Genomic DNA, 287,398 nt, shown 5'->3' on the forward strand with positions numbered 1-287,398 from the left:
TGCCTGGCTGCAGTGAACGGGTCTTCAAGTGCGCTGGGCCATGCCTACAGGCTCCAAGGGTATAAGTTGTAGGATTTGCAAGTACTTTGGGCATGTCACCTCCCGAAGGTCCTTGGACAAGAGCCGCAGAAACGGTGCCCAGAGGTTAGCATATTCCGAACCCTTACCGTTCTTACCCAAGGAAAGGCGCTCCATAGCAAGGGTGTGCCACAATCGCTGAATCCAGTCCCTGGTATCAGGTATCACTGGGGAGCCCCACTGCGCTAAAAGGACTTGCCGCACAGCTAGTAGCGCCAGCTCAATTTGTCTGCCACTGAGGGAGCCCAAGGGAAAAAATGTAGGATGGGGTAGCCCTAATAAAATGTGTTCAGGTAGCCGGGGTAGTGTGATCTTAAAAGCAGCATCTAGCTCATCAAGGACTGCTGTCCAATAGCGTTCCAATTTTGGGCAGCGCCACAGTAGATGAATCAGATTCCCAGACATCCCACAACCCCTCCAGCAAAGGCCTGACTTCACCTTGTCCCACATCTTGACTCGCGTTGGGGTATAATACCAATAGGTTGTTGTTTTGTATGCTGATTCAGTCCCTGCAGTGTTAGCGGTCGTTTGCGCCTGATAGAAAACCTGCTCCCATTCCTTTCTTCTAGGGGTGGTCATTGACTCTGACCTCTCCCTTAAAGGCCAAGTGGGGGCAGTGATTTCATCTAGTATGTTTCAATTGCGTTAAATTAGAAAGATCTCCCACCTATTATCGCACGCGGCACTTGTACAAGTCGTGATCTCCCTGGTGTTATCCCGCCTGGACTTCTCTAACTCCCTCTAACTAGGCTTACCCCAGTCTGTGCTCCACCGAATCCAAATTGTTCAAAATCAGGCAGCAAGGCTAATCTATAAAACTCCGAAATGGCAATCGGCGAGGCCCCTGCTGCGTAAACTGCACTAGTTGCCAATTGAACAAAGAGCTGCTTTTAAGACAGGCTGTTTAATTTTCAAAACTCTTCACTGTAATAGTCCGGACTCATTGTAATGCACTGTCCGGCCCGCAATCTCCGCTCGGCCCACCTACATCTACTAGTCAGACCTTCCTTCAAACGGAAAAAGCTTGGCGGTCGCAGGTATGCTTATCTAGCACCCAGGCTCTGGAACTCTCTCCCCCTGACGCTGAAGACCATTGTATTGTAAGGGGGAATTTATAAAGCGCGCTGACACCATGGGTTTCCTGGCGCTGGCAGACAACTGGGGGACTGGGAGGGTTTAGCCAGATTGAGGGAAGAGCCAAGTTTTTAGGGATTTACGGAAGAGGGTAAGGGAATTGGAGGTTTTAAGAGAGAGGGGGAAGGAATTCCAGAGTTTGGGGGCCAGAAATGCAAATCTCCGGCCTCCGGATCTGCAGAGTTTGACAGGGGGAGTGAGTAAGAGGTGCAGATGAGAGGATCTCAGGTTCCGAGAGGGGCTGTAGGTCCTGATGAGAGATTTAAAAAAAACAGGACAGGAACCAGATAAGGATTTAAAGGTGAGGCAGCCGATCTTAAAGGCTGCCCTCGAGATGACGGGGAGCCAGTGCAGTTTTAGAAGGAGGGGTTTGGCGGATTGCCATTTCGGAATCCCAAAGGCCAATCTCGCCGCTTGATTCTGAACGAATTGTAGTCTGCAGAGAGATGTTTTGGGCAGACCATGATAGATAGCATTCGAAAAATCTAAGCGGGAGAGGACAAGGGCCATGATTACTTGCAGGAGAGCTTCAGGAGTGAGGAGATAAGCCACCTTCCTGATCCTGCGCAGCTGGAACATGCAGGAGGAGACAACTGTCCCCACCTGGGGCCCGAGGGAGAGACCGGAGTCAATAGTGATCCCTAGGCTTTTTACCGAGGCCATAGGGGTGGGGGGAAGGCCAAGTTCTGCCGGCCAAAAATGCGGACCCCAGTGGGTAGAGCTCTTGCCAGGGAGAAGAAGCTCCGTCTTTCCGGGATTCAGCTTAAGCTGATTTTGGCACATCCACGATAGAATGTGGGACATAACTGCCTGAAAGTTGGGAATAGCAGAGGGGGAATTAAGAGGGAAGATGAGTTGCAGGTCGTCCGCGTAATTGAAAACGGTGACGTCCCACTGCCTCAAGGAAAAGAGAAGGGGTCGAAGATAAAGATTGAAAAGAAGGGGGGACAGAGAGGAGCCCTGAGGGACCCCGCAGGGCAAGTGCTCCCGAGGAGCTCTAAAAGTGCCCAGGCTAAGGGTCTGAGACCTCCCGGTCAGGAAGGATTTGACCCATGCCAACGCCAGGCCCTGGATGCCAGCTTGCTCGACACGGTGGAGAAGGATGTTGTGGTCCACCGTGTCGAAGGCAGCCGACAGATCTAATAAAACCAGGACCATTAACACCCTATTGAGTTTCAGAAAGGCCTTGAAGACCTGGTTATTCTCTCAGCCCTGTTAACCTGTTGGCCGCGCACTTCTTCATTCATACATATTTAGCGCCAGGAAACTTATGGTGTCAGTGCGCTTTACAAATTTATATTAACATATGAACACAAACATTAACATTCTTTGGTCAACAGGGGACGGCCCAACTCCGTCTCCCAATGGACCTGCGCCTTCGTACATTGTTTCCAGGGGCAGCGCAAAATCATCGCGTAGAGTTCCGAAATAAGGCTGCGGTCATCCTTTTTTCAAACTAGCCATCGTTCAAAGGCCATCAGCGGCCGCGACATGAGGGCAACGTTGGCCGGGAGGATCACCCAATACGCCACTAGCGCGTGGTAGAACGCATCCTCTTTGGCCAGCGGAAAGTAGTCCGACAGCAGAATGGGAAACGGGACCAGCCCGTCCAAATCAAAGAGCATGCCCACCCGCTTGCAGCCTTTCTCTCGCCAGCGGTGAAAGACCGGACACGCGCATCCTGGTGGAATGTCAGGATTATCCGCTATGGGTGTCATTGGGGAGGGGAAGGAAGCCCACCCCTTACGTAGTGCTAACTGGTCCCACGCTTTTAGCATCGGGGATGTCACCGGGGAAGAATACAGTCCCCACGCCCTGCATTTACGCGGCAGCCAAAGCTCTCGCCAGATATTGCGTCCGGCTACTGTCTGGTCCATAAAGAGCCAATGTTTACTGGACATGGGCCTGTTCCATTCCACTATGTATCTGAGGCAGGATGCCTGGAAGTATGCAGAAAGCAGAGGGAAACCCATGCCACCGGCCGCTTTCGGGGAGGTAGTCACTGTGAACGCAAAGCGCAGCCTTTTGTTGTTCCACAGGAACTTGTTAAGCAAACCCTGAAGTCTCCTCAACATGCCCGGCGGTGGAGTCAGGGGCAACATCTGAAAAAGGTAGAGTATGCGGGGAAGCACTGTCATCTTAATTGCGGCCAATCTGCCAAACCAAGCCAATTTAAGGCGGGACCAGTTGGACAGGGATTTAGTAATCTGCTCAGTTAACAGGGCATAATTTAAGGAAAGGGTCTTGGTTAGGGTCGGGGCTAGTCGTATACCTAAGTATGGGATGTCTGAGTGTACCCATTGAAAAGCAAAGTCCCTCTGCAGGTCCACTACCTCAGAGTCCGGGATCAAGATGTTGAGGATTTGTGATTTAGAGAAATTAACTTTAAACCCTGCTGCTTCGTGGAAGGCAAGGAGTTCCACGTACAGACACCGTAGGGAAGAGTAGGGGTCAGTCAAAGCCAAAATGACATCGTCCGCATAAAGACTGATTTTATGGACATCGGCCCCAAAGCGGATACCCGATATATTAGCGTGGGCTCGAACGCGCTGGGCGAAGGGCTCCATGTAAAGCGCGAAAAGGAGCGGGGAGAGGGGACATCCCTGTCGCGTTTCCCTAGTGATAGGAAAGGGGGCAGACCTACATCCATTCAACCTCACTACCGCTTTGGGAGTTGCGTAGAGGCACTGAACCCATCACAAAAAGTTATCACCTATACCAAAGGCCCGCAACACCTCAAACATATAGCCCCAGTCCACCCGGTCAAAGGCTTTCTCTGCGTCAATAGACAGCAGGAAAGCCTGCGCCTTAGAGCGGTGTACCAGGTCCAGCAGATGGAGCAGCCTCTTGGTGTTATCCCCCCCCTGCCTGGTTGGTATAAACCCTGCTTGATCACGATCAATCACTCCGTCCATTGAAGGGCTAAGCCTCACCGCCAACACTCCTGCAAATAATTTAGCATCAATATTGAGGAGTGAAGTAGGCCTATAGGAGCCGCAATCCGTAGGGTCCTTACCAAGTTTGAGAATGACCTTTATTGCCGTTTCAGTCATGGAGGAAGTGACCACCCCAGTATCAAGGAAGGAATTGAAAAGACGAGTCAAAAAAGGAGCCAGCTCCCTCCAGTACGTCTTTTAAAATATAGCTGAGAACCCATCTGGCCCAGGTGATTTAGCCAACTTTAGCCGTGAAATGGCCGATATGACCTCTTCTATTCAAATCTCTGAGTCTAGTGCTGCGGCCGTTTCCGGATACAGGGGTGTAATGCCAGACGAGGCTAGGTACTCCGTTATGTTCTCATGTGTCGCTCCCTCCCTCGTGTATAATGATTGATAGAAGCTGCGGAAGATATCGACAATGGCAGCGTCAGTGGTGTGGGTCTGTGCTTGCGAACCCTGATCTCCGGGATGGCATAGGCCTGCGCCCGCGCGCGTAATCTATGCGCAAGCATCCTACCCCCTTTATCTCAACACAAGTAGAATTTGTGCCGCAAGCGCAGTAAGGCATATGCCGCTCTATCAAGGTCCAGGTGTTTGAGCATGCGTCTTTTCATCTCTAGCTCTCTCCACACCCTTGGGGCCCCCGTTCTCTTGTGAATTGCCGCCAGGCCGCGCACATCCCCCTCCAGCTCTGTACATTTCTCCCTGCGCAACCTAGCATATGTGGCCGCAAGTACTATGACATCTCCCCTGACCACTAACTTCAGGGCTTCCCAGATTGAAGCTAATGAGGTGTCCCCTCCTATATTTTCAGCCAGATAGTTAGTGATAGTGTCGCGAATCTTCATTACAACGGAGTCAGAATGTAACATGGAGTCTCTAAGCCGCCAACCGGCCGAAGGCGGCCAAACGCCACTGAACGAAACCTTTACTAATATGAGTGCATGGTCGGAAAGAGAGCGTGGTGTAATGTCCGCCTCAGATAAGTGAGGTAGGAAGGCAGACGTGGCCAGGAAGTGATCAAGGCGAGCGTATGTCTTGTGCGCAGCAGAATAATAAGTGAAGTCACGCTCTTGGGGGTGCTGAACGCGCCACACAACATGCAACCCTCCCTCAGCAAGCCTGTGACCAGGCGCCAGTTTGGTGTGACCGATGTTCCGATCTATCCATCCCTCCCTCCATCACAAGATTGAGATCCCCCCCACCAAAATCAATGCATCTGGGGACGCCAGAACCTGTGTGAGGGCAGCACGAGGAAGGGCTCTTGGTGGGCATGTGGAGCGTATATTGACCCTATCGTGAATATTGACTCGCCCCATTGAACCCGCACCGCCAGGAACCTCCCTCTAATGTCTACCACCTGGGACAGCACTTTGCAATGCACACGGTTACTAAACAGCAGCGCAAACCCCTACTTCTTATTCGGGCCCGAGGACCAGAGCTGTAAGGGATAACGTTTATCCTGCATGCGTCGGACATCTTTAGCGAGAAGATGTGTTTCTTGCAAAAGGTACACATCGCTATCTGCGTTCTCCAAGAGGGACAGGATTGCAGCACGCTTCACTGGGCTATTTAGTCCACGAACATTAAGGCTCACCTCTCTCAGAACTCTAGCCATCTCACAGCAGACAGGAAAAGAGGGCTAATACGCATGCGGCATCTAGGCCAATAATGCACATCAAAGGCAATACAGGCCGTCGGTAACTATCTTCATTACCTCCAAACTGTGGGCTCACCGCTGCCAGATCCCTAACCATCTCATATGAGGAAGAGGAACATAGCTAACACCCAATGCTACACTGATGCCAACCGAACACCACCGAGGGGAGACAAGCTGTCGACGTCCTCCCCCATCAACTTTGGGATTCAAGGCGGAACCCCTTCTATCACTACCCAGTTCTCCCTTAGCTGATGGGGAGCCCCTCCCAACCATCCCCCCCAAACCCCCCACCCACCATCGCTCCCTTCCTCAAAACAAGGAAAACCCCAGAGTCCCACAACACAGCAACACGAGATAAAGGAACAAACTATAGTCCATTAAACAGGCCCCAAAGGCAAGGGGACATGGCGCCCACCAACCCTGTACCCAACTCCTGATACAGGACATTTCCCCCAACAAGGACACATTCATGTAACTCAGCTGTTCCTCGTTCGGTCTCCTCCGGCGCCAGCTACAGTCCCCGAAAGGGCCCTGGAAAAGGTTGAAGCCTCAGGCGTCTCCGGGAGCGTCCGTCACCAATGCTACAGAGGCCACCTCCTCTTCTCTCTCTCTCAAGCTCAACGACAGGTCTGGTTTCAGCGCTGGTGCCTGCCTGCCGACCCTCTGCCACTCTGTGGAACGCCGCCGTCGTCTGCTGGGTGAGCTGCTGGTTTCAGTCGGGGTAGCGGGCCTCTCCAAGCCCAGAATGTTAAGGGCCGCTTCCAGCGATCGGACCTGGACCAATTTGGACTTCCATTTGAAGATAAGCCTGAGTGGGTGTCCCCACGAGTAGGGGACCCCCTGCTCCCTCAGATAGGTAGTGACAGGCCTGAAGTCCCTCCGTTTGATCAAAGTGGAGGCCGCCAAATCCTGAAACAGCATAGGGCGATGATCCCGGAATTGGAGGGGGACGAGGTCGCGTGCCTTTCTCAGGATCTTTTCTTCAAGTTGAAAGTCATGCACGCATACTAGAATGTCGGGAGGGGGGCCTTGGGCCCTCGCAGCAGGCCCACTCGGTGCACGTGGTCCATTTTAATCTCCTGCAGGTCCTCCTCATTCAGGATGTGCCTAAAGAGAGCGTCCACATACTCCCGTCGGTCCGTACCTTCGCCTTTCCATGGGACCACCCTGATCCGAATGTTGTTGCTCCGAGATCTGCTCTCCAGATGCTCGGTGTGGGCCTGTAGGTCCAGGTTTTGCTCCGTGAGGCGGATTATATCCTGTTGCAGTCGATGAACATCCTCCGCCGTCCCCAGATTGTGTTCCTCCAAAGTTGCGACTCGCTCCCCCACACCATCTATATCCCGCCGCAGTTCTCTCATGTCCGACGCAAGCTGGGAGCGTAGTTCTGTAATATCCTCTTTAATGGCCGTAAACAACTCCAGCATAAAAGCCTTGGTCGCTGGGGCATCATTGTCATCTTGTCTCGGGGATTTACCTGCGACCGGCGAGGCTGACTGCAGGGGGGCCTTCTGGCCACTGTCCTTCGCCGGTTTATCTTTCTTGAGTCTGGCAGCCGCCATTTTGTCACTTTAGTTCGCCCCCAAGCAGGGCAGCGATGGACCTGTTTCCCCCTAGTAACTCGCCGCCGCTGAGGTAGTCTGGCGCTGCCACAGAGCTCGAACCCGGCAGGTTGCACTGTTCACCTTCCCACCACTGTTTTCGGCACAGGAGGTAATATATGTGTAAGGGCCGGGCTGTAGCTTACACACGTGGAATCCGGCTTCAACTGCGAGTCCCTCAGATCAATTAAGGCTCTCCAGCAATTACAGGACTAAAGCACCGCAACACAATCCCCACTAGCCGGGCTCAGCAGATAAAGACCAGTGCTTCTGCACTGCGACGCTGCCCGCTGAAATGCGGGCCGAGGGAGGGCCGTTCAACAACTCGTAGGGGGGGAGCAAGCCGCACCGAGGCCGGCCACATGCCTCCCGCCGAGCTGCGGGCCGATGGAAGGCCATAGTACACCTTTAATTAAAGGAGGGTGGGCGCAAAGGGACGCGCTCCCCAATCAGCTCCACTCGCTGCTCCAGTGTCCTCCTCCACCTAGCCCGGCTTCTGCGTTACGAAGCTACCCGCCGATATGCGGGCTGAAGGAGGGTCCTTCAACAACTCGTGGAGGAGGGGAGAAGCCAGTCTCACCAAAGCTGGCAACGCGCTTTCCGCCGAAACGCGGGTCGAATGTGGGCCTAAGCACAACTCGTCGAGGAGGGAGGGGGCAGCAAAGAAACGCACTCCCCCAATCAACCCCCGCTCACTGACCCAATGTCCGCCCCCACTTGACTCTGGAGGAAAGTTGCTCAGCCACTCAAGGCCTCAGGGGCTCCCACACCCGTCGCCGGGCCGCACAGTCCGCCGAATCGCAGACCGAAGCGCTGTATCCCCCCGAGGGTCGCCTCACTCCTCTCACCTCTATTGCCGCCGTCTGCTTCGCAGCACCGCGTGGGAGCACTCACCCGCAGTGCGGGCATCTCAACCTCCGCGGCCGCACCAGTCACCAGCTCACCGCTCTCACCGCTCCAGCCTTGCAGCCCCGTCCACCATCGCTACACCCGTACCAGGTTCACCTCAGGCTGCGATCTCCACCGGGCTGGCCCGCACTTGGCGCCGGGCGGCTACGAGTGTGTCTTTCGCCTCTACCCCCGGCTGTCAGGGAGAGGCCTGCTGTTCCCGGCCTGCCTCGTGGTCTGCTTGGGCCCGGGTTGGGAAGGCCGCACTGGGCTGCAGCGCCCTCGAGCCCCGGCATCCAGAAAGAAGCCCCTCCGCTGCTGCAATTCCGGCAGGGAGCACCTCCGCTCACCCCCACTTGTTCGGATGGGCGCTTTCAGGGGAGATATACAAAGCTGAGAGTATGCAGGCGCCGGAGGGACCGTAAAACACGTCCTACTCCGCCGCCATCTTGGCCACGCCCCCTATAAGCATTTTTATAACATAACATAACAAGAGGATTTTAAATTATAATTTCTCATATACAAAACATGACTTTCCCACCTGTTAAACTTCAAAGTACATGAGCAGCTTATAATTAAAATGCATCCTGCCATATGGGCTGTTTAGGGTCTATTTTATGGGTCACACATGTATTAAAAAATGAGTTTTATACTAAGAAAAAGAGTTATTTTGGCAAGTTGAATTGGCTGTAGCAGACCTCAGACATGTTTTACATGGCTACTTAAGTGGGTGGCATAATACGTGCTACAGGCCCACCAGCAGCGTTTACAGGCCCTAGGTATGTGGTGTACCAATTTACTGGGAACTTTTAAGTACATTAAATATGCCAATCAGGTGTAAGCCAATTTTACCATGTTTTAGGGACTGAGTACAAGCACTTTAGCACTGGTAAGCAGTGGTACAGTGTACAGAGTCCTAAAGCCAACAAAAAAGAATTCAGCAAAATAGGAGTGGTTAAGGTAGAAAGTTCATGGTTTTGTTACTTGGACTTTTTATGCATGGGCACTTTTCTGGTCACATTTTTCAGTACTATAATATATGCTAGCCACCTTGTAGGCGATTACCAATGCCAAAATTTGATTGAGATACTCGAAAGATTGTATAGAAGATCAAGGGGCAGTACGTCTTCAGCAAAATTACAGGTCTGTTCTTAAAAAAGCACTTTAATCGCGCTGTCACTTTGACTCTCAACTGTTTACAAACCATGCTCTTAGCTCAGTGGTATGTAATTTCTTTTTGGGGAGAAGGACATATTGTTTATTCATGCTAAGCAATTTACTCGCACTGTCACTTTATATTTATATGACTTATAAATCAAGCACCTTGTTGAGTCATTCCTCATTAAGGCACCAGATAAAGATATTTAAGTGCCAAGAGTTTGTGCGCCTTAAGGGAACCTCAAAGATGTTTACACTAATTATTCATTCTAACTGCATTGTTACTTTATTTGTAAATTGTTTCTTAATCATGTTTTTAACTCAGCCTTGTGCAAACAAAAAAGAATTCTAGGAAAATCACACTATTGTTCAACACTATTGAGCACTTTACTCATATTGTGACTTTATATTTATGAATGAATACGCACTTGTATTGCACATGGCTACCCGAGGGCATCCCAGCGCATCCTGGAACACCAATCATCCATCACTGATCAAGCAAAAAGAAGAGTCTTCAACTGCTTCGTGAATCTAAGATGGTCAGACTCAAGCCGAATGGAATCAGGAAGCTGATTCCAAAGTTTGGCCGCGTTATATCCGAACCATTGGGGATTATCTCTTCAAATGGGGCAAGGGAACATACTAGGTGTATTTTAGGCCGAATTCTTTTATTCACCAGTAATGGCACTTAACCATCAGGTAGTTAGAGACGGGGTTAGAATTCTCTCTTTTAATGCTAACGGTCTGAATAATAAAATTAAAGCGCGGGATGTAGAAGAATGGCTATAAGGCAACTCCCCATATATTGTCCTCCTGCAGGAGACCCACTGTTTAGCTGGTAGGAAACTTCCATTCAATGTTTCAGCAGTGGGCAGGCAGTAGCTATCTTTCTTCAACAGCCATAGTGCAAAGAGGGGTAGCAATATGTTTCAGAAAACTCTTCCATTACAGGTCACATACTCTCAGATAGATAAAGACGGTAGGTGGAGACTAGTTAATGGCATAATTATCAACACTAAAATGACTATAGCGACAATCTATGCCCCAATAGAGGATCTTTATCAAGCATTACTCCTAATACCTGGCCCGATTATTCTAGGTGGGGATTTTAATTACATGGATAGGAGCAGCATTATAGGAATTCATGACAAATTTAAATTTGATAGATTGCTGGCGGTCAAGATATCCAGAGAAAAAAAGAGTTTTCATGCTATTCAGCAAAATATAACTCGGCTGCTAGACTGGATTATTTCTTAATCTCTAGGGAACTATCACAGGCAATTGTGCATATATACAAAATAGTTTTTCAGACCATGCTTTGCTAAAACTAAAATTAGCTGGTATTGGCAGAAATATAAACACCACAAAATGGACATTCAATAGAATTCTGTTGGAGGACGAACACTGGTGCAAGAAAATCCATGGGAGATGGAGGGTGTAGGAAGGTAGATCCCTGACTATGGTTGCCCCCAACTTTTTGCCTGGTGTTTTGCTGGTTTTCTGACTTAGTTGACCTGGGACCCTGCTATTCAGGGCCCCAGGCCTACTGCTCTCTCTGTAAAATGGATTCCATGTACCTTAGGTACATATCTAATTGGATACTGAGTCACCTTATCAGTCCCTGTACAGTGTACCTTAGGTACCCAGGGCATAGGTGTACCCAGGGCCTACCAGGGGCTGCCGCATGTATTATGCCACCCCTGGCTGGCCATCCAAATCTGACACAACTGGCTGCACGACAGCTGGGGCAAGGTGGTGTAATCACCCTTTGCTTTAGATATAGTATTCCTATATCTAACCCTAAAATGGACACATATATTCCCATCAGTCACTCCTATGGCAGGCCTTGACAATCCTGAAGGCAGAGTGCTTGGAATCGTGTGAGATGGTGCTCTGGCATGAGCTGAGCCTGTCTCCGGCTTTCGGGATCTATCCCTTAGCCGTTTCCATGATATCGCATACCATATACTCTTAAGTGCATTATAATCCTCGCGGTTATATGCCAACTCTGGTATCGCTTTATCAAAACATGTCGAGTAAGGTGTCATACGAATTGGAATACTAACCCCTCGCCAATTATGGCGACGGGGTTAGCATTCCACCCTTCTAGAGGGACACGACATGTATGTAACCTGTAACCCCGGTTAAAGTCAGACAGCGCCTTAGCTCCACAAAATGGATGCTGCCACCGAGACACAAGTCTGCCCTCCTGCTGCTGGGAGTCCTCCCAGCCCAGGAGGCAAGGACAAAGGGTTTCCTGCCAGGGGCGGTGCCAGCACCGTCCCAGACAGGATTTTGTGTATCCTAGGTAGGCAGGGCTTTAGAGGAAGGTGACTGCAAGTGGCACCCCGGTGCTCACTGTGCATAGGCCGGCTGAAACCAGTTCCAGGGGCACTCCAGCCCCTGGCCTGGGGAAAGCCCGCCAAAGGAGAGGGGTGTAACCACCCCCTCCTGGTCCCACCCATAGGGCAGGACTTAGTCGCGTGCCAGCCCCTTTTTGCAGGATAAAGGTAGGAACTGGCCCCCTTCCAAATCAGATCATCTTTGAATCCTGAAACTACTTTCCACGAAAGGAACTCAAGACTTCTTCCCAAGATTCTCCCTTGTGACTAAGGAGTAGTCACCCTGCAGCAGCAGGCACCAACCAAGCATCGCGGTTTGTTGCCAGTCTCTCCTTCGGATCAAGACTGCTCCAGCATGACGAGAACCGGCTTCCCTGGCACCTCTGACCTCAACCTACATCATCAGCCCAGCTGTGACCCGTGGGTTTGACGAGACCTCGAGGGACCGGCCATCTTCAGAACTGCACGACGCTTGTCCAGCACGACTCCCGAGTGACCCTCGACTGAGTGCTTTGGGGTAAGAGAAGCCACGACCCTGAGCAGCTCCAGCACCGAAGTTCAGCCCCCCTGCATCCACGAGATCTGCGTGGGGCCCTTCTGCTCTTTGCTGCCAACCGCGTTGTCCAGGTCGCTTGCCCGTTGGCTAGTGGCCCTCTCACGATGCTCCACGACGACAAACACTGCTGGTCTGGTTGCTCCAGACTAGCCCTTGCTCCCCTCCAAAAGAGGAGCACCCTGGACCCTCCTGGTCCACTCAAGACGCCATTTTAGGTCCACCGCGTGGGCCTTGCATTTGCCAAGACTTGTTGCCCAATCCTGGGTCCAGCGACGTCGACAGCAAGAACCTTCATGGGACAGCTCGCACCTCCATCCTGGTCGCCGACAACGCCTCCTGGTCCGAGAGACTGCAGAGCCCAGCAGCGCCCACTCACCTGGCTGAGGTGACTTCGTCCGGTGCCATCCTGGTGCCCACTCAAATCACTGGCTAGTGATTCAGAACTTGGTCCCCTCTGCTTACAGGTTTCTTCTTCCCTGATCCAGGCTTGGATCACTCCGAACTTTCTTCACTGGCCGCCTGCCAGCAACTCTTTCTTCAGGCTCCTGGATCTTCAACGAGGGTTTCCGACGCAACTTCAACCCTATGCAGCCGCAGCCCCTGGGCTAGGTAACCTGAGTACTCTGGTGCTCCAGCATAGTCCAACACCCTAAGTGTTCGGATCCACTCTTGTTTTCGACCCACCTAGTCGGGTTCGCCCGAGAACAGTAACTTTGCAACTGCTAGCCTCCATAGACTTTTTCCCGCCTTACGCGTGAGAATTCCCACTCTGCACACGACGTCCACAGGCCTCCTGCATCTAATCCCAGTGTTTAGAATTGTAGGCCTAACGATTCCTGAGTCTAGGAAAGTATTACTTACCTGCTAGCAAGTTCGCATTCCACTTACTGTGTATATGGTTTTTCGTGCCCCTAGGGCATTTGCGTAAATTGTGCGACTTAAAGTATTTTCTTAAGAGTTTTGTTGTGTGCTTAGCTCCCTGACTCATAAAGAGTTCAGGGTAGTCTTGTTATAAATAAATATCTGTTTATTTTCATAACAACTTGTGTGGTGTCCTTTCACTTGGTGTTCAAGGGGTAATGTGATGGTAAAACAGCTGGCTTAACACGCCTTCTAGAGTCTTAGCCTTAGACTGCTCGTATCCATGCTACTAGGATAGCTGGTCTATAAGGTTGACTTACAACCAATCATCAATAAGGGTTGTTTGGACTGATACAAAGTGCTCACTAGAATAGTGAACATTATATATCAGGCCAACTTCTCACATTGGTGGCAGCGGTTGGGATTTGAGCTTGCTGTTGTTTTACCACACATATCCTAAGAATATCATTTGAAAGCTCACATAAGTACTAAGGTACATATAACTTAGCTTAGAATACTCTGAGTTCTACTGAACCAGCTGTTGTAGCTCCTAGGGCCTAGCACACCCTAAACTACAACTCTAGCAAGGGATCAGTAGGTAAACATATAGTGTAGGTAAGTGCACCACTTACACCTCACTAGAAAAGCATGTCTACCCAGGGAGAGTCTACTGAGACTCCCCTTGTGGCAGTTGACCCTCCACAGGTCACTTCAAGATATGCAGCTCTCAGTTTCCAGGAGATGAGACAAGTGTGTACCTCCAGGAAACTGAAACAGGGGTCCAACCCCACCATTCCCTTTCTGATAGGTCTCTTAGAGACATATGATGCGAGAAAGATTTCTCAGCTAGATGGGAATATGCCAGCCTTAGAGGGTACCACTGGGGATCCAGACCTCCACAACACTGTAAATGCAGTTGAGGAGGAGGATCCTGAGGAACTCTCTGGGGATGAGGCAGACAAAGGTCTTGAGGTAGTCAGAAGGCTAACTAGGTCCAACATAGACTTGCTTGGGCTAGGATCTGGGGGACCCCCAGTACTGACCCTAAGTAGGCCTAACCTTGGAGTTAGGAGAGATAGATCTCTTTCTAGGGACTCCAATAGATCTCTGCACTCTAATGCCTCTTCTCAGAGGAGAAGGAACTCTCCCCAGAGGAGATTGACTTCCCCTCAGAGAATAGAGCATGAAGCCAGAATGAGACAGGCTGCTCTGAGGATTGAAAGGGAAGAACTTGCCCTGGCCAAAGAAAAGCTTGCATTTGCCAGAGAGCAGCAGATGAGTGGGTTAGCTCCCACTGGTGGCAGCAATCTCCCAAGAGATAGAGAGAAGGGTTTTGATACTAAACACCTGACAAAGATAGTGCCCCCCTTTAAACAAGGGGATGACATCCAGAAATGGATGGCTGCTTTGGAGCGGGCCTGCACTGTGCAGTGCATTCCCCAGAGTCAGTGGGCAGCTATACTGTGGCTCTCCTTTGATGGCAAAGGTAGAGATAAGCTCCTCACTACTAGAGTTGAGGATGCTAATAATTACCAAGTCCTGAAAAATACACTGGTTGATGGGTTTGGCTTAACCACTGAGCAGTACAGGTTGCTGTTCAGGGATACCCAGAAAACTCAGTCTCAGGATTGGGCTGACTTTGTTGATTGTGCCACTAAGGCTTTGGAAGGCTGGCTACTGGGTAGCAAGGTTACTGACTTCACAGGATTGTATAATCTTATTATGAGAGAGCAAGTCTTAAATAATTGTCAGAACCAGTTATTACACCAGCACCTGGTAGACTCTGATCTGACCTCTCCACAAGAATTGGGTAAGAGGGCAGACAAATGGGTCAGAACCAGGATTAGGCCCAAGAACCAAGGTGGTGACCAGAAAAAGGAATCAACCAAGCCTCAAGAGAAGGGTGGGAATAAATCTCCAGATCAAACCACATCAGGGCCCCAAAAATCCTCTGAGGGGGGTGGGTCCCAGAATCCTTCTAATAACCAGAAGAAACCTTATTGTTATCCCTGTAAACAGGTGGGTCATTTGAAAACTGACAGCAGTTGCCCAAAGAACAACAATAAGGAGAACATACCCCCAAGTAACATTCCCAAACCTCCTGTTACTACTAGTAGTAATCCCCCAGGTGGTGGGAGTGCCCCCAAGAATTTGGGTGCATTTACTTTGGGAGTTCCTGGGGACTCTGGCCTAACCAGGTCCCCAAACTTAGATACTCTTGTCTGTGAGACTGGCATGGGGTTTGCCAACTTCACAACTTGTCCCAACACTTTGGGCAAGTACAGACAGGAGCCCCTCATCAATGGTATAAAAGTTGAGGCCTATAGAGATACAGGGGCTAGCATCACTATGGTGACTGAGAGTCTAGTCCCCTCAAGGCAACTTTTACCTGGTGCCACATACCAGGTGACCAATATTGATGGAGTACAGAGAGATCATCCCATGGCAGTGGTCAATCTCAGCTGGGGAGGTGTCACTGGCCACAACAGAGTGGCAGTGTCACCAAACTTGCCTGTAGATTGCCTACTGGGGAATGATTTAGAGCTCTCAGCCTGGGCTGAAGTAGAGCAAGAAACCCATTCTAAAATGGTAAACTTCCATGGTAAGGTTAGTGGGGCAGTGATAGCCACAGCCCCAGTCCAAGATGTCCTCCCTGAACAGGTCAGGAGGGCTGTGCCAGTCACAGCCCAATCTCAGACAACTTCCTTCCCAGAACAGGTTGTAAAGGCTGTGATGGTCACAGCCCACACCCAAACTGAGCCCCCTCCTGAAAAGGTTGGGAGAGTTGTGATGGCCACATCTCAAACTCAGACAGATGATAGTGTTGTGAAGCCTGAAACTATGGATCACTCCACTCAGACAGAGAGCATTGAGGAGGAAGAGAAATCTCCCTCCCACCAGACTTTAGGAAAGGGTCAGCCTCCTCAGGGAACTGATCTGACCCCTTGTGAAGAACCTGCCACAGAGGTAGTCAGGCCTAGCCTGGCAGAACCCCTGATGTCACTGGACCCTTCCAAGGTGGGACCCAGTCTGGAGCAGGTAACCTGCCCCTCTCTACCCTGCCTCAGTCAGCCCAGGGCTGTAGAGGTCAGGGAGGCCAGTGTTGGACCCCAAAGGGCCCCCTGTCCAAAAGAATCCCCCAATCAGCAGATTAAGGGCACTGAAGCTAGCAGTCCTAGCCAAGTGAAAATAAAACAAACTCCTGAGGGATCCCCCTTAAATTTAGTTAGGGACCTCCCACAGATGGACACTGTTGGGCACAGCCAGACCTGGGACCTAAGGGCCCCAAACCTGACCTGTCCCTCCAGTAAGCCAAACAGAGGGACCCAACCTCCAGCTGTAGGTAGCCAGAGGTTGACCCTGAGAGCCCAAAACAACTCAGTCTTGGAAAGAAAGGCCTCTATGGTGGAAAATGATTGGAGGAAGCTGAGCCCAAAATTAGTGGAGCCTCACTTCAGTACTCCATTTCAGCACCAGCCTTTTCCTTTGACAAAACACACCACAGGTAGAGATTCCCTATGGTGGAGACCCTCAGATACCCTTAGGGTGAGGGATTGCTTAGTGGACCATGAGATAGGGGGTAACCATGCCAGTGCTGGTACTTCCTTATATGGTCACTCAGGCAATATAGGCTTACCTGGCAAGGATAGCCTTATCTCCTTTCGTTTGGGGGGGGGGGGGGTTATGTAGGAAGGTAGATCCCTGACTATGGTTGCCCCCAACTTTTTGCCTGGTGTTTTGCTGGTTTTCTGACTTAGTTGACCTGGGACCCTGCTATTCAGGGCCCCAGGCCTACTGCTCTCTCTGTAAAATGGATTCCATGTACCTTAGGTACATATCTAATTAGATACTGAGTCACCTTATCAGTCCCTGTACAGTGTACCTTAGGTACCCAGGGCATAGGTGTACCCAGGGCCTACCAGGGGCTGCAGCATGTATTATGCCACCCCTGGCTGGCCATCCAAATCTGACACAACTGGCTGCACCACAGCTGGGGCAAGGTGGTGTAATCACCCTTTGCTTTAGATATAGTATTCCTATATCTAACCCTAAAATGGACACATATATTCCTATCAGTCACTCCTATGGCAGGCCTTGACAATCCTGAAGGCAGAGTGCTTGGAATCGTGTGAGATGGTGCTCTGGCATGAGCTGAGCCTGTCTGCGGCTTTCGGGATCTATCCCTTAGCCGTTTCCATGATATCGCATACCATATACTCTTAAGTGCATTATAATCCTCGCGGTTATATGCCAACTCTGGTATCGCTTTATCAAAACATGTCGAGTAAGGTGTCATACGAATTGGAATACTAACCCCTCGCCAATTCTGGCGACGGGGTTAGCATTCCACCCTTCTAGAGGGACACGACATGTATGTAACCTGTAACCCCGGTTAAAGTCAGACAGAGCCTTAGCTCCACAAAATGGATGCTGCCACCGAGACACAAGTCTGCCCTCCTGCTGCTGGGAGTCCTCCCAGCCCAGGAGGCAAGGACAAAGGGTTTCCTGCCAGGGGCGGTGCCAGCACCGTCCCAGACAGGATTTTGTGTATCCTAGGTAGGCAGGGCTTTAGAGGAAGGTGACTGCAAGTGGCACCCCGGTGCTCACTGTGCATAGGCCGGCTGAAACCAGTTCCAGGGGCACTCCAGCCCCTGGCCTGGGGAAAGCCCGCCAAAGGAGAGGGGTGTAACCACCCCCCTCCTGGTCCCACCCATAGGGCAGGACTTAGTCGCGTGCCAGCCCCTTTTTGCAGGATAAAGGTAGGAACTGGCCCCCTTCCAAATCAGATCATCTTTGAATCCTGAAACTACTTTCCACGAAAGGAACTCAAGACTTCTTCCCAAGATTCTCCCTTGTGACTAAGGAGTAGTCACCCTGCAGCAGCAGGCACCAACCAAGCATCGCGATTTGTTGCCAGTCTCTCCTTCGGATCAAGACTGCTCCAGCACGACGAGAACCGGCTTCCCTGGCACCTCTGACCTCAACCTACATCATCAGCCCAGCTGTGACCCGTGGGTGTGACGAGACCTCGAGGGACCGGCCATCTTCAGAACTGCACGACGCTTGTCCAGCACGACTCCCGAGTGACCCTCGACTGAGTGCTTTGGGGTAAGAGAAGCCCCGACCCTGAGCAGCTCCAGCACCGAAGTTCAGCCCCCCTGCATCCACGAGATCTGCGTGGGGCCCTTCTGCTCTTTGCTGCCAACCGCGTTGTCCAGGTCGCTTGCCCGTTGGCTAGTGGCCCTCTCACGACGCTCCACGACGACAAACACTGCTGGTCTGGTTGCTCCAGACTAGCCCTTGCTCCCCTCCAAAAGAGGAGCACCCTGGACCCTCCTGGTCCACTCAAGACGCCATTTTAGGTCCACCGCGTGGGCCTTGCATTTGCCAAGACTTGTTGCCCAATCCTGGGTCCAGCGACGTCGACAGCAAGAACCTTCGTGGGACAGCTCGCACCTCCATCCTGGTCGCCGACAACGCCTCCTGGTCCGAGAGACTGCAGAGCCCAGCAGCGCCCACTCACCTGGCTGAGGTGACTTCGTCCGGTGCCATCCTGGTGCCCACTCAAATCACTGGCTAGTGATTCAGAACTTGGTCCCCTCTGCTTACAGGTTTCTTCTTCCCTGATCCAGGCTTGGATCACTCCGAACTTTCTTCACTGGCCGCCTGCCAGCAACTCTTTCTTCAGGCTCCTGGATCTTCAACGAGGGTTTCCGACGCAACTTCAACCCTATGCAGCCGCAGCCCCTGGGCTAGGTAACCTGAATACTCTGGTGCTCCAGCATAGTCCAACACCCTAAGTGTTCGGATCCACTCTTGTTTTCGACCCACCTAGTCGGGTTCGCCCGAGAACAGTAACTTTGCAACTGCTAGCCTCCATAGACTTTTTCCCGCCTTACGCGTGAGAGTTCCCACTCTGCACACGACGTCCACAGGCCTCCTGCATCTAATCCCAGTGTTTAGAATTGTAGGCCTAGCGATTCCTGAGTCTAGGAAAGTATTACTTACCTGCTAGCAAGTTCGCATTCCACTTACTGTGTATATGGTTTTTCGTGCCCCTAGGGCATTTGCGTAAATTGTGCGACTTAAAGTATTTTCTTAAGAGTTTTGTTGTGTGCTTAGCTCCCTGACTCATAAAGAGTTCAGGGTAGTCTTGTTATAAATAAATATCTGTTTATTTTCATAACAACTTGTGTGGTGTCCTTTCACTTGGTGTTCAAGGGGTAATGTGATGGTAAAACAGCTGGCTTAACACGCCCTCTAGAGTCTTAGCCTTAGACTGCTCGTATCCATGCTACTAGGATAGCTGGTCTATAAGGTTGACTTACAACCAATCATCAATAAGGGTTGTTTGGACTGATACAAAGTGCTCACTAGAATAGTGAACATTATATATCAGGCCAACTTCTCACAGAGGGCTTCTTTCAGATCAATAGTAATACGGCCTCACTGGAAAATGTGTGGGAGGCTTTTAAAACCACAATCTGCGGGGTTATATCATCTAAGCAGATCGCCATGAGAAAGGCACAGACTATAGAGAGAAACCACCTCGAGGCCAAGGTTAAGTATACAAATGAGCTATACCTAAGGGATAAAAACAGCAGACATAAACTGGACAGGTGCGCCTGGAGATGCAAGATTATTATTATTAGACTAAAGTCTACCCTGCTAACTCCGCTTATCTCCAGAAAGTATATGAAGAGAGCGTGTTTACAGGCAAGTTCCGAGCCTGGCAAACAAAAGATAAACAAGCTCAGAATAAAGTACATGTACTAAGCGATAAGCTCACTAAGAGTCGTATTACAGATGAAAACATAATACAAAGCAAGTTTGTTAGGCGTCACAAGCCCATTTCTTCTGTTAGACAGATCTAGTTTTATTAGCTAATACACGGCCCAAGAGGCATTTAGGGATATACGTAACGTAAAATATTAATGATCTCAATGCCCTTAATTATATCCACTTCGTTAATAAAATAAAGAATAAATTGTTAATATGGAAAGAACTTCCAGTATCGATAATAGGCCAAGTAGCTATAATGTGCATGATGATTCTCCCACTATGCAATTTTCTTTTTTTAGCCATTCCTAATGCGGTCTAAATGAATTTTTTCATGGAAGTCCAAGGCTTCTTTTCCAAAATCATATGGGCAAATAAGGAGTCAAGGCTTTAAATGGAAACACTCTTTAGGCCAGTATAAGAAGGAGGACTAGCTCTCTCTGATTTGAAAGAGTATTACTATGCTAATTTCGCACACACCATATACAGAACAACGAAGGTTTTAAACATCAATAGGTACGATAATTTCTTTTTAGAATTGATTTACAAGGAATATTTAATCCGAGATTTTATGCGTTTAATAAACCCCCCCAAAAAAGTAAGACATAAAACGCTTCAATGGAGTAATAAACGGAAAAAACAGCTGTTTAGTCATTTCTCGATCCCCACTTTAAATGCAGAAACCTTTCTCTCCGACGTCTATGTAGGTCAAAATTTAGTACTAGATCCAGCAATTACGGTGAACTGGAGAAGTCAGAGCTTTAGTATAATAGGAGACATTTTGCTGGGAGAGTGGAAAACCTGGTCTGAAATATAACCATTGATAAAAATAATAAAGTTATTATGCAATGGTCATTCGTTAGGATTAAAGGCTTTTTGTCAGGACTTAACTCCACACTTATTAGTGATGTTAGCGATCTTGCAGGGTATTTAGTAAACCATACACATCGTATTTCAATAAGTGGATGCGTCTCCCTATTCTGGACTTAAGGGGAAGATAAACTTTGTCAGAAAGCACAGAGAAAGTGGGAAAATCAAGAAGGGTCACTTATCTCTAGTATGGGTTGGCATCAGATTAATAAGTTTAACAGTTCATTTTTTAAAGCGGCTAACTTTAAGCGGATGCAATTTTATTCTAAATGGCTGCTGTACCATACTCCGAACTGTTTGCAGAAAATTAATCCCCAGATCTCATCAAATTTCTTTTGATGTAATTTAGAGGGAGGGGAGAACTGGACCCATACTATCAATGGGTTCCCAAAGTTAGATGGATTGTGGGAGAGTATTAACAAATACTGCCAGGACAGACTGAAAATCCCACAGATACAGGATACTCAAAAAATGGCTTTAGGATATTCCACAGATTTAACAGCAACTATCCTACAAAAAAAACTGATATTGATCTTGGTCCTGGCAGCTCAGTCGCTGATCCTGCAGATGTGGAGATTGGTGGATATTCCAATTTTTACACAGTTATTTAGTAAATTAAGTAGGATTAAGGAGCATGAAAGAAAGTTTGCTCTAAGAGCAGGCTGCTATAAGAAGATTGAGGCTCTCTGGGAGAACTTGGGTTCAAAGTAGTTTGAGGTTGCTAGGATGTTGGAACAGATATACCGTAAGAACACTGTTAAATCAGACTGTATAATATTGATGTGAATTATTGCACTTTATAATCGGTGTGGTTTTTATTGTGTATGGTCTTAAACATTGATTCCCACTATGTGGGCAGGCTGCTTGTGGCACAAATGTATTCCTTCCTTTTAATGTCTTTTGTATTAACAATTTATGAACTATCTCCAAATAAAAAAATCTTTTTTTTAAAGGTAGAAATTCTGGGGAAAGACAACCCTATGGTTGACAGTGTGAACATTTAGGTTAAGGAGGGATAGCGAGCAATAGTACTGCACACCTAGGGGGTCCTACCCTAGCTTGGGTAGCATCAATGTCTGTGCTTCCCTTATGGATTCAATTATGGTTGCTAACACTTTTGCCTCGCTATATATTGATAGTAGTTTCTGTGCAATATGAGTTACATATGGCATATATAGGTATAATTTTAAAATAATTTATTTCAACATTATTTCATGTGGGGTTTTATTTTAAGTCCCAACCTCCAAAGAAGTGTAACTCAGGAAAGTGGGTGACAAGAAGGTACACCAAACCTGTGAGCTCCACGGAAGGCCACAAAAGCATCTTAGTGTGTGTTTGAGGAATCTGGATCTAGTTCTTACTCTTTCAACATGATTAGCATAGGGTCAGGTTATAGGCATACTCTATTTTTCCTACTAGATGGACCATACACCTTGGCAACCATACAATGAAATAACAATGAAGTTAGTTTGCCTTTCTACAGTGCTCTCATTGAGGTGTTTTTTCTGGTGGAAACCAGTAGTAACACTTTTGTTTTTGCTAGTAGTGCCACTTTATATAACTGGATCAAGACAAACTCTTTTTGTTTCTCCTGGCCGTACAAAGAATTTTTAAGAAAGGGATAGGTTGTAGGCACTATAGGCCCAGATGCATCAAGGTAAAATCTGCTCGCAAAGGGGCAGATTCTCAGAATCTGCCGCTTTGCGACCGGTATTTTTGCATTTGGGATGCATCATCCCAAATGCAAAAATCGCAAATTAAGAAATCGCAAAATTGCGATTACTTGCATTTAAGGAATCTCAAATTGAGATTCCTTAAATGCAATGCATTAAAGTTTAAAAAATAGCGATTTCGCTAATAGGGCTTGCAAATTACCATGAAGTTGAACTTCATGGTAATTTGCAAAAACTTTGAAAAGTGCATTTTTCAAAGTTTCATGTTGCGCACACACATGCCCTAAGGCCATGTGTGTGTGCAACATATGTGCACAGATCAATTTCAGGGGGTGCAACAGGGTGTCCTTTGGACACCCCTGCACCCTTGAAATCGCATTCTCAATTTGCGATTCGCTAGTTGTGATTCGCAAATTGAGAATGTCTTCCCATTCATTCCTATTGGCCTCTAGGCCCATAGGAATGAATGGGGAGGTATTCCTTAATTGCGACTCGCAATTTGCGAGTCGCAATTAAGGAATTTTTAGAAATCGCTATTTTTTTAGTGATTTCTTCATGCATTGCATTTTGCTATTCCATAATAGCGAATCGTTATTTTTTGCTATAAAGGAATAGCAAAATGGGTTCTTGATGCATCTGGAGGTTACTCTCTTTTTTCCTTTTAAGTGTACCAGGAACTTAGACAGCTGTCAACTACATGTGTTTGACCTAGGGACAGTTTGTAGGTTCATGGTTTACAGTTCACCTTGAGATTGTGCCTTCATTGAGGTGTGTTCGCTGGCATGAGACCAATAACACCACTTTGTATTGTTAGTTCAAGGCAATTTCAGTCTTGCTTTGTTTCTCCTGTTCAAAAATGTTGGGGTTAATTTGTAGACTCTCTCTATCTCTTTTCCTAGCATTTTGAATAATCCAGATACCACCCCTTTGTATACTCCCTATTTACATAAATATTTAATAGTGGAGTTTGAATATCTGTATAGGGTGGGCTGCTATCTCAGTTGCAGAGTCACTAAACTTATTAACTTTTCACCCCTTTCATAGTACAGAGAGCTTCCATGCAGCATGATCAGGGTGGCCAGTGAGTTACTAATGAGGGGATAGGTCTCATTGATTAGTGGCATTCCAAGGTAAATGTCTGATGAATCCTGATCATCACAGTGCGGCACCACCTCCCTCATACTATGCAGGTTCCACCAACAATCATGATATGTCTCTGGACAGAAGAGGCTCTTCCCGTTGATGAGGACTTTTCTCCAGAAAAACGACAAAGTTCAAAGGTAAACTTTCCACCAGGACAATCATGGTTCCAGTCGCTCCATCGCTGTCAGCCTTAGCTTTTGACTTTGAGCTAGTCTAGTGCAACCAGATACCTGCAGTTGGTGTTATGCACTTTTTGGCAGTAGAATCACTTTAAACTTAAAAAAATCATATCTCCAGTTCCCTACATCCAGATTTTGTGGTTTTGGTGTCTATTTGTTCATTACCTTCTACACTATTTTAATAACTTGAAGTGTGATTTTTATTGTGTTGTGTTTTCTACTTTTTAACTATTTTAGTTCTGATTAATACTTTACATAATTAATTTAAGTTAGGCTGGTGTGCTCTGTGCTACAGTTACCAAAGGGTGAAGCTCAGGTTTAATTTATTGAGACCTAACTGAATCTGGTACGAAATTGCGACATTATTACTTAGTGAGAACTAACATTCCCTCCAACTAATAATCCACATTCTCTCACACTGATTTTAGAACCATGTTACCAATGAAGGCTTCATTGACATGTGGTTTTAACCCAACTGACAAAGCAAAGAAGTTAGTCAATTATTTATAGTACACCAGGAAACAATTATACAAAATGGAAAAGGTTTAGAAGGAATTTAAAAACTCATCATTGGGGAGAGTGGTATCTTGATAATAGAAAAAAAAATTCTGCCTCACACATCTATGTTGCTGGAACCAATACACAATTATGCAAAATCAGGCCACTTTGTTGGCCCTGGCATTTCAGTTAAAATGATGTACGCTACCAAGGTAAATAATTGTACATTCAATTATGGAATTTAGGTTACTAACTGAGGGCACATGTTTTAGTGGTAAAAAAAGCAGGGACTGGACTGGGACAAATAAAAGTGGCCTTCATTGGTGAATTAGAAAGCTAAACAAAGTGCCCATGTTGGCAAATTAGGGCAGATTTTAAGTTGTGAAGATACACTATTTATGTGTTTTGCAAGGTATGAAAGACTGCATCGATTTGAGCTTGCTGGCTGCAATGTTTGTTTTATTATCAGGGAATTCACCATTAAAAAACAAGTCCGCAGACCATAGCCCAGGTCAATGTGGTCATTTCCTGCTCTTTCAATATATTAAGGATAATAAAAAAAATACTTCTTTACATCCCTCCTGACTCACAGAAAATGGTAGTCACATTCCTGGTACTCTCGAAAATAGACTACTGAAATGGCCTTTACATAAACATGCAACAGCAATTTGTGAGCAAATTTCTAAATCTGCTAAATTCGGCAGCACGATTGCTGCTAGGGATCAGAAAATTTCAGTCTGCCTCTAAGACCATTAGAAAACTTAATTGGCTACCAGGGGTCATATTAAACATGCGTTGCATTTTCCTTCATTATGCTGCCCCCAGAACAGCTGCGAACTCGATCCACCCCCAGGGCAGTGCATTCATGTGAATAACAGAGCAGCTACTTTAAGGCCGTTCTGTGTTTTCACAGTGCAGGTGTCACCCACCTACACTTTTAAAGAGATATCAGGCTGGTCCATGGGATCCTCTTTCCACACTACAGAGGGCTGCCAGCATAGGGCACACTGACAGTAAACCACCTACCCACTTTTTAGGTGGGGCACTGTCAGTGTGCCTCAAGAAAGCTTCTTTGCCTCTGTGCCAGTATCTGTGATATGACAAACTACAGGAGAAGACTCATAAACCCAGTTGAGACCTGGGTGGATTAATTACAACAATCAATAATGTCTCAAAAGGTCACATTTAAATAGACAGATTTATAAAAAGCATGTGAATTGCAGAAGGACTGAAAAAAGGGAGACAAACATGGATGTTCTTAGAATACTTATAGCGGTTTGTGTTTATAAGGGTAATACATATCAATAGTTATATCAGCACTATTTTCAATTTATCTGGGTGTAATCCAAATGAGTGCGTACACATAAATGCTCGTGCAGAAAGTACTCAGCACTAGTGACACGTGAAAAAACGTGAAGAGAACAGCAAAATAAACGGCGCATCAAATATTAACAGATGATGGTTACAAAACAGTATATTTACAGTGTGCAAACAAATTTGTTTCAATTTATATATATGCAACCATCGAAGTGCCAAGAATGCGCCTAAAGGTCTGCCGCGTTTCAACCTGTGAATATCAGGACTGGCTTACAATTCATTTAAGGAGTGGTGTGGTTGAGGAGTAATCCACAAGGTATGTAGAAGGATCCTACAATCAGGGTAATCTTATGATGGGGTCAAGGCATGCCACCACTTCCGTGAGAGGAATGGAAGAGCCGCAAAATAGAGTAAATTGCGTCGTGAGAAACGTGATTTGAATGCAATCAATAATTGATGAATAGTCCCAGCAGTGGAGCGAAGGACCGCCAACTTTTCGCGGTCCGTTTCAATGGGTAAACTGGAGGAAAAGACGAAGATCGTCTTAGGGGCTGGTGGTCAAAAGTACCGTGCCCAGGTCAGGGTCCAGAATTCTGCGTAGGAGCCAGCTGGAGTCTGTCGTCAGATAGAACTAATGTGTCCAGTAGCGGACACACAAGTTCTGTTCGGTTGGAGGTCCTTTGCTCCACTGCTGTGAGTACTCACTGAATATTGATCATATTCCAATCATGCGTCCCCCGAAGCGATTTACTCTATTTGTGGCTCTTCCATTTCTCTCACGGACATGCTGGCACACCTTGAGCCTCGTCAAAAGATTAACCTGATCGCAGGATCCTTCTAACTACCTTGTGGATAACTCCTCAACCACAGCACTCCTTAAATGTATTGTAACTTGGTCCTAATGATGATGGGATGTCCGCACTTCAGTTCAAACTGGAACTGACGAGCGAGGTGTCAACTTCTCCCGGGTCCACGAATAATGAAGATGTCGATTAACTCACCATTATTAAAAATTCGGTCATGCCACTTGGATTAATTACGCAGTGGCTTTGATTTGTATTTTGATGTTTGGATATCATATTCAGACTGCAACTGAAGTGCGGATATCCAATCTCCAGGGGCTGTGTTCAACTATGTTATGTTATTTTGGCTCTTTTATAGCGCACGGCTACTCCATAGAGTGTCCCGGTGCTTAGACAAAGACCCGAAGGAGAGACAATCCAGGGCAGATGCAGAGCAGCAGAAAAAAATTACTGGGTAAAAAGCCATGTCTTCAGTTCCTTCCTGAAAACCAGTAGATTGCTGATTTTCCTAAGGGAGACGGGCAAGGAGTTCCAGCAACGTGGTGCCAAGTATCGAAAAGAGCGGCCTCCAATTCTAGCCCGTCTGATGGGAGGAACAGAAGCCATGGCCAAAGAAGCCGATCTCAGAGTTCTGGAGGGCCGATAAAAGACAAGACGCCTTCAATATATCTAGCCCCTGCAAGATGAAGTGCCTTAAAGGCGAGAGTCAGCGCCTTAAAAGTAATCCGTCTCGCAACAGGGAGCCAGTGAATCCTTTTAAGCAGCTCCGATGCACTCGCTCTTCGATGAAGGCCCAAAATGGCGTTTGCAGCGGAGTTCTGCACTAGCTGAAGGCGCGCAAGAAGAAATTTTGGCAATCCCAGATAGAGCCTAATCTAGGCGGGAGCCTATCAAAGCCTGTACTGTGGTCTTTCTGTGCTCCAGGGACAAGATCGAAAGGAATTTCCTTAGCATTTTTAAAATGCCAAAGCATTTCCCTGTGAGCTCGCGAATCTGAGGCCCAAAGGAAAGGCCATCATCAATCTGGAAGCCAAGATTATTCGCCTTGGAAGCGGCATCTGCCGGAGGGTACATGTCAGGAGGCCACCAGGCCTTCCATCTCGGATCAGGAGAGCAGCCAAAGAAAAACAATTCCGATTTATCGGAATTACATTTCAGACTGTGCTGTTTAAACCAGTCAAAGACCGCTCCCAGACAGTCCCTGATCCGCATACCATCAAAGTCAGAGCCCTTAGTGCAGGTGAAAAGGAGCTGGGTGTCATCAGCGTAGGATACGATCTGGGCACCGAACGACTCCGCCACTGCCGCCAGAGGGGCCATGTAGATATTAAAAGGGGTGGGGCTCAAAATAGAGCCCTGAGGCACCCCCACCTCCAATGGTGGCATGTCGGCGGAGAAAGGTGGCGCCCAGACGGTTTGCCGGCGGCCGGCCAAGAATGACTCGAACCACTTCAACACCACTCCACGCAATCCGATATCCCAGAGTCTTAAAAGGAGACCGTCATGGGGAACGGTGTCGAAGGCCGCCGACAAATCCAGCTTAACTAATATGGCCTTTCCACCTAAATCCAGAACTTCCCGGATGGCATCAGTAACTTCAAGGAGAGCGGTCTCCGTACTCATGTTGGTGCGAAAACCCGACTGAGTATCGTGAAGGATGTCGTTACTCTCAATGTAGTCAGAGAGGGAGATGTGAACATGCTTCTCAACCACCTTTGCCAGAGCCGGGAGAAGGGAGATCGGCCTATAGTTAGCATGGATTAGATGGTCCAAATTGGGCTTCTTGACAAGCGGCAGGATCAAGGCATGCTTCCAGGCCTATGCAGGGCCCAGAAGAGGGTCATAAGAGTGATGTAGAGTGTAGAAGTGGACTATACATCTAATGGCACTTGTGAATAGGTTGTCTCCCTTTCCCCTGTCCTGAGGAAGACTCGTCAGCTGAGGACTAAGTTAGCCCCCGAGTGGGCCTGTAGAACATGTCATCTTTACCCCACTCTATTTACAGATGATATTTCTCTGCTGTTGACAATCATCAGAAATGTTTATATGGAGAATGATCAATGGCGGACAGGCTCTTTGTAACTGGTGTTGTCATTTTTGACCAGTTATATTGTCGGAAGTGATTGAACTTCTGTGTTTTGAATTATCTTTATTTCCACTTTCTTTTTTTCTCACTTTGTCTACTTATACACATGAACACTACTTTTTGCACACCCCTTCCTTTGGAGCAACCTCCCAACTCTTATCAAGTATGGTAGTGTTCCTACCAGTTTTTGAATTATGTGTATGAAAAATAAACAGAAATGTTCGTACAAAATCAATAGGTGCCTATGTCTTCTATGCCGGGTTCACAGACAGTAAAATATTTTTGTATTTGATCATTCTTTGCTGACTGGATGCATGCATAAATTTGTAAATATATTGTGAAAACGTTTAGAATCTATTACTTGCTAGAATAACGTCCAGGACCAACTGTTTTCTGTACCAATTGATACCCCAGGTCCACGGACAATTATTGGGCTACCCCATTATGTTATAATCATTAATCCTGTGAGGCCCACGGGATGTGACTATACATGGGTTAGAGCAATGACACCTATGCAGGGCCCAGAAGAGGGTCATAAGAGTGATGTAGAGTGTAGAAGTGGACTTTACAGTCCAGTGTGGGCCCTAAGTGATTTGCTTTGAGTCCAATGGTAGCCCAGACTTGTGGAATCATGAATCCTAAAAGCAAAAGGGCCTGCTGCTATGAGTCCCATAGGTCCCAACAGTGTAACAATTGACCATTAAGAACACATGGTACTGTTTAAGTTTTGTCGGACTGCAGGGGTTGAGCTTTTGGCTCCAGAGGGTAGGGCTTTAAGACTTAGCCCCCTGGGGGGGGGGCTATGAGTTCCATGTGGTCCTTATGAGATTAAGTTGTGAATCATACTTCTCCAATTGGTGCAGCTTTAAAGAATGTACGAATTCCTTGAATTGAGAGAGTGAGACCTGTGTAGATGAAGCCGTGCCCTTGGCCCTGAATCTCCTGTGTGCTCTAGGTGGCGGACTGTGAGGCTTATAGAAACATCCGGGGGTAGAGCTGTATGGCTTCAGGCGATGGGACTGAACATTTAATATGGTATCAGGAAATGGGACTGTGAGTTCTCGAGAGATTCCAGGGATGTAGCTAGGAGTGCTATTTGTGCATCAGGAGTATGTATTGGAGTTCTGTGGTGTTCCAGTGATATGGTGGTGTCCTACTGGGCTACAAGCGGGTGGAACTACATAAAGACTTCAGCTAAAGGGGCACAGGCCTAACAATGGGGGCATTGGTTGTGGGGCGGGGCATTGGTTGTGGGGCAGCAGCTGCTGAGGGGAATGAGTATGTTGGAGGAGGGGACCCAAGTGGTTTATAGGGTGCTTGAGACTACTGGGAAGCAAGGGAATACGAGTAGTAGTAGGCCCTTGTGTAGACCTTTCAGTTTCTTGTGGAGGATATTGCGATGAAAGTTAGAGACCTCTGGATTGGGGACTGTAAAAGATCTGAGGCTCCTGGGGTCAATAAAGGAATGCAATAAGATAATTGTATGGGTGTTTTGAAGATTGCATGGATGCTAGAAGATAGTGGCAACCAAAGGTACTAGGGAACATCTCTGTGTGATGCAGCAGACGGCCAATGTGATACCCTGGGGTACACACAATTATAAAGGCGCTGCATTGTGCCTATTGGAACATCAGAATGTAGGGTCTAAAGGAGGCCTGTGAAAGCACAAGGTGTGGGACATAGGAGTCCTAATCCATCCCTGGTTAATTAGCAGTAGAAATGATATAGCAATTTTAGTGGACTTGTCCAAGGGGGCTTGGGAATTTTGGAGGTCTGGTAAAGACTGCGGGTGGGAGTGGCGGGGGGGCACCAGGGGGGTGAGGTGGGTGGTAGTAATCATATTGCATTGTATGGATGTTTGGTGGTTCAGCAGGCAGTGCAAGAGGCTGTTGCATTGGCCACACCCAGTTAGGGTTTCACTAATGGGATTTGATGGCATCAGTCATTGGATGTAGATAATCTACCACCATAACGATGTGATTAGAGGAAGGTGGAACCCACAGAGTTTATCTGACCTGGGATTTGGTATCAAAAAAGTAGGAGAGAGAGGGGCGTGGCTAGCGGCCAACGATGGCGGCAGCAACCTAGGGAGGCTCCCGACGTAGGGCGGCATCCCACATTAATCCGCTAATAGAATCCGATAAATTATCCACTCTGACGAGGCGCACCGGGTCTGGCGACCGAGCGGCAACCGGAGGAGCAGTGTAGAGACAGCGGCGCTCCGGCAACCAGCGTGGAGGCGACGCGAGGGAAGGGGCCTAGAATCCTCCTTCGTACAGCGGACCACAGTAAATACGGAGCCCGGGCAGAAGTGAGGCATCGGCGGGCGCCGGAAGTGGAGGAACATCGGCGAGTATCACGGACAAGCCCGGGTGGCCTCGCGATCAGCCGGAGTGAACTGCGGGTGTCTGATCTGCTGCGAGCCGCTGCGGGGGACGGCGAGGAGACGAAGCGGCAGACGCCGCAGCGCAGGTGTTGGAGCCGCCATTCTACGAGGCTGGGACATCCCGGGTGAGGCAGCCCGGGAAGGTAGGCGCTACACCCCTGAGTTGCAGTTTGAACAATCACCGGGCATGGTGGCAATAATGCGATGTGGACTCCCCGCTGAGCACTGGATCATCGGCCAGATATAAACTGGGCACTGCGTACATTAAACTGGCTGCTCAAAGTAAATACAACCGCCCCTCCTCCCCCCTATTGGAGTCAGCGCCGCAGAGCTCGGCCGCATAATAGGGCGGGTCTGGGGAGGAACATACTGGACCTACGCAGTACTGGCCTGCAGTGCGTATACAGGCACCAGTAACTTGAGCATACTTCAGCACATACCTCAGCCTGTGGGGGTCATTTGATGGACTAGAGGATGGTGGGATATCGCCCATCCTCCTCATTTGTACAGTAAGCCTAAGACTCCTGGGCCGCACTGAGGGGCAGCGGGCAGGGTGTACCACGCCGGACGCGCTGTAGCGAGGGGTAAAGACACCCCGGAGACGGACACTTCTCGAAGGGCCCTGCAAGAACAGACATTGCACGCGGTGGTCTATCCGGAAACCGTACACATACGAGGGGAGGCTTGCGGCACCTAACACCTAGGGGTGAACACGCGAGGATCAAGAAGAGGCGCGAATTCCACCAGAAGACGCGAGTGGTCTCATACCGCCTGCTGAGCAGCACGCCCCTCGGGGACGAATAACATCCTTGGCCACAGCACATGGCGGGAAGAGGCCCCAAACACAACTCCACGCAAGCCAAGCTCGATAAATTTGCCTTTGACAGGCAAACACCCCCCCTGTCGGAACAACGCAAGTCCACGGGGAAAACGGCGGAGACCGAAGGGACAAAGAAAGCCACGCTGGAGGATGTCCTACACGCCCTGGCTCAGGTGCAAGCGACGGTGGGGGCGACGGCGACTGAAGTGACCCTTATACGCGCAGACCTCCAGAAGATGAATGAAAGGGTGAAACAAGTTGAAGTTGTGACCAAATCCTTAGTCGAAGATGTGTCTGAGCTACAAATAGAAATGGGAAAATTGCAAGCAGACAATAAAACACTCAGAGAGAAGCTGGACAATCAGGAAAGGCGCTCCTGGAGGAACAACGTCCGAATACTAGGAGTGCCGGAGTCGGAGACCACAGGCGCGATGGACCTCTACGTGGAAGATATGATCAAAAACCAGCTCCAACCCAAAGGTCTCTTACACTTCTTCTCTGTGGAAAGGGCCCACAGAGTGCCGGGAGGGAAGCCGAAGACGGGAGGCCCGCCGAGGCCTATACTAGCGAGACTCTTTAACTTTCGTGACCGTGACGCCATCTTGCAGGCGGCTAGAGTGGCGCCGGCCATCCAGGTGCAGAACTCTAAGATATCCTTTTTCCCGGACTACACGGCGGAAGTATCGCGGAGTCGGAGGACTTTTCTCGAGGTTAAAAAGACATTGAGAGAAAAAGAACTGCCCTACTCAATGCTGTTTCCAGCCCGACTTCGGGTAGTAGCTGACAAGAAGGTCTGGTTCTTCGACACTCCAAATGCGGCCAGGGACTGGCTTGAGGGATGGCGCACCGCGGGACCTCCACGCAGAACTCATAGGACGAACCACGGACACCGCGATGACAGCCGGACCGGATCACAGACGTCCGGCAGAGGGGGCGCGGGCAGGTCACCGACACAGGAACTCACTGAAGCCGACGGAGGAGAATGACTTGGACCGACTGGGGCGAAAATGGCCGCTGCTGGATTCTTTGTCAATCAATAGTCCAGCATTTCGGTGTTAAAAAAATAAAAAGTTCACGCAATAATCTGAAGTCCAGATATTTATTTTTCAGCACATTACCCCCATATACACTTTTTAACCGATTGATTTTTTAACACCGAAATGCTGGACTATTGATTGACAAAGATTCCCCCACATTTAGATACATTAGATACGATTGTACCGCTTTGGCCGCCATAAGTGTGGCAGGGTATGCTCAGACGTGAGTCCCTTGCTCACTTTGCCACTGGATTCAAGCAAGCCGGGCTGAAGACGGCTGTAATGCCAGAAACCGGTCCTCGGAAGCTTGTTTCCGGTCCATGGAAGGCATGGCTTGGCTGTTCGGGCTGGACTGTTCCCATGAGGCACAGGGTCAGACTGATTTGCATATAACCATGTCTGAACTGGGGTGGCAGAGTGGGCTAAAGAACGGTGATGGATCAAACCCATATCTTTTGACTGGGTTTGAGTGTTTGATTGGTTCAGATGCTCCGTCCATCACCACCCCCTTTTGTACCACTTTGGCCGCCATAAGTGTGGCAGGGTATGCTCAGACATGAGTCCCTTGCTCACTTTGCCACTGGATTCAAGCAAGCCGGGCTGAAGACGGCTGTAATGCCAGAAAACGGTCCTCGGAAGCTTGTTTCCGGTCCAGGGAAGGCATGGCTTGGCAGTTCGGGCTGGACTGTTCCCATGAGGCACAGGGTCAGACTGATTTTCATATAGCCATGTCTGAACTGGGGTGGCAGAGTGGGCTAAAGAACGGTGATGGATCAAACCCATATCTTTTGACTGGGTTTGAGTGTTTGATTGGTTCAGATGCTCCGTCCATCACCAGCCCCTTTTGTACCGCTTTGGCCGCCATAAGTGTGGCAGGGTATGCTCAGACGTGAGTCCCTTGCTCACTTTGCCACTGGATTCAAGCAAGCCGGGCTGAAGACGGCTGTAATGCCAGAAAACGGTCCTCGGAAGCTTGTTTCCGGTCCAGGGAAGGCATGGCTTTGCAGTTCGGGCTGGACTGTTCCCATGAGGCACAGGGTCAGACTGATTTGCATATAGCCATGTCTGAACTGGGGTGGCAGAGTGGGCTAAAGAACGGTGATGGATCAAACCCATATCTTTTGACTGGGTTTGAGTGTTTGATTGGTTCAGATGATCCGTCCATCACCACCCCCTTTTATACCCCAATTGAACCAGGCACAAGGAGAGGGAGCAAGCACAACTTAGGCCCGGGAGGGATCAGAGTATTCCAGAATCTAGTACCCGCACCCGCACCCAGGCAAGCTGCAGATGACGACTTATTAAGACACGCAATAGAAGATCTGAACAACCACTACTGACCAGCGGTGTGCACATCCATTGACAAATACAATTTTCAGCAGAGGAAACAGGAAGCGGGCGACTCAATAGATGACTACGTTGCTGCGCTGAAGAAGCTGGCTACGACGTGCAAATTCGGCGCCTTGCATGACGAATTCATAAAGGACCAGATAGTCATGCACACCACGAATAAGACTGTCCAAGATAAATTATGGGTGAATGCAGAATCCAGGCTAAAAGAAGTAATAGCCATGGCAAAAAAGGCCGAACTGACAAAAAGATGTGCAGACGCAGCAAAGAGGCAACCTGTCCCGAGGCCCATGGTGAACAAAGTTGATGATGCAGAGCCGGCAGGAAGGAACAAAGCCATGATGACAGTAAATAAAGTAACCAACAGGTGGACAGAAAAAACCCACACCACAAAGAAAGCAGAACAGAGAAGGTACGAGCGCGTGCTACCGGTGTGGTAGCCAGTCCCACGATAAAAGATGCCCGGCGTTTCGAGAGAAGTGCATGTTCTGTGGCATAGTGGGACACTATGAGAAGGTATGTCGCCAAAAAACAAGGAGTACCATGGTGAAGTATGTGGAACAAGATCAGGAGGAGGAAGAAGATAGAGATCAAGACGATGAAGACAATGTACTGTGTGTGGATGGCCAAGTACTGAGCATAGATGGCAAACGCTCCCGCAAGCCACTATGCGACATGGTGATAGGAGGAGTGCAGATCAAAATTGTAGCAGACTCGGGGTCCCCTTACACTATTGTCCAAAGAGCAGTGTGGAACGAGAAGTTCAGACCCAGTCTAGGCCAATGGTTAGAACCACCGGATAAAAGACCAGTCACATACACGGTAGAACCCATCCCCATGGTCGGCTACAGAGTCCTGACCTTCGAGTTCAAAGGGTGGAGTGCCGAGTGCAAGTTGTATGTAGCAGAAAAGGGACCGTCGGTCCTCGGGTGGATAGACCATGGAGATCTAGGCATACAGCTGGATCCAGGAGGAAACACGCAAGTGTTGATGACGGCACCCGAGCGTGGGCCGGACTTTGAGAAAATGAGGAGAGACTTCCCCAAAGTGTTTGGGGAGAAGGTTGGCAAATTAGAAAAGTTCACTCATCGGATAGAACTCAAAGAGAACTCCAGGCCGATTTCCCACAAGTGAAGGAACGTGCCCATAGCAGTTCGAGAAGCAGTACAGCAAGAGTTACTTAGGCTAGAGGCAAATGGAATAATTGAACCAATAAATTGCTCAGAGTGGCTGGCGCCTTTGGTGGTAGCAATGAAACCAAATGGAAAGGTCCGCCTCTGCGTGGATTTGAGAGAACTAAATAAATGCATAGTCGTGGAAAAATTTCCGCTACCACGCATAGAAGAGATGCTAGCGAAGACTAAAGGAGTAAAGTGGTTCTCCACTATCGACCTCACATCAGCCTATCACCAAATAGCATTGCACCCGACGAGCCGGAAACTAACGTCGTTTATAACACCCTTTGGATGTTACCAATTCCGCAGAATGCCATTCGGACTTGCGTCGGCAGCGGCCGTGTTTCAGAAATTAATGCACCGCCTCTACAAAGACATCGAAGGAGTACAGTACTTCCAGGACGATATATTGGTGATGGGTAAAGACCTAAGGGATCATGACAAGAAGCTGGGCCAGGTGCTCCGAATTCTGGAAGACAACGGCTTGACAGCGGAGTGGTAGAAATGCCGTTTAGGGATGACCTCGGTCACTTACCTGGGACATGAGATAGGAGAACACGGCATCACACCAAAAAGGGCCAATGTGAAGGCGATTTGTTACGCACCAACACCATCCAGTAAGGAAGAGGTGAGATCCTTCTTAGGGATGGCTGAATACTACAGCAAATTCGTACTACACTTTGCCACGAAGACGCACCACCTGAGGCAACTCATAAGAGACAAAACTGTGTTTATCTGGACAGAGGAGACACGAAGAGAATTCAACGACCTGAAGAGCGATATCAGCCTAGCCATACCCTTACAGGAATACGATCCCCAAGGGCGGTCGATGTTGACAATGGACGCCAGTGAAAAAGGACTGAGATCAGTCCTCATGCAGGAAAGGAAGGATGGTACCATTGACACCCTCAGCTTCGTGTCAAGGGCCCTATCTCCCACGGCACAAAAATTTTGCGTCATAGAGAAAGAGATGCTGGCAGTCATATGGGCCATGGGAAGTTCCGCCAGTTCCTATGGGGAACTAGGGTCCTGCTCAAGACTGACCACAAGGCTCTAGTCAATGTCCTCACGTTGAGCGGACACGCGAGCGCCACGCCTCGAATTGCCAAGATGACGCTGAAACTACTCGAATACAGATACGACGTAGAGTACATCCCAGGGAATAGGAACACGGTAGCGGACTACCTTAGTAGAGCTGCTGCAATGGAAGAAGCCTCTGATGGCGCAGAAGAGAGCGAGGAGATGGTAGCTTTAACGGAAGACATAGAGAAGGTGATCAGTAACCAAGAGCGAACTGAAGCATATGGAGAAGACCAGGACGTCCAAGAAGTCAAAGAATGCATCATTCACGGATGGCCAGAAGAGAGACATTTAAGGACCTTCTTAGGAAGTTCTATGAAGTGAGAGAGGAACTATCTATTGACGACAAAGGCACATTCTTGTACAGAGGTGACAACGTAGTCCCGCCGGCAATGCTAATACCCCACCTGTTAGCGGTACTATTAGGAATCGTAAAGACTAAAATGAGAACAAACAAAACAAATGTACTGGTGGCCTGGAATGGACATTCAAATAGAGAGACACGTGAGGGACTGCGACCTTAATGCCCCTGAGACCTGCTTTGGGGAAGTTTGCACACCCAATAAACCCTTGGGAGGAATTGTTTATAGACATTCTGGGGCCCATATTAGACACCCAAGGCACTCCTAAATACCTTTGCGTCATTGTAGACAGGTACTCGAAGTGGCCTGAAGTGCACGTTCAAGAAGAAATGGACACTGAAACAGTACTTCGATTCCTCACTTCCATCTTCCTCAGAGAAGGCATACCGAGATCCATTTTGAGCGACAAGGGTCCACAGTTCACCTCGGAGAAATGGTATAAGTACATGGAGAGGAACGCATCAAAACCAAGCACACCTCCATATACCACCCCGCCGGAAATGGTCAGGTGGAGCGATTTAATAGGGACTTAATGGGATCCATCCAAGCGGCCATCACGATGGGCAAGGATTGGGAGAAGGAGGTCCAGAGTATGATGTGGGCCTACCGTATCACCCCCACGAGCATGGGGTATAGCCCTTTCCAGATCTTGAGAGGAAGAGATCCCTTCACCAAAGATTACCTGGCGTGGAAGGAAGACAGTGACAAGCAAATGGTCTCTTGCAGTGGTGCAGCATGTTGGAAAGGCGACCCCGGGGGAGACAGAAGGTGTCTGACTGTCCGCCCCGAGACCCACCTCTCTGTATGGACTAGGCCGAGCGCCGTAGGGAGGCCTCCTTGGCGAGGCTCCTCTTCTACAATCGTAACAGCAGAGTAATCACACTACTTACAGATAGACACTACACAGGAAGGAGGTTCACAAGAATCTTTATATAAGTACTCGAAGCAAGTTCTTGGCAGGATAGCGGCAAGGATCGAGGGATCCGTAATGTCTTGATCTCGGGGGAAAGGGGGTAGCGGGACAGTCTTGGCACCCACTGGTGCGTGGATAGTTCAAGGGTTCAGGCCGCGACAGCGTCAGCAGGGCCTCGGAGATAGTTCAGCGGGGTCAGGCCGCGACAGCGTCAGCAGGGCCTCGAGGATAGTTCAGCTTGGTCAGGCCGCGACAGCGTCAGCAGGGCCTCGAAGGTGGTTTAGCTTGGACAGGCCGCGACAGCGTCAGCAGGGCCTCGAAGGTAGTTCAGCTTGGTCAGGCCGCGACAGCGTCAGCAGGGCCTCGAAGGTGGTTTAGCTTGGACAGGCCGCGACAGCGTCAGCAGGGCCTCGAAGGTAGTTCAGCTCGGTCAGGCCGCGACAGCGTCAGCAGGGCCTCGAAGGTGGTTTAGCTTGGACAGGCCGCGACAGCGTCAGCAGGGCCTCGAAGGTAGTTCCAGGTGCAAGAGTTCGGATCAGGATCAGCCGCGACGAGGTCAGCAGGGCTTCCACTCCAGATACAACTGCCGTCTTGATCCGGGGCTGGCCCAGATATAGGACTGGAGGGCTTTGATGTCCGGACCCTCGCGCCTGGGGGTCAGAGGGGCCGGGATGAAGGTGTCCAGACACCCAGCAGGGGGGCGGAGCCAGCGCCCAGGGAGCCGGGAGAGCGATCGATACCAGGCGTCTGGGGGTGGGGGAAGGGCCCTCGAGACTCTCCTCCTCCGGGGTCTGGTCGAGTGGCCACTTTACCACCTGGGAGGATCCTGGTGCCTCAATGTCTGGGCTTCGCTGGGGCCTGGCCCGGGATGGCTCCGGCCACGTGTTCGGGGCGTGAGGGTCCCAAGATGGAGTCGGGCCGGAAAGGGTGGCCGGGTCAGGGTGCCAGGCTGGCAGCGTTGGCGAGCAGGTTCCGCCGGGGTCCCCGGGAGGGGGAGAGCTGTAGGTGGCCGGGGAGGCTGCTCGTGCCGATGGTTCGTGAATGTGCGGGTCAGGGGGGTCGATAGTAGGTAAATGGAGGGCCGATGTCGTCCCGGGCCCGCCATGCGGACGGGGTCGGACCACGCCACGAGGCCGTGTCCAACACACGTCCCCTCCAGCTGAAGGCGGGGAGAGTCACCCATCGTCCTGGGGGCTCTCTTCGTCGAGGCGGAAAAACCGGGACAGGCCGTCAGCGTTGGCGTGGTCACTGCCAGGGCGATGCTCCACCGTGAAATCCATGCCTTGGAGGGAGATGGACCATCGCAGCAGTTTGGGATTTTCGCCACGCATGTGCATCAGCCACCTTAGGGGCCGGTGGTCAGTCTGCACCCGGAAGTGGGTGCCGAAGAGGTAGGGCCTGAGTTTCTTGAGGGCCCACACGACAGCGAAGGCTTCTCTCTCGATGGTGCTCCATCGCTGCTCTCGGGCCAGCAGCCGCCGGCTGATGAAGGCCACAGGATGGTCAGTTCCCGCGGAGTCCATTTGCGATAGGACCGCCCCGATGCCGTGTTCCGAGACATCGGTCTGGACCACAAACTCTCGGCTGTAGTCGGGGGCCTGGAGCACAGGGGCGGTACACATGGCTGCTTTCAAGGTCTCGAAGGCCACCTGACACGCGGGTGTCCACTGCACTTTTTGGGGCCGGTTCTTCGAGGTCAGTTCCGTGAGGGGGCCCACAATGCTCCCATAGTTCTTGACAAAACGCCGATAGTACCCCGTGAGCCCCAGGAAGGCTCGGACGGCGGTTTGGTTGACCGGGGGTTCCCAGGCTAGGATGGCGTCAATCTTGGGTTGGAGGGGAGCCACTTGGCCGCTCCCCACTTGGTGTCCCAGATAGGTCACGGACCCTTGACCTATCTGGCACTTGCTGGCCTTCACAGTTAGCCCGGCCCGGCGGAGGGCGGTCAGGACCTCCCAAAGGTGTTTCAGGTGCTCAGCCCAGTGGAGGCTGTAGACCGCAATGTCGTCTAGGTAGGCGGCACTGAACTCTTCTAGCCCCGCCAGTACTTTGTTTACTAGTCTCTGGAAGGTGGCCGGGGCGTTTTTCATGCCGAAGGGCATCACCTTGAACTGGAAGTGGCCGTCGGGTGTGGAGAAGGCTGAGCGCTCCTGGGCGCTAGGGGTGAGGCCGATCTGCCAATACCCGGCGGTGAGGTCGAAGGTACTGAGGTACTTGGCGGCCCCCAGGCGGTCGATCAGTTCATCGGCCCGGGGGATGGGATGTGCATCGGTTCTCGTAACAGCATTCAGCCCCCGGTAGTCGACGCAAAACCGGAGTTCTGGCGGGGCGCCAGGTGCGGCGGCCTTGGGGACCAGGACCACTGGGCTGGCCCAGGGACTGTCGGAGGGTTCGACTACCCCCAGGGCCAGCATCTTGGTGACTTCCGTCTGGATGCAGGCCCGAACTCGGTCGGGGACCCGGTAGGCCCGGTGTCGTACTGGCTGACTGTCCCCGGTGTCGACATCGTGGACACACCATTGGGTAACCCCGGGGGTGAGGGAGAACAGATCTGTGAATTGTCCCAACAGTTCCTGACAGTCTCGGCGCTGTGCGGGGGTCAGGTCGGGGGAGAGAGAGATCCCTTCGACGGAGCCGTCCTTCTCAGTGCACTTTAGGAGGTCAGGCAAGGGCTCGGAGTCGTCTTCGGTCCCATCGTCGGTAGCGAGTAGCAGGCTCAGTTCTGTGCGGGCAAAATGAGGTTTGAGCCGGTTGGCGTGCAGAACCCGGAGGGGGTTCCGGGGAGACTCCATATCCACGAGGTAAGTGACGGGGCTCTTGCGCTCGATCACCTTGAAGGGCCCCGACCATTTGTCCTGGAGGGCACAGGGTGCGACCGGGGACATGACCCAGACCCGCTGGCCCGGCTCGAACTCGATGGAGGAGGAGTGCTGGTCGTACCAGCGTTTCATGTCCTCCTGACTGGCCTCCAGGTTGGCCTCTGCAAGGGCCCGGAACTTCCGAGTCTGGTTTCGGAGGGTCAGGAGGTATCGGTAGACATCTGGGGGTGCGTCTTTGACGGTAGTTTCCCAGCCCTCTTTGACCAGGCTGAGCGGACCTCGGACAGGGTGTCCGTACAAGAGTTCAAAGGGGCTGAACCCCAGGGATTTCTGTGGTACCTCCCGATAGGCAAACAGGAGGCAGGGCAGCAGGACGTCCCATCTGCGTCGTAGTGGCTCCTCTAGGCCCTGTATCATTCCCTTGAGTGTCCGGTTGAACCGCTCCACAAGTCCATTCCCTTGGGGATGATACGGGGTGGTGAACTTGTATGTGACCCCGCACTGTTGCCACAGGGACCGCATATATTTAGATATAAAGTTCGTGCCCCGATCGCTCACGACCTCCCGGGGGAATCCTACTCGGGAGAAGATCCCCATCAAGGCTCGCCCCACCACGGGAGCGGTGATGGTTCTGAGGGGGATGGCCTCAGGATAGCGGGTGGCGTGGTCCACCAGGACAAGTATGAAGCGATGCCCTTGCGAGGTTTGAGGGTCCAGGGGCCCCACAATGTCTATTCCCACTCACTCGAAGGGGGTGGTCACTACTGGAAAAGGTTGGAGCGGGGCCTTCACCTTCCCCCCGCTCTTTCCGCTGGCTTGGCATGTCGGGCAGGTGCGGCAGTGGTTATGTACATCAGTGCGCATTTTGGGCCAGTAGAAATGGGTCACCAGGTGGCTGTAAGTTTTGTCCTGCCCCAGGTGCCCTGCGAGGGGCACATCGTGCGCCAGGTTCAAAAGGAAGTCTCTGAATCGCAGGGGAACCACTAGCACTCGGCTGGCCCCCAGCTCGGCAATTTTCTGTTCACTATATAGGAGGTCGTGGTCCCAGTAGACCCAGTGGGACCCTGAGGTGTCCCCGGTAGCTTGGGCAGCGGCTTGTTGGCGGGTCCCCTCGAGGGAAGGGCAGGTCTTCTGTTCCTGCCGAAATTGTTCTCGGGTGGGACCACCCTCTTGGCGCCATTGGGCGAGTTTGGGGATGTCGCTGAGCTCGGGGTGGTTTCCGGGCTCCGAGGGCCTGGTCTCGGAGTCGCATTCTTCATGGATGGCCGAGGGTGGTGGCTCGGGCCACTCTGGCTCTTCGGTCGGGGCGGCCTCGGTCGCTGCCGGGGCTCGGGCCGCCATAGATCGTGTCGTCGCACAGACCCACTCTGGTAGTCCCATCATTCCTAGGTGCTCTCTCCGCTCGACTTGGGCCCAGGGAGAGCTCTCGAGGTCGTTCCCAAGGAGGCAGTCCACGGGTGCGTCGTCCCGGACGGTCACCTTGAGGGTGCCCGACACTCCCCCCCATTCGAAGGGAATTCGGGCCACCTGGCATAGAGTCTCGGAGTTGTCGGCGGCCCTCACGGGGCAGCGTACGTTTGGGATGATCTGTTCGGGGGTCACCAAGTGGCAGCGGACGGCGGTCACACTGGCTCCCGTGTCTCGGAGGGCTTCGGTCCGCCGTCCATTGATGTGGACCCACTGACGGTATTTTCGAGTGTTGCTCGGTAGCGGGGCCTGGGGGACCATGTCTCTATTGCCCAGGCAGGCTAGGGCCATGGCGGCCGGTTCATACTCGATTTGTTTTTCCTCGTAGACCTCTACGTCTTCTTCTCCCTCTCCTCCCAGAGCTGCAGCAGCGAACTGGCGGGTCGGAGGCCCAGTGGTGCTGGGACGCTGGTTCAAGGGGCAGAGGGGGTCACTGGCATAGTGGCCGGTCCGCTGGCATCTGTGGCAAGTAACGTTCAGGTGGGGCCCCGGCCGTGCTGGGGGGTCCCTCTTCAGGGACGGCGAAGTGTTACTCGGGGGGAACCCGGGAGGGGGGCCCCGGCCTGCGGCTGGCGGGAAGCTTCGGCTCTGGTTCTGTCCTCCTCCGCCCCCCCGCTGGCGGGGGTGCCCCCGGCCGCCCTGACCGGGTTCTCCTATCGGTGTTCGGGGGACCCGGGTGCTCACCCATCGATCTGCCTCGACGGCGAGTTTCCGGGGCTCTGTTAGCTTGCTGTCGAGTAGATGCTGTCGGAGCTCGACAAAGCAGTTGTTGGAGAGGTGTTCCCAAACGATGAGGTTGAACAGCTGCTCGTAGGTGGACACTTTGCTGCCCTCTATCCATCCTTCCAGGGCCCTGCTATAAAAGTTCACGTACTCGACCCACGTGGTACCGGGGATTTTCTTGCAGTCTCTGAATCTCTGCCGGTACATCTCGGGGGTGAGGCCATACCGGACCAGCAGGGCGTCCTTCATGTGGTCATAGGAGGACATTACGTCGTCGGCCAGTTCTAGCAGGGTGTCTCTTCCTTCGCTGACGAATCTCCCCCATAAGCCGGCACCCCATTCTGATCGCGGAATGCGGTGCGCGGTCATGGCAACTTCGTACGCCTTGAACCATTGCTGGATATCGTCATTCTTGTAGTACTCCTTTACGATATCCTTCGGGATGTGGACCTTTGGGTCGGCAGGCGGTGAGGGGTTCCGGGCTACCGTGGCGCCAGTTCCTTCGAGGTTGGCTTTGAGTTCGAGTTCTTTGAGGCCACGCTCGTGCTCGTATGCAAGTTTTTTTTCTTCCAATTCTCTTTGCCGCCGCCTCTCTTCCAGATCTCCCTCTAATCGCCGTTGTTCAAGGGCCATTTTTTTTTCTGCTAATTGGAGTTCTCCGTCCAGCCGAAGTCGGGCGAGCTCTAGTTCATGGAGCCGACTCCTCTCTCGCTCCCGGGCATCTTCGTGGGAGAGGCCCGGGTCCCTGTTGGCGGTTCTTTCTTCTATGGGGGCTATGGCGGTACTCACGGGTACTTCCCGGACAATGTCATCGTTCGTTTGGGGTGGGGTCTCTCTGGTCTCCACCCAGGTTTGCAGCGCTTCTTTGAAATCGTCTTTTGTACTTAGTCCAGTGGTAGCGATACCCAAGTCTTTGCAAAATTGTTTAAGTTCTTTAGGGGTATACTCCTCTAACAGGTCTTTCTGGAATTCTGCGGTCGTTCCGGCCTCCTTAGTAGTCATCGTGGCTGTGGATCTCTGTCAGTAGTGACGTGTTACTCGCTGTACGATTTGCGTGGACTCGGATCCCACCGCTGCCACCAATGTTGGAAAGGCGACCCCGGGGGAGACAGAAGGTGTCTGACTGTCCGCCCCGAGACCCACCTCTCTGTATGGACTAGGCCGAGCGCCGTAGGGAGGCCTCCTTGGCGAGGCTCCTCTCCTACAATCGTAACAGCAGAGTAATCACACTACTTACAGATAGACACTACACAGGAAGGAGGTTCACAAGAATCTTTATATAAGTACTCGAAGCAAGTTCTTGGCAGGATAGCGGCAAGGATCGAGGGATCCGTAATGTCTTGATCTCGGGGGAAAGGGGGTAGCGGGACAGTCTTGGCACCCACTGGTGCGTGGATAGTTCAAGGGTTCAGGCCGCGACAGCGTCAGCAGGGCCTCGGAGATAGTTCAGCGGGGTCAGGCCGCGACAGCGTCAGCAGGGCCTCGAGGATAGTTCAGCTTGGTCAGGCCGCGACAGCGTCAGCAGGGCCTCGAAGGTGGTTTAGCTTGGACAGGCCGCGACAGCATCAGCAGGGCCTCGAAGGTAGTTCAGCTTGGTCAGGCCGCGACAGCGTCAGCAGGGCCTCGAAGGTGGTTTAGCTTGGACAGGCCGCGACAGCGTCAGCAGGGCCTCGAAGGTAGTTCAGCTCGGTCAGGCCGCGACAGCGTCAGCAGGGCCTCGAAGGTGGTTTAGCTTGGACAGGCCGCGACAGCGTCAGCAGGGCCTCGAAGGTAGTTCCAGGTGCAAGAGTTCGGATCAGGATCAGCCGCGACGAGGTCAGCAGGGTTTCCACTCCAGATACAACTGCCGTCTTGATCCGGGGCTGGCCCAGATATAGGACTGGAGGGCTTTGATGTCCGGACCCTCGCGCCTGGGGGTCAGAGGGGCCGGGATGAAGGTGTCCAGACACCCAGCAGGGGGGCGGAGCCAGCGCCCAGGGAGCCGGGAGAGCGATCGATACCAGGCGTCCGGGGGTGGGGGAAGGCCCCTCGAGACTCTCCTCCTCCGGGGTCTGGTCGAGTGGCCACTTTACCACCTGGGAGGATCCTGGTGCCTCAATGTCTGGGCTTCGCTGGGGCCTGGCCCGGGATGGCTGCGGCCACGTGTTCGGGGCGTGAGGGTCCCAAGATGGAGTCGGGCCGGAAAGGGTGGCCGGGTCAGGGTGCCAGGCTGGCAGCGTTGGCGAGCAGGTTCCGCCGGGGTCCCCGGGAGGGGGAGAGCTGTAGGTGGCCGGGGAGGCTGCTCGTGCCGATGGTTCGTGAATGTGCGGGTCAGGGGGGTCGATAGTAGGTAAATGGAGGGCCGATGTCGTCCCGGGCCCGCCATGCGGACGGGGTCGGACCACGCCACGAGGCCGTGTCCAACACAGCATAATCTGGAAAAGGCCCAAAAGATATACACTGAACATTACAACAGGAGGAAGAACGTGAAAGAAACATCCCTGGAGAAAGGGGAATGGGTCAGAGTCAAACTGGCGGTGATGCGGGAAAAAGGGGACAGCAAGTACAGCCAACCCCTACAAGTAAAGGAAGTATATGACAGGGCAGCATTGCTTAGCAATGGGAATGTGTGGTCCCAAGGCCGCATGTCCAATGTAATAAGATCCTACAGTGGACCTCTGAAGAAAGAGGGAGAACATCACAAGATCAGATACCACCGGAGAATGAACATAGCGACCCGGAAAAAGAAGGTAATCTTGGAGCAGGAGGAAGCTGTGAGGAGCTGGGAGACAGTGATATCCCGTCAGATGAAGAACTTCCAGGAGAGGGGAGCGAGACCCCGCGGAGAGAAAGACCTGGAACTCTAGAGAATAAGGTGGTGAGCCCAGCGGAGAACTGCCCAGGGAAGTTACCTCCGGTAAGACGTACACGAGCCGGTAGAGTGGTGGTGAGACCTGCCAGATTTTGAGACTTTGAACTGAGAGAAGGCCATTGACTTACTCCATGCAGAGACTGTAAGTTATTTGTTGTTGTGTAAAAAGGGGGAGATATGTAGAGTCGCGCTCTAGTTGTTGCGCGCTACGTGATGACGTAGCGCGCGAGTGGCCATTTTGTAGATTCGCCGCGCGAGTCGGGGCTAGACTGTGAGAGCACCGGACGCCCGGCGCTCTCCTGCCGCAAGAATTTAAGAATTTAAATAAATATATGTTCCTCCCCACATTTGGCCCAAGAGTTCTTTGTAGGTGCTATTTATAGCTTCATTACATTACTTAGTTTTGAGTGCCCCCTACAGCAAGTTGTTGTAACGACTTGCGTTGTAACGGTACTGCGATGTAACAACAGTAATCGCATGCGTTGTAGCCCATGCGATGTGATGGCTGTTTCCCTTTTTTAGCTGTCTTTCCTTTGGCAAGAGCTGTGATTCTTGCGCCAAACTTAAAGCTGCTATGCTTTGTCACCGCTGCATTTGCGTTTGTTTTACTTGGAAGTTTCCCACTTCCGGTCTGAATCAGCAGCAGCACGAAGGTTAGCAGGCTAGTCGGCCGCCCCTTCGCTATTTAACCAGCTCATTTCCTGCCTCGCGTTCTGGAGAACGCTACCGCTGTGCAGAATCTGGACATACTTGACACAGCAGGAGCGTCTGGTAAAGGGCTCTTGTTACTTGATTAAAAAGCTGTATTTTTAAAACTGCTAAATTGTAAATAGAATTGCGCCGCATTGTTTATTTTAACTGTGCACTTACTTTCTCGACTTCCCCGGTCCACCACTGTCATTCAGATTGAGTGGAGGGAAGCTCGATCAGACACTCACCGGCAAGTTTCCCACTTCCGGTCTGAATCAGCAGCAGCACGAGGGTTGGCAGGCTAGTCGGCCGCCCCTTCGCTATTTAACCAGCTCATTTCCTGCCTCGCGTTCTGGAGAACGCTACCGCTGTGCATAATCTGGACAAACTTGACACAGCAGGAGCGCCTGGTAAAGGGCTCTTGTTACTTGATTAAAAAGCTGTATTTTTAAAACTGCTAAATTGTAAATAGAATTGCGCCGCATTGTTTATTTTAACTGTGCACTTACTTTCTCGACTTCCCCGGTCCACCACTGTCATTCAGATTGAATGGAGGGAAGCTCGATCAGACACTCACCGGCAAGTTTCCCACTTCCGGTCTGAATCAGCAGCAGCACGAAGGTTAGCAGGCTAGTCGGCCGCCCCTTCGCTCTTTAACCAGCTCATTTCCTGCCTCGCGTTCTGAAGAACGCTACCGCTGTGCATAATCTGGACATACTTGACGCAGCAGGAGCACCTGGTAAAGGGCTCTTGTTACTTGATTAAAAAGCTGTATTTTTAAAACTGCTAAATTGTTAATAGAATTGCGCCGCATTGTTTATTATAACTGTGCACTTACTTTCTCGACTTCCCCGGTCCACCACTGTCATTCAGATTGAGTGGAGGGAAGCTCGATCAGACACTCACCGGCAAGTTTCCCACTTCCGGCCTGAATCAGCATTGTAGTCAACCGCCCCTTCGCTATTTAACCAGCTCATTTCCTGCCTCGCGTTCTGGAGAACGCTACAGCTATGCAAAATCTGGACATACTTGACACAGCAGGAGCGCCTGGTAAAGAGCTTTTGCTACTTGATTAAAAAGCTGTATTTTTAAAACTGCTAAATTGTAAATAGAATTGCACCGCATTGTTTATTTTACCTGTGCACTTACTTTCTTGACTTCCCCGGTCCACCACTGTCATTCAGATTGAGTGGAGGGAAGCTCGATCAGACACTCACCGGCAAGTTTCCCACTTCCGGTCTGAATCAGCAGCAGCACGAAGGTTAGCAGGCTAGTCGGCTGCCCCTTCACTATTTAACCATCATGCCTCCCACAACGCGCAGCGGACGCGTGCAGCGGGCGCGCCGGTGGCGCGCCTTTAACCCATCTGTGCCCGTCCGTGCCTGGACCGAGCCTAGGGCCACTCCCCCTGCCTGTTCCTTGCAATACGGTCCTTGTAAAGGTCTTACTTACAGTTCAGAGCAAATTCTCCTACTAAATAAACCACATCACGCTTGCGCGCGTCGTAATTTCGCTGAACAGTCAAATTCTCTCCCTTTTGTTTGTCCTACTTGCTCCTTAGTGACAAATAATTATCAACGTCTACTGGTTGGTAAATTCTACAGTAAGGGAGCATTGCCTAACCCCCTTCGGGCGGCACTAATAAATGTACGTTCTCTGCCTAAACACAAATATGAAGTTCTGAGTTTTATTGAGGATCGCAATCTTGATCTTCTTTTTTTGACAGAAACCTGGGGTGATCCTCCCTGCGGCCCTGATTTTACCCCTGCTACCCATAAGGGATTTACTAACATCAGACTAGATAGAGCATCCCCGAAAAAGGGAGGAGGCCTCGCTATGATATATCGTAATAGTCTTACAGTGCGAACAGAACATGTCGCCACTACGACTTGTGAAGCAATTAGCTTCTCTATTTCTATTTCCCACTCCGCCCCCTTCAAAGGTACTCTTCTTTACCGCCCCCCAGACCCCCGAAGCACATTCCTCACGAACATTGGATGTCTTCTTGTGCCTCTAGCAGGTGAAAGTTGTTACACCATATTGGGTGATTTCAATTTTCACCTGGAGGCTCTAGACAATCCCGACACTGTAGCTCTCCTGTCAGAGCTAGAAGCAGTAGGTCTTACACAATTAGTCTCTGCTCCCACTCATACTGCTGGCCACATTCTGGATGGTCTTTTTTCCAATCGTAGGTCGCTCATGGTAGGAGATGTTCTCCCCCTGACTTGGACTGACCACTCTGCGGTTCTTTTTGATATTACTCCAAGAGCCAGCCTCATCTCGTCCAATAATTTTTCATCTCCCAGCCATTTTAAAGCCTGGAAAAGTATTGATATTGCTGCATCTAAATTAACATTACTCACCGTGCTGCCGCCAACTGTGATCGATCCCGAGACGGCAGCCATTGATTATACTAACTGGATTCAGGACACAGTTAATGTGACGTTCCACTAAAGAAAAAATCTACTAATAGGTCCTTCAAGTCCGCCCCTTGGTATAATGAAACCCTTAGACATGAAAAACAAATGTGTAGACGTCAGGAACGTAAATGGAGACGAGACTATGACCCGGATCATAAATTATGCTATAAACTAATGATGTCCAGATACAAACAACTTATTATCACGGAAAAAAGTTAATTTTATAGTGCCCAAATCAACCTCGCGCATGACTCAGTGAAACAGCTCTTCCAGGTTGTCACGTGTTTGTCTGGTCAAGCTACATCAGCCCCTATAGTCGCCACCCAAGATCTCTGTGACTACTTGGTGGGGCACTTTCAAAGGAAAGTCACTGCCATTTACACCCAATTTAAGACACACATAATCAGCAATGTACCTTCATCTGCCTCATCTAATCATCATAAAAATCTGGGCAGCTTGGACACTTCCCCGCTCGATTCTACATCACCTCCTTCCTTTCAGAATTTCACCCAGGTCCCTCCAGAACTGGTATTGCAACTACTTACCACAACGAACTCTGGCTCTCCGGAAGATCCCTGTCCCCTTCCACTCTCAAGGTGTTCCCTGAGATTATAGGTCCTAAACTCACTGAGATTTTCAACACCATGTTCTCTTCAAGCATTTTTCCTTCCATTTGAAAGAAAGCTACTATTAAACCCCTCATTAAAAAGAATTCTTTGGACCCTTCTAAAGTTGCCAGCTACAGACCTATAGCCTGTCTTCCTTTCCCCGCTAAAATTGTAGGAAAGATCATGAATACCCAGATATCAGAGTACATTGACTATAACAACTGTCTGGATGATTCGCAATTTGGATTTCGGAAAGGGCACGGGACTGAAACCGCACTTATTAAAGCCACTGACGAGATTAGGATGATACTTGATGGGGGGGGTCGGCAGTGCTTATATTGTTGGACCTGTCCGCCGTGTTTGACACGGTCGATCATGTCACCCTGATCGACCGTGTCTCGACGGTAGGGATTACACACGGCGCCAAGGACCTCCTCTCCTCCTTTCTCTCTGATCGCGTACAATCTGTTTTTTTTTAGCAAATTCAACTCGCCACCTTTCCCTCTGCCTTGTGGTGTCCCCCAGGGATCCTCGCTAAGTCCGACACTATTTAACATCTATGTGTCAGACTTGGCGAGGGTCATTAGATTCTATCACCTGGCGGTGACATCTCATGCAGACGACACTCAGATTGTGTTGGCCATTAATAACAACGGAGATAAAGTGGCTTGCAACTTTCAACTAGGAATGCTTGCAAATAAGTGACTGGTCTGGTCACCCACATGGTGGCCTGTGGCTCTGGGATCTCCACCTTCCCCAGTGGCCAAGGTAAGAAACCAGGGGGTCGTGCTGGACAGTAAACTGTCTCTCATGCATCATGCAAATGCTGTGGTCTCGTCTTCATACCACACTATGAGAATGATTAAGAAACTTCTCCCTTATCTTCCCATGGATGCGGCCAAGACGCTAGTTAGCACACTGGTGATGTCTCGCATCGGTTATTGTAACGGGCTTTTTATTAACGCCTGTTGGGCCTGACCCTTTTGGCAGGTTTCACCCCTAAACTTTTTGCTTTTTTCTAGCCTGTTTCTGGAACCTAGTGTTGATGGTTTTAGGCCTTTGCGCACTTTTTCACTGTGGTACAGTGAAAGTGCGTGAGCTCTCTGTGTATGTGTGGTGAGTGACCTGCACTCCCATAGGAATGAATGGGAATATGTATGCCCATGGTAGTTCCTGATGTGTGGGGAGTGAAGGGTCGAGTTTGATATGTGCAAACTTGTGAGATTGAATGCTGCGTAATGGTGTATGTGGCATGGTTGTGTCTAGTCTAGAAGTGCCACTTTAAGAAGTTGGCATATTTGTGTAATCTGTGCCTGGCGTGTGATTGGCTGGTGAGCCTGGCCCAGAGTGCCTGGGCCTGCTTGTGGATTGACTGTCTGGTTTGAGGGTGACAGGGGCTGCAGAGCCCCAGGAGGTTGTCTGAGTCAGCCCGTGGATGAAAGGCAGCATCTGCTGCCAGGGAAGTGGGAGGAGATAGCACCTGATAGTGAATGAGGCTGTGCCTGCCTGCCACAATGCTGGCTCCACCTCCCCGCTGGGCGACTGTCACCTCTGTCCCTGATACTGAAAGGACTTCTCTATAACCAGTTCTAGCTGGTTCTCACACTGCCTGCACAAAGACTTTTCTCTGTATAAGAAGGGGCTGTGTCCCCTTTCAAAATGTTCTTGTTTTTGGACTTGAATCTTGCCAGGGGCGTGCTGCTGCTTGGGCCCAGGGGAATCCCTGGGCCCTGCCCAGCCCCTGGACACCTGATGGACTTTCCCTTTACTGGGAGCTGCTATGCTCCATCTTATGTCCTGGACTACTGAGGTCCTGGACTCCTGAAAGGACTTTTTGTTGCTTTATTTGTTGCCTCTAGCGCGTAGAGCGCTTTATCTCTCCCCCAGCGCCTTATTTTAGCCAGGAAGCGCTGTTGAAGTGATTTCCTACAGGAGGGAGAGGAGCGTGGGCTGTGCAGTGCGATGCTGCAGGTCTCTAACAAAGGATTCCCCCGAGATTGCATTGGGGGTCATTGTGAGAGCCCACCTCGCTTAATTTTTAATTGAGAGATCCTCTCCGGGGCCGTGGACGAAGCCACGAAGGGGCCGTGACCTGATTGGCCGTCCCTCGGTAGGAGCCGCGCTCTGATTGGCCATTGCTGTAGGCCTGTCCCCGAGAGCCGCACTCCGATTGGCCGATTCGCCCCGCAGGAGCTGCTACGTCATAGGGCCTTGTCCCGGGAGCCGCGCTGTCATTGGCTGACTCCCGGGTGCATGAGGGGGCTCGTCGTGGGAGCCGCGTTTTGATTGGTGGACCGTGTGCTGTGCAGCGTGGAGGAAGCCCGGGCCGAGGGAAGAAGTACGACGGGAGATGGCGCGGGGCTCCCGTGAGACTGGGAGAGCCCCGCACTGCCACCGGAAGGAAGGCGCCTGCCGTGTCTGCCCCGGGGCTCCTGAGTGAAGGGAGAGCCCCGGAGAGACAAAGAAGTCCGACCGCCCGAGCCACGAGGCCTCCGTGCTGCAAGGAGAGCCCCGCAGCAGGAGAAAGGAAAGCCCCGCCTTCACCCTCGAGGGAAGCGCTGCTGCCGGGCGATGAGAGGGAGATGCGCTGCCCCCACGTCCAGGAAGCCGGTGAGTGAAAGCCGGCTGGGATGGGAAGTGCGAGGTCGCATACCTTGCTGGTGCTGTGAGCTGAGCCACCCCGCTCTGCAGAGGGCTGCTATTATGTTACGGCTGGTGTCTCGGGCGGCCGCCTTCGGCTGTGAGCCACCCCCCCCCGTGATTTGGAGGCACCTTGTGAGAGCCTGAGAGAGGCTCTATGGGGCATATTTGATTTACGAGCCCAGCGAGACTCGAGGGCCAGATTAGTTAGAGGGGGCGTTGGGGCACATTGCCGGTGCCCGCCCCCTCCTGCCTGCAAGGGATCTGTTCAGAGCCTCGAGGGCTCCATGGGCCATATTTGTTTAAGAGCCTGTGTGGCTCCAACCTTTGGGGCACGTGACATGCCCAGAGCCTGTGTGGCTCCAGCAGTGGGTGCAGTTTGCGCCTAAGGGTCAGTGAGGGCCCTGTCGCAGTTTTCTGATGATTCCCAGCTGCCCAGCAATTAGTGGGCAGCTGCACCGTTTAGGTCTTGGGATTGTCCACAGGTGCCCAGCAAGTAGTGGGCACCTGCACCGTTTAGGCCCCTGACATTGAGACACAGGGCGTCCTAGCCCCAACAAGGCCAGTTGGCCTAGGGACTGCCACAAGTGGTGGCTTATGTAGGTTTTGCGCAATTGTGTGGTTTTTCCTTGCACCTCTGAATGTTTTAGGCATCATGTGGTTTTGCGCTATCGAGATATGTTCTGGCACCTCTGAATGTTTTTGATGCATCATGTGTCTTGTTATTACACCGCTGAATGTTTTAGGCATCATGTGTTTCCTCTCCCTGCACCTCTGAATGTTTTTGATGCATCATGTGTCTTGTTATTACACCGCTGAATGTTTTAGGCATCATGTGTTTTCTCTCCCTGCACCTCTGAATGTATTTTTATGCATCATGTGTTTTCTTTCCCTGCACCTCTGAATGTATTTTTATGCATCATGTGTTTTCTTTCCTCACACCTCTGAATGTTTTAGGCATCATGTGTTTTTCCTTCCCTGCACCTCTGAATGTGTTTTTGATGCATCATGTGTAATGTGTTCTTGCTTCTACCCCTAAATCTATTTTATTCTTAGGTGGTTGTGTTTTGCCTAGTATAGTTTATACTAGAGAGGTTATGTGTCCATGCGTGATCTAGGCCTATGGTTATTAGTATTGCGTAGTGTGTACCTACCTTTACCAGTAGTAACTGGTTCTGATTTATAACTGTTATTTTGTTTCATATCTTATTTTCTATGACCCACAAAGTACTATTTCTAAATATGTTGATTCTGACAGTGACCCATGTGGCCCTGTCTTGTAAATAATCCCTTATGAATATTGCCCGTGCCAGTTGGCACAATGTACATGTGTGATTTCTATCTGATGTGATTTTGACAATACAGAAGTTATTTTCATATAACCTTGTGGAGTTCCTTTTGTGGTGTGCCTAGGATGTTGTTGCTGTTGTGTGCTGGCGCAAATGCTTTACACATTGCCTCCGAGTTTAGCCTTACTGCTCGTGCCAAGCTACCAAGGGGGTCAGCAGGGGTTATCTTTCAATATATGTATGTCATATAAAACATTGGTTGTTTACTAAGCATTATTGTCTCTATTTTCCTTAACACTAAGGACGGTGTTTTCTACTATTGAACTCTTTTCTTTTTATGCATTTTTATATCTGTTCTGATTAAAAATAAGCATGCAGTTGTAAGCATACTTTGTCAGTGACAAAGACGTGGACTTTGTAACTTGCGTCAAATAAGTTTGAGCGAGTAATTGTTCTTTTAATGTGTCCTTACTGACCGTTTTATATTAATTTGTTTTATTAATTGTATGGCCTTTCAGCTAAACCATAAAAGAAATACAGAGTGGTGGGTTGGTTTAGTATCACCTGTAGCAACCTTAATTTTAATATCAGTTCCACTTCTTAGTTCGAGTGAAAGCCATGTCCACCAATACAGAGGAAATTACTAGACCAAGGGCAGGATAGTGTTGCTCTCCACAAATAAGAGTCAGAGAAAAACTCCAAGTACCTGGTCAGGAGTGAAGGCGCTGTTCATCACACCTTATCAATAACGATACCCGGGTCTGTTATTTATAGGGCCTATTACAAGCTCGCTGGGACTAAATGCAGGTTTAGGTGAATAACACACCAAAATCTGCATGGTATGATAGAAAAGCGTACACATTTCCCTTGTTAAATATCAGCAGGTTTCCCATAGTACAACATTTTGATTCTTGAGCAAAACGTAAAGCCGCTGTACTTTGTCAGTGCACCTTGTGGGCTTGTTTTACTTGCTTTTTGTTTGCGATATTTTCTGGATGATGAAGGCTTTACATACTTCTTAGTATATCAGTCGGTTATCTGCCTCAAATAATCGTATTTTTCTAGAAGCCCAGTGTCCTATCTTCTTTAATTCGCCCATGGTATGCCCCCATAGGCACAGAGATGGTTCACAAATTGTGCTTTTACAGCTGCACACAGACGCTCATGCACACGCCGTTACATAAGTACCTACACGAACACTTCGACAGTGACACAGATGCATCTCCCCTCCATATATGCACATCACACGTATTCAGAGGTATATTTCATGAGGAAATTAGAAAGACTTAATACTGCTTCCATAATTTGAGGTAGTTGTCAAACTTTATTTGAGTGAGTGTATGGCTTACACCACAGTCACCGTCATCTTCCATTTTGCCTTAAATTCCATCCTTGCACTTAAAATCATCCCTGTGGGGGTTTACATTATGTAATCTCACATCGCAACATGACAGACATATAACCCACAAACTTCTCTTATGCATCCACAAAACTAGAATCTATTTATCAGGCACACACACAACAGATGTATTACCTTATGCATCCAACAGAGTGCTGCAGTTGCTTCTGTGGTCCCAGTGGTAGTTTATTATTCTACGTCCTCTAGGCAGTGATGCAGCTGTGTCTATAATCATACTTCCACAACACTCCAAACAAAAACACATAGGTAAAAGACATTTTAATTTACAACGCTAATAGCTCTAACTCTAAAAAATGCTAGACCAATTGCATTGCAAATGCTTGTTTATAAAGTTGTCTATTTAAATGTGACCTGTTGAGACATTGTTGATTGGCATGCAATACAGTGCGGGTGCAGAGGCAAAGGAATTCCCTAATTTGCATGGGCCCACTTGGGCATCAGAGCTCTTTACATCAGTAGAAACACCGATGTGACAATAGAGGAAAGAGCAGAAACCTGTCTATAACGATTTGTAGGGTTTTATTGGGTGCAGGATACAGAGTTTCACCATTTTACCTGTTCTAGCAATGGAAAATTGAACGTGAGTTCAGTCTGTAGAGTAGAGCTCGATCAATGGGGAACTGGCCCTGGATCAGTAAAGGGTTATTCTGGGTCTAACTGCATCAAAATGGTAAGACTGTAATGTCCTCATCTCAGCATCGCAGGTCTGATATAATGTTAATGTTATGGTTAATGGCATTTATAGAGCGCACTTACACCGGGTGGCTTCATGGTGCTAGACAGGTTGGGTATACTACCAGAATAATCTATGTATACGCTTGCTAAAACAACCAGGTCTTGAGAAGGTTTCTCAATTGCAGAATGTCAGTGCTGGACCGGATTTCCAAAGGGAGCGAGTTCCAGAGTTTAGGAGCAAGGACCGCAAATCTGCAGCCTCCTTGTCGAACTCGCTTGAAGATAGGGGTGGTGAGTAGTGAGAGATGGGCAGAGTGGAGATTTCGTGTCGGAGTATGTCTGAGAATCAGGCTGTTGATAAATGCAGGGCTTTTGCCATGCAAGGCTTTAAATACAAGGCAGCCTGTTTTAAAAGCACAGCGCTGAGAAATAGGGAGCCAATGTAATTTCCTTAGCACGGGCGTGACTGGTTGCCATCTTAGTACTGCTTTTTATGCTCTATAATTAGAAATTGGTCATTAGCCTGTGAGCCCTAAATAAAAACAAAGTTTATCTACATGCCTGTTCCATTATTCAGCGCTGTGTTGCTGTGGCGAGGTTTGCACTTTACACATACATGTAATATACACGTATCCTACATCAGAGGCGCAACTAGAGCCAATTTTTTTTGGGGGGGGGTGAGGGGAGGCAACGAAATATTTCGGGGGGGGGGCTCGACTCTTCCAGCAATATGCAGAGTGGATATGTGGTGGCACTAAGAAGGGGTGAAAAGCAACAAAGCCTCATTAACAAGCAGATGGTCTTTTAAAGACGTGTGAAATACTCGGGTGCGGCTGGGTGTATGCCGGGGAAGCTGTCTCAGCCCGGGCTCACACACGACAGGCAGGCCCGGTTCTAGCGGGTGGGCCGGGTGGGCCAGGCCCACCCAAACATGAGCCTGGTCCACCCAAACAGGATCCTTGGCCCTCGCAGTGAGGGCTTGAAGGCAGGCGCGCAACGCCTTTAGGATCAAAGTGCTTCAACCCTCCCCCGTCCTGTGTGTCAGGCCGGGACGAGACAGCTTCCCGGGAGCACACACACAGACAGGTTTAGAGATTATCGCTGCTGCACCCCAGTACTTCACAGGTCTTTACAAGACCATTTACATGTTAACGAGGCTTTGTTTATTTTTTCACCCCTTCATCTCTGCATGGTGAAAGGTGACAAATCCTTTCTTTGACACCCGTAACCTTTGGTAACCTTTGCCTACTGTCCAGCTGTGTTGATGCAGCACAGGAGAAAAGAAGTTTGTTTATTTCCTTTTTTTTTTTTTATTATTTTTATTTATTTTCACCTGGTATAAAGTTACAAGAACATTCGATATTATTTCAAATTAAGCAGGTTCATAATAAACATACATAGTCTGTTCTCATCTCATAAAATAACAGTACCCAACATAAATCGAAACTAAATGCCAGTTCAATTCAATTCTAATTTCCCCCAGATTTTCTCATATTTCTGCAATGATTTGACCCCTCTAAGTTCTGCTAACGCACATTCCATAGTTTTGATTTCGTTAACCAGATGCCACCATTCCAAGGCGTTGGGTGGGTTTGGGCTAACCCAAGCTCTAGCTAGAGTTAATTTGGCACAGGAAAGTAAAATAGATAGCAATACAGAGTGTGGTTGATTTGTAGTATGTAGGCCTAATATTACCATAGGGGCTGTTATTGGAGTGCTGGAAACCTTTTTTATAACTAATATTTTCCCCACTTCTTCCCAGAACTTCCCACGTTTTGGACATGTGAACAGCATGTGTATAAGATCTGCTGCATATTCATCGCATTTTGGGCACTTGGTTTTCTCTCCCAAATTGTTATTGGGGGCCCATTTAGAAATCCTTTCTGGTGTATAGTATAGCATATATATGGTTCTATATTGCTGTAAACGTAAACTAGAAGATCTTACATGATAATGAATGTTAGTGTACGAATTGCTTATTTGTTTTCCTGTTACGTTGATTCCCAGTTTTACATTCCATTTATTAGCTATTATTTCATTATCGTCCGTTCTTAAGTCTGTAAAGATCTTGTATGTCAAACTGATTATTGATTTCTCCTTTTTTGAATTTAAGATATCCCAGATGCCCCCGCTCGATAAGACTTTAATGCAGTTCTTCCGCACTAAAAAGTCGTATATTTGCCTATATTTAAACTCGTGTGTGTCGGACAGTCCATATATTTGTTTTAAAGTACGGAAATCCATTATACCTTGAGAAGTATATAAGTCTCCTAGTACCTTGATACCTTTCGATTGCCACCTTCGGGATTCCCCATCACTAAATATGTTAGGTAGTCCAGGATTGTCCCATAAAGTTAATTGGGTATGATATATGTTGCTTTTACAGTAGATAAGTATCTCTTTCCAGATCTTTGCTAAATCCCGTGCAGTCTTAAATTTAACCCTTTTATAGAAGTTGGGGTCTGTGATACGAAGTAAGAGCTGTTTGGAATCTCCTTTTAAGAGTAAATGGTGGTAGAAAAGCAGATTCTCTGAGTCTAATAAAGATCTGATACGCCTTATAAATGAGGCCCAAAAGTAGAGTTTCAGATCAGGGAAATTGAGACCGCCTGATCCGATTTGATTTTTTAACATCTTTAGTGATCTCCTGGCTTTCTTATATCCCCAAATAAAGTTACAAAAAGCGCTATCTAATTGTTTGAAAAAAAGCTTATTTTGTGCCAACGGGATTGATCTGAATAAATATAAATATTTGGGTATGATTTTCATTTTTATTAAATTTATTCTGCCAATTAAATTTAATGGAAGTCGGTGCCATTTTTTTAAATTCACAATAGTGGTTTTCATAAGTTTATTGTAGTTGATCTTGTTTAGCTCTTTAATATTTGAGGTGATTTGTACTCCTAAATAAGTCGCAGTCTTACAAATTTCAGGCATTGGTTGGGGAGGGACAAAATTAGCTATTATTTGGGTTTTGTGAGTGTTTAATTTATAACCAGATACATTGCCAAATGTGGATGCTTCTAAATTAATTACTTTCAGGGAGTCGGTAGCCTCAGTCGCATAAATGGCAATGTCATCCGCGTATGCGGTTATTTTTAGGCTCTGCCCGCTGGTTTTAAAGGGAATTATTTCTGGTTGATTATCCAATGCCTTTAAAAACGGTTCTAATGATAAGGCGAATAATAAAGGGGATAAGGGGCACCCTTGACGTGTGCCTCTCCTGATTGCAAAATAGTTTGACGTAAGACCGCAATAACTAATGTATGCGGTTGGATTGTCATAAAGGGCGCGGATCCCATTTAGAAAGTTTCCGCTGAACCCCATATGTCCCATTATGTGCCATAGATAGTCCCATCCCACCCGATCAAATGCTTTTTCAGCATCAAGCATTATCATTGCTAAGGGAGTAGACTCTACCTCAGCTATGTCGAAAGCTGTTATTGCTGTGTTTACATGGGCAGATGTGTCCCTCCCCATCACAAACCCGTGTTGTTGTGTACTTACTATTTTAGGCAATAACGGTGCGAGTCTTCTGGCTAAGCATTTTGCAAATATCTTAGCGTCGGCATTGATTAAGGAGATAGGTCTATATGAGCCCATCTCCTCTTTGGGTTTACCCTTTTTGTGAAAGAATACAATTTTCGCCTTCTTCCAAGAGTGCGGAGCGGACCCTGTTCTACTTATATGGTTTACTACTTCTAGAAGAAGGGGTGTTAATTCTTCCATACATGATTTCTACAGTTCCAAAGGGATGGTGTCTTCCCCAGCCGCTTTACCTAATGGTAACGTTTTTATAGCTTCGTTCAATTCTTCTCTAGTTGTTTCTAAAGCCAAGGTTTCTACTTCAGATATGGTTATTTTGTTCGTAGGATTCTCTTTTAGGTAGTTATCAATTGTATTGCCATTAGGAGTGTTTTCCGGCGTATATAAAGTTTCATAGTATTTGGCAAATGGTTGTATTATATTGTCTGTCTGGTTATATCTCTTATTGTCAACTCCTATGATTTGTGAGACCGTAGATTCTGCTCTATCTTCTGCTACTTTAAAGTAGAAGTTTGTTTATTTCCATTCACCTTTCCTGACCCCTGCAGTGACTTATCACATAAGGCTGTGAAAAAGTTTGACTAATGGAGTAGGTAAGAAAATGCGTTACTAATTTTTTTTCTTTTTAAAATCTGCACAGGCCCAGCAGGACACATACTTCATGTGTGCTTCATTTAAACAGTTTTTATCATTATCATGGCTGATGCAGGACAACAATAATAGTACAAAATGCCCAGATAACGCTGGTGATTAATGATCCTGCCGTAGAGCAATCATTTGTCTGTTAGTAGTTTTTAAATGCTGATGAACTGTATTTTATGTGGATAGCTCCAGGGCTTTAAGTGGGATTAAAAAACTGGGGGGGTCTCTCAAAGGGGCGTGGCCAATGTAATTGAGGACGTGGCTTAAAAACAATATGTTAAAAATCGTTTTTTAGCAGCGTGCGGCCCGTCTTTTATTTTGCTGTTTCTGTCATTGCTTCCAGATATATGATACAACAAGTAACATCATACCTACAAGTCAGGACTATTGGCTTTGTCGATGGTTGTTAGTTACATAAGATAAAGAAAAGCAACTATGGCTTGTATATAATATTGCAAAAGCTTCCACTTAAAGCACTGGTGACATCACAACAATGTTGCTGCTCCTGAGTTTCAAAAAGAGAGGGGAAATCCAGAGGAAAAAATGACTCTCTTTAAAGGATTTCCCTTCCCCCTACACGCTCACCTGGCATGACGTCATGCCGTAACTTTCCACCTGTGAGTAGTGCGAGCAGGGTACACCGATGTGCCTGCTGTCTTGAAACGGGTCTCTATCGGGCTCTGTTTTTTGCCCTGGCACTTTTTTCCGGACTGCAGTGACAACAGACTGCTGTCACTGCAGTTCGGAAAAAAACAGACTACCTGTGACCAGCGCACAAAACAGAGCCCAATAGAGACCCGTTTGGAGGCCCCCTTAAAAAAACTGCCGGTGCTCAGACCCAGTGAGACCCGGCCAACTTAAAGCCCTGGATATCTCAGTGGGTTACTGCCTTTGTAACAGAGATCCTTATGTTACTTGCAGTTCAGAAGTTACAATGCTCACATAGGACAGTAACCAATGAACTGTCATTAAAGAGCTGCATACAAACATGAATGGTATAGTTAGAACTTCGCTTTTTTTTGTTTTGTGATATAGTTAGAACTTCCGCAGTCTTTCATTATTCTAATGTTGCTAAAATGAGTATGTTTGGGCAGATATACATTTTTATCAGTAAAGCTGACCGCCATGGTATACTCTTTAAATCCTAAGTTTGTGTTTCCCCAGATCAAACCCTCTTAAAATATCCTGCCCACCAGTATGGATGACATGCGATTCATACAACTTGTAATCCTCATTGGCTTATATGACATTCCCTACAGACTTATTTAAATACTTGTATGATTCATTGCCTCTGTATAATGTGTGTGTTGTGTAAAGTACTGACACACACTACACTGATATGAGTAGCACTATACAACAAATGAAATGCATATGAGAGAGGGGCTACGTAAAGATAAGGGGCACTGTTAGAGGGTGGCAGTGAGGGAATCCGAGGAGGAGGTAGTGGGAAGGGCTATGGAGCGATGAGGGGCACTGGTGGCGGGTGGTAGTGAGGGAACCCGAGGAAGAGGTCATGGGGGAGGGGGGAGTTGGGGAGAGATGAGGGGCACTGGTGGAGGGTGGCAGTAAGGGAATCTGAGGAGGAGGTCAATAGGGAGAGGGGCTATGGGGATATGAGGGGCACTTGTGGCGTGTGGCTGTGAGGGAATCCGAGGAGTTGTTCAATAGGAGGGGCCATTGGGAGATGAGGGGCACTGTTGGAAGGTGGGAGTAAAGTAACCCTGGGCGTAGTGGGCGGAGTGGGGCTCCGCGGAGCTACGTGAAGTGGGCGCACAACTACGCCCACCCACGCACTCCGCGTAGCCCCACTCCGCGCCGCCCGCCTCCCTCCCGCCCTCCCTAAGTACATAAATAAAGGAATAAAAAGCTTTTAAAAACACTTACCTTGTCTGCCGCGTCCCCGGGGCTCCCTCTCGCCGTCCCGCGATTCGCGCCGCCACCGCATCGGATCCTAATGCGCATGCGCGGGCGGCCGCGCATGCGCATTCCTCACGAGAAATGCGCATGCGCGGCCGCCCGCGCATGCGCATTAGGATCCGAAATGGCGGCGCGCATCGCGGGACGGCGAGAGGGAGCCCCGGGGACGCGGCAGACAAGGTAAGTGTTTTTAAAAGCTTTTTATGCCTTTATTTATGTATTTAGGGACGGCGGGAGGGAGGCGGGTGGCGGCCGGCTACGCCCCGTCTGCGGAGCGCGTGTAGTGCCGCCTGGCTACGCCGGCTACGCAATATGCGTAGGAGACGGCACTCCGTGCACTCCGTGCACGGAGCGTAGCTGGCCGCCCAGGGTTAGAGTAAAGGTATTTACGTAGAAAGAGGTTATTGGTGCGGCTCCAAAAAAGACTTTCGCATCAGCGCTGAAGCCGGCCTTTCTGTTTTTGTTTATTTAATTAGCAGTTGAGTCATAAGGGCTACTGTGGAACATACTTCAAAGTGCATGCTAATTATATTTACTACCATATTCAATGCTTTAAGTTTGAAGGTAATTTTACTAATGTTTTAATCGGGAAAAATGAAAGTGGAGCCCAATGGTGCCTGAAATGGGGCTGGGGCACAAGGTCATCTGTGAGATAAGGTGCACTGGAGAGGAGTAGTAGATAATCAAGCCTGCATGGGTGTGCGCTGCAGAGAACGTGGTCAGGTGGAGGTAGTAATGAAGAGGGATTCTCCCTGAAGTCTCGCACAGAGGGAGCCTGGGAAGTGTCACTTGCCTGAAACTCCGAACTCAGAAACCTCCTCTTCCCATCAAAGGGACATTACATGGAAAAAACACTTTTTATGAGTGATCACATTTAGAAAGAGATTTGGGAAATAGTGTGTTTTACTGGGCCATGAAAGACTAAGAAGAGATAAAGGAGGGCACTGAAGCAGACCTGCCTAGATATGCGACAAATCGAGCCCGCAGTGGCCCACCCGAATGCACCCTTGGCCCTCCCAAATAAAAATTCCTGGAACCGGGCCTGACGACAGGGGGTGGGGGACAGGGGGAGGTGCGGGGGCTGAAGCCCTTTGAGCCCAATGGGCGTTGTGCGCCTGTCCTACATACAGCACAGGGAGGGTAGACATGTCCAAGGCCTGCGCCATGTTACCTTGTGTCCTTCACTACTGGTTGGAGGGAAAAAAATTTGAAGTGTTTGGACGATTGAAAATGACCCGAACTCGTCGTTCCCCGAGTTTTAAAAACTCATTACCTTAGTAGTGTAAGGCTTGGCACGCCATCTGAGGGTGACGTCAGTGCAGGTCCCAAGGACAGCACCAAAGATAAAAGGCCTTCGCCCCTCGACTGGAAAGGAACCTGAGGTGGGACCAAGGTCACATGGTCCGGGCAGGAGGGTGTTATCTCTGTTTTGACTTGTGCGTTGTCCCGGCGTGTTCTTCAGCGTAGACCCACAATAAAAAAACACAACATTGGAGCAAAGGTTGTGGGCACCTCTCCCACCGATGTGGACTGCGCACTTAATATAAACGGCTCCTAACGTTTTTTCTTGCACACTTCTTGTTTTCATTTTTTGGGAAGCCGAGGGAGATGTTCTCATGCGAGATGCTGCTGGAAACCCTCAACCCCATGCAGTACAACATCAGCCATGTTGTCCCCGAAGTGTCACCCACCGTCACCGTGTCTCTGCTGCTGGTCTCGTGCTTCCTGCTTCTGGTCTGGAGCTACGAAGAGACGTCATCGATCCCAGGTACGAGGCCTCGCGGGCGGCTCGGGGCGCTGTGTGACTGGCTGGGCGAACGGTGCTGCTTTCAATGTGCGGATGCTGTCATGTCTTTATTCACACTGCCTGCAGCCTCCATGGACTCCCCAGGTGCTAAATTGCTGATATAAATGTCATCCAATCCAACTTAATAAATATCAAGTCAAGGTTTAAAAATAAAACCTACAAAATCTTGTTCACGAAAGTTGACTCGTAACTACTTTTTTAAATGGATTTACCAATACTTACTTACCTCCCCTTTTATTTTCAATAATGCAATATACAAAAATTGCCATAATTAAAAAGTTGTATCGTTACCCATGGGTATTCCATTACATTCTAATTTCAATTTGATCACATTCGTTTTTTCATTGGATACCGACTCCCTGAGTTCTGGGGTGAATGCTGTATGCACACACCTCTACAGGAATCCTTTTTGTTTTTTTAATGCTCATGTCGATCTGCTTGCAGTTTTCGTTTAAAAGTATGCCTACTGCCATTATTGTTTCATATTGTCAACACATTCATTTAAACGTTTAATTAAAGTGTATTTCCAACATTAAAAAATAGAAATGAGGCCCGTTACCTTTAGTTTTACTGCAAACCCTCCAGGGTTAGGGTCTGGTCTTGAAGCCGTACAGGGGCGAATGACTGGGCTTTAATCAGGAATGTTTTATCAGAGGAAAGAAGTGCAAACCATGAAGGCAATAAGAAAGCTTGCCCTGCCCCTGGCTTCTCACATACCACCAAACTGTTGAATAGGAAGAAGTTCACACGGTTCCCAAACTAAAATATATGTGCACTCGTTACTAATATACTTTTATTTGATTCATTAAAAAAATCATAAAAGGATGGACAACCATCATAAAACGCAGTGCTTTAGAATATACATTTAAAAAAAACTAAAGACTTAAGGTCGATGTCACAAAAGAGAAGCTTATTATTTTAAAAATAATGACGAATATAACAATGCATTTGGGAAAAATCTGCTAATTAGTTGGCACTCATTACTAGTTTACAAAAACATTCTGGCCTTGAACTGTAGTTTTCATAAGAATATGTGTGTGAAATTCCGCCTGCATTTTAATAGGAGCCAGGCTACAGTCAGGGGACCATTAGCTGCTGTAATAGAAAAAATGACCTAAGTCATTAAATCGCTTTATATTGTTTCAAAACGTTGGGGGAAGTCTTGTTGCAGCCAGGCAAAAGTGCCGTTTTCTGAGAATAAAAGACAAGGTTTCTGGTTGTATTTATATACATTTTTCATTTATTATAGTCCTTGAAAGTTTCCACGTTTTACCATTATGTTGTGCGTTGTTCACTTTTTGGCACTCTGTTGCATGCTGTTTGTGATATAGAGGCTGGAGAGACGTGTTTTTTGTTTTTTAACCGGGGCGGGTCATTTTCTGTACAAAAGACCCTTGCACAAGAATGAATGTTTTGCTGAGTGAGTTGTGAAGTCTGTTAGTTGACTACTACTGAAGGAAGACTCACTTCTGCCGAAGAGCCGAGTTTACTGGGGAGGTACAAATTCTCTTGCACCCAAGTGAATTCGTGTTTTCTTTGTTTTCACGTATTTCATGTATACATATCTTCATGTCAGTTGCCCCTGCCTTCTTGTGCTAGTTTTTAGCACCATAATGTGGCTGTTATGGAAAAGCCTAAACAAACTGCATAGCGGAACATCGCAGTCTGCGTGGGGCATTACGCTGTACGTGCTTGTAAATTGTTCCGTGAAGAAAGATTTAATGATATATCGTGATACGCGATGGATTCTGTGACTCGAATAAACGATGGTTTAGATGTGCCACGTCGGGGTAAACCTGTGTCGCACCTGCAGCATGTATACATCAGACCTCATCTAATTGCATCCCATGTCTTCCAGGCCCCGGGTACTGCATGGGCCTTGGCCCTGTACTGTCCTACTGCAGATTTCTCCGGACAGGCATCGGAAGCGCAGCCAACTACTACAACAATCTGTACGGAGACTTTGTGCGAGTCTGGATCAACGGCGAGGAAACACTCATCATCAGCAAGTACATGCATATACTCTATTTTATGTTTCTGAAAACAGATGAGTGTGTTACAAAAAGCCTATGTTCATTGAATTTAGTGACATTCTCATTAACATGCAATGCACATTATGACGAGTAAGGTGTACAATTTATTGCTTAAGCCTTAATAGGTAAAAAAAATAAAAATAAAAAATTAAGTTCCAGGGCCTTCGTCAGAAGAACACTCACTGTAGCTTGCACCACCAATTAGAGCAGCCAATGACAAGACCAACACGACTACTACCAAGCTCCTAGAAGTGTGAACATTCAGACTAGTTCTTTCCCCCCAACGCTTTAACAATGGCTTGGGCCACAGGTAGAAGTCATTTTTTATGCATATTGAATTAATAAATAACTGTTGTGCGCATCTTAACATTTGACAAACAGCACCACCATGTGATAGACAGTCATAAGTGCCAGTGTTGACAATTAAGTGCAGGTGCCGAGCACCAGAAACCCCCACTCAAGTTAAGCACTGCTACTATTATCTTATCTTGCTATAGTTAAATAAATTAACACACAGTGGGCAAGAATGAATGTGTGTACCTGGACGTGGTTGTACATGAACACGCTGTTGTCTCATTACGAACAGCACTCCCCCTGTTAAAGCCCCTACACTGTTAGACCGTGGCAGACATGCCACACTGAGACTGACAGGTTAGGAGGCAGGAAAGGAGACCCAAAGCACAGCATTAGCAAACCATGCCAGGAACACTCAAACTGCAATTCAGTGCAACAAAACGAACTGAGCTGCTCTGCCGCCCAGTTACTTATCCTTTATTGTGCTCGGTTTTCAGCAGGATTCGTAAATACTGAGCCCGCTTGAGCGAGAAATACATTTTAAAATTTTAATTGAAGAAATTAGTGAATGTAAATGTTTAGGGGTGCGTCTGCAGTAGTATATAGAAAGCATGTAGGAATCGGATGTTACTTACTGAATGATGTATTGTAAAGATAAAGAAACACGCAACATTCCAGGAATTAATTTTGACACTAGCAGTTTGTGCACTCGTGGCCAACACTATTTTCAACGTTTGTTTTCTGATTCAAGTTACAGGAAGTCAGGGGCAATCCACCTGCGAGAGTTTAGTATCACAGTCGCTGGTCCAGACAGACAATGTGTCTCAAGCAGAAACAAATACAGGAAATACTACTCATTACATGCCCAAGCAAACGCCCCTGCCAGGGATGCGCTTGATTTTATTATATCAAAACCTTGCAACTACATCTGATCAGCAGACTTTGCCGTCGCACCATTTACAATTCCACAGCGCCCTCTAAGGGTAACAATCTGCTAATTCGAAGACGCTATATTTTTTGTTGAGCAGAGCAGTTAAATAGATACTTGGCTTTAGCAATTGGTTATTTCATGCTGGATCGAGTTTATTTGTTAGTGACCGGACTTTCCTTAAAGGTTCGTAAGGGACAGAAAACAGGCACGGTACTAGTATAAACGTCGGCCCGATTAGTTAATCATGTAGCTAAACGTAGCAAATTGGGACAGTTTTGAACTTTTAAAGAAAGGCAGGCTGTATAAGTAAGTGTTTTGCAAGGTATGGAAAACTGCATGGATTTGAGATTGCGGCAGGGGATATTTTTTTAATATCAGTAAAATCAGCAGTAAAAACCACCCCAGCAGATCACAAAACAGGCCCACAAATAGCCAAAAAGGAATATATGATTATACCACGATTTCAATTACCACGCATGGCTTTACCACGCGAATTTTACATCGCAAGTGGCTTTACCACGCTGGTATTTACAACGTAGGATTTTACTACGCCTAGAAACGTCTTACCTGCACGTCTTTCTCTACGAGCCCTTACTTCCATCCTCCATTGAAACAAGCGTCAAAACACGTATACCAAAATAAAAAAAGGACTGTTTTTTTGACGTACACGGCACGTCTTTGGGGGAGGCTCTTTCCTTTTTCTTTTAAAATTATGTTCGTGTTTTTTTTTTTAAGTAAACTGCTTGTTATTTTTTGGGGGGGAGACCCCCCCCAGCCCCCCTCTGCCCACCGCTTGTTATTTTTGGGGGGGAGACCCCCCCCCAGCCCCCCTCTGCCCCCCAAGCCCACGCAGAACGACTCGAAGGAATACCACATCTCCCCCCCAGCCCGTGGTAAAGACGTCGTGGAAGGCACCCTGCGTGGAAGGCACCCTGCGTGGTAAGTGTCACGTGGTAAATGTTAGTAGTGGTAATGCCTTCGTGGTAAATGATGTTTCCCGCCAAAAAGCTGGCAAAAACTTTAACCTGTCAGACCAGCCAGACAGGCACTCCCCTGATCGCTTGCCTTATAGGTCAGTCCGACCCTGTTTCACTTCCTATTTTACTTTTGTGTTCATTGAGCGTACCAATTAAGGGATGTTATCAGTAAAACCACCATCCGTATATCATGTGTATTTTATATAAATCGTGTGCTCTTGTGAAAATATATAAATCTGCATCACAGTTAAAAAGCTGGTAAAAGTTGGTAAAATGTAGCTATTCCACAGGGTTTGACTGGAACAGGAAATTGTGATACATAACAATATTCCACTCGGTGAGATCCACTAAACGAATAAGGTACTAATGAATAAATGTATCATGATGATTTTTCACATAACCAACCCATACAACTTAAAGATGGGGATAGGTGCTGCTTCTGACTGTAATGGAGAGTTTGTAATATGGCTATAAACTTAACATCACACACAAAGAAAACAAATAGGAGGTCTCCCTCTTACCTTCAAAGAATCCTACTCTACCGCACTGTTTTCGAAGGGCCATCTATAGACCCTTGCTTCAAGAATAGATGCTTTACTATTACTTTACTTCATGGCTGGCAGCATTCATTTGCTTTAGGGGCTTGATTAAAACCACTTCCATCTAGGAGGCAGACGCCCTTGTTTATCAATTGATTTATTCTACAGGCCTGACACCAGAAGAGTGTTTCAGGTTGCTCCTCTTCCCAAAACGGTACCCAGTCCTGATGAATACCCGTCTTTGAAGCTTAAAATGCCTCCCCACCCCCACAACCTGCCAGGTTGAAACGTCGACATTCCATGCAGCCTGGATTGTAAATTGTTTTCACAAAGAAGTAATTATGAGTTTTACAATTATATCTGTTTAGATGAGACTGTACTTATGCTGTATAATAAGTATACATTACCCAGGTCCTTTGGGTGATTCTTGGGTAACCCCATTGTTATGTAATGGGACAGAAAATAGGCCCTGCACCAAAATAAAAGTGGCTCTCATTAGCAAATCAGATAGTTAAAAAACGGCCCACATTTGCAAATCGGGGTACTTTTGAACTTGTAAAGACATATTATTAAGCTGTTTTTTACAAGGTATGGGAGTCTATATGCATTTGTGCTGCTACCGACAATGTTTTGGTAAAATCATATAAATAAACAGTAAAAAACGGCCAACTAGATCCCAAAACAGTCCTACAAGCAGCCCAAAAAAACGCCCACACATCGACATGTCAACTCAGCCCTTGCCCCTTTGGGTACTGTCTGACTGCCCAGTAGGCCAGTCCGACCCTGGAGGGTAGGCTACATTGTGATTAAATACACCTAGATGTAATATAATGTACTTAAATTGAGAGAAATTGAGGAAAGGGGACAAAGAACACAGAACAGAGGGAGCAAGATAGGAATCTAAGGCAGAGAGAGGGGGAGAAAGAGAGAGGGACTGAGGCACCAGGAGGGACAGAAACAGAGGCACATGACAAAGAAGAGAGGGGGCAGGGATAGAAAGAGGGATACAGAGGGAGAGGGAAAAGGGCTAAGGTCCAACGGGAGAGACAGGTAGAGAGATAGATAAATGGATAAGGATGGCCAAGATAGACTGACATACATAGTATAGATGGATCGACATAGATTGAAAGGTAGCTGTCAGTAGATAGATGAAATTAGATAGGTATTTTTGTGGAAAGCTTCCATGCAAACTCAAAACCTTCACCGTATCATAGAGCAGGCTTTTGTAGCCAATATCTTGGTGTGGCATCCACGACCTGGGTGTTCCTGTTCATGCTGGGGGCTGTAAATCTGTCAGTGACTGTGCCCCAAGGACGGTTCTAGGATTTTGAGGGCCCTTGGCAGAAAGGCAATGTGTGGCCCCTCTAATGTGCATATAACCTGACACATTCAGGGCTGTTTGCATCTCAATAGATGACCCTGTCCCCGAATCTGCTTTGCACAGACATCTCCTGAGCTGCAGCCCCTCCCTTTCAGCCACCTATAAGCACCTCTCAGCAGCCCATAAAGGGCTGAGTGTGTGAGAGGTGCGCTTGGCATCAGAAAGGGTTAAAACTGCTGCGTCCCATGATGCCTCTGAATGGGCAGCAGGACAATCCTGCAGAATGTGTCTCCTTGCAACTGGGCCATAGGAGACCCCCCTCAGCTAGGTATCGCCTAACTATACCATAGGTACAGGGCCCAGGGGGGGAGCCCCCCAGTGGCACAATTGCAAGGAGACACCTTGCTCTCAATTTAGAAGCGCAGGGATCAGGAGACGACTAGTGTGCCGTGGCTTCGCTGTGACGCACTGGTGCGGGGCCCCGTGCTCGCCGGCGGAGAGTGGGGCCCTGGGCAGCTGTCCACACTGCTTATGCCTGGCTCGAGGCTGTGCCCACCACATGCCACCAAGAGTAAACAGGAGACTCCCCAGGCAGGCACTCCACAGACTGGCACCCCACCCCTCTGGGCCCCTGGCACCACCACTGATGTCTATCCCTGCTCAGCCTAGACTAAAACCGACCCAGAGACAGCCGCTTCTTGCAGCTCATCGCTCCCCATTGCCCCATGTCAGGAAGGCCATGACATGTTGGTCTGACGGGATTGGCAGTAACGTGGTTAAAGCATAGTTTGGATCTCTGTATTCTATTGTTAAATGAGGGACGAGAGAGGAGGACAGAGTATGCTTCCCTTCGTTTGACATTGAGTGAGAACTATAGGGTGAATTAGTGCTGAACATCTAGGATTGAGACATTATTTGGCACTCTGTTTTACGTTTAGGTGGGAATATTTTACAACATAATACAAAGACCAGTCACAGTTTACTCAGGAGATGTTTGCAGGGAGAGCAATGGCTGTGCAAAGGATCTCACTAAACCCGAAATCATGCAAAAACCATACCTTAAAAAAATGAAGAGTGTCATGAAGGACGAAAATAGTTTTTCGAAGCAGAGATTAACACAGTTAGTCCATACACATGTATCTGGTTATGAACACGATGGTAGAGATCACGTCTGTGCGCATGTGCAGGGACCCACACATTTGTGCGCTTCTGAAAGTCCCCATAATGCTGTCTTCAAGCCTTAAAGTGGTAGTTGTTGTTTGGAAAGTACCAAACCACTCCTCATGGACATTGACTCTGAGTTACCGTCCATCACTGAATCCTGTCCAGTGCTCATCTGATATACATTATTTACAGAATTAGAGAAACAATAGGCTTATAGTAAAAGAGTTTGCAATGGGAGCATCCCTGGATCGTTTACTGTGCCGGCAACCGAAAACACTGTCGAAAGATGACTTTAATGCAGGCTACATCCTCAAAATGAGGCACTCTGTAGACCCCTTAGTGCATGGTCACTATTGAGTGATAAATGCAGTGGCCAGGACTCAAGATTCAGAGCTCACACATTTGTAAAGGGCAGACTGTTACTCGCGAGTGGACAGTCTGCTTTGAACACAGCGTCCAATCCATGGTCGGTACCTTTGGCCTGTGGGAAGGCTTGACCGCAGAGCAGCTGCTGCGCTTTCATATTTGTGCTGGAGCTCAATGCATCAGCGGTTGCATGCCTGCTTCTCAAGTACGCACTGACTTCTGTGACTAGAAACACCGTTTCTTGTTCATAGCTGCAGATTATGCAGCAGATGATGGATTATGTGGCAAATGCGGGAAATCCATGATAATGCAGAAAACGACGCGGTCAGGGAATCACATAATTCCATTGATCCTGCTTATAGCCCTTATTGTCTCGTGTAACATTTCCTGAACATTGATTTACACACTCGAATGATTCATTGTACCTCTGCCTGTGATGTAATGCACTCTGACACCTAGACTGGGATGAGTAGGGCTACACAAAATAATTAAATTAAAAAGAAAAATTGTAGATGCCATTTACATCAATATTTGTGTAGTCACCCATACATACAGAGGGATATTCCATTCTTATAGTACATTCACACCTCTTACAAAGGGAGTAGAACAAAGTTAAAAACCTACATCCAAATCATAGTTTCTCTTAAGTACTTGTGTGAAGTGAGAATAAGATGTGCGCCTTTGTGTCCTTCCATTGCTTTGGCTTTTAGGTGTTGGTTCCAGAGAGTTCCTATCCAGTATTATACTCACACAAAAGGAGGACTGATGGCCCTTTAAATCCCGCCTTTGTTTGTGTGAGCTTAAAGGGTAAATAAGAAAGCCCCCTAGCCATCTGTATTGTGCAGCTCGTTAAAGCAGAATACAGACAACAAGCAGGTATTCCTGAATTGCCTGCGTGTTGTCTGTATTCTGCTTTAAGGAGCTGCAATATACAGGTGGCTAGGGGGCTTTCTTATTTACCCTTTAAGCTCGTACAAACAAAGGCAGGATTTAAAGGGCCATCAGTCCTCCTTTTGTTGAGTATAATACTGGATGGGAACTCTCTGGAACCAACACCTAAAAGCCAAAGCAATGGAAGGACACAGAGGCGCACAGCTTATTCCTTCTTCACACAATGTCGGAAAATGACACCAGGACAAATTCAACATGTTTTCCTGGCTAGCCCCAGATCCAGTAAGAAATAGCTGCCAGAACTGGGATCCGGTGCAATCCCCCTACTTCAGGCCCTGCATTGAGGCAAAGGCTGTACAAATCACAGATAAAAGTGCCTCGCTTTGCGGAAGAGGGATGTGCTAGAAAATGACTGCCACTTCCCTGGGCATGCCCCCAATGGAAAAATTTGTACAGAAGCACTCTGCCAGGCAGAAGCCAAAGTTTTCATATGCGCAGATTTACTTTGTAAATGGAAGTATGCTCAAAATTCACAGTTTCCCAGTTGATAATGCAGGTAGAAAACACTTAACCCCACTATTTGAATATATACGGTCTTATTCATTCCTATTTTTTGCCTTATTATTGAAAACACTAAAACCAGTTTCACAGGATATGCATCAGAAGTTGTTGTGAAAAGTGACACGCCATCTTATTCTGTGTGATTTTCCTGTGAGCTGTTGAGTTTAGATTCCTCCCAAGAATTTTGCTTGTCTCTATAAGGATGTTTGCAGTACTAACTCTTCAAGACAGTTGCACTTTCACTAACAGAATAATAGGTCATATTGGCCTTTCACTAGACTGACCTCTGTTTTAAGATGGGCAAAGGATTGCCCCACGATTGGGTCCAGTCACTCCCTGCACTTGCCTGCAGGGGTCTGTCTGGGAGTCCAAGGGCCCCCCTTTCCAATGGTGTCCTATAGAGGTACACTTACTGTGTGGCACCTCTTTGTGATGGACAATCAGTGTACCTCTATACAGCCTTTTTAGGTCGAGCATTCGAGACCTCTTGTATATACTTTAGTATATTCCTATATGTGTATGTACTTTGTGGGCTCTGGAGATCAGCCCTAGGACTTGTCTGCTTCCGCTTATGGACTTTTTTTTCTGTTTAACTGCCTGTATTTAACTGTCTTGATAGAAAACGACCAGTAGAGGTCAGTAAAATACCAGAATTGCTTTCTGCTTTTGTTGACTTTCTTTTTTTCATTTTTTCTGGCAACTGCCTCTATTTAACTTTCTTGATAGAGAACGAGCAGCAGAGGTGAGTAAAATACCAGAATCACTTTAGCATTCTCTAGATTCCAGTTCATAGAAATTCTCTTCCACAAGCACCCGTAGACAATAATATTTTTTTCAAATCTTGTATTTGATCACTGAAGGCCCTGAATTGATATTAAAAACAGGGCTTTGGACTATACCATTTCCCGCTGAAAGGCAATTTTTCTCTCCATGTGTTCCCATACCTGGTGTGTCATGCAGGTTGGTGCTTACTTTCACTCCACGTTAAAGAATAGTAGATGTTTCAGCACCCAGGCAAATGTGCTGCATAAATAAATACATATAAGGTCCCAAAGGCGCAAACAATTGCATTGCATATGCTTGTTTGCCTCTGTGACCACATCTATAACATGGTGCAGACCAGGACTTTAAGTGGGATGACAACACTGAGGGCTTTCTCAAAGCGGCTTGGCCAATGTAATTAAGGGTGTGGCTTGAAAACATATATGCTAAAAATCTGTGCTTAGCATATGTGCTGCCTAACTGGTAATTTGCTGCTTCTGTCATTGCAACTAGACATATAATACAACAAGTAACATTGCAGCTGCAACAAGCCGGGACTATTGGCTTTATCATTGGTTGTTAGTTGCATAAGACAAATAAGAAACACCTACGGCTTAGTAGTATATAACATTGAAAATGCTGCAGTTCTGAAATAGACTGTGAAAGAACCATAACAAGTCTCTTTGAAGTTACATCAGAGGCAGTGAAGGGTGGTACTGCTACAGAGTTAAGATTATTTTTTCACCCTAAGGGTGATGGCAAAAATGGAGAGCCCGATAGGGACCCGTCTCAGCACCTGCTCTTCTGCCGATGCTGAGCACTGGCAGGAGCCAGCCCACTTACAACCCTAGTGCACGCACAAAGGTAAAGGATTATCTCATTTCCTTGGGCCATGCCCCCATGCAAATGAGGCGTAACCACTTGTTACCTCGCCTAGGCACAATTTGTGGCGGCTCGATCTATTTTACAGAAGGGGCTGCACAAGCATCGGCTGCACCTTCTGTATACCAAAGTGCCGCAGGAGAGCAAAAAGCAGTGGCACCCGCCCCTGGAGAAGTTTTTTTTATAATATAGCCAATGGTTGAATGATATAACTACAAGATGACAACAATTGTTTTACAGTGCACCAAACTTAAAAAAATTGATATTTATTATCAACTGTTTTTTTCATGTAGTAAATGTTCAGCGACCGTTTTAAAATGAGGTTGTTGGATCAGTGAAAGTTTGTACTTTTCAGAGTACACTTAACAACCAATTTTCTATTTAATATGCTTGTGAATAGTAAGGGTGTCAAACAGTTGTGTATATATGGCTGACTGGATAGTAGCACTCACCTGTCCTCCTAAAAAGTAAGAAGGGAGGTTGCCATGAGGAGTGGTTGGAAACACTTTAAAATCATTACAGGTGTTAATGAGGTCAGGAGCCTTTATCTATGGGTGATTAACACTTGGGTGTGAGAATTTCGGTTCAGTTTTCTGGACCAGACGTACACTTCTACATTTACCAAGAGATAATTTCACAACTAAGTACAATGTAAAACACCAAAATGTGAAAGGGAAGAGCCACCCTATCACCAGCATCCTGTCAATATTCACCCAGTCTCAGACGCCACCTGTGGTTCCCCCTATGATACCAGCAGGAAAGCTTTCAGCAGCACACTTACCAGTGTCAGCTTAAGGAATTTTGGGCCTCTGGCAAGACATTTTGGTATTCCCTCTTTAAAACAACTTTGCATTTATAACCAATTTTTAGTTAATTTAAGCCCTCTTGATGAATAAGAATACGTGAACGGAAATTAAATAGCCAGAAGCACTAGCTGTCTGTTGACCGCCAGCTAATTTGCACTATAGAAAGCTTCAAGGTGCATGGATGAAGCCATTTATTTCTCACTTTGATCTTGAATCTTTAACTTGATAAACACCAACTGTATGAGGGTGGGACGTTCAAGGCCAGGACTGCACACTAGGCTTCTGTAAAGGGTGCCCAACTTTAACATTGAAAAAAATAGAATTTTCTTGTGGAAATCAGCTACTCAAGTGGGACTTCTGAACAGGTGATGCTGGTATTAAAGGGCAGACAGGGTGTTGCCCCACTAAATTAATACAGAGAAAAACTCACCAAGCTGCTTCAACCACAGACTCGGCAGTGTTGTGCCTCAAGTAGTAAGCTGAAACTCGTGTTTTTTGTCAGATAAGGAAAGCTGGAGGTGATACGCCTGTGCCTGGCTGGGCGAGAGTATATTCGCTCTGCAGGCACCAGGTAGTGTTGTGATGCCAGGGTGGTGGATGCTACATTTTCTTATATCTGAAATTGTGCTTGCTTTTATGCTTTAAGTTCTGCGACCCGGGGCGGGGTCCACACAGCTCTATAGAGATGGGCTGCTCTGGTGTCATCAAAAGTGCATGCCCACCCCGATGCTGGTACGGTTTTGCTTGTAAGAGGATGAGCTGGGGGAAAAGCCCACAGTATATTTGGGACACATGAGGAGAGAAGTGATCAGAGCACTTACATCCTGCTCTGGGCACAGGGGACAGTGCAACTTAAGCAGAAAAGTGAGCGTTTTGCTCCTGGCCAGTAGCTGCCCCGCCGCTATGGCCGAGGAGCGTCGCCCCACCTGCCAGCAGCCGGAAAAATTAAAAATAAAACAATAATAAACTTTGTTATCATTTTATTTTTCTCTCGGAGTCAAGGCCTGGTGATGGGGCCAAGGTGATGACAGGCTGGAGGGGGAGTGTTGGGCACTGCTATTCAGGGCGCATGGCGGATATGGCTGCCCGCCTCAGGCGCCCTGAAGCTCTCTCCAACTCCAGCGGCGTTGCGGGGTTGGAGAGAGCAGGCCCAGGCTCACAGTCTCCCAGAACACAGCACACAAAGAAAGAGGAAGTCATGAGAAGAAATAAATACATTTCTCCTTGTTACGCCTCCCCTAGGGAGGCGTAGCTTTTTGAGGCATACCCAGGTTTAGCACTAATGGCAAATCTGGGAAGGAGCCAAAATCCATCGGTAATGCGTGGGAACACCCATGCTCCATCCATGGAACGCCTCCCTGTGGCAGAGTAATGCAACGCAGCGATTTGCTCTGCATTGCGGTACTCTGGTTTTATCATGCCACGCAGGGCCATGCAAGGTGGCCTTGCGTGGCTTGATAAATCTAACTTAAGAGTTGTGTCACTCTTGCGCCCCATTGCATGGAGCAAGGGCGACACAACTCTTTAACAAATATGTCCCATGATATTTATCAAAAGCTTAATTTAAATCATGTGTAACATGACTTGTCTGTTTGTGCTCACTTTACTAGTCAGGAATCATTACGACAGCTCTTGAGCACGTTTTATAGCTCTTTCTTCTCACAATTTCTGAAGTGTCTGTACTGATAGGATGGATAAACACAGGCTTTCAGAGATTTAACTATTATTTTTTACTATTCAGGACATTAAAATGCCAGTAGAAAACTGATCAGGTAGGCGATAGGCCCTGAGTGGCTAAACACCTCACTTTTACAGCACCCTACCCCCCATTATCTTTAAAAAAGGCTTGGGTTCCTGCAGTGTCAGAAGGGGATGGAGACAGGCAGAGAACAGAACATGTCTGATCTGCCCCAATTGTCACTTCCCAGTGGGTAGCCATCAGCTCTGGCCTTCCGCACTCCTGCAGCTTAGTTGTTCCTCAGCTTGACATCCGCAACAACGCCCCCTCCCAAACACACTGCAGGGCTCTGCTTGAGTGGGTGGGGGACAGGGAGGGTTTAGTGATCTTGCAGCCAGGTGTCTGTGTGTGCATGCATGGTGGATGTTGAGTGTTGTGAATGTGTGAGTGCAGGGTTCATGGCGAGAGTGTGTGACTGCAGAGTGAGTAATCCACGTTTGAGTACAGAGTGAGTAATGAGAGTTCCCTGGGTGAGTGGTAAACAGTATGAGTGCAGGGTGAAAGGTGTGTCTGTGTGAGTGTTGTGTATGGCTTGCCTGTGTGAGCACAGATTGAGCTGTGTGACTGTAGGAGTACGCTGTGTGACAGGTATGTCTTCATGAGTGTCGGGTGAGTGGTGTGAATGTCCTGGATGAGTTATGTGCACTTGTCAGTGCATGGTGAGTGGTATACTTGTTTAAGTGTACAAGTGAGTGAAGCAGTGTCTGTGAGTGCAGAGTGAGTGGAGTGATGTGTCTGTGTGAGTGCAGGGTGAGTGATGTGTCTCGGGACAGCAGAAAGTGTGCTGTCTTTGGGAGTACATTTTCACCTTTTTTCAAAATATATAACCAGCTTTCTTGAAAGACTTATTAAAAATGCAACATTTGCACCCATGTTTTCTCAAATGTTCTTGCAGTAGGGAAGACACCCTACCTACCCCCCAAAGTCTGATTCCGTGTTTTGATTGAACTTTATAGTCAACTTTCTGCCAGCCACTTTTAAAATGTACCATCAGACACTGCTTCTGAACATCCCACTTACTTTCCCAGGAGACCCCTTGGAAGGTGAGGCCCAGGGCAACTGCCCACTTTGCCCATGTTTTAAAACTTCTAGCTGTAGCAGCATCATGAACTCGTGACTGCTCATTAAGTCTTCAGTGCTAAGTTTTACAGTTACATGGTCTCCAAAGCGTGGTAAGAAACTCAAAACCAGCATTCATCAGTGGTGAACTCTGGAGCAGCTCACAAAGCAACAACATCAGGAGCGGTCTGTGGCTGCCCACCCACTCTTTTATCATTTGTGCTCCGTTATCTTTCAGAGAGCGCTGAGAGCCACAACACGAGTGGTAAATTCCGTGGTGGCAATTTCAGCAGAGGCGATCCTTGACTCCTCGCTAAGTCTGTAATGGCAGCATTCACTCTCCCAGTTGGATCCAACCGAATATGGATCAATAAAACAGTGGGATCTCATCAGCAGGGCACACTGTAGTAGTCAACCCAGTAGCACCAGTACAGGTTGTATCTACTGGAAAGGATGCTGATGCTAGTTGTGTTCATTCTTCTTATTGAATGAATACATATACAGTCTCTTGAGTTTATTCTCAGCTCAGAATGGAAGTTATATCTTTCTCATATCGCATGACCAACTAGCGCCACCAAAAGACCGGTCATTGTCAACTTCTTTCTTAGGTTATTCCACTTTCTACATAAACATCACAATCCAAAGCTGTAAAGCGACTTCAAGCCAATATGATCTGATTCATGCAGACACTGTGCTAACTCAGCGCTGTAGGATCTGCAATTTTTGTGTTTGGACGGCCTTGTGCTGTGCACCTGTGTAAGGAGCTGCTTCTGAAGCTTTGATTCATATAGTACTGAAATGCATAGCACAGTCATCAGGATTGCTGGGACACCTTCCTGCACAAAAACAATCCTGAGAGACGTTTTTCTCTTCCTATGTGTGCAGGGCAACACACGCAGAAAGAGGAAAAAGGAGGAGAAATAGAGATATTTCTCCTCGTTATGCCTCACTTCAGAAGGCGTAAGATTTTGATGCAGTCCCAGGTTTTCAAGTCCATGTAAATCTGTGAATGCGTAAAAAACTATGTGAGTTGAGTGGGAACGCCCACAGAAATGCCCGTGGAATTCCTCCCTTGTGCAGAGTAAGGCGACGCTGCAATTTACACTGTGTTGCCTTACTCAAGATCTAAGAGCCCATTGTGGCTTTGCATGGCTTCTTAGATCTGACTCGGAGCCTTGTGTCACCCGGTGCCCCTAGTTTTAAGGTGCATCTAGTAATATAGCCTATTGTGCTGAGTGGCCACCCAGAACTCGGCAGATCATGGATTCACAAATATTAGGATGAATGCATCCATTTATGACTTGAGGGCATGAAAATGAGAATCAATGAGTTGGATAAAATAACATTTATTATTACTGAGCCGAAGAACTATTGAATATTCTGTAGGTGCTATATGGACAGCAATATCACTTAGGTGTTACAGTACTCAACAGTTGATCTAACTGCAGTGCAATACGTACCTTTAGTTATTTCCTCTGTTTCGTCTTTGTCCTTGAAGGCACCTACCTTGCTTCAGAACCTTTATTCTACAGGATATCTGTGACTGAGACACCTGCAGAAAGAGCAAAGGAGGGACTAACGGATGGATGGAGGGGCACAGACAGTCACAAATCAGTAGGGGAGCTCGAGTGGAGATTCAAGAGTAACAATTATGTAGAATATGGGGAGATAAGATTAACACAAATAATAATATAGCAGCAGATACCTTTAAAGGACAGAAAGTGCTCTGTGAAGTAGTGGATAGCTTTAAAATGACAACGTTATCAAGAAATGTTTAAAGGAGTTTTACCACCTTTGCCTGAGTGATACATAGTACATTTCTTTTTATGACTGATCATATAGTATAATTTGGCCCAATCTAGTCTTCAAGCAACTAAGGATTGTCAATATTTTTTCCTTGATCAACATTTCAAAGCACATCCTCAACTTATCATACAATTTGCACCAGCTAAACATAGCAGCAGCAGAATAAGCAATGGAAAAGTTTCGTATAGCAACAAAGAAAACCACATTCAGCTGGGAGTAAACATGTTAATTTCTGCTGAAAAGGATTAGTAGGCTGACAAAACGTATGTTTGGTAGATTGTGTTATCTATCACTTTGACAGTCAGTGTGACAGCTGTTGTGAGGTGTTAGTACTGCTGGAAAACAACATATGGGCACCTATTTTAAGAATCAGACTAAGACATAAACAGGCTATGAGATATGGACTGACAAAAACAATATTTTTGGTTTAATTTATGAAAAATATTCTAGTACTAATTAACTTTCTAATAATATTCTGGCTGACATTTCCGTATTAGTACACTGCTTGAAACGTTACATAACTCAGACTTTAATTAAAGATGGAAGGAAAGTGAGCACTTTTTTGGTAAACAATGTGCTAGGGAACCATTTGGCGGAAGTCCGGAAAGAGGACGAAAAACTGTCTTGTCTAATAAATCAAAGGCAACTAGGCCTTTGAAGTAGTTCAAACAGGGACATCTTAAGGATTTGGGGGCCATGGGCTATACTTATTTAGAGGGCCCGTGTTCGGAGCAACTTTGAATGTATGATCCAATGTCCGCTACGCACGCTACTTCAAACTCCATACGTGTTAACATCTAATATTCAGGGATAGTGAGGTGTTTCCAATAATGTAACTCAGCAGCAGCTCGCTAATATTACTGCAAATAATCTCTGTGATGCCCTCTGATTTCTCATGTGTGAAGTCCGGTTTTGATCGAAAACATTTTATGGAAGGGATGTTGCATGAAACATAAACACCGGATTTCTCTGGAAAATGTCTGTAATAGACTAACACGTCACACATATTAAAAATAAATTAAAGGAAAACAGTATTTAAAATAATCTGTTAATAAATTACTAAAAGACATAAGGGCAAGACGTTCTGCAGAACAGCGCTGGCCCCATCAGTGCCCCCTGAAAGGCTGGGGCCCTGGGCCACAGCCCCCTTTGCCCATGCCTTAAAACGTCTCTGAGTTCAAAGGTGACTTTGGGTGCTTCGCACACCCACACACCCTCATTAAGTATATGCAGGTGTGATCCCTCCACACAGAAAATACAGTACAGTGCAAGAGCTAGAGTGACAATATACAGCATCAAAGGAAACAAGTCATACATGAACTAGGAAGTCAACATTAGACAGAACTAGTTGGACAACAAGGCTGGGAGTAACCTTTGAAATGGGACAAGATACAAGTATATATTATTTATTTGTATACGGTTAGTTAAAACCATCACAATGGGACATGATACGTTTCCCCTGTTGGCTTTGAGTAACCATGAGATTGCCTTAACCATGAAACAAGACAGGGACCCTTTATTTCTGCATATGAGTTGCTAATACGTTCAGATATGCTTGTCTGTAATGTTGTGTAGCTGACAAAAACGTCACCTCTTAGGGCATATATCTTGCCCGAACGTGACACCAATCATTGAGTCATGTGCTGCCTTAGTTCCTTAGGTTTGACACTCCAATGGACCAAATGGAAAGTGTTTGTTCAACTACCATATTTGTACCATGTTTTTGTATTTTGTATTATGTTGCACATCGCGCCACACAATTATGTTGTATGGACTGGTCTATGGTCGTTGTTTTCTTGGAGTGAGACAGTGTATTTATGTGAGGCTGCATATCCACGTGCCCAAATTATGCACTATTGAGCGTTAGTGATGCTGAAGCCAGACTCTGCCAGTACATCCCCGCACACACTCTTCTGCTCCCCAGTCCATTGAAGACGGCGGCTGGTGGTTGGGTAAGAATGACTTGCCTCCTTTGTATATCTGCTGCAAGCACGATGTCCAGACGTCTTGACTTTGTATGTCGCAAGATTTCTAATCTGCTTTCCTGGTTTCGCTAAGAAAGACTGCTAAGATGAGGTAACGAGCAGGAACACACTGACTCTGAGTGTATCTAGAAAATGATTTATTGCGGAAACTAAAGAACAGCACAATATCAGAAACAAAGGTTAGCTGAAGGTGCCTCCAGAGGTGTTTTGGGAAAAGGCACCACCACCCTTATGCCTATCTACCACCTAGCATTCCAGAGCATCACAAGAAGACACAACAGTAGTTCACCACAGATGCCATGCACAGCTCTTTGCTCTAGTTATAACACATTGACCTCCAATGGACAGTATTAGCCCAGGGAGAACTACTATGCATATTTATAGAAAGTTATTTACACGCTCTGGCATCCATACTTGCCATGAGTAACATTTTCGGACATGTATTGTCTAGGTCAGCAGATTTTGCTGAATCACTTAGAATACCATCCTGCCATTGGCCTGTATTGTGCCTGAAGATGTGTAGATCACATTATGTGACCAGTAGACACAAATCATGGTATGTTTATCCATTAACTCTTCGGACATTTTACATCCTGTGGTGAAACTATAAGTTGTTGTAATGAGGGCCAAATCATGCACTCCTATATTCTTTAAACCATTTTCAGGTCTTGTTTTTCTCTACTGACAAGTGTCGAACAGATTGTCTATATTATCAGTTTCCTCGTCTGTTGTCTCAAATGTATGAACTTCTCAATTTGTCTGATCTGGAATATTGTTCTCAAATTCTCGCCGGGTCTGGTGGCTCAGTGGTCTAAAGCTGACACTGCAGGGGCCTGTGTGCGACCTCATGGTCACACGTTCAAATCCCGGCGGGTTCACTTAGCCTTTCATCCATCTGAGGTCGATAAAATGAGTACCGTTGGGTAACAATAAACATCTGTTATTCAGCGCCAGGACACCTGTGGGTAATTGTGCGCTTTACAAATACACCTGTTATGTTATGTGAACCATTGACAGAGGTCCAAAATGAAATGGCAGTGGCCTACAAAATATTGCAAATTATCTATCATGTGTTGCCATGATGAGTGAGAGAAGGTGGATTCTGTCCATCTAATATGCCTGGATTTTTTGCTTTTTGATCACCTGATTTCGACCTTTTACTGTGAGAAAGCCTTATAACCAGTGATGTGCAAGCAGAAAACGTACAGTAAATGGACAGCGCAGTTTAACACCAGAGTGTACCTTTTAAGGTAAGGCTGCTGCGATGCATCAAGGGCAAAAGGCACTTGGCAGTTTACATGCAGGATTGGGTATTGACTGGGGTCTTAGTGTACACTAACAGGGAAAGTCAGTGTGGTTTACTGTCTTGTCTGCATTATACACTTATGGGAAGGGCTGCAATAGAGTGAAGCTTTGCTACCCCTTGGCCTACAGATACCAGAGACATACCAATTTAGGGAGTAACCTATATGAGAAAATCAATTCTGAAAAGTCCACAAACATATCTGTACAGTTTATGGGTCATCCAGGAATGCCATATTTCTCTGGCTCAGCTCAGCATCAGTGCCCAGGACTTTTGTCACCCTGCTGTGAGAAGTCAATCACATTTCTTTCTAGCTGCAGGGACAAAGCCCTCCCCACACAAAGAAAGCAACGAACAGTGCTTTCCTTAGCTCCTGAGGAAGAAGGAGGTGGGACAGAATGCTCTGCATCATCAACCAGCTGTCACAACGTGCCAGGGATGGGCCTGCCCAAGCCCACTAAACAAAGGAGGGAGCCCAGAGCTCTGGGGCCAACCCAGGCGAGGGCTTCCTATGAAGATTTGCTGCGAAAGGCTCTGGCAGTGATGACAGCGAGGGGCAGAGCTGAGTTCCCCAGGGCAGATGTGGCAAGTGACCCCTTGGTGACACCATTTTGAAATGTCCCAGCAGGCTGTGCAGGAAGGTTGGGCCAGGAGCAGAGCGGTTATTGGGCACCCGATACGCCAGAAGTGCCTCAGTGCTGTATCGTCCTGCCCCTCTTGAAAGGTCTTGTTTGTGCAGGGGGGGGGGGGACTCTCTTAAACATGCTTTTCGGCCGGGCATTTGAATTGGAGGCAGCCGCCATGGACAACTGGCAGAATGAATCCCTGATGGCATCTGAACTCAAGACTCTGACTGACCCCAGGACCAGTGGGGCTCTCCCGAGGACATGGGAAGCTGAAACCCTTTCACCTCAAAGGACTAGTTGGAGGAATGACTGGGCTTTTGCGCCAAGGAGTAGAGTGGCCTAGACAAAGGCTGGCACAGGGAGCCAGTAAAACCAGATCCCTGCAAAGTTTGTTGACTTTGAGGAAAGTGGCCCAGGTGGTTAAGACTCACCACCAGTAGCAAAACAAGACCGGAACCAAGTAAAATGGACAAAGGGTACTGAAATAACAACCTAAGAAGAATTCAGTCATTTGACTCCCAGCGTAATCCCGGAGTGTGTGGAGCTCTGCTGCCTGGCTGATTTCATCCCCGGGGTGGGCCAGGGTTCAGGGGTCGTTGCAAGGAATGGTCCTAGAAAATGGACCCGGGGGAGGGCATGCATGGGGTCCACTTTAGATGCTTCTAAGGGTTTGAGGATCCCACCCCCCAGGCCATTAGACACTTGGGGGTCCCGGAACCCCATCTTGTGTAAACGCGAGAAGCACCTTTGAGTTTTACCTGCACTTTGTGAATGCAGGGAGAGATCCCTGGGTCCCAAGAGGAGGAAGAGAGAGAGGGAGCACCACAACAATTTCCCTGACATGGCATCCCACCCTGCTTCCCGTGCCCATGTTAGGGGAGAGCGGGAGGCCACCACTAGTCTCTGCGCCCTGCCTGCAGGAGCAGGAAGGGCAGAAGAAACCTGCCAGCTCTCGTGGTACCACAAAAGAATGCTGCTGGTGCTGGGAGCCTGTGGGAGCCATCAGGGGTGGCCTCCCTAGGATGCCCCTAACCAATACCCAGAGCAGGGTGCGGGCACCCCCACCCCTAAGAGAAGCAGTGCGAGGCCACGTGGCCCACGAAGAAGCACATGGAAGTTGTGTCTCTTCCCAGCTCAGTGGGAGAGCTGCTAATCAGCTATGCATGTACTCTGAGGAGTGCCCCATAATGCAGTGCTGGACCGGCCCTGATTTGTTTGTTTCTCCTTTTGTGGTGGCTGCAGGACGGCGGGGTCAACACCAACATGCTTACAAAGTGTGGGGGAGCTGCAGGAGCAGTGTAACCTCCTCCCAAAAAGGATTTGAAGAGCCTTCACTGTAAGTTTGGTGTGACTCTGAAAGGATGACTCACCAGGATTTCTTCCACATTTTTAAGCACTCCCACAACAGCAGCATAGGCTCTTCAGCTGGGAGTGCAGTGCCCTCTATGGGTGCAGTTCCTGCAGCCTGAAGGTGATTAACGAAAGAGTATATGTTGTGCGACTAGCAGAAAAGTCTATGATTACAGATATTGTGATCAAAATGTTATACCCTGCAGGGGCTAAATTTTTAAGTGTGTTTTTCATGTTGTAAGTTTACTATGAGTACACAAAAAATTAAGTCATGCATATATATTTTTGTTGTAAATGCTTTAGTGAAATAATGTTGCTGACAGCCACTCATGATCAAAGTATACATGCCGTATTGCCATTATTAAGTGCATTAATTCACAGTTATATTCAATTATTGCATTTCAGTACAATTAAGTTCAGGCATTCAGTGTGTTATGCAATGTCACTAAAAGGTACTTTCATCAGCCTGATGTATATTTATAAATTACTGCATAGTATTGAGTAGCGAGTGTGTAATAAATGTACTTTTCCTTTTTCAAAAGAAAAAGCCAAGATTGGACATTCATTTATTGAGTGTTGTTATTGCCTGCCTGTCAATAGTGATTACTAGCTCACACCACCTCCCTTGAGTAGGCCTTGGACTAATCTGCTTCACTACTCTGAGAGAGTCAAGCATTGCATTGGGGTGTTTGCTTCCCAGTGGAGGGCAAATGTGGACACATTACTTGTGCAGGTCACACAACCAATGGCCCATTGTCTTACAATGAGTGGTTGGTAATATAATTGATTGTAAGATCTCTATTAGCCCCTCCTGATCCTGTGGAAGAAGACATCCTCTCTCATCTACAGTCCCATTTAACATCTACTGTGCTTTAATTCCCTAAGTACGGTCTGACACGCTTCTATCTTGAAAAGAGTTTCATGGCAGGAAACAACATCACATACCTTGAGAAAGTGCCAGCAGTAGAAGTATGTCAATATAAAATGTCAAACCACTGATTACAAAAATATGACTGAGTTACACAGAGTAACAAAGGAGAGGTAAAAAGAGAATGGCATAGAAAAAGAAGGTTGTAATCAGAGGGATAAATAATGTAAAGAAAAGGGACACCCTGCTAATAATACAAATGCCTCAGGAAGGGGTAAAAAGCAATGTATAAGAACCTGGAGGCAACTTAAATATTTTAATTCACTATCATCTGTTAATGAAAAAGGTTAATAAAAAATGTCTTAAGAAATGCGTACAGGGTGTATCACAAACATATTTTTTATTATTTAGTTTTGAATTCTAATTAATAAATATACTGAAAGTATTAATAAGGGAACCTATTAAGACAATATATTCTTTAAAAAAAAAATGTATTCAAGTTTTGTCAGACAAATACAAACTTAGCATATACAGACATGAATTTCACTTTAGAGAATAACAGTGATAGCACAAACGCGGATTCCATCATCACAGTTTAAATGTAACAGCAGGACACTTTACTGCTTGACCCCAGGAGCAGTGGAAACAGTCAGCAATGCATCAGGTCTCGAGGTAGGAGGTCAATAATCAGAATACAGAATCATAGGGAGGAAAAAGCTAGACAGATCAGTCAAGGGTGTTGCGGTGTCCTAGTGTAGGAAGGGGTTAACGGTGTGTCGCCAGTTTCAGAGGCCCGCTATAAGAATTAGCACTACCAGTATGAGGGCTTTGTTCATAAGATAAGTAATGGTAAGGTTACTATTGGGATGTTTCCTGAGAGTTAGCCATCACCAAAAACCTGTGGTCTTTAATGGAGGCCTCATCACTGTCTCTAAGCCAGATCATGAAGGGCTCCCAGATATCTCTCGGGCGAGATGCCATGGGCCTGAGATCCCAATAAGTCGCCAGCAGCTCCTGACAATATGCAATGTCTCGGACCTACTCCTGAACTCGGGGGTGTCGAGAGGCTCCCCATTGTATAGTCAGTCTGCATTTTGCTAATAGTAGAGTGGAGTGGTGTGGGTCACTGGTTAGAGGCGGCAGACCTGAGAGCAGAGAACGGCCTGGGACCAGGGTTCGATTCCCGACGCGGCAGGGTCTTGGACCAGGATCAGCGGACTTGATAATTCTCGCCTCGGTGCCTACTCTAACCAGGGATCACACTCGGCAACTCTGGGCATTAAGCTTGCCTCATCTCCACAACGGCCCCTCACAAACGCCGGGGATGCCTGGTTTCACCTTGGAGACTCCCAGGAGGGACTATCTCACAGGGAAAGCCAGGACGGGTTCCCCAGCGGTCTATAGCGCTACGAGGCCTGCGGTGCGGGTATCAGTGCGCTTTACAAGACACACACAATTTACAATTTACTTTACAAGGCACACACAATAGAAGCATAGCAGTAAGGCGCCGCAACCCTGGTGGGATCTTCTCCACATATCTATACTGGGTTAGTGGTATTTGGGCTAGGTAATGGCGCTTCAAAGGAATGTACACCTTGTTATTACTGGTAAGATTGCTACTATTAGATACGGTGCTAGAAGGAAAAGAGAACCACTTTACTCTTCTAGTTTGGCCGAGGCCACAGCATATATTGTACTCCTTAGCACACGTTGGGTAAAGTTGTGAAAGTTCACAAGTGTTTCCACCATGCATCAATCATACATAAACAATAAATTCAATTCCTAGTATTCAGGTTTGTTGATGTTGTGGTTTTATTTCTGGAGACGTCACAGCCGACACGTGTTTCGTCGTTGAGGGAATATATCCCACGACTTTTTCGAGGCTATTCTCCAAATTGTCGATATTTATATGTTGAGGTGATACTTCCAACCCTCAGTGGGGTTCTGCTTTGGGACTTTGTTTCTGAATCTCTAAATCGTCATACCGGAGTGCCGGTCGATGTATCTCACGCTGGTTTTAGCTCACTGTCTATCCTCGATTTAGTCCCGCTGCCGCTCCTTATCGTGCAGTCTCTGCACTTGTGAACTTTCACAACTTTACCCAACGTGTGCTAAGGAGTACAATAATATCTTCTCCACATATGCCAGCAGTGTCACTAATGGGGAACGCTCCAGTGTTTGTCCAGTGATAACTTGTATTGTGTCACATACCTTCCCCCAATAGTCTGTGATGGCTGGGCATTCCCATGCTATGTGCAGGAAGGCGGCCCCCTCATCTACATTTTAAGCACCGCGAGTCCACCCGCAGCTTTAACTTAAATAGTTGTAGGGGGTACAATGGTATCGGTGTAAGAATTTGAAATGTATGAGCCTCAACTTATAGTTTGGGGACAAGTGTTGTAGCTGCGCGCATCAAAACGCCCACTGCTCATCTGTAGACAGATCTGCTAGCTCCGATCTCCCGTGTTCCAATGCTTTCGGACCATTCCATGAGGTGTGTGCCTGATTGTAATTGTAATGTCTGGTGTCTAATTTGCGAGGGGACAGGGTGACCAGTAGATGCTCCAGGGGTTGCATGGTAGCAGGGGAAATCGGAAAATCAGGGTGTAATTTCCTACAAGTGGCTCTTAGCTGATAGTATAAGAACAATGGAAGTACTGGCACCTGCGCCCATCTTGATCAGCTGGCGGCACCAGAAACACGCTCTGCGGGTAGAGGTCGCCTAACATTGATATGCGCATTTTACGTGCCCGATCTACAGCGCCCTTGTCATGTAGGAAAGAAAAGTGTGGATGTGATGCAAGTGGAGTAGAGGGTGCATATAATAAAGAGGCTCCTGTTCGCTTCCTCAGTCCTTCCCACGCCCATCTCACGGTCTCCACTGTGTTTATTTCGGTATTGTGTCTACGATAGGGTGCATATACAGCTATGTGAAGCGGAATGGAATCAGCTATATCCTTCTCGGAAGTCACATGGGGTTGAAGTGGGACAGGGTGTACCCAATAATGAAGAATTTATGCCTGCACACTCAGCGCATAGAGTTTAAAGTCAGGCGCTCTCAGACCCCCTTTCGATAGTGGACGAGTGAGCAGGTCAAAACTCACCCTGGGCTGGCCTCCAGCCGAGATCATGGCAGTCGTGATAGAGCGTAGGGATTGAAAAAAGGCCTGAGTCAGCGGTATAGGTATAGTCACAAAAAGATATAACAATTTGGGGAGGACAATCATTTTCAATATGGCGATTCTGCCCGCCAGTATTAGGGGTAACGCAGTCCAAAATTTAACCTTGTCTTCGAACCAGGTGAGTAATCTGCCGAAATTTAGGTGCCAAGTCTGTTGCAGGTCTCTGCTAAGCCAGACCCCAAGATATTTCACCTCATCGTCTGCCCATGTCTGTGGGAATTCTAGTGTAGTGTCCAGCGGGTGTCCGTAAGGGGCAAGATGGAGGACTTCGTCCAGTTTATTTTTATGCCAGACAGACCGCCGAAGAGGAGTATTTCACGCAGCATGGGGTTTAGGTTGCCATCCGGATTCCTAATGCACAGCGTGATATCATCAGCATACATTGAGATGATGAGGTTCCTGTCCGTGAAGACCAACCCTCGAGCAGAGTGGTGCTGGCGAATCCTAGCAGCCATTGGCTCCATAGCCACCGCAAATAGGAGTGGCAATAGAAGGCACCCCTGCCTGGTGCCACGGGTAATGGGAAAGGGGTCTGAGATTAAGCCATTTGCTTGGAGCCAGGCATTGGGCTTGGTATATAATAGGCTGATAAATTTAACAAAGCCAGGGCTGAAGCCCAACCTGGGCAAAATGGTGAACAAGAAGGGCCATTCCGAGGAGTCAAACGCCTTGGTGGCGTCAAGGAATACTCAAACTGCTGGGAGTTTGGGATCAATTTGGTGAGGTACTGAAAAGAAGGTGCGCAAGATGTGGGCCGTCGACCTGCCCGGAATAAAACCAGAATGATCCCGTTGGGCGATAAGAGACATTAACGGCTGCAGCCTGTTGGCAATCAGTTTGGCTAGAATTTTGGCATCAGTAGGGGAATGATTACGGCCTCCCTCATCATCTGTGGCAATTCCCCAATCTGCAGCGATTCCTGATATACATCAAGAAGGCGTGGCACAAGCAGTTCTACATATGTCTTGTAGAATAGTGTAGTCAGCCCATCTAGCTGAGGGGCTTTCCTACTCGGGAGGCCCTTTATCACTTGCGTAATATCGTCTACAGTGAATGGTATGTCCAGATATTGTCTAAGGACGACTCTGAGCCCTAAGAGTTCTAGTGCGTCCAGGTAGTCACCTAAGTCTGGGTTGGATGTATGTTGCGTGGCAGTGTAAAGAGAAGAGTAAAATGCTGTCAGTGTTTCGTGCGTGGCAATTTGGCATCTGATGGCGGAGGAATCGTTATCAACAAGTTCAACATTAAAGTTTGGTGTTGTATGTTGTTTAAGTGCATTGGGCAGGGGTTTCCCGGGCCTATCACCCTCTCCATAACTCCGTGCCTTAGCATTTTTCTGAGAAATCTATTTATTTTTATAATTAAATGTGTTTATTGAAAAGCTTGCAATACAATATATAAGCTCCACGTGTGAGCCAACGGCAGTGCATCGCATGAAACAGTACAAGCATTTTAGAATTCCACAAATTACATAAAAAATATGCATATACAAATATGTAGCAACCAACTCCTGTAAATCAAAAGAACCCCCATACTCCACCCCTCTCCCTCTGCCACTGCAAAATATATGACATATATGAATAAAGAATCTTGACTGCTTGTAGGCACACATGTAAAGTAATACAAAAGCTTGATTCCAATTGCATTAGGTCTCCATAAAGTACAAATGAGAATTCATGACACCTCACAGATCAGGATGACTCAGTAGATATAGCGACAATGGGGCCTAGAAATCCTTGGGCCTGGATGATTCAGGCAGTACCTCTGCATAGGCCTCCAACTGCTCCCGACAATAAGTTAAATCTCGGATCCATTTACGAACAGTGGGCATGCCCTTTGTGTTCCAGTTTTGTGCCACTGCTCACTTGGCCATTAGTTTTGCCACTGCAACCAGCCTCCTGTTACAGGGTTTCAAGGAATTCACGTTACCCAGCAGGCATATCTTAGGTATACATCACACCCTTTCCAGCACAACATCCATCAGCACACTCGCGACTTTGGACCAAAAAGCAGCTATCCCTGTACACTGCCAAGATAAATGTAAAAAAACGGCATCCGCCTGTCCACACCGCATACAGCAAGCTGTATCACGCAGTCCAAATTTTCACAATTGGACCGAGGTATAATAGAGCTGGTGTAAAAATTTGAAATGAATTATATGAAGGTTACAGTTAGCTGTAAGGCACTCAGTCAGCTTACAACAGAATTGCCAATGGTCTGGGGACAATGTATATCCCAGCGCGACATTCCATTTAAGGTATGAGGGATGTTTCTCCGACTCCCTCTCATGTAGGGGTGCAGCACACAATTTGGGAATCAGACCCTTACGCTCCTCTCCAACCAGCACCGCCTGCATTGCTCGCAATGTCTGAGGCTTAGCTGGGTAGTTAGAGTATATTGCTCTGACCGCTTGTCGAACCCTTGCGTATGTGAAACACAGCATAGAGCCGTGAGTCCAGTCCACCTGTACATCCAGCAGCGAGCGGAACTGGCCCTGTTTGCACAGAACTCCCAGTTGCGTAAACCCAACCGCCTGCAGAACACGTAAAGCGGAGCGCTCTTACGCCACCGAGATATCAGGATGCGCCGCTATCGGTAACTTCGGGGAATAAAGGAAATCCAGCTGTGCCCATCTAGCCAGTGCCTGCCAGGAGCAGGCGTTGCATTGCACTGGGTTAATTTCCATCCGAGGGCCTCCACCACCACCTGAAAGTGCAGACGCCACAGCACTACTGTTCTTTGGTATCTCATGGTGTTCGGGATTCGCGTCGCCTCCTCTTCAGGTGCTTTGCATGCTGTAGAGCTGCCTTGGGATTGGTGAAGATTTGTGAGTCTCCGTCAGGGCGGGCAGGATATAACATGGCATAGGGAACTCCTTCTGATTGGAGAAATTTTTGAACAGCCCCCAACTCCCTTCTCGCAGCTTGCAAAGCAGCAGTAACATCAGGAGGGAACGAGAGTTTGTTGCCCTGGTGTTCAATAGTGCCCTTGGCTCTGTCTAGACGCAGAATGACATCCCGGTCCCTATAATTCAGCACCCGTGCAATAATGGGGCTGGGAGGAGCGCGCAGGACCGGTCTGGCAGCCAAAGAGCGATGCGCCCGCTCAACAATGAACATAGGAGAAAGCTGCTCTGAACCAAAAAGATCCTTGATCAAGGTTTCAATAAATGTCTCCCTTTTGCCCACATTTGTTGATTCTGGCAAGCAGGTGATACAAATGTTATTACGCCTGGAGCGTGCTTCCAAGTCCTAGTTCTTAGCCTGTATGAGAGAACTATTTCTATATTGAGAGTTTCCCAACAACCTCACTGAGACCATCCTCAGTCACAGACACCCGCTGCTCGACTTCCCCCATGCGGACGTTCTGCTTTTCTAATTGCGAAGACATGTGGTCCACCATCGTGCCCTCAATGGATTAGAGGCTACGCTGCATGGCCAGCAGTGTTTTTTCGATGGTTGAGGGACCCCCTTCCTGTGCGTCAGCCTCAGAATCCGAGGCGGCTTTCTGTGGAGTCTTAGTAGATTTGCGCGCCTCAAACATGAGGCGAGGTTGAGTTTTGTCTGTTCTCCCCATAGTGCACTGAGTCAGGGCTAAGCTATCTGGAAGGAGTGAGATGGAAAAGAGTACCCCCAGGTCCCCTCCTAAGTCTCGAGCATGGCGTCAAAAGTGCTCATGCTGTAATCCCCTATTTAAGGTCAGTGGTTCATCCAAAAGGTTTGTGTTCCCACTGACAAACCGCCGCAGGAGGGAGCAGAGAGTGGGGGCTCGATCCCCGGCAAAAGTACGGAATTTGGCCCACTTTTATAACAGGGACACATGGCATCAGACCCTTGTACTGATGTTACCAATACAAATTGTCAAGTTAAGGTAGGGGAACTAATGCAGGTCCTGGGGTGTGCAGGGAGAGCAGAGCCATTGTAAGGCCCAATCTATGATAGCCCCTTCCCAGCCAGACCAATCCATAGCAAGATATCTCTAGGGCAGCCCCCAGCAGCATCCAAGTAAGCGTTATTAGCACAGTCCCTCCAGCTACAGTGTCCAGCTAGGAGTCTGAGTGTGTATTTCAGACCACTAAACAGAGCAGGCAATCAAGTCCAAGGAGCTTGTCAGGCAGCGCTCACAACAGGGGGACCAACTCAGCCAAGACTAAGGTCCATGCATGATCAAGTCCTGTTCCCGCTCCCCGAGCAGGCGACAGATCTGTGCCGGCGATGGCGAAAGCAGGCCGGCAGCGCAGCCGACAGGCAGCATTAGGCCTCTGGGCAATGACGGGAGAGCTGAAAGGTAAGGCGATGCTAGCGGCCTCCGTAGCAAGCAGGCCGAGGAAGGTAGAGCTCTATCAGGTCACCAGGCAGGATGGGGGCCTCAACTTGGTCCGGAGCTCAGCAACGTGCAGCAGAGTCTAAGCAATGCGGCGCATAGCCCCCCGCGTGCACCAGCTACTAGCAGCGGCCCACGGGTTACAGCCCTTCCAAGGGCCCGCACCCACCTCCGCAGAAGCAGACCTGTATCAAGCCACGCCCCACTCACCACCACTAGCGCAGACACCACAGGGACTGCCACCCACCAGTGAGTCCCGGTCTCAGAGAGGCCCGCTCCACGACTCCAGCCACGGATCACAGGCGGACGCTGCAGATCCTCTCCACCGGTCCAGCGATCTCCAACAATCTGCTGTGCATGCTTCTGAAGCCACAGGTAGCAGGTGTTTCCCCGCAAATTGTAGGAGGGGTGCAACCGCCAAGCCGAAGCCCTCAGTCTCAACACCTCGCGATCGCCGCCATTTTACAGCTGCGTGGGCCAGGATCACAGGTGCTCAAGCTGTGGCTGTTACCGGCGTCGAGGCAGCAGAGAAGTACTCCAAGGCAGACAGGAGAGTGTCGTACACTGGATACGATACGAAATTCCCCTCGATGGCAAAAGTCAGAAGGCAGATAATAGTCGGATAGGTGCCCAGCCGGGCATAGCCTAACTAGGGTGCGGCCATCTTACTGTGCGCCCTCTAGCGCCCCCCCCCTTTCTGAGAAATCTAGTTACCCTTTCCGCTTCGGTTTCAAATTTGGATATGATACTTCGTATAGAAGCCAGCAGCTTAGGATCACCGGAGCCTGAAGTAAAGCAATTCCATCTCCCGTCTGTTGAGAAATGCACACCCCTCTAATCACCGCCTTAAAGGCCTTCCACAGCATAGATAGAGAGCATACGACCCCTCGTTTGTAGAGAAGAAATGTATGAGTTCAAGCTTGATTTCTTCTTTAGCATTGTACAACAAGGCGTGTGGGGGAAGCCGGCAGCCGAAAGCACGTGTGTGAGGGACCCTCCACTGAAGTAGAATTGGAGCGTGATCTGAAAGCGTGCGAGGTACTGCAGCACATCAAGAGTCCATGTCACAACATCACACGTAAATAACCAATAGTCCAGTCTGGACAAGGCACTGTGGTAGGAGGTGATACAGCTGCCCTCCCGTGCATTTGGGTTTCTACTGTGCCAAATGTCAACCAGCCCGTGTTCATGTATGAAGTTATTTAACTGCACTGTCGCTTTGTGATGAGAGCTACGTGGGGCACCAACCCTGTCTAAAACATTATTAAGCACTGTGTTGAAATCACCGCCCCATATCACTGTGTTTCCTCCCATAGCCATAATCTTAGCCCACACTGTGAGAAAAAATTGCAGGTCATCTAAATTAGGGCTGTAGACAGCTACCAATGTAACTTGCGTCGTCGTGAGGCATACCGTAATTATAATATAACGCCTCTCCGGATCTGTTTGCATGAATTGTGTGGATCCAGCCTAGACCTCTTTGAATCAATAATGAGACTCTCCTGGCATAGTTGGAGTATGGGGCCGCATGTATCTCCTCCAAATAACCGTGTTTGAGTTTGGGGTCGAAGTTGTGTTTCAAATGGGTTTCCTGGAGAAAACATATCAAAGAAGTGCCTGCGTTAATAGGTGTGAATCAGTCTAGCTTTCCTAAAATCGTTCAGCCCCCTCACGTTCCACGTAAGGAACCTAGTTTCAGACATGGTAAAACTGTGAAAAATGAGCAACGTGTAGAGTAACACAAAGATAACAATGTTCCTGTAGTGCTGGAACCACATCTGCCATACCAGTCATCTGAGAACAGTGCAAGCAATAAACATTCATTTGGAAATGTTGTAAATCCCCCACCCTCCCTCCTCCCACTGCAACCTCCCAATTAGGTTGAGATTCAGAACACTCCACCCACCCTCGAATAGCCAAACTGAAATTCAAGAACATGGGAGATAATCCTGTGGGAACTAAGGTCGACGGCTTAAACCTGCCTACTGGCAGGGTGGCCAGGCTTATGCGTGAATAGAGCAGATCCTGCACTTGAGAGATGTACTGAACCATAAGTCTAGTGATGGTCTACATTAAACAGTAACAGGAAAAGTGTGATATCATGACAAAAGCTGGGCCGAAGACCACAAATGCAGGAAGTTATAACATAACAATCAACTAAACATTGTAAAGGACTGAGTAGTAATAATACAGATATGAAGTGGTATCAATTAGTCATTATCGCTTAGAGTCCGTTCAGCAGCTGAATGTTATGAGGAAAGTGTGGGCGATGAACGCGAGCAGATATGTTTAGTATATTTCAAAGCCGACTTGGCATCCGTGAAGAAGTGCGCTTGGCCTTTGTGTGTGACTTTCAGCTTCGCTGGATACCGCATGGCATATGGGATGGAGGCGTTCTGTAGAAGTCATTTCGCTGGTGCAAATTCTTGACGCGCAGCCGGAGCATAGTCGGGGAAGAAGGACAGTTGTTTACCCTGGTGTGTGGTCGGAATTTTTGCTCTAGCTTCTCTAAGGGCCACATCCCTGTCTGCATAGTTCAAGAGTCTTGCAATAATAGGACGTGGTGGCGCACCTGGTGGCGGCCGAGGGCCCAGGGATCTGTGAGCCCGCTCTAAAATCATAACCAGGGAGAGCACGGGCCGAACAGCTCGTGCAGTAGGTTGCCAATGAAGGGTTCCATTTTCAGAATCGCTGTTGATTTTGGAAGTTCAAGAATTCTGAGGTTGTTCCATCTTGAGCACGCCTCCAAATCTTCATTTTTAGCCTTGATGATCGCAAGTACTTTCTCCATGCTTAGGATCTGCGTGCGAGATTCAGATTGAGAGTCCTGAGTGTCCAATAATCTGTTTTCAAGGACATCGAGGCGAGCTTCATGAATGTTTACACGCTTTTACAGCCTCAAGGTTTGAATTTAATGTGTCAAGTTTTTGGTCTATTGTTTTAAGGCTGGACCATACATCAAGTAGGATCTTGGCAGTCCGCCATGTCTCTAGAGCCATATGAAGCGTCCAGTTCCGACATCGCCTCCGTGGTGCGTGTTTGGCATTTGTTCTTGAATGCAATTTTGGGCTGCTTAGGGTCCGTCTTATCCATGACGACAAGTCCAAGACTACGGCCAGCTAGATGTCCATTCGAGTTCGCAGTGCAAGCCAAAGTCCGAAGTGACTTCCCAGCTCGCCAATATCAATTCAGCAGTATCAATCGTATCTCATGTTAGGTTTGTCAGCCGCCCAGTCACGGTGTACCTCCTATACGCCTTCAAAAAGCAGCAGTTCAGACCATGTCATGCCGAGGAAGGTAGTTGAGGGAAGGTCTCATATAGAAAGAATGGCAGAGAGGGAGAGGGGAGGAGGATTCCCACAGATCCTCCAAATCGTGGGTGAAAGAGATGGTAGCTTGTGTCCGTGTCGGGGTTGCACCACTCCTACATAGGTAGGATGGCCTGCCAAGTACTCCTGGCGCAGCCCTGGGTATGGATGATTAGTCTATGAGTGCCCCACCCTCAGGAGCACGCCACATTGATGGGTGCCTTCTCTCCTCTCAAATGCCAAAATTGCGCTGTGGGAATGTTACGTTTATGCACTGAGTGCGCCCGACCTTGTACACGCTGTACACGTGCAGCTGGGGGCAGAGGGTGTGTTTTCAGCCACAAGGCAAGACAAGGGGGGCCTCACACAGGCCGCTGAGCAGGAGAAGGGGCCTAGTGAGCCCACGTGCAACCGAATTGCCCCTTGCATTACCTGCGTGGGGGGTCTGGCCAGATGACCGTGCCTCACAGCAGCACCCCCCCACCACACACCACTGTTGACCACACAGAGGCCCCCCCTATTTGAATGCGGGTCAAGACTCCTGGAAGGGCGAGTGGAGTGCAGGCACGTACCCCAGTAACCCAACCCCCCCTGTCATGCGGCGCTGTAAGGGGCCTGGTCCCACACGGCAAAGCCCAGCCCGATCCCAACCACATGCTCTATCCCCACTAACCACACCTCCGCTCAACCCCTTCTTCCGCACACCAGCGTTGAGCATCTTCTCAGCTCCCGACCAGCACAGGATCACTTCTGCAGCCGGCCCTGCAGCATATGTCGGCTTTTCCTGGTTCTCACCAGTTGCGGCCTCGATCGCCCCAAGGGTGCGTGTGCATTGCCTATACACGGGTGATAGGCAGTATTCCCAGGCCAGCTCGTGCACACACTGCAGGCACAAGCTCCCCGTACGCCAGCTGTCCTCACCAGTTCCGGATGAAGGTAGACGTCTTCTTGCAGTAGTTGATGTCTGACCAGGTGAAGCAGCATCGGCCATTTTCTACTGCAGGCCCGATCTCAATGCGTATCTGCGATTTTCATGCATTCCGTGTCCTCAACTCCGCTGAAACTTCAGTCGTATATTCCTGTCATGTTAAGCTTACAGTAGCTGGATTTCATTAGCAGCAGGACTTGCGGCTTTGTGTAGAATGTCAGGCTAACGAAGCCTGGCCTGCAGAGCCCCTTTAACAGGTGACCATCCTGCAGCGCGTCATAGCCATGCCCCCAAGACAATATATTCTTTATAAAGTCAGAGAAATGTACCACACACACACACATCTGAACAGCATAGTACATGACATGTATTCAGCAGTGGATTTGTCATACGAACAGTGATATTTGATATTTTGATCAGTAGACAGAACAGTCATTGTTTCATTCTGCTTGATAGATTTCTTTTGAATAAGTCTCCCTGTTGCTTGTATTAAAAAACACAAAGAGATAGCAGTCATTTGAGGTTCATATGTTTCCTGAACATTTTATTGGTATGGCACAATCTGAGTGCAGTATCTGTTATTAAAAGACATAGCTTCCATTTACCCTCTTATCCATCTCACTCTCTCTCCACCCTGTCACTCTAGCATTTTTTTTTACATTTTCCCTTTTCCTTTTTCTCAATCCCTTCCTTACCTTTTCAAACATTTAACTGCCCTCATTTACATTCCACATGTAATCGATTCCACAAAATCACTGAGAATTTCACTTGATAAGAACCTGAACATGCAGGATCACATCAGTTCAGTCACAAAAGGAGGTAATTTTCAAATGAGCATCCTAAGGAAAATCGAACCCTTCCTCCCTGTGGATTATTTCAAATCAGTCATCCAAGCCCCAGTAATTTCCAGGCTGAACTATGGAAATGTAACCCTTTGTGGCTTACCCAGAACTAAGTTGACCCCCCCCCTAACAGCCTCCCTTAACTCCGCTGCAAGGCTTGTTACAGGATCTAAATGCAATACCCACATCACATCTGATCTGAAATCTCTAAACTGGCTTCCCTAGGAGGCAAGATTCCATCTAAAAATTTGCTGTTTAACAGACAAAGCCATTGACTCCTGAGGTTCCGTGATTTCGAACCTGACTCCATTTTGTTTGAGTTGTTCGTGACGCCATTTTTGTGTTGCCCTCACGTAGGCCGTGGAGGTAACCGAACGAACAAAGTTGCATGGGCCTCATTGTTCATGTATGCATTAACAGGCCCTTTTCTGACTTGTGAGTGAATTGCAGAGAAACTGACCTCTTCACCTGAAACTGACCTCGCAAAACCAATTTCCCTTAAGTTTGATTCTTGTCTAAAGTTGCCAATCAATGTTCAGGATATCGTTAACTTTTAGTTTCCTTGCACATATCTTATCCTAATCAGCATCTGAATTGTTTCTTTCCTTACGACTTTTCATTACATGGGTAATGCTTTCAATTATGGGTTTGTCCGGCTTGTGGAAATTGAATTTGGGACAGTCCTAATAATTAACTTTTGGGTTGGGTTACTGTAAATTGTGTTTTTGTTAATGTGATACTCAGTTAGAAAATGTGTCCTATTGGTCAGAATTTTGCGCAGTGGGTGTACATTTATAATGAGAATATGGTGTATAAAAAGCGATGTCTTGCTCTATGAAAATTGAGCAGTTTCCTGAGTTGTACACCGTGTTGTATTGCTTGGTTTACTGTTACTAGCTGCAGCTAATAAATTTGATCTTTGACGCCATCCAGAAGTATTCCGTGTCTCTGTATTCCAAGACAGGAGAACTCGAAGACTTCGGGTGTGTCCCTGGCGCCGCTGGGTTCTAAGAAAACCCGGTTCTTCACTCCAACACCCCGAAATACATTGCACAAAAACTTGAGTTGTCTGGTGGCTCCAGAACCTCAAGCAGCATCTCATTGTTACTGCTGATACAACAGAAATTCAAGAAGAAAAACCTGAGAACTGTGCCTTTTCTGGCATTGCACCAAGAATCTGAAACTCCCTGCCATCTGAAATCAGAATCAGCCAGTCATCTGCATCTTTAAAAAAACAAGTGAAAATGCTATTGATTAACAAATTCTTGCTCTAGCTCCCATTATCTTGACTCATCCTACACCGATAATTACAACTGGATGCACTGGTAATCTATCTCCTGACACTTTGCCTACTCTGTTGACCTCTCAAGTAGACTAGAGGGATTTTCTCACCCTATCTGTGTATTATTTCATCTGGTACTATCGTAGTTATCGTAATTATTGTTTATTATGGCCCCTCACCGTTACCTTGTTTAGAACATTTGGATGGACTCCTGGTAGCTCTCCACCTCCATCTAGGCTCTATACCTCCTGCACTTTTATTGTGATTGTTTGTACAGTTTATTATTGTCTAATTCACCTGTCCACTCACTTGCATATATGTAAATTGCTCTGATACCCAAAAGAGCAACCGGTGTGTGTCCTCGCATTGTGTGATCCCAGAGGCACTAATGTATTGCAGAAGGCGCTGCATAAGCTTCTGCAGGCCTTTCTCTACTTCTGCTAGCACTGGTGAACATGTAGCACCATGCAATCTTGAGAGTGTTCTCTTATTTACATGGGGGCATGGCCCTGGACGAAAATCACTTTGCCCCCGTGATTACACTTCTCACCTATTACAGACATGGGCGTAGAGTCTAACAGGCCCTTAGGAGGCAAATTGACAGTGCACTGCAAAAAGACTGGGAATGCCTAAGCTAAACATAAATGAGAAATGGTAATAGTTGAAGATACATCACTCTGATTCCAAAAGCATTATGATCTGTAACGTTCTAAATAGTGGGGCTCACACATAGAGTAGGCTTCTTACTACACACATAAGGCCAGGTGCAAATGAATGCATTTTGGCTCTAGTTCTTATGGAGCTTTGCACTTTAGAAACTATGGTATAGATCTACATAAACAATATTTCTAAGCCCTACCTAGGGCCCTATTAGGATGGCGGACAGACCTGCGTCCGTCCGCCACCCCCGAGGGAGAGGGACCGTCCGCATGGGCAGCGGCGGTCCCTCCATGGAAATTAGGATGTGACCGACACCCTGGCGGTCACATCCCCCACATTTAACATTGCGGCGGATGCTGCTCCAAGCAGCACCCCCCGCAAGGTTAAAAAGTGCATGTTTACCTTTGCCTGCCGCTTCGTGCATGCAAAGGCAGGGGGGTACCATAGGTACCCCCCATGTGCAAACCCCACCCCCCTTCACCCCTGGGGGCCCGCAACGGGCCCCCAAAGTAAAGACCGTATGCCTTTCCACGGCGGAAATGCCGCCGTGGAAAGGCAACGGACCGCCGCCATACTAATTTGCCTGGCGGTATCTGATAGACACCGCCAGCCATGTTAGAGTTTTTCCGCTGCGGTCGGAAGGCGACCGCAGCGGAAAACCTGCAGACGGAACAAATATCCCCCGATCATCCTAATCTGACGGGGGTATTTTTTCAGTCCGCAGCGGATAATCCGCATCCTCCGGGCCGGCGGTGGCCTCCGCCGGCCTGGAGGATGCGGATTATCCGCTATCATAATCGGCCCCCTAGTTTGGAATAATGAAAAGGGGCAGGTCTCTTCTGACTGTAATAATGAATGTGGTGGCACTGCATTTGTGAGACTGTACTCTCCTTTGTACAGTAGCGCTCCCTACATAAATGGTGCAATGAATATTTCCCCAGCAACAAATGATTTCAGAACATATATCATGCACCTTTATTAGTCGGTGCAAATTGTAGTGCAGTTGTATGTGTTCCACCATGTGCGCTGTATGAATGGGGCATTAGTCGGAGGGGAATGGAGATGCAACCTATTTTAGATGCACTGAAACATCAGCACTTTCCTTTGCAACTGTGCCTGAAAGTTCCTGTGAAGGGTGGGCGTACAATTACAGTGCCCCATCCTTCTTTTCGGGGCACAATGCCCTAAAAAATAGTGGGGCGGGGGTGCACTTAGTGAGAGACCAGATTGGACGCTGAATCACAATCTTCTTTCAACTGTTAACTGTGGTAAGAACAGAACACCTTGTGCACTGCCCACTGCTGTCAAGCTATGTAAGTTCAAAAAGTAATATGTCCTGCCAGTCTCTTTTTTATCAGCTCAAAGTGACTTTGTTGGGAAAGTGTAGTTTCACTTTGTTACAAACTAATCGGTATTCTTGGCATGCAAATACTTCAGATACTGCTAAGCATAAGGTGATATCATATTAAAGTGATATGATTAAATATTAAAATGTAAACATCTGTATGTAGGTGTTCCAAGAGGTGACCACAGGTGACCGCTGTGATTCAGTGTCAATGTTCCTGAATCTAGCTGGCAGGGAGAGACGCTTGAGGATAGACTTCGGAAAAAGTCCATAATCCTAAAGTCTATTGAGGATATCCTGGTACTATTTATTTACTTTGCATTTTTACATAGGCGCTTCTCTTCTCTAGGTGGTTGTTTGTGCTTTTTACAATTTAACAACCAAAGTGAAGCAAGTTCTTCTGCAAAGTAAATTGCAATTTCCAAACAGAAGGATGAAAACAGGAAAGATTAACACCAGTAGCCGTATTACACTAAGGGCCCGATGTAGGTCGGTCGGTAACGGCCGAAAATCGGTATTTTCGGCCGTTTCCGACCGGTATTCAGTAATCGGTATGTAGGGACACATTATTTTACAGATTCGGTAAATTTACGGATCGGTAAATTTACCGAATCTGTAAAATACCGATTCGGTATTTATACCTATTCGGTATTTTTGATATGTAGGTGGGACTCTTCTGAGTCCCACAAGCCTTACAGAATCGGTATTTTACCATGAAATCCAACTTCATGGTAAAAAACCGATTCCGGTGTGCATGCACATGTGTGCATGCACACCTGTGCCATATGACAGGCAGACCTGCCCTTAGGGCAGGTATGCCTGCCACATGGCCCCCGAATCTTTTTTGGGGGTGCTAGAGGGTGTCAAAGTGACACCCCCTGCACCCTTGTCAAAATCTGTATTTACCGATTCGGTAAATACCGACCGGTAATGGCCCATTCATTCCTATGGGCTTCAAAGCCCATAGGAATGAATGGGCCATTACCGGTCGGTATTTACCGAATCGGTAAATACAGATTTTTACCGATTCGGTAGCAGGAACATCTGGATGTTCCTACATCTCAACCCCTTAGATTTACCGATTTTTAATTACCGAATCGGTATGATTCGGTAATTTAAAATCGGTAAATCTATTTTACCTACATCTGGGCCTTAGTGCCCTGGGTACACAACAAGTGAGTCCGCCCACTTTCTGTGCCCCTTTTGTACTTTGGTGCTACGTAAGGGTCCGGTAATGCTTGTGTGGCCACGTCTCATCAAAGTGCACCTGCACTACATGCGCGCCAGCATGATCTCAAGTGGCATTCCATCATTGGGGACGTGGCTCCATGACAATGAGAAAACCCTTTGCAACTCAGCTATATTGTACCTGCAAGTGCAGAAGCAAAGGAGTTGTTTGGAGGTGCAATGACCCTGTACCACATAGAGGTGATATACAAGAGCATCCCTTGGAAGTGGTTTCAGGGGCAGGGGGGTCCCTTGCAAGTGATATTGGGATGCAGGGGTGTCAGCAATCACACTCAGACACCCCACCTTCTCCAACCTGCACGGACATCTCTGCTTCAAACAACCACCCACCTTTCATTAATACATTGCTCCTAGTGCAGGCATGAATTTGCAGCTCCAGTAAGGACAGCACATTTATAGTAATGGGGGGCGCACTGTTCCAGTCTGTGCCTGGAGCACCCAGTTAAAGGTCGACCACAATGCAGGCCGGGACAGCGTGCCTTATTTGTAGTACATATCCAGGTTGAATCTTTCTTGTAGTGGATGGTTATAGATAGTATTTCATGGAATGAGAGGAGAGAGCATTTCTCAAAAAGGGCAGAGAGGCAGACTAGAGGGGAAAGTGGTAGGTACAGGAGTTATGACATAGTTGAAACTGAATCAAATTGGGAGAGGCTATGGAATTTGAGCTAGGATCTCAGGAGCACCTGAGCGCCTTCTTTGGGTTTTTTGGTGCAGGTGATAATAGAGTTTCACAGAAAGTGCCAAGTAAGAGTATAGAGAATAGAGAGTCTAAAGCTGGGAACATTAACAAAGATGTACATGCACATATGAGTCACACAGAATGTTCCAATTTCTGCTTCCTACTGATTTCGTAGTGCCTGTGATTAGATCAGATAACATTGTCAGCATGTGCTGTTAATTCATTACAGCTGCAAAGCCGTGCATTTCTTTTATGACATATTACACTCACTTCTTATTTTGTTCTTCTGAACATTTCCTATTACTACCGTTTGAAAAATAGAGGTATAAAAAATGCTACAGCTGTTTTAAACACAATGGGGCTTATTTACAAGCCCCTTGCGCCGCAGGTGCATCACTTTTAACATGAGAAAATTGGTCAACACATTTAATTTAGGAGCATTAACTGCCCACTGCAGGTTTAGATTAGAAATGAGTTTTTGTTAAGTTCAAGAGAAATTTTATTTGATATAAAAAGGAAAAATAAGGTGTCACTACAAAACACAGTAAAAGTATAAAATATTGAAATCTGTGATAAACAATGGGAGCAATAAAGTTATAAATAGTAACAAGAGGAAAATCCGGGCAGTAGAGCTAAGAAAAAGAAAAGGAAAGAAAAACATTAGTTATATAAACATGGAAATACGTAAAAGGAGTATAACAATAGTACAATAAAGAAAAGATGGAATGTAATGAGCAATTAAGGAGGTTTAAGGACTTCTTGCTGCGAAGGCAGCGGGCGAAACAGACGAGTAGCACAAACATCTAAGTAGAGCGTGATAGGGAGCCATAAGTCCATACGTTTTGCAGCCATGTGAGCCGGGAAAACAAAAGCAGTATCTAGTCTGTGATTATGGCAAACGTTAAACCACCACGCCTTAAAGGAGATGTTGGAAAAGTTCTTCCAATTGGCCGTTATCTGTTGAAATGCAGCAGCTAACAATAAATCAATAATCTGAGGCTTTAGTTCAACATCGTCCCAACAAGGGGAAAGACTGCCTAAAAAAATGTGAGCATGAGAGAAAGGAATACACGTATGGAAAATCACATTGATTTGAGCCCAAACCTGTAACCAAAAATCATGAACAGACGTACATGAGAACAACATGTGGAACAGAGTCACCTGTGGGGAGGAGCAAGACCAGCATGTATGGGGAGTATTTGGAAAGCGTTTATGAAGGTCAAAGGGTTTGTAAAGAAGTCTGTTATAAATAAAGAACAGGGACTGTGTTAAAGTCGCCGTTCTCGAGGATTTGCGAATCTTCTTCCAAATCTTGTCCCATAACAAAATCGGCCAAGACGTGGTGAGATCATGTTCCCAGCATTCCTCCACTTTAGATTTAGGTCTAACAGAGTCACTAGTATGAAGGTATTTGTAAATGGAAGAAGCCTTGGGAGTAGTGCGTAAAAAGGAGTGAAGTGAGGAGGTGGGAGTGGGAGGGATAGGAGAGGAATGCAACTGAGAGAGACGAGCATAAATTGTCAGTGCAGCCTCTCTGAGTAAGTGGTAGTTACGAGTAAAGGAGGTAGGTAAACCATAGAGGGAACGAAGAGTGGTGAAAGGTAAAAAGGAAGATTGAGAGAAAAGTTGAGAAATCCATATCAGCCCTCTGCTACGCCATGCCTTCCAAAAGAAGGGTTTGTTACGAATACGTAGGGCGGTATTATGCCAAATGGTAGAAGAAAGAAAATCAGCAATATTCGTAGGGGGGGAGGGACAGGAAGATAGGAGCAATTTAGTAGTGAATTTGTGAATGGGTGTCGGAATGGAAGAGGGTTTACGGGAGAAAGAGAGATATTCAGCAAAAGGAAAAGGAGAGAGAAGAAGGCGCTCAAATTTAGCCCATAAAGGACAAGGATTACTGGGGTCTTGCAACCAAAAGGAAGCTTGTCGTAATAAAAACGCTTTATGGTAGGCAGGGAAATCTGGGAAACTGACTCCGCCCTCCGATTTAGAGCGAATCAATCGAGCGAGGGACATTCTAGGTTTTTTGTTATTCCAAAGAAAGGACATCAAAATGGAGTTAATCTTTTTTAAAAATTTAGAAGGAATGGATACTGGAATATTAGAAATAGTATAGAGGACTATGGGGGACAGCATCATTTTAATGTGTCGAGACGGCCCCACCAGGATAAGTAAAGAGGGTGCCATCTGGACGTTAAGTCCACCAATTTTTGAGTACATTTGGACAGACAAAGGGAAACAGTATAGATAGAAGGAGTAACATGTAGACCAAGATATTTAATATGAGAGGAGTTCCATGTGAAATTAGAGGCAGTGAAATCAGGTTTAAATGTAAACTTCGTCAAGGGTAGGATCTCACACTTATCATTGTTAAGTTTATAGCCAGATATTCGGGAATAATCATTCACTTCAGCAAGGAAGGCGGGAATAGAATCAGCGGGATTAGAAATAAAAAGAAGGATATCGTCCGCATAAGCGGCCAACTTGACTTGGGATTCTGATATTTGGAAACCCTGAATATTAGGATTCTGACGAAGTTTGGATAAAAAGGGTTCTAAAGCTAAATTAAAAAGAAAAGGAGATAAGGGGCAACCTTGACGGACACCTCTCCACAAATTAAAAAAGGAAGAAATTTGGCCGTTGGCACAAACCGCTGCTCGGGGATTAGAATAAAGTAAAGAAATCAGAGAAATAAATTTAGTACCAAAACCAAACCAATGAAGGGTATGAAAAAGATAGGTCCATTCGACCCTATCAAATGCTTTCTCAGCATCGAGGGCAATCGCCGCAAGGGAATGGGGCAGGTGACGGGATTTGGATAAAACATTAAATAAAAGTCTAGTATTATCGGTGATGAAACGACCCTTGACGAAACCTGATTGTTCCTCACCTAGAAGGTCTGGGAGAAGAAGGTCAAGACGTGCTGCGAGAGACTTTGCAAATATTTTATAATCAATATTAACCAAAGAGATTGGCCTATAATTTTTGCAATTTTGAGCGTCTTTCCCTTCCTTAGGTATCAGACAGATGTGTGCGTCAGAAAAGGAACCTGAGGAGGCACCTAGAGTGAGGAAAGTATCTATGAGGGAGTGTAATTTTGGAATGAGAAGTTTCGAGAAATGGAGGAAGAATTCAACAGTAAAGCCATCCGGCCCAGGGGCTTTATCTTTTTTGAGATTCTGGAGTGCTGTGAGTAGTTCTTGTTGAGAAATATCAAGCTCTAAGTGAGAGAGATCAAGAGGGAAGTGGGCTGGCTTCTGTATGTTGGAGAAAAAACGGTCTAAGGATTGAGAGGAGGGTTGGGTTTCGGAAGAGTACAGGGTGTTGTAGAAAGCAGAGAATTCAGCAAGAATGTCCGTATCCTTATGTTTAAGAACAGAGTGTGTATCATAGATGGATTCAATATTTAATTTGTTATGCTTAACTTTCAGATAATTAGCTAAGACCTTCCCAGCCTTATTTTTGCCCCCATAAAACTTTGCACTCGATTTCAATAAATATAAAGAAGCATCTTCCGTAGATTTCTTGTTAAATTTCATTTTGGCATTAATCAGGGCTGTTAAACTGTCTTGCGAGTGAGAGGTGAAATAAGAGTGCTCCAGTTTCTTAATATCAAGGAGGAGAGCAGCTGTGAATTTGCGAGCAGTTTTCCGTTTCTTTGCCACATAGCCAATTAAAAAATCTCTCGCCGCAGCCTTGAAAGCGTCCCAAATGGTATGCTTAGGAACAGAAGGGGTATCATTGAACAAAAAATATTCATCCGAAAATTCAGTAAAGGAGGTAGTGAACTTGGGATCCAAGAGAAGGGTATTATTGAAGCGCCAACGCTTGGGTCCAGCTGATTTAGGAAGGATATCAAGCTAAAGTGAGGGCGTGATCCGAGAGTAAAATCGGGCCAATCTCGGCAAGAGTTTGGGCAATATTATGAGTAACAAAAATGTAATCAATCCGGGACTGGGAATGATGACATGGAGAGTAAAAAGTAAATTCTCGTACATCCGGATTACATAGGCGCCAGGCATCAGTGAGCTTATGTTGGGAAATGGCTTGGGAAAAAAGTTTATGGGGCTTATTGGGAACAAAATGAGCTTTAGAGTGTCTATCTAGGAAGGGATCAAGGGGCTGATTACAATCCCCCGCTAGGATGAAGTTGTCATCAATAAATCTGGTGATATGATGGGAGAACGTATGCCAGAAAACAGGGTCACCACCAGTGGGGGCATAAACATTAAGAAAGGAATTTGGAACACCCTTAATAGACAGTTTAACATATGTCCAACGACCTTCAGTGTCTGATTCCTGAGCAAGCAACGAATGGGACAGAGTTTTGTGACACAAAATAGCCACTCCATTACGTTTACCATCACCCTGAGAATAGTACACATCACCCACCCAACCTCGTTTTAGTTTAACAGATTCTTCATCAGACAAATGAGTTTCTTGCAGAAATGCTATATCAACATTTAAACGAGCAAGGTGCGATAAAATTCTCTGTCTTTTAATTGGAGAATTAATGCCCTTAACATTCCATGTAACTATTTTTAACGACATAATATAAAAAATAAATAGAGAATAACAATAAAAAAGCAATTAGCAAGATAAGTAGTGAAAGTGTGAGAAAAAATGAAGAAAGATGATCTAAGAGAAAAAAGATCAAGGTCCAAAATATATGAAAAGCAATGAATAAAAGATCAAAAGAAAAAAGAAGAGGGAAAAGGGAGAGGAAAGAATGTGAGGAGAGAGAAAAAGTGTATAGTAAAAAAGTGATAATGAAAACCAGTTGAATAAATAGACAAAAGAGAGAGATGCAAGTGACAGATAAAAAGACATGAAGAGGAAAAGGACAAAAGAGTTGATGAAAGCAAAGAAAAGGAGATACCTTTGAACAATGTAGAGATGAAAGAGAAATGATCAAAGTCCAGAACAAGCATGAACCAATGAACAGAAGATCACAAAAAAAAGAGAAAGGAGAAGTGGAGGAAAAAGAAGTGAGTAGAAAAGAGAAATATAGGGCAAAGGAATGGTGAAGAGAGTCATCCAAATAGGTAGACAAAAAAGAACAATGCAAATGATAGGTAAGGAGATAAAAAGAAAAGAAAAGCAGAAAAATTGATGACAATAATGAAGAAGTGACACCTGTGAACAGCATTGAAATTGGGAAAGAAACAAGAATAGGGAAAAAAAGGAGAAGGTAAGCATCGAAGAAAGGAAGGAAAACGTACTTACGAGGGATGGAACCAAGGGAGGATAACGAATGAGGAGAACGAACGAGAAACTGGGGAGGGTAGAACCAACCGGAGGAGGCAAGACATTCAACGCGAGCGAACCGTCAAGCCGGGGGGGACACCGTGCAACAAAACGCGGATTCTGTAAAAAACACGAGGAAAGAAAAACATCAGGAGACGGTACAACAAAAGAGAGAGATGATACCAAATAGGGATAAAATACGAATGAACGAGGTATGTAAGTATTAGGAAACAATAAAGAGGGGAATTTATGAAAGGGTAAACTAGTATAATGAGCATGACAAAATCAACATGAACTGAGTGAGCTACACAGAAACCAGGAGTAGCTCAAGAAAGTCATGGAGGAAGAGCATAAGAAGAGCTGGAGGAATCCATGTCCGCTGTTTGACAAGAGCTGAGAAAACTCCGAAGGCGAACAGGATAATCGTAGGTCGTTGTCTTGTTGTTATGAGTAACTCTAAAAAGGCAAGGATGAAAGAGGCCATATCTAGCGCCAATGGAACGGAGTTCTGGTCTCATGGCCAAAAAAGCTTTGCGGCGATTAGCTGTAGCTCTAGCATAGTCCTGCGCGAAAAACAAGGTAGATCCTGACCATGTTAGGCGAGGAGAGGCCCTGGCTGCTGAAAGAACTTTAAGAAGGTCAGTATATTCCAGAAAATACATGATGACACCTCTAGGTCTGGAAGAAGGGGAGGCCGTTGAAGAAATGCGACCAAGCCTGTGAGCCCGCTGGATGTTAAGCTCAGTACCTTCTGGTAAGTGGAGGAGCTTAGGGAGGAAGGATTTGAAGAAGGCAATAGGGTCGCTCCCCTCACAATTCTCCGCCAGGCCGTAAATGCGAAGGTTATTGCGTCGATTGCGATATTCATGCTCCTCAACCTGCATCTGGTGAGAGGAGATCTGCGACTGCATATGCGTAACCTTGCAGTAGGATTCCTGAAGAGAAGAAACACCGTCGTGACTCTGGCATCCATCTGAGACCAATTATCCGTTAAAACCTGTAATTTGGCATTGGTGTCTTCTATGAAAGGCCGGAGTGCCCGTATCTCTCCCAACAGCAGCTCCATGGATACAGCTGAGGAGGAACCCGACGGGTATGGAGGATCCTTTTTGAGTCGCTTCGTTGTGACCTTCCCTGAGGGTTGAACAAGATGCTCCGCACCGGACTGTGACATTTGGTCAAGAGACGTCTGAGTAGCTTCCAAATGAGCCAATGCAGAAAAAACTTTTGAGTTTTTAATGAAGACGGGGCGTGAGTTCTTAGGGGCACGACCAATTGCGCCCCTATCCATAAGATAAGTACACCCTCCAAAGAAAAAAAAAAAACTGGCTCTGGAGCGCTGTATCCGTAAAAACAACACCAAGTCGGGGGAAGGGCAGCAGAGTCTTCAAGAGCGCAGGAGGAGAATGACAAAGATGAGCCTTGCGATGACAAAAGGATGGAGGGTGAGAGTTATGAGAGTATTGAAACAAAACAGCTATTTTCCATATGCAGCCGCAGTGATAAGACCAACTGGGCAGACTATAAATGCCTCATGAAGTAATGTGCAAAACAAAATGGCCCCTGAGATGAGGAGCATCAAAGGAACAGAAAGCAGAAGCGAAAACATTCATTGGAGCAGTAATCTCGGTGGCATAGTCAATAATATGTGAAGAATAGCTGGCCAACCATAGTGAAATGCAGAGGAGAACAAGTTGAATCACTCACTGTCCATGGGAGAGGAATGCTGCTCGATAAGCGCGCCTCATAAATACAAAATGGCGGCCGCGGCCGTCATAACGCCGTGGACAGAAGGAGAATGCACTAAAAGTGCAGAAAACGTTCACCCAGGGTGTATAGACGCTCTCCGGAGCATTCCTGGTGCCTTCCGCGATGATTTTCCGGCATCTCCGAGGAGAAGCGAGTCCGTGAACGGCAGGTTCACCCCAGCATCCGCGGAGCGCTCACATGAACGCCTCCGTCCTCGCCGGGCGCTAAGCCACGCCCCCCTAGAAATGAGTTTTAATCATTTACCAGGCTTAAATCAAATCAATGTAATCAACTATCTATGCAGTTGTCACTATGTTGCTTTGACAACATTGAAGGTACTAATAAAAGAAGATTTAAATGCCAGCCGTGGCCAGCAGTGGGAGTACCTGCCCCAAATGCGATGCAGTGCGTGCAACGAAATTCGTTTTATTTATTTAAATGTTTACTTACCTGTAAAACTCTGTAATCCATACATTATTACCCCACACCCTCCCACTGCCCCTCCCCACGTCACCGCCCAGCAGGTACTCCCACTGCCGGCCGTGGCTGTTAAATGCATACCCAAGAAATAGGATTATTGCAACTGAAGATGAGCTAAAGAACGTACTACTGAATAGCAAACGTCCCTCAATAACTGATTTAAAATCTCTACTGAAGCTGGTTGAGAAACCATTAGTTAAAAAAGAGTACATTTTGTCTTCCATAGCATTGATAAGGAATGCATTGCAAAAGACATAGGACCAGATGTAGGTAGTGATTTAGCGATCGCAAACGCTGATATTCACAGAATTTTAACATTTGCGATCGCTAAAACCCCATGCATAATGTAGCGGCAGAAACACCGAATCGCAAAATAAGGAATCGCTAAAACCAACGGAATTAACCTGGCGATTCCTTATTTAGCGATTATGCCACACAGACTCACTATTTAGCGAATCGCTAAATAAGGAATCGCTAAATAAAGTTGCAGAACAATGTACCTAAAATTCCATGTAAATCGCTAAATAAGAGTCGCAAATTACCACTAACTCAAAGCAGGTGGTAACCAGGTGCACAACATATAAACAGCCCCAGAATGCATCTGCGTGAACACAATGGCAGCCCTCTATGTCATTGCAAGGCAGATACGGATACAAGCTGCAGCTCAAAGGATCTGGAGACGACAGGAACGCGTATACAGACTGCGCATCACACTATTCCAACTCACAGAGGCAGAAATCCATGAGAGGTACAGGGCCAGGCTTGACCCAACCACCATCCTGGACCTGATACGTGACCTTCACCCACTCCTGGAGCACCAAACACCAAGGGCGCACGCAATACCTCCACATGTGCAGGTCCTCTGTTGCCTGCACCTACTAGCATCCGGCAGTTACCAGGGGGTAATAGCTGTGGCTGTTGGTGTCTCACAGATTTGCCTGTCGCATTTTTTCCACAAATTCCTGGATGCCGTGATGCAAAGGATGCACCACTACATCTGATTCCCCAGCACACAGGCGGAACTGCACAAGACAAAGATGGACTTTTATCAGAAGGCACAGTTCCCACATGTAATAGGGTGCATTGACGGGACCCACATACCAATCTACCCCCCGCTGCTACTGAGTACATCTACCGTAACCGCAAATCAACACATTCTACCAACGTACAGGTCATATGTGATGTGTCCCACATCATTACCGACATCTTAGCAACATTTCCAGGGAGCACGCATGATTCCTACATCTTCAGGAACAGTGGGATCTATACCCATCTAGGTGGGGGTGAATTTGGAGAAGGATACCTCCTTGGTAAATAAATGTGACACACCCTGATGTCTACCTTTGATGTATCTGTTGCTGACTGCAAATAATCTTTCCTCCTTTAACACCTAGGTGATAGCACATATGCGGTTCAAGCATTTATCCTGACTCCATACCTCAACCCATCTACCCCAAGTGGAAGGCGATTCAATATTGCAAATAAATCAACGAAGAATGTGGTGGAGCATACATTCAGACTCCTTAAAAGCAGGTTCCGTTGCCTCCACAAAAGAGGAAGTGCATGGCAGCACCTCCCTGTGACCTGCTGCAAGATAATAGCAACATGTGCTATGCTGCATAACCTGGCAACAAGGAAAGGAACACCTGTTGAACTGACTGAATCAGAGGAAGAGGGAGAGGATTGTCCACAGCCACAGCACAGCACAGCAGGAGTTGCAGCAGCACCAGATGGGAGACACAGAGGGGCTGAGATCACACCCAACTATTTCTGAGTAAGTAATGAGACAAAGCAAGTAACTGCAATAGCGTGACGGTGTTTAATTCACCTTCAGTCGGGCAATAGCACAGCAAACCACCACATCATGATGGCCTCACAGTGCCTCAACAATCACAGCATGGCATAGAAACTCCCCATGCAATGTTCGCAATCCCATCATGTCAGGTGGGTTACTTCACCCATCTACCAATGCCAGGCGATGCCTGGTTTATTTTCTGTGCCCACGTGCAGCACTGCTGCGTCCACTAGTCACGGTGTCCTTCCTAGCAGTCTGTCCTGTGGCTGGCCCGTGCCTCCCACTGCGCCTCCTGGGCTCCTATGATGGGGGAGTAATGCTGCTGCGGCTTGTTGCCTCATTTTTACCCCCATCCCCCGATCCTGTGGCAGCGATTTGCGAAGTCTGCAGCACCTCCAGGGCACTGGTGACTGTCACCAATCCCCTTGTGACGTCACGGCTGCCCTTGGCCATCTGCAGCTGCATGGCCACCGAGCACCTGCTGAGTACATGGATGGCATTGCATAGCCGGTTCACTGCCTTGGTGTACGCCTCCAACCTCTGTCTGTCCCTGCGCCTTGCCCCACGTTCGCTTTCCATCTTGCTGCATAACATCCTAACAGCCTCTGACATGTCCCGCATGCCCTCAGCCATGGTGTTGTTGAGGCAGTATACGGCCTCCTTCATTTCGCGCATGTGTTTGTTGTTTACCACCATCTGGCGTTGCATTGCTCTCATTGTTTTGCCTTGCAGGCGCTGCACTTTCAGCATCTTCCCCTCCAGACCTGCAAAGACACTGGACTCCTCTACCTCAGGATGGTGTGCCCTTGGTTGGCGTCTTTGGGCACCTGTGTTGCCAAGCTCCATGGGGGACTGTGTTCCTGCTGCGTGTTTATACTCATCCTGCGGGGTCTGTTGGGCTCCCATGCGCTCCTCCTCTGAGCCCTCCATCTCTTGGAGGCTAGCTACTGTGTATCTCCTGGCTCTCGGTGGTGGTGGTGGAGGTGTTGGTGATGGTGGTGGTGGTGGTGTGACCTCAGCAGGTGACAGGACATCCTCCTCCAGTGTGTTAGGCTCCCTGGTTGCCTCATCTGTCTCCCCTCCTGCAGCCTGGCGGGATGTCTCACCTGTGGATACAGAATGTCCATTTACTCACTTGTGTAGCAGCATTTGCATTACAATAAATTGATGACTGCTAATCTAACTGTCTGGCCCCCGCTTGTTTATCTACTGATGTGTATGACATGCATTTGGGTTCAGTGGACTGACTGCTATGCTATTAGTTGATTGGGACTACATCTCCCAAGATGCATTGCTGGATGTTGGCAAAGCATGGACTGGAGTGGGTTTCATGCAGGGTAATTGGGGATTGGGGTTAGGGAGAGGGGCACAGCATGCTGTGCATGCTTCTTACCGTGTCTGTTGGCTCCTGTGGCCGAACTGTCCACGTCTCCAATGCCACTGATGCTCTCCGGCTGGAGGTTGGACTCCACCCTTAGTTCCAATGCAGTCGGTGCAGGCGCGGTTGATGTTCCCCCACTTGGTTTGATTGAGCCTGTCAGCCACCCTCTCCTTGGCATGTTTCCTGAGATCGTACCAGCTCTTCTTAAGTTTCTCTATTGAGCGCTGGGTCATGCTGATGGCATTGATTTTCTGCTGGATCACGAGCCATATTTTCCTTTTTTGGGATTCGGGCCGTGCAGTGATTTTTTTCCCAAAGAGCTGGTCATGATCCTTCACCACCTCCTCAATCAGTAACTACAACTCCCTCTCACTGAACTTATGTTTCCTCTTCCTCTCTCCAGCATCCTTTCCCTTCTCCTGTGTGTTCATGGTATCTTTGGTGGGTCAGCAAGGTGGTTGCTGTGCAGCTCCTGGGGTTTTGCTTCAGCTCCCTGCCTCTTCCACAGCTTCAGGATCAGTGTAACTGAATAGGTGTGGCCACTTCCTGGTTGTGAGGTCATCAGGAAGCACAGGATTGGGTGATTCAAAGATTTGTGATTTTTCCAGATACCGGATTCACTAGATATCGAATCGGTAATAAGGAATCACTAATGCTGAATCGGTAACAAGGATACAGTATTTATTTTAACGGGTATTACCGAATCGCTATCTTTTATTGATTTTAGCTACATTGGGTATTGTGAGTTCTTAATAGCGACTCGGTAAAAATCGCTATTAAGAACTCACAAATTGGGTTTTACCTACAACTGGCCCTAGAACTCAAATTATATAGAACGTTCTTACACATCCACGAGGCATCTCTGCACAGATTCGAATTTCGATGCTGGACCCCAATTTTATTTTATGATTTAGACTGTCATGCATTTTACTTTTACAGTTTGAATGTTCCTTGTCAAGTTCCATAAACATTGACACCAAATGTATGGATAATATATCCTTGGAAACAATTAAATCCATGTTATATAAATCTATATATAGATATATATCTATATATCAGTTACTACTGGATTTCAGGCATAAGAAAAAATACTTTGTTGTTAAAGCAGCGTGAGAACAGTGAAAGACACTTTGCTGGCATTTTATTGATTTGGGAGTACCAAGGTGTTTAATAAAGTTGTTTATCCTTTCTACTACCCAATTTTATCTGATTACATCACAGTTCACAATCTTTCACTTTTCACATGCACTGCTCTATAGTTGTCTTTCCACACCCTGATTCCTGATAACATCTAATGGTTTCCACCGTTCAGTTCTTACCATCTACAGTGGTTAAAACTTACCTTTCCGGTGTGAAGGAACCCAAATGATGAACAGGGCGTCCAGGATCGACAACTGATGGGTATTTTTCCACACAGGAAAGATATTCACCTTTAGTTAATATTCCTTGCACATAGTTGAGTTCCACCTTTTTTGTTCCAGATACATACTTGAGATAGTGAGTCACTGACCCACTGCTACTTTTTGTTGTTATATGCTTTCTGGTGTACCAAACAAAATTATTGAGTGCACGACAATACTTCTTTCACTTGCGGTCTCTTACATTGTAGTTTAGACTGACAGTGTCAGCCTAATCATGGTAAATTCTTATGCCCGTCAGACAATCCATGAATGCAGTTATCTAATAAATCGAAGTAAGTGCATATGAGAGCCATTTTTTTTAGAAGTCTGTGATTTTGAAATTGATTTTGCATTTATTGTATTGAGTTTTGAGCAACTTATACAATAAATGTATTTAATTACCTATTTACTATCCTAGCCAGTGTTCAGTGAGCTTATGGCGGGCCACAGTATTCAAAGCTCACTTTTATTGTTTAGTTGTGATGTCTGGATCAGAAGCCAGATGATCATTCCATCTGATCTACATCCAATTTAATGTCATGTGATGTTGTTTTCGGCACTATGTTTTTGCGAAGTAATTTCTAGTGATTTATATGCTAATTAACAGTTTTACATCTGAAAATCTTCCTCTTTTTGGTGATAGAATGTTGGGAAATATGGAACGTTGGTACACTTTAGAGAAACAAATCAATCATTTCCTGGGAGTCAATGGAGACCTTGTGCAGGCTCTTCGCAGACCTTGGATGGAGATTCTGGCTGCTACATCTCTATATATTTGAAGCTTTCTGAGGAGTATACTGTGGAATGCTTATCATTTGTGGTATATATGAGATACATTACATGTAGAATGCTCTTTTTTCAGATCATCAGCTACATTCCATGTGATGAAACATGAACACTACACTTCAAGATTTGGCAGTAGACTTGGATTACAGTGCGTTGGCATGAATGAAAATGGGATTATTTTCAACAGTAATCCATCTCTTTGGAAAGAGATCCGTCCTTATTTCAGCAAAGGTAATGCATTCCCCTTAAAAGTCTACTTTAACCATCACAATAAATTTGAGCCAACTTCTCATTTATTTGAAACTCTTAGAGAGTATTATAACCCGGACGTGGACCTATACGTAGCAGTCATCATTGTATACAATGATATTTTCCACTGCTTTGACTATCAATGACCTACTTTTATCTTGACATTTATGCTTTAAATACACTTCAAAACAAAGTCTATTTTATACCAGCAATGCTCCCCATTGTACATATAATGCATTTTGTACTTTTACATGACCAATTTCCCTTTAATTTGTAAGAGTCCTCAATGCCCATTTGTGAGAAAATGCCCCTTTTTGTATGGCCACCCCCATTTCCCATGGACTGATGCAGCTGGTTTTTGAACTCTGTGTTCTGGGGTGATGCTGTCCAGTTCATTTAATTTTCTAGAAAGGTCATAGTATAAGGTGTAAGAGAATACACCAATGGCATAGAAAGTTAAATGTCACCTTTGGACTGCAGCTCCTATTGTGCCATTCACTAGGTAAATATTTTGTCAGGAATCCTGGAGTTTGTGATTTCTGGGACTCTTGCTTAGTGTTGAGGGATGCAGTCATGTTTCCCAGACGCTGGCGCAGGGCAGGACTAGCCGTAGCGGACACCGAGCATTTCCCTGGTGGGTTGCCAGGGTGGGGGCCGGTTTTGGACCCGTGGGGGCCGTTTTTGTTACTGGGCCCTTTTTGCAGCATAGCTGCAATAGCGGCCCTTGTAACAAAATCGGCCAAAACTGGCCCTGGCAAACAGCTCTGCCGCAACCCCAACCCCCCAGGGAGCTGGCCGAGCACTTTGCGATGGCCGGTTTTCGTTCCCAGGCCGGCCCTGTGCTGGTGGCTGGGGAGGTGAAGGAGGATGAAGTCCAGGGTGGCTCCTCAGTGAGGGCCTCAGGGTTGGACCCTCCCTACCTGCTCCCTTGTGAAGCTGATAACAAAATATGCTCATATTACTGCAGATGTGAAAGATCATAGAAAGCCTGGAAAAACACAAATTCACTCACTGGCTTTCCTTTTCCAGCCTTTATGTGCTTATGCACATGTGCAGCTAAGAACAGGCAAGTTGCCATCCAAAAGTATGTGCCGGGCAGCCAATCTCACAGCCATGATGTCTGTGAGGTCATCAGTCCAGCAAAGCCATGACATTTGGCACTGAACTCCAGTCCCTCATGACATGTCTGTATAGGTAGCCCCGGGTGCTTCAGGCTGAAGCCCTGTACTGATGTTTGCTGCTCGCCCATCAGGTACTGGAGCCATGACACCTCACTGTTTCACAACTCATCACAAGGTGGGATGGAGTCAGCAAGATTCACTGCCCCCATTGCACCCTGTCACAAGACATGAAAGTGTGCTGAAGAGGATGTAGGCCAGAGGCTGGGCTCTGGAACCTGCACACGTTTTGTGGAAAGAGTGCGCAGGATCCAGTTCACAGTTTCCACCACTGAGTGGACACTAAACACTGCAGAGGAACGTCCACTGTGCAGCATAACCTTTCAGCTTTCAGTCTGCTACATCCAGTGAACCTGCCCTGCGACCCCAGGAAAAGGTAGGCTCTGGTAGAGGTAGAAGAGGACAGACAATATCTTCCCTTTAAGGTAACAACAACCTGAAAGAAATGTAAATGTGTTAATCATTAAGGGGTCGATTCCGATCCTGGAAAAAAAACGTTCGTACGATTCGTATCCAGAGCCCTCTCCGTACGAATCGTAAACATGCCCTATGACCCGATGGGTACGATGAGGACCGGGGTATGAGGACGCGATTCGTACGGTCCACGTCAGGTAAGGGCAATTCGCACAGAAAGCACACAATCACATACACACCGTACGGTCCGTACACCCCATGATCGCAGGGGTACCGTGCGTACCTCTGTGAATATGGGGTGTACGCACTGTACCCCGTGATCGCAGGGTGTACGCAACGTACACCTAGCGAACATGGGGTATGGTGCGTACACCCCATGATCGCAGGGGTACTCACCGTACACCTGCGATCATGGGGTGTACGCACCGTTCCCCGAGGGGGCCAATCCGTACCTGTTTCGAGGCGAACTCTGCTTCTCTGGATGTTTACGGCTCCCGTAGAAAAAGCATCGTATGGAGCGTACCTGACATGAATTGTACTTGCTGGGTCGGAAAAACCAGCTGCGAACCGTACGGATGTTGCGTACAGTGGGTTCCGAGGGAGATTCGTACGGGGATTTGATTTGTACGGTCTCTGTACGATTCGTACGGAGTCCAGCTCCTGGTACGAATCGTACTTCGTCGTACGTACGGGGGACGTTGCAGGGTACGATTCGTACGGGAAAAACGCTCCGTACGGCTATTTGGAGTAGTTTTATCGGAATCGACCCCTAAATGTTAAAGCTGCCCATGAGCCGGTATATGCTTAAACTGATGAAGTCACTTGAAGCTTTCTGAAGGACAAATATTATTTGTGAGGCAAAGTAAGAGTGCTACTGGCTGGGTTCTGGAGTATGTTCTTCTAAAGAAAACATATAAAACAAGGATTGCACTGGGTACAATCTGATTGCATATTAGTAAAAAGTATAAATTTTGAAAGCACTTATTTTATCCTAAATACTAAATGCGTTTGCACCTTTTGAAGCAGCCTTATGGTGTATAATACAATGTTTAAATTATCACTTGCATTTTCACAGTGCTTTCAGACGTTGGCTGGGACCGCATTGCACTATAAATGCACATCTCTATTTTCCACTGTGCCAACCAGTTCTATCACTGTCTAGTTAATCACAGACATCTGCAGCGGTAGTATTAACCAAATGAATGAGCTGTTATAAGGTCAAATAAAATGCATTTTGCACTTACTACTTTAGCATGAATTTATTTGCATGTAGGTTGTGTGTGTTCTATTTTGTGTGCATTTACCCTTAGGTGAAACCCAACAAAATAGTTGTAGAATATTTAATTCTTTATATCCGGATCCAGACTAAATATAGACAACCAACAAATCAATTTTCACTAGTTGGTCTATTAACCGCAATAACAGGTGCCCTTGCAGGTTTAATCATGTTGATTAAAGAAAATGTACTGGAAAAATGCAAAATTTTTCCTTATTTTTTAAAAACTCTGGGAGCGAACCCCTTGACCTCTGCCTATGTCACTAGTGCTCACTCGCTGTTCTGTCACCCAGGCATATTTTGATAATTTGGTCTTAAGTCCACCACTTCCAAAGTCCACCATCTGCCACTGGTAGAGTCACAGGGTAATTCAGGTCAGCAAATCTGGGGCAAGGTAGAATGAGCCAGAACATTGCAGAAAAGACAGTACGTACTGGAAAGAGCTGCAAAGTTCAGAACAGTCAGTAATAACTGGTAAGATTCAAGCTGCAGTCACAGCATTACATTTTGCCTGGCAACAGTGGATGTTGGGTTCTCTACTCCAGTTGCATAGTTTGCACCATTTGGGTTCCCTGCACCTTTTTTGGTTTATCATTCCTTCCACAGATACTGAGCCTTCCTTACTGCCACTCTAGAATTTCTGCAATTTCAATCACTCCAAGTCTTCATGATTCCCGACATCTCTGCTATTTTAATTGATATGTGGTTCTAGGACTATATCCTGGTTGGCTAGGGGCTAGTCATTACCTTTATTTTTTCCGTACCCTAATAAGTCATTCTACTGATACTCTTAAGACATTGTATCCTGGTATACACAAGTATATTTAAATTAATGTTACCCCGTTATATGGGATTACAGGGGTTACCGGTCAGTCCACTGCAGATCAAAGGTCCTTGCCTCATGCTTTCCACCAGGTGAGTGAGTGGGAAAAGATGCCTGAGGTGAGTGGGAAAAGATGCTTATGAAGTGACTCTTTTCTCTTTATCTCCCTTCCCCTATTTCCCCCTGTGTAGTCACATCACTTCTTGTTAGATTGTGAATAATTAGTTGGTGTGGATGATAGTCAACCACAGGCAATAAGACTACTATCTTGATAGGTCCAGTTAAAGGTTTCAGGAATTTAAATCTGAGCTCAATCCCTGGCAGCTATGGCACGGAGCAGACAAGGTAAACTTAATAAAATGTGTAAAGCATTTAAAAGTACCAAAACAGTTCAAAAGTAAAAAACAGAACACAAGTAAAATCCCATTCCAATTTATAGAAATGGAGAATGAATTTACGTGAAAATTACACCATTTTGGTAAAAAAGCGCTATGGGCAATGGTAGTCACAGTCTCGTTAGGCCGGTACCCAGGCAAAATATCACGCCAACCACGATGTAGTACAGGTTGGAAATACCAACTACATTTGCCACGGTGAAAGGTTTTACTCAGGGACTTAGGACCTAATTTATAAGTTGGCAGAGAGGGAACTTCATTGCAATTGTGACGGTGTTCCCTCCCTGCCAACACAGTGGTCTTCCAAGTAAGAATGGATAAAATATAGCTGTGTTTTACTCTCCATCAATCTCCAGGGACAGTAAAAAACACTAAATTCCCCCTTGCCATGGGAGATGACTCCCATGGTGAGAGGGCATTATCTTTTTTATATTGAAAAAGAAAGTCCCACTTTTGGATTTTCTTTTTGAAAATATAAAAGAAAACATTTTGATACAAGGCTCTTCATGTTGACGAAGCCCTGCACCAAACCGCAAAAGCATTGACAGGAACCACTGAGACAGCAATTCTTGTCAGTGTTTTTGAAATGACCACCTGCTTGGCCTTCATTTCTAAATTTTTCAGGTGGTATCTCCATCAGGGCAACTGAGTAATTTACTCCATTGCCCTAGTGAAGGAACAAGGCCATCTCGCAAAAATTAAATTAGGCATTTAGGTCCTGATTTAGATTTCAGTGCATGGGTTACTCCGTCAAAAAAGTGAAATATAAATTCCACTATTTCCAATGGGATTTATATTTTGGCGGACAGTATATCCATCACCGTTGTGAGGGAGTAACCCGTCCACTGAAATCAAAATCAGGCCCTAACTCTTTTTTCTGGAAGTCAAAAGCCTTTAGCGGGTCAGGTTGCAGGCTTCATAGGAAAAGGGATCCACATGTCAGATAGGCATTGGACGAGGTCCTGGTGAAACCTTTGATGTTGACATTAAAAGCTCCATGCAGGAGAAATTCTAATTCTGCACCCAGGGAAGTCCTGTCGCCAGCTGGGTACTTTTGATACCTTCACCCAGTAAGGAATTTCTCCTTCAGACATACTCTCTTTTTTGGAGCTTGAAATCCTCCAATGGGGCATGTTCTGAGCTTTGTCCGATGAGGGCTGCACAAAGCTGTATACATTCTCAACAAAGTTCCACTGAAATAGATCTGCTGGTGTGGAGAAGCTCTGAGTGGGGAGACCTGTTTCTTCCACCCAGCGGCAATGTGCCTTGGGAAGATCGTCTTGGCAGATTTGTCCTGGTGCCCTGGAGGTCTTGAAGTCCCAGGTTTTCAAGAATGTTAGCACAAGTCCAGTAAGACAAAGCCAAGGGTCACAGGACCTCAGGAACTGGTCCAAGAGTGTTCTGATGAAAGGTGCTGAGGGTCTCAGTTTTATACAGAGTGTCTGTTTTGTGAGAGGGAATTCCCTGGCCAACCCCAAGACTGGTTCTGTTCACTTCTTCCCCTTCCCCATGTCCTGTATAGGGTGACAAGGGCAAGGGCAGGCCTGTGTCATGTTATTTTATGTGTGCTGCTGGTAGAACCCTTTGAAATGTAATCAGGGCAGGGTAAATCTCCTCCCCAGCATTCCTGTCAGGAAGATCCTCTCCCCTCACAACTTTGGCTTCCTTTTTCTCACTGTAAGCAATACACAACCCAAAACAACAAAGTCATTCACAGGTATGTGACAGGACACTAGCTAGAGCGCAGTGTTGGTGTGTACAGAAAAATACCAATTGTCTAAAAGTGGCATTTTTTAAATTGCAACTTAAAATACGACTTCACCATTGAAAATTATTTTAAATTACAATTCATTTGAGTGTAAACGTAATTTCTCTAACTGTTACCAAATAGAAATTATCATTTATTAGGTGTAAAAATGTAACCCAGTATTAGTCTGAGGGAGAATAGCCTTGTCATAGTGCAAAAACAACTTTAGGAGTGTTTCACTATCAGGACTGTAAAACGTAATGTCCTGCTTTTTAAATTACATGCACCCTGCCCTGTAAGCCTTTAGGGCCTACCTTAGGGGTGACCTATACGTTTTAAAATGGAAGGTTTGTGGCTGGGCAAAGGTTTGTTTAGCCAGGTCCAAATGGCAGTTTAAAACTGCCCTACAGGTTGCAGTGGCGGGCATGAGACATATTTTACAGTGCTACTTTAGAGTGTGGCACAATAGGTGCTGCAGCCCACCATTAGCATTTAATTTACAGACCCTGTTTGGCCAAAGGTAGTCCATTTACTAGGTCCTCACAAGTAATTTAAATGTACCATTCAGGTTTAGGATAATTTTACCATGTTTGGGGGGTCCAAGCCCTTTACTACGGGTTAGCGGCATTTGTACAAAAAATCGAGTTGTAAATGACACTCAGCTCGATTTGAATGTTTCCTCCTCCACTGACATCTCTTTTTTAGCTTTGATCCTAAATAACATTCAATCTTGGATAGCCGCTTATCACCTCAAATTCAATTGCTACAAAATTCTAATCATACTTATTTCTATCCAATTTTCAAGACTGGTTGAACTAAGCAAATAGTCCTATTTTTCTGCCTTTATCTCCATAGAGTCTTGCTGTATTTCTGAAACGGGAACTTAGCATTTAACAACATTATATACATCCTTGATTGAAGATCATCTCTATCTTCTGAGATTAGGTCTCCCTGAACTATGCGTGTACATTTTCTCCTTTCTTGCTTATTGTTCCCTAAATTCTTATTCATCTTCTAGTTTCTGCTGTCATTTTTAATCGCTCCTTTTTCACGTACGTAAGTCAATATTGTAGATAAATGTATACAGAAAATGGGCAGTAATGTATGTATAAGGATGGATTTGCAACACCTCGCTTGATCATGTGAACTTCATTATTGTCCTTTAATGTTCTAGATCCTAATTTTGCATTAATAATATCATCACTTATGATACTTGATACCCTGCACAATGTTCAATGTAAAACGCTCTTGGGATTTGTACACGCAACACACAATAAAGTAAATGTAATAAAGAATTTCTTGTTTGACTTACTTTTTGTCACAAGCAAGAATGCATCGTCATCATGTATTGCATGATTGACAATGTTATGCAATCATTAGTAGTTCTAGCACTATGTTAGTTAAATAATATTATAATTCCTGTGAGATTTTTTTAAATGGCATTTCTAAACACGTGTGTTGTCTGATTTGTATGTATGCTAATGCTTTGCCAAGATAGATCATTAACCTATGCTGATCTGGCGTAAAAAAAAGTGGCATGATACATTTTTTTAAAGGATTTACGCGTGAAAAATATTATTGCGAAACAACATATGTGAGTAAACGCGTGAGCAGTCAGTTCAAATCTAACGTGCTACCTATTTCAACCACACTTTTAGCGCTCTCTGGCCCCGGACTTGTGCAAACAACAGAACTGTGCATTAAATCAACACTAACCTACCTAAGAAGACTGAAGGAAGTGACCACTGACAATGGAAATGTGAACGTGTTGACACTTATGAGACTCATCATGCTGGACACCTCGAACAACCTTTTTCTTAGAATTCCTTTAGATGGTAAGTAAAGTATGTTTTTAAATAATCAAATGCTATTTATTGTTTTTAATTACCAAAGTACTGAGTGGGTTAAGCAAAGTGTTGAAAGGCGTGCCTAAAGGATTCGCAGGCGTGAATAAAGGAATAGGGTATATATAGTGAAAAGCAAACTGTAGCTTGCAAAACAGTGTGTATTTTTGTAACTTAAAAGAGGAAAGAAAAGTAGGGCAGAGAAGATATTTTGTTGTGTAAACCCATAGCTAACCCTCATGTAGTCCATGATTCTAATGGGTTGGGAAAACACAGACCCTTGTGAAAATTAAAATTTGAACATGGATTGTAATCCAGCGTTTTGCAGAAAGCACTGCACCTCTGGAATTATCCAGATTTGCCCTATTACTCATGTCATACCTCATTTATCCTAAGAGTAGCTATCCAGTGCACCCGGCAAATTCTCCACTAGCAAGGTAATAATGTGTACTAAGTTCAGTAATAACCACCTTCATTCCAACCCACTCAGAAAAAGGCCTTTGAGTTGCGTCTTGAAAGGAATCTTTTTCAATAGGAAAACGTTCTATTGACTGAAGTAGTGACAGACTAAAGTTATGTTGAGAACTCATTGTTGTAGCTAGAAGATAGGAACCAATAAGTGATAACCCAGCACTGTATGTAAATGGGGCAATGAGGGAATGAAAGAGACAGAACAGAACCACCAATTAATCTGAAATGAAGGGGTATCAATAACTGTCATAAAATATATGTTTGGATTGCAGTCAAGATACTTTCCCAGCAGATGCAGTTATTAACGATGTTGCTAATTGTGATACGCGCCTCAAGCGCTATATGAAGTAGCTTTGATCATGATATCTGAAGGCAACAAGGAATGCTTCTTACTGTCGTCAAAGCACCATTCATTTATGATTCATGTAAAAGGCATCTTGATGCTGAGTTGAGAATTTCAACTGAACCAATTAAGTCCAGAATGCTTAACGGAAGAAACACGTTTTTAAAGTTGGTATGAAAGAAAAATTAGATTCTATACGGAAGAAATGGGGAAGAATATTACAGAACCTTGAGGTGCCATAAGACAATGTGTGGTCTCCACCTCTGCCTTCCTGATCTTATGTGGAGAAGTGTGGCTCAGTGGTTAGAGGCGGCAGACCCGGAAGCTGAGATCGGCCGTGGACCAGGGTTCAATTCCCCGCCTCGGCGGGTCTCGGGCTCTAAAATTCCACGGACTCGATAATTCTCGCTCCGGTGCCTACTCAACTCACGGGGTCACACTCTGCGACTCTGGGCAATAGCTTGCTTAATCTCCACTACGGCCCCTCGCGGTGGGATGCCTGGCTTTCACCTTGTGGATACCCTGCCGGGGTATCTCACAGGGGAATACCAGGACGGGTTCCCTAAGCAAGCGCTTAGATACCGTGTCGGTGATTTGCGCTATATAAATACATGTACATACATACGTACAACCAACAGAACGTCCGATGAAGAACGTAGTATGCACCAGAGATAAATGTGTCTTTCTATTTAGTTAATCCTTATAATTAATTCCTGAATTTGTTCTTTCTTATGAGTTTGAATGTCAAGAATGATTAAAGCATTAAGTCATTTTTGTAGGATTTTACAGCAATATTGTCAGTGGCGGCTCTTTCTCTAAGGCGGAGGAGCATTGCCCCTCTGATCAAAAAAGGAAAAATAAAATGACAATAACGTATTGTTATTGTCATTTTATTTGTCCTATTGAGTCAGTGGCCTGTGTGTAGTGTGGGGCAGGACTGGGCAGCACAGGGGGAGGAGTGGTTTGCACTCCGAAAGTGCGCATGAACTGTATGAGTGGCCCTCTTAAGCTGACCAAACAGTTAATGCGCACTTTGCATGTTCCTAACAGGCTGCATTACACAGCCTGGTCAGGAACATGCACAGCCTTCCTGTTCGAGTCTGAGCGCCGACCAATCACAACACTGATTGGCTCAGGGGAGCCTGTGTGATGGGTAATTCCTGTTCCTGACCTGGCCGAGGGGAAGAAGGAAGAGGACGCAGGGGAGTAGGCAGCAGGCCGGCCGTTATAAAGTACGTTTTTTTAAAATCAATTAATCCCTGGCCTCACCACCCCGTCCAGTAGCAGCTGCTACTGAATATTATACACATACATACTTTCTTATCAATATACCTGGATGTGTTTTATGCTTCTCCGCAATCCTCTGAAATTTCATAGGGCTTGATTACGAGTTTCTGCGGTCCTGGACCGGGCAACATGCCACCGGTTTGTGCCAGGATCGCTGAAACTCAGCGCCGCCCGCCCGATTACTAGTAATTTGGTGGTTTGGCAGGCAGGGCCAGACCACACTGCCAGCATATTTTGGCCTCGGACTGCTGCCAGACCGCTGCAGGATGCTAGATCCGTGGCGGTAGCAGCGGTTACGTGGCAGTCTGACCACCATACTTATAATATTGTGGGCGGTCCTGCAGTGTGGCAGTGGTTGGACCGCCACCATGACTACGGTGGTCCCATAGATCGCTATAGTCGTAATAAGGCCCATAGTCTAAGGAACGCCATATAGAGTATTAGTTCTGTTGGTTTTGCAAATGTCTCACAACTTCAATTGTTCACAACAAAGTTCTTCTTTCATTTGCAAACAATATCTTTTCTCAAGCTTTCTTTATTTCAGAGAGATTTCACATACGTTCCTTAACAGTTTCACTTCCAGTATGTGTTGTTTTTAGTCACATTCTGAGTTTTGAAATGAACTCGTACTTTTCCATGAACTCTGATTGAAATATCAAAGAAAAATGTCTGTTCCTTTTAATTCACTCCTACTGGAATCTGTAGACAGTTGGTCTTACCAATGGAATATCTCGAGCTTTCCATGGGATTCTTTCTGCTCAATTGCGTATCAATCCCTTACCTCGAGGATTTTGCTGAAAATTGATTCTCCACTCATGCTCTTGTCACAGAAGTGGAGGTCTTCAAACCAGGGCATGATTGTTCACATCGCAAGAGAACTCAACAAAGAACATCCACTTTGAGGCAATGATATTCAGTCCTGAGCTCGCGAACGAAGTGAAGACATGGTCTTTTATGGTAGGACTCACCCAAGATAGCTGTTATTCAAGAATGCTGGGAATTGTAGTGCATGTGCACATTTCCTAGTTGGAACAAGTTTTACTTTTCTAAAATTATAGCCTAGCTTTTGTTCTTTGACCATATGTCTTAATCATTTACTTGAAACAGCTTATTCATTGTGTCCATTGTCACAGCAAATCATGATAGTCACGGAGTATTCCATCTACTAAACTCTAAATAGGGTCCTTTGTCTCTGAAATAGAAGAAAGATCCTTCAGTGGGAAAGGTCCATGACTGAGCCTTGTGAACATCTGTCAACATTGGATCCATCATTGTTGAGGTCCTACTGAAGCTGTTGGTTTTGGGGTCAAAAGCCTTAGTACAACATGATATCATAGGAACTAGACATGTTTGAGTTCTCAAAATCCTCAATTGTGAACAGAGGGGAAGTTGCTGCTTGTCAGGGCTTTACAAGGCTTTACCTGGATACCCTTTCACATACACAAGTCAATGCTGCCACTGCATCTTGCTTCTACACCCTGAAGAAGCAGAACAAGATCTTTAATGGCTCCCAGGCAATACTAAGTAAGTTGGACTATGGGGATTCCTTCTACTTTGCGTTCACAGAGCAGCTCACTAGAAGACTAAAAACCATCCAGAACTTGGTGGTCAGACTCAACCTCCCACACAGAACTCACATCACACCACACCTCAGGAGCTTCCCTGGCTCCCTATACTCAAATGCGCAGATTTCAAACTCCTCAAAACACTTTCAAAGCACTGCACAACTTTGGCCACACCTACCTGAATAGTTGCATCTCCTTCCACCTACCACAGGCTGACACTTCTGCTCCACTGGACTCCTATTCACAATCATTCCATGCATACACAGGACCAGATCAGGAGGACAAACGTTTGCTAACATTGCTTCTAAAACATGGAATGGCCACTCACTCCACCTCAGAGCCTCCGCCTCTATTCTTGAATTCCACAAGAAGCTGTAGACCTGGTTTTTCAAGCAACCAACCTGCAATAAGCACGGCTCAACACACACTACTGCTCAGCACAGGATATCCCCGCAGGAGAAAGTGTGCTTTGCAAATACACATATCATAACATACTTTCCCCATGCTGTCTCGCTGAACTCGTTTCAGCATGGTAAAAAGCTCCAAGCAAGGTGGACCTGGTTTTTTAGTCCACTGAGGGTGCAATCTCCTTGGAAATACTTCACACCTTATCTCAGCCCTCTTGAGGTCCCAATTTTCTCCAGCTGCTGGAAAAGTTACATCTTGTCACACGTGGAGCTCTCAGGCCCTCAGGTAAAGATTTTAGACACCTGAGTCCCTCTCCAGGAATCCTCCGGCATGGTAATGTCCTCTGCCACCAGCGGGGCTTCAATGGAGTCAGGATTAATCCTACTGGAACAGGTAAATGAAAGATCAGCCATTGGACCCTTGGAAAACAGTTCTAGCCCCTGATGTCACACAAGAGACAGAAATCTGCTTTCTTCTAGTAGGGATATTTTTCTCAAGAAGTGTTCTTCCCAGGAATGTTTTTCTTAAGGGATGTTCTAGGAGGTGGTTCTAGCTAGTGGCTATAGAACTTTCCATACCCATTCTTCTTCTCTTTACTAGAAAAATGATTGGAACTCCTTAATCTGAGATGGCTGAACATTTGCTCCACCAGAAGTGTCTCTGTCTCCCCCTAAAACCAATTCCCTATTTAAGTGAGGTCGCCTCCCCTCTTGTAGGGTCCAAACTGGTTCTCCCTCCTGGTGGAGATGGTGCCCAGCTGTCTAGGAGGGCTTTCGGAATGAACAAGAGGAGCCCCATTTGGCATTTCCAAGTCAAAAGAGGTTGTATAAAGGCTACCCTTAATTCTGTCACCTGTTCCTGCTTCCTCCCAGAAAACAAATACCTGCTATGTGGTCAGTGGTGGACACCTCCTGCCACCATGGGTCCAGAGGCCAGGCTATTGTTCCCTGGTAGGCAGATTCCTCAACGCCAGCCAGCAATTTATATTGGCCACTGAAGATGTTATGAGTGTAGAATTGGCTTTGGCAGCCCAAACTATATTTTTACAAAGTTACTTTTCGATTAATTCATTAAAATATTGTGATAAAAAAATCTGATTTCAGCATTAAATTAAATTTTGAGAACTAAATGTAAAATAACTTTGAATTATTTCTCTAAAATGTTTCCAAGTGGAGAGGCCTGCCTATAGAAAATCTGGCCTAAACTTTTACTGTGAAAATAGCATTTAGGCCTTCACTCACTGTGAAAGCATATATTTCGAATATATAGTGGCCTACTTACAAACACCATTTTGTTCTTACGTTTCATTGTACTACAGTAGTCTTACTCATGCATTACACAATGCAATTTACAGACCTATTTACAGAGACCTCTGCCTCTCCTATCTTTCCTATGCAAGCATTTCTGCAATGAGTCAGAGATCTTCACATACATAGGTCTACGTTTTAGTGGTAAATGTGGCAAGGGCAGGCGAGATTGGCTGTAAAAGAGGAATTCTTACATTTAAATTGGAGGGGTTTTGGAAGGGATAGGGAGGAGTTTAGTGAGGGACACACAAATAAAACATACTCACCCACAAAGATTAAGTTCATTGAACTTCTAAAATTGCAACAGCTAAAGTGGACTCAAAGCAGTCGTAAACATACACCAGCCTCCTTGGAGTAAGTCCAGCTTCTATTGAGCGAAGGGGTGGACTCATTTGAGAGTACGTTTCGGTACTACAAGAACCATAAGGCTGTGAGGACGGCCACGCCCACTGAGGCAGGTCCATGAAAGGTAAAATGTGCGTGCAAATGCTGTCCCTCGTAAAGCAGAACACCATCGAAGAAGGGAGCACTCTCCAGAAACGCGTCTGGTGAGCTGAACTGTTGGGGACCGTCTCCTTGCTGTAACCTGCAGGCAGCATTCTTCAATAAAGATTTGAACCTGAGTACTTACATCGTGGCTTCTTCCATAAGGGCTAACCTTGAGATGTGGATATATATACAAAACTATCAGTACATTTTTGTACATAGTAGATTTTGAAAAAGTAGATGGAATTTTTTTAATGTATTCTTTAGGGATAGTAGTTAGTAAATAATTATATTTTATATAATGAATTGTGACATTTTATTTTATTAATTCTAGATTTAAAATAATATATACAATTATTTATGTTAATAGTTTGTAATAAAATATATAGCTCTTTATTTTTTTTTAGCAAACTTCAATACATTTCTCTATACTTAACCATGAAGAGAACACTGCTACGGTGGCAGAGAAGTCCACTTCTGTGCGAAAAGCTATGAGTTGTAAAATTACACTTAAATCCTATTCTAGGAGGTTCCACTGGGGTGGAGACATGTAAGTCTTCACCTAGAGCTAACTTTATGCTCAGAAATTGTGAATAACAAAACAAAGTGTACAAGCTACTCATATACGCAGTGGTAGATTTACATGTACATTTACCTTAGTGAACAGTCTCCATAATATAACACTTTTTTTTATATATTAGGCATCCTCTCCTTTGAATTTGCAGGGCACACTTTATGGGTGACATTCTTATATAAGGGATCCGTACAAGGCAAAGGCACTTTTCATTTCTGTGTGTCACTCCAGTGGCTTAAATTGCAGCCCAGTCTGAACACTACTATGCTCCAGGCAGCCATACGTTTTGTCTTATATGTAGGTGGTGCAAATATACACTGCAGCCCACATATGACATTTAACTTCCAAGGACTAGTACAATTTCTGTGCCATCTGACATGATTTATAGACATTTAAATGAATAGATAAAAACTACTTTTAACAGTACCTTTTTGGGTCCAGAGCAGACACTCTGTCATATGCACACTGCAGCACAGAACAACAGTGTCACAGTGTCACAGTGAACAGCGAAAAATCAGGTGTGACCATGGAGAAACGGCTACAAACATACACCAGAAGAGAGAATTACAAATTGTCACATAATAATAACTAATAAAGCAGCACAAAATTAAAATGGCAGAAGTAATATGTATATGTACATTCACAGTAACTAGATCGTTTTTTCAGGAAGATAAAGTGACATTGGAATTCGGCTCATGTTTAAAGGGTTCTGAAGAATAGGTTTGCCCTGACACGTGGTGAACAAAGATCCAATCTTTGGGTACACATCATGGAAGGATTGCGTTTGCGAACTTTCCAGTGGTGGCTGCTGCAAAACGAAGGTGGATGTGTGGGGGTAGGTGGGGACGGACGAGGAATTTGGGGTGAAATAATCATTTTAAAAACGTACCTGTCGCAGATGCTGCCTCTGACACCTACGGCTGCCTCAGTGCTTCTCACCCAGTAGTCACTGGGAAAGCACAGGCTCTCCACACAATCCAGATGCTGCTCTCATTCTAGTAGAGCAGCCCCAGGATTGGTCTGAGTGGCCTGGCCTGCCGCTCAGACAGTGCCTGGAAGTCTGCAGCTTTTTTCCAACCCGGTTGTGCAACTCAACTGGGTTAGATAAATACAAATTCTGTAGGCCTAAGACAGCTGGCCAAACTGACATGTACACTTCTAAGTGCCCACCACTCAGCCAGGCCCCACCCTGCACACGTATGCCTCAGCCAGAGCCAATCACAGAAAAATAAAATGATATTATTATCACTTTATTTTTCTGACTGACTCTGACAAGTGGGGCGACGCTCCAAATTACAGAGGAGCCGTCCCTGGGTTTCCTTTTTGAAGGAAGGTTTGTTCTTGAAGAAGGATACATATAACTTCACATATATGCTTGTGTATACTAAATAAAAATATGCCTCTACAGACACATCCATACATTTGATATTATGGAGGAGAATTAGTTTAAGATTCGTGTTAATTGTTTTATGGAGCTAACTGTAAAAATAGATGCTGAATTTTTTCTAATGTTAATTCTTGTTGCAATGTTCTCTGAGGTTACTAAGAGCAAGGATAAACGCAATTGGGCAATCCAATCCAGTTTCACACAAAAGGTTCTTTGGCTTCACTGACATAATGGTTTTTTCTATTGTATTTTCAGAAAGTGAAATTGTGTTGAAAATCCAGAAATACTTTGATGCATGGCAAGCACTTTTACTGAAGCCTGATATCTTCTTCAAAATTTCATGGATGTACAACAAGTACGAAAAGTCAGCGTAAGTATTAAAAGGGTTCAAAGAGAAGGCAAGTTGGAAATGCAAAAACAATTACGTAGATTTGGGAACATGCATTCATTGGTATTTGTAGTAATTCCGTATGAGAAGCAAAATGGCACATTGGTCTTTCTCTTTTTCACAGCGACTGAATGTGGTGGGGGCAGAAAATATGCCAGGCATCAAAATAAAAGTTGTCCTTGTTAGTGAATCAGAGAGCTAAAAGGTGGCCCACATTTGCAATTCAGGTCTGTTTTGAACTTGTAAAGATATGCTGCTTGGGTGTTTTGGAAGGAATGGGAGAAGACTGCATTCATTTGTGCAAGCTGCAGCCAATATTTTTAGAATTATCAGGGAAATCAACAGTGAAAATTGGTCCACCAGACCATAAAACTGGGCCACAGAGAACCAGGAAAACGGCCCACCCACACACTGAGCTGCCAAACCAGCCTTTCTGGCACTGCATGATTGCACTATCACCCGAGGGGACATCATTCTGCTGCTTTGGCATTATGGTATAGGGCAGTTGCATAACAAAACTTAACGGGCCCACCTGCAAAGTACATGCAGGGGGGCCCCCACGCTCCAGACACAGTCTGGTGCTCTCAGGCCAGGGACCTCCCAGTACCGGAGGGGGCTCCCGGAGCTCTGGGGCCCTCCCCACACTGCGAGGGCTGCACTGGCTTTTGTTATGCCACTGGTATGGCACCATAGCATTTGGCAACTCATTTCAACCGAACATCACTTTCTGCTTATCCGGCACATTCATCATCATCAGTTAAACTATAAACAATGAATTTCCACACAAGGGTAGGTCACTGCTGGGGGGTGAGGGTGGACGAAACAGAACTGAGGAGTAGATGCAACTTTGCTTTTTTTATTACTATTGTTGATATCCATTGGTTACACTTGTATCCTCAGTGGAAATGTACTCTATTGTCTCACCCAGTGTCTTTGTTTGTGGCCCCCTTGAATGGTTATCTGTGACATACAGCTGCTTGAAGTACATAGGGTAAATAGAGGATGAGGAAGATAGTGGGAAAAGCAATTACATTTAATTTTATTGTTGTAGGTTTATAGATTACCTGACTATCCACTAAAATGGCCTTTTGGTGATGTGAAATTAAAGCAACAGAAAGCACAAACCAAAATCCCCCACTGCAACTCGAACATCATTAGTCTACAATTTAGCACTTGAGATACAGTGCAATAATTAGGAATTTTCAGAAGAAAACGTAAAAGTTCATATGTGTGTGTGTATTTTTTGCACTTAGTGCAAAAATGATGCATGCTCCATCGCAGTCAGCTTGTACAGGTTTTTTCACCCGGTCTAGCATAAATAGAAAACTGCCACTGGCGCTTTCTGCTTCTTCAAAAGGGGTTTGAATGGGCGCACTACTGTGATTTGATTGCAGTTTACGTTGGTTGTATGGTGCTCCGAGGTATCACTCTCTGATGAAGAGTTTAAAACGTAATGTATGAAGGTTGCACTCCCACGTGTGTGGGGTGTGTCCCCCGGGCTCCAATAAATGTCCTTCTGCTAGGAAGGTTACTTCAAGGTGATCAATAATGTAAACAAAATCTTTCTGTTGAAACTCTTGGTATTTATTTCCTCTTGTTGTCATCACAAGAATATCATGTTTGAGTTCATAGTTCTTCATTGCATTTAATAGTCAAACATTTAAACATTCCCAATGGATTTCGGCATAAAATTGCCTTCTTCCAGGGGATATCTCTACAACTAAGGAAATTATGCAGCATTCAATATGGTTGAAAGCATTACGTAACAAATGCAGTTCAAAACATAATCAATAATAAAGTGTGAAAAATGGTGAATTATTAATGATGTTATAACTCATGCTGGTGAATTTGGATCAGTGCATAGTGATGTTATTCGTAACAAAGTTAAAACGAAGGGAAAATGTGGCTAACTCTGGTTACTAAACGGCAGTTGATTCATGCTGGTAAGTGGCTCCGTGAACGGAAGTATGTGCTCGGTATTAGTGGTAACCCGATGAATGTGTTCCAAAGGACGTGCCTAATCAAGAAGTGGAAACGCTTATCGTAATGTTTCGTAAGGGTACGATAAAAATCTATCTTCTAATGCTGGGTGGTCAAATTAACAGGGTTTAGAGCGCTCGAATGCGGGCTTACCATTTAAATGTTCGTTCTTTCGTTCGTGTCCTACTCTCGTGAAACCGGAAGTAGATTAAGGTGACCAGGATGTATGTGTAGTGTGGTGTATGTGTAGTGTGGGAGTTTATCCGATTGCGTTGCTAAGCGACGTGCAAATAAAAGTTGTCCTTATTAGTGAATCAGAGAGCTAAAAGGTGGCCCACATTTGCAATTCCGAAAGGGTAAATGCGTTCCGAAAGGGTAAATTCAGTAACTGATTGAAAAGGCTCCGAGCGAGCCTTGGAAAATATGTAAAAAAAATTGTGAAATAGAACAGGAGTGTTCAAAATAATCAAAATAATGTACGTTGTTTGTAAAATGTGAACACGTGCTTTCGACTGTTGTTCTCGAGGTGTTAATAAAGTTCTTGAATATATAAAAAAACAAAATGTTCGGTGATGAGGGTGTATGTGTCAACTGTCGTAATTAGAACAAATGAAAAATATAAATGTGTCAGAGATCATAAAGCATGCATATGTATAAACATGAATAAATCTAATAGACTGGAATATAAACAAGCTCAGTATAAAAGCCGCTTTTTGGTTAAAGGAACAGAAAACATGATCATAGGTAACAGGTGAATTCCATACGGTCATTGAGGCCGTAGGGGGTCATGCTAGCCAGGGTGAAAATCCAATAGTTTTCTCTTTGTAGTAGTGTTTTTTTGTGGTTTATACCTTCGACTTTGGGTATGTTTTCTAGAACGCAAAATCGTAGCTGGCTGATGTTGTGGCCCATTTCAATAAAATGTTGAGCCACAGTTGATTTTAGTTGTTTTGTTCTGATGTTAGACTTGTGTTCATTCAGTCTGATCTTTATCTTACGTTCCGTTTGTCCCACGTATAATTTCCCGCAGGGGCATTTTAGCATATACACCACATTGGAGGTGTCGCAAGTGGCTGTGGCTCTTATGTTGATTTTGTGACCCTTCATAGGGTGATTGATGGTTGTGCCCTTAAAGACGCTGTTGTAGTGGTTGCAGTTCCAGCATGGGAGAATTCCCTTGTGTACGATATGTATGTTGTGTGATTGTTTTAAGCGTTCTCCTAGGTTTTTGGTTCTGGTGAATGCGAAGGTGGGATCCTCGTCAAAGATGTGGTTAAAATCCTCTTCAATTCGGAGAATCTCCCAGTGCTTTTTGATTATGCTTCTGTATTTTTTACTTGCTGTTGAGTATTTGGATACTCCTGTGATGGATTCCTTGGTCGTGGGTTGTCTGGCTGACAATAGTTCTGTTCTTGTTTTTACTGCACACCGTTGTTGGGCCTGTTCAAGGATATGATCAGGGTACCCTCGTGATTTGAACCTTGATGCCATGTCATGTAATTGTTGTTTTAATCTTTCAGGATACGACACTATTCTCTTTGCCCTTATGAATTGGCTATATGGTAAATGTTCTTTGAGAGGTTGAGGGTGAAAGCTCGAATAGTGCATTGTGTTGTTTCTGTCGCTACTCTTCCTGAATAGGTCAGTTTGAAGACCTGTCAGTGTTTTTGTAACTTTCACATTTAAGAATGCTATGGATTCTTCTTGAATTTCTAGGTGAATTGAAAACGAGGATCTAGATCGTTGACTTGTAAAAGTTCAGTTTCTAAGATTTGTCTTGGGCCATCCCAAAGGAGAAAAATGTCGTCTATGAATCTTAAAAACATTTTGACGTGATTATTCCAAATGGGTTTACTGAGTATGTTCTCTTCCTCGAATCTACTCATAAAAATGTTGGCATAGGCTGGAGCTGCCGAATTTCCCATTGATGTCCCGTTTTTTTGTTGGTACCATTCCTCGTTCCATGTAAAGTAGCTATGAAATAGCGTGAATTCCAAAAGTTCCATTAAAAATATTTTGAAACTCTCCTCAAGATTTGTTCTCAGAAGACAATATTCTATATTCTATATACACTTAAAAGGTGTAATAAGGTAATCACAGAGTTATCCTATGGAAGAAATAGGCTTTGCAATAGTGAAAATGAAAAATGGGAGTTTTTCACTACCAGGACAGGTAAAACTTAAAAATACATGTCCTGCCTTTTAAATACATTGCATCCTGCCCTGTGGGCTAGACAAGGCCTACTTAGGGATGACGTGTATAAAAAGAGAGGATTTAGGCCTGGCAAGAGGGTTACCTTGCCAGGTCAAAGTGGCAGTTTAAAACTGCACATACAGACTCTCCAATGTCAGGCCCGAGCCATGGTTAGAGGGCTACTTAATTGGGTGGCAGGCCCACTAGTAACATTTAATTTGCAGGCCCTGGGCACATGTAGTACACTTTACTAGGGACCTTTAAGTAAATTAAATATGCCAATTGTGGTTTAAGCCAACGTTATCATGATTAGAGGAGAGAGCACAAGCACTTTAGCACTGGTCAGCAGTGGTAAAGTGCACAGAGTCCTAAAACCAGCAAAAACAAGCTCAGAAAATTGAGAGAGGTAGGCAAAACGTTGAGGGAAGACCACCCTAAGGCTGTCAGCTCTATGTGTACCCCCACCTGAAAGTGGGGAGAACTACCCAACCTCAAGGATTTCTATCTTGGCCTGGAGGGCTGCGCCTTACGCCCCCCACCCACCAGGTATCCTAGGTACACCACAGACCCCTGCCCTATCTGGCACTTACTGGCCTTGATAGTCAGGCCTGTGCTCTGCAGAGCTTGAAGCACTTCCTGCAGGTGAAAAGCGCGGTCCTTCCCGCTGCTACTGAAGATAGCTAGTTCATCCAGGTAAGCAGCACTGAAGGCCCCAATACCAGCCAATATCTGGTTCATTAGCCACTGGTAGGTGGCATGGACATTTTTCAAACCAAAGGGCATCACTTAGAATTGGTGGTGGCCTTATGGAGTGAAGAAAACGGACTTCTCCTTGGCTCCTTCCAGTTAGGTAATGTGAAAAGCACCCTGAAGTCAGATCAAATGTACTCAGGAACTGGGCAGCCCCTAATCTTTCAATTAAGCTCATCTGCCAATAGGGTGAGCATCAGTCTTGGTAAGTGAGTTGAGCCCTCTGCATTCCAAACAAAACAGGAGTTATGAGGTGGCACCCGGTGGGGCAGCTTTTGTTACCAGCACCACAGGGCTGGACCAGAGGTTTCTGGAGGACTCAATCACCTCCAACTCCAACATCTTAAAGACTTCTTCCTTGGCCTTCACTTTGTCAGACAGCCTGTATATTTTGTTTTTGATGGGGAGGGTTGTTTCCTGTATCCATGTCATGGGTATTACAGATGTGTAAGTCCAGGAGCGGGGGTAACCAGGGAGAAGAACTGCCCTAAAAAGTGGTGACAGTCCATCTGCTGTTCTGATGTCAGGGTACCGAAGAGGTTTACATCTTCCACTGACCCATCCTTCTCTTTTGAGACCAGGTGTTCAGGGAGAGGTTCACTTTCCTCTTCCTCCCCTTCATCTTTCACCAGCAACATGGTGACCTCAGAAGCCTCCAGTGTGGTTATGAGACGATTGATATGGAGGACCATTTGGGGGCATTTGGTGGTCTTGAGGTCTACCATGTAGGTGGCCTTTCCCTTCCTCTCAACAATCTCATAAGGCCCAGTCAGACAGACTTGAATGGCTCTGGGCTCCACGGGCTCCATCAACCACACTATCTGTCCAGGTTGGAATTTCACAGGACTGCCTGGCCATACCACCTGTTCATGACCTCCTGGCTAGCCTCCAAATTTTCAGAAGCCTTCTTCCAATACTTGGCCATCTGGTTCAGGAGGGCTAGCATGCAGCTTACCACATCTTGGGGGGTTTCTTAGGAGCAAGCTTCCACCACTCTCTAACCAGGCTGTGAGGTCCCTTTACATGGTGACCATACAGACGCTCAAAGGGGCTAATTCCAACCTCCTTCTGTGTTCCTACCTGTAAGCAAAGAGCAGGCATGGTAAGATAACATCTCACTTACGCCTCACGGGCTCAAGCAGGCCCTTTAGGGTCCTGTTAAATCGCTCAACAAGTCCATTGGTTTGTCGATTGTAGAGTGTGGAAAATATTTAAGAAACTCCACACTCCTTCCACATTGACTGCATATATACAGACATAAAATTGGTACCTCTGCCAAACACCACTTCTTTGGGAAAACCCACTTTCGTAAAAATTCCCATCAGGGCCCAAGCCACTGTAGGTGCAGTTACAGTCCTCAGAAATATGGCTTCTGGGTTTCTTGTGGCATGATCCACCAGTAACATGATGAACCTGCTCACAGAGGCTGTCTGAGGATCTATAGTCCCCACAATGTCAATGCCCATCTCAGGGGAACCTTCAACTTCTGCCCTATCTTCCTGCTCGCTGGCCTGGCAGATCAAACAGTCGTACAGAAGGTATCAGAGGAATACTTCAACCAGGGCCAGTAAAAGTGAGAGACAAGCCTGGCAAAGATCTTGTCCTACCCCAGATGTCCTGCCAGGGGTATCTAATGTGTTATGTAAACACGGGTTAACCCAAAGGAGTCACTGGGACCTGGGTGAGTATATGGTACAAACAAAGTGGTCCCAGAACAAAGTCAAGGATGATATGAACCATTCATTTAAATAATTTGCATCAAACTTTAGGAGAACGGCTACATTGTTATTTATTCACAATGTGAACACATATTCAATAGTATAGTGTCAAACAGACAATAATTCAATTTAAACACAGTCAGTGCCCCAGAAAGGGAAGGGAAGGGAAAGTGAAAGTGTGGGAGGAAGTGTCAAGAAAGAAATTGTGACTTTAGCAATGATCAATCAATGATATTCATTCGCCATTTCAATCAATTGCATTGGAAAAAGGGTTTTGAATTAATATCTCAAAATATTGAACATAAGGTGTGTCATGCTTCCAAAGGTGTTATCAATAAGTGATAAATGTGGGAGGAAGCTGACGGGGAGAAAGCTGTCGACGTTTCGAAGCAGTGCTGAATGCAGGCAGGAGCTGGCGCCTTGCTATAGGGTCTTCATCAGGACGGGTAGGGGCTTTTTTACCATGTGGTATAAGATAGTCGGTACATGGTATTGCAGTCTCATAAGCACGGTACACATCCAATGTGTGATGCCTGTAGATCAGGATATTTCACAATAAAATGGGGGGAGGATTGCACGTCTCCCGGTCATTAAAGTTCAGTACGTGAGTAAGGCGTTTAGTTGGAAAAACGTGGATTACGCCGACAAATCGGGAATCTGTAGTGGTGACAGCATCCACTGTATCTGAGAGTTCCGCCGGGCATCCGATCGGAAAACTGGTAAGGGAAAACAATCCTCAATGTCGGGGTCCGGTGTCCGTGTCAGTCAGGAAACCGATTTGGGGTATCTAATGAGCCAGCCCCAGTAGGAAGGCCCTGTAGCATTGGGAAACTACCAGTATTCTTTTTACCTCATGCCCATATGCCTTAGGCTCACTATACAGGATGGCCCCATCCCAATAGTTGCAGATAGAGGCATCACCATGTGCCTGGGCTTCCACTTGTTGCCTCATGCCCTACAGGGTTGGACACTCCTTCTGTGGCGGGTCCTCCTTCTGCTTGCCATCCAAAAAGCCCATACAGGTCACCAAGGGAGGCAATGTCCTCCCCTGTGGGCTATGGGGGGCCTCCTCCAGTGCTCCATCCACCTCAATTGTGGGGCATTCAGGGACTGACTTCCCACACCTATCCCCCTTCCCTCTTTTGGAAGCTCTCTGGGCCATTTTTTCAGGCTCCAGAATTCCTTGACTCCCTTCTTGGGCAGCCATGGGCCGGGTGGTAACCCCATCCTTTGCAGGTTTGACCTGAGCTCCACTCCTTCCAGGTTGTGTGCTCAAGGTAGTTTCTTAACAAACACTCCACAGGCATAGCAGGGCTCTCAGCAACTTTCAGAAGACCTGAGACCTCCACCCACCCACTCAAAGGAAACAATTACCAAAGTGACTGTACAACAATCTGTTGTACAATCACTTCTGTAATTGTAACAGTCTTCCAACCAAAAGCAGACATCAAAGTCAAGTGTGTGATCTTGTTGAAAGTATGGGAGCCTAATAATAATATAATAACAAATTAGATTACACATGTACATTTCATTAGTACCAATGCTTTAGTTTAAAACTTTACAATGCACAATATAGTGACACTTTTACACTACAGTTATAAATCCTGTAACAAATGTTGAGCAGAAATACCCTATTTATTCAATGGGCCCATTCAGTGCTTGCATTTTCTGGTGCATTGATCCAGAGCTGCAAGCGTCACACAAAAGTGAAAAACAATGCTGGACTTTGGAAGGGACAAATGTCAGAAAAAGATGACATTTTCAGAAATGAATTTTCTTCTTTTTTTGGGGATTCATTTCAGAAGAGAACGAATGAAGAAAAGGAGAGAAAAAAGAGGGTAAAACCCGTTTCTCAAAGTCATGGTTTTCAGCAGGTGAGGAGGAGAGAGATAAAGGCAGAATGAGGGGACAGCGAAAGAAAGAGAGAGTAGTATTTGTTAAGTCACGTTTTTCAGCTGGTTAGGAGGAGTGAGATAGAGACAGACTGACGGGAAAGAGAGAGAGAGCAGTTTCTTGAAGTCACAGTTTTCAGCAGGTGAAGAGGAGCGAGATAAAGACAGTATGAGGGATACAGAAAGAAATCTTCAATTTGAAAGAGTGATTTTAATATGTGCCCATCCCATTAACAGAGAACTGCAGGACACATCTGTAGCAGCTCAGGCATGTACAAACAAAGCAAACTTGAGGCTAAAAGCTGTAAACGCAACGTCATATAAAGAAATAAGCCTGCTAGGTATACAAACGCGCAGCACCCTGCACAACTGCGAAACACAGTTAATACAATTTTACAAAGAGAAAAAAGCTTTGTTTATAAATCACATCTCAGCCCAGATTCCCCAGTATCAGCTATGCCTTTGTAAAATAAAAGATTACAAGAGCCAACGGAGAAACACTCCACGGCCCCTCCCACTTTACTAGTTAATCAGGGTGTTTCTCCCAAACAGGAAGGAAAGGCTTCAGCTGGGGCCATCCTTTGCCATGGGAACTGGGGAACCAGGGTCAGACTGGGACGAAAATAAGTAGACTCAACCACCAAAATAGAAGTATAACCCGTTAGCTAACTAGGTAGCTAAAATAATGACCTTCTTGATGCCTCATTCGAAAGGGTGGCACAACGCCAGAGCAAACATTCCGGAGCCTTCTGAGTCTGCGCACTGTTTTTCCAAATGTTATTTAAAGCTGTACTTCTCCTGCACACTCCTGTTTCTAACCTTTGGTAGATGCAGGCTATCAGAATGCGGGTCTGTTAATTACCAAACTGCAGATGAAACTACACATTCACGTAAGATGGTAACTTTTCAAACAATCTGGCACCCAAAATCAGGTCCGGTGATAAGTAATAATTAATACTGTGGCAATATCAAATGCAAAGATACCAAACAATCTCAAACACTTTAAACATGCCTATTTCAAAGTGCAAAACTGCTAAACCAGTTTCCATTGATTTAGGGATGAAAAGGAATGACTATGAATGAGTACAATAAAGTGCTGCAATAATGCTGCAAAAATTCCTTTTATGTACTGCAAAATATCAATTTTTGCGCAGCAAAATTTGAAAATCTATACTGCAATATCCTGGGGGTCTGACTGCCTATACTTTACAGTACTGGAAGGCATGTGGGCTCTGGGCACCATCTCCACATCACCCAGGGACACTAAGGTAACCTCAATGACTCCTTCCCCCTACTAACTGGGGCCTTCTCCTCCGAAGCACTACACTAGCCAACCCTGCGGTCTTTCCTCCAGTAGGAGGCTGTACCCTCTTGGTGCACTTGGGATCACCCTTTTAATGCCCATACTCATAACACTCATAACACTTTCTTCCGGTGGCCAGATTGAGATTCGGACCCTTTCCCTTAAGAACCATTTTGGGAGCCTTGGGAGAACTCCTTTTTGTCTCCCGCCCCCTCTTCTTCTGGTTCCCCAGCATCAGCTATGCCTAGGCAACCCTGATCTTCCTTTTGGAAGCCCACTCCTGATGCCTTCTTGGGCACTCTGGCGCTGACACAGAGGTCCACCTCCTCAGCAAGCTCCCTGGGGTCAGCCAGTTCTGAAACAAATTGAGCATGTGCTCCTGCAAAGTTAGGTTGTACAGTCCAGTGCATTGATCTACCTGGCTGCCCCTCACCCAGCCCCTCAGTGCCTTATTGGAAAAATCTAGAAAGTCCAGCCAGGTCTGGTTGGGAGGTTTGCAGCTGTCCCTTTACCTCTGCCTGCATCTCTCAGGGGTCAGCCCAAATGTATTACCAAGTATAGCCTTCATGGGAATGTACTGTGTCTGGTCTTATACCTCTAGTGTCAGGAGTATATCCCTCCCCACTGTGGTCATATAACTCCAAAAGCCACCTCCCAAGTACTTCTCAGGAACCTTGTGCACCCTTAGAGTCGCTTCCTATGCTGAGATCTACTTGTCAATGGCATTTCCCACCACATAACTGGGCACCAGATCCTTGGATATGCAGACCGTGCCTTCTCCATTTGACACTGATGGTATGCTGCCACTACTACTGCAGACTGCGCCTGCATCCCTTTGATGTTCTACTCTCTAAGGCTTAGCTCATGGGCCATTCGCTTTTCCTCAATGGCTAGCCTCTTTTCCTCCAAAGCTCGTCCTTTCTCCAACTTTAATTTGGCCAGCTCCAGCTTGAGCTTTCTCTCCTCCCTCCTATTTTCCATCTCCTCTGTGGACAGGCCGCTGGAAGACACACTGATTCCTGCCCAGGGGTGAATGTCCAATCCTGGGAGGATGTACCCCCCTTCTTAACAGGTCGCAATACAAAACCCTCTTGTGGGTCTTGTTCCAATTACTCCTCAGTATCCAATCCTTCCTCCTCATCATCTGTGGGGCCCTGGTGGGCCTCCGACCCTGTACTCAAGGCCTTTTGGAGCTCTGCCTTCTTAGTGCTCGACTTCGCAGGCAAACCCCTCTCCTGGCAAAATTCCTTGAGCTGGGCCACAGTGTAGTTCTCTGAATTGGCTAGTTCAAACTCCATCTTTGCAGGTGATGTCGCAGGCACAACAGGCAGGTAGGGAGAGGATAAATTAGGAAAAATCAAAAAGGCTAATTAGGGAGAATTTACGCAAATGTGTCATAGATTTGGGATGGTAGTGCACACCATACTTCTGTTTGGTACTGCACAAACACAAGTCCTAGTCTCACTGGTGTTCTTCAATGTTAGAAACTGGGTTCCTGGTTGACTTGGGTGGTCAAGCAGTAACCACAGGCCCTATGTATATGGTATACCACTCTACAAGGGACTTGCAGGTACATTTAATATATCAATTTGGTATATGACAAAGAAACCATGTTTAGAAGAGTGAGAACAAGCACTTTAGAACTGGTCAGCAGTGGTAACGTGTGCAGAGTCCTAAAGCAAACAGAAGCAACAATCAAGCAAAATTGTAGGCAAGCTGACAAAAGGTTTGTGGGAAGACCACCCTAAGGCTGACACATACCCTTAGGGCTCCCATCCTCGTCTGAATGGTCTCCAGTGCTCGCACCTGTTCCTCTGGTTCCCCCTGTTTATCTCTGCATAGTTTATTGTCAGCAGCAGAGGTGGCAATGAGCTCCCCTCGCCCCTGCTTTCAGTGCCTTCCAAAGTGAGACTGTGGTGTCGTTGGTCTCTAAGTAGTCGGTGGTAGCCTGCATGAGTGTCTGGACCGTGGCTTCTCGATGAAGTAGGCTATCCCGTAACCTCCAAGTATGTGGCAGCCATCAGGATGCATCAACCTGCAAGGTGAGTACGAAGGGCAGCGCGACTGGACCGAGCTTTATGTTCAATCCCGACCTCTCTAAACTCAGTCTGTAGGGCCGATGTTCCTAGAAAATAGTCTATTCTGGCATACGTTTTTGGGCCGAGGAGTAGTATAGTCTTGAGTCTGGGGATGAGCCAACCTCCCTAAGTTCCACAGGCACACCTCATCATCATCATCATCAACTAATGGTCACTTATAGAGCGCACGGCTACCCCAGAAGAGGTGTCCCGGTGCTAGCAGACTAGAGAGACTGAGAAGCTCCAGATACTACTTCCCCTGCCTAAAGATCCAAGTTTTTAAAGCCTGTCTTAATTCTTGTTCTGTATCCAACATGAGCAGGTGGCTGGGAAAGGTGTTCCACAGTTTGGGTGTCTTTTCTATGAAGGAGCTGCCTCCTTGTTGCATTTCTGCTAAACGGGGCACATTAAGAAGACGCTGATGATTAGATCTCAATGTACGCTCCTGATGATATGGGATGAGTCTTGACCTAAGGTATCCTGGCACTTTGCCATGATAGGCTCGAAAAGCCAAGGTGAGTGCCTTAAACTCAAACCTCCTGGTCACAGGGAACAAGTTGACTGCCTCAGATGGGGAGAAATGTGCTGGCGAAAAGGGACTCCCTGGATTAGCCTTGCTGCCGTGTTTTACACCATCTGTAGCCTGTGGGTCAAATAGCCTGGCAAACCCAGGTAGAGACAATTGGCATAGTCTAGTTGGGAGGTAACCAATGCATGGACCATAATCCTATGGCTCTCTTCAAGCAGAAAACGTAGGAATTTCCTTATAGTTCTCATTTTTCCAAAGCAAGGCGTGGAATATGCCGGACGTGTGATGCAAGGGTGAGATCCTTCTCCCACCTCACTCCAAGATTTTTAACCAACTCCTTGGGGGTGGCGGAGGGCCCAGCTCCCTAGGCCACCAGAGGCATGACGGAGGAGGAGATGCACGATTAAAAAACAAGACCTCAGTTTTGTCTGCATTAAGCTTCAAACTATTTTTGTTCATCCAGCCAACAGTGTCCTTCAGGCACTCCATAAATGTATGAAAGGCTGCAGTGGAATGTTCTTTAAAAGAAAACACCAGCTGAGTGTTATCCGCATGAGAGACTGCCTTCATCCCCCACATGGATTTGAGGGCGACCAGTGGGACAAGGTACTTATTAAAAAGCAGTGGGCTTAAGGCTGAGCCTTGTGGCACTTCGTAGGTAAGCTGTTTGGCAAAGAGTAAGGGGGCATAAAAAAACGTTGACCGCGGTCTTCAAAATAATACCGGATCCAGTCCCATGCCACTTCACGAGGCCTGATGACTCTGGCAGGAGGTCCAGCTGAGGAGAAAAAGCTAGTTTGAGCTAATGTGAATTCAGGCCAACCGTCAGCTGGAAGGTAGGTGCCAGTCTTCTGTCGGTTCTTCAGAAAGTTTTTATTGGAAAAAGTCCCAGCTTTGGAAAATGTACCACCAACACCACTATCAAGGATCCAGGGCCTGGGGGACACCACTAGGAGGTTAGGACTCACTCCAGCAGAGACCAGCAGCATGGTTCACGGCCTCAAGAGCTTGCTATGTCCCTGTAGCTCTCACAAGGAGCCAGCCTTCTAGCCCTTGGAGTAATTTCTGGTGACCCTGAGATTAAGGAGTTGTCCAGTCTCCTTCAAGCAGCAAGACAGTCCTTCAAGCATTAAGGCAGTCCATCAAGCAGCAAGACTGGTAGCAAGGCGGGGTAGTCCTTCTAAATTCTTACACAGGTCCAGGATTGTACTGAAGAATTGTTCAGAGGGTCCAATATTTAAACCTGGTGCCAACATTTGTGTGTGGGGAAACACCCTGTCCCACCTCCCAATTTGGTGCTGGAAGGTTCTTCCCTTCCCCAGTCAAGGCTCAAAGAAGTCTGGGGTGAGAAAAGGCATGTGTCGGGTTCCTTTGTGTGTGCTGGGGGTAAGCCCTTTGAAGTGTAAATGGAGCAGGGCACAACTCAGCCCCTAGTCATCCTACCCACACCTACCCTCCTTTGTGTTACTGTCTAGGAGGAATTCAAACCCCCCAGCAGCAGAGCCATTCACAGCCATATGGCCCAGGATACTGGTCGAAGTCACAAATGGCTAAGATGAGAAAATGGCAACTTTCTAAAAGTTGCATTTTCAGAATTGTGACTTAGAAACAGACTTTACCATTCAAGAGAATTTTAAATTACAATTCATTTGAGTCTAAACATAACATCTCTACCTGCTTCCAAATTTAGCTCTTATTAAATGTGAAAATTTAACCAATTGTTAACCAATGGGAGAAATAGGCCATACAGTAGTGAAAAATGACTTTAGGATTTCTCACTACCATATGTAAAAATTAAGTACACATCTCTTACTTTTTAAATACATTGCAACCTGCTCTATGAGTCTTTAGGAGAAAAATATAGAACAGAAAGCTGTCAGGAAAGATTAAGACGTAAAGCTTAATCCATCAATGATACAATTAAGTATCACTGAGTTTTAATTATTTTAATAACAAAAAACATTCATGTAAGTATATTCTCTAGGGTCTGTACTTCTGTAACCATCAACCAACCAAATCCTGGAAAGTTCTGGCCAAGGAAAGGAATTAAAACTGGACATAGTCAATTTGTAATTCAACCTTTTAATGCCTGTCCACCATTGTCATGAATAATGTGTTGCTATGGACAAATTCTGGTCCTCCTGAGGTGCTCAGTCTGATATCAGCTGGAAGGGTTGAGGGAGGGAAATCTTTTAGTTCAGCTCAAGTCTGCACCTTTAGTAGTATTCCTCGTGACAATCGTACGCATTTGGTGCCACTCAAATAATAACATTGCTTGCTCATAGGGTGGGGTTTCTGGCATGGCTTCACATGAACTGAATCAAATATGGAACGTGTCTTTTCATTAAGGTACATGTTTATGACCCGGTTTGTGTCCCTCTTGCACCAAGCCAGGCAGTGCAAGAGCGACGCAATCCTAATAGTCATATTTTTGATGCCTTGAAAAGCCACTGTGTGTGGCTATGAATGGCTTCAAAAATATGTTGTAATAAATACAGTAATACAGTAATAAATACAGTGCACATCGCTGTGTTGCATTACTCTGCACAAAGGAGGTGTTCCATGGACATTGTGTGGGTTTTCTCATGCAACTCCCATGTTTTTTATGCATTGCCAGATTTACCAAACCTGGTAAACCAAGGAATGTTCTAAAAAGATACGCCACCCCACGTGAGGAGTAACGAGGAGAAATATATTTATTCTTCCTAGTTTTTTTCTCTCCTCTATATGTGCTATATTCTGCAACACACATAGAGTAAAAAACCTCTCAGGGTTGTTTTTGTGCAGGAAGGTTCACTCCTGCCTACAGCACAGCCACCCTTGCACTTTGGTGCAATGTTGCTGCATTGGCACTAGGCTGCCGAAAAGTGCCAGGGCATGGGGAAAGAAAAGGAGTGCCCCGTCTTGGATAAACTGCTGCACTGCCCTGTGTCACAAGGGTCATAAATATGCTCTAAGTTTTTCTTCATTGATACTTCCATGACACAGGTCACTGCAGCATTTGACAAGTCACCAGTCCCCTGCATGTTTTTTTGTATGAGTGGTGGTGAATGCACTTTGTCTCAACTTTGCGATATTCTTCTCTCTTTTAATATAGTTTCTCATTACTTGGGGTCTCCTAATTGTCTGACCAATCACTGATTGTATGTAGCACATGTAACAGTTTTGGGGTAATTAGATGGGATGAACAGAAAGGAGTTGATATTTATTTTCAATTTACAGGTGTAATGTTTCCTTGACTTCCTTAGTCCTTAAGAGGCCTTGAAGTAACTTGGTCAAAAGGCATTGACTTACATCAAATGAGTACCAGGAAGTAGAAACATTTTAGATTATCAATACGTGGATTTATAGGCTATTAGCCTCATATCACCTTTTGTACAGGACTACCTTCAGGTGGAATGAACTCTGGAAGAGTTTGGATAATCACCTTAGCTTGAAAAAACATTTGAGGAAGCAACAAGGAATCAACATTTTTCCGTAGCAACATCTCATTCTTGATGTCGGTGCACAGGCTTTAAAAGTTGAATTACAAAAGGAACAGCTGTGCCTTGGACATAGGACCAGTCTAACTCTTCAAAGCCTGTGACAGCAAGCTGCCGCACAGGAAACGGGATATGACAGTGGCTCTCACTGGACCTATTGGGAAAAAGGACTCCTTTACACTGAGGACAGAGACCCCAAACCTGGTACCATTAGGAGAGTGGTGGTGCCTCAGCAGTTCAGAGAATTCCTCCTCACATTGGCCCATGACATCCTACCCTAGCTGGGCATCTTTGCCAGACTAAAACTTGGAATAGGCTTGTCAGCAAATTTCTACTGCCCAAACATGTCTCAGAAAGTAAAGGAGTTTTGCAACTCCTGTGTCATCTGTCACGCCCGTGGCCAGATAGGTGGACACCCAAACGCCCCCTTAATTTCACTCCCAGCGGGTGGGTTACCTTTAAACGGGTAGGTGTGGACATAGTGGGTGACCTGGAACCTCCCACAGCATCAGGAAACAAATTCCCCTTAGGGCTACTACAGTCCCTGCAGTAGCCAAAACCCTCATTTGTATCTTTACCAGGGTTGGCTTTTCTAAGGAGGTGATATCAAACAGAGATTGCAACTTCTTGGCTGCATACCTGACACATACGTGGAATGAGGCTGGGGTGACCTATAAGTTCACTACACCATATCATCCATAAACCAATGGCCTTGTTGAAAGGTTCAATGAGACATTGAAAGGTATGATCATCGGACTCCCTGAAAAACTCAAAAGGAGAAGGGATGTCATTTTGCAATGCTGCTTTTCACCTACAGAGAGGTGTCTCAGAAGGGAGTAGGGTTACCCCCTTTGAACTTCTGTTTGGCCATCCTGTTAGGGGACCACTTTGTCTTATGAAGGAAGCTTGGGAGAAGCCTCTACAAGAACCTAAACAGGATATTGTAGACTATGTACTAGGCCTTTGCTCCAGAACGGCAGAGTACATGGATAAAGTAACCAAAAACCTCAAGGCCAGCCACGAGCTGCGGAGGCGCTGGTATGACTAAAAGGGTACACTGGTAGAGTTCCAACCAGGGCAGAAGGTATGGGGTTTGGAGCCTGTGGCACCAATGGCCCATCAAGACAAATGGAGTGGTCCTTACCCTATTCTTGAGAAGAAAAGTGAGGTCACCTACTTGGTAGACCTGGACACTAGCAGGACCTCCAAGAAGGTTATATATATGAACCGCCTCAAACTTTCAATGGCAGGGCTTATGTAACCATGCTGATGGTTACTGATTAGGATCACGAGACAGAGAGAGAACCTCTCTCTGACCTCCTCTCTTGCAGTCCAAAAGATGAGTCAGTTGATGGAGTTGTCTACTCAGACACTCTCACTGCCCAACAGCAGGCTGACTGCAGGAAAGTCTTGCAAACATATGCTGGACTCTTCTCCTTAAACCCTGGACGACCACACTGGTGTACCCATGATGTGGACACTGGAGACAGCTTGGCTGTCAAAACAAAGATCTATCTGCAGTCTGACCAAATTAAGGAGAGTATCAAGTCTGAAGTAGGCAAGATACTGGGTTTAGAGGTTATTGAACCCTTTAAGAGTACCTCAGCCAGCCCGGTGGTCTTAGCCCCAAGCCTCGCCCACAGGGTGGAAAGAGAGAAATTAGATTGTGTGTGGACTACAGAGGTATCAATGCTGTCACTAAGACAGATGCTCACCCTATATCCAGGGTGAATTAGCTGATAGACAAATTGGGTGCGCCAACTTTCTCAGTACCTTTGACTTAACTGCAGGGTACAGGCAAATGGGCATGGCCCCAGGAGCAAAGGTAAAGACAGCATTCTCCACACCAGATGGGCATTATCAGTTTGCTGTTATGCCCTTTGGATTAAAGAGTGCCGCTACCACCTTCCAACGGTTGGTAAATGAAGTCCTTGCTGGGTTGGAGGCCTTTAGTGCAGCATATCTATATGATATTGCTGTCTTTACCTCCTCCTGGCAGGATCACCTGGTCCACCTGGGGAAGGCTTTGTAGGCACTGAAATCTGCAGGCCTAACTATCAAGGCATCCAAATGCCTGATCGGGCAGGGAACTGTTGTATACTTGGGCCACCTTGTAGATGGAGGCCTAGTGCAACCCTTGCAACCCAAGATCCAGGCAATTCTGTACTGAGAAACTCCAACAACCCAGACACAACTCAGGGCATTCCTTGGCTTGACTGAGTACTACAGGAGGCTTGTGAAGGGGCAGGGATCGATTGTGACACCACTCACAGAACTCACCTCCAAGAAGATGCCCAAGAAAGTAAACTGGGAACAGCGTTGTAGTGCCAATGAGAGGGAGGCCTTTCCTGTGGTCTGGTCCCTGAAATTGTTGTTTTGTACTCCCTTCCTTATTCAAACCGATTACAGACCTCTCAGATGGGTTATGCAGATGAAAGGTGTGTACCCAAAACATTTGAGGTGGCCCATCTCCCTACAGGGAATGAACTTTACAGTAGAACACATGCCAATGCAGATTGACTTTCCAGGTTGTTCCACTTAGACAATGAAGACTGTGTTGGGAAAGGTTAGTCTCATCCTCTTTCGTTTGGGGGGAGGTGTGTAGGAAAGTGCCCATTTTTGCATGGGTACCCCCCACTTTTTGCCTGATTTCTGATGCACTTTGACTGAATATGCACTTGGTCCCTGCTAATCAGGTTCCCAGTGCCTGTGTTGTTTCCCAAAACTGTACCTTTGCCTCCACAATTGGTCCACCTCTGGCACCGATATAAGTCCATTGTAAAAGGTACCACTAGTACCAAGGGCCTCGTAACCAGAGAGGGTCTCTAAGGTCTGCAGTATATATTGTGCCACCCTCAGAGACCCCTCACCAAACACATACACACTTCCAGTGCAGACTGTGTATTTAGGTGCAGCTAAAACTGAAGAGTCGACATGGCACACATCCCTGTGAGTCATGCCTGTAAACCACTGCTTGTGGTAAAGGTAAGTCACACCTCCAGCAACCCTCTCAGCCCTAAGGAAGGGTGCACTATACCACAGGCGAGGGGATAGCTGCATGAGCAATATGCTCCTATAGTGGCTACGTCCATTCTTAGACATTGTAAGGACAGTGAAGCTATATTGAGTACATGGGCTGGGAGGTTATCATTACGAACTCCGGAGCTACATGATGGCTTTATTGAATCCCAGGAAGTTTGATATCAAACTTGTCAGCATAATAAACCCACACTGATGCCAGTGTTGGATTTATTGTAAAATGCACTCAGAGGGCATCTTAGAGATGCCCCCTGAATAACGACGAACTCTCTGGTGTGCAGCTGACTGGTCTGCACTATCCTGCCACTTCCAGATATGTTTTTGACCCCCTGATGTGGGAAACTTGTGCTCTCGTGGGTTAGAAGCAAAGTCTGCTTGGGGTGGAAGAGCTTCTCACCTACCCCTAAGCAGGAACATTATTCAGGGCAGTGAGCCTCAAAGGCTTCCTGCCCTGCTAGTTACGGCCTCTCCAGCCAGTGGAGATGCCCGCCCCCCTGACCAAGCCCTTCTCTTTTGCGGCAAGGGTGGCAGGAACATTAGTAAGCAGGAGAGGTGTGTCCTCTCTCAGCCAGGACCACCCCTAAGGTGTCCAGAGCTGAAGTAGCCCCTCCTTAGAAAACTCTCCATGTTGGATGGAAGGATTTTAGCCAATAGGATTAGGGGATGCCCCCTCCCCAAAGGAAAGGGACATACAAACGATGTAGTCACCCCAAAAGTAAATAGCCCATTGGCTACTACCTGCCAGTACCTGTAACACCCATAAATTGAATATTTAGGGTACCACTTAACCTTAATCCTCAGATTCCTGGTGACCTAAAGAAGAAGAAGGACCGAAGAGCCATGCAGCAGTGAAGACTCCAGACGAAAACTGACTTGGACCCAGCCCTACCAGCCTGTCTGCAGCTCTTTTTTTTTTTTTTTTTTTTTTTTTTGTCCTCATATTGCGAAGCTTTATGTGTTTGGAGTTTCAGGTGTCTTCCTCTTGTTTTTTTTACTCTGTTCCGTTTCTGCCCCTTGGTCTCTCTTGTCTGGGGAAAATAGAGGAGTACCTTTAAACCTTCACATAATTTGGAACTTTGGTTTTCGGGTCGTGGGGGAGCTAGCTTTTATAGCTACTCAACAAGTACCTTACTTGTTCACCAGAAGTTGTTTCGCCTTAATCATAGGACTATTGTTTCTACTCTATGTTAGGATTGAGATACTTTTCAAGACTTTCCCAATACTTAAATCTTTTACAGTTATTTCCTTTTCTGTCTAATTTGTTTGTTCCTATTACCGAGTTCAACCACTCTTCATGCGTTGGTGGGGAGGCGCTTATCCATTTTATACAAATTTCCCTCCTTGCAAGTACAACCAATACAAAAAGTAAATTTTCTTGACACTTATTTAGACCCCCTGTATTCACTGTGTTGTCTATCCCAAAAAGAGTAAGAGTAGTACTTACAGTTATTTCTCTTTTCATGATGTTACTCATTGTCTTACCAACTCTGTTCCAAAATTCCTTTAGTGTGGGGCAGCTTCTGAACATGTGAATATCGTCAACCTTATCTTCTCCACATTTCGGACATTTCTTTATTCCTGCATTTTTAAATTTAGAGAGTTTTTTCGGGGTCCAGTATGCTCGGTGAATGGTATATAAATGATTCCTTTTTAGTGCCGCAGATTTTAAAGTCGACCAGCATTTCCCCACTGATTTTTCCCAAATTAAATCCAAGTCAGCAGTGAGTAAATCTTTCCCCCAAATTTGATTTCCAATGTTTAAGTTTCTGTCTTCAGTTGTTATTAAGGCCCAGTACCATTTTGCCACTTCCTTTGGTATCGATGAGATTTTTACCATTTCTTCTTCTAGTTTTTCACTTTCTTTGGTGTTCATAGGTAATGTTTTGGACCAACTTAATATTTGATAATATTTGAATTTGGAGATTGAGTTTTTAGTAATGTTTTGCAGTTCTACCCATGTTCTTAGGGTTGAGCCATTCAGTAACTGTCCCCAATAATTTACGTTGGCAAGTTTTAATGGGTTTGCCAGTGTGTCCTTTAGGCATTCAGGAGTCCCTGGTGAACACCAGATAGGGGCCTTTTCGCTGTAGCAGGGGATGTTTAAGATTCCTCTTATTTGTGTCCAGACTTTTGCAGCCTCCCTTAGGATCTTCAGTTTTATCTTTTTGAAATACTTGGGGTGTCCAAATTTGAATAAAAAGTGGTCAACTGTTTCTGTTGTTACTTGTAAATGTAATGGGTAGTTCTCATGGGTGTTGAATAACACTTGGATGTTTTTAAAGTAGAAAGCCCTATGATATTCCACTAAATCTGGACTAGCCAGTCCACCTTCTTGCTTTCTCCTTCGAAGTTGTTTTAGTGAAATTCTCGTACCTTTCGAGGCCCATATGAAGCTTGCTATTTCGCTTTGTGGCTTTTTCAATAATAGTTTATTGAATTCCAGAGGGATTGAATTAAACAAAAATGTATATTTTGGTATAATTGACATTTTGATGATGTTTGATCTTCCTATCAAACTAAGTGGTAATGTAGACCATGTCTTAAGCAATTTTCTCACCTCTCCTGCCACTTTATTATGTTTCGTTGCGTGATTATATTTAGGTCATGATTTATTAGAATTCCCAGGTATCTTATTTCATCCTTAATATTTACGCTTTTGAATTGGGTGTTCCAAGTCATGATTTCCGTTTTTGTGTGGTTTACTAAGTATCCCGAGACCTTTCCAAAGATACTGATGGTTTCTTCGATTGTGGCCTTGCTTTTCGGATAATTGTCCGTAAAGATCATTAGATCGTCCGCATATAGTGCGATCTTCTTCTCCCATGTTTGATATTTAAACGGAGTTATTCCTTTGGCTTTCCTTAAGTTGTTTGCAAGAGGTTCAATATATAGGTTGAAAAGCAGCGGGGAAAGGGGACACCCCTGCCTTGTTCCTCTACCTATCTTCACATCATCCGTAAGGGTGCCATTAATTAAAATTTTGGATCTTGGTGCCTTATATATTTGTTTTACAACATGCATGAAGGGCTGACCTATGTTGTTTTTGGTCATGACTCTCTCCAAAAAGGCCCAGTTCACTCTGTCGAATGCTTTTGCAGCATCTACAGTTAGTATGGTGAGGGGTACCTTCTTTTGCGTTGCTATATCAATTGCAGTTAGGAGCTCTTGTGTGACTTCATGCAATTGTCTCCCCTTGACGAAACCTTTTTGATCTATATTTATAAGTTTCGGTAAAACTTTTCCCAAGCGTGCAGCCATAATTTTAGTGAAAATTTTGTAATCTGTATTTAACAGTGATATTGGGCGATAAGATTCGCATCTAGAAGGGTCTTTGCCGGGTTTTAGGATTATGGTAATTACTGCATCGTTCCAGGAGTCTGGTATAGTGCTTTCTTGTTTGAGAATCAAGTTTACTAGATCTGTAATGTACGGGAGCAAAGTATTTCTTAGCTCTATATAGAATTCGTTTGGTAAGGCATCAGGTCCTGCAGCTTTTCCTTTTTTCAGACTTTTAATGGCCTCCTCCACTTCGCTTGTTAGAATTTCCTTATTTAATTGAGTCTTTTCTTCTTCTGTTAGTGCCAGTAATGGAACATCTTCTAGATAGGAGTCAATCGTTGTTTGTTGCGGGTTTGTGTCTTCAGTGTATAGATTTTCAAAAAATAATTTAAACTCTTGTTTGATTATCTCTTCATCTGTACTCTGTAGAGTTTGTCCTTCCTGATGTATACTCTTTATATTATTTTTGGCTTGGTCTGTTTTAAGTTTCCATGCCAACCACTTTCCACATCCCTCCCCATATTCATGTTTTGCTAGTTTGCTTGACTCCCATTTTTTACGCACTCTTTCTTCTAGGATGTCTTCTAATTTTTCCTTTTCTTGCCGTATTTCTTGCTGTAATTCTTCTTTTCTTGTCTTGTCTTGTTCCCTTGTTATTGAGATATCTAGAGTGTTGATGTTCGCTTCTAAATCTAAGATTTCACTCTTTTGTTTCTTGTTTTTATAGGCTCCTAGGCTTAGTAACTTCCCCCTGACCACTGCTTTGTACATGTCCCAAATTATCTGTTTTTGGTACTGTTTTCATTTTGTTCAAAAAAATGTAGTGTTTCGTTTTCTAGTTCCTTCACCATTTGTTCGTCTTGTAATAGTGATCTTTCTACTGTGAATCTTTTTATTTTTCCTGTTTTTTCGATCTGTAAGGTTAGTTCCACAGACGAGTGATCGGAGATATGAGCTGGTCGATGTACAACGCTTTCTACATTTTTGGATAAGTTCCGATCGATAAGAAAGTAGTCGATCCTCGACCTGTGGCCTAGTTTTTTATTATGCAAAGTAAAGGGTTGGTTGGTTACTCCTTTTTCTCTCCAAATATCAGTCAGATCAAGATCTTTTTTGTAGATAGCAATCCATTCTCTCATCTTTGGCAAGTTTGCTTGCCTTCCTGGTGGTGCCCTATCTATCTTTGGGTCCATAACTAAGTTAAAATCTCCCCCTAGAATTATGGGTGAAGTGGCCAATAATAACTGTGAGTATAATTTTCTTAGCGGGTCTGCATCGTCTAGATTCGGGCCGTAATATCCTGCAATCGTAAATGGTTTGTTTTCAATCTTGATTTTGGCTATCGCCCATCTTCCCTTATTGTCTACTTCTGCTGAGTCAATAACAGCTTTCAATGATTTTTTTATAATTATTATAATTCCTTTAATATTGCATTGTTGTGTGGTACAGACATATGTGTCAATCCAGCCTAGAGTCTTTGTTATTTGGTCCCACTCTTCTTTCAGGAGATGTGTTTCTTGCAGTATTATTATTTCAGATTCTGATGTTTTAATGTATTCTAGTATTTTATTTCTCCTGCTCTTCGTTCTTAACCCGTTTACATTCCAAGAGAGTATTTTGATAGTTTTATTCATGATCCCCATTAACTCTCTTCTGTACGCACTTTACCTTGTTTATTTGAAATCTCCATTTTTGTTTCTCTTTCTGTTCCAGCATATGAGGAATTTTTTTTTTCCCTATTTTGCGCCCCACCCTTTTCCTTTTCGTGATTTTTTTTCCGTTTTCTTTTTTCTGTTTGTGTATTACCCTCCCCGGGGAAGCCTCCTTCTTCTTTTCTTTGGTTATCTTCATAACCCATTGTGCCCCCCTGTCCCGTGATTTAAAATTACGTATAAAACCAATTTATAGCCTTATACCTCTGTACTCTTTAATTTTAATCCGTATTATGTATTCAAGGAATTTTTCATTTTTTCGGTGGTTCTTCAGCTCTTCTCTGATCCTTCATAAGTTCAATAAATGATTTGACTTCTTCCGGTTCTTTCATATTTCTCATCTTGTTCCGCCACATTATTCTAAGAGATGGTGGAAATTTCATTTGTACCGTGGCTCCTAGCTGTTGCAGTTCTGGCATTAAATTTCCAAGCTCCCATTGTCTAGTTTGTGAAGCCTTCGACATGTCAGATCTTATTCTGAAAGACCAGTTTTCTTTGTTGAAACTGCCTTTTTTCAATGCTTCTCCCAATATCTTATCCTTTAGCACATATGTTTTGAAATTGACAAGTATTCTCCTCGGGGTTTTTCTCTCCTTATTTTTTCCAAACGGGTCTCTATGTGCTCTCTGTATGTCTTCTTGTAGAAGTGTCTCATCTGCCCATGGGAAATATTCTGACAGCAGTGCTACTACAAATTTTTTCATGTCCGGTCCCTCTTGACCTTCCGGAACATTCAAGATCCTGATGTTATTCTTTCTTGCCTGATTTTCCAATGACTCCATTTTATCATTTATTATTTTACTTTCTTGTCTCAGAGAGTTTATCTCTTTCCAATTTCTTTCCACCTTTTTGTCCAAAGCGGCCACTTCAGTTTCTACTAATGTTACTCTATCGCCCAGAGCATTTAATTTGTTGTCCATCTTTTCGCAGGCTTCCTGAATTTTATCTTGTTTTGCTTCTGAAATTGAGAATTTTTCTTTCATATCTAGCCTGTCTGCAGCTCTTTAAGAAATCTGCTTGAAAGAGTAACTTGTCCTGCAGGTCCAGCGACCTCCATAACTCTGGGAGGAAAGCCTGCCTTCCCTAAAGACCAAGAACTCCCAAGAACAGTATCCCTGTCCACAAAGAAACCAACACCAAGGACTCCCTTGCCTTCTGGATCCATGAATCCTGCTCACTCTGCACCCGATGCCCATGGCCTGATTCTGAGTGGCCCACCGGTCCAGTGAGGTCTCCCCAGCTAACCAGACCTCATTACAAAGGGTACCTCTGACCATCTACCGGCTCCCGTAATGATCTTTTTATGTCTAGAGGCACACCTACATCCTCAGCCCCCTGACTTTGGGGAGCCCAACCGATGGTGCCCAGCCATCCACCAACAAACCAACTTACCTGCTCAGATGCTGGTCACCTTTGTCCAGCCGTCTGGTCTGAGCCTGCAGACTCTCTGTGCAACTGAGTTTCCCCATTCACACCCTGCAACCTGCCACTAGTGGTGTAACCTTGGCACTTCTTTGTGGCCCCCCCTGTGCTTGCTTGAACTCCCAGGGCCTGTGCCCTGAAACCGCAGGTACTTACCTGGAAACCGTGCATCTCCAATCATCCCCAGTCTCCAAAGACTAACATTGGGCTCGGAGCACCACATTTGACCTCTGCACCCGGCCGCCCCTGTGCAGCTGGTAGTACAGATTTGGTGTCCACTTTAACCTTGCCCTGTGTTGGTCCAAACCCCCGATGACTGGGATTGTAAGGTGTGTACTTACCTGTTAATGTGTATATCTGTTTTCCTTCCATAGGATTACATTGTATTTTTTTGCTATTTGTACTAAGCGTCTATTTTCTGCATTACTAAGTATTGCTACTGTGGATTGACACCACAAAGTATTTCTAATACTACTGTAAAGTATACCAATTGCTATTTGAAACACATTCCTATTCCATTCCTACCTGAAAGTGTTGCTATTTTATTTATTTTTTAAACATATTTTATTAGTCAGTTAGCAATTACAGTTTTGAGCTCCAGAGACATCTGCCAAATCAGACATATGTAAACATGAAGGCAATTGACATTTTCATACGTAAGATCAAAAATGCATAGCGAAGGCATGCTGAACTATAAAGAATTTCCCCCACCCCAACTCCCACCCTCCCTCGCCCCACCCCTGAGATCGCACCGCATCCGCTTAATCCTGCCCACAGTCAAAATATACAAACAAGGAATCCCACCCTGGCAACATGCACTCCCCCGACCCCCCCCTCCCCTCTGCACCTGGACAGTACCAGCAACTACTCCAGTCTCCGCTTCTGCTGGTGGCTCTAACCATAGACCCCGATAGAACGCCCACCGTTTCCAAATCTTATAGTGCTTGCGTGGGCTTCCCCTGGCCACAAAGATGGGCTGCTCCAACCCCATGCAAAAATCTAACCCATTCTTCCATGCAGCCACTGAGGGGGCCACGTCGCCTTCCACTCCCTAGCAATATCACGTTTCGCTAGCAGAAACCCCAATACCATGAGATATCGCTTGTAGACATTGCCCCATCCCTTCCATGACATGAAGGAAGGTCAGCTGCGGCGTTCGCGGAAGTCCCCAACCCAGCACCTCCGAGAGACATGCAGATATCCCCCTTCAAAAATGATCTAAGGACGTACACTGCCAAACCGTATGTAGGAAGGTGTCCTCCTCCCGACCACAGCGAAGACACTCCGGGGAGGCAATCAGTTCCGCCCACCACAGTTGTGTTCTAGTAAAACAGACCCTGTGGAGATACTTGAACTGAACCAGGCGGGGCCGCATCGTTATTGCCGCACCCCACGGAGCTGCCAGTGCCTCCATCCAGTCTTCCTCCTCCAGGGCGCCCACATCAGCCTCCCAGTCTCCCCGAAGCTTTTGTAGTGTGGGAGAACAGTGAGTAACCAGGGATTGGTATATCCAGGAGATCTTCTTTACTTGTAGATCCCCCATAAAGACTTTCACCTCCAGTGGACTAAAGTCAGGGAGAGATTCCAAACCCTCCAGGCTAGGAGGCGGGGCGTGACGAAACTGGAGGTACCGAAAAAATTGAGACTGTGGCATATGGAATTCCCTCCGGAGGTCCTGGAAGGACTTGTGAGTCGTGACCCTCATAACATCTACCAGGGCTGAAATGCCAATGTCATCCCATCCCCGGAAACGCTGTAGGGCCGCCAATTGAGGCAGGCGCCCATTGTTCCATAGGGGGGTATCCCGAGTCAGGGTATTCCACCAACCCATACGCCTCAAGGCCTGCCCCCAAATCTGGAACACAACCCGTGTGACCGATGGCAGCGCACCCCGCAACGGCGCAGAGTATAGGAGTGTGTGTAGTGAATTGCGCCCCATGAGTTGTCGTTCCAGTGCATACGCCGGGTCTCCTCTATCCCCATACCACCACTCATTAAGAACCATCAGATGCGATGCCTGGTAGTACGAGAGAATGTCCGAGGACGCAAGACCTCCGCAGTAAGTGGACAGAAAGAATCGCGCAATGCCACGCACACTCTACCCCCCTCCCACAAAAACTGCCCAAGCACAGAATTCACCAGCCGGAACCATCTAGGCGGGATCGGGTATGGGTAATTCTGTAGCTAGTAGAGGAGCAGAGGAAGCGCTACCATCTTGAATATTGCTGATCTGCCAAACAAGGTCAGGGGCTTACGGGACCAGGATTTAAGGTCTGAATGAACTCGTTCCCACATTGAAGCCACATTCCGTTTCCAGGAGATTGCCGGTATACCTGAGAGGAATACCCCCAGGTATTTCAAGCCCCCCATCGCCAGCTGGACCGAGGACGCCCATGCACCCTCTTGCCCGATCTCTCAGGGGCCACTATGTGGATGTGCGGGGATTCATATACAAACCGGAAGTCTCCCCAAAGATCTGCATGATGCTCAGAAGCCGCGGCCCTGTCCTGTCCACCACCATAAGAAAAAAAAGGACATCATCCGCATAGAGCGCGATCCGGTCGGACAGGCCCAGGGCCCACTCAGTTCCCCGAACCTGCGCATCGATACGTACCCATACCGCCAACAGCTCCATGGCGAGAGAAAAGAGGTATGGAGACAGGGGCACCCCTGCCTTGTGCCCCGTCCTATGGAAAATGTGGAGGAGGAGACACCGGCCACCCGACCGACGCCGTTAGCTCCGTATAGAGGAGCGTTATGTAGGGGAGGAAGTGGGGGCCAAGATTGAGTCTCCATAGCAGTGCAAAGAGGTAAACCCAGCTTAGGGAATCAAACGCCCTGTCCATGTCTGCCAGGAGAAGCGCCGCTGGCTCCCCCGTCATGGCCGCCAACGCAACGTGTGCCCTCCGTATGTTGTCCCTGGGCGCCCTCTGGGGCATGAACCCCGCTGGGTCTGGGTGAACCAGAGCAGAGTTGTGGGGCAGGAGACGATTGGCCAGCGCCTTCGCCAGAATTTTGGCCTCCACGTTTAAGAGGGAAATGGGGCGATACGAGGCATGTTGTTCTGGGGGTCGGCCGGGCTTATGAATCATCACTACCTCCGCATGTCTCCAATCTGGAGGGAGTAAGCCCCTCTCCCGGGCCTCCTCCACCACCGCCCGGTAATACGGGGCCAGCTGCACTTTGTAGCGACGGAAGAACTCACTTGGGAACCCATTGGGTCCAGGTGCCTCCAAGGGCCGTACCTAGTACCTCATCCGTCAAGGGGGCCTCCAACTGGTCTTGCACCTCATCTGGCACCATTTTGGGGGGCAGAGCTGCAATGAACCTATCAACGGTGGATGCTGACTAACATTCACGGGGGGCATGGAGCTCCGCATAGTATGCAGCGAAACTCTATGCTATGGCAGAGGGGTCAGGAATCAGCGTCCCCGCCGAGTCCAGGATTCCCGGCAGGACCTGGGCGTGGAAGGCACCCTGACAGAGTTGGTGCAAGATCTTGCTAGACTTGTCCCCCCATTGGTATACCATGCTGCGCATCACCAGCCAGGCCTGGCATGCCTCATCCATCTGTAGGGCGGCACTGGTCTGTTGTGCAAAAAGCAATTGCTGCATGAGTTGATCCCTCTCTGCCTCCTGACACCGGCGCTCGAGTGCCTCCACGTCCGCCTCCAGATGAGTCAGTTCCTCCCTTCGCTTCCTGCGGGCTGCCGCGCCCCAGGAGATGTCAGCCCCGCGCAAGGTAGACTTCATCGCCTCCCACAAAGTCGCCACGCCAGGAACGGACCCTTCATTAGTCGTCAGGTACTGGGCGATTGCTTCACACATATGCATCCCATACTCTGCATTCTGCAAGTCCCAAACTGATAAAGGCCACCAAAACTGTTGTTTCCCCCTGCCTATGTATAGCTCAAGGGACACCGGAGAGGCCGCAAGGCAATATCGCCACCGACACCACCCTATCGACTTCCACCCGGGGAAGAAGTAGTCAATTCTGGATAGTGAATTATGTCCCGCCGAGAGGTATGTGAACCCTCGCCGATCACAATGCATTCGTCACCATACATCCATCCAGTCCAATCCCGTCACTATCGAGTGCAGTTTCGTGGGAGGACCACCCCCGGGGCTACCCCAAACTCCGGTCCAATCTTTGGCCAAATCCATAACAACATTCCAGTCCCCACCCACCACGGCTAACTCATCTGGCATGTCGGCCCACAAGGAATGCAGTTTCTGTGCCAGATTCCATTGTAAGGGGGGTGCATATACAGTGCCCAATATCAAGGGCTCCTCCCCGATCCTGCCCCAGATAAATAGATAGCGCCCCTGCGTGTCAGTTCACTGTTGTAGGTGTGCATAGGGGACCCTACGGTGTATTAGAATCGCTACTCCCTGTGAACCCTTGGTAAATCCAGCGTGGAAGACCTGCTGGAATCCATAGCGTTGCAAGCTTTGGGCCTTTGTGCACAATAAATGCATTTCCTGCAACATAAGAACGTCGGCCTTAGCCCTCTTTGCCTCGTGGAGTACCGCCCCGTGTCTGATTTTATCCCGGGCCCCACGCACATTCCAACTGATGATGCGGAGACTGCCCGGGGTTATCCGGCTATCATCTGGTACTCCAGCCATGAGGGGGCGCATGCTCCTGTGGTGGTGCATGTGTAGCGAACAACAAGCTTCTAGCAGAATTGCGAACTGAAAAATAAAACAACCCCCACCCAACAAACCCCCCACTGCATACCTCAATAACACAGAAGTATCTGTCGTGGTAGGGCTGGTTCCCAAGTCCCCTCTGCTTTCAGGTCCTCTTCTCCCTCGATCCACCCGTGGATCGCACCGGACATCTTCCTCCTGGTCGCCTGCAGCATCTTTCTTCAAGGCTCCATAGACTTCGACGCGGAAACCCGACACACTTTGACACCTATGCACCCGCAGCCCGTGGGTGAGGTAACAAGAGCATTTTGGTGCTCAAGGGTAGATTGACTCTCCTAGTGTCCAGGTATCCTGTCGTTTTAGTCGTAACTAGTAGGAACTGTCTTTTACTTACCTTTTCGTAATTTGTTCTGCCCATTGACTTTGTTCCGCATCTCGCGTGTGAGTTCACACTCTGCACACGCATCCCGTGGGCCTCCTGCTACTTACCTAAGGTTAGGGTAGTGTAGTCGCAGCGAACCTACAGCCTCTGGGCATCTTCATTTCCTAAATCGATTTCCTTATACCATTTACTTAGTATATGGTTTGCCGTGCCCCTCGGGCACCATTGTAATTTTGTGCAACTTATCGTATTTTTCTTAAGAGATTGTCATGTGCTTAGCCCTCTGATCTCATAAAGAGTTCAGAGGTGTTTGTTATTAATAAATATACTGTTTATTTTCATAACAACCTGTGTGGTGTCCTTTCATCTGGTATTCAAGGGGTTATATGTGGTAAAACAGCTGGCTTCACATGCCAAAAGAGTTTAGCCTAAGACTGCTTTGTCCATGCTACCATTAGGATAGCTGGTCTATAAGGTTGACTTACAACCAATCACCATGAGGGTTGTTTTGACTGATACGAGGTGATCACTAGAACTAGTGAACATCATATATCAGGCCAACTTCTCACATTGGTGTGCAGCGGTTGGGATTTGAGCTTGCTGTTGTTTTTACCAAATATAATCTTGAAATATCATTTGAAAGATCACATAAGGTACCATAGGTACATATACCAAGTTTAGAAATACTCTGAGTTCTACTGAACCAGCTGTTGTAGTAGAAAGGGCCTAGCACACCCTGACTACAACTCTTAGCAAGGGATCAGTAGGAAAGCCCATAGTGTAGGTAAGTGCACCACTTACAGCTCACTAGAAAGCATGTCTATCACAGGAGAAGCCTCAGTGGCTCCCCTTGTGGTTAGTGACGCTCCACAGGTCCTTTCCATATATGCAGCCCTCAGCTTCCAGGAGATGAGACAATTGTGTACCTCCAGGAAACTGAAACAGGGTTCTAACCCTACCACTCCTTTTCTGTTAGGTCTCTTAGAGACATATGATGCTAGAAGAGCTTCTAACACAGGCCCCTCTGATGCTACAGATGAGGACATGCCCCCCTTAGAAAGTGGTCCAGACTCTAACCCCCCTGAAACAGAGAATGTAGATGGTAGGGAGGAGGGAGACTTGTCTGAGGATGAAGCAGACAATGGCCAACCTTTAGTCAGCAGACTTACAAGGGCCAACTTAGACCTACATAGGGAAGGAGCTGGGGGAGCCCCAGTACCATCCACAAGCAGGCCTAACCTTGGGATCAGAAGAGATAGGTCTCATTCTAGGTACTCCAACAGATCTGTTCACTTCCATGCCTCTCATGCATCTGCTCAGAGGAGGATGACTTCCCCTCAGAGGAGAGAGCATGAGGCAAAGATGAAGGAAGTTAATCTGAGGATTCAAAGGGAAGAACTTGCCCTTGCCAATGAGAAACTTGCTTTTGCTAGAGAGCAACAGTTGAGTGGGGTAGCACCCACTGGTGGCAGCAATATCCCTGAGTAAAATAGTGCCCTCCTATAAGTCAGGAGATGATATCCACAAATGGATAACTGCTCTGGAGAGGGCCTGCAAAGTACAGTAGGTACCCCAGAGTCAGTGGGCAGCTATATTGTTGCTCTCCTTTGAAGGTAAAGGTAGAGATAAGCTCCTCACTGTTAGAGATGAGGGAGCTAATGATTACCAAGTCCTGAAAACTGCACTGATTGATGGGTTTGGCTTAACAATTGAATAGTACAGGTTGATGTTCAGAGACACCCAGAAAACTCAGGCTCAGGATTGGACTGACTTTGTTGATTGTGCCACTAAGGCGTTGGAAGGCTGGTTACTGGGTAGTAAAGTTACTGATTACACAGGATTGTACAATCTTATTATGAGAGAACAAATCTTAAATAATTGTCAGAACCAGTTGTTGCACCAGCACCTGATTGACTCAGATCTGACCTCTCCCCAAGAATTGGGAAAGAAGGCAGACAGATGGGTCAGAACCAGGGTCAAGCAGCAGAACCAGAACCAGGGTGGTGGCCAAAAGAAAGTAGACCAAAAGGGTAGTAATCAGAATCAACAAAATGACCAGAAGTCTTCAACAGGGCCCCAACAATCCAAGGAGGGTGGGTCCCAGAATTCACAAAAGAATAAGACTGATGTTCCAAAGAAACCATGGTGCCAATACTGTCAAAGTAAAACTCACTGGTTTAGTGAGTGCACCAAGAAAGGCCAAGCTCCTACCACTACTGTCCCTAAGACACCTGCACCCCCTAGTACAGTTAGTAGTGGTAGTGTACCCTCCAAGGCTATAGTTGGGTTAACCCTGGGAACTGAGGTGGGTTCTGACTTAGTCAGAATACCTACTCAGGCTGTTCTTGTTTGTATAGGGGACATGGATATGACCCCTACTGTAAGTCCTAGTACTCTGGGCAAATACAGGCAAGCGCCTTTAATCAATGGAAAAATGGCTCAGGCCTACAGGGACACATGTGCCAGTGTCGCTATGGTGACAGCAGCCTTTGTGGACCCTGATCAGATCATGCTAGGTTCAGACTACCTAGTGACCAATGCTAGCAACGTCACTACCAATCACAGTATGGCAGCTGTTAACTTCTCCTGGGGAGGGGTAACTGGCCTCAAAAGGGTTGTAGTTAGTTCAGACCTCCCAGTAGATTGTCTCTTGGGCAATGATTTGGAATCCTCCCTATGGTCAGATGTGGAGTACAGGAATCATGTTGAAATGTTAGGTCTCTCCTCACCTGTCCTTGCTGTGACCAGGTCACAGGCCAAGAAATGCCCAGCTGAACAAGTGCTGGATCCTGGAACAATGGACCAGACACTACCCAAGAGGAAGAGCAGTAGGGTTAAGGCAGTGCCTTCCCCCCTGCCTCAGGTTGAGGATCAGACCTCTCAGGAGGCTGACCCAAAGACCCCAGAAGGAACTGTCCTAGAAGAGCTTGAACCTGAACAGGTTGAGTTTCTTGGGACAGGGGGACCTTCCAGGGCAGACTTGAAACAGGCACAGTTAGACTGTTCCTCCCTTGAACCCCTCAGACAGCAGGCTGCTGCTGAGGCTGCAGGGAATGTTACAGGTGCCCACAAGGTATACTGGGATGAACGACTCCTATACTCTGAGGCAAGAGACCTCAAGCCTGGTGCTACCAGGAGGCTGGTCATCCCCTTGTCTCTTAGAGGTTTCCTTCTCACCTTAGCCCATGAAATTCCCCTTGCAGGACACTTAGGCCAGAACAAGACTTGGGAAAGGCTTGCCCCTCACTTTCACTGGCCTCACATGTCTGAAGATACCAACGAGTTTTGTCGCTCATGTGTCACCTGTCAAGCCAGTGGCAAATCAGGTGGCACAACAAAGGCCCCCCTTATACCACTACCTGTGGTGGGGGTGCCCTTTGAGAGAGTTGGGATAGACATTGTTGGACCAATGGACCCCCAACAGCATCTGGGCACAGATTTATACTGGTGGTAGTGGATCATGCTACCAGGTATCCAGAAGCTATTCCCCTTAGGACCACTACAGCTCCTGTTGTGGCCAGGGCCCTGCTTGGAGTTTTCTCCAGAGTGGGGTTTCCTAAGGAGGTTGTCTCTTACAGAGGTGCCAACTTCATCTCAGGATACTTGACTGCAATGTGGAAGGAGTGTGGTGTAAATTACAAATTTACCACACCCTATCACCCACAGTGCAATGGGCTTGTGGAGAGATTCAACAAGACCCTAAAAGGGATGATAAAAAGGTTACCTGAAAAGCTTAGGCGAAGATGGGACATCCTTTTACCCTGCCTCCTGTTTGCTTACAGAGAGGTCCCACAGAAGGGGGTTGGCTACAGCCCTTTTGAGCTTCTGTTTGGGCATCCTGTTAGAGGACCACTATGTCTTGTAAAGGAAGGATGGGAGTTACCTCTCAAAAAGCCTTAACTTGACATAGTGGACTATGTACTTGGTCTCCTCTCCAGGATGGCAGAGCACATGGAGAAGGCATCCAAAAACCTTGAGGCCAGCCAAGAACTTCAAAAAGCTTGGCATGACCAAAAGGCTGTCCTGACTGCGTATCACCCAGGACAGAAGGTGTGGGTGTTGGAGCCAGTGGCCCCAGCAGCTCTCCAAGACAAATGGTCTGGACCCCATACCATCATTGAGCAAAAGGGAGAGGTCAACTACCTGGTGGACCTTGGAACTCCCAGGAGCCCCCACAGGGTACTTCATGTAAACAGGCTCAAGGCATTTGTCGACAGGGAGGACATGGGCTTGCTCATGGCCACAGATGAGGGGCAGGAGGAAGAGAGTGACCCTCTCCCAGACCTTCTCACTCAGAACCCTGATGATGGGTCAGTAGATCGTATAGTCTTTTCTGACAGCCTCTCTGAGCATCAACAAGAGGATTGCAAACAGGTTCTTCAATCCTTTAGACAAATGTTCTCACTGACACCCAGTCAGACAAACTGGTGCACCCATGAGGTGGACACTGGTGACAGTCTGCCTGTCAAGAGTAAAATCTACAGGCAACCTGACCACGTCAGGGACTGCATAAAGAAATAAGTACAAAAGATGTTGGAATTGGGAGTCATTGAACCCTCAGAGAGCCCTTGGGCTAGTCATGTAGTTCTAGTGCTAAAACCTCACACCCAGGATGGTAAGCGAGAGATGAGGTTGTGTGTAGACTACAGGGGTCTCAATGCTGTCACTAAGACAGATGTCCATCCAATACCTAGGGCAGATGAACTCATAGATAAGTTGGCTTACGCCACCTTCTTGAGTACATTTGACCTAACAGCTGGTTATTGGCAGATCAGGTTAGCTGAGGATGCCAAGGCCAAAACAGCATTTTCTACCCCAGGAGGTCATTACCAATTTGTGGTGATGCCCTTCGGATTGCAAAATGCACCTGCCACTTTTCAAAGGTTGGTGAACCAAGTTCTCACTGGGTGGATGACTTTTGTGCAGCATATCTAGATGATATTGCTGTCTTCAGCTCCACCTGGGAGGATCACCTGATCCACCTGAGGAAAGTTTTGGAGGCCCTGCAGAAGGCAGACCTCACTATCAAGGCCACCAAGTGCCAGATAGGGCAGAGTCAGGTTGTGTACCTGAGCCACCTTGTGGGTGGAGGCCAGGTTCAACCCTTGGAGAGCAAGATACAGGCCATAAAGGACTGGGCTCCTCCAACCACCCAGACACAGGTCAAAGCTTTCTTGGGCCTGTCTGGTTACTATAGAAAGATTGTCAGAAATTATGGGTCCATTGTGACACCACTCAATGACTTGACAAGCAAGAAAATGCCAAAGAAAGTTCAGTGGACAGTTAGCTGTCAGAAGGCATTCGATGACCTGAAGCAGGCCATGTGTACTGCACCTATTCTCAAGAGTCCTGACTACTCCAAAACCTTCATTGTCTAAACAGATGCATCTGAGTTGGGTGTGGGAGCTGTTATATCTCAACTGAATATTGATGGTCATGACCAGCCCATTGCTTTTATAAGTAGAAGGCTGACCCCTAGAGAGAAACGTTGGTCAGCTATTGAGAGGGAGGCCTTTGCTGTGGTTTGGGCCCTGAAGAAGTTGAGACCATACTTGTTTGGAACTCACTTCAAGATTCAGACCAACCATAAGCCCCTCTTGTGGCTAAATCAAATGAAGGGTGAAAACCCCAAACGTCTTAGGTGGTCCATTTCCCTACAGGGGATGGACTTTACAGTGGAGCACAGACCAGGGACTGACCATGGCAATGCAGATGGTCTCTCCAGGTATTTCCACTTAGAACAGGAAGACTCACCTGGTCAAGGTTAGTTTAATGTCCTAAGTTTGGGGGGGTTATGTAGGAGAGTAGGGTCTGCAATCCTATGGTCACCCCTCATTTTTGCTTTTTGCTTCACTGGTTTACGACTTTCCCTGGCTGTGGGCCTTCTGATCAGACCCACAGCCTAGCTGTTCTCTCTCTAAATTGACAACCATGTACTTTAGGTGCATTTACCAATTGGTATTGGCACCCCTAATCAGCCCCTGTACAGTGTACCTTAGGTACCCAGGGCATAGGTGAACCCAAGGCCTACCAGGGGCTGAAGCATGTATTATGCCACCCCTGGCTGGCCAACTAAACAGACACAACTGGCTAGTAAGACAGCTGGGGCAAGGTGGTGTAATCACCCTTTGCTGTAGATATAGTATACCTATATCTAAACCCCAAAATGGACACATATACTCCTATCAGTCACTCCTATGGCAGGCCTTATCAATCCTGAAGGCAGAGTGATTGGAATTATGTGAGATGGTGCTTTAGCATGAGCTGAGCCTGTCTGCAGCTTGCGGAACCAAGTCCTAATAGCTGTTCCATGATAACGCTATACCATATACTCTTAAGTGCATTATACTCCTCGCGGTTATTGCTAACTTTGGTACAGCATTATCATAACATGTCGAGTAAGGTGTCATACAAATTGGAATACTACCCCCTCGCCAGTTCTGGCGATGGGGGTAGAATTCCACCCTTCTAGAGGGACACGACATGTATGTAACTGTGAACCCCGGTTAAAGTTAACTCGAGCCTCAGAATCACAAAATGGATGCTGCCACCACAGACACAAGTCTGACCTCCTGCTGCTGGGAGTCCTTCCAGCGAGGGAGGCCTGGACAAAGGGTTTCCTGCCTTGGGAGGTGCTAGCACCACCCCAGACAGGATTTTGTGTATTAGGTAGGACAGGCCTGAAAGGAATGAGACATGCCTGGGGCACACAAGGTGTCCCTGTGCATACACCGGTTCAAACCAGTTGCTGGGGCACTCCAGCCCCAGCTCTGGCGCGAAACCGGACAAAGGATAGGGGGTGTAACCACCACCCTTCCTGGACCCACCCATAGGAGGGACCTAGTCATAGGATAAAGGTAGGAGCTAGTCCAATTCCAAGTTAGATTATCCTGAACGACTCTACAAAGAAGAAACTCCGGACTTCGACGTTCTGCTCCCCAGAAGACTGAAGAATCTCCCTTGTGGGCAAGGAGTGTCCACCCTGCAACTGCAGGCACCATCAAGCGTCCTAGCGGTACACTTTGTCGTCCTTCCTGCCGGAACCAGACTTCAGAGCCCGACGAGATCCGGACTTTAAGACCTCTCTGACCTCAACCTACATCTGCAGCACAGCTGAGATCCGCGGGTGCGACGAGACACGTGGGACCGGCCATCTTGAAGAAACTGCACTTCGCTTCCAGCACGACTTCAGAGGCATCCTCGAGTAAGTGCTTTGGCGACTGAGAAGCCCCAGCCCCGAGCAGCTCCTGCACCGAAGACCAGCCCTCCAGCATCCACGAGATCTGCGTGGGGCCCTTTTGCTTGGTTGCTGCTCGACGCGTTGTCTGGTCACTTGCCGGCTTGCTAGTGACCTCCTAGACAACGATCCACTAAATTTACACTGCTGGTCTGGTTGCTCCAGACTGGCCCTTGCTCCCTTCCAAAAGAGGAGCACCCCGGACCCTCCTGGTCCACTCCAGACGCCGTTTCCACTCACCGCATGGGTTGCCTTTGCCAAGGCCTGTTGACTCCAAATCCGGATCCGACACTGCCGACAGCGAGAGCCTGCGTGGGACAGCTTGTGCCTCCATCCTGGTCATCGAAGACACCTCCTGGTCCACGTGGCTGCAGAGACAAGCATCCACTCTTCACCTGATGGCGAAGACAGCATCTGGTTCCCTCCTGGTTCCACACCGGTCACTGGCTAGTGACTTTGAACACTGTCCCCTCTGCTTTCAGGTCCTCTTCTTTCTCGATCCACCCGTGGATCGCACTGGACATCTTCCTCCTGGTCGCCTGCAGCATCTTTCTTCAAGGCTCCATAGACTTCGATGCGGAAACCCGACACACTTTGACAACTATGCACCCGCAGCCCGTGGGTGAGGTAACAAGAGCATTTCGGTGCTCAAGGGTAGATTGGCTCTCCTAGTGTCCAGGTATCCTGTCGTTTTAGTCGTAACTAGTAGGAACTGTCTTTTACTTACCTTTTCGTAATTTGTTCTGCCCATTGACTTTGTTCCGCATCTCGCGTGTGAGTTCACACTCTGCACACGCATCCCGTGGGCCTCCTGCTACTTACCTAAGCTTAGGGTAGTGTAGTCCCAGCGAACCTACAGCCTCTGGGCATCTTCATTTCCTAAATCGATTTCCTTATACCATTTACTTAGTATATGGTTTGCCGTGCCCCTCGGGCACCATTGTAATTTTGTGCAACTTATCGTATTTTTCTTACGAGATTGTCATGTGCTTAGCCCTCTGATCTCATAAAGAGTTCAGAGGTGTTTGTTATTAATAAATATACTGTTTATTTTCATAACAACCTGTCCTTTCATCTGGTATTTCAGGGGTTATATGTGGTAAAACAGCTGGCTTCATATTCCAAAAGAGTTTAGCCTAAGACTGCTTTGTCCATGCTACCATTAGGATAGCTGGTCTATAAGGTTGACTTACAACCAATCACCATAAGGGTTGTTTGGACTGATACAAGGTGATCACTAGCACTAGTGAACATCATATATCAGGCCAACTTCTCACAGATGGGGTCTCAAGTGACGGGGGAGTCACTGTGCCAGATTCCATTGTAAGGGGGGTGCATATTCAGTGCCCAATATCAAGGGCTCCTCCCCGAACCTGCCCCCCATTGCGTCCCATACTCTGCATTCTGCAAGTCCCAAACTGATAAAGGCCACCAAAACGGTTGTTTCCCCCTGCCTATGTATAGCTCAAGGGACACCGGAGAGGCCGCAAGGCAATATCGCCACCGACACCACCCTATCGACTTATGTCCCGCCGAGAGGTATGTGAACCCTCGCCGATCACAATGCATTCGTCGCCATACATCCATCCAGTCCAATCCCGTCACTATCGAGTGCAGTTTCGTGGGAGGACCACCCCCGGGGCTACCCCAAACTCCGGTCCAATCTTTGGCCAAATCCATAACAACATTCCAGTCCCCGCCCACCACGGCTAACTCATCTGGCATGTCGGCCCACAAGGAATGCAGTTTCTGTGCCAGATTCCATTGTAAGGGGGGTGCATATACAGTGCCCAATATCAAGGGCTCCTCCCGGATCCTGCCCCAGATAAATAGATAGCACCCCTGCGTGTCAGTCCACTGTTGTAGGTGTACATAGGGGACCCTACGGTGTATTAGAATCGCTACTCCCCGTGAACCCCTGGTAAATCAGCATGGAAGACCTGCTGTAATCCATAGCGTTGCAAGCAGAGGGCCTTTGTGCCTCATAAATGCATTTCCTGCAACATAAGAACGTCGGCCTTAGGACTCTTTGCCTCGTGGAGTACCGCCCCGCGTCTGATTTTATCCAGGGCCCCATGCACATTCCAACTGATGATGCGGAGACTGCCCTGGGTTATCCGGCTATCATCTGGTACTCCAGCCATGAGGGGGCGCATGCTCCTGTGGTGGTGCATGTGTAGCGAACAACAAGCTTCTAGCAGAATTGCGATCTGAAAACTAAAACAACCCCCACCCAACAAACCCCCCACCCCATACCTCAATAACACAGAAGTATCTGTCGTGGTAGGGCTGGTTCCCAAGTCCCAACGGGGGTATGAGGACTGCCCCAACCAATGGATCCCCAACTCACAGCCCATGTCCTCTGGGCATGTCTCCGACCAACGTGGTCGTGGCAGAGAGACCAGCTCACATTGTGACTCCCCCCAGTAATAGCTAATACGACTTCACAGCACCCCTTGGACTTCATACATTAGGGTTCATGAGTCTGTCGCTCTGAGGTAGAGCCCCCTCCCCGAGAGGAGGCGCTGCAGGACTGGGAGCGTCGCAGGGATCTGCACCGTCTGCTGCTCTTTTGTTGTTGCCCCCGGGAGCCCCTCCGGGCCACCTCACTCGATGAGGAATTGGACTCCCTTCCAGGTGGTGTATGTGGCCTCACCCGCACTGTCTCGTCCGTCCACTTGAAAACCTCGGAAGAAGAAGTGGGTGCGGGAGCAAATTACCACCCGCAGGCGCGCCGAAAATAAGAAGGCGTATGGAAGCTTAAGGTCTATCAGGTGAGCCTTCGCCGCCGTGAATGACTGGCGCTGCTGCTGGACTAGCCTTGTGTAGTCAGGAAAGATAAGAATGCGTGCATTATTATATTGCAGAGGTTCCTTAGTCCTTAGTCCTAGCTTGCTTCAGGATAGCGTCCCGATCCAGGTAGTTTAACAATTTTGCAATAACTGGCTGCGGGTGAGCCCCCACCAGGGGTCTCTGCACGAGCGCTCTGTAGGCCAGCTCCACGACAAAACACCGGGACATGGCCTCAGGGGGAAGCCAGCTGTCCAGCCATTGAGTTAGAAATTGTTCCATGTTGCCCTCTTCGCAGCCCTCCGGAAACCCAACAAAGCGTAGGTTGTTGCGTCGGGCCCGCCCTTTCGCATCTTCAACTCGAAGCGCATGGCCCTTCTGGACAGTGTCCATCTTAGCAACCTTCTGCTTCAATATGGTGACATCATCTTCCACCCCTGAGATCCGCGATATGGGTCACCGCGTTGCACTGATCCTGCCGCAATAGCAAGATGTCTGCACCAACTGCCCCAATTTTAGAGTCCAACATGTCCCTGGATTGGGTGATAGCAGCCATGAGGCCTGCATTGTCCGGTATAGCTCCCGAAGGGCCCCCGGAGGCCCCAACCGCCGGCCCCAGACCAGTGAATTTATCAATGGGGCCCTGCTTGGTCGATCCGCTGCCTCCTTTGTCCCTCGTCTTGGCCACCCATGAAGATCCCACACAATCCCTGGAAAATCCAGGTAGGGCGCAAGGGTGTAAGCCACCAGCTCCTGCGGTCTGACTAGACCGCCGAATGGGCACCAACCAGTAGTCGTCACAAGTCCACAGGGTCAACTAGGCCTTTCAATGGGCCCCCACCTCACCAGGTGCTCCCGGGCACGTATGTGTGATCCGACTGACCGCCGAGGCGAAATCCCTGTAGATAGATAGAAGCGACCCACACTCACCCCCGCCGTGCAGTCCCAACAGGAGCAATAGCAACCACTAGTCCCACGGACCCGATGCAGGCCCACGCAGCCCGACAGACCGCCGGGTGTGGGCGCCCCCGAGATCCCGGGTCAACTCCGGGGGGGAAAGAGGGGCAGAGAGCCGGGCAGCAGACTTCACATCCCCCCTAGTGGTCCGGCTACACCGCCGGGCCCCACTACCGCCTCACATACAGGAGGGAGAAGCTCCGGGGGAGGTGCACCAGCCGTCCACAACCCAGGCAGCCAACACTCGCATCATTTTGTAGATACATGCGTGATGACACATGTGAGCACGTACAGCTTTTTGTAACAGCAAATAGTGGACACGTCATTGTGTTTTTTAGTTGTTTTTTTACAATGTTAAACAGAACCGTCAAAAACCATTGCTTTTTACTTATACTGTTCAGCATCACCAAAAAGCAGTGGGAAAGCCAGTAGGTGCCAAATACGAGACTTGTATATATATATATATATATTCACTGAAAAAACCATAGGTTTCAGACATGTTATAATTAGGAATTTGCATTTAAAAAACCTTAGAAATTCACTGAAAAAAACAAAGGTTTTAGGGGTGTTATAGTTAGTTGGACATTTCACTCATACAAAACCATTGAAATTCCCCCGTTATAGTTAGTTGTACTAACTATAACTCGGGCGCCCGCAATCCACTGCTGATGATGTCACATATTTCATCATTCATGACACCTGGTGGGTCACTTGGCCCCCATGGTCCCTCAATTTTTAAATGGAATTTTTTCCCTTAGCTTAAAAGGCGCCACAGGGCGTGTTGGCACACATCACGTCAGGCCCCTCCCCTCCCTTCACCACTGTGTAAATGCGCCCTGTCACCTAAGTTGAGAGGTTAAGTCCCCTTCAATCGTAAGGGTCCCTAGGGTCACACTAGCCCACTAGGTACCTCCAGTAAGCGCCACAGAGCTGCGTTGCAACGAGGTGTAAAAAGGGGTGTGGCCTCTGAACACCAGTCTGCAACACAGCTCCCTGGCGCATACTGGACATACCCATTGGCCTATTTGGCCCTCAGGGACCCTCAGTAGTGAAAGAGAATTAATTCCCCAACTTAAAACGCGCCACAGGGCGCGTTTGCACAGTGGTGAAGGAAGGAGGCGTGGCCTAAGGTGATATGTCTGCAAGCACACCCTGTGGCGGGTTTTAAGTTAGAGAATTAATTCCTCCTCAATCCTGTGGGTCCCTGGGGGCCAACTAGCCCACCAGGTACCTCCAGTATGCACCAGGAGGCTGTGTTGCAGAGAGGTGTTCAGAGGCCACGCCCCTTTTTACAACACTCTGCAACGCAGCTCCGTGGCGCTTACTAGAGGTACCTGGTGGGCTAGTTTGCCCCCAGGGACCCTCAGTATTGACAAGGAATTAATTCCCCAACTTAAACCGCGCCACAGGGCGTGTTTGCACACATATGAACTCAGACCTCGCCCCCTCCCTTCACCACTGTGCAAACGCGCCCCGTGGCACGTTTTAAGTTGGGGAATTAAGTTCCTTTGAATCCTGGGGGTCCCTGAGGTCCAACTAGCCCACCAGGTACCTCCAGTAAGCGCCACAAGGCTGCGTTGCAGAGAGGTGTAATAAGGGGCGTGGCCTGGAGCACCTCTCTGCAACGCAGCCCTGTGGCGCTTACTGGAGGTACCTGGTGGGCAATTTTTAAAGAATTTTTATGGGAAGAGGACCGCGTGGCCCCCCTCCTGTGGCCAATTCTGGGCCCCAGGGACCCCATCCCCCGGGGCATTGTCAATTAATTTTATTTTTTTATGGAGGGGGGCTGCACAGCCCCCCTCCTCAGGCCACTTCAAGGCCCCGGGGACCCCATCCCCCGGGTCCGGCCTTTTAAAAAAAAAAAATGTTAATGGGAGGGGAGCCATGTGGCCCCCCTCCTGGGCCACTGGTAGCCCCGGAGACCCCATCCCCCGGGGCTGGCCCTCACCGTTGGGGACCGTGGGGGGTCCCCAATCCCCCCATGATCCCGCCGGCTCCCGGCCTCCTGCGGGAGCCGGCATTGCTTTTCCATATGGGGAGCAGCTAACATGCTGCTCCCCATATGGAAAAGCAATCTGCTTTGCTTCATTGAAGCGAGAGCAGGTTTCCCTGCTCTCGCTTCAATGAAACAAAGCAGTTTGCAATGGCAGGGTGGGAGCCACCTGAGAGCCCCCCCAATTCAAGAAGACCGGGGTGGCGGTCCAGGGGCTGGGGGGGCCTGAGAGCCCCCAGACCTTATGTTAAGTAGCCCCGGGGGGAGCCCCCCGCCTATAATATGTTGAAGCCCCAGGGTGGCGGTCCCCGGGCTGCGGGGGTCCCGTGAGCCCCCGCCTATATTAGTTAGAGCCCCGGGGGTGGCGGTCTCCAGGGCAGTGTGAGGGGGATTGGGACCCCCCACACTATTTTTGGAAAATGCCCCTGGGATTTGCCCCCCCGGGGGCTAATAACCTTTAAAGCACACGTTTTATTTTTTTCAGGAGAGGGATGCGCAGATCCTGCGCGATTTTCTTTTAAAAAAAGAATAATTTTTCGGGTCTTGGGGGTCCTTGTGGGACCCCCTGAGCAGGCCTAGGGGGTCAGAGTGTGTCTACCCTGCCCCCTTTTCACATTTTGCTGCCTTTTTTTGCGTTCGTTGTGCCTCGGTTCTACCGAGGCACAAGATGGCTACCAACACTTCCTGATTTGGAGTGTTGACAGCCAATTAAAATTCAGCTTGTGCACGGCAGGGTGCGCGTAGGCTGCGCGTAGGATATGCGGATAGCTACGCGGATCCACCGCGCCCATAGATATATAAATGACTTTAACTGTCATTTTCTCAGGAACTACTGAACGGATTTACACCAAATAAGCAAAAGGCACGAGTCTGAACCAAGAACTACCTCTTTGCCAAATTTGGTCTAATTCCGTTCAGCAGTTCGGGCTGTAGCTGCGGCTAAATGTCCTATGGGAATTTGCATGGGGAAAACGCGTTTTGGGACCCCCCTTTTTTCTCGGCCCCCACTTGATGAATCATCGTGAAACTTCCAGGATAGGAGCGGACCGGAGCTGGCCAAAAGTTTAAAAATGTTTGCGCAGATTCATCAATTGGCGCCAAAGTTATTCCAGTTGGTATGTTGCGGATTTCCCCCAGTAGGTAATATATATATATATATATATATATATATACTTGATATACAGGAACATCAACTATTATCGTGAAAATGTTGCCGTTCGTCAAAAATATGTAATAGTGGAAAATGCACTTATTCAGCATCGGCTGTCACGCAGAATTAAAAGCGAGGTTTCTGTTTTTAAACCAGTATAAATTAATTTTCTGGCATCTCTTTCTGTGGTGGGCACAGATGACGCAACATCACAGATTGTGGCATGCCAAAACATGAGAAGGAAAGGTCTCGGTGCGCTGACTAAGATGTACCCGCCTCTGTAGCATAGTAAATGTGCTTTAAAAGGTTGTGACAGCCCCATCTGTGCTAATGCTTTCTGTTCAACAAGCCCCCACGCCAGGGAGGCACTCATTTCACCTTGTTATTTGAGAGCATACTGATGCTGTGCGTCCCACGAGCAGTGTTCACACATCTTCCAACCTGTGCCAGTGCACGACAATTCTATATGCTGTTGGGTGAAATCTCTTATATTTTCTGTGGAAACCAGGTAAAATTGTTTGTGCATGCATTATTCATAGACATATCTGTACATTATGAAAGAAGATGTGTTCTTTTTCATCTCCTCATCTATTTACAAGATAAGGGAACAAACACCTAAACTAAAACAGAGATCTACCACATATGTCCACTCTAACATTTGCAATCTCCTTATAGGTCTAAAAACCCTAATACAATTTCTCAACACTTATATACCAGTAGCCAGTTTTATCAAGGTTTTTGTGCGGTGCAATGTCACAAACTGTGGCGCAAACCGGCGCATAGTCTTGAATAGGGATTTACTTTTCAGTGCAAATCTTGATTTGCCCTGGAAAATAGACATAAAGTAATCCAAAATTATGCTAGGTGCTACTTTGCACTGCTTTGTGTCAAGGGGTCGTTCTTTGGGTGGTAGATAGGTGTTCCCATGCAACCGCGCATGGATACTGATACATAGCCCTATCTACCTAAAAAAAAGTAGACAGGCTTTGCCCCACAAATTTACCCCGCTGCAAGGCAGGCATAACATTTGGGAAAAGTTTTCTCAAAACGTTTCTAACTTTGCACACGTGCTGTATTTTACAGCTCAAATACAAAGTTAAAACAGTTTTAAACTAAGTCTAAGCATAACATTTTGTACTGAAAGGATACCCTTCTGGTGCAAAGCCTGTGCTAGACATCATGCACGTACCCTTGCATTGTCGTGCACCAGCGTAAGAGACGACAGCAGCAGCGCCATGCCTTCGGACTGTACTACTGAATATCAACACCAATAACATTGGGGCATACTAATATTGAGGAAGTATAGATTTACTATTACCAACTCCACATCTACTTACCCTGATGTTATATATATACACCGCGTAGTGTAGGAACATATATATAAAGTTAGCTATAGAAAATCTAGACTTACTTATCTATCAGTATTTTATTTCCGATATGCTGTCCCATCGATATTGTTTCGACATTTGGGGAGTACACTATGTCCTTGTAGATATAGTGGTGTCCTGCTGTCTCCCTTTCATGTAGTAGCTCAGTTGGTTGCTGTGCTATGCTGCATCAATTCTAAGTAAATCTGGACCCTAGTGTAATGTTTTGACTTCTTGGTCCTCTTCATTGCCTGATAGCCAGAATTTCCTGACCTAAAGTAATTTGAGGCACCCAAGACTGTTCATCTTAGAACAAGCCCATCGACTCTTTCCTGTGATTGTCCTCTATTGAACCATTCTTTTATTTGATTCCCAAAATCTCCCTTCAGCAATGTGTGGGCACCAAACATCAACACACACCACATCACATTCCTAATGACACATGCTATAATTCCCCATGGTTGCTTGCCACCTGGCCAACCAGCCATGATTAAAAGAGGCTCTTGCTGCTCAGAGAGCGAACCATGCGTCAGTGCTCCTGGACTCCCAAGAACTACTGGGAAGCAGGATGAGCCTGTCACTCTCCATGATGTACCTTTGAAACAATATGTAAAGTATGTCGCATGCGCAACATTTGATTGTGATAAACCAGTTGTATCAGGCAGTTGTGAACTTACAAATAGGCTACCTTGGTCTCATCTCTTTGTAAACTAATTAACGTTACTCAAGTACCCCATATTTAACAACCACAACTCAAACTCCCTGGTAATCACCCGGTAATTTGACCTACCAGCCATGGCTCTTGTACCAAAATTCCTTTTCATACAGACCCAATGGTTTTCATTATTATAGACCCAGTAGTCCTCTTTCAGGGCTAAAAGTGTTTTAATTACTTTTGACCAAGTGATCCTTTATGGTAATCTCTTGTTTCTGGGATAAGGCTGCCTTACATTTCCTCCATTGCATACTTTACGCTGAACACTTTTTGTACAATGCTGTGATTCCCCTGGCACTGAGAAATCCTCTCTTCAAATAATTGTAGTTCTTTGTCCTCTTTCTCAGCATTTCTAAACAGCCTAATCCGAAAGTCCTGTGTTGGCACTCCTATGATGTGATTATTGCTATATCAACCCATTGCCATATCAGATTATTTGTCATCTACACAACATAAGATTATGTGAGTGTGTCGGCAATATATTGAGTGTGGTCTGTGTAACATTGTTCACCTCCTCCTCCGTCTAGCTTGGCTTCTGAACAGTATCAGGCATCCTGCGTCTCCACCGACACTCCCCCATCACTAATAAAAGACCCTCCTTACCTCCTGTTTCTTGTTGTCTGTGTCTCCACATCGGGCGGGTTCCATTGGCTTAGCTAGACTTATTGTCACCCAGGGCGGTCCCTGAGTTTGCCGCCCAGTGCATGGAAGAGCGGTGGCAGCGGTCGACAGACAACTTGTTCCTGGCAGGGAAGGGAGTTGGTGGTGGTCAACAGACGACATGTTCTCAAGCGTGGCAGTCGACAGACGACTTGCTCACTTCTGCCGCCCCCAAAAAGAGTGCCTCCAGGGAGGAAAGCCCCCCCCCCCAGCTATGCCACTGGCATGTGCGGTGCACCCTGTCTAGCGTTTCTTCAGCGCACTGGCTGATTTCTTCACGGGTGGGACACCAGGGACCTGGAGGAGAACCATGGCGCATCGCTCCAGCATTTCCCGACTTCACTAGCAGTTCTCTTCATGAGTGGGGCCCCAGGGGAACACAGGTGAGCTTCTGGCCAATTCCACTTTGGCGACAGAGGTTTCCTGTGTGTCCTTCTGCGGCGCTTGCATTCTAACAAATTACTTCCATACTTGCGCTAATGCTGCACAATGACCTATGGCAGCGCCGGAGAGGGCCTCTCATGGATGGGACCACGATGACTGCAGCAGGCAATTGCTGTGCTGGCCCACTGTCAAACATGAGAGATAGGTAAGAGAAGCACCCTTATGGGACTGCAGCTATGCTGTGGCACTGGGGACAGACTGGCTTCATATGTTTCTCTGTTACCTTATTGGTGGGACCTATGTGTTTCTTCCCTAGTGGGTAGGTTTACAGGTGAATTGAATTTAAACCTGATTTTGTCACTTCTGTTCAGTGTCATAGAGGGATAGTGGTTCGAGAAGAGGATGCGTTCCCCTTGTCCATCATCAGAGAGTGAGGAGGGGGAAGTCTCTGAACAGCTTTCCAGTCGCAGTCGAGATGCGGAGGACAGACTAATGGCCACACAGATGTAGACTATGATTGATGAGGCGGTGGCCTGGGCATTGGCCTCCAGGCCTTCTCACAACAAGAAAAATAAGTCTTTGGTTATTTCTTCAGATTCGGACAGTGATGCTTTGCCCAATATACCTGGTTCCACTGGAGGTAAGCTTATTTCCATAGAGTAACTAGGATCCATCCTTTTGCACGTTCTGGATAACTTGGAGTTGGATCCTCCGCTTGGTCAGGAAAATGTGAGTTTGTTCCATCAGTTTGCCAAGACGGCTCCTGTGACTGTTCCGTTTCAGCCCAAAATTAAGAAAGCCCACCTAGACTCTGCGAGTTGCTGCCTATGCTGCATTGACATCACAGCCCTTGGTTAAGAATTTTGATTTCTTGGCTGAACTGATGCAGATTGGTGTAGATGTTTAGACCTCCTGGTACATATGGAGCAACAGTCCAAATTTTTGACCGACATTTCAGCCGATATTCTGAAAGTGGTCAATGCTGCTTGTAGCTCAGTGGTGATGGCCTGCTGCCATGTTTGGCTCTGGGATAGGAAGGCTCATTTTTCGGAGAAGTCGTCCACAATGAATATTTCATTTGAGGGTATAGAAGCTCCTTGGCGACTGTGTGGATGACATGATGAGGAAATCATTCAAAGACAAGAAACATTCCTGATCTTATAAGCCCTCTTCTGTCAGATTCTTTAAACCCTTAGCTAGGGATTCTAAGGATTTTGGCAAAGGGGGTTCTAAATCTTCCTCCTCAAAATGGCTTAAATTCCAGCCAGCAACTCAGGGAAGCCTCAGGATGGGTCCAGCAAGGTGGATCCTTCGTCTCGATGGTCCTGACTATTCTGATCCTGCAGGTCTGGAGGCGATGGGAGGAAGGCTCAAAGACTTTTTTCTTAAGTGGAAAGCTTCGATTTTGGATCAGTAGGTTCAGGTTACTTTATCGAGTTCAGCTCTCCACCTCCAGACTTGGTGTACATCCATACTCCCCTCTCCAGAAGCCATCTTCAGATGCAGGCAGTGTGGGATGAAATTTCTGTGATATTCTAAAAGAAAGCCATTATCCTGGTTCCAGAGGAAGAACAAGAACAGGGAGTGTACTCCATTCTGTTTTTAGTGCAGAAGGTATCACAAGGCCTTCGCCCTGTGCTAGACATAAAAAGACTCAACCTTTATAAAGATGGTGCATTTTTGAATGGCAACCTTACAAACCTTCATTCCTCTGAGTTCTGTGCAAGACATTTTCGTTACCATTGATTGACAGAATGCTTACTTACACGTTCCTATTAACCTCCCACTTGAAAAGCACCTCTTTCGAGGTGGGGGGAGCCCATTTTCTGTTCTGTGTTCTCCCATTCAGGTTGAAGTTTGCTCCATGGGCGTTAAGGATGGTTCTGGCTCCATTAATGTATTTTCTTCTTCAGCAAGGGATTTGCGTCCAGAACTACCTGGGCAATTGCATGATTTCGGCAGGGTCAGCTTGTCAGGTGGCAGATCAGGTCTACCAAGTGAACAAAGTGTTAACAGCTCATGGGTTTCTTATCAACTTTCAGAAATCATAGTTGATTCAGGCACAGGATTGTGTCTTCATCGGAGCCCAGTTTTGCCAAGACCTTGGAATAGTCACTTTTCCAGACAGCATGGTCGAGAAGATTCAGTTACAAATCATTGGCCTTCTGTACTCCCCTTCTCCAAGGGTTGCAAATTGGTTAATAGTCCAGGGGGATCTGGCAGCCACTGTGTTTCTGGTTCCTTGAGCTCGGTTTCACCTGAGCATTCTCATACGATTCCTGCTTTAGGCCTGGGATCCCACCTCGCTGGATATATCTCCCATTCATCTGGTGGCACGATGAGTATAACAGGAACTGGCTTGGTGGTTGGATCCATTGAATCTATTGAAGGCGGTCCCCTTGTCTCCTCTCCCTCTAGTGATTGTTATCACGGATGCTAGTGTGAACGGGTGAGGAGCTTGGATGGCCTCACATCAGGTGCAGGGTAGGTCAGTGAATTGGAGGGAATCCGAAGCGATACATGTGGTCGTCCAAGCCTTCTCTCTGTGGAGTAAGGAAAACGCTGTTCTGATCAGGACAGACACTACTACTGCCAAATCCTACATCAACAGGCAGGGGGGACCATGGCGGAGGGCTATCTTGATTTATTTTGAGAGGGTGAAAAGCTTTCATCAGCATTCATCTTTGTTTGTGAATTTTGGGCCTGCCAAAATGGGTTGCAAGCCTACTATGCAGACTTTGAGCAGATAGATTTGTTCTCAAATTGCCTTGGCTTATTCCCAGTTTGGTGTTCCATCTCCATTAGGGGTTGAAGGCAGGTCCACTCGGGGATTAGCAGCTACCCTGGCTGAATGTCAGGGAGCATCCCTATAAGAAATCAATAGGGCAGTCACCTGAGCAATTCCTTCTAGATTTTCTGAGCATTTTTGAGTCTCTCAGGGTCCTGCGGTGGCAGATCTCTTTTGTTCGAAAGTACTGTTTGCAGTAACTTTACCATGACTTTTTTCTTTCTAAAATAAAGTTTGTTTCTGCATCTCTTTAGTTGTCCTGGCTTTGGTTAATAGCTTGGGTACATGTTATCATACTATCAGGAAGCGAAGCGAGAGGGAGGAGGAGGTAATGCTTTGATTACTAGTTGAGGCTGGTGAACTTTGAAAGTGGAGGAGCGTTTCTCCCAGCTAATTGGTTTTTTATGGCACTAATAACGCAAGCAGACTGGAAATGTGGCAGCCATGGAACGCAGAAGATGCCAAGCCTCTAAGGCAGCTTGACATACAAGGTGAATGCAAATATGGCTAGGTTGAAACTGGGGTGTCATGGGGAGGAAAAGAATGATGGATTTAACCCAGATGTCTTTACTGGGGGTGAATGTTTTGATTTGTTCTGCATTCCTGCCATCCATTGTGCGTATTTTGCTTTCTCGCCCTTAGTGCGCCGGGTATGCCCAGACATGGTTGCCGGGCTCACTGTCGAACTGGATGCAAGCTATCCTGGCTGATGAGAGGTGAAACCTTGAAACCGGTCCTAGGATGCTTGATTCCGGTCCAGGGAGGACCTGGGTTGGCAGTTCGGGCTCGACTGTTCCCATGAGGCACAGGGTCTGTTGTGAATCTATCTAGGACCCTAATCAAGATATCCCCGATTCATGCCCTTATGTGGTTATAACAAAACATATCCTTATCAAAGGCATAGGAATCATGTCCATATCTAGTCATAGCCCATGCAGTCCAAATACGGCAAGGCTACTCCCATAGACTCCTAGAAAGTACAACGCGTTCTTTAAACAAACCAAGCCTCCAGCAGCCCGGGAAATCCCCCTGCTTTTGTTTTGATTTGAACAAGAACTCCTGGAGTCCAGAAAGAACTGTTAGTTCTTAGTGACGTCTTATGTCCAACCTTACGTCAAACCCGGCACCTTTCAGGTATAAATATACCAACGTTGTCTTAAGCAAACACACGGTGGTTTGGAGCAGAGCGGCTATCTACTTGCCCGACGCCCAGCTGATGCGAGTGTCGAAGGAAGCCGACCCTCCCATTTGACGCACTGAGAGAGACGCTGTCTTTTCTCCAGCCGAGAAATCCAGCTCCGGTGTTTCCAGTCACCCTTGCGGGTTGCTGGGAGATCGAGTCCCGAGAGAGAGATACAAGACCTCCTTCATTCTACAACCAAGGTACGGAGCTGATTAAAACCTTGAGAGAATTCTTGATTCAGATTCTTGGCAAAAACCAACTTAACTTAAACTGCAACTTCCTTACTCCTTCCCACGTATTAGGCATAGGTCAGGTACACCGGGGTAGGCGTATTTTAGAAGCACCAGTTGAGTATGTTTAGTCAATGATTTTATGTATGTATATATTTTATCCATTTTAAAGTATCATATGGCTAAAAACCATATCAATGCTTTTACAGTATTATTTCATAATACTCCTTTTACTGTACGCACTTTACTTCATGATAAGTATTGCACTTGTGGCAACTCATTTCTCTTGCATGAGAAAGAAGACTGCTCAATAAATAACACCTTTTATTGAAAACACCCATCTCTCTATTTCTCTGCACTCCTGGTGAAATTAAGCATGCACGATTGACTGAGTGAAATAGTTGTCTATTGTTTTCACATGACTCTTGAGATATACTCTTTATTCTGAGGGATCAAAGTTGTCACGTTTATGCGGTTGTCAGAAACGAATCCCTTCTTGTCTAATCAGGAAAGTTAACTTCTTCCTGAACATTCGAGAAAGTTTCTAGGGACCTCTGAGCTAGCTGGCAAAACAAATTAAGTCTAACATAGTCAGTAGAGACCTAGATGACCTCAGTCCTACGTCTAAACTGCTGTTTATGTTATCCAATGCGCAGAGCCTATTGGGAATATAGGAACTACACAACAGGTCGAGACTGATTTTCATATGGCCTGATTTAAACTGGGGTGGCATGGTGAGCAAAAGAATTATGGATTTAACCCAGTTGTCTTGACTGGGGGTGAATGTTTTGATTTGTCCTGCATTACGTTTATCAATTGTGTGTCTTTTGACAGACAAGGCAAGGCGCACTTGTACTCACCACTTTCGGCTCACAGCTTTCATTGTATTTATCCCAGAGGTGCCTCTCGGGCCAGCTGCAGCTGGTGAAGGAAATAGGTAAATACTGGCCCAGCTAAGGCAGAAGGAAGAAGTTCTTGACCGCATCAAATGCTCCGAGCTCTGTCAGCAGGTGAATTGGAACATGATGGGCTGCTATGAGAGAGACGTCTGAGGGCTGCAGAGGATAGAGTTGAGATCCAAGAAAAGAACAGGAGGCAAAGACCTTCAGCAATGTTTTGGAAGGGACATGAAAATCCAGCCTCATATTCTCATAGGTTGACAGTATCAAGGGTAAGCTAGTCAGAGGAGGAGGCGGGATCCTAGAGGGATGTTCTGAAGTACGTAATGGATGCAGATAAGCCATGTACTTGACCAAAGCCTGAAAAAACTGCTGCTTTAGGCAGCGCCTGTTTGACCTAATCTCTGCTTCACACATGCATGCAGGATTTGGTCGATATTTAAGTCATCCACCTCACATGCCCAGCGTGTGTTTGTACACAGCTGTGCTGCACTGCTACTTCCAGACTGGACAGTATAAGTGCCTCAGACCAGTCTTTAAATCTCCTTCTCCATCCTCCAAGACTGGTGGGGCCGACCCTATATGCCCTCATGCAGGAATCGCCCCTGGTAATGAGTCTTCTCCCATCTTGTCTCCTTACTCGCCTTCTGGCCTAGCCTCCAGGCATGTGTCTCACCATTGCAGTCAATCTCTTTTCATATTTCTAGTATTGTCCACATTTAGCAATTCCCCCAGCTTCCCAAATATCATAAGTAGAGTAAGTGGTTTTGCATTTGAATGTAGTAGACCTTAATAATATTGATACTTGTTCATTGGCTGCTCCAAAAGTGTGGCGGCTTTCATATACCCCATTCCAAAAGCACCTGTCTGTGGTCTTGTGAAGTAAGCCTATGAGTCTTTCGTAAGAATTAGTGTCTATTGCCCATACATCTAGAACTGATACAGAATTAGAGTTTGATAGACATTTGCTTTGGGTGCAAACTCAAAGAACCTGGGGCCATATTATCAAGAAAGGGCGGTGCATTATCGCCGCTTTTATCGGCAGGAAACTGCAGCTAAAGCGACGATAATGGGCTTGATTATATGCCCTTGTGAATTCATATAGAAGCCCAGGTTCTGGTTCTATTAAAATGCAGTTTTGAGAATACTGCAAAAGGGTAAACTCCCTCAAAGGTCTAAGGTTACTTTTGTGAATCAGGCCCTGCGCACCTAAATTGCAACCCTAAACAATTTAAGATCCTTTGTCACATACTTCATGATTATTGTCCGAGACTTGCACCTCGTTTTCACATCCACAGTCTTGTCAGTTTTGAGGAGTGCATACACATTTGCTTGGTCTACTCTACATAATTATTGACAGACCTATCCATCATCATCATTAAACTTTATTCGGTTCTCAGAATAAAAACCATAAAAGTTACATTTTATCATTATAAAAACAGAACAGAAGAGATATACCCGTTCAGAGGAGTACAAATGGCCCATAAATCAATCAAAAGTTTAAGGAACAGTGTACATCACATTATTATAATAAAATCTGTTCTTAAAAATACACAACATCCAGGACAGTTATGAATCCAGACATTTCCTGTACCTTAAGGAGCATTTTAAAAAACCAACAGTAAGCGGAATATGTTCAGGCTTTAAAAGTTGCAAATAGAAAAGAGCTGGACGAACCTGCGAAAAGTTTAGCTTTTTAAAAAGGGATTTTAAAAACAACCTCTGAGGGGCTTCATAAAAATGACAAAAAATGACAAAAAAAGACAAAGTGTAGCAGGTCCTGTAGAGACACATTATCACAGCCACAGGGTGCTAACACTTGGCCTTTGTGGCTCCCCTTAGGGATTGCTAATAAAAGATGGAAGTAATCCAGTCTAAACCTGACCAGCAGGAATCTTTTGTGCATTGACAAAGGCCACATGAGATATGGCTCCATAGCGAGAGAAGTTCTAAGCATTAGATGTTTACGGACACCATTTTTCAACAGTTCCTGCTCCTCGCGTTTGATCTTCTTGCGCGTTGTGAAAGATTCCTTCACAAGGGCCACGTCTGCCTTGGTAATGCAGGCAGGTGTTAAAAAGAGGTCCAAACGGCCCAGCTCACTAAAACACCCCTTTAGGTAATTAAGCCATGGTATTGCAGACATATGGTCCAAGCTCAAAGACCCTTTAAATATTTTATGACAGACCTATGCATAGTTGGCATTCTATCGGATGTATGACATTACAACGCATGCTTTTACATCGCATGCCTTTACAACGCGGTATTTACAACTAATACCTTTACAACGCATAATGCTTTTGGGCGCTGGGTAGTGAATAGTTTAATTTACTATTCCAACTCCAGTCCCCGTGGATAGTAGGGAAGGTGTTGGATAGTACATTAAACCTATTCCCTATCCTAGAGCGCCCCCCAGCGCAATGCGTTGTAATGGTTTGCGTTGTAAAAGTTGCGTCGTAAAGGCACTGCGTGGTAAAAGTTGCGTTGTAAAGGATGTTTACCCATTCTATCACGCGACTTTCTTCAGAGTTGTTCTTAGTGGCGGAAAGGGGTAATATTAAGACTCTCATGAGTATGCATAACTTCTCTTTCAGTCAACTCCCTTTTAACATCGTCCTTTCTAATTCTCACAGTGTCTCTCTAGCAGAGATACAATTCTGTCCATCCATTAGGTCCTTATATAGGTTTCTTAATCCCTTATGTAAGCAGGTGCATATTGTTTCTGCAAGTTTCCTTCTGTGGGACTGCACTACACACACAGAAGCGTTTTTATTGCAATCAGTCTGTTGAATGAGCCATTCTCTTGCTCCTGTACACAGTTTTCTGTCTCTAGTATCCACAGCATTATTGCATTGTGTGTACAGGTGGCTGGCACTGTAGTTGGAACACTAACACTTGCACTTACATAGTGAACCAAGAACAAATCCAGCTCAAAGTGATAGTTAAGCTGTTCTTCAGACTACACTCTTCCCAGGATGGGACAAAAATGAAATGGTTGTACTGGAAAATTTAAGTTTCCTACCTTGTCAAGGCATCTACTGTAATTTCATGTCCATATCTAATTCCCATCTGGCGTGGTCACATTTTCCTCAATCAATTAGAGAATCTCCATTATCATCAGAACACAATTGCGCTAGGTCCTGGATGAACACCTCTGCTTCGATGATCAAATGTGTTAGACCTGACACCCATGGATGGTAACAACCCAACCCTGTTGCCTTCTCCCCTTCCATTTGTGCTGAATTCATATATGTTGGCTTTAGGAGTCTGTGATATTTACCACTGCTAACCAGTGCTAAGATACTTGTGCTCTCTCCTTAAAACATGGTAAAATACACTGTATTGGCACATTTAATTTTCTTGTAAGTCAATAGCATATGATACTACATGTACCCAGGGCCTGTAAGCTATATGCTACTAATGGGCAGCATCACTCATTGTGCTACCCACTCCAGTAGCCCTTTAAACATTTCTTGGGCCTGCCACTGCAACCTGTATTGCAGTTTTAAACTGCCATTTCGACCTGGCAAAATAGGCCTATTGTCAAACCTAAACTTCCCTTTTAATTCTTATACGTCACCATTTAGGTAGGCCCTAACAGCTCCTAGAGGAGGGAGCATGGCATTTAAAAAGTAGAACATGTGTACTTAAGTTTTACATGTCCTGGCACTAAAAAACTCCTAAAGTCGTTTTTTGCTGTGGTAAGACCTATCTCACCCACTGACAACATCTGGTTATCTTATTACATTTAGTAAGCGCTAACTTTGTATGGGGAGCTGATAGAGATATGCTATTTAGATGCAAACAAATTGGTAGTTAAAATGTCTTTAATGGTAAAGTCAGATTTTAAGTAAATTCTGAATATGTAACTTTTAGAATTTGGCATGTTCTTGTCCTAAACGTGTGCATCCTGCCAGTATCCTGGGTCACATGACTGTGAATGGCTCAAGTATTGGGGTTTGTGTATTCCTGCCAGACAGAGATGCAAAGGGGACTGGATGTGGACAGGAAGCTCCATCTTGCCAGATGACTGCGAGTGCAGCTGTACCCTGCCTCACTAACACTTCACAGGGTTTCCCTCAAGCACACACAAAGGAACCTGACACCAGCCTTTTGTCAACCCAGACAGATTGGAGCCTTGACAGGGGCTGGGAAAAACTTTCCAGAACCAGAGGTGGAGGTAGGACAGGATGCCCCCTCAGTCATAAAAGCTGGCACCATAAATAAACATTGGACCCCAGAACCACTCTGCAGTGCACTCCTGGACCTGTGGAAGATTCAGAAAAAGGACTGTCCTGCTTCCACAAACACTACTCTGCTGCTGAACGGACTGCCCTGCTTCTCTGCTATCTGAAGAAGGAGGACTGGACCTACTTTTTGCATCCAAGACCACCAGGGTGACCCTAAGGTTTAGTTGGCTTATCTCCTAACTGAGCTACAGGGATATAACAAGCTCCTGAGGCCTTGAACCCTGCGGCTGGCCTCTACCCCAAGTGGTGCTCCCCAGGTCCTGGACACTTGGTGAGGTGCTGGACTGGCCTCCTCCTACCAGAATCCAAAATCTGGGACTTGGAAAGTTTTTCACCAAAAACTGCTCTGAGAACAACCAGGAGATGGGGACTTTCCTGCCAGATGATCCACCTAAGGTGCATCGCTGGTCGGACTGACTTTGCTGTAGCACCTGTTATGTTATTCTCTGCAGCATGAAATCCTCAGTGAGACCTCCTGGCAGCAGTATCTGCCTCTGTGGAGCCCTCTTTGGCTCCACAGAGGCAGCCTTGTCCCGCTGGGTAAATGTGACCTCCAGAAAAATGACTACGTCGGAAGGTAGGAATCTTTTCCTGGCTCAACGATAGTTAGCACCCCACCAACGATGACCTCCTCGGCCTGGAAACCCATCTTTTCTCGCTCAGAGCTTTCTCCCACCTTCCTTTTCAGCTTTAGTGAGACCTTGTCCAGCAGCTACCCATTGTTGAAAACAGCCCACTGCCTAGCCCCTCTGAGACTCTATCTTCTCCAGAACTTTTTTATGGAATCTATTTTTTATCTCAAGTAAGCTGAGATAGGGCTCAATCCACCCCTTGTATCGGACAAACGCTCCATCATGGTTGGCCTTAACTTTTGGCACAACCAGATACCTGCGGTTGCCACTTTAATTATTTATATATAATATAACAGGAACTACCCCTTCTCTGCCCACGTGGACCAGGGTCAATAATATTTACATACAAACAACATCCACCGTGAGACTATTTTAGAAAAGTTAGCTACCCTCTACCCGACATTTGGGTAAGCCAGCATTGCATGTGCTAACTCCTAATCCCCAAGAGGTCCCTTCCCACCTTGGTAAATTTTCATACAAAAACAATCCTAACAAATTATTCAAAAAGTTGCTGACAATGGTATACGAATTATTTTTTGTATTGTTCATCAAGCAAATTATATATGCAGATAATAATATAGTTAATAACACAAGTACAGGCGACGCAGAGCTCAAATGTGAGAAACAAATACAAATTATGTACAATAGACACACAAAAAGCAAAATAGTTTGCTGGTTCTACATGTCACAGAGAAAAACACATGCTTATATCACATCACAGCCTGTGAACACATTTTTTTAAAACAACCAAGTGAAACGAATGTCGACTTTTCTACCACTGTTAAATCTCGGGGTGTCTTCAGGACAATAATCGCCTGACTTATTTCTTGCAAAGTATGGGAGGGCATAACCAAAACTAACCGTCAGTCTGTGTCCACTTAATGTATTGTGTATATCTGCAGTTCTGGCGCCACCCTACCATATCTTACGATAGCTCAATGGCCACTATTCACTGATCAGTGTATATAGCAGTATAAATCTGGCAAAAAAACATCCACGATCAATGTCAATTGATCTTTGTAAACTTCAGTTATACCCAACAATTTCCATCGGCACAAAAGCAGCCAATATGAAGGTCCACAAGAATTAAACATAGTCTATATCATCGTCTGTATTATAGGCAATTCTCGTCACTCATATCAAGGCATGCATAATAACAATACGTAATCATGCCTCATAGTGACTACTCCTGAAGTATGCATATCATGTACATGCAATTGATTCAATGTCCATCAAAAGTGCACCCCATACACGATTAAATTGGTACGCATAGTGAAATACATGCACTTACTACCGTCAACGTACTATGGAACAACGTGGGAAATCAACATCTGTACTGAGAAAAATAAGCGTCACTCGTATCAAGAAGTACATAATGTCCATATATAGACATGCATCATAGAGACTACTTGTGAAGCATACAAATATTATACATGCATTTCATCCTTTGTCCATCCCATGTGCACCCCATGTCTTAAGTAACCGATATACATAGTGAGATACATGCTCCTACTACAATCAACATACTGGGGCACAAAGTGGTTAATCAATTCCCCATGCATAAATGTTTAACACAAAGCGTGCAACCACCTATCAGGTGGACAGCCTAGTTATATTCAAGGCATGCAAAAAAAGTGAACCGAGCATCTCCAACAGTGCTCTGTAGCTGTTGGCATTATCCGCACTCACACGTCCTGACGTCTTGGATTTTTAGACCGGGCATCTCGGATAAAATCTAAAAATACAAATTTATATACGTCATTAAGGCATTTTGAACTAAGTGTCATTGTGCTCAATACACCCGTGAAAATATATCTTCTACTTACTGGTAAGCACAACTTGATATACAACTTTCCATCTACATTACTCGCCCAAACTGAGCAGCCAGAACCAGCCTGTCACGGACAACTCTATATTTATCACGTGTCTCCAATGGCTATAATGCTAACCCCAGTCACCATATTGGGACAGTCTCATGTTGTCTCCGCATGTACAGATTGATGTTAAATCCCTCAAAAGATTGTTATGGTTAACCTTAAAATGACAGAGCTGGAGGTGTTCTGCAAGGAGGGAGGGATGAATGTGGGGAAGGGAAGCACGAAAGTGGACTTTTAAGTAGCTATTGGAGCCTTTGAGGAGCTAAGGCGTATGCAGGCTACAACAGAAGAGCAAGAGGAGGATACTCCTGAGGATGAGGAGATGGACTCGGAGGATGAGGACAAGGAAGAAAATGGCCTAATGCAGGCCCAGAGCCGTGGCACTAGGAGAAGGAGGACCACCTTCCCACAGGAGTGAGCAGGGCAGGGGGCAGGGAGCAGTGTATCCTCCCACAACCTGTCCCCCGAAGAGCTGGAAGAAAGGAAGGCCTGAGAGGGGGCTCAGGCTGCAGCTGGTCAAATTGCAACTGGAAGAAAGGAGATTGGCCCTGGAGGAAAGAAGGGCTGAGGCTGAGAGAGCTTGTGCAGAGAAACTAGATAAGGCCCCGGAAGAAAGAAACACTTTTGCTGTCTCCTGAAGTTAGTCTGAGGGAGCTGGACCTGAAGGCCAAACTACACCCAAGATCCAGCAACAATGGTGGCAGCTAAAAAGCAGTGTCCAATGAGGATAAGAGGGTCCAAATTCTTACAGACCTGGTACCTAGCTATATGGTGGGGAATGACATTGTTAAGTGGTTTCCATCTATGAGGTAGCCCTAAGGATGCATAGGGTCTCAGAGGAGGATTGGGTGTGGGAGGAGTCCTTGGAAACACATGACTACAGATGGGACGGATACCCTGCTTACATTAGAGGTAATGAACCAGATGAGGTATTCCCCAATAGAAGTTATTCTTGTCACCAAAGTTAGGCTTACCTCAGAGAAGTACCACATAAGATTTAGGAACAGCCAAAAGCTGTCAGGGCAGTCGTGGTTGGATTTCCCTGATTACTCCAGCAAGGCACTGAATGGCTGGGTGATGTGCAGCCAAGTGAGTAGTTATGAGGTCCTGTATGATCTGATTTCGAGAAAACACATACTCAATTTTTGGCTTACAGTGCTGGGCCAACACCTGACTTGCTTCACAAAGAGAGCTTGCAAAGGAGACAGACCTCTGGGACAGCACCAGAGTGTTAAAAAAGGCACAAGGGGGAGCGGGGGGGGAGGGGGGAGGACCCCAACCAGACGAAAGACATTGTAGGCAAGGGTAAAATGTTTGAGTTCTCAAAAGGTCCCCAAAACAATTATCAGGGGAAAGATTCACAGCTTAGTCCTGGTCAGAAGAAGGGAGGGTTCTATGGAATAGAGAATTCAGGTCACTTCACCATTAAGTGCTTTGAGTGTCACAGGTAAGGCCACTCGAAGGAAGCCCAAAGAGGCAGCAACCCACTGGTGGGCAGACCCCGGGAATTGCAAGGGTAGTGCTCTGGGAAGAGATTGTCCCAGTTAGTACAGGGGAGGAGAGTGCAGAGGTTACCTTGGAGTCCTTGGGTTACAGGGAGATGGTACCCAACGCTCACATCCCTAATAACACTTTAAAGGTATTGGCCATGGGTCACCATGGGGAGAAAATGGTGGCTCTGAGAGACAAAGGAGCCTGTATGAATATTGTAAGGTGCCAATTGCTATCCCCAGAGCACCTAATTTCAGAAGAACTGCTACCAACAAATACAAATGTTGGACACTTTCTCCAACCCTTCAACATAGAGTCCTACAAAGTTGTATCCTTTACCTACCTTCTTCATCATATACATGGAGCTACTATGATCACCCCTAACACATTCCAACTCTTACATCTCTTTTATATAGCTGATACTCAACTATACCCGAAAATCTCCTTCCTAAAATATATTGCTTCCTGGCTCAGATCGACACATACATTCAATATTGGATGTTCATCACTATCGAAAGGCTAATCCACTTGTAACAGGCTGCATACGGATTGCCCCACTTGCTGCTCCATTACTTTATAATGTTGGCTGAACTAATTTATCCTGCAGATTGGCAGTCCCTGTAATTGAACACTGTGCTAATACCGTTTGACCTGATGGTGGACAAACATTTTAATGTGCTAGGCCATATCAATAAAATGGTTAAAGCTGCACAGTTCTATCTTGTATTCCAGAACAAGATTTCAAAATAGTTGTGCAATCTCAATCTATTCAAACTAATATGAATAGTAATCAAAGTGTTTCATTCTAGAGCTCCAAGCTATCTGTCCTCTCAGAATTATTAGTCCATTTTACGTGATACACCCCCTCCTCCTTACTAAAAAATGTACACTAAATCAAACCTTCTCAGGGATGGTTAAAAAATATGGAACTAGGTTCACCAGTATTTTCTGTGTTCAAATAATGTCAGTTCAACGTGTACCATACATTTCCAGCTAAATCTTATCCTACCACTCTGTGATGTTCTCACATGTACTTTATTGCACATTTACACATTATGGATACCTGTTTAAGTGTTTATCTTATTCCTGTTACATTTAGAATTGTATCCGCCAAAGATTTATTGTAAAGTTATGACCTATGTTTATCCTCTTACTTCCTTGTACTTTGCCTTGAGATGCTACAAACGTGCATGTGCCACTCTGTGATGGATAGTAATGTGGAGACTATTAAGTACATGCAGAACCTTTTTAATGCCACCGTTTGAATGTAGCGCTTTGTCTTGTGCACTACCAGTGTTCAGAGAATTCTCTGAGGGATGTTTGTCAGTTTGCGGGAACAGGCAGAAACTGTTACAATGGAGATTGCTCCAAAAATTATGAAATATGTTAGTTGTGTACTGGGAATTATGGCACGTACTGCGACTATTCTTGATATCATAGTACATTTAGGAAATATATATGATCAACCAACGAGTTCCCAAACACAAGAAGTGCAATGAGTTTTCTTATCTAGAACTCTCGGATTAGAAATGAGCAATTCCTTTGACATAACTTTACATAACATTGTGAATAGTTCGTTTCATTATGGATCTTTATGGGCATACTACCCTATCTTATTATAGTAAAAAATATTCAACATAGGTTCTTTTTTACTAGATTAAGACTTGCTACCTTACAGTTTTTAGTTACATTCCCTAAGTTTAGGAAAAGGTACCATGTTTTACCAAATTGTCCATGTGATGGAAAATCTCCCCAAACCACGCTGCAGTTTTTATTATTTTGTGATTTCTATAGGGACATTCGTAAACTTGCTCTGAAACCTCTCTTTTTAGTAAATAAATGTTATCATTATAAATAAGCTTTTAACTTTATCTGTGGCTTGAAGAATGAAAAAAATAATGAATGCTGCTTGCAATTTTAATCAAAGGTCTATTGAGAAAAGAAAGACTTATTCCTATTTGGAGTCTTTAACTTATGAAAATTACGAAGATTGAAGATGGAATTATAATGCCCTCCATTACAAATGCATGATATATAGAATCAAATGCACTTTACACACTTTGGAGAAGGCTCCTTTCAAGATGAATGAATCTAAAAGATTTTAATGAACTTTTATTAAATTGTTTCTTGGATCATTATCTAAAAATGGACTGTATTTTTGTAAATTAATAGTGATTGTGTAAGTAATATGTTTTTTATTCTTGTTATTAGTATGCTTTTATGGTCATGCAAAATGTACCGAATAAAGCTTTTTGAATTTGAAATTTGGACCTTTAGTAGCTTTTTCACAAGTTCGATATCAGGCATCACTCACTGAAGGACTGTGTCATTAATATTGTCTGGATTTATTGTGCTCTTGCCTCTTTAGGAAGGATTTGAAAGGAGCCATTGAAAAGCTAATTGAAAAGAAGCGTCAGAAACTTTCAACTGTGGAGAGGCTGGAAGAGAACATGGATTTTGCGTCTGAATTAATTTTTGCCCAGGTATTGACAGTTTTGTTGGCGATGGAGTCTAACTCTCCTTTTGTCATATGTTTTCCATGGGTGTATGGCGTTACACTGCATACTTTTAAAACGCATACCTTTACAACGCATTTTTTACAACGCAACATCCATTACAACGCATTCCATTACAACGCATGCCATTACAACGAATATTTTTAAACTACCTTTACAATGCATTCCATTACAACGCATACTACCTTTACAACGCATACCATTACAACGCATAACATTACATTGCATGTTTGGTAAGTATTGGATAGTGTAGGGGTAAAAATTACTATTCTAACACCAGGGGGTGCAACAGTAGTGTAAGTGTTGGATAGTGTAGGGGTAAAAATTACTATTCTAACTCCAGGGGGTGCAACAGTAGGGTAAGTGTTGGATAGTGTAGGGGTAAAAAATACTATTCTAACTCCAGGGGGTGCAACAGTAGGGTAGGTGTTGGATGGTAATGTTATGCGTTGTAATGGTATGCGTTGTAATGACTGCGTTGTAATGACATGCGTTGTAGTGGTATGTGTTGTAGCGTCATGCGTTGTAATGGTTGTGTTGTAAAGACATGCGTTGTAATGGATGTTGCGTTGTAAAAGTTTCATTGTAATGGTAGTGCGTTGTAAAAGTTGCGTTGTAAAGGTTGTTTCCCGTTTTCCATCCTTTCTTTTGTTCTTGATATCATATAACTGTGGAAACTATGAAAGTTTAAAAACATAGTACCAGATTTAGAGTTTGGTGGACAGATTACTCCATAGCACCCTGATGATGTATCCTACCCACCAAACCCTCAGCCATTCCAACTCATTCAGTGACAGGCAGACCTTAAGCATTCTGTCGAGGGGCCGCAATTGGCTCTATATACAGAATATTTCCTGCGATGGTTCAACAGAGGGCTCCGTCACTGCCAGTGAGAGACAGGAAAGAAACAATAATGACCCCCACACAGTGTGTGGGGCTATTTAGGTTTCTTTGTTTCCAAAGAAGCTCCCGCTTTGGAAGTCAAAACAAACCATCCACCAAAATGTTAGTACATTGAAAGGAATCCTTATGACTGCCGTTCCTTTCAATGTACAGAGATAACTGCTGGGCCGAGGGTCGTCTCTAAATCAGGCCCATAGTTTGGATGAATTTAACTGCAGAGCTGAAATCATTCAAAACGTTACTGAACTAGTTGAACTCTACATGCTAAATGAAGGTATTAATAATTCTAAATACATTCTCAGATTTTACATAACTGAAGAGACACTTAGCCATTCAGTTGGCAGAATGAATGCATCTCCAAAACTAATACATTCAGTGTGCTTCTATGGTTGTAGGACACATTGTATAATATTTAATTTGTGTTTCGTAAGGGAATGAAATGACGCTCATGACATATGTCATTCACTGTTACACTATTGTCTGTTGGTGATCCATTAGTTACATTTAGTTTTTTTTGTTGATTAAGAATGTGATCCTTTGCCAGTTATGTCTTTGCTTTCCAATTTAAAATGCCCAGAATTCGGGCTTCTAGCTATCAGTACATGCTCAGAAAGTAGCACTGTAGAGTTTGCATTGAAGAGAGCATTGAGTATGACACCTTATCGAGATGTCCCACTAGCCATGCTCACAAGGGAGGCAGAGAAACAGTGTAGCACTTTGAGCTCCTGTCCAGAGAATTTGCTAAAGATATCAGTGAAGAAATGTAGGGTAAGCAGGTTTTTTCATTACAAAGTATAACAGCGAGTCACGCAGTACCAAAGTTCTGCACTAAGATTTGCTGTTGATCATTCAACTGCTAGGAGAATGAATTATCACCAGACGCTGAGATAACCTTTATCATGGACACAGTCTACATATTATGACATCTTGGTTTCAATATGGGTCTGTGAAGATTGCATAAGGCGGAATTAACTGACAAAGTACTGCTATTCTAAATAGATATGGAACAAATGTATGAGCCTAAAGTTCCTAAAGAAAGTGTAGCTTAGTTTCTCGTTTGAACCATTAGCCATAAATTGTTTGAAGAAAGCCATTAGAAAATAGTTTTTTCTATTAGAATCCTCTGTACTGAGTACTGGAAAAGAAGAAACAATTTTGGCTTGGCTAAATTGCTCTAGAAGTCAAACAACTAATGTATCACCACCAGCAAAAATTGTAGTTTGTTCCTGAGATCCATCCCTTATAGCCTATAGGTTTTAGAATGATTACCATTATATGAGGGCCAACATTATGCTAGGGAAGCACTCCATAATATCAATGATGTACTCAGTATGATATGAATGTTCAAGATCAAACAAGGGGTAGGTGCCATCATGCCAAGGATGTCCTCAACGTGCAATCAATAGCCATTATTATGCCTGAGGTAGGCACCATGATGCAGGCCAAATACTAGGAATGGTCAGAATTCTGCACGAGGTAGCTATCATTATGCAGAGGACACTGACAATATGGCAAGAATTACTGCTTTATGGTTCTCCATCAACCAAAAAATTCCAACAATGTGGCAGTAATTGTTACCATTGTGCCCGGGATAAGTATCAGAATCCCATGGTTGCTCACAATATGACAAGAATGATCACCATTATCCATGAGTTGGGCCATATTATGCATGATATGGTGGTTGTATACTGTAGGGAACCACTAGATGTCATGCATGGCATACGATTTCAGGGCCAGGTGGCCACCAGGGAGGGTCAATAGAAGTGGCCACCAAGCAGGGTCCATAGAAGGAAAACACACACACATACCACAGAAATGGAAAGTGAATTATTAATACTAGTAAATATGTATCTACACTGGCAATAATGCCACTAACACAATATAGGGCTCAGAATAGGTCTCGGAAAATTATTCTTCATGCTCAACCCTTTGTAGGTTGGCTGCGAGAAGGCAAGCTCAACTTCAAAGATAGGTACGTAAAGCATTAAAAAAACCATCAATTAAAAAAATTGTTAAGACACAACACACAGTAAAAATCCGACAACAATTTATAAAAATAGGAAATATTTTTATCTTTAAAATGACATCAAAACGAAAAAAAAGTCAACATAGTGAACTGGAGATATGAATGTTTAAAGATTTAGCACTACATAGCACATAGAAACCTATAGCGCCTATTGGGACATCCGGTCACGCTAGACCAGGACAAAGTCAAAGTTTCAGGCCAACCGCAATGGAGCCCTGAGCGACTACCCCTCGCGGTAGGTCTCCGTCAAAGTTTTTTACCTTCTGACTTAGAAACTTTTCTAGAACTTTTCATCCAGGGGTCCCTCAAAGCTCTCAGCCAGTCCGGATTTGGTGAGGGTTCATCGGCTTGTTTGGCAACAAGCTGCTGGTTAAACTTATGGAAGTGAGAGCCCCCCCAGATCTTTCCAGCAGGATGAACCAGAGATCCAGGCCGGGTCAAGGTTGAAGGTGGGCGGCTTGACTCTTGCGGTTAGTTCCAGTCACCTTTTCGCTTGTTCGAACTTAGAAACTTTTACAGAGCTTTTTCACCCAGGGTCCCTCAAGGCTCTTTACGAGGTTGGTTTAGGTGAGGGTTCGACGGCTTGGGTTTTGACCAACTCCTGGCCAAACCCTGTAAGTCGGACCTTTGGAGCTTTTCAGCGGGACGAAGCTGGATGGCAGTCCGGCTCGCGGTTCATGGTCGCTGGCTTGGCTGGCCAGGTCGTGTTGAGTCAGCCCACTTATGGAGCTTTTTTCCTAGTTGCTCCAAACGTCTTCAAACTTATGGAACATCTTCCTGAAGTTCCTTTGAGGGCCCCAAAGTGTCCAAAACTTATTCTAAGGGTCAGGAATCTACAAGATGGGCCTTGAAAGTTTGGGACATCAATTCCCACAATCCACGTGGACAAAACCCTTACAAATCCCCTGGTAGTACTCCAGGCTGGGGATTCTTGACGGTGATGGTCCATGTGAGCTCTGTTAACCTGCGCTTCCAGGGAGTCCACTCTTTAGTCCTTTTGGAGCAAGTTTGATCCATAGGGCTGTAGATCCAGATTGTGCAACAGGCGCAGTCAGTCAGAGTGCAGGGCCTGGTTGGTGCAAATCAAACTTCCAGCATGGACCCTTTTTCTTCTGTAATTTCAAGCAGCAGATCTGAGAGGCACTGCCCCTCTCAGATACTTATTTGGTGTTCTCTGGGGTCACACGGTAGGCCGCTCCTGTCCAATGAGATGCAGGAGAACACCCCAGAGCATGACGATTCCCTCCAAAGTGTGGCACAATGGTCTCCCAGAAAGCACTATTTCTCCAAAATTCAATCTGGCTGAAGTCTCAGCAGAGAGGCAGGAGCTGTCTAAACCGACCTCCAGGATGGCTCATCTCCATATTCTCCCTCCTCCTGGCATCTGCACATTCCTTCCTTAAGCCTGTCATCCTGCTGGGTTCAAAGAGTAAGTGTGTAAATGAAACTGTTTTCTCCTGCTTTTCTCCTCCTTCCATTGAAGATTATTGATTATGACCCCCTCCCCCTTGTTCTGGCTTTCCTATGTAGCAGAACCCTCTCCTCCCAGAATGGGTCTTTCACCCCAGGGGCTACTTATCACCTGACCAATGCAGCCTGGTTTATCCACTTAACTCTGACCAATCAGGACAGATCACTGGAAGGCTGCATTTTGGCTTACAGACAAGTCTTATAACTTCTTGTCTGTACATTGTAGGATAAATTCAACACAAATATATTGTTGGATTTATCAATACCATTCTTGTAAGTCCTTGAATAATATTTTACTGATTCTCCTGGTGGGAATTATGGAGGAATAACCTCTTGCCATGTTAACCTATGTGGCTGGGGATCTGCAATCGGAAAAATTAACTGGGCAATTTATCCAACACCAGAGCTTATAAAACATATTTTATAAGGACCCTGCCTATATCTACAGGACCCCCACCCCTGGACCACCTAAGGGAGACTTTAGGGGTTCTGAATATGCAAAGAGCCTCACTCCACAGTGCTTGTAGCACAAAGTCGATTTTGGGAAGCACTTTACTACAATGTGGGAGGTGAAATGTGCAATTTCACTAAACCCAAGTCATATAAAACGTATTGTATAAGGGCCCTCCTTATAGATACCTGACCCCCCACAACTGGGATACCTAATGGAGACTCTAGGGGTACCTGCCATGCCACAATATGATAGTTTATTCATTTTTAAGTGCCCAAAACAGCAAAGTCGAGTTTGGGCACAATTTACATGTTAAAAGCAGTTCTGCAACACAGGGCTGCTTTTAAACTGACCTCAGGCCTCAGCAGTGCACATATACAAGTGCAGAAAGGACTGCTGGCCTCTAGACTGCCATTTCCTATAATATACTAGGGACTTAAAGGTAGTTTTGACCCCCCTGCGTATTATGCACTAGGGCCTTATTGGGGAGGCCATGCTAATCATGGGGTAACCTAACCCATTGTGTACCCTGTTGTATGTAGGTGTTTTCACTGTATTCTAAATGTATTTTCGGGATAGCACTGTCCCAAGGCCTGGTTAGGCAGAGCCCAGGGACAGTCAGAGTCAGTTAGCACCAGTCAGAAAAAAACCGGGGGTACCCAGGGTACAAGGATGACTTTGCAACATGTAGGAACTATTTATTTGTTAGTCGCTCTCTCTGCCACTGTTCTCCAGTCCCAGCCCTGTTGTGCTGTAATGTCTGAGCCTTGTTCGCTCCACACATCTCTGCTCTAGCTAACTCTTATGAGGCCTTGCATTCACACACTGTGTAATTGACAATGTATTGCCTGTAACACTTCTAATCCCTATGCAGAAGAATAGCAGCATACAATTGTAACTGTAGCATCAGTACTTTCCCATTGGCAACAGTTCAATCTAATTTTCAGTTAAACCTTTCACCATAAATATATGCAATGAAGGACGACAAACACGATTACATCAAAGCCTAAAAATGTGGCTTTCTACTTATTAATAAAAATACAGTAGTAATGTAACTTCCACCTATAATATTACAATGAAAAACGTGATTACCAAATTATGGGGTGGCATATGGAGGTGGTTAATGGTTGGGTGCAGAGTGGGACATTTGCCTGGCCCTCTCATTCTGAAATATTCAGCAACTATTGGAAGTAACTATTGAGAGTTACCTATCCCATGCATAATACTCCGTAATGTGTGTAGTAGTGGCATTAATATTTTTACCTCGAGTACTTGACTTCATGGTTTACTGTAGCATCCATATTTACAGTCTTCTATTTCTCACATCAAATTATATAAGTCTGTACATTTATATGTGCCTGGCTATATATATATTTTAAGGAAAGTACAAACATTGTAATTTTATCACAGACTGAAAACCATCATATTATGAGTTGCGTAAAATTTGAAGAGCGGTAAATTATACCAAAACTGTTCTGTTGTTTTTTATGATGTTTAATAATTGGCTGATTGTTGAAGCCTAGCATCATCTTTGTACAGTGGCGGCTGGCACATGTAAACGTGGTGGGTGGGGGCTGGGTGGGATGGGATGAGGGGACGCCGACAGACGATGGAATAGGTATAACTAAATAAAAAAATAATACCTATTCCGTTGTCTGTCAGCCTCCCTCCCTGCCACGCCTTGCACTGCCCCACCCCACCTTGCCCCGCCCACCTCTCTTAACTGTGCCAGCCACCGCTGCATATTTATACAAAATCGTTATTTCACGTTTATTTATGGATTTCTATCAAAACTGATTTTTTACAGATTACAAATTTACATTAGTTTAAAATCTGAGTATTATTATATTTGATGTGTGTTTTTTCCAGAATCGTGGAGACCTTACTGCAGATAACGTGAACCAGTGCATCCTGGAGATGCTGATTGCAGCACCTGACACGCTGTCAGTGTCTCTCTATTTTATGTTCATGCTCATTGCACAACATCCAAGAGTTGAAGCAAAAATAATGGATGAAATCAAGGCAGTAATTGGTAACAAAAATGTTTTTACTTCTGATTATGTTTTATTCATCTTTATACAATGTCTTCTGGTCTTTTTCGAATGTTGAAATAAAATGATTGAATTAATTTCCCTGTTTGAGAAGATACTCTATACACACTGAGTACTAATATTCTCATTTTCAAATCCTTGGCATGTGCTAGAAGGCTCTTTATTGGCCTTGAAAGTTTGGTCATGAATTTTTCAGGAAAGATGCTCATATTTCAAAGTCTCCTAGGGCGAAACAATATTGCTGCTTCAGTAGTCAAGTCAAGTCAAGTCAGAATTTATATAGCGCACTACATACCCATAGGGTCTCAAGGCGCTTGAGGAAGGGGGGGGAGGTTTACTTATCGAATATCCATGTTTTAAGTTGTTTTCTGAAGGCTAGGTGGTTTTGAGTAAGGCGGTAGAGATTTAGGACCGGATTTATGATTATTTCACACAACCCAGCAAGCGACCTTGCTGCGCTACCGGAAAGGGTGAGGGCAGAAATGCAGCATATCAAAATAGATATGACGCATCCCTGTCATTTCTTTGCTCTGGTGCACTTAATGCAGCCTAGCACCAGTGTAGGCACCCTTGCGCGATGGTGCAAGAGCGCCTGAATTCAAAGCAGGATCGTTTTCATTTAGGAATGCATAACTAACTGCACAAAAACAATTCTTAGAGGCATTTCTTACTATTTATCTGTGTTGCACTTCTATTGGGAATGCATACAATCCTGACGCATTACCAGGTCCACCACTGTTGGTAAATCTAACAATGTTTTGGAATATATGAGTGGGTGGGTGCGTGTGAACAACCACGCTCCACCCCTGTAATGTCTTCCCGGCAAAGTGTAATGCAAAGCAAAGACTTGGGTCCCGAGCTAACTGTGCCACTGGATTCAAGCTAGCCTGGCTGATGAGGGGTGACACCTAGAAACCGGTCCCTGGATGCTTGTTTCTGGTCCAGGGAGGACCTGGCTTCGCAGTCCGGCTGGACTGTTCCCATGAGAAGCAGGGTCAAGACTGATTTGCTTATGGCTGGGTCTCAACTGGAGTGGCATGGTGAGCAAAACAACGATGGATTTAACCCAGATCTCTTAACTGGAAGTGAATGTATGATTTGTTCCGCATTCCGTCCATCATTTGTGTGTCTTTTGCTTGATAAGTCTGTGTCACAGTGTCTGAAATTTTAATTCAAGCACATGAACTCATCACCTTGCAACCTAAAGTGAAAAGATAGGTTGTTATCCCAGAAAAGAAGTTGTAGAATGCATAGGCCAGTGCTGTCACAAGCAACATTTGGTACCTCAGACTTTGACTGAAAAATGTAATCAATTTCATCCCTCCCCCTAACAAATGGTCAAGATTTCAAGACCCTCTTACAAATTTCTACTATTCCAGAATCCAGTAGCACATTTTCTTCTTTGAGCACCGAAGGATAGGGAACTGGTTAATATGAGTTGAACTCTCACCTTAAAATCCTACCTTTTCTAACCCTCCCCTACATAAGGTAACACCTATGATATGTGGCTAGAGTGTTTAGTATTAGTGTTTTTGCTCTACAACAAATGTTAACCTTATCTTAGGCAGCCATCTGATATTCATAGCAAAAATGCACTAGCAATCTAGGACAAGTACTCTTTCTGATGTGACAAAGCCATATGCATTTTGTGAATTGTTCCTATTGTTTTCTTTGGAAAATATGAGCCCTTTACCAGCAAACACTGGGGAGTGCACTTTGTGATTACTGAAAAGTGTCATAGTTTGGTCAAAAGTGCAAGGATTGGATGAACTAAGTCACTTAGGGGCTGATTATGATGGTGGGCAGACACTCTTTCGGAAAACGGGACCGCCTGACAGAGTGTTGGTGGTCCCGGCATAGGCATTTTAATGTGACCGCCACCACGGCAGTCGCAATGCCTATATATTGTATTGTGGCGGGTGCTGCTGGCTGCAGCACACACCGCAAGACAAAAAGGGGTCAATGCACATATCCCTGCACTACAAGGCAGGCACTATGGGATATGCAGGGATATGCAGGGGGCATCATAGGTGCCCCCCAGTGCTCACAGCTTAGGGTTAGGGGGCATGGAAGGTCCATTACTGACCCCCACTGTCCCTTTCTGCCAGCCTTTTCATGGCGGGTTAACAGCCATGAAAAGGCTGGCTGAAAGGGATATTGTAATTCCTACGGCATTGCCTGGCAGGCAGCGCCACCATGGTAGGGACTACAACCCTCTTCACCACAATGGTGGGCTCAAGGAGTCTGTTGGATGCGTGTCAGTCAGTGTTTCCGACTGCCACCCCTCCACCTGCCATCCAATGTGGTGGGCAGTGAAATGGTTCCGATGGCAGAGACACCGCCACCAACAGCCTGTCGGTGGTGGTCTCATTGCCTTCGTAATCAGGGTCTTAGTTGCATTCCAGGAATGGGGTGATTAGCAGCTATAGAAAGATTGTTTTACAAATCTAGAGTTTGTAGAGGCAAATTTAATATTGTTAGGGGAGAGTTCTTGAAACCAGTGGCTTGATGTAGTAATACTTTTTGCAGTTATAAAGTTTTCAGTGTGCAAATTCCAGGATTTGCGAGTTCAAAAGCTATACTTTCAATAGACATTATGAGTTGCAAATGACACAATATCCACACTTCCACTGACATGAAAGAGGCGTCTCCATTCCCTTATGACCAACAAGGTTATGTTTCAAGGGTTTAGGAACACTTCCTCAGACACAAACCATTGGATAACTACACCAGAAAGATGATGGTATTCATTTGCAAAGTAGAAGCTGTCAGTGAGAGACAGCTCCTAGTTAGTAAATGAAAATGGCAAACATGGTGGAAGCGCTTGCTCTTCCAAATCACCATTCCCATCATACAATATTTTTTCATTTGCAGCTTCTGTCGCTATAAGACAGAGGGGCTGCAATGTCAGCAGTTTGCACTCCCAAATGCAGGAAAAGAAGACTGTTGTTCCTCACAGTCCTCATCACTAAATTCAAAGACGTTGTCAAGGATTTGCAGAGAGACTTTAATGGGGAAGTGATTCTGTGAATCCTGGCAAACTACACTTGTATGTTCGGATGGAGTAATACATTTGATACAGGTCAGAAATATCCTTGGTTTAGATTGCAGGAAAAATAGCCGCTAAGATGCAACCAGACAACAGTGCATCAGGCTGTTTATTCTTAGCTCATCAAAATGTTATGTCATCTACTCCTCATATTCCATAATACGCTCTTCCCGATGTCCCTTTTTTCTTGATATATTGTTACATTATTTGGTGGGACGTTGGCCTTCTTTTAAAATATTAAGACCCTCTTCATGAGGGGTCCGTTACTCCTCCTGGTAACTCCACCCTGTCTCCTCACTTACAAAATGATCAATTCCATTTGTGTATCACAAGTGGGACCCTGAGCCCCTCTGGAAATTAGAAACCAACAGGGAATAGATCATTCTGGATCCAGTTCCCGAGATATTTCTCTTTTTACCCCAGAGTTTTCACATGAAGATTTCAGCTGCTTCCAGCAGCAGACGTCTCCAGATAAAATAAAAATAGATCAGTAGTGTTCCCACAGATCTCATCATTTGAAAGGGGCCCGTAGCTGCCCACATTGGAATTATGAAGCAATTCATAATGAGGGCCAGCTTTCGACTCATTAAACACATTTTCATCCTAATTTGAAAATGTTACTGTGTCTCTAAAAAGAAATTTAAGATAATAATGAAAATTATGAAGTCTCATGTAAACCCTAAATATATGTGCACGTTCCAATTACTCATTTACCTTGATTAATTACCTATCTACATAGTTTAAGTTATTTGTGAGATGAAAATGGGAAGTCGAAATGTGAGATTTCTGTTCTTGTTATATGTTGCAGGTGATCGCGAAGTTCAGAGCACTGATATGCAGAATCTAAAGGTTATGGAAAGCTTTATATACGAAAGTATGAGATACCAGCCAGTTGTGGACCTGGTCATGCGTAAAGCTTTGGCAGATGATGTGATTGATGGCTACTATGTCAAAAAAGGAACCAACATCATTTTGAACCTTGGTCGTATGCATAGAGTTGAATATTTCCAAAAGCCAAATGAATTCACCCTGGAAAATTTCCAGAAGAACGTAAGTCTAACTTATTTATAGCATCAGTTACCGTGAGAACTCTTCTTCAAAAAGGTCATTGGCGAAGGGTGCCTAGAATATATTTGTATTTCAATGTACTGGGGGCATTGTGAATAGAAAAGACTTAAATTCAGTGTGGAAGTGACAGTAGGGCACATTTTTGTTTTTAGGGACCAAAATGACAAGGTTCTCAAGAGAGTAATTTTAAGTAGGTGTGGTTAAATTGACGTCCAGTGGCTAATCTTTACTCTTGCTGGGTGCAGTCGAATCTTTTCTTTTAGAGAAGATCGGGGTAGTGGTTGTGAATGGCTGCAGATCACTGACCACGAATAAGGGTGCATAGGGTAAGTCATATCGACCCAGCAGAATACTTCCCAATTCTAGCCCTTTGTAAAATGTGGCTTTAAGCAGAACAATGATACAGGAAGACAAGTGAGGGCCCTGACATAGGGGTCTTGAAGTATGCAGATGATGCTGAGCACCAACTGTGTCAAGGGGTGTCTTTTACCTCTGTTGTGCAAAGGCATGAGCTACTAACATATATCATATATCAGGAACTTTAGCACAAATGATGATCGAAGGATACTCTTAAAACCATTATCAACACACTAAAGCCAAACTTTTATCTCGGTCATTTTATTCCAGTTTACATATTCACACACCACTTAGAGCCATTCTGTGTTTTATTGTGCCAATTAATAATGCACACATAAATAATCCATACGGGCCAACCAAATACCAAGCTGAATTCATGAACAGCCACACATGTTACAATGTTATTGATGAGTCTGGTAATAGAGTCAAAGATTTACACATCAAAAGAAATGAGCACAGACAAACGTGCTACCACTGTGGTTTCTGCCTTTCTCTTGCCTCACTGCTCAAAGCATGTGCACGTTGTTCATTTTCAAAACGTTTGCAGAAGGCCAGCTAGTGTAAATCTCTCCAAACCAACTCAACAACAATCCCATGTGCACAGCTAGACTCGTTTCAGAGTCAACGAAGTAGCTCATTCGTTCATTGTCAAAGATGTCTGTATCTCAGACACACTATAGGGTCAGAGAAACCACAACTGTTCATGGTCATAATTGTTCTATTAAACCTAGTGCCATTTACAGCAATCTAGGGAAGGTTCCTTACAGACAAATATGATGAACTATCTTAACTAAATATGAGTGCCAATGGGCTGCAAGATCCATTCCGTTTGTATACAAGCACCATCATTAATCTCATGATCGACACTGCTTTTGCAACGCTGCCTGCTAAACCTTCTTTCATGCATGATGACTTGCCCATTTATGCATTTGGCTCGTAGAACCCCCTCAAGTGTCTTGGACAATTTCACTTGAGGTTCACTCATCAGCCTCACTCCATCCACATTTATGTTGTAGAAGCTCAGCTGGCATGGAATGCCTCAAAGGTTTTACTTTCATAATCTAACAGACCATCTCTACATCTACAAGAACACACATCTGATGTGAAGATGTTCCCAGGGTACAGGCAAACTCAAAGTTCAATAGATCCATCTACATAGCAAAACATTGCACCTGTTTCTCGACATTTTACATGGGATACCTTTCACCATTCAAATTTTAGCATGGACAATATATTTTCTATTAAAGGGATACCTTAATGATACACTACTAGAATAAGGGGGATTGGGCCACTTATGGTACCAGAATTCCAAAGTATTGACATTTTATATCCTGCAAAAAATCCACGGGGAAAACAAACCACCCCCAAGTGCACAAATAGTGGGTGGCATTGGAAATTTCACAGAGAATCTACCTGTATTTATTGATTATTTCTTGTTACCTAAAGCAGTGGTTCCCAATCTGTGCGCCGCGGCACCCCAGTGCGCCATCAAAACGTGTCAGGGGCGCCGCGAAAAGATGTTCACCAAGCACACAGTTTAGGAACCTCTGACTGATAGACAATAAGGGTAATACCGGGGGTGAAGGTCAGGATGCTGCACACATTCTGATACAGACTCTACATATGGTTGTCAAGCCTCTAGTGAATAGAGGCTTGACAATCATATATAGAGTCTGTATCAGAATTACGTCTGGAAGCTAATTTTCCATGATCTCGGTTGAAGTTGCACTTTTCGTTTCCTAATTTGAATACTAAACCCCCGGCTCTCAATCATATCCTGCAGTTGTTTTAGGTATCTGCTTTTTGTCTCAGTCGAACTTAAATGAAGCTTAAAATATGCACCTCTCCAGTCGTTAATCAGTGCAATATGCTTCTGTTTTTTAGAGTTTCTGGAATGCTGCTTTTGCATTTCTGCATTACTAGAGAGTACCGTCCCACCCTTCCATTCAAAGCGCATCGCAGCCTCCTCAGGGGAGTGGCATGGAGGAGGCATAAGGACACAGTCAGGAGGCATGAGGGCACAGTCAGGAGGCATGAGGACACAGGCAGGAGGCATGAAGGCACCGGCAGGCTGCATGAGGTCACAGACAGGAGGCATGAGGGCACAGACAGGAGTCATGAGGGCACAGTCAGGAGGCATGAGGGCACAGACAAGAGATATAGGGACACCGTCAGGAGGCATGAGTGCACAGACAGGAGGCATGAGGGCAAATACAGGAAGCATGGAGACACAGTCATGAGGCATGAGTGCACAGACAGGAGGCATTGGGGCAAAGACAGGAGGCATGGAGACACAGTCAGGAGGCATGAGGGCACAGACAGGAGGTATGAGGGCACAGACAGGAGGTCTGAGGGCACAGACAGGAGGTATGAGGGCACAGACAGGAGCCGTGAGGACTGACAGGAGGCATGAGGACACATCAGGAGGCATGGGGACCCAGTCAGGAGTCGTGAGGCCACTGATAGGAGGCATGGGTACACAGTTAGTAGTCATGAGGCCACAGGCTGGAGGCATGAGGGCCCAGACAAGAGGCATGAGGACACAGACAGGATTTATGAGGGCACATACAGGAGGCATGAGGACAGGCATGGGCGCACAGTCAGGAGGCATGAGGGCAAAGACAGGAGGCATGAGGACATAGTCACAAGGCATGAGGGCTCAGACAGGAGGCATGAGGACACAGGAGGCAGGCGGCAAGAGGACACAGGCAGGAGGCATGAGGATATTGTCAGGAGGCATGAGGATATTGTCAGGAGGCATGAGGGCACAGAAAAGAGAGAAGGCCACAGACAGTAGGCAGGAACACTCATGCAGTAGGCAGGAACACACAGACAGGAGTCAAGGATACACGGGAAGTAGACAAGAACATACAGATAGGGCATGAGGGCACAGACAAGATGCAAGAACACACAGATAGGAGGCAAGAGTACATGGGAGGTAAGAACACACAGATTGAAGGCAAGAACACACAGGCAGGAGACATGAGGCATGCAGTATGGATGAGAACGCAAAGTCAAGTGTTAGGAAGGGGCAGACAGGAGACGTACACAAAACACACTCATAAAGAGGACAGCAACCCAATGCATCTGCAGAGCCAGAACAGGGGGGAGAGCCTTCTCCTAGATCACAGCCAAGACCTGGAACGAGCTCCCAATTGACATCAGACGTGCCCCCTCCCTCAACACCTTCAGGAAGGCTCTCAAGACCTAGCTCTTCAACTAAACAAAATTGCTACTCCCCCGCCCCCCTCCAGCACCTTGAGACCCTCACGGGAGAGTAGTGCACTTACAATTCCCCTGATTGATTGATGGATTGAGAGTTAAAAGGCAGCAAGCCAGACACAGGTTTACCAGGTTCCATCAGACTTGAGGCAATGTGCAAAACACATCACATCAGCAATCCCGGCTTTAATGTACTGACATATGCAAGAGACTTTGAGCATGTCTGGATTAGTCTGCCTTAGCTGATTTAAGTCACCTATTTGCTTTTCCAGTGCATGTTAGCCTAGGGGCTTGCACTCTGAAGTGGACGAAAGGGCACACTAAGGAAAAAAAATAAGACAAAAAAGTTAAAATATAGAATGGGTGAAGCCCTTCTTGACCTTCTTTGGCCAACCTTGAAGAAGATTGTCTTCGATTTTAACAAGCAGGTATGCACGCTTCTAAAGCTTCTTGATTGCCCTTTGGTGAAGTAGCCTGAATAGAGCGTACCATAAAATCATGGCAGGTAATATCCACCTACAAACTTCTGTCTCAGGCAATGCTCACTCCTGTTTTATTCAATTGTTTTATGCATCCAACTCTCCTTGTAGTTTTAAATGTATCTGTATGCATTGTTAATTGCACTTTTAAGGTCATACCGACCGAAATAAAGTTTTTACTGACTGATTGACTGAATGGTTTAAGACCTTCTTGACCTTCTTTGGCCAACCTTGAAGAAGATTGTCTTTGATTTTAACAAGCATGTATGCACAGCTTCTAAAGCTGGTGGTCCATATCTGGTGTAATTCATGCCCTATCCAGCTCTCTTCGTTCTATGAATGTTGTATTTTTATCACTTTCTATTCTCCGTTCTGGTAGTGTTCTTGACTAAGGGTACAAAAATACCTTCTTTTCCCCAAAAAATCTCCCTTTGTGTTGGTTTCAAATTTCATCTGGAATATGTAGGCATGAAATCAATCTCCCCCTGTTCTTCACTTCTCCTCTGATGTCAGACGTTACTGGTCACTGATAGTCGAGAACTCTTCACAGGAGCGCGTGCTGGCCTTCAGTGCACAGCTTAGTTCTTAATTAAAGTTCTAGTGTCAGCTGAACCACTTCCTGAAAACATTTACAGTATTCATGGCTTGAGGCAAGTCTGTAACTGGCAGTCTACAGACAGTGATTTAAATAGAATCTTTATTTGATGACGTGAGCATATGACTGCTATATGGTGATTGAGAGGTCTAAGGCGAAGGAGGAAAGACTACATACAGAGATAATGAATTATTTTCCTTTTGACTGTAAATTCTACCTGGAGTATTGTATACAATAAAGATATGCTGGACTGCACTTTGTGGTGTTGCCTGTCTGTAGACTTGGTAAAGCAGTAAGAAGGGTTGAAATCATGTAAGCCCCTAAAAGAGACTATTAGTGAATGAAGGTCAACATGTTTCTCGCTCAATGTCTATTCTATGTGCGATTCTTCAGGACCGAAATAGTGAAAACTATCTACACTTACTAGTTGGTGACATGGATCTGTACTCACATCACATCTGTTTTCGAAGCACCCATGTATCTACCTATTATGGTTTACCTGTCAAGTCTGGAACTACCCAATTCTGTAGACTAACCAGGCTTCAACAGTACCCGGTACGTCAGACATGAGAATTTCTCATGTGCTAAGAATTGTGCGAATTCCATGGGGATTCTTGGCCTACCATCGCACCGGGTCCGGTCCGGTAGTTCCAAACTTGACAGGTAAAACATAATAGGTAGATACACGGGCGATTTCAGTACAGATCCATGTCACCAACTAGTAAGTGTTTTCCCTATTTCGGTCCTAAAGAATCACACGTAGAATAGACATTGAGCGAGAAACATGTTGACTTTTATTCACTAATAGGGACGCTTAAACCAAGGCCTCAAGCTTAGGGGAGTGCCCTATTAATTGTTTTTACTTAGGGCAGGAGGCCTCTAGAATAAAGTTTGATCTTATAGGCACTCCCAGTCCTATTTTAATTCACTTAATCAACATACACATCTACACATTTCTGGCCCCACACCCCCACTTCACCAAACAGCTATTGTAAAAAGATCTCTGAGAAAGTGTCCCTATTGTAGGGAGCCCGTTGGGTATTGCACCGCCGACCCAACGAGGAGCAGCCCAGATGAAGAAGCATGAAACATGAAAGGGTGTGTGAGGGCATGAGAATCCAATATATGGACTCCCAACTTTGGACCCCCAAGGTCAAGTGGGTGGTTTTTCCCTGACTCTGATATCTAACCACTTAGGAACAGCATAATCTTTATTTCTGACAATGAAAAATAAGTCCCAGACCCCACAAATGTGTGCTGGTGCCCACCAACGGCAACTACTTGCACAAATTAAGCACTGCCCACAGCCAAGTTTCCATTCTTCTGACGATTGATCTCTGCCTCTGTGCTGCCTGTATTTGGGCAGGTCCCCAGGGTGTGTCGTTACATGATGATGTAAGACGTGTTGCTGTGTGTGGTTTGACTGCAGGTGCTTTTGGGAGTCCCTCTTTTGCATTTGTTCGGTTGCCAAGCTTCGCCCCACCCTGTCTCTGCATACAGAGCTCTGAAGCCACAGACACTGCATGTATTTCTTTGCCAGGCAAAAAGTCGCCCGCCATTGAGCATAAGATGAATAAGCATCAACAAAAGCTTGTATATAATATTGAAAACAACTTCCACTTAAAGCCTTGGTGACACCACGACAATGTTGCTGCTCCTGAGTTTCAAAAACAGAAGGGAAATCCAGTGAGAAAATGACTCTCTTGAAAGGATTTCCCTTCCTGTACAACGCTCACCACATGCACATCAATGTGCCTGCTGTCACTGCAGTCCGGGAAAAAAAACCCATTGAAAATGCAATAGGTCTTGCCTTTGATTAAGTTAAAGCCATTTGATTTGCTAATGGTATTGTCTAGCAAAGCAAAAGGCTTTAACTTAATCAAAGGCGAGACCTATTGCATGTTAATGCTTGGCATTGGCATGGCCAATAGGTCTCGCCTTTGGGACCTTATAAGTATTTAGCCATGCAACAGTTGATGTTGTTGCACCAAGTATATTATGCTGGATAACTGAACACTTATGAGGTCCCAAAGGCGAGACCTATTGGCTATGCCAATGCTTGTTAAATGAAGTCTGCACATTTTTTACAACATTCCCAGATAGAGTTTGTATTGATTCGTAATTATTTTATTTTTAATGGTCGTTTCTATTTATAACAGCGCAAAACTACAATGGCCTGTAGATTTACCACACCATATTCATGATGGGATGCTGAAATTGTAATATGGTTTGTGGTCAGTTGACTCTGAATATTTGCAGCATGTTTATTTATGGCTTAGATTCATTGACAATGTGTTTACTATCTTGGAAAAGTGGAGAGGAAATGCTTTATAACTTTGTGGGATACCTGAACATGAAGAAGAAGAATATCAAGTTGACAATGAATCTCAGCCAAAGTGAGATCGGATGTTATGGGTTCGCTGGTATCTGTAAATAATAGACTGATAACAGCCCACATAGGAAAAGCACTGCTGCAAATGCATTACTGCAGGTACCTTTTGCCAATCTCCTACTTTGGTGAAAAGTATACCTAGTACAGAATACTTGAGGGCGCAACTGTGGCCCCATTGAAATTAAATGCAATAAAATCACTGCACAATTCTGGAATAAAGGCTACAATCCAAGTAATTTAGTAGAAGCGCAGAATAAAGCAACTGTCCAAGATAGAAATTCTCTCCCTTTTGATAATACAAGCTCAGATAATGAATAGCTGCATCAGGATTTATTCTCTGAAAGACATATTTCAAAATACGAAGTCAGATTGATTACACAATATAAAACTGAACGTAGGTTGCTTAGAAAATCATGAATATGATCACACGACTCGGCCCCTATTAATTCGATTTCCATTATTTCTTGATTACAACCACCTTTAAATTGATTTTATACTTGTGGTCATTGAAAATGTTGTAAATTCAGCCATAAACCTCTAAATTGTTGTAATATTGATTAACGATTAAGAAAACTTTTTTTTAATTAAATCATTTATGAACCACTTAATGACTGTTGTAGTTTATGCAATTATTCAATTGTATGAAATTGTATCTGGAAATTACAATTCATCAACTAAAAGTTCAAACAGCAGAGCATTTTAGATCAATAAAAAAAAATTAAATTATGATGGCAATATTGCAGGTGTTAATTATTGGAACATGTATCACTGTATCATTATACTGACTATAGAGAATTAATACTCAGATTAAAGGAAACCAAACATATTATTTTGCCTTTCAAAGTATGCACCTTTTAGGACCAAACAATGAAATGGTTCTTTGCATTCCTTTAATGTGATGCTGCAATTTCCATAATTGTATTAAAATTAAGAATGCATTTTAACAAATATTTAGATGAACATTGGTGTCATTGGCATTTTGCAATGCAGTACTACATTAATTTGGGATTGTAGAAAATCGGTGCTTAATTTGCCAACAACTAAAAAGTTAGTGCCAGGACCCATCTCAGGAGGCCATTGCAGCTTGCACCACCCATTGCGCCATGAAACCGCTCGGTATACGTGTGCTATACAAATATGTTTAAATTCAAATTCAAATTCAAATTGCCCCTGCCAGTGCAGCCGATGACAGTACCAAAACAAGAACTAAAATTATACTCCTACAAGTGTGCCAATTCAGGCTATTACATACCACCCAAAACTATAACAATGCTTTGGGCGGAAGGTAGTATTAGTAATTTTTTCATTGTATATTGAACTGGAAAAAACTGTTGATGTGCTCATTTCAAAATTAGACAGATGGCACCACCATGTGGTGTACTGTCATAAGCGCCGGTGTTGACAATTAAGTGCTGAGTACCGGAAACCGCCGGCTCAAATTAAGCACCGGTTGTCATGCTTGCTGGAGTGTGCAGAGTATAGTAAAATGATGAATAAAAGGGTGTTCTATTTTATATCCTTTCTTTTGCATTTGAAAGCATATGTGTTTACAGTTCAATTAAATATTAAGAAGATAATTGGAATTGGAAAATTCTATAATTCACTGTTATAATGAATGCAGCTGATGTTTGCTTGTTTGTTGGTCTTTTACATTTATATTGAAAGTGTTAATGTAACTCCCTGAATTGCACTAAGCACTTTATATGAGGAACTGGAAAAGGTGGGCTGGCGCTCCCTAATCTGAGGATTATTTTGCGTATTATGCACAGTGTATGCTGAGGTTTAAAATATAATCTCACACTGGAATATTTTTTAACAGTTTTTTGCAGCTGATTTGCACAGATTTCCAGATAAGCAATCCTTTAAAAGTGGCGAAATTGTCCCAAAAAGTCCGATATAAGAGCATGCAGTGTTTTTTTCTAAAACGCAGCGTTTTTTTTTAGAAGATATGTTATTCCTTTTTTTAACACAGCAACCCCTTTATCCGAACTCGTTATTGAATGAGGGACTAAAGTCCCATCGGAAATAGTTCAAAAATGGGACAAAGTAGGGTGTAGGAAAATATCAGACTTTCTCCTAATGGGAAGATAGCTCCACATTTCTAAAATTTCTGAGTTGATTCAAAATTATTTTCTTTTCCTTGGGTCTTATAGAATGTTATATAAAGCTTTTAGCAATTTGGATCTGGTTCAGATAAATGGGAGTATAAATATTGTATTTGTGCTATTTGAAGTAGATTCAGATAAAAGTACACGGGGACCGAAAACAACTCTTGGCTTCTGTCAAATTCCCGGACCTTATCCAGAAAGCTATTGCAAAATGGGGAAAATATGAAGGGGTGGAAGTAACAGCTAAAATATGGACTGAAGTTCATAAATTTAATTTCAGTGTGTTACGTGGAGCTAACTAGCGTCGGAAGTTATTATTTAGCAAAAGGCTGCTGTATAGAACCCCACAATTTCTTCCACAGGTTAAACCTAACCTGTCGAGTCACTGCTTTTGGTGCTTAAATGGGCCAGCAGCAATTGGATGCACATAATTAGTCAGTGCCCTTTGGTCCAGGGGTTCTGGAATGAATTATTTCTGTTTCTGGAGACCGGACGGCAAATCAAACTGGCATCCAAGAGTTGGTTGAAAGTCTTGGCATATGATCCCTCTCTTGGTCTAATTGTGAAAAGGGTAAAATTAGTATTATATTGCAATGGCGGTGGCCAGATCCCTTCTGCATCAAAAATGGTGTTCACAACAGGCTTTAACAATGAATGATTGGGTCCGGAAAATGAAGCAAGTCAGAAATAGTGAACGGCTATACGCCATGTGAAATGGGGCAATTATGACGTTTGAAAAGTTGTGGGAACTATATTTTGAGTAGAAATAAATGTTAGAATAGATGACTTAACTGTTATTCTGCCATTTTGCACATCATATCCCCGCTTTAGGATTTTAAGTGATTCAAACAGCTTAGTTTGAGGGGGCACTAGAATGATAGTATATATTTTGCACATCTTATTTTCACATGCACTTTAAGCATTTCGCATTGCCTATTTTTGGAGGCTGCTAGAATTATATATATACATAGTTTATGTTTTTTTTTCCTGGTGCTTCTTAAAGTAGCACCGTTATTTCTCTTAAGCCTGCTGTTTTTTGTATCTCTGAATATGAATATGTATGTTGTATTTGTCAATTATTGGAGCATGACCAATATTTTCGTACTGTCATACAGAATGTGCAATCAAATATTTTTAAAAAGCACACTACTGAGTTTTTATGTAATGTCAAACCCCGTTGCCTACCGCTCATTTTCTCTTAAATTATCACTTGAGTGCCAATATTGCAAAGAAAAGGACAATCCTTTAAATATTATGGATGTTTCTTATAGTGCAAACAGATGAATAGTAAATGTTTAAATGATTCTTGCAGGTCCCTTATCGCTACTTTCAGCCATTTGGATTTGGCCCTCGTGCCTGTGCCGGGAAATATATTGCCATGGTAATGATGAAAGCTATCTTGGTGACCCTACTGAAGAGATACAGCATGCAAACCATCATGGGGAGATGTTTAGAGAATATACAGAACAACAATGATCTCTCCGTACACCCAGATGAAACACAGTCCTCGCTGGAGATGGTTTTTCTTCCCAGAAATGGAACCATTTGAAAATTAAAGAACAGTCGCTATTAATGTCTACATAAATCATTTATATCTGCAGTAATACTGATGTGTTGTCACCTTTCAATTACCTTACTGTAACTGGACTATAACTGCACTGAAATGTATTTTTTGTATAACCTGTCATCAGCATAATTTCACCGATATGGAACATTTGTCTTGAAAATGCCATACATTGAAATAGTATTTTAAGACGTATAATATGGAATTGTGCATGTGTAGACATACTGGTCCCTATTATAAGTTAAGCGGATACATGAGCGGAGATTTCTGGTGACCGGAAATTCCACCTCACACACACCCAGACACACAGTCACACACGCAGAAACACACACAAACACACACACACTCAAACACTAACTATATGTTAAAACTCCATGGAATGAGGAACAACTGCACCGTCTGGACCCCGATGTACAAGGAAGAATTAATTTCACATTGAATTCACTATTCAATTTGTTTTAAGACAAACATTTACCACCTTCTTTGAATCAGTGTAAAGTAAAGGGGAAGAAGAGGGTAGGTGAGGAAAGAAGAGAATGTTGCCCGGCCTTGATGAAGGTTTGGGAAGGGGGCAATGGCGAGAATACACTGCTGGCCATTTCCCAGATTTAAATGTCTGGGGTCTCCGGCCAGTACCATGGGGTCCAGTGAAACAAACCCCGGGAAAGGCGGATACATGAAAGCTGTCCCACTCTTCAGTAAACTGAGCAGAATTCCAGATGGGATTTGTGCTCCTCTCAACTTGTAAGTATGGCTGTAATATGTAGCATAATATGAAGCTCATTAACTAGGGAAACATATACATCTAATTTTCTGTACAATATTTTGCATTTCAAACAATATATTTTCTACAATTATCTGTAAAGATTACTATTTATGAGTTTGCTTCATTTGATGTTTTTAGTTTTGAACCTTAAAGTGACAGGTTAAAATAGCCAAACCAAATTGTTTTCCTACAGTTGTGAATGCTGTGAAATCGGAAACAAAATATTAACTTACATGAATACTAAATTTAGATTGAATAACAGATAAAACAAATGTAATTTGTATATGTTAGTATATTTTAACTGCACTGTGCTTTCTAGCAACAGATCATCCCACACATGAATTAAACTATAATGTTTTACACCAAAATATTGCAATTCTCATGCTAAAAATTGTGTTTGGTGTCTTGTAAATTCCTGTAAAATAAAAACCATAAAGCGATACAAATCACAAAGCATGACGTGTCTTTTGTTGAAATGGCGTGTATAGTAGCCATTGATATCATATTTACAGTGTTAGCAATGTGGCCAAGGGCTCAATAAGTGTTGAATACGCGCTGCGCCTTAACACTTTATATATCAAATGGGCACCTTTTTTCTATTAGTTGAAAATCGAAGTGTTTGAATTGGGCCCAAATAATGACAAACAAAGTTATGGGAGTAGGGAGTAGGGTACAATATTGTTTCATGATCAACAGCGAAATGTATAGGCTGCTGTATACAATTCTAGAGATTTTACAAAGGCCACCTTTTGCTTTATACCCACCATAGGGCCTTAGCAATTTCGTTTGAAAGTCTTAAGATTACCAGCAAAGGAAAGCATAGTTATGGACGCAATCAAATATAAGGTATGTGAAGTTATAGGATATTAGTTATTCTTCGACTTAGAGTTATATGTGTTGAGTACAGCACCAACCCAAACAATTCAGTTTAGGGGAGTTTTCTGAAGTGGGCTGAGGTCTCTCCAGTTTGGGTTCAAAGCCTTCCAGAGTGTTTCTCCATGATCACCCAATGACGTTTTCGGTATCTGAAGGTTCTTAGATGAATTATGTGCAAGCTGGCAGTCAAACGCTTTCAGCCTGGCATGTGCTCAGGAGCCAACTTGTACAGGTAGCCTAGGCCTGTGATCCAGTCAGTCTTGTAAATTTTGATTTGATCATGGACTTCCCTAGGAGTTAATGGAGCGCTTTCATGGCTGGATTGTAATGGCCCTTTTATAGGTCTCGGCTAGCGTAGGCTGCGCACATGCGCAATCTCGCTGGAGAGATTTTATGTTTTGGAGTACCTTTCACTAGCTGGGTTTAAGCCCCGCCCCTCTGCTCCATTGGCTGGCGTCACCGTTCATGCTAAACGGTGGCCAGCCATTGGAAAAGAGCTTACAGTGACGTACTGTTTTCTCTTTTAGAGCCGTCCCACTTGGACTGGCTGCCCCGACTTACTGCTGGTGTAAAAGGTTTCTTTTCTTCTTTATGGGTCTAAACAGATGGCCCTATACAGAAGATAATAAACCTTTTACGCCAGCAGGAAGTCCGGCCGAGCCCGTCCAAGTGGGACGGCTCTAAATGAGAAATGTGTACGTCGTCACGATTATACGAAAATGAAAGAAATAGATATTTTTTCTATTTCTTTACTTTTGGTATAATCGCGGCACCCGCGCTTTAGTTATAACATTTTAAAAGTAAAGCGCGGGTGCCGCGATTATACTAAAAGTAAAGAAATAGAAAAAACATCTATTTCTTTCATTTTAGTATAACCGTGGCACCCGCGCTTTACTTTTAAAATGTTATAAGTAAAGCAGGGGTGCTGCAATTATAAGCATGCTACATTGTTTCTAATTAGTGCAGTAGAGCATCCCAGATTCTTTCTTTTTTGTGAATGCTGTGCATTGTGCACATACATAAATTGTGCATTCGGGAAGTGGTGACAGCTGCATTGTGAATTTGTGATACACCAATTCATTTTGTGGTGTGTGCTGGTGGTGTTTTCATGGAGTCACTCTGCATGTTATGGCTCTGCGTATGTCAGTGCAGACGTTGCTACAGACACCACTGCAGCCCATCTCGGGTCATCACTGATGGCAGAGCAGGGCGGCAGTCCCAGAGCTCTTAAAAAGTAGACACAATGAACGATGCAAAGAGGCTTCTCGATACTTTCAGCTCAAGACTTAAAGTCCGCCTTTTCATCTGTGACCACAGCAAACCTTTGAACGCGAGTCAGCTGTGGTGCGGCAGCGAGCTGAGCTGCCCAATAGCACTGCTGAGTCCTCTCTGACGTTAGTAGCCGTGACCGCAGCACGTCTTTGTAGGGGATTCAGAAACCGTAGACAGAAAGTGAGAGTTAGGACAGGAGGGCGACAGCACTGCCTAGTTTTGATTACAGATGCTCTCCCACAGCAGAGTGAGGCGGACACCAACTGCACAGCTGAGCAGTGGCTACATCCGCTCTCCTACAGCACAGTGACGGGGACACCCCCAGCAGTGCCCACCGCTGGCTGCAACAGCTCTCCCGCTCTCCCACAGCACTGCTCACCACTGGCTACAGCAGCTCTCCCGCTCACCCACAGCACTTCTCACCGCTGGCTGCATCAGTTCTCACACGGGACCCTCAGCACTGCCCACCGTTGTCTGCAGCAGCTCTCTTGCACACCCACTGCCCACCGCTGGCTGCAGCAGCTCTCCCACAGCTGCAGGCACAGTGACGAAGGTACCCACAGCACTGCCCAGCGCTGACTGCAGCAGCTGTGCCGCACACCCTCAGCACTTTCCACCGCTGGCTGCATCAGCTCTCCCATGGGACCCACAGCACGGGAGACCCACAGCACGGACCACCGCTGGCTGCTGCAGCTTTCTTGGGCACCAACCACTGGCTGCAGCAGCTCTCCGGTGGGACCCACAGCACTGCCCAGCACTGACCACAGCAGCTCTCCCACGCACCCACTGCACTGCCCAGCGCTGACCACAGCAGCTGTCCCACAGCACAGCTCCAGGGCAGAATGAGCAGGAGAGACTTTAGAGCAGCCGATCGCGTTCCCAAAACAGATGCTGTACTAACCCCAGCCCCTTCGCTGTTACACACTATCTTCTAGGTGTGGAGTGTGACGTTTAGGTCATTCTACTGTGAAGCCAAACAACCTCAGGACGATCACACTTTGGACAGAGTGGGTCAGAACGAAGGGAAACACCTCAACTCTCATTTGAAATGCAACGAAAGGAGAACTTTCAAAGAACACAGAGTACACGCACACAAAGTAGCCGATATAAAGTCTTAATGATTGGGGTGCATTTCTAAAAGATGGGTACCCGATAGATAGAGCCTGCCCATTTATAGTAGTAGTATGGTCTGATGCCGCCCCAGGGCACCCCAGCTGGACCCAAGACCAACCATCTGTGCAGACGATTCTTTGCGGAGGCTGCATCAGTGTTGTTAATGAGGAGAATAGAACAACAAGCATTGAAAATGCAATAGGTCTCACCTTTTATTAAGTTAAAGCCATTTGCTTTGATATATAATTCCATTAGCAAAGCAAATTGTTTTAACGTAATCAAAGGTGAGACCTATTGCATTTTCAATGCTTGTTTCTGAAGGCTTAGAAAAGACTTAGGCTGCTTAGTCTTAGAGTGCATGCAATCTTCCAGTGAGCTTTCTTGGAAGGCCTCTGTAGCTTTTATTACAGTAGTCTCATCGACCCATCACTGAAGGCGTGTCAAATTGATATTGTCTCTGACTTTCACAAGGGAATTTTTCTCTGAGTAAAGACAATGAGAGGTATGATCTAGGAATTCATGCAGGATCTTGCGGCTGTGGCCTGGTGATTGAAATCACTACTGTGATGAAGGAGCAGTTTGCATTTATTATACAACGCACCACCCCACACATGCATTGAAAGTTTTCTACAGGTCTGGTATTTCCTTGCAAGCAGTCTCCTTGGAATACAGTACCGCAAATACTCATCCTTTCGGCAGCTAGCATTTACTCCTCTAGGTCCTAGTTATGTGAGTCTTAGATTTGGTGGTGTTAATTACATATCCATGAAGTTATTGATAGCGGGGTACAAGTATTCTAGAGGGGTGGAATTAGAAGAGGTTACAGGTGAAACTTTGAGGCTTCCCAGAGAAATGAGAAATTACTATTTTTTCTGAAGATTACATCTGTTCACCAGCTGGAGTCCTCAAGTGAAATTTATGAGTATCGTTATCGGACTATCAATTTCTATTCCGGCACATGGCCATAAAAGAATATAAAAGAGCATGATACAATGCATACCGTCTTATAAATTAATCCAGCCAATTTTTACAAAAGCAATATCTTTACACGTCATACTGCCCACAATCAAATATACATGAAATACAAGTACAGATTAACATTAGTAAAATCTTAAAAACCTTAAAATACAGAGTTCATGAAAATTAAAAACAAAGACACCCACTAACTAGATAGATGTTTGTGCCTGAGCACCCACATATGCTTCAGAAATTGGAAGACAGGAAACACAATGCATTGTGTGGGGTTACTTCTCAAAATCCTAAATGCAATCCTGAAATTCCTCATCCCCAGGCTACAACAAACCGGGGTCAAAATTAAACAGCAACTCACAAAATTTAGATGGGAACATCCCAGCATGATGTACAGTTGTGTACCCCTGCTCTGATTGCCTACCTGCAAGTTCCAAGTTATCTTTGACCAAGGAATGAAGTGCACCACAGAGTACTCATAGAACTGCTGTGCACCTAGAGCTGATCTCTACGCCCAAGGTAAGTTGTTGCTGCAGCTGCCTTCATGCTACCATCACATTTAGCTCTTGGCGGTACAAACACTGGGATGTATGACGGAACCACGCAAGCCATTATCACACATGGCTTTACAAGGCGGTCATTACAACAACTGTGACACTACCACACACGTCTTTACCACACATATGCCTTTACCACGCATGCCTTTACAACACAATTTGCATTGTAAAGGCATGTATAGTAAAAGCATATGTGTGGTAAAAACTTACCAGGTAAGTATAACGCCAAATTATATAAATGTATACATTTCAATTATTTACTTTTTTGTTTTTTTAAAGAATTATATATACATAAATATATACTTATATATTTTTTAAATAAAATATATATATTTTTAAATAGTTACATATATCTATACATATAATTTTTTATATATATATATTTATAACACAATATAAATACATATATACACACATGCATGGATGCTTCCCACCCTAATCACCACAACCCCATAACACCCAAAGACACATACCCAACCTAAACCCTAAAAACCCCTTAGCACCCAAAAACCCATACCCACCCTAAACCCTAAATACTAAAATGTTGCTTACCATCCAGAAACCTATACCCAACCTAAACCCTAAAAATACCCTTACCACCAAAAACCCATACCAATGCTAACCCCTAAAAATAACCTTGCCACCCCAAAACCCATAGTCACACGAAAACCTAAAAAAAACCTTACCACATAAAACCCATGCCCACCCTAAACCCTAAACACCCCTTATCACCCAAAAACCCATACCCACCCTAAACCCTAAATAACAACATTTTGCTTACCATCCAGAAACCTATACCCAACCTAAACCCTAAACATACCCTCACCACCAAAAACCCATACCAATGCTAACCCCTAAAAATAACCTTGCCACTCCAAAACCCCTAGCACCCAAAAACCCATACCCATCCTAAACCCTGAAAAATGTACTTACCACCCAAAAACCCACACCCACCCAAACCCTAAAAATAACCTTCAAACCCAAAATCTCATACCCACCCTAAACTGTAAAACCCCCTTAGCACCCAAAAACTCAAACCTGCGCTAAAGCCTAAAAATACCCTTACCATCCAAAAGCCCATACCCACCCTCAGCTCAAAAATTACCCTTGCCACCCAAAAACCGATAGCCACCTTAAAAACCCCTCAGCACCCAAAAGCCCATACCCACCCTAAACCCTTAAAATACCTTTACATCCAAAAACCCATACCTACCCTATACACTAAAAACCCCTTATCACCCAAAAGCCCATACCAGCCCTAAAAATACCCTTTCCAACCAAAACCCATATCCGCCCTAAACCCTAAAATTACCTGTGCCACCCAAAACCCCAAACCCACACTAAACCCTAAAAGTTCCTACAAAGCAAAGAACCATAAACTCTTAACCACCCTGAACCCTAAGAAAACTTTTCCATTAAATATATATCGCTCCGCTTGCTGAAAGCGGAGCAGAATTGCTTTTGGACAGAGGGAGCTGCATGTTCAGCAGCTCTCTCTGTCTAAAAGCAAAGCCGGCTCCCGCAGGACGGGGGGAGCCAGCAGGGACTGCGGGAGCCTTATAGTTCCCCCTGCGGTCCTCATCAGTAACAAGTGGGTGCCCTGGGTGGAACCAGGGCAACCACATAGAGGCCGAGCCTTGTGTATGGGGTCCCCGAGGCCCAAATTGACCCGGGAGGGGGCTGCATGGCTCCCCTCCCATTTTTATTATTTTTGCTAAATAAAAAAAGGCTGGGCCCGGGGTGGGGGCCCGGGGTGGGGGCCCGGGGTCAAAATCGGCCAAGGGAAAGGGGGTCACACAGCCCTCTCCATGGATAAATAAAAAAAAGAAGACCGGCAGGTCGCCAAAGGCCCTGAACCCTTCTCCACCACTCTGCAAACGCGCCTCCTGGTGCACTGCTGATTGGGGGATGAAGCCCCCTTGGCTCCAGAGGGTCCTTGGGGGGCAGCTTGCCCTCTTGTTACCTGCAGTAAGTCCCACAAAGCAGAATTGCACTCCTGTTTGGGTGAGGAAGTCCCATTGGCTCCAGAGAGTCCTTGGGGGTCAGGAAGCCTTCCTGTAACCGGCAGTAAGTCCCACACAGTGGAATTGCTGAGAGGTGTTCGTAGGCCATGCCCCCTTTCTCCACCACTATATAAACGTGCCTCCTGGTGCACCAACATCCAAAAGAACTGGATGCAGTTCTTTTGGATGTTGAGGGTGCTTGGGTGCCAGAAGCCCTCCTGTTACCTCCAGTGAGTCCGACACAGAAGGATTCCTGAGAGCTGGTGGGAGGCCCGCACCCTATATTTGCCACTCTGCGAACGTGACTACTGGTTAAAAACCATTGAAATTCACTTAAAAAACTAAAGGTTACAGGGACGTTATAGTTAGGAAATAGAATTTGAAAACCTTACAAATTCACTTAAAAAATAAAGGTCACATGGGTGTTATACTTACAAAATAGAACAGCCACTCATACAACTGGTCACTCACTCATATAGCCACTCACATAGCCACACACTCACCCATACAGTTACTCACACACCCACGTATTTACCTACACAGTCACTCACACACCCACTCACTCATCCATACAACTTTTCAACACAGCCACTCGCTCACCCATACACCCACTCACATACCCACACAGCCACTTACAAACCCATTCACACAGCTATACAAGTACTCACATATCTGCTCAGTCACCCATGCAGCCATTCACACAAATACTCTCCAATACAGCCACTCACACACTAACTCACTTAACCAAACACACACTCAAGAGCCACTCATCCATATAGCCACATACACACTGAGTCACTCACTCATACAATCATTCCGACACCCGCTCACTCATCCATACAATCACTGCACACCTACTTACCTACCCATAGAGCCACTCACACAGCATCTCACTCACCCATACAGCTACTTATACACTCATACACCCAAGGATACAATCACACACACACTATTTTTTTTAAACTTTTTTCTGTGACTCGCCTCAAACCGAGTGCCGAGCTGGCTGGTTTGATGTGCTGGCAGACAATCAGATTTCAGCACGAGATTGGGAGGGGTCACAGATCTTCTGTGTCTCTATATATACAATTGGAAATATCTTTAAATAACTCTGCAACTACTGAACGGATTTACACCAAATCACGAAAACGTACTTCCCTCTTAAAACCTTTAATACTTACATATACTTACCTTTTAAACTTTTACAATGAATATGCCTTTACCAATCACGCCTTTAGAATGAAATTCGTTATAATGGCATGCATAGTAAAGGCATATTCGTTATAAAATCACGTGTGGTAAAAACTTGCATGGTAATGTCGCCTACGTGGTTAAGCCTGCATGGTAAAGTCATGTGGGGCTCTGACTCTGTGGTAAAGGCTGTTTCCTCAAGCACTGCACATCACCCAAGACCCTGAAGTGGATCCAACGTACACTGGAAACCTTTGCCGTTGACTGGAGCAACTGTTTGTGAGAATTGCAGACAGCGGCTTCCACTGTTGTCTGCTGGGGTAAGGCAAAGGAGTGTGTTGGACAATCACTTAACGCACTGCTGAATGAGTGCTCAGCCTTAAGATTCCCTGCACTAACTCCCTCAAAAGCCTGTGACTACTCACCATCACTACCACTGAGAGTCAAGTGCTTAAAAGGTTGTACTTGTCCCATGATGGATTCCACCGGCCCAAACACTGCAGGAACGTAGTATGGCCCAGTCCACTACCCTGACTCAAATGTCGCTCATAAGATATATAACCATGAGACAACACCCGAGCCCAGGACAGGGGGTGGGAAAACAAAACAAGGGAAAGAGACTTCGGAGACGCTTCACCCCAACCTGGACAGCAGACCAAACACTTGCCACCACCTCCACGCTTCTGTACCTGAGGAGTAATACACACAATTACTTCAGAATCCCTGACTCCTACTTAACAGCCTCCCTCCTTTCCCATGACCACACTCCGCCATACACAATAACAACCTCCTTACTTGTTTTCAATACAGGATTGGCCTCGGGAGGTCCTGGTAGCAGGCAAGACAAAGCTTCTGCAAAAGCTGCTTCTTAGTCCAGGGGAGATTCCGATAAAGCGCTCCTTCTCCAGGGATTATAAAACGGGTGTTTGGGGGAAAAAGCCTTACTAAGGGCATAAAAACCCCCCTAGTGACAATCTTTATGCTGAAAATAGGGGCCCGGGACGAGTAGGATACGAACAGAAACAAACACAGCTTCCGGCACTACTCGCGCTCTTCCGTGTCTTCAGCGCGTCGGAAAGCGACCAAGCAGCCCATAACGATGAGGACTGGATACACGAAATGCGGAAACCAAGCGCGCTACTCGGCTTCCACGCAGCGTCTTCTGAGATGATCCTGTTGTGTCCCCGGAGACGTCCAAATGCTCGTGCTTCTTTTCCGGGTAAGTGTCCGAGGGGGCTGGAGCCCCAGTGATTCCTCGCAATCCAAAAATGGACAGCACAATGAGTCCACAGGACTAGGTCCAAAAAGCAGGATAAGGAAATACAAAATTAAGGGGACAGGGATCGAGTGAAAGCACAAAGAGACAAGAAACTGGGACCAAAAGGAAGGGGAAAAAACTAGCAAGGGAACACGAGCCCGTGAACCCAACAAGACAGGATTTAGAAACCACAGCCCAGAACCTGGAACCCAAAAATACAAGATACCAAGCACTGGTTCATGGGCAGGGCCAGTCTTAAATATCCGGCAAGGCAGGTCATGTGATGGCAAAGCATGGCCATAGAAAACGGACTGGACCAGCTTCCTAACATCCCAGTTTTGTAGCTCCATGGTAGGATGGACTCTGAAACATAAGAGGCAAACAACGCAAGCCCCCACGACTGAGGCCTAGTAGCCCCCACATGGCTCTTGGCCCCCTAAGACATCCATCTGCAAGGATGGCCACTGCTGTTGTCTTCTGCAGTAAAGTAAACCAGTGGTTTGGATCATCACTTATTGCACAGCAGGATAATGGCTGAGTTTGGACCTCCACAGTAAATTACTCAGAAGCCTGTGACTGCTCACCCTCACTACCACTGATAGTCAAGTGCTGAAGGGATAGTACTTAGCCCAGTTTTCTAGAGCCATACTAGGATGGAACCTGAAACATCAGAGACAAACAATCTGAGCCCCCACGACTGAGGGCCAGTAGTCCCTGCTTACCTCTTGCTCCCCCACCCCAACTTAGTTTGATATATGAGGCCCTAAAACGGATACTGTACCTCAACAAGACCAAGAGGTAAAAATCATATTTGCTAATCAATTTACGTGGAGTGAGTGATTGAGGACTGAGCTTGTGTTTATGCTACAGGCTTTTATGGTAGATTTGTTTTGGGTGAGGTATTTTGCCCGTTGTCCTAATTCTTAAACTCCTTAGCAATCATCAGGAAGGATTTTAAGACCTAATTAATATCCATAATATGTTTTAAGAAATGGATGTTATCTAAGCAACATTTATTCCATTCTGTACGCTCACTGATTTTATATAGTCTTTTCTCAAAACATTAGACTTATGAATTGGTGTTAGACCTGTCAGCCTTAGGATAGCTTTCCATCAAACTTTTTGCTTTACTCCTCCATTTTTGCTAGTCTTGGTTTGCAAAGTGTAGCTGACAGTTGGTCTTTGTGTATTGCTCACAGACAGTGAGACAAAGAGGAATGATAGAAGTCAGGATGGGCCATCTCTGACCTGATAAGGGGGAGGCGAGTTACCTACTACACGTGCACATCACCAAGGCACAGCCCAGCACACTCACAAAGGGTTTTTACACTAGTCATTTGTGACCTCCAGACAAGCTGGGAACAGGGCAGCAGAGACAGGAAATTTCAAACACCTCTGGGGGTGGAAACCTACAGCACCTTCTCCTACTTTGAAGTGAGCACCAGGTATAAATAATGGAGCCTCAGACCCAACTCTTCAATAGACATGTGGACCCGTGGAAGACTCAGTTTACCATCAAACGTTTTGCTCCAGTCCTCCATTTTTGCTAGTCTCGGTTTGTTAGCCTTAGGAGTCTGTGCACTTTCCCAATGCAAAACCAACAAGTTGATGGATGGAATGTTTGAATTAATCTGGGCCACTGCAAGTCACTTGGGTCGCATAAAAATCCATATTTTTTTGCCCACCATGCCACCTCAGTTTGGATCCAGCCGTATGCAAATCAATCTTGACCTTGCCCCTCATGGGAACAGTCCAGCCCGAACTGCCAGGACAAGGCCTCCCTGAACTAAAACACAAGCAACCTGGGCTGTCAGTTCAGGCTAGACTGTTCCCATTGGATCAGGGTCAAGACAGATTTGCATAAGGGGGGGTCAAAACTGAGGCGTCATGCTGGGCAAAAAACAATGGATTGGGATATGGACCAAACGATTACCAGTGGTTGAGATTAATTAAAGCATTCCAGCCAAAACCTGGTTGTTGCAGTTGACTTTTAGAAAGTTGCATTTTTCTTCTGCCAACCATTTGGTGCCTGCTGCCTGTAACCTGGGTCACATGATGAGGTATAGCTAACAGTTGTTTTTTGAGTATTGCTCACAGACAGTGGGACAAAGAGGAAAAATAGCTGGCAGGATGGGCCATCTCTGACCAGATAAGGGGGAGGCGCTGTCACCTACTACAATTGCACATCACGAAGGCACTGCCTGTACACTCACAAAGGGTTTCAACACCAGTCATTTGTGACCTCCAGACAAGCTGGGATAAAGGCAGCAGAGGAAGAAAATTTCAAACACCTCTGGTGGTGGAAACCTACAGCACCTTCTCTTACTTCAAGGTGAGCACCAGGTATAATTAATGGACCCTCAGACCCAACTCTTCAATAGACCTCTGGACCTTTGAAAGACTCAGAAAAATTGGTGTGCTGCTCTGTAAGAAAGACTGCTACTCCGTTGCCCTGCTGCCTGAATGAAAGGACTAGACCTGCATCTTGATCCCAGGACCACCAGTGACTCCAAGGGCTAGTTGGCTGGCCTTCTGATCAGAGCCTCAGCGACAGAAAAGGATCCAACCACCCTGAATCTGTACTCTGCCTACTGTGAGTCCTGCCCCCCAGAGTGGCGCCACGCCAGTCCTCGACCCTTGGAGGTGGACTTAAAGGTGCTTTGCCAGCCTAACTGTGGTCTTCACCAAATGTGGTGCGAAGCCCCAAAAAGCCTCACCCCACAGCTACAAGCTTCATCTGGAACAATGCTGAGCATTGCAGAGCCTTGACACACAGCTGCCAGCTTACAAGGAATTGATGGCGAGCGATGCAAAGCCTGTCCATCCAACTGCCTGCCCAATAGAACAGACGTGATCAGAAGCAAAGCATACCGCACAGCTTCACAGGAACTGACACAGCGAAACGCAGCCCCTCACAGCTCCTTGGAACACACGCTGCAAGACGCAAAGACTCACAAAGTAATGCCGTTCAGACCGCGCAACAGGATTTAAGGTACTTTGCTCAGTGGGCCTAACTGGTTCCCTGTATACGACCCCCGCTCCATCATTGTCGGCCTGAACATGTGACTTGTCCCAGTCCGGCACAACCAAGAAACCCACAGTTGGTGCTCTCTGCTTTTGTGCACTGTTTTGTACCTCAATCTTTGAAAATGCATACCTCCGGTTCCACAAAATGGATTTTTGTCGTTTGGTGTCAAATAATTTATTAAATTGTACTCTAGTTTCTGAATTGGAGTGGGGTTTTTCTTGTGTTGTGTTTTCACTTCATTACTGCTGGAAGTGCTGCATAAATACTTGACACTTTGCCTCTAAGTTAACTCTGACTGCAGTGTGCCAAGCTACTGGAGGGTTAAGCACAGGTTAATTTGGGGCTACAGGTGACTCTACCCTGAGAGGAATTGTGGTAGCTGCTTGAGTAGGGTTCACTGATTCAACCAGTAGCCAAGCAGCCAATTTACAACAGTTGGAATGAAATTCCTAGATGTGTACAAAACCAAGGCATTGTGGCAAGCTGGCAAATCAGTCTTGCCCCTGCTCCAATGGGAATAGTTCAGCCCGAACTACCATTTCGATCTGGCACAGAAAACCTTTTTCCACGTCCACGCCTTCCTTTTTAAGGCATATAAGTCATTCCTAGGCTAGGCTCTGGTTCAATGTATGTAAAAAGTGAGACATGTACTTCTAAGTTTTACATGTGCTAGTCGTGAAAAATGCTTACATTCATTTTTTAATGCTGCAAGGCCTACATCTTCCATAGGATAACATCAGAGTTACCTTATTATATTTTATAAGGGTATTCATCAACTGGAACCAGTTAACCGGTTCATGTCTGGTGTCTCTGAAAAACTAATTTAAAATCCTAACCTATGTAAAGATGGATTTTAAGTTACAATTCTGAAAATACCACTTTTAGAAAGTTAGCATTTACTTTCCTTAGCTATTTGCTGCCTGCAGCCTGTCTCTGTGCCTCTAGAAGCTTCTCCCTAGATCAAAGGCACAATTGGGTATAAATACTGGACCTCAGAGACTACCACTTTGACACATTTCTGGACCTGTGGATACTCTGCTAGGAAGGACTGCTGTGCTGCTACAAGGACTACCACTGTGCTGCTCTGACAACAGCTGCCCTGCTTTGCTGACCTGCTGCCCCCTTGTCTGGGTGAGAAGGACTGGACCTGCATCTCTTGACCCCAGAACCCAGAAGGACTTGAGGGTCTAGCTGGCTGACCTCTTAATCAGAAGCCTCAGGGGCATTGCAGGCTCTCATTTGCTTCCAACAACCTTGCACCTCCACCTGGACTCTGCCATCTGTGCGTCTACCCTTCCAAGTGGTGTCACCCCAGTACTGGACCCATGGAAGTGGGTTTAAGGTCCTCTGCCAGCCTGTGTTTTCCATGGAACAGAGGTATCTCCCCTGCTGCATGGCATAAACCCGAGCAGAACCAACGCATCGCTACTGCTGCGTGGATTGGACCGGTTGTAAAGACCCACATCACATCATCATCAGAATTGCCACTCTACGACACATCCTCAGTACAGGCACTCACATCCCTCACCAACTGCTGCCTCAACGAAAGACTCCACATTGCGGCTCCTTGGAAACAATGCATTGCCCTGAATGCACGCTGCATCCTTGATGACAACGTAGGGCCTCGCACCCTAGCATCGCCACATCTCTGAACCGATGCATCGGTTTGGCTGCGCAACGCATCTTCAGCCCAGATCCTCGCAATGCTCTGCAAACCAAGATTAAGGTATCTGTTCTGCAGGCCTAACTGGGTCCCTGCAGCAAGCCCTCACTCCATCGCGATCAGCCTGAAATTGTGACTTTGTTCCAGTCTGGCGCAACCAGATATCCACAGATGGTGCTTTGTGCTTTTTGGTGTTATTTCTGCTAAAATCTTTCAATTCCAAATTCTCTGGTTCTTCTGATTGGATTTTTGTTGTTTTGGTCCTGTTTTATTTATTAAAGAAAGTTCTATTTTTCTAACTTGATGTGGGATGCTTTTTGTGTGATATTGTCACTCTATTATTCTGTTTGAAGTGTTGCACAAATACTTTACACATTGCCTCCAAGTTAAGCCTGACTGCTCTGTGCCAATCTACCACAAGGTTGGGGACAGGTTAATTTAGGGTAGATTTGTACGGCACCCTGTCAAGGATTGTGATTGCTGCTTGACCAGACCTCATACCACAGTCAACCAACAACAGTGTCTAGCGTATAGTCTATTCCAAAATATGATTTCAACATTTGCCTCTATTTCTCCCACTACGCACAACTGATTCCTTGGTGAGAGGGGGCACAATTGTGGTTTCTTGGTCCAAAGGTATTGACAGATCTTGATTATGACCGCCTTTGGGCTACAACAAAAAAAGAGAGTAAACCCCCTGTGGCATTAGTGTCTGGCCTCAAGTAGAGGCACAGAAGGAAAAATCAATAAATGGTAACCCAGCGAGGCAGCATGGCTGTTGGGCATCAAACCTGAGGAAGAAATTAGCAGCCACTGGAACATGATCTTCTAGATGGCCACAAGAAAAAGCAGCAACTTCAATGAAAAGAGGAAGTGACAGAGCCCCCACTCCTTTGCCCACTCCCCCAGCAGGAACTACATAATACTTCTGTGAAGGACCAAGGTAGCAGCCTGAAACTTGAATGGGTGGCAGACACTAGACCGCTCCCGATAGGAAGAGGCAATCCAGTGGTCAAGAATGTAAACAGTCTAGCCAGCATCATTCCAACAAGATGATGAGCACAGAAGGGGCACTAAGGGGAACAAGGAGCATGGCAGGCCATCACCCTGAGCAAGAACCTCCACAAGGAAGCCCAGTTCCTTCACTAGAAAAACAGGAAACCAAATAGCCTCAACAGCCACAACAGGTGTTGGTAAGGACTATCTGCCCAAACAAGATTTGCATGACGCAGGACAATCCAATAGTCATAGCTAGAAGGTTCAAAAGGAAGAACATAAAATAAACTAAGGGCCCACTTCTTAAAGAAAGTCATAAAAAGACAAGAATGTATAATAGTTTACAGACGTAGGCCTGGAAACCATACTCTTAGTAAACTTTTGTGAGATTTTATCACAAGAGCAAGTATAAAAGAGTGTATTTGCTTTGCAAAAATCATCTTAGTGACTGCAAATTCACTTTACCTAACCCTCTTTTCTCCTATCATGGAAAATGTATACTCCTGACCTTTTCCACTGAGGTAAGAGAATTGTTAGAATCCAGCCCCTGCCATAATATTAGCCACACTAGACTCGGAAAGGCTATTATCAAAGGTCTGATGTAATCACTCCATGACACAGAAAGAGACATGTGGATTTTTTTACAGGAACGTTAGATTTATGAAACGTCCCTTGAATACATTTTAAGAGGCGAAATTTGTGTTGGCTGCAAAATGTACAGTACAATGTAAATATGTGATGATTGTATCAAGAGATTTGGACTACAATTTATGTTTTTTCAAAGCACTTTTGAGAAATTAAAAGTATTTTGAATCGTATCCAAGAGACTCTTCTTTGAGTCATTAGACTAAGAACAGGTATTTTCCTTGGACCTTGGAATTAAATTAACCAGGGGTTTTAGACATTCACTTGAGCATATAGGCTGATGACTGAGAGGTGATGTTGTCCCAACCCTCACACCTTCACATGAGGGTCAACGCCCTTCTCAATACATTTTCTAATATAGAACAAGGGTATTAATTAGCAAGTCTTGAGATTGTCTGCGCTCCTGAAACGTTTATCCATAACTATTTTTTGATAGTCAAGTTTTATTGATTTTATGAGAGACCAACAAAAGAGAACAATACTAGCATTGTACACAGTAACCAGTGCAGAGCAAGAGCAGAGCAATGGAGCACCCACATACATGAATTGATCAGTGTGTAGAATACATTGCAACACCCACCCCAGTCCTTGGTTGTTCAGCAACAGTCTCACCAATTAGGGGCCTCAGGGGGGAAAGAAAGGGGTTTATACAGGCCGCCCCCCACTCAAAACATCTAGAACAACAGTGGCCTGCCCAAGTACACCATGGAATCAATGACCCCTGTTTTATGTATTTGTGCCTCTTAGACAGAGCGTATTCTACAACCTCCTGTCTACGTGTGCTCAATAAAGTCACAATTTTCAAAATATAAAACTGTGTGCGTGACACCCGTGTAACTTAACCATGACCTCCCGGTGCCTTCCTGAACAGATGTATCATTCAAAAAAAGAGGGAGGGGAGTTGGCAGAGCCTCACGGGAGCAACACCCGGGGAGGAATTAACAGGCTGGTACTCGCCTGTATCCTCACGTTCTCATCATCAGCATCTGCCAACTATCAACATAAGGGGGACAAAAAACAGTGCAGAAAAAGAAAACCTGTACGTGTTGTGTATAGAAGACCCAATATGGTATGCCAAACTCACACGTTGAGATCTGGTCCCACCACCTGTTAAAAAGAGCTAGGCTACACTGGCTCGACTAATTTTATTCCATGCTGTGTTCCCACTCTGTTTAAAAAGCCAACATGTTTCATTGCCTAGTTTTATTTACCAGCAATTTCATCAGCGCTATGGGTCAGCGCGATCTCTGCACGTCTTGATTCTCCGTATATTGTACCTGTGGTTGTACACGAAAATAAAAGCACACACAAACATTTACTCACTGTGTCTTGCTGGGGTGTACCCAGCAGCAACTGCAACTACACCGTCTAGTGTATCAAAGAATACATTACCAGGTGGCTGTTGAACTCACGCCTACCACTGCCCCCGTAGAAGAATCAGGGTTGCCGGATCCTATAGCTCAAGTTAGGTTCTGTAAACCGCCCTTGGTCAGTTTCTAAAAGGGGAGACATCGTTCAATTAAAAACATTCGAAACAGTCATATCCCTTCATCACTGCCACTCGTTACTAGCTCCTCCACGTCTGTATGTTTATGTGGCTTGCTAGTATGGTCTCCTAGGGGTGTCACCAATTATATGCATCATCCTCCAGTTAGGTTGACATTTACTTAGAGGGAAGACGCCATGCCGCCCGATTCAGGGTTTCTTTGAAGAGGAGGCGTTGACATCAGGGAAGACGAGGCACAATCGGCTAGACCCCTTTCTCGTCATCCTACCTGCTATGTTCAAGCCAGGCTTTAACAACGTGATTCTGCTAGTGCAGTAAGAAATATGTTAACCTTACCGAAATTCATGCAGGAATGGCCTCCGCTCACCCGCCTATGTGGACTGCTCACTGGTGTTTGTTTATTGAGCACGCCGAGCCAGCCCACGTGATTCAGGGGTCCGTGGTTACGCCCTGACGGCCCAGCGCGTGGATTCCTGGAACAGGCGCGTACACCGCGGCCATCTTGGAACGGGGTGTTCGCTCTGAGATTAATCAGGAAGCTGCTGTATCCCAGCGCTGCCTCGGCATTAATTCCGGTTTTGATTATAGGATCGAATGTATATCGATTTACTTGTTACTAGTGTTATCACACATTTTAATAATTTTAATTAGTCCACTCATCCTTAAAGTCGGAAGTACAATCATGATTTCTAAAAAAGTGTGTGTATAGTTAATTACTGGTGCATATATATTATTATAGCACCTAAACTAGTCACTACACTCCCGGTGGGTGGCTACTACCCCTCATAGGCTTATGAGCCCCTGGAGCTACTTTAAAAGTTCACTATAAGTGTACCTTTGCGTACATACGTGTCAGTTGCTGATACTGTATATTTGACTCATAGTGCCACTCCAATGACCTATCTTCAGTGACTGTGTATAATCAAGAGGCGAGGATGCCCTGTCGGTCACCACGATCCTACCAGATCTATTCATGTATATCATAATCCATACATATGGTGGGTAGCTGGGTATTGGTGGATATACTATCCTAGACCCCAGTTAGGACATTGTGCTCTATTTTGATCATCACGAGCTAGCAGACCGCCAGTAGTTGGTCCGGCCTGATGCTGATTATCGTAGTCTCTGTGTAATTACAGTGTTGTATGAACTAAGTGGTAGATATTCTGTTCCACTCAATAACATCATTAAGGCCATGTCGGACTGTACACTCTTCAAAAATCCAACGTGCCTCTTTCCTGAAGAGTCTGTTCTCCATATTAAACTGGCTTGCCAACACTTTTTCAATCACAAGCCACCGCAGATCCCTGGGTTGATGTTTTTGTGTGATGAAATGTTGTACCAGTTTGGTGGTCAATTTGGCTGCTTTAAGTGTGCTCAGGTGTTCTTGGATTCTAATTTTAATTTTTCTTGTTGTAAGCCCTATTTAGTGCATCCCGCAAGGGCATGTAAGTCTGTAAATGACGTTATTAGAATTACAGTTACTAAAACTGTTGAGATACCAGGTCTTCCCGTTAGACCGTGTGATCATTTTAAATTTGCTCATTAGTGCACACACTGTGCAACCCCCACATGGATAGTGTCCAGGTGGAATGCCAGATTGCTTCGTCTGCGGCACAGGGCATGTGTGAACCAGTCTGTCCCTAAGGCTTGAGGACCGTTTGAAGGCGAGTCTGGGTTGGGGCATTTGCATCGTAGTAGTAATCAGTAGGTGCCAGTGTTTCCTGATTATCTGGCATATTTTCGTGGAGCAGGGACCAAAAGTGGTGACCACCGGAATGCATTCCTTCTGTTCTCTGGTGTGTCTTTCCATTAAGGCCTCCCTAGGGGGATTGAGGGCCCGCTTGCGTGCCTGTTTCACGACTTTCCGAGGGTAGGCTCTCGAAGTGAGTTTACTGGCCAGTTCCTCAGTTTGTTCTAAATAGCTCTCCGTGGACGAACAATTTCTGCGATACCTCAAAAATTGTCCCACTGGGAGGTTGTCCCGGAGCGCCCTTGGATGGAAGGACCTATAATGTAATAACGAATTTTTATCGGTCGGTTTCTGATGGACCGTTGTTATTAATTTGTTGTCTAGAGCCTGTATGTCAAGGTCTCACTTGTGTGGGAGGGCCAAAGCAGAACAGGCCAAAAATGTATTTTTAAGAAATTGTAGCGTTCAGGATTGACAAATAAAGCACAAAGAATTCTACTGTTTTGGGGTCATCCTAGTCACAGGCCTTTGGCCCACCCAAACAAGTGAGGTATCATTTTACTCGGGAGAACAAGGGGAACACTGGGTGGTAGGACATTTGTGCCGGCACGGGGATCCCACGCAAAAATGTATGGGAAAAAAAGTGGTTTTTTAACCTAATTGTAAGGTTTGCAGTGAATTCTGGGTAGGAAAACGTTGGGGGACCCACGCATGCCATACCTCCCTGGACTCCCCCGGCTGTCTAGGGAGGTGCTGTTTGGGTTTGGTAGTTTCCAACGATGGCCGCCGAGCACCGGGCCAAAAACTCAGGTGCCCCCCCCAAAAATAAGGTAGTTTTGCTATAGGTAATTTTTAAGTCTCCACTGTACGATTTGGGCCTTTTCCTGTTGCAGCCACTATGCCTACCCAGGCAAGTGAGGTACTATTTTTATCGGGAGACCTGGGGGAACGCTGGGTGGGTGGAAATTTGAGGAACCACGCAGATTCCCCAACTTTACCACACAGACATGTGAGAAAAAAAGCGATTTTGTAGCAAAATGTGATGTTTGCAGTGGATTCTGGGCAGGAGAATGATGAGGGACCCACGCAAGCCATACCTCGCTGGAGTTCCCCGGGTGTCTAGTTTCCAGAAATGTGTGGGTTAGGTAGGTTTTCCTAGATGGCTACCGAGCCCCGGGTCAAAAACTCATGGGAACCCTCTTGCAAAACCAAATTGTTTTGACTGAATTAAGTTTTCAGTTCAACAGCGTGAGATTCTTGGGACAATATTGCATGGAAATTGTGACAGACATTTTCAAGTTTGCAGGACATTGTGGATAAAAAAATAACTTTGAATTCACAAGAAAGACATGACCATATACTCCCATGGTTTAACAATAATATCTATATTTAGTAAGTTATTTATAGCAGTAATGTACACCTTAACAGAGTTACTCAAAAGTCAAACATTCCAGGACGGCTATCTATTCCTCAAAGACACACACATACAGGTTGGATTTGGCACGAGGGCGAGTGATGGTTCAGTACATAACATTTTATTAACAAGATATTTCAACGAAATGAAATGCTCTGTCAATAAATAAAGGCATAAAAACAAACCAGTGACTCGCAACTCGTGAGCTGTAAAGCCACGACAAGGCACCAACCGTTTTACAGGCCATTCACGCACCTTTCATACCTGATACACACCAGACCATTGACACCATCCGGAAGGAAAAGCAACACATTACAACATTCACAAAAAGGGACAAGGTACACCCTACTGCAGAATGAGAAAAAAGACAAATATTACTGCGCAGCCATCCGCAAGCACACACACATACTGGTTGGATTTGGCACGAGGATGAATGATGATTCAGTACATACAATTGTATTCGCAAGTTATTTCACAAAAATGAAATGCACTGCGAATCATTGAAAGTATGAGAAACTGAACCACTGACTCACAGCTCGTGAGCTGGTAAGCCACGTCAAGGCACCAACCGCTTTACAGGCCATTCATATACCTTTCATACATGTGACACATACAAAACATTCACACCGCCAGCCGCGGGCCCAAAACATTACAACACTCACACCAGCAGACAGCGCCATTCAAGGGCCCATCACTTTCACACGCCCACATTCCTGACACTGCAACTACATAAAATGATGGACTGCGTGGAGTGTCGCTCAACTAGCAGTGTGTGTAGTGACCAACAGAAAGTAACTACTCACACACCGCCAGCCGAGCACCAGTCCACCCACACCACCATCCAAGCACCAGGCCATGCACACCGCCAGCCAAGCACCACTCCACGCACACTGCCAGCCAAGCGTCACTCCACGCACACCGCCAGCCAGGCGCCACTCCACGCACACCGCCAGCAAAGCGCCACTCCACGCACACCGACAGGCAAGTGCCACTCCACGCACACCGACAGCCAAGCGCCACTCCACGCACACCGACAGCCATGCACCACTCCACGCACACCGACAGCCAAGCACCACTCCACGCACACCGACAGCCAAGCACCACTCCATGCACACCGACAGCCAAGCACCACTCCAGGCACACCACCAGCCAAGCGCCACTCCACGCACACCGCCAGCCAAGCGCCACTCCAAACACACCGCCAGCCAAGCACCACTCCACGCACACCTCCAGCCAAGCACCACTCCACGCACACTGCCAGCCAAGCGTCACTCCACGCACACCGCCAGCCAAGCACCACTCCACGCACACCTCCAGCCAAGCACCACTCCACGCACACCGCCAGCCAAGCGTCACTCCACGCACACCGCCAGCCAAGCGCCACTCCAAACACACCGCCAGCCAAGCACCACTCCACGCACACCTCCAGCCAAGCACCACTCCACGCACACTGCCAGCTAAGCGTCACTCCACGCACACCGCCAGCCAAGCACCACTCCACGGACACCTCCAGCCAAGCACCACTCCACGCACACCGCCAGCCAAGCGTCACTCCACGCACACCGCCAGCCAAGCACCACTCAACGCACACCGACAGCCAAGCACCACTCCACGCACACCGACAGCCAAGCACCACTCCACGCACACCGACAGCCAAGCACCACTCCACGCACACCTCCAGCCAAGCGCCACTCCACGCACACCGACAGCCAAGCACCACTCCACGCACACCGCCAGCCAAGCACCACTCCGCCCACACCGCCAGCCAAGCGCCAGCCTACGCACATCGCCATCACATTTTGAATTTTTTTAAACAAAAAAATAAATAATTGCAAAAATCTAGTAACACAAAATCTGTAACTAAATACATTGCACAAATGCCAACCTTAAAAAAGAATACAAATTATTTAAAAAACACAGACCAGGCAGTAAATTTTACCACTCATGGATACTCCCAAAAATTATTTTGTGTGTGGTAAGCTCTATAGCAAGCAGGCACACACAACCCAGGGTTAGAAGGACACCCAGGACAGTAAAGACGAGTCTCCTTCCGCAAACCTCTTCGCCAACAGACTCTACATCTCCTAGTGGGAAAGTCTTTTGTAGATGTGGGAAGAATGTAATCAGGAAAGTGGCGATCTTTCAATCGAGCCACATCCTCCACCACTCCAAATCTAGGAACACTTACTTGCTCCACAACAACAAGGCTAGATATCACAGAAACGGAAGAAATGTCAACTTTGACCCAGGAGAACACTCCTTGAACACAATAAAAGCATTGAAAGTTGCTAAGTTGAAAAATGGATGGCCAACTTCTTATACCAAACATAAGCCTTCTGAAGAGCAGTGTAAGGTTCCAACCTCTGATCTACTCTGTCAACACCACCCATGTGCTTATTGTACTCCAGAATGCACACAGGTTTGTGCACTTCAGCAACCTGACCCCAAACTGGCAGAGGTGAAGTACTCTCATCATGGATGGTAGTCAGCATGTACACATCCCTCCTGTCCACAAACTTCACAGCTAGTAGTTCGTCACAACGTAAGGAACTGCACTGACCCCTCTGAAAATTCTTGCAAACAAGCTCCTTTGGAAAACCTTTGCGGTTAGAGTGCATTGTGTCACATGCAAAAGTGTCCACTTTAAACAATTCCTTAAACAATTGCACAGCAGTGTAGAAGTTATCAAGGTACAGATGGTGGCCTCTGTTGAACAGTCTTCTAGCAAGATCCCACACAATTTTCTCTGACACTCCAAAAGTGGACGGACAACCAGGGGGGTCAATAGTGGAATCTCTACCAGTGTACACACGAAAATTAAAAACATACCTTGTCTTACTCTCAGACAACATATACAGTTTAATTTCATAGCGTGCCCTCTTGCTAGGGATGTACTGCCTAAAAACCAAACGACCCTTGAACAAAACCAAAGACTCATCAATAGAAATTTCTTTCCCAGGAATGTAAATCTCTGAAAATCGATCAACAAAGTGATCAAGAACAGGCCTAATCTTAAAAAGACGGTCACAGTCAGGGTGACTACGTGGCAACGCCAAACAATTATCCACAAAATGCAACGTGCGTAGCAAAAGTAAATACCGATCACGAGTCATAACAGCTGGAAATATGGCTGTTGCCATCAAGGGACTGGTAGACCAATATGAAGCCAGGTTCGGCTTCTTTAACAAACCCATCAATAAAGTCAATCCCAAAAACTTCTTCAGCTCTTCCAGATTTGTGGGAGTCCACCGGGTAGCTCTAGAGTGGGGCCTAAGTTTGTCACTGTTGACCCTCAAAAACTGTGCAGCATACAAATTAGTCTGCTCAACAATCTCACCCAAAAACACATCATCCATAAATAACTGAAATACTGTATAGGCAAAAAGTTTTCACAATCCACTCTACACCCTGCATCACCGCTAAAGGCAGGCAACACCGGCTGCACCATGTTAGGATCAACCTAGAGTCCAACACTTCCAGTAGGAAGACTAGCAGCGTCAGGCTGCAATCCAGCTGCCTCTTGCACCATCTGCACAGCAGTGTCCTCCTCTAACACAAGCCCTTCATCTGCACTGAGAGTACCTTCATCATCCGATGATTCCATGTGGAGAGAAAACTCACTGCCAGAATCTTCCCCTCCCATCCTCTCCCTCAGACGCACTGTCAGTGTCATAATCCAGCTCAGAGGAAGACTCAAGAAGCATACCAACCACCTGCTGAGCAGTCATTCTACGGCTAGCCATAATGATTACTAATAAAAGTAAATTGTCACACAAGACAACAACAACAATCACTATGTAAAATAAACAATGAACAAAATTCACCTTTATCAAAAATACCTATACACTGCAAAACAAAACCACTCACTTGCCTGAAGCAGCTAAACTCAACATTACGTACCCTGCACAGACACAGTATGGATCAACAATATCCCATTAAAAAGAAAGAGAAAACAAAAATACACATAAGACAATGCAAAACACATCACAAAGAATGTCATGCTCAAAACAGTAACTAAATGCCACTATGACACCGCTTACAAAACAAATTACATACATTACAATATAACTCATTTGGAGTACATACAACAAAAATAATTTTTCTTACCTAAAAAATGCAACTACACAAAACTGCAGAACAACCACTGTCGAAACCGCAAACAGGAAGCAAAAGCTTTACACTAGATTTAAAAAGAAGAAAAAAAATTAGATTCACATATTCAAAAAAAGCACCAGTCCACCTGCCAAGCTAAGGGGTAGGTGGGCCTAACAGTATAAAATCAAAAGGGGAGCAACCCTTGCCCATGAGGCCACCCCCCACCAAAACAAAATTTTTAAAAACGCTGGTGTCTAGTGGCTTCTGCCCCCCTTGGGGACAGATGGGACTAAACACATTCTGCTACTCTACCACTCAAAGAGGCAGTAAAGGCCACAATCATCCTCCCATAAAGGGGGAACGACCCATGTCCAAGGGGCGGATCCCCAACATAAAAATAAACCCGGGTGCCCTAGTGACCCATAAAAAACCCAGCAAAACTGCCATTCAAGACAACACCAAAAGGGGGATGATGGACGGAGCCCGTGAGCAAATCTAACACTCACCCCCAGTCAACTGATCTTGGTTTAATCCATCATCATTATTTAGCTCAATTCACCAACCCAGGTTACACATGGCCAAATGCAAATCAGACTGACCCTTTGCACTTTGATTGCCCTAAGTTGGCAGAGGTGGGTCCCTTGCTCACTTTGCCACTGGACTTAAGCTAACCTGGCTGATAACGGCTGATTAGCCAGTAACCAGTCCCATTATGGTTGTTTCCGGGCCAGGTAAGATATGGCTTGGCAGTTCGGGCTGGACTGCTCCCATGAAGCATAGGGTCAGACTAATTTGCATATGGCCATGTCTGAACTGGGGTGCTGCAGTGAGCTACAACCTGACATCATGGGCATGCCAAAATGGCAAGGCAAAATATTTGTGCCAAAAAAGGGTAGTGACCTTTGCACAAGGGGACACTCCCCACTACATTTACACAATTGCAAAAAGGATGGCCCCCAAAACATAAACAAAAAAAGTGGCCATCCAAAAAAGGCCCCCAAGGGGAGTGACCCTTGTCCAAGGGGCCACTCCCCAGCACATCCCTAAATTAAAAAAAAAATTGCCCCCAAGAGGGGAGCGGCCCTAGTATTAGATGGTCGCTCCCCTACACACCCCAAAAAATTGTGGGCTACCTAAAATGGCCTTCAAGGGGAGTAACCCATGCTAAAGGGGCCACTCCCCAGCACATCTTTTATATTTTTGATAAATTAGACTCCCCCGGGGGTAGCCAAAGGCTTACGAAATGCCCCCTAAAGGGGAGCGTCCCTTGCCTAAGGGGTAAATAAAAAAAAATTTGAAGACCTAAAATGGCCCCCGTGAGAGTGGCCCTTGCCCAAGGGGCCACCCTCCAAAACAATGCCCGATTTAAATATTATAATCAAAATATAAATAAAGTTGTGCCCCCTCCCGGGGGGCCAACAACTTAAAAAATATGCCCCCTAAAGGGGAGCGACCCTTGCCTAAGGGTCGCTCCCCAAAACTAACTTTAACACTTAAAATGGCCCCCAAGAGAGTGGCCCTTGCCCAAGGGGCCACTCTCCAAAACAAAGCCCGATTTTTACATTAAAAAAATAATTAAATTAAGTTGTGCCCCCTCCCGGGTGGCCAACGACTTAAAAAATGTGCCCCCTAAAGGGGAGCGACCCTTGCCTAAGGGGTCGCTCCCCAAAACTAAATGAAACTCCTAAAATGGCCCCCTTGAGAGTGGCCCTTGTCCAAGGGGCCACTCTCCAAAACAATGCCCGATTTTATCAATTTAAAAAAAAATAATAATAATAAGTTGGGCCTCCTCCCGGGTGGCCAACAACTTAAAATATATGCCCCTTAAAGAGGAGCGACCCTTGCCCAAGGGGCTGCTCCCCAAACAAACAAACATTGCCATTTCATTGAAAAAAACAAAAAAAACTGGTGTCTAGTGGGCATTCCTGCTGCACGATCGCACGATCGTGCAGCAGGAATGCTCTAAAGAGGCATCGAGGGAAAGGAAAAACCTTTCCTTTCCCCCGATGCCTCTTTAGTTTAAATCCCCCCCGCCCCAGGCCCCAAACTTACCTCTTTCTCCTCCGACGCGCAGGAAGCAAATGGCTTCCCTGCGCGTCGGAGGAGAAAGGGGACCTCCAATGACGTCAGAGCACCTCGCGCGCTGACGTCATTGATGATGCGGAGGGGGCGGGGGGAGGCAGGGGAAGGTCTTCCGCTGCCTTCCCCGCAGAAACGAAGAAAATCGGGCACCCGCGGGGGGAGCGCTGGCGCTCCGCCCGCAGGTGGGGCTCATGACGAGCTGAGCTCGTCATGAACACCTGAGCACTGTATTCCATGACGAGCTCAGCTCGTCATGAGCATACAAGGGGTTAAGCACTACTTTGGGTATAATATTTGCATATTCTGCAATATTTTTGGCATGCCTGTTTCAAGCACACATCGAAGAATGTGTTGCTTTTTGGAGGAACCATAGTGAGATGTGAATTAAATTAGCCGGCTCCCTTGAGGCAATAGTTAGATAGGTTTAGGTATGAAAACATATTTCTTCCTTGGTGATTCTGTATCCCCAGGGAATTAAAATATGAATCCTTTTTCTGAGCAATTTTATGAATGGAGATATGCAGAGCAATTTTTTGTTTGGTGTCCTGCCAGCCAAAGCTAGTGAATTGAGTGTATTTTGGCTTCTTGGAAATAAAATAGTTTGTTGGGCTTTTTTTGCAGTCTTTTGGAATACTATTGAGAAGCGCTTCTTGTAAATATGACTTACAACTAGTATTTACAAATGGTTTGGTTTAAGTACAGTCTGTGGGCTGTCCTTTGTTTCTGTCTTAAGTGTTGATCTGTGGTTTATATGTGTGTTTAAATGTCTATGTGGTTCGTGGTTTTACATTGCAACTTCTGTAAGTAAATAGCGATTGTGCTATTTATGAAATAATGGCTATTAATCGCGCTGTATTATGTGTCCTGAGTGTTTGACCCCTTCTGTATATGTCTAAAATGAGCTCAATGCGTGTGTTTGTGGTTTTTCTTGTTGTCTTCAGTCTGTTATGCAAAATGTCATTCAATTAATATTAAATACAAATTAAATAAACATCCAGAAATGAACCATATGATATGCTAAAATAATTATATGTTACTATTTAATTTATAGAGTAAGCAATTATGCACATGTACAAACTGCAAATGCTTAAAAGATAAAATTAGAATTCACATTCAATAGGAATAAAAAAAGGCCTCAAAAACGAAATTGTGTGTTTTGCAAAAAATAAACTTACAGCATTTTCCTTAGATACATTGTATTAGATATTAACAGGCAAACACATCATCTAAATACATTGGATGTTGCTGAACTGCACACACATTTTAGAAGTAGAAATGTCTCAGTTTTAAATACACTGTCCCCAAGCTTACATTTCAACACTAAGAAAAGCTTTACTTTAAAAAAATATATATATATATATATTTTCAAGAGTTTTATATAGCGCTGTCTAGACCCGGAGGTACCAGAGCGCTTTACATGTGCATCAGATCATAGTTACAGGTTACATCATAACAAAGGTTACATAGTTCTTAGAGCATGGCCACATAGTTACTGGTAAGGTCGAGATAAACAATAAGCACAAATACGTAAGGGGAGAAGCAGGCAAGGTGAGAGATTCAGAGGAGGGGGGGTTGGAGTAGGGGAAGTAGACAGATAATGAAGGCGGGAAAGAGGAGGTTAGGGTGAGAGACACAGCATGGGTGGAGGAGGGGAAGGGTGACTGGTACACAAACCGGTAGACGAGTCAAGGCAAACGTCCAAAGTCCAGTAAGCTGTGATCCCAGGGGAAGTGGTATCACTTCCCTATCTCTGTTGCGAGAGGCTCCCTTTGCGCAGTGGACTCTCTCAGAGAGGTCTCTGAGACTCCAAGGCCTACATACTGGATCCTTCCCCAGAAAGGGGAGAGGGAGTGCTTTGGCAAGGGGTGCCATACCATACCTCAAGTGTGAGTGGCTCCCTTGGTGCAGTGGACTCACTCAGCGGGTTCGCTGAGACTCCAGAGTATAAATATTGGATCTTTCCCCAACAAGGGGAGAAGGAGTGCTTAGTCAAAGGGCACAAAGGACAGGGGGTAGGCAGAGTAGCAGGCAAGGGGAGAGAATTCGGGGGAGAGGGGATAGGAGCTAGGGACGAGACAATGAGGAGAGACGAAAAGAAGTCTGTCTAAAGACCGACTGGGTAGGTCACGACCATGGAGGGAATCCACGGCCCATCTCCCCTATAGATAAACTAAGTAGCTCCATCGGGCATCAGACAAAATAGTTCAGTCTCAATACATTAAGAGAGGAGGGAAGGAGAGACATAAATGGAGGGCGGATGGGTAGGAGACTGCAGGAGAGACGAAAGGAAGTGCAACAATGTGGTTCAACAATATATAGGAAAAGATCAAACAAGAAAACATTATATCAAACAGTCAGCAATACATTAGGGGAGGAGAAAGAGGAGCGAGAAAGTAGTGGGGGGGGGGAGGAGGGAAAGTTAGGTTGGCTAGACCCAAAGGTATCAGAGCACTATACATGAGGATCAACAATGTCTCAGACAAGATCAACAATTACACAATACATCAAAAATAATAGGCAATACATTAGGAGAGGAGAGAAACGAGAGAGAAAAGCATTGGAGGGGGCAGGGGGGGTGTGAAAGGGAGGAAAGAGAGAAAAGACAACAAGGAGAGACAAGAGGAAGTCTGTCTAAAGACCGACTGGGTAGGTGACGGCCAAGGAGGGAATCCACGGTCCATCTCCCCTATAGCTAAGCTATGTAGCTCCATCGGGCATCAGACAAAATAGTTCAGTCTCAATACTTAGAGAGAGGGGGAAGGAGAGACATAAATGGAGGGAGGATGTGGGAAGAGACGACGACAGGAGAGATGCAAGGAAGTCTGGCTAAAAACCGACTGGGTAGGTGACGTCCAAGGAGGGAAATCCCCGACCTGTCTCCCCTATAGCTAAACTAGGTAGCTCCATCGGGCATCAGAACAAAATAGCTAGATCTCAATTGACAAGGGAAAATTCGTAGATAAGCAGGGTGGGGGTTAGGACAGGTGAGGGCAGAGGTCATTAGCAGGAAAGTGGAGAAGAGTAGAGCGGGGAGAGGTAGCGGATGGACGGGCCACACAAGCGCACACGGGTAGATGGAGGGTCGCCATAAATCAGGAGGAAGAAGAGGGCAGGTCAAATTAACAGGGCTAAGCGAATTACAGTTGCAGGAGTCCAACCGCAGAAATGGGTAGTAGCTCCCCCGGAAAACGTTGCTAGTTCGGTGTAAGTTTCCATGGATCAGCTTTGAATCATTCTAAAAGTGGGTCCGTTCCTTCTCAGGCGCCCTGTAAGATCCAGCCAGCTAGGGGGTCAGCGCAGTCCCACTCCTGCGCGTAAGGGCTCCAGCGACGAGTAGGGAGAACACACTGTTGGGACCAATCCCCCCCCAGTCCCCTTGTACGTGCCTGCTTAATGGTGAGCTGTGTTTTTACTGCAGCTAGGCAAGCAGCTGTTGTTTTGATTGTAGGCCACGGAGAGACAGGATAATGAATATTATGCAAAGAAATTATAGGATATTCATTTTTAAGAGCCCCAAATATCAAAGTCGAAATTGGGTAAAAAGCACTATTTAAACAGCATTTTTTTTCATTTAGAGTAGCTTTTAAAGTGCCTTAGGCTTCAGTAAATGCATACATTTAGGTATAAAACAAATAGCTGACCTTTATATTGCTTCAAAAGTATATTGCACGCTGCTTATAATTGCAGAAATGTATAAAAAAACAGCAGAAGTTATTCTTTTAACTACAAACAGGGGGATACGTGCTTTCCAGCTTTCTGTCTCTAGAGTGACTTTGAATAGGGAAAGCTGCATTCACACACAGAATATGACAAGCTGCGAAGATTTAAATGTCAGCTCGATATTTAGAAGCATAGCATGGCTCCCAGAGCAAGGTCTGCATTGCCACTTTGACCTCTGCAATTTTTTGAAAGAGGACAGGGGAAAAGTTAAAGTTTTACCTTTGTTTTAGCAAAAAACAAGCACTTTATGCACTCATGTGATAGACAATGATATAATGGTATATGTGAACTTTGATTAACAGATAAGCTTTGCCATATTTAGACAGCACTAATGCTTAAAAGCTGAGGCAAGGAAATGTGTACATTTGTTAACAGGATTTTTAGCCCTCTCAAAAGTGCTATGTACCTCCTATAACTTTGTTTATGCCCAGTTGCTACACACAGGGGTTGATAGTTTTAACAGAAGTGAAACCTGTTTCAGGTTTCCTACTATCAAAATGGGGGAAGGAGGCTATCTCCTCTACAAATTAAGGCTAGGTAATATGTATGTTGCTCTCTCCTTTTTTCAATTTTAGCCTGTCTAAACTGTCTGTGAAATAGCAATGAGACATTTAATTGGCTATTCAGTAATACTGTTTTAAACATTGTTAGCGTTAATAAAATGAATACATATATAGGTTTTATTACTGCCCATCCTGTTTGATGATATTATGACAGGATTAGTAGCCTAGATTGTTGTTCCCTTATTTTGATCTTTAAGGGGAATTAGATGTGGGTAGGTTTGTTCTACAAGTCTTAGGTGATAACACCATTATTGTAGTGTTGCAAGGGCATTGCTATTTTTTATTAGCTAGTCTGTGTAAATAAACTGACAGTCCTTATTAGAGCTGATGGTGCATAGCTTGGATCAGGAAAAGTAGAACGCAGGGAAGATGCCCATGTGATCCTTAGTAAAAAATGTTTTGAAGAAAATGTTGTTTTATAGATAAGGGCCCTTGTGAAATTAGCAGTTTTAGATTTTCCTGTTGCTCATATAACATGAGAGCATGGTCCTAAGCGTACAATGTAGGTATAGCTTGAGAACGTGAGGCTAGAGGATCTCTAGTCTCATCCCTTCACTGGCACACACCTGGTTGTCATTCCTTGGGTCAAGAAAACGACTTTCATTCGATATTCATTGTAGGTTCGTTATTTATTTCGTGATTAAGTTCATTGTTTTAAAGAATAAGTTCAGATTTCTTCAAAATCATTTTCAACAGTATAAATCAAGCACTGTCTTTTAAACGTGTCCAATGCATTTCGGGCATTAGCGATATGCCCTTCATCAGGGAATTGACACTAGAAACAATAATATAAGCGTACATTAGTATGAGTGTTAAATATATACATAAACATGACATGATATACAATTGTAAGGCGTAATGATCATATCGCAATTGTAACTCAAACTGGGTAAATGAAAAGGAAACAAACATTCAACACTGTGTTTGATAGAGATCGTTCCGAGTGTTTGCATGCAAAGGGGAAGGTGAAGGGTCGGCGTGTCACTTACATGCCTGTTGACAAAGGTTGTTGTGAAATCTAAAAAAAGGAAGGAGGGTAAAAATATTGTTAACGGCTGTTGGCTAGAGAGCTCCGTAGGGCTCCGTAGTGCGCTAGGGGGTTGCTGGCGGGATGGAAACTAACCTGTAGATGATCGGCAGTATGCGTGGGTCCGGTACTTGTCTCCGTGGAACGCCGGCAAAAATGTTTGTTTGCCGCGTTTAGTAAGTTCAAAAGAGGAGTGTCATGTGATTGGTCACGTGTGTAAGAACGTAGTAAAAAGACTGTGGATGTCGGCAATTACGGGGCGGGGGTCTGAGTGGTTTGGTTGTGCGATATACTATAAAGTTCATGGAAGTGGGATAAAAAATGGGCTGGCATTATGTTGGAGCATAAAAATAAATATAACAAAAGTGTGGATTGATATTGTGAAAAAGTCTGGTGTGAGATCGAACTCGGGTCTCGGGGGTTGGAAAACACAGTGTTCTATCCTTGTAGCTAAAGGGGGGTGTGGCTAGAAGATGCTAAAAAAACGGTGTCAATGTTAATGGTAATGGGAACGTACACAATGGCAACAAGATAGGTGATCAGAGCAATGATATCACAGATAACAAGAAAATTCGATTCTTTCATTGAGACCCATTGGTTTCTGGGTCGATAATTTATGGATCCAATAGTTCTCTCTTCTGAGAAGAAATTTGTTGTTGTCTCTTCCTTCTAGTTTCGACACAGTCTCAAGAACGATGAACTTGATTTGCGAGACATTGTGTTGAAATTCCACAAAGTGTGATGATAAGGCTGACTTTAAATTTTTGAGTCGGATGTTAGACTTGTGTTCCGTAAGGCGCACTTTGATTCGTCGTTCAGTTTTACCGATATACATCTTCCCACAAGGGCACTTAATTCCATATATCAAATTACTGGTATCGCAAGTGGCGTTCACCTTTAGCTTGATAGAGTAGCCATGTCTCGGATGTTGAATGATGTTTCCTCTAATGATGTTATTGCAATTACCGCAATTTAGGCAAGGTTTAGTTCCATTATATGTAGTACTTTCTGTGGGTTTGTGTTGCAAGATTTCTCCTAAGTTTTTAGCCCTAGTGAAGGCAAATATTGGTGGTTGGCTGAATGAATTTCCAAAGTCTGGTTCAATATTGAGGATTGCCCAATGTTTCATTATGATTTGTTTGAATTTCTTGCTAGTTATAGAGTATTTAGAGACCACTACTGTCCGTGACTGTTCAGTCTTTGTAGTAGGTGTTAAAAGTTTGGCTCTATCCATATTGACAATCCTGGTTCTGGTTTCTTCTACTAGGGGTTTTGGGTAACCTCTGTTAGTGAACTTATTGGTCATTTCGGTGAGTCTAAGTTTGAGGGTAGTTGTGTCCGAAGTGATCCTTTTAACTCTTGCCATCTGAGAATATGGTAAGTTTCGTATCAGGTTAGGTTCATGGAAGCTGGAGTGTAGTAGCATGTTATTCCTGTCTGTAGGTTTGACGTAGAGATCGGTGATGAATCCATGTGGGGTTATAGTGATTTTCACATCAAGAAAGTTGACAGAAGTGTCTGAAATATCCCAGGTTAGTTGGATCCGCTGGTCAATGGCGTTGAATTTGTTGAGTTCCATCCTCAGTGTCTCTTCGGTGTCGGTCCAAATGATAAAAAAATCATCGATGTATCGGGTTATCATTCTGAGATGTTGAGTCCAGTTTTTATTTTTGAGGATGTGTTGTGTTTCGTACCATTGCATGAAAATATTGGCATACACAGGTGCTGGCGAATTGCCCATAGCCATCCCGGTGAGTTGTTGGTACCATTCGTCTTTGACTCTGAAGTAGCTGTGGTACAAAGTGAAGTACATAATTTCCATGAGGAACAGCTGAAGATCTTGGTCTAGGTCCGTGTTCAGGAGTGCTGCTTCCATGGCTTCAATCCCCATGTCATGGGGTATGCTTGTATATAGACTACAGACGCCAGCGGTGCATAAATACACCTTTTCTGTTGGGTTGAATGGTATCTGTTGTAGTTTGAGTAAAAAGTCTGTTGTATCCTTGATGTACGTTTGCATTGATTGTACTGACGGTTGTAAATATTTGTCAATAAGTTGTCCAATCGGTTGATGAAGACTTCCTCGGGTAGAGACAATTGGTCTCATGGGAGGGTTTCTGACGTTCTTGTGGATTTTGGGTACCATTCTTAAAGTCGGACTTTTTGGATTGGAGGTGGTGAGAAAGTTTTTAGTCCTCTCCGTGATGGTCCCCTGTTTGTGTGCTCGATCAATGATATTTCTTAGAGTAATGGAGTACTCCATGGTGGGGTTGGAGGCTAGTTTGTTGTAGGTTGTCATGTCACTGACGTGTTCCGTAACTTTGTTGTCGTACATAGTGGTGTTCATGATGACGATCGCCCCCCCCTTGTCCGCTTTGGTAAATATGATTTTGTCATTCGCTGCTAATTTGTTCAATGTATCAAGATCCTTTTGTGTGATGTTTCTGGATTTAGGTTTAATGTGTTTGATTTTGTTGAGGTCCTGTTTGACGATGTTTCAAATAGATCCAATGTCTTGTGGCTTGTGGGTGCTTGAAATGAACTCTGTGGACGTAATCCCAACAGTTGGTCTTTCCCCTGTTGTGGACGTTCGGGTATGACGTTGTCAAAGAAATGTCTGAGTCTAAGTTTTCGCATTAACTTGAAAAAGCTCACTTCGAGTTCCAGGTGGTCGGTAGAAGTAGTAGGTACGAATGAGGTTCCTTTCTCTAGTAATTCCAATTCGTAAGTGCTGAGATTTTGGTCACTGATGTTGATGACTAAGCGTTCTGAGGTTAATTCTTCTTGTTTTTTTTTTCCTTCTCTTTGGTTGTTGTAGTCGTACTCCGAGTGTTTGGGGGATCCCTTTCTTTCTCCTTTTCCTTTTCTTTTCCCTCTCCTGGGTCTCCTTTTTGAGCTTGACCCTGTTCTAAAAAAGGGCTGCTATCGGGTGTTTTACTAGTGGTAGGCTCCACTGTTGATGTTTGGTCTTGTGGTGTTCTTGAAGGTCGAGATCTACGTTGTTTTTGACTGGATTCGCTGTCGGTAGATGAAGTATCGGTGTTCGAATTATGAGGACGGTTTCTGCGTTTTTGAGCGTAGATATCGGCCCATGAGTAGACCTCCCCCAGTCTATAATCCAAGGTGTCCCGCTTGAATTTGCGAATCTTGCGTCCATTGATCTCTCTCGAATGACGATCAATTTGAATCTTGATATCTTCCAGGGTTGCGTTGAGTTCATCTTCCGTCATCATTTTTGACAGTTCTGTTGATGTTTCCTGAATTTCAGCAGAGAGTTCCTCCAAGATCGTGGATAATTCTTGAATAATTAAAAGGATTAGGTCCAGTGAACACTTATTAAGGATCTCATACCAACGTTCTTGGAATTTTTTTGAATGCTTGCAAAGGGATGGTTTCAGTGCTATTCTTAAACCACGGGGTATGCGTTGGTTCCTATGGTACTTGATGAGCGTACTAGCGTGGAGTTGTTGGTTTGTTTTTCTCTTAGATAGGTAAAGTAACTGTTTAATATTTTGCTCTTTCGACCGACTTGAGGTTTCTTGTGTAAGTTCCTCCCTGATAAGTGAATAGATTTGGTCCACGTCTTTTGCTTCAAACGCGAAGGTAGAGGCTCTGGCCTTCGTGCTTTTAGATATGTCTTCATAGTTGCTCATGTTGTGATGTTTTTTGAAGATTGGTTAGAAAGTGCGTGCTATCAATCCAGTGGACGCTGAGGAGGAAATGAAACTGTTGGAGGATGGATGCACAGCAATGTTTTTGGTCAGGATTGGACTTGGTTTGAAAGGTATTTTATGGTTGTTTTGTGGTGCTCAGCAAGGAGGCGTCGAGGGCCCAACGACGTCAGACAAAATGCTTGAGAACGTGAGGCTAGAGGATCTCTAGTCTCATCCCTTCACTGGCACACACCTGGTTGTCATTCCTTGGGTCAAGAAAACGACTTTCATTCGATATTCATTGTAGGTTCGTTATTTATTTCGTGATTAAGTTCATTGTTTTAAAGAATAAGTTCAGATTTCTTCAAAATCATTTTCAACAGTATAAATCAAGCACTGTCTTTTAAACGTGTCCAATGCATTTCGGGCATTAGCGATATGCCCTTCATCAGGGAATTGACACTAGAAACAATAATATAAGCGTACATTAGTATGAGTGTTAAATATATACATAAACATGACATGATATACAATTGTAAGGCGTAATGATCATATCGCAATTGTAACTCAAACTGGGTAAATGAAAAGGAAACAAACATTCAACACTGTGTTTGATAGAGATCGTTCCGAGTGTTTGCATGCAAAGGGGAAGGTGAAGGGTCGGCGTGTCACTTACATGCCTGTTGACAAAGGTTGTTGTGAAATCTAAAAAAAGGAAGGAGGGTAAAAATATTGTTAACGGCTGTTGGCTAGAGAGCTCCGTAGGGCTCCGTAGCGCGCTAGGGGGTTGCTGGCGGGATGGAAACTAACCTGTAGATGATCGGCAGTATGCGTGGGTCCGGTACTTGTCTCCGTGGAACGCCGGCAAAAATGTTTGTTTGCCGCGTTTAGTAAGTTCAAAAGAGGAGTGTCATGTGATTGGTCACGTGTGTAAGAACGTAGTAAAAAGACTGTGGATGTCGGCAATTACGGGGCGGGGGTCTGAGTGGTTTGGTTGTGCGATATACTATAAAGTTCATGGAAGTGGGATAAAAAATGGGCTGGCATTATGTTGGAGCATAAAAATAAATATAACAAAAGTGTGGATTGACATTGTGAAAAAGTCTGGTGTGAGATCGAACTCGGGTCTCGGGGGTTGGAAAACACAGTGTTCTATCCTTGTAGCTAAAGGGGGGTGTGGCTAGAAGATGCTAAAAAAACGGTGTCAATGTTAATGGTAATGGGAACGTACACAATGGCAACAAGATAGGTGATCAGAGCAATGATATCACAGATAACAAGAAAATTCGATTCTTTCATTGAGACCCATTGGTTTCTGGGTCGATAATTTATGGATCCAATAGTTCTCTCTTCTGAGAAGAAATTTGTTGTTGTCTCTTCCTTCTAGTTTCGACACAGTCTCAAGAACGATGAACTTGATTTGCGAGACATTGTGTTGAAATTCCACAAAGTGTGATGATAAGGCTGACTTTAAATTTTTGAGTCGGATGTTAGACTTGTGTTCCGTAAGGCGCACTTTGATTCGTCGTTCGGTTTTACCGATATACATCTTCCCACAAGGGCACTTAATTCCATATATCAAATTACTAGTATCGCAAGTGGCGTTCACCTTTAGCTTGATAGAGTAGCCATGTCTCGGATGTTGAATGATGTTTCCTCTAATGATGTTATTGCAATTACCGCAATTTAGGCATAAATTATCGACCCAGAAACCAATGGGTCTCAATGAAAGAATCGAATTTTCTTGTTATCTGTGATATCATTGCTCTGATCACCTATCTTGTTGCCATTGTGTACGTTCCCATTACCATTAACATTGACACCGTTTTTTTAGCATCTTCTAGCCACACCCCCCTTTAGCTACAAGGATAGAACACTGTGTTTTCCAACCCCCGAGACCCGAGTTCGATCTCACACCAGACTTTTTCACAATATCAATCCACACTTTTGTTATATTTATTTTTATGTTCCAACATAATGCCAGCCCATTTTTTATCCCACTTCCATGAACTTTATAGTATATCGCACAACCAAACCACTCAGACCCCCGCCCCGTAATTGCCGACATCCACAGTGTTTTTACTACGTTCTTACACACGTGACCAATCACATGACACTCCTCTTTTGAACTTACTAAACGCGGCAAACAAACATTTTTGCCGGCGTTCCACGGAGACAAGTACCGGACCCACGCATACTGCCGATCATCTACAGGTTAGTTTCCATCCCGCCAGCAACCCCCTAGCGCGCTACGGAGCCCTACGGAGCTCTCTAGCCAACAGCCGTTAACAATATTTTTACCCTCCTTCCTTTTTTTAGATTTCACAACAACCTTTGTCAACAGGCATGTAAGTGACACGCCGACCCTTCACCTTCCCCTTTGCATGCAAACACTCGGAACGATCTCTATCAAACACAGTGTTGAATGTTTGTTTCCTTTTCATTTACCCAGTTTGAGTTACAATTGCGATATGATCATTACGCCTTACAATTGTATATCATGTCATGTTTATGTATATATTTAACACTCATACTAATGTACGCTTATATTATTGTTTCTAGTGTCAATTCCCTGATGAAGGGCATATCGCTAATGCCCGAAATGCATTGGACACGTTTAAAAGACAGTGCTTGATTTATACTGTTGAAAATGATTTTGAAGAAATCTGAACTTATTCTTTAAAACAATGAACTTAATCACGAAATAAATAACGAACCTACAATGAATATCGAATGAAAGTCGTTTTCTTGACCCAAGGAATGACAACCAGGTGTGTGCCAGTGAAGGGATGAGACTAGAGATCCTCTAGCCTCACGTTCTCAAGCATTTTGTCTGACGTCGTTGGGCCCTCGACGCCTCCTTGCTGAGCACCACAAAACAACCATAAAATACCTTTCAAACCAAGTCCAATCCTGACCAAAAACATTGCTGTGCATCCATCCTCCAACAGTTTCATTTCCTCCTCAGCGTCCACTGGATTGATAGCACGCACTTTCTAACCAATCTTCAAAAAACATCACAACATGAGCAACTATGAAGACATATCTAAAAGCACGAAGGCCAGAGCCTCTACCTTCGCGTTTGAAGCAAAAGACGTGGACCAAATCTATTCACTTATCAGGGAGGAACTTACACAAGAAACCTCAAGTCGGTCGAAAGAGCAAAATATTAAACAGTTACTTTACCTATCTAAGAGAAAAACAAACCAACAACTCCACGCTAGTACGCTCATCAAGTACCATAGGAACCAACGCATACCCCGTGGTTTAAGAATAGCACTGAAACCATCCCTTTGCAAGCATTCAAAAAAATTCCAAGAACGTTGGTATGAGATCCTTAATAAGTGTTCACTGGACCTAATCCTTTTAATTATTCAAGAATTATCCACGATCTTGGAGGAACTCTCTGCTGAAATTCAGGAAACATCAACAGAACTGTCAAAAATGATGACGGAAGATGAACTCAACGCAACCCTGGAAGATATCAAGATTCAAATTGATCGTCATTCGAGAGAGATCAATGAACGCAAGATTTGCAAATTCAAGCGGGACACCTTGGATTATAGACTGGGGGAGGTCTACTCATGGGCTGATATCTACGCTCAAAAACGCAGAAACCGTCCTCATAATTCGAACACCGATACTTCATCTACCGACAGCGAATCCAGTCAAAAACAACGTAGATCTCGACCTTCAAGAACACCACAAGACCAAACATCAACAGTGGAGCCTACCACTAGTAAAACACCCGATAGCAGCCCTTTTTTAGAACAGGGTCAAGCTCAAAAAGGAGACCCAGGAGAGGGAAAAGAAAAGGAAAAGGAGAAAGAAAGGGATCCCCCAAACACTCGGAGTACGACTACAACAACCAAAGAGAAGGAAAAAAAAACCAAGAAGAATTAACCTCAGAACGTTTAGTCATCAACATCAGTGACCAAAATCTCAGCACTTACGAATTGGAATTACTAGAGAAAGGAACCTCATTCGTACCTACTACTTCTACCGACCACCTGGAACTCGAAGTGAGCTTTTTCAAGTTAATGCGAAAACTTAGACTCAGACATTTCTTTGACAACGTCATACCCGAACGTCCACAACAGGAGAAAGACCAACTGTTGGGATTACGTCCACAGAGTTCATTTCAAGCACCCACAAGCCACAAGACATTGGATCTATTTGAAAACATCGTCAAACAGGACCTCAACAAAATCAAACACATTAAACCTAAATCCAGAAACATCACACAAAAGGATCTTGATACATTGAACAAATTAGCAGCGAATGACAAAATCATATTTACCAAAGCGGACAAGGGGGGGCGATCGTCATCATGAACACCACTATGTACGACAACAAAGTTACGGAACACGTCAGTGACATGACAACCTACAACAAACTAGCCTCCAACCCCACCATGGAGTACTCCATTACTCTAAGAAATATCATTGATCGAGCACACAAACAGGGGACCATCACGGAGAGGACTAAAAACTTTCTCACCACCTCCAATCCAAAAAGTCCGACTTTAAGAATGGTACCCAAAATCCACAAGAACGTCAGAAACCCTCCCATGAGACCAATTGTCTCTACCCGAGGAAGTCTTCATCAACCGATTGGACAACTTATTGACAAATATTTACAACCGTCAGTACAATCAATGCAAACGTACATCAAGGATACAACAGACTTTTTACTCAAACTACAACAGATACCATTCAACCCAACAGAAAAGGTGTATTTATGCACCGCTGACGTCTGTAGTCTATATACAAGCATACCCCATGACATGGGGATTGAAGCCATGGAAGCAGCACTCCTGAACACGGACCTAGACCAAGATCTTCAGCTGTTCCTCATGGAAATTATGTACTTCACTTTGTACCACAGCTACTTCAGAGTCAAAGACGAATGGTACCAACAACTCACCGGGATGGCTATGGGCAATTCGGCAGCACCTGTGTATGCCAATATTTTCATGCAATGGTACGAAACACAACACATCCTCAAAAATAAAAACTGGACTCAACATCTCAGAATGATAACCCGATACATCGATGATTTTTTTATCATTTGGACCGACACCGAAGAGACACTGAGGATGGAACTCAACAAATTCAACGCCATTGACCAACGGATCCAACTAACCTGGGATATTTCAGACACTTCTGTCAACTTTCTTGATGTGAAAATCACTATAACCCCACATGGATTCATCACCGATCTCTACGTCAAACCTACAGACAGGAATAACATGCTACTACACTCCAGCTTCCATGAACCTAACCTGATACGAAACTTACCATATTCTCAGATGGCAAGAGTTAAAAGGATCACTTCGGACACAACTACCCTCAAACTTAGACTCACCGAAATGACCAATAAGTTCACTAACAGAGGTTACCCAAAACCCCTAGTAGAAGAAACCAGAACCAGGAATGTCAATATGGATAGAGCCAAACTTTTAACACCTACTACAAAGACTGAACAGTCACGGACAGTAGTGGTCTCTAAATACTCTATAACTAGCAAGAAATTCAAACAAATCATAATGAAACATTGGGCAATCCTCAATATTGAACCAGACTTTGGAAATTCATTCAGCCAACCACCAATATTTGCCTTCACTAGGGCTAAAAACTTAGGAGAAATCTTGCAACACAAACCCAAAGAAAGTACTACATATAATGGAACTAAACCTTGCCTAAATTGCGGTAATTGCAATAACATCATTAGAGGAAACATCATTCAACATCCGAGACATGGCTACTCTATCAAGCTAAAGGTGAACGCCACTTGCGATACCAGTAATTTGATATATGGAATTAAGTGCCCTTGTGGGAAGATGTATATCGGTAAAACCGAACGACGAATCAAAGTGCGCCTTACGGAACACAAGTCTAACATCCGACTCAAAAATTTAAAGTCAGCCTTATCATCACACTTTGTGGAATTTCAACACAATGTCTCGCAAATCAAGTTCATCGTTCTTGAGACTGTGTCGAAACTAGAAGGAAGAGACAACAACAAATTTCTTCTCAGAAGAGAGAACTATTGGATCCATAAATTATCGACCCAGAAACCAATGGGTCTCAATGAAAGAATCGAATTTTCTTGTTATCTGTGATATCATTGCTCTGATCACCTATCTTGTTGCCATTGTGTACGTTCCCATTACCATTAACATTGACACCGTTTTTTTTAGCATCTTCTAGCCACACCCCCCTTTAGCTACAAGGATAGAACACTGTGTTTTCCAACCCCCGAGACCCGAGTTCGATCTCACACCAGACTTTTTCACAATATCAATCCACACTTTTGTTATATTTATTTTTATGTTCCAACATAATGCCAGCCCATTTTTTATCCCACTTCCATGAACTTTATAGTATATCGCACAACCAAACCACTCAGACCCCCGCCCCGTAATTGCCGACATCCACAGTCTTTTTACTACGTTCTTACACACGTGACCAATCACATGACACTCCTCTTTTGAACTTACTAAACGCGGCAAACAAACATTTTTGCCGGCGTTCCACGGAGACAAGTACCGGACCCACGCATACTGCCGATCATCTACAGGTTAGTTTCCATCCCGCCAGCAACCCCCTAGCGCGCTACGGAGCCCTACGGAGCTCTCTAGCCAACAGCCGTTAACAATATTTTTACCCTCCTTCCTTTTTTTAGATTTCACAACAACCTTTGTCAACAGGCATGTAAGTGACACGCTGACCCTTCACCTTCCCCTTTGCATGCAAACACTCGGAACGATCTCTATCAAACACAGTGTTGAATGTTTGTTTCCTTTTCATTTACCCAGTTTGAGTTACAATTGCGATATGATCATTACGCCTTACAATTGTATATCATGTCATGTTTATGTATATATTTAACACTCATACTAATGTACGCTTATATTATTGTTTCTAGTGTCAATTCCCTGATGAAGGGCATATCGCTAATGCCCGAAATGCATTGGACACGTTTAAAAGACAGTGCTTGATTTATACTGTTGAAAATGATTTTGAAGAAATCTGAACTTATTCTTTAAAACAATGAACTTAATCACAAAATAAATAACGAACCTACAATGAATATCGAATGAAAGTCGTTTTCTTGACCCAAGGAATGACAACCAGGTGTGTGCCAGTGAAGGGATGAGACTAGAGATCCTCTAGCCTCACGTTCTCAAGCATTTTGTCTGACGTCGTTGGGCCCTCGACGCCTCCTTGCTGAGCACCACAAAACAACCATAAAATACCTTTCAAACCAAGTCCAATCCTGACCAAAAACATTGCTGTGCATCCATCCTCCAACAGTTTCAATGTAGGTATAGCCCACAAATCTGTCACACCTATCTCACTTCTGAGCGCTGAAGCTGACTATGATTGTAATCATTTACATGTAGGAGTAAGGGTAAGATGTGTTAGTATTTCTCTGCATTTTATGTTGGTTTGTAGACCTTGTATACCCTGTAAAGCACTCTGATACCCTTACGGGTCAAGTTCGTGCTCTATAAGACACTAAAATAAATAAATAAATAAATAAGAACAATCATTTTAGAAGTGTCTGCAGTCCTGTAGAAGTTATGTAAAGTTTATGAGCAAAAGTGTAGAACATTTCCTTTTTTGAGGGTTTTCAGATTAGTACTCAGGAATACACCAATGTGAGGATTTAGAGTATCTCTGTGTTGTTTTTCTCTGAGTTTAGTAAATTAATATATGGGGCGTCCCAAGACTAGGAATTATTTTGAAACTATCCTCTCTGTTGATAGACTGTTTCTGTGCCTTGTCTAAAGACCTTTTGTTCTGTCCACCAATAGATATTTGCTGCTTTACAACCATTGCCAGAGGGGCCCGGACATCAGATTCAGCCTGGGGAGTCAGCGTCAGCACCAGTCCAGCTTGAAGTCAAAGTGAAGGTAACCAGCACAGGCATTACTGGCAACTAGGACCTCAGTGAAGGCGGAAGCCCTGTGATCAAGTGTGTACCCCTGCCACTGTCTTGGGCGAAAGATGAAGTCACAAATCAGAAAGGAGAAATTGTGGTTGATGCCCAGCTGAGAGTCACAGACCGACCAGAACAGCGAGGAGACTTTGCTTGAGGTGACCCTTTTGAAACAAGGGTTGTTTCAGAGATCCTGGCATCACCCCTCTGAATCCTGGTCCCAAAGTAAATACGAGTTTGCTCCTTTGTTTGTTGGTCAAGAGATAGCAGGGTACACTGGATGCAAATGTGTGGCCCCAACGAACGAGCAGTGCACCAGCAGAGCAATACAGGAGTTAGGGAAGGACTTGAGATTAGGGTACAAGTGCTGTGTCTCTGATGCCTGTTAGATTGAAGTGAAGAAAACTGGTGCACTGTCTGAGACACTGGACAGGATCGCTAAGAGAATTTGCCTGTTGGGTGACTGCCCTATCCTGAAAGAAGAGACTTTTTCCTTGAAACTGGACTAAGATTCTTGAGTTGCGAGTTGTGCAGCTTCACAGTGGAAACAACAAGAGCCTGCCTGTGAGGCTCAAACGGACACAGGGAGAAGACTCCCCTCTGGCTAGGTTGTACAGCAGCTTCGATTTCCCCAAGGACTTCTTCTTTTTCTTGTCAATAATGTACCCCTTTAGGCATCCCATTTTTGAGGAGGAGCAGCCCTTTGCAGCTCTTCGTCCTAATTCCTATTGCCCTGTGTGGTCCTCCTGGTCCCAGATATGATTGATGTTCTAGCCCTCATAAAAGGAAAATGTAACAGTCAACTGGAAAATGTTTTCATTAGATATGTGCTGTTGGCTATTCTGAAAATTAAAATGAATAGTCACTGAAATGCATAGGAGCCCTGAAAGTGTTTACTAGATGATTTTAGGATGTGCTTTTGTTTAGGACTAGGAAAAATGATAATTCTATTTGTAATAGTGGTCATTACTTTCTCCTGCTATCTGACTGTTAATTATGATCTGATGCTTTGTTCTCTTTGTATTCCTGTTTATACCCGCTTAATGAAATGTTTAGAATGGAAAATGCCCACCTAGCAATGAATTAGGAAATTGATAAAATTATGAAAATTGATGTGTAAATATTTTCTATGTTCTTACTGGATCATAGGAATGTCTTCAGCTAACGCTAAAACGGTCGTCTGTCGTAAATTGACAGTAATGGTTTGGCATTTAGCTGAAGCCATCCTGTATTTAGAAGTTACCTTATCCGCTTTGTGAAAGCCATTTTGTATTTATGGCAGCCATTTTGTTTGCCATGTGCTCTGTCCTACCTTTCTGTTGACTGCTCTTGTAGTCTGCCTAGAGACAAACTATGTTTAGCATCTTCCACCTTCGCACATGCCCAGAAAGGCCTAGCTAGTAGCTTCTCTAGTATAACTGTCAGGCTATATTTGCTGCTGCATAGAGAAATAACTCTCCTCCCACTTTGTTGAGCAAGCAGATCTTGTATGCCCATCTTAGTCATTTTGTATGCTTACATGAGCCCCTTGGTCTTATGCTGAGTAGGTAACCCTAGCGATACAAAAGGGGATGATGGACGGAGCGTTTGAGCAAATCAAACACTCACCCCCAGTCAACTGATCTGGGTTTAATCCACCACCATTCTTTAGCCCACTCAGCCACCCCATTTCAGACATGGCTATATGCAAATCAGTCTGACCCTGTGCCTCATGGGAACAGTACAGCCCGAACTGCCAAGCCATGTCTTCCATGGACCGGAAACAAGCATCCTGGGACCGGTTTCGGATTCATAATCCTCATCAGCCAGGCTATCTTGAATCCAGTGGCCAAGTGAGCAAGGGACTCACGTCTGAGCATACCCTGCCACACTTAGGGCGAACAAAGCGATACAAAAGGGGATGATGGACGGAGCGTTTGAGCAAATCAAACACTCACCCCCAGTCAACTGATCTGGGTTTAATCCACCACCATTCTTTAGCCCACTCAGCCACCCCATTTCAGACATGGCTATATGCAAATCAGTCTGACCCTGTGCCTCATGGGAACAGTACAGCCCGAACTGCCAAGCCATGTCTTCCATGGACCGGAAACAAGCATCCTGGGACCGGTTTCGGATTCATAATCCTCATCAGCCAGGCTATCTTGAATCCAGTGGCCAAGTGAGCAAGGGACTCACGTCTGAGCATACCCTGCCACACTTAGGGCGAACAAAGCGATACAAAAGGGGATGATGGACGGAGCGTTTGAGCAAATCAAACACTCACCCCCAGTCAACTGATCTGGGTTTAATCCACCACCATTCTTTAGCCCACTCAGCCACCCCATTTCAGACATGGCTATATGCAAATCAGTCTGACTCTGTGCCTCATGGGAACAGTACAGCCCGAACTGCCAAGCCATGTCTTCCATGAACCGGAAACAAGCATCCTGGGACCGGTTTCAGATTCATAATCCTCATCAGCCAGGCTATCTTGAATCCAGTGGCCAAGTGAGCAAGGGACTCACGTCTGAGCATACCCTGCCACAATTAGGGCGAACAAAGCGATACAAAAGGGGATGATGGACGGAGCGTTTGAGCAAATCAAACACTCACCCCCAGTCAACTGATCTGGGTTTAATCCACCACCATTCTTTAGCCCACTCAGCCACCCCATTTCAGACATGGCTATATGCAAATCAGTCTGACCCTGTGCCTCATGGGAACAGTACAGCCCGAACTGCCAAGCCATGTCTTCCATGGACCGGAAACAAGCATCCTGGGACCGGTTTCGGATTCATAATCCTCATCAGCCAGGCTATCTTGAATCCAGTGGCCAAGTGAGCAAGGGACTCACGTCTGAGCATACCCTGCCACACTTAGGGCGAACAAAGCGATATAAAAGGGGATGATGGTCGGAGCGTTTGAGCAAATCAAACACTCACCCCCAGTCAACTGATCTGGGTTTAATCCACCACCATTCTTTAGCCCACTCAGCCACCCCATTTCCGACATGGCTATATGCAAATCAGTCTTGGGGAGTAGGAAGAAACACCTAAGAGAGATGGCCTGGGAAGAGCTTAGTCAAGCTAGCGTCTTATCAAACAGCTCCAGGTTTTGGAGCGTGGTGAACAGTCCTACCTTTGATGAATCATCTAATCTTGTTTTAGATTGTCACATTCCCCCTGAGAAATGGGTACAACACTTTGGGGGTGTTTACAGTGATGTTAGACAAGGTTATCCAGGTTGGACAGTGGACAGTGGGTGTGTCTCGCCCCCTTTGCATTTTACTAAGGACGAAGTAATTGAAGCAATTGGGTCAACATCAAGGGGGAAAGCGCCAGGCCCTGATGGCGTTCCAGCTGACCTTTATAGAGCGGATCCCATCTTATGGTCTAAAATCCTAACTCAGGTTTTTAATGCAGCTGCCCATGTTTGCTTTCCCCTGTCTTGGGCCAAAGCAGTTATTATTCCAATTTTCAACAAGCATTTGCAATGCAATAGGTCTCGCATTAGGAAAGTTTGAGCTATTGGTATTGTAAATGACAAATATTTTATTTATGTGTTGGTTTTAAAAATAGCGAAATTAATAGCTTTGGCATTTACAATGCCAATATTTTTAACTTTCGCAAATGTGACACCTATAGCATTTGTAATGCAATATGTGTTGTATCAGGGCAGGCAGAGCGAACATCAAGTGATGTAAGATTATTGTACTAGGGCTAGAGGTGAGTAAGTGGATTGCCAAACCATATCACTAACTATACACAGTAAGCTCATAAAACATTTTACATGTGTAAAAGTGATTTTAATACAGAAAGCATAATTCTTTAATTCCTTTAAAAATAGAGGAAACTGACTTCACACTGCTTGCTGCTTACGAACTAAATATGGAACAAACTTGGCAGTCCCTCAAATTGAGAATCATCTTTGAAAAAATTACAACATGTATTATCTGTCTTTCCAAACATGTACAAACAACAAAAAAGGGAACATTATTTTGGTCTATGTTTGCCCCAGTTCAACTCTCCACCTTACATTTGCTGAAGAAAAGGTTAAAATGAATTTGCCTTTTTGCTGCAGCAGTGCATTTTTTTTCTAATGTGGATGTAAGAGCACTTCCGGGTACCCAACTCCACGAAGAGCTTAAGTGCCGCATCATCAAGGATAGCACATGTTTGCAATATAATAACCCTGCTAGACGAACAATTATTTTCCTTTCAATAACGTGATAATGTTGTTGCTTTGCTGAACTCTGGGTTTTCCAAAGAGGCGAGCCGGCTCTGATTATGAGGCCTCATTGACTTCGAGCCCCCCTGTCCCTGGCCCACACGCTGCGGAGTGTTGGAGCATCGCAGGTGGCTGACCCTGGAGACTGACGCTGAAAGGCTGCCAGCTGAAGGCAGCCCAGGCGCAGCTGGAGCAGGGCGACACATCCGCATGTAGCCGCGGATTAAATGGGGCATGAATTCTGGGCACGGAGGCACTGCCTGTGGCATGCCGAACAGGTCACCCTGAGTAGAACAAGTCAGATCAATAGGACATCCTTTCAATGTAGCATTACAACCTTTTTTAAAACATTAACAATTCTATTATATGCTCGAATCACAGTTATCGAACAAAAACGGTTAGTTTAAAAAAATCTGACAATTATATGCGATAATCAAACATAAAAAAAAAACGAATGTAAAGCTAATTAAACTGCATACTAATGTTATAGAAAAGAATTAGGATAGTTCGCGTTAGTGCTTAAATCCGGACTTTAAAACTATACCAGCTGAGAGGAGAGGGGGCCCGCTGTGACCGCGGCGGCTGGGACAGTGCACGCACAGCTAGTAGCCAGAAAATTAGATGTGTTATAAGTTTGCTAGGTGTGCTTAGATGCTAAATGGGTTATCTGTTGTGTGCTTTGCCCGTCAGTGCTGTAAGTGTTTGAATTAACTGCAGAGTGGCTCTATGGAGCCCTAATATTCATCTCACGACTTATATTGCAGTGTTGGGTGGGTGAGAAGTTCCGATGCTGGACCTCGATGTTGAACCTCGATGTTGACAACAGTCCCCATTCTAGTAAAACACCAGGTGGGGCACTTTATTTTACTCCTAGTGGGGATTGGACCTTCTTGAAAAGAGCACAACTGCATACACCCATGCTGAGGACAGTCAGTCTGCTGCTGTGTGGACATCCGATTACGCATGCCAGGTTTATGCATAGAGGACCTTGGACTGTGAGGGGAGAACAAGACATTTGGCTAAGAAGCAGCACTCAATCCACTGGGGCAGGGTCACCGAAGGCTACTTGGTAAGGAGGAGAATCTTGTTTGCCCTCAAATGTAGTTTCTGTTTTCCATTCAAGTTCAGTGGAAGCTTGGTGTCCCTTGCTGCAATTCTGCCCTTCCTCCTCAATACGAAGGGCGAGCTGCTTACCCTAAGCAGCAGCTCTGAATTATCCCACACCTCCGAAGAACGACCAGTAACATTAGGAGTGGTTACCCCAGGCAGAAGCTCCAGTCTCCCCTTCCCTGAGCAGAACAAACAACGATTCCCTTTTATAGTTTGGCCGTTCCTATAAACAGGCAGGTGATATTTTGAGTGGCAAACGAGTTTTCTTGCTTTCGATCCACAGACCTAAACACATGGGGAATTCCAAACATAAATATAGGAAATACCCCAGGGCTAGAATGTGGCATGCATCACTATGTACAAACCGCAGACATGTAGGAAGGACTTCAAGAGCAAAATCACAAGTTAGAGTGCCACAGTACCAAGTGCAAATGCCTCGGGCTGATCTGAGAATAAGCTCCAAAATGAGCAAAGGAGACACGAATTACCAGAAGCAGGCCAAACATCAGAACGAATGCACAGTGGAACCCAGTACGAGTCTATCCTCTGCGAGTGTCTGACCTGGCCCATCCCTCCACCATAACATTTCCCAAACAATTGCAAAGAGATAAAACCATTTTAACAGAATTGTTTTACTGTGTGGCCTTGATAAAAATCCAGGGTAAATATCCAATCAAAGAGTGAAACGTGATGGCCATGTAATAAGCACACTGACTTGCAATATAATCAAATGCAATAAAACAGAAGAAAACGACCAACGATCTCAAAAATAAATCCCGCCTTCGGATAAAGTCCGCGCTATATAAAAATGCATAAATAACTAAATTAATTAGTACCGCAAATCACCGCCGTCACTGTGCCGGCCTGCGACCAGGAAGTCAGGCAGGCCGGCGCGACAACAGGAAACAGGAAGTAGGAGGGCGGGAGCCTACCCCGCCTCCAACGGAAGAGCCGCGATGGGAGCCGCGTTTCAAGCACCGGAGCTGGCAGGAGCCGGAGCCGCGTTTCAAGCACCAGAGCTGGCAGGAGCCTACCCTGCGGGTGCCGAAGGAGGGAAGAAGAGTCCTGCTGCCCTGCAGCTGAGGAGAGCCGCCGCAGGAATGAAGTCGGTGAGTGGGTTGCTGAGCGGGGGGTGGGAGAGCATGTGTGCGCGCGCGCGAGTGCGGGGGGGGCGGGCTGTGTATGTGTGTGTGCGTGCGTGTGTGTATGTGTCTGGAGTGCGTGTGTGTGACTGTGGGGGAGGGGGGTGTGTGTGAGCGAGTGTCTGCCGTGTGCCTGCGTGTGCATGCGCTCGCCTGTGTGTGCGCATGCAGAGGGGTGGGGGCTGCCTATATGTGAAGCGCTCTGATACCTGATTCGGTTCGGGGCTGGGAAATAAAAAAAAAAAAAATAATAATAATGGCTGAGTTACTCTGCGCATGCGCGGGTGAGACGCGCGCTCCCGCGGTGAAAACCGCGAAGGAAACGCTCGTCCACATCGGTGTCCACATTCCCATTAATGGGCAACAATAGTTGTCGAGCAGACACTCCGTCTGCTCGACCTAAAAAGGGAGCCAGAGATGACCTCGCCTGTTATAGGCCAATATCTCTCTTGGACTCCGCAGCCAAAATTATGGGGAAAGTTGTCCTTGCCCGATTAACGGATTGGTTGTATCAAAATAATATCATTTCAGATCTCCAATACGGGTTTAGGCAGGGCAAAGGTACCGTGGGTCAATGTCTTAATCTTCATTTAATAATTGGAACGTACATGGTCGCTAAGCGGGGGGACCTGCATCCGGCTTTTATGGATTTATCCTCTGCCTTTGATCTTGTAAATCGATCAAAGCTATGGGCGATTCTCCATTGAATGTGTTTAGATGCAGATTTGATCTCCTTCTTGACGGCCATGCATGAGAACAACATAGCTTCTGTGTGTTATAATAAAGATGGAAGCCTCACAGATTCTTGGCCCGTCAAAAGAGGGTGAGACAGGGGTGCATTTTAACGCCCCTGTTGTTCATTTAGGGGCCGCTTTAATTTCCAGCTGTAAAGACATCCCAAGGGCCGGTACAAAAATTATCCCAGCTCTGCTTTATGCAGATGATGCGGTTCTGTTGGCAAGGACTTCAAGAGGGCTTCAAACTCTTTTAAATTGTTTATTGATTTTATGGACTCTCTAGATTTGGTTACGAATTCTAAAAAGTCCCATTCTATGTCCATCGGCTCCGCTAGAGCACGGAAGCCTAAATTCTATTGTAAGAACACGGAATTAACAAAGGTGCCTGCCTTCCCTTATTTGGGGGTTCTTTTCGACGACCGACGCTCGTGGGTTACTCAGCATATGCATTAAAGGAACACCTTAGCCCGAGCCTCGGGGGGCATTATGGAATTCGCAAAAAGAATTGGCTGGAAACCTCCCCTGCACTTTTAAAAATCTATAATGCCAAGTGCCTTCCAATGGTGACTTATGGGAGTGATTTGTGGGGCTATCTAGAGATGGGTGAAATCCAGGTGGTAGAAAATGGGTTTTTTCGGAAATTACTGTTGGTCCCGGCCTCTACCCCTGTTTTTAACATCCATGAGGATCTTGGAGCTGGCTTTATCTCAGATCAGATTGCGGTGGCCCCTATAATGAGCTGGCTGAGAATTTGGGCCCAACCGTCACCCAACCTAAACCAGCTGATTACACAAGACTGCATCTCGCTAGACAAGGGTTTAGATATACCTTGGGTTCGCTATATCAAGTCTCAAAACGCCATTCTTGGATGCCCTGGGCTATTTTTAAGCCCAAGAGCCCAGGGCAAACCAGCGATTAAAGACTTGAAGCTGCAGTTTTTGAATAGATCTATATTGTGTAGGGAGGAAAGGGAACTAGTCAAACCCACAGTGAGAAGTTTTGTCACATTGAGCATAGGCAGTCAGCTGCAACCATATCTAACATACATAAATAGGCCTTATCACCTGTTTGTCTTAGTGAGATTCAAGCATAATATGGTTCCCTGGCTACTGGCCTTACCGAAAGGGTTTTTTAAAGACGGTTCGCTAAGACCTTGTCCTTGTGACAACTTCTCAGATCAAAACATTCTTCATATGATATTTTCCTGTGAGTTTTACGTCTTGTTACGCAGGAAATTCATCATCCCCCTCCTAAAAGGTCAACATTTTGAAAAAGTTAGACCAGGGCTTGCATACTTACAAATGTTGGCATAGCCCGTGGTGTGCTTTGGTTGCCAGCTACATAATAGGCGCCATTAGGTGCAGGAATAGGCTGACGATTGCATAAATGGGATAATGTCTTAAATTAATTTATTTATTTAATACTAAGTGTTTTTTAAAAAAAGTATATCATGTAAATAGTAGATATTTTTGATAACTGTAGTTTTATTATTTGTATTTATTCATTTAGGACTTACTGTGTTGGATAGGACTGCGTTGTATATGATGGTTTTTATAAATTGTGTAGTACTATAAAACTAGAAATAATAACTTATGTAATAATGAATTGATTGTATTAGAATGTTTCGTGATGTGCTCTTTGATGGTTTTAATTTACCCGAATAAAGATAAACTTGACTGACTGAAACAGCTAAACGATTAGCCTATTTAGAATAATATTGTAGGGACAGTTAGATGGAAGCCAGAAGTGACTATGTTTAATCAAACTCTAGATCGCATTAGGGAAGTACAGGACGAAGCTACGGAGGAAGAAAAGGAAAAGTGTAAAAGATATGGGTGTCAGGATGAGACAGGATGTTGGATAGATCTGTCAGGAAAGTAAAGATGAATGCTTCCAAATTATTATGTCAATGCTACTGGTATCATGGTCCACAGTTCAGCCCACATTAGACCTAAAGGAATAGTGGCCATGTCAGATCATGCATAGTTCAATAATCTGATTCCCAGGGTGGCAGAGTTCTATGTCAAGAGGTGCATGATGTGCCATAGTTATAGCACCGGAAAAGGTACCCCATTTCAACAGGATATTTTGCACCCCAGATCTGCCCTTTGAGGTCTTGCAACCAGTTGAGGTGGTTATGGGGAGGCAAGCAAATGTATAGGGTGTACCAAGATCAAGAACAATCTGACATTGAATTTATCTTTCTTATTGAATACTGTGTTGACTAAAGATTTGCATTAGATCCATTCACATGTGAAGGCCAGTCTCTCTCTTTCATGTTGAAAGGTTCAGGTCACAAGCTGAGGCCTAGAGACTGTGTCTTTACCCAACAGTTTCAGAGGCCACTGCAAGTTTTCTTCATCACTCAGACTGCTGTTAAGTGCACAGGGCACAGACACTGGATCCATGCCAGTGATGTGGAGAAAGCAAGCGCCACTTCCTTTGCCATATGATCAGTGGATAACAACCTGATTTTGAATATAATCAGATCTCTCAGCAAGTGCCTTTTGGAGATGGTGATCTTTTGAAACATGGTGAAATGGTGTCATTGGAACAAAACCTTGCTGCCATCATGCCTGACCCTGATGAACATCCTGACATTGTTCAGCCCTGATACAAAATACAGCCAAGGGCCAAAAAGAACTATAGACTTTGATTGAAGAAACTATCTCTGGAGAAGTAGCAACCCATGCAGATGGTTAAGACCGCCAACGTCCGGGCCGGTACATAAGCCTGCCAGTGAGGCTTTGAAGCAAAAGACACTTGGGACTTAATGCTCTCTGATAGTGTAGTGAGGGAAATTTGGGAGAATTGAGATTACATTGCTCTGCTTCTAGCTGATCGTTACGCTACTCTTTGTTACCTTGGCAATCAAACAACAAATACTACAGTAAGAGGAAGGAAGGTTAAGAAACATACAGGTTGAAAATAAAAGATTAGTATAGGGAATAGTATTAGGTGTTTGTATATAGATTAGGTTGAAATGGGTAGAATTGGGTAATAGGTATTTGTATATAGATTAGGTTGAAATGGGTAGAATTGTGAATCTGCCATTAAGGCCCTTTGGGAAGGTGTTTTTGACCTATAAGGAGGAATAAAAGTACTTGCCCCGAATGCCCCCGCTAAAAGCTGACAGTTTTGGATTAGAAAGAGAAAAATATGGATATTTGTATGTTTTCTTTTGTTAGTATTGGGATTTTTGGGTCGAAAGATATTACCCTGTTCATAGCCTAGTGCCCCCTACTTCTACCGCATCTGAATAATATAACTTCACCTTGTCCTCTCTTAAGGATTCACACTGCCAAATATATAAGCACAATACATTCGTTCAATATTTACATAAAACACCCTTAATGTTAATTGAGCCACACAAAAGCTTCACCAAATAGCTGCAGAGATACACCAGGAAAAAGGAACATGGACTTGGTCAGAATGGTTTTGGGGTATTGTTTCTGCTTGGGGCTGGAAATTAATAATGGGAATAGTAAATCTAGGAGCCATCTTTCTAACTTGCTGTTGCTACATCCAATGTGCCCCTATGATATGCACCACTTGCATAAATATGTGTACTAGTATTAAACCTTCCACAGTCAATGTTCATGAATTAAATAGAGAAATGATGCTGCATACTAAAATTAATGAACTGATAAATAATAATGTACACAATTAATACGTGTACCTCTTAGAATGGATTCAGCTCTGCTGAAAAGGAAGGACTGTGGAAATGTAAACTCTGATTCTTTCGTTTTTTAATTCAGCTGTGCCTCATCCATTTTCACCTCTGTCCTGTTTTCAGCCTGGCTCTATCATTGACACCACACCTGCATAAACATTAGGTAACAAATCTAAATTGAGACATTGTAGGCTGCGTAAACATGCAAAGTAAGCTCAAAAGTACAGCTGGAGTCTGCACTGGGTTTTTTAAACAATGGTAAAGCTTTAGATAAAGTTTGTTCAGATAGCCTATCCTGTTTTGCAGCTTCAGGGCACAACAGTTCCACAAGACACCAAGGTTGTTGATTCCTACTGATTGTCTAATTTGTGTGTTCTTCACAGAGCTCTATTTACCTCTGGGAGTTTCTTGTCTGTGATCTCTTGCTATAAAAAACCCATGTAACCATCGTTCAAGCGTGCTCTCTCCTTGAGTAACTCCATGGTGCTCGTTGGATGGAGACCCATTCATGACTGATTAATAAGTGACCTATGATTTGACTTCGCTCCAGTGTCGTTTCCTCCTTACTTGATAAGAACCTGTGGCAAAGTGATGTGGCCTTGCACCAGCAGATTAGAATGAATCTGCTCCACACAGTCAGTGGTGATCCTAACTGACTGACAGCTACTGCTTGGATCACTGTCGTCCGGTTGCTGCCATCGTTGGTGACCAACTTGAAAGAAATAAAGCACCTTTAATTCACCTACCTGTGACCTCGTATTTCATTACATTTGGCGACGATCTACGGTCACCCATCCACACCTCTCGGCACCTCCATCTGCATTTTGTGAAGTTTCTGACTTTTCTTCACCTCGCTGCCCCCGTCCCCAGGCATCCTCACCATGACCTCTGGACACACTTTCGTCACTGATTCGCTGCCTACTCCTGCTTGGCTCCTTCCTGGATGTTCAAACGTTTCTTCAGATTTGCATTATTTTATGACAATTTGGATTTTGACAGCGCAGCACATTTTTGATAATTTGCCAGTAATAGCAAGACCCCGTAGTTAATCTGGTGATAATACTTGGAAGATATGTTTAGAGGCTGCTGAAAGACTATGCAAACAGTTTACCGAGGAACCCAGCATCATTTTGGAAAGACACAACGCAAGCATTTATCAGAAGAAGGAATTGAGGAATATGTAGCTCCGTTGAGAATTTTAGCAGCCACACGTGAATTTGGCTCCAACGTGAGTGCATACATTTGTGACGAAATAATTTTCAATGGTGCGTCAATGAAAGTCCAAGAAAGGCTTCTCAGTTGTCGGAATCCCAACATTGGTGAAGTTCTAGATCTGGCCAAAAGCATTGAAAGATCACTGATCACTTCAAAGGTCCTGCATCCTACTACTACAGTGAATTCAGTTTCAAGTGCTATTCCTGAGCATAATGATGATACCTTGTGTGCAGTAGCTGGCAGGGGAAGGTCCTTTCCGTAGAGAGGAAATGCCAGGAAAAGTTGATCATACTGCTATCGCTGTGGTTCCACGAATCTTATTAGTAATTTTCTAGGTTGTCCTGCCTTGGGCAAACGTAGTGTGTCAGCAAGAAAATTGGTAATTTTCACACGGTGTGCAAGAGCATCAAGAAACTTATGCGCATAAGCAACATTGAAGTTGATACGGACTCATGTGCAGAATCTGTCAATGATGTGGCTTTAACTATTGAATGTAAGGATGTTGCAACCTCTAATAAATGTCCGAATTGTGATGCTGTAATTGATAATGTTGCTTTACAGGTTATGGCGGACTCAGGCTCACCAATTACTATTGTTTGAGATAACACGTTTAAGGACAATTTAGGTAAGGATAAACTCATTTATCAGCCTGACTCATTGATATGGTAGGTTTTTCACAGGAAAGGTTCAGTGTCTTGGAAGGGAAACTCTCACTAAAATATATGTAGCCATAAAAAGGTAATAATATAATTGGATGGCAAGATTTGGCCAAAATGGCCAGGGTCAGCTAACCCAGAGATTGCTGGTGAGCTACCTGGTAAACTTATATGCTGTGTAGAGGAACCTGTTGAAGAAATTCTTTGTAAGTATGAAAGAGTTTTTTGTGAACAAGTTGGAACGGTTAAATGTGTTGTACATCACATCAAACTGAAACCTGATGCCAAATCATTTGTTCACAAGGTACGTCAGGTTCCCTTATCGGTCAGGGAAGAACTCAAGCAAACGTTGAAAGTTCTCTGTACACAGGGCATCATAGTTCAAGTAGAATCTTCTCATTGGGTTGCTCCAGTCGTGGTCGTACGAAAAAAGAGAGGCGAAATCAGGCTCTGTGCGGACTTGAGAACACTTATTGCCAATATTGTAGTTGATCACCACCCTCCTGGGTGGTGCCAAATGGTTTTCTATCATTGTTCTAAGATCGGCCTACCACCAAGTGGTACTAGATGAAGCTTCCCAAGATCTGACGCCTTTTGTCACTCCCTTTGGGGCCTACAAATATTTGAGACTTCCATTTGGATTGGCTTCAGCTTCTAGTGTCTTTCAAAAATGGATGTGTGTTTTCAGACATAAAAGGTCTACAAGCATACAAAGATGACATACTAATCTTTGCTAGTTCAGGTGAGGACCACAACAAGATTCTTGACAAAGTCCTGTTCATCTTAGTACATAGAGGCATGACTGTTAGAAAAGGAAAATGTAAATTTGCCTCAACAGAGCTAGAATATTTGGGTCATACTATAACTGAGTCAAGAATTAAATCTAAAATCTCTTTGGTGAGGGCCATTAAGGAGGCAAGTGCACCTGCAGATCGTGATGCGCTCCTTTTTAGGGCACTTTGTCGCAGACTATGCTCAAGCAGTAGAACCCCTCAGGTTGTTGTTAAGAAAAGGTCGGATGTTCTGCTGGTCTGAGGAGGTTCAGGTTGCTTTTGAGAATAGGAAGGATTTGATAGTGGAGCCTCCAGCATTGTCTGCATTCAAAGAAAGGTGCACCTCGATCATTACTGTTGATGCGAGTCTGAGAGGGTTGGGTGCTGTACTGAGCCAAAGAGTTGGGGGTAAAGAGCAAACCATTGCATCTGCCTCCAGATCTCTCAGAACATTCGAAAAACAGTACAGTGTCATTGAGCGCAAAGCACTTGCTTGCATGTGGGCAGTACAAAAATTCTAGATGTATGTATGGGGTAGGTGTTTTGAACTACATACAGATCACACGCCGTTGATTTACATTTTTTCAGGAGGGGTTCACAACAATTTGTCGGCCAGGTTAACTAGACTAGTTTCAAAATTGCATGAATACACCTTTAACATCAGTCATGTGTCAGGTGGTAGTAACTTTAGAGCTGATTTCTTATCTCGTATGCCAGTGGCAGACTTTGATGATGAGTATGGAGATGATGAAATTTAATGTGTTGCTGTTGTTGATGCCACCCATGCTTGGCACGATGATGATGTCTCGTTCGCTGCTGATGAATGGAAAAAAGCGTCTCAAGAAGACGTGTTACTAAGTCAAGTTGGAGATTATGTAGTGAAAGGATGGCCTGCTAGAATATGTCTGCAGGGTGATTTAAGAACATTTGCATAAGTTGCAAGTGGACTCTCTGTGGTTAATGAATTGATCTTGAGAGGTGACCTTCATGTTCCTCCCACTAAGATGCATCCCTGTATCATTGCCAGAGCGCACAAAGGGCATTTAGGCTCCACTAAAAAAGTGCATGTGCGTTAAAGAACATTATTAATGGACTGCTTTAGACAACCAAGTGAGACTCATTGTGGACAAGTGCCCTGAATGCCTGATGTCTGACAAGCATTGGAAGTTAAACAAAATTCCAATACATCCACTACCTAACTCACCTTGGGATAAAGTAGGACTTGACTTTTCAGGTCCATATCTTTCTTTGCCAGCAGACATGAGGTATGCCGTTTTATTAGTTGATTACTTTTCTAAATGGCAGTATTTTTATTTTGTCAGTTTCTCATGTACTGTTGCTGCGTTTAACTTTGTATAACAAGTCTTTGCCACAGAAGGGTCACCTAAGTCTCTGGTTACAGACTATGGTTCACATTTCATGTCTAAGGAAATGAATGAATTTTTGACAAACATGATGCTAAGCATTTGTGTGTTGCCCTCTGTTCCCCATGTTTCAATGGTTTGGTAAAGAGAGGGGATGAAGTGATCAAAGAAGGGGTGCAAACAGCCATAGCAGCCAGTTTAGACATCAAACAGTATCTCAAGCAGAAAGTTTGGGAATATAATTCAACACCACACTGCACTATGGGAGTCACTCCATTCATGTTGTTGAGGGGGAGAGTTGTTCATTCCTCTTTATTTCCTACGTGGTTGAAGGAACAACTTGAAATCAAAGACACTGATTGCAGTTTGATGGTCAGACAAAAAGTAATTCCACGTGTCGAGCGGGTACAGCTCAGAATGCCTCAAGTTGATAAATGCAGTGCAGCGTGTGGTAATTTTCCCAAGGTTGGTGATTATGCCTTGATCAAGAAACCAGTAATGGTGAGGAAGGGTGAGTCAGTTTTTTCCTCTTTTACCAAACCATTAAGAGTCAGCATAGTTCAGTTTTGTTGGAAAACAAAGGGTTGTGGAATGTGAGGAACCTTGTGACTTTATCTCATCAGCAAGCCCAGATTTTTATTCAGAAAAACGCTAACGTCACAGATTTAGATTAGACACAATAGGTACAGTCAGCAACTGGTAGTGATATGGACGTGCCTTATATCAGTGGAATTGCAAATGCAACTATTAATATCTGTACTGAAGGTGCGCCTAAGGCAAGCCCGTCTGCGCCCGTCCACGACCGGCCGGGACCCCTGCCAGTTTAACCAGGGATAAATACTCTTACACCGCAGAGATACTTAAATGTTATACAGGAACTTTAATAAATAAGTTCTCACACTCGATGCCACCGGATGGCTCTATTAAATATTGACAATTCTGTCATTTTAAACTTAGCCCCGTGTTGAAAACTCCCTCAGACGCGCACATTAAAGAGGTTTTTAGATTGTTTCTACTTAATTACCGTTCAATACCCAAACACGCAGTAGAAATCCATCTGTTATTAGAAGAAGAAAGCTCTGACATACTATTTCTGACAGAGACTTGGCTGAATGCAGACGATAGCCCTGCCATTGTGCAAGTCCTTCCCCCGGGCTATGCAATACAGAGGCTTGACAGGGAGACAGGGAGACAGGGAGAGGTGGCGGAACAGCCATTATCTATAAAAATAAATTCAGTTGTCGCACCACATTGAATCCTCTACCAGACTGTGAAAGTCTTTATTTTACTATCGGTACATCCCATGTCAGCACCATCTCAGGTATTTTGGTGTATCGTCCCCCAGGTCCCTTGGGCAACTTTTGTAAGGAGCTTCCAGATATTGTAGCTGGATTGGCTAGCTCTCTTCCCAATTTTACCCTTCTTGGGGATTTTAATCTACATTTTGATGATGACTCGCTTTCATCCGTAGTGGAAGTAATAGAAGGGTTGGAGATGCTCCAACTCACGCAACTAGTCAGCAGGTCTACTCACAGTAAAGGCCATCTACTTGACCCCATTTTTTCTAATATCTCTAGCCTTCTGGTCAAGGACCCCATTCCTATACCTTGGTCTGACCATTCTCTAATTCCATTTGTATGGACAGCGCAGGACGTCTATACTCCGGGTGAGAGAGCATTAGACATGTACGTGCATGGGTAACATTGTCGACCAAATCGTGGGTGACTATTCTGGAAGATACTATCCCCACTATTGACACCATCCCAGTAACTGCCAATGATAAACTTAATAGATGGTTAGAGTCGTCACTTGATATCATTCTTCCTAAGGAACGCACTCATTATATAGTGGGAGCCAATTACAATCCCTGGTATACGCCCAGACTGCGGGCACTTATGCAGTCCAGTAAGAGACTAGAGAGAGACTGGAGAAAAGATCCCTAATTTGCTAATAAAACGAAATACAGAGAAGGAATAAGGATCTATAAACTTGAAATAAAAGTGGACAAATCCCGCTACTATGAAAAAAGAATCACTTCAGCAGCAAATTGCCCTCCTGAAATTTATAGGATTTCCAAATCACTTTTAACTCCTCCTGTACCCCCTTTTGTTATTGCTGATATCCCTTTACGCTGCGACTTAATTGCAGACTTTTTTAATGATAAAATACAAATGATTTATTAGTCTTTTCCTCTGGCGACAGTCCCACGAACTTTGACCCTATCTGATTCTTTTACCTATTGTGGTAAACATCTGCTGGAGGTTGAACCTGATCTCACTTCGAAGGATTTTGAGTCAACTAAAATCTGGAGCACCCACAGATGCCGCCACCCCCCACTAAGTATTGAAAATGTTGTCTTTGAGACAGTATCACCTGTGATCTTAGAAGTGATCAACATCTCTTAAGAAAAGGGATTAGTGGCTCCCTCTGGAAACAGGCTATGGTTAGAGCCCCCTTAAAAAACCTAACCTTGACCCCGAGGTACTAGCAAACTACCGCCCGATCTCTCTGTTATCAGGAATAGGAAAAGCGGCTAAGAGGCACATACATTTTACGCTCTCAAACTTCCTGGAAAACAATAATTGCCTACATCCTACACAGACAGGACTTAGACCACAGCAAGTAACTGAGACTGCACTGGTGACAGTGGTGGAAGAGCTAAGAAACAATCTGGATGGAGGGGGCTGTGCTACACTTATCTTACTTGATCGCAGCGCAGCCTTCGACACGGTTAACCACCATCTGCTAATTCAAAGACTCAGGAATGTTGGAGTTTTCGGCTCAGCACTAAAGTGGCTACAATCCTTTTCAGAGGGTCTATCCTTTGTATTCTTTGAAGAGGAATTTACCTTGAAGCCATTGCCTCTTAGGTGTGGGGTCCCTCAGGCTCGTCCCTGAGCCCCACTCTATTTAACGTTTATTTGAGCCCCTTGACAGAAATAGTAACACCCTTTGGTATCCAGATCATCACCTATGGTGATGTTACTCAGCTGATGGTGTTAATTAATCAATTGGACAACTCAGGATCTGACTTGGCATCATGCTTGGGAAAGGTTTCTAGTTGGATGAACAGCTCATGTTTGAAACTGGGAGCTCCTGGGTAATTATACAAACACGGAGAATAGACTCCTTTGGCGTAGCTGTTTGGACCCTCCTCCTTCCCCCAAAGACCAATTAAGAGTCTTTGGGTGTGGTTGGATCACAACCTTGATTTTAAGGAGCAAGCATGCAAGGTGGCTGCTTGCTGTTATGGGATCTTAAGAATGCTTAGAAAGATCCTCCCCTTGCTTCCTTTTTCTGCTAGAAGAGTGCTGGTTCCTGCATTGATTCTGTTTCGCCTTGACTACGCAAATGCTCTATACCTAGGAGCCCCACCTTTCACCATCAAAAAGTTGCAGATCGTGCAAAATTGTGCGGCACGTCTGCTTACAAATACTTCCAAATGCACTTTAGCCAAACCTGCGCTTACATCGCTCCATTGGCTCCCGATTCAAGAAAGAATCTAATTTAAGGCTATGTGTATTGCACACAAAGCCTTCTCAGGCAAAGGCCCTCCGATCATTAGATCCATCATTCAACCTTATCGCTCCCTGAGGTCTTTAAAGTCTGATAATAAGCAGTTGGCAGCAGTTCCTAAAACAAGGAAAACACGAAGCGGAGGGCGCCGCTTTGCGTATAATGCTGCTAAACTGTGGAATCGCTTACCCCTCTGGATTCACCTTGAACCGAATTATTTGACCTCTCGCAAGCATCTAAAGACCTTTCTGTTCCCTTAACTCTTTTTGAACTCAAAGTTACCCTGCATTTAGCGCTGGGATTCCCCCGGGTAGCCATGTGCTCTAGAAGTGTCTTACATTAATTCGTTCATTCGTTCATACTAGGTCTCGTGAGTCAAAAATGCCCAGTGAATATAAAGATTATTTTATATTGTATTTTTTCTTCATTGACTTTTTCTCCCTTTTTATTTTTGTTTTGCTAAAGGGGAAGATGATGTGGTGTAATGTAAGTGGCAGTGTGACTCATGGTTTGCCTCGTGCCGGCTTGAGTCACACTGCGTGTTTTCTATGTTGCTTATGTTTAAAAGTGTATTAATTGTCCCATGTGGGAGTGAGCGGTCGACAGAGATCTTAGCTGACTGTATAAGTTACTGCTTGGATCGCAGTCGTCCAGTCACTGCTGTCGTGGGTGACCAACTTGGAAGAAATAAAGCACCTTTAATTCAACTAACTGTTTCCTCATGTTTCATAACACAAGCTGCACAAGAAGATACCAATTCATCCATATTTGTGTAATTTGCTTCAAAAGAAACATGCTCAACATGAGGGTATTGGTCAGAACAGACATTGTGGCTAAAGTGCTGTAAATGAATTATCAATTTGGTACAAAATCAAATTCCCTGAATACCCTGGTGAGACCAATTCTGTTGTGGACAGAAGGATATTTAGCATCAGTCAGAGCAGTGCACATTCAAGAAGAGGACAACATGTTGGAAAATTCTCTCAACAGAATGTTTTCCTCCTCTCAGCCTGTGTTGTGGGTCTGTCAGCTTTAGAGACACCCCTACTGTGACAAACTGCTTTTCAAGAAAAGAGGGGGCAGAGGAGTAGGCACTTCAAAATAAGCAGAACCCCCAATATAAAATTGCAAAGACTCAGACCTTAAATCACATTTGGTGTCTGGAAATGGACTAAAAGAAGGAGAGTTTGAGAAAATGTCATCTGCCAAGCAGCCAGATGGGCTGCGTGAGGAGGGAAAGCTCTGCAAGACTTCTGACTGTGACCAAGGCTGGGGGTCATGGCCTGCTAGTCTCCCTCTTGGGTAAGAGGACATCACCCAAGGAATCCAAGACCATCTGCCCTGGAGCCTGGAGCACTCATGTCTGCTTGCTTGCCAAGACTAGTGTGTCATGTGAGGAAGTGGAGACTGTTAGAGGGAGCATTAATCTGTGGCAGTGGGGAGCAGTGCCAAGTGGATCCCCTGTGTGAGGGGTGAGGAAATAGCTCAGGCACCGAATGTGCTGGTGCCCATGTGCAGGACAGAGTCGGTGACCCCCCTATACCAGGGGAGGGCCACAATGAATTGTGATGTGTGCTGTGGTAATCGGGTCGGAGCCCTGCCAGTGAAGAGTCGACAACACTGGATACCAGGAAGGGGAGCTGTGGAAAAGACTGCCATGCTGTAAGGGCGGCAGCCTTGTGCAGTAGCAGGCGAAGACCCCGTATGCCAGGAGGGACCACCATGAAGAATTTCACTGTGCCAATCGGGCAGGAGCCTGTGTACTGTGAGTTGCTGTGACCCTTTATGCCAGAGGGGGTCACTGGGAGCACCAAGGACTGCAACATTTTCTGGCCTCTCTCCCCCACAATAGAGAAGTGAGGACGCTGTGGGAGCACATGGGCACCATCACCCAGGAGAGAGAACCAAAACGGAATCGTCACAGCCACCACCCCACCAGGAGATGAACTGAACACTTGCGCAACAAGAGGAGTAGCAGAGTTTCCAGTTGCTTCAGGAGCGAGTGAGAGACTGAACCCTGGAGCTGAACTCAGCTGCAGCATCTGGAGGTGCCCATTGACTAGGTGCATTCAGGAACTCAAAATGTTTCAAACTTGCTGGTGCAAATAAGAATGAATTGGTGTTTGTTCTCCACGAGAAACTTGCTGCCAAAATATTGCTGGAACACTATTGACTTTAATATGGAGTTATGGTGGACGCTTGAGACTTGGACTTCTAGTGGGGCATACCCTGAATGTTACCAATGGTGAATGGGGACAACCACTATCGCTAATACGAAGAGTGAATGGGAAAGGGAACCACCAAAGATTGTGTTGTGAAAGTCTTGTTTTTCTTTTGTGTGGTTAGCGGTAGAAATAAACGACTTCTCTTATTTCATAAAAGTGATTATTTGGCTAGACAAAGATTTATTGCTGCTGCTGTGTGCATTTTTAGTTCTGAGCCAGTGGTCACTATCCAAACCTCCACCTCGTTCCCCCCTCCTGCCCCCGAGGCAGCCTTGGACTGCTCGGACCATGCTATCCTGAGAGTCAAGTGCAGAAGGAGTATTTGGGCCAGTTGGTCACAATCTATTAAGGTAGGTCGGGCCCCGGCATATCAGGAGAAAAATACCTCAAGCCCCACTGTTGGATCTAGTAGCCATTGCATACTACGTGGCCCGCTGAAAGGTGTTCTGACATGAGACAATCTTCTCCTTCTGAAATATTTCACAAAATGTCCCAATCCGTTGGCAATGGATGGAATGTTCAATAACTCAGTGACCCAGAAAGATATTATATGCCTTTCCTTTTATTTCTCTTCTTCCTCATCTTACAACCAACATTCGGAAGGAGGAAGCAAACACAATTTTTGTGTGTCCTTTTTGACCAAGATGACAATGGTTTCAGAGTCTGGAAGACATATAAATTCATGAAAACTGATTTATTCCAGTGGATCCACGTCAGGACCTTCCAGTTCTTCCACACTTCTTATGTCAATGTCTAAAACTCTTGGTTTGAAAATTGAAAGTGAGGGACTGTATAAAGTTAAGGCTGTCTTTACTAGATTCTACTTCTATTCAACCATCTAGGAAGGATTCAACCAGAACATTTTACAATTATCACTGGTTGGATTTTAATTCATGGTGTCAAAAGAATAACTATTCCCCTACAGTTTCCTCCAAATAACATTTTGGAGTTTCTTCAAGAAGGTTTTGGGATGGGTCTGTCAGTGGTGACACATAAATTCCAATGGATTTCTATTAAAGCCTTTCTTACATCCATCTGGGGAAGGCATCGGAACCATGTTAAAAGCAAACTTGCTTGTGCTGATGCATAGGCCAACTATAATAAAGTGGTGAGCCGCAGACGCAGCAGACGTGATGCCAGGAGACTGAGGATGAGCTTCGGAGGTCGCACGGAGCCCGGGACTAAGCTAAGAAATTGTTATTGGGACCAGTTCTTGGCCGCGTCTGCTTTCTACGCTGCCATGCCGCACCTGTGCTGCCGCTCTGCGAGAGGACCTAGGACCCCACACAGTGCTGGTGCTTTAGCTGACTCCTGCTCAGTGTGAACCCCGGGTGACGTGCGGCGGCAGCCTGGCCAGGCCTGAGTACAACCTGCAGGTCTGCCCAGCATGCCACACTTAGCTTGAGCCATGTGAGGGAGGGCCGGCGGGAGGAGCAGAGCTCTGTGTATGAGCCGGGCCTCAATGCCTGCAAGTGGCAGCAAGTGGTCCCCGCCCTGGGCCTTGACACCACCTGCCCTGACTAACCAGATGCACAGCCCATATGGAACAGCACCGGCACCGGTAAGGCTTACGCCTTCTTTTCTCATCACTTATGCTTATGCCTGCAGTAAACCAGCAGTAGAATATTCCTGCATGCACCCACAAGCATCTCCACAGGCCCTATACAAGCGCTTCCACAGGCCCTCTACAAGCCGTTCCCCACAGGCATGTGGTGGGAGCTGCCAGAGCTCACCCCAGCTACAATAAACCAGGTCACAGTAGCATACACATGTCATTAACAGACCACCACCGAGTAGCATAGGCTAGCACTCACCCACCTGAGGGGGCCAGAGGGGGGTCAGTAACAGGTGGAAGGAGCGAGGCAACTAGGAAGAAGGAGGGCAGCACTTGAATTCTTTTCACACGGGAGCAGGTACATGATGCTCAAAAAGAGGCAGACTAACTAAAACAGAACAGACCCGAAGAAGGACGAGCTCGCTGGGTCAGCACAACTAAGGGTCACAAGAGGCACAACCCTCCTACGAAACCAGGAACAGTCCAAAGCAAATGCTTCTCACCAAGGGCTCATAACTCAATTCTTTCCAGCATCAAGTAGCCCAATAATAACCCAGGATAGCTCCACAGAAGGAGAGGAGGAGATGGAGCACAAACCGCAAGGGCTAGGACTTAGCGGGGGGAGGACGCTCCCCTCCTTGGAGATTCCACCCCCAAATGCAGAGCCCTTTCACTTCCCGGAGGGAGGGCACGGGGACGCACAGGATTAGTGCCCTCTTAGAGGGTATCAAGGGGCCAACAAGGAGCTTTGCGGTGCCTCCACAGTGTGGGGCCCCAAGTCACTGACCTCCCACAGACCACAGGGAACACGGAGAATCCCAGTAAGCTAACAGCTAAGGTAAACAGCCCCCAACTGATTGACGCCATAATACATCGGTGGAGGGAGAAGAACAATGCCGCCAAAGTGGCAAATGTTTCAACGCCATCCACCCCGAGTCCAGAAATAAAACTTTAACCTTTAAATAGCTGTCATGCCAACTCCCCAGAGACAGATGAATTCACCGCCTCCTTCTTATAAAATCTAGAACTGACAATAGAAAGAACTTTGGATCTTACCCCAAAACTTTTTGGGACGGATGCAGAAGCAAAGGACCCTCGTGCGGAGGGACGGAGCCGAAAGGGCCAAGAGGATCCCCAAGAAGACCCACACTTGAAAGCTATAAGAAAAGCACAAAATACAATCGATAGGGCTTTGATTTGGCAGTCAACAAAATTGGAAATCCAAATTGATCTACTGCAATAATTCGCCCAGGACCTTGTGAACCAGGTTAACATGCTGGCAAAGTTGGAGCAATAATGTACAACCACCAGGCCACGTTAGCCCGCATGAGTTTATGTGCCGACATCATAGAAAAGGGGGCTGAGTGACCGGATGTATTAAGGGATACGCTAGCGCTAGCCAAGGGCCAGGGGGATGATCAATACACACTCAAGTATCCCCCAGGCTAACAGCTGGGAACAATCCGCCATCGGCCTCTATTGGAAAACATCACCCTGCCATCAGCCCAGAAACCAAAGAAACTAGGGAAGGGCAAAGAAGCATGAATACCATGGTAACTCAAAGAAGGAGGGCAAGTGATGAAGCCTTCGTCAACACACACATTCTTGACTTACATAGCACCAGAGAAAACCACTGAGAGGGAAGTAGGAGCAGGCCGAAGCTCCCCTGTCAAGGAGGGCCAAGAAAAAACAGAAAAAACAACTGAAAATCAAAAGAAGACTAATCATGCCAGCCATGTTGAACAGCGGCAACCTGAAGGACAAAAGCAACCCAAGGCCACTCTTTCCCATCTTTAGCTTTAAACAGTAAAATAATATACGGGCAACTAGGGAAGAAAATGCCCAGGAAAACAAGGTCTGATTGCGACAGAGCAAGCATTGGACAGGCCCGCAACCAACAGGGCCAAACTAGACTTGCCACAGGCAGAGGCACCAGGGACCATCCCAGCAAAGGAGGACGCCTACACAAACCAGGGTACCCGTCCCATTGAGAACCAACATTTCAAACAGTGAGAAGGGGCACACCACACTCTTCCAGAGTGGGCAACAGATAAAAGAAAGCTTGGCTGGATCATCAAATGGGGTGGTAGGCAGAAAGCGTAAAAGAACATTCAACAACGACTCTCCAACTCAGGGCCCTCATAACCTTGCCCAGGGGGAGGACAGATGTCCACTGAACATGTCTAAGCCCAATAAAAAGACTGCAATTCACAAGGTGGTGCTTACCCCTAGGTACAAAGTTAAAGGCTCCTATGACATCCTGAACAGGTCCAACATCCTACGTCTATTAGGACACATCGCCACTATGGCACAGATTACGTCGGAAAATCTAGAGTGGGTAAAGTTCAGAAGGTTAGACAGGTTAGACTGCGATACCTACGGAGACTCCACCTTAGAGGGATTCAGTCAACAGCAAATTCAACAGGCGGTTGTTGGTATAGCCCGACAACTAGCAAGCTGGGGCATTGACGTCCAAGCACCCAGCCCGTCGAAATATCCACATGTTCTTACCCCCCCACCATGACGGGAGGGGGGTTCCATCAAATCTGAATGGAACAACTATAGTACAGGAGGGAGAAACATCTTCGAACAAACAAGCTCCCAGATAAATATCAGCATTACCCACAGAGCTAGCCAGTGCAGAGTGTAAACGAGCCAGCTCGAGCAGGCTCCAATGGAGGAACTCTGATAATAGCATCCCTAACCAAAGACGAAATCTCATCAGCACAGAAAGAAGAAGGGGTAAACCCACTGACCAGATGTATGACGTTACAACGCATACATTTACATCGTGGTACATTACATCGCGGTTTTTACAACGCAAGTAATTACAACGACTTGCGTTGGAGGGTGCTGGACTTTAGAGTAGTATAATTTACTATTCCAACTCCAGTCTACGTACAGTAGGGAAGGTGTTGGATAGTAAATGATACTTTTCCTTGTCCTAGAGCACCATCTAGCGCAAGTCGTTGTAACGACTTGCGTTGTAAAAACCGCGTTGTAATGGCATCGCGATGTAATCCCCGCGTTGTAAGCAATGTTTCCCCTGCTGACCCCCAACAAAAACCAACCACTGAACATCAACTGAAACTAACCCTCATTTCATAAAAAATTGCAGGGCTAAGCAACAATTTTAGGAACAAGGTAACACAGGATTACCTTGAAAGGGGGACATATTGTGCTTTCAGGAAACCTGGGCAATGTCAACAACTCCACTTGTCGGATTTTATGAACACCATATACCTGCGACGAAAAAGAATATCTTTGGACGCCCGTCAGGAGGCCTGTCTGTCTTCTTAAGTCACGTCTGCAAACTGAAAACCACAGTAATAAGAGTAAAACCTCCCAACCCGCAAGCCATGACAATCGAGGGGCTCGATGCGAGCCACCAGCCCTACAGCCTGTTGCTAATAAACTGTTATATTAAACCAATAAAGAGCTAAACATAAACTTCCATGGAAATTTTCACCAGCACTCTGGAAAAAGTAATAATCAAATTTGAACATCACAATGTAATCATTGCCGGAGATTTTAACACAAGAGGACTGGATCACATTTTAGACTCGCTCAGAACTGGGAATAAGTCGGGCCCTAGCTCTCTCTTCTTCAAACCTTTAAGTTACAATCTACTCACAGCATGAAAAAAACCTGGCTTCCCCTCATGGTGCTCCAAG

General features: G+C 45.6%; 1 protein-coding gene across 1 annotated transcript; it reads left to right on the forward strand.

Moving 5' to 3' along the window:
* The first annotated feature begins 63,002 nt into the window (after nucleotides 1–63,002).
* Nucleotides 63,003–218,715, forward strand: CYP19A1 (cytochrome P450 family 19 subfamily A member 1). The gene is made up of 9 exons (XM_078684596.1): nucleotides 63,003–63,164; nucleotides 65,062–65,212; nucleotides 116,183–116,337; nucleotides 123,847–124,023; nucleotides 132,116–132,230; nucleotides 195,632–195,746; nucleotides 202,499–202,661; nucleotides 206,538–206,779; nucleotides 217,263–218,715. Exons 1-9 carry the CDS (start codon nucleotides 63,005–63,007, stop codon nucleotides 217,497–217,499), a joined length of 1,515 nt encoding a protein of 504 aa, XP_078540722.1. The 5' UTR covers nucleotides 63,003–63,004; the 3' UTR covers nucleotides 217,500–218,715.
* The last annotated feature ends 68,683 nt before the right edge of the window (nucleotides 218,716–287,398 follow it).

Source organism: Lissotriton helveticus, chromosome 3_2 (assembly GCF_964261635.1).
Source record: "Lissotriton helveticus chromosome 3_2, aLisHel1.1, whole genome shotgun sequence".
Lineage (NCBI taxonomy): Eukaryota > Metazoa > Chordata > Amphibia > Caudata > Salamandridae > Lissotriton > Lissotriton helveticus.

Excerpts from the sequence above, each read along its gene's own strand:
- CYP19A1 (XM_078684596.1), top strand. The coding sequence starts at position 63,005 with ATGTTCTCATGCGAGATGCTGCTGGAAACCCTCAACCCCATGCAGTAC. Across the intron at positions 124,024-132,115 it reads TCTTAGAATTCCTTTAGATG|AAAGTGAAATTGTGTTGAAA; the intron begins GTAAGTAAAGTA and ends TTGTATTTTCAG. Across the intron at positions 202,662-206,537 it reads TGAAATCAAGGCAGTAATTG|GTGATCGCGAAGTTCAGAGC; the intron begins GTAACAAAAATG and ends TATATGTTGCAG.